The sequence below is a fragment of the Thermobia domestica genome, chromosome 1 (assembly GCF_964235325.1).
Source record: "Thermobia domestica chromosome 1, izTheDome1.hap1.1, whole genome shotgun sequence".
NCBI classification, from domain to species: Eukaryota; Metazoa; Arthropoda; class Insecta; order Zygentoma; family Lepismatidae; genus Thermobia; species Thermobia domestica.
This window is the reverse complement of record NC_137454.1, coordinates 384,163,163-384,451,520: the sequence shown is the minus strand read 5'-3', so window position 1 is coordinate 384,451,520 and position 288,358 is coordinate 384,163,163. Positions and strand designations below refer to the sequence as shown.

The following is a 288,358-nucleotide window of genomic DNA, read 5'->3' as shown; positions in this document are numbered from 1 at the left end:
GTTCAAACCACTCCACATCCAATTGACGCTCCTGTCTCATTGGACCAGCTACTCACGTTTCTGACACTCGCTCTGCAAAATATTCATCCTTTCATTCGGCCTCATATTCTACAACAAATCATTATAGCAGCAAAAACAACCTTCCATGTCAACTTTACTGCAACATATTCCGGCAATACTGTCCATTTCCATAAATCACATGCTACTACTATCGATTAATATCATGGCTTTAACCTTTCTCTTTCTCAACATCCGGTCACTACCAAAGAACAAAATTTTATTTGAACAGCTTCTTCTCGAAGAGCATGTAACAGTCTTCCTACTTAATGAAACATTCCTTACAAGCTCTCGCTCTTGTCGTTTACCACGATATACCATGCTTCATTCTGCAAACCCTCTACCTACACTTCGAGCTAATGGGGGAGTGGCCATAGGGATTTCTCCTCACATCCCTTTTCGCCAACATCACTATACTACAACAGCTGTTCCCGAATACCTGATTGCCACTGTTTATTTCAAAAATATCATAATCACACTGGCAACTATATATATAAGACCAAACCATCCATTACCTGAGCAGTTCGTACAATATATCTCCAACACCTTCAATAGATATATTATCATGGCTGACTTCAATATGCATAGCCGCAGCGATGGTGACCGGACCAATTTTGCTAACTTTATAACGACGCACACTACTGGAATCATTCTTGATCTTCCGCAAGCTACACGTCCCATCTCAAACACAACGCCTGACATAGTCATCGCCTCAGCAAATCTTGTCTCACACTGCAATGTCGAAATCCTTGATCTTCTGGGCAGCGATCATGCACCCATCAAGCTCGTCTATAAACCATATTTAACTACAACTAGTTCTTCGTTACCATTGCGAGTGAGCTTGCGTTATGATAGAGCTAAATGGGATCACTATCGTACACATATTTCAGACCTCACCAGAGATCTAACCGAACCCACCACAAGCGATGATTTATATCAGACTGTAGACACCATTACCTCTGCAATCCAAGAAGCCAGCAACTTATACATTCCAACCACCCAATCCGTTCCCTATCAACCTAAGCTTCCGCCTCAATACATCACTATGATCAAACGTTCACGCCAGTTCTATCGAGACTATCTTCGCACTCGCAATCCAGAAGCACTCCGACATCACAAACAACTCCAAAGGACAGTTCACAACTACGTCAAAGCATATAAACTTCGCTCCTGGGTGAAGACATGCAACAATCTTTCCGAAACATCGCATCCTACAAAATTCTGGATTCGCTTTAATGCACTGTGTGGGAAGTTTACTACTACACCCTACCCTATTTTATTAGGCGATACACCTATTACTACTGATCGAGATAAAGCGAATGCATTTGCAGAACACTTACAAGAAATTTTCACACCGTCAACTGACAACGCACCACACGCCGCAGAAAGACTTAACACCTCATCGCCACAACTTCAACCAAATATTACTCATATCTTACCTACTAATGCTACTGTCTCTGCTCCCATCACTGTTCAGGAAATCTCACAAGTTCTTCATAATAAGCGAAATACTGCACCGGGTCTCGATAACGTCACATATCGCCATATCAAAGAAAGTCCTATCTCACTTCTGCTTCTTCTTGCGAATGTTTACACATTCATACTGCGCACTGGCTACTTTCCTTTAGCTTGGAAAACATCTAAGACGCTTATGTTTCCTAAACCACACAAACCGCCGCAGAATATTGCATCCTATAGACCTATCCAACTTACTTCCACCTTCAGTAAGATCTTAGAGCGCATTCTGGTTAAACGATTACATCTTTTCATCGCCGATCATAACATACTCCCAGTCACTCAAGCAGGTTTTAGGCCAGCCTTCTCTATCAACGATCAGCTACTCCGACTCACAACGCTCATCACACAACATTATAATTCCGCTCAACCTTCTTGTTTAGTGTTATTTGACTTGGAGAAAGCATTCGACAAGGTCTGGCACCTTGGGCTCATATATAAACTTATCAAATTCCAGCTTCCTATCTCATATATCCGTCTCATATATAATTTCATTACCAACCGTATCACCTATATCTCCGTACGTGGCAGTTTATCACACCCTATCTTTCTATTCACAGGAGTACCACAAGGGTCGGCTTTATCTCCTTTACTATATCTTCTGTATGTAGCTGATATGCCTCGATTACCAGATAAAGTACACCTCTTTCAATATGCGGACGACACGGCCCTTCTAGCAGTTGGAACAACTATCCAGCAGATCAATACTATCTTACAGACTGCTATCGAAAGCTTCTACACCTGGTGTACTCTCTGGAGGCTTACTATTAACGCAGCGAAAACTCAGGCCATAGTTTTCTTACCACCCAGACAAACTTCCAAATTCCGTAGAAATCCACGAAAACTCTCTCTCCAGGTTGATGGGGTGCATATTCAACTCAGTAATACTGTTACATATCTGGGAATAACATACGACCGCCACCTTACCTGGTCGCAACACTTGAAAAATGTTACCACTAAAGCCTATAATAGACTCAATCTCTTGAAACGATTGACTGGTACCACTTGGGGCCTTAAAGCACACACAATACTAAATACGTACAAAGTATTCTTACGACCAGTCCTCACATACGGATTTACTGCTTGGTTAGCTGCCCCGACAAAATTCTACAATAAGCTTTTCATCCTAGAACGCCATGCTTTCCGTACAGCATTCCGTATTAAGCTACCTAGTCCCACACAAGATCTGTATAATCTAATTACCTTTCCAACCTTACAGTACTACATTGAAAAACTGCGGCTCACATATATCACCAAGCGCTTCGAAACTCGTCATCCTTTACTTCAGGATACAATGCGTTACTTAGCACTTCATCCAACACCTCATCGTTACTATCATCCTCCACTTTCGCTTCTCTTCACATTATATCATTATACTCTACCACCACTAGATCCCGCTTTACTTATCATTGCTGATTACGTCATTCATGAACATCTTCCTCTCATTCACCCATCATTTCCAGCACAGTGATTACCATTATTTACTAACATGGGCCTCATTCGTTTTCATCATTGCCTAGAGCAGCCCCTAGGCTGAAGATAAGCTCATTTGTATCACTAACATCACCCACGTGTTGTCCTGTGTATGCACCTCGCCACATCATTCACGCCCATTTCTATATCATTAGTATCGTGCATGCTATACTTAATCCTCCGTTATGATCATTAATGTTCTTTGTTTATAATATACTGTCTGATTATTTCCTTATTTATTTTCCTTTAATAACAATCATATATATGTAAAGTAACGTTTCATTCATCTATTTATATAAGCTATCACATCTTACTTTTGGCACTTCTATTGTTCTCATGTTTTGCTTTGTTTTCTCACTTATATATACATTTCTATAATTATCATATTCATATTTATGTTGTTCAATTATACTCGTTATTATGTTACTGCTCTTATGTTATTAAAACTACACCTACCACTCAAGTATGATTATGATCGAAAAGATCATAATGTAGTAGTTCTAGTAATAAATAAATAAATAAATTACTCTTAGCCCACCCATGCGTTACATCTTTACCATGTTACCTTCACTTCTCACACCTAAGAGAGGGTGTAGCCCTCTAAAAGGGAGCTAGCATATGGCTAGCACTAAAAAAAAAAAAAAAAAAAAAAAAAAAAAAAAAAAAAAAAAAAAAAAAAAAAAAAAAATCGCGTTTATACGAACTGGCCACCTGGAATCTCTAACCAGGTAAAAAAATAGGGTATCCGTAGCTGGCGGAGAAAAATAACCAAGTCCCTTAGGTATTCCATCCCTATTGATTTATTTTAGTCGCGATCTTCTCATATACGGTTGGATTACTTGCCTTTTTCAGGGTAAGGAAACAACCGTCGAATTGACTATAGGCCTCCACGGAGGTAAACTCACGAAATTGATCCTAAGTTGACGACCTTGGCTATTTCTTTGGCTATTCGATTTATTCTCTCCTCTTCGGAGGCGGAGCTACTGGATATCAACTGTGTGCTGTTTATCGCTTTACCTGCAACTTCTTATTCAAACCAGTACTTAAGTAGTTTCACTAATGCCGGGTTCTGATCCGCCAGAACGTCGAGTTGAAAGGCATAAACTACCGCCAACTGTTATGGGTCCACCAATAGACCGCCCACGGGCGCGTGCACGTTCAGCATCTCACTCCTCTACCTCTAGTCTGTCACCAACTCGCGAACCAAACAGAGACCGTTCACGCTCACCTAAAAAGCTTAGATACACTGATGCTTTGCGCAGTCCTCCTAGAACCAGTACAGCCAACATCCAACTTCAATCTACGCCATCTACTTCAGAAGCTACTATGGACATTGTTCCTACTCTAATTTTTACAATTCTATTTACTAATCTTCCTGCTGAGCTCATGGACATCAAAAAGTTTTACCAAAAACTAATACGCTATTGTTCTAGACTGGACCTCCATCAATTAAACAAGACCTCTAACGGAATCATCCTAAAAACAAAGAACCCCGATCTTTATAAGCATCTCATCTATAAAGTGGGACCAGCAATGTTTGGCGTTAACACGAAAATTCAACTCCTTAAAACTCCTCATATCAAAACACCACCTCCGCCTCGGCGTACTCCATTACTGTCTGTAGTTATCCGTGGAGTTGATCCTACCTATACCGAACAAGACATACTAGAGGAACTAAAGCAAGATGGGATTCAACCTACTAGAGCTCTCCGTATTAAAAATGCTAATGGCCCTACATATATGGTCAGACTATTAACAGATGATCCAGCACTGGTAGACGATCTTCTAAATAATGGTGTCTACATCTACCGTTGCCACCATCGGGTCGAGCCTTCACGCACACCCCCGCCTCTCTCACTACGGTGTGAAAATTGCCTAACTTATAATGCACATCCAACGAACAAGTGCACAAATCCTTCCGTCTGCTCCCACTGCAAAGGAGATCATAAAATAAAGGAGTGTCCTAAGCTCAATGAACCCTCCAGATGCAACACTTGTGACGGGGAACATCCAACTTACTCCTACAAGTGTAAGGGCAAACCTAAACCACTTCCAGATAAGCCCGAGACTGTTGTACCTTTACGCGTTCATGTCTCATCCCGTCCGACTAGTACCACAGCGACCACACAAACATCTTACTTACCACCACCTACTGTGGAAAGTATTTTGAAGTTCATCACTATCGTTCTTCAAAATGCCTTTCCCTTCCAGCGTGAGGCTATACTAAATCATGCCACCAAAGCCGCCTTCGATATATTCCAGCTCCACATGGCAGCTACATATTCCGGACTATCAACCTACTTCCATTTTCATACAGACACCCATCATGAATAGTACAGGTCAGAGAAGGACGACTATTACATTGCTATTCTGCAATATTCGTTCGCTACCTACCAACCGAGTTCTCCTAGAAACTTTAGCAACTCAGCACAATGCAGATAGTATCCTTCTTAATGAAACCTTTCTGAAACGATCTGACCGCTTCTATCTTCCACGTTATCATCTCATACGCTCTGATCTGCCACAAAACATCGCACGTGGTGGTGCAGCAATAGCCGTTAAGCATTCTATTCCACGGCGCCATATCATACCACCTTCTCCCGAGCAATATCCCGAACACGTCATACAAACGCTCTATTTTCCAGCTACTACTATTACCATCGCCACCATCTATGTTCGATCTACACAGCCACTTCCGTATCGTTTTCTGACATACTTAGATCTCAACTTTAAAACATACATCTTCTTAGCAGATATCAACTACCATTCTCGTACAGCAGCTCAGAAACAACGCTTTCATGATTTCCTCCAAACTACTCATAGTTCTTTATTGCAGCTGCCGCATCCTACTCGTCCGGAAAGCGACACTAGTCCCGACGTGGCAATCATTTTCAATAATCTGTTACCACTTACTACTATAGATGTCCTTGGTTCCATAGGTAGTGATCATCTCCCAATACTTCTCTCTATAACTCCACGTCTGACATCCACTCCATCTGCATCACCACGCACACCCAGATATAACTTTAGCAAAGCTCGGTGGGATCAGTACAGCACTTATATTACCGAAAATCTGCCGGCTACTGCACCTACTCTCACAACAGTTGCATCTATTGAAACACTCACACATACTCTGACAGACATAGTCTCTCACGCTACAGATTACGCAGTTCCTAAATGTACCAGCACATCATCTAGACCTCGTTTACCAGCACGCGCCCTCGATCTTCTCCGGCGCTCACACGAGTATTTAACAGAGTTTCGTCGCACACATGACCGCCGATTCCTTCTTCTCCATCGTCAATTCCAACGAACGGTACAGAGCTACATAGTAGCCCGCAAACGACTAGACTGGCGTGCCTCCTGTAATGCTTTGCGCCAAGAAACAAATCCTACTAAATTCTGGAATACCTTTAAACGTCTAACATTTCAGAAACAGGGCCCACAATACCCCATCATCTGTGCTGACCAAGTACCAACGACGGATGAAGAAAAGGCAACTGCTTTCGCTACATATCTTGAGGAAGTCTTCACTCCACACACTACACCTTTGTTCACTTGTCCTACAGATACCCATATCTCACACACTGGTTCTCTAGTGCAGCTATCATTTCAACCTGATTTCAACTACCACCTTGATCCCACAAATCAGCTCACTGCTCCAATAACATCGGATGATATTACAGCTGTTCTTAAATGCCGTCGCAACACAGCTCCGGGGGCAGACTCAATTACGTATCGTCAACTGCTTAAGGCACCTGTGGCGTTTCTAGTCTTACTTGCTTCTTTATATACAACTATTTTATCTACAGGCTATTTTCCAACTACATGGAAACTTGCTAAAATTGTGGTCTTTCTAAAACCTCGCAAAGATCCAACTGCTGTGTCATCTTACAGACCCATTAGCCTTACTAACGTGTTTAGCAAGACACTAGAACGCCTTCTGGTAAAACGGCTACATCACTATCTACAAATCACGAACAAACTACCAACTATTCAAGCTGGATTCCGTCCACTCTATAGCACTGCTGATCAATTACTCAAACTTTCTACACTACTTGTCAACCATTTTAATAAGCGTTTACCATCTGTTTTGATCTCATTTGATATTGAAAGAGCGTTTGATACTGTTTGGCATGAGGGGTTAATTTACAAACTCAAACGTCTGCTTCCTCACAGCTATGTCCGATTAATAGCCAATTTTCTACATCAGCGCCAGGCTTTTGTTCAGATCAACAGGGCAAAGTCACGCATCTTTCAACTCCGCGCCGGTGTGCCCCAAGGATCTGTTTTATCTCCTCTATTATATATTCTTTATGTAGCCGACATGCCTCAACCTCAGCCCCCACTATATGCCTTACAATTTGCTGATGATACCGCTTATGTCGCATTGGGATCTTCTGTGGATCGCATTAATCAACTTCTACAACCAGCTTTGGACAAACTAGTTACATGGTGCCTGAAATGGAAGCTCAAGCTGAATTCAACTAAGACTCAAATGACTCTCTTTGGGCTCAAACGCAATAAATACTGTAACAGTCGCAATCCGGAACGTCTACATTTAACCCTTTTTGACTCTCCAATCCCAATTCAAAACAGTCTCAAATATCTGGGAGTAATATTCGACAAACATCTTACTTGGAAGCCTCATCTAAAACAATTGGAAGCTAATATCCGGCGCCGTTTGAACCTTTTACGAAACCTTAAAGGCACCACGTGGGGTCTTAATACAAAACTTCTACTGCTAACATATAAAGTCTTCGTACGCCCAGCACTCACGTATGGACATCTAGCCTGGTTATCAGCAGCACCAACTTACTATGAACGTCTGAAAGTTCTCGAAAGACATGCCTTACGTCTGGCCTACTCTCTCGCTTTCGATACTCCCACTGCTGAAATATATCGTCGTGCGCAATTTCCAACTATTTTGCCACACCTCTACCATCTACGCCAACGCTACATAGCGACACGAATCCAATTGGCACATCCCATTGTCCATGAGCTGTTAGACCAAGTTCCTGCTGTACCACGCTATGCCTACCCACCACTGGATCATCTGTTAGCAATATACGAATGCACCGAAGCCCTAGATCAGTATAATCCTGACCGCCGTATCTACCACCGAAATCCACATATATATTGCTCATAACCTCCGCACATGTACCCACAAAACATTTTAACACAATAGCCACCTTTTACACATCCTCGTCAACTTGATTTGCTTTTAGTTCCACAATATTCTATAGCCTGAAATCCTTCTCCATATCATCTAATTCAAAAGTTGAAAATATCTCTGGCCACAGAGAAGGTGTTGCCTTCTACGGCCCGCCCATCCATTGGATGGGAATGAAACTCTTGTTAAAAAAAAAAAATCGCGTTTATACATACTTTTCCAGAGGTTTGCCTCTGAAGCGCCACCTACTTAGAACGGTGACGATTTTTGAAAAACCTTCCTACTCCTATTCCTGGGCTTTTCTCCGCGTTTTTTCAGGACACTGTTCACCAGACTTATCTCAGCCAAGGGTGTACAGTGTCACTGCATTAATAGGAGAACTGTCTTACCTGGACTACTATCCAAACGGGTAGTCCAACCTTGCTATCAGATCATTACATTACATTACATCTCATCATATTCACACTATCGTATTGTCTTTGTTTTCTGGGCATTAGCCCACTGGATAGATCTCACTATGGCGGACTCTTTCACGAAACCTGGCAAACGAACAAACGGTCGACATCAAAATTTACCTTCTGTTGTTGATGGACCATCCGTTTGTCCCACGAAGGTGGGGCCACGGAAGGGGCCGTCAAAATCACAACAAAGCACTTCAGGCTCTCGCCAACGGAGAGACTCTCAAACTTCCGGCACATCCGTTGCATCTTCTGCTTCAGTTCGATCCAGGTCACCTCAATCCAAGAGTAGTTATGCCGCCCGAGTACAAGACTCTCCTCCAAAGAAAAAGCATCACACGGAATACTCTGATAATGACACCATGGATACAGGAAACGCCCAAGCAGCTTCTCCTCTTCCAGCTGTTCCAACAACATTTTCCATCCTTCTTCGTAATTATGATCCCAAGTTCTCAAATGAGAAATTTGTTGCTCTTCAGCTCAGGAAATACCTTCCACGTGCTTCCATCAAGGAAATCGTGCACACCAGAAACGGCTACATCCTTAAAACATCTGATCCTGATCTATACAACACGATCCGGAACAAAGTTCCTATCGATTCCTTTGGGGCACAAGCCGAAATCACCCATCTTAACACTTCGACTCGAAAGCAGCCCCCTCCACCTCGGAGGCCGTCCCAACTTTCCGTTGTCATCCGCGGAGTCGACCCGTCTTACACGGACGAGGAAGTTCACGATGAACTCAAACTGGATGGTTTCACCATTTCCAAAGTTCTTAGAATCCGCAATGACCGTGGGCCAACTTTCATGGTTCGCATTCTTACCCCCCATCAGGAGACAATAGACGACCTGCTTGCTCATGGAGCTTACATATACAATCGGAAACATAGAGTCGAACCATCACGTTCAATGGCACCATTACCAGTACGTTGCGAACGTTGTCAGGCATATAACACCCACAGTACAGCTGAATGTAAGAATGATTTCAAATGTGGCTACTGTGCAGGACCACATTCTACACGCCTATGTACTAATTTGCATCAGCCGGCGAAATGCGCTACATGTCCAGACAACCACCCTACATATAGTTACAAATGTAAAGCGAAACCGGAACCAACGCCGCAACATCCTGAATTGGTTGTCCCATTACGTGTAACGTCCATTACTCCCCCCACCACGCCTACAGTAGATACTCCAGTTACCATAAATCAACTTCTCACCTTTCTCACTCTTGCACTACAGAATATCCACCCTTTCATCCGTCCACACATTTTACAGCAAATCACACTTGCAGCCAAGGCAACATTTCACATTCACTTCACCGCAACATATTCTGGGACTTCAGTACATTTTCATGCATCTCCAACAACTCCAACCAGTTAAATTTTCATCATGGCCCTTAACTTTCTATATTTGAACATCAGATCCTTTTCAAAGAACAAACTACTGTTTGAAACTCTGTTACTAGAGGAACATATCACAGTTTTTCTCCTCAATGAAACTTTTCTAACCAAATCAAGTTCATGTCGCCTACCTGGATATACAATTCTACGCGCTGACAATCTCCTGCCTGCACAGCGAGCTAATGGGGGTGTAGCGGTTGGATTCTCTCCTCATTTGCCTTATCGCCAGTTCTACTGTGCTCTTACTCCGTTACCCGAATACATCATTACCACTGTGTATTTCAAATCTATTATCATTACTGTTGCTACTATCTACATCCGGCCTGGGCATCCTCTTCCACTACAATTTGTACAGCACATTTCAAACTCCTATCGCCATTACATCATCATGGCAGATTTCAATATGCATAGTCGCTCCGATCTCGATCGTACCAATTTTGCAGCTTTTATCACCACACACACTACTGGAACTATTCATCAGTTGCCCAAACCTACTCGCCCAGAGTCAAATACCACACCTGACATCGTTATAACATCTAGCAATCTCCTAACCCATAGCAGCATTGCAGTACTTGATACACTAGGTAGTGATCACGCTCCTGTTAAACTCACCATAAACTTCCATTCTTCTGCAACATCTCGCTCGCAACTGCCTTCTCGTACCTGTTTTCGATTTGATAAAGCCAACTGGATCAGCTATCGCTCTTACCTCGCTCAACGCACCGAACACCTGTCATCCCCCACTACAGAAGACGAACTATACACCACAGTTGATACACTTACTCAAACCATACAGGAAGCTAGCACTCTCTTCATTCCCACTAGCAAAAATATCCCATATCAACCTCGACTGCCCCCACATTATCTGACTATGATCTCACGCTCTCGTCAACTCTATCGAGATTACATTCACACCAGAAATCCTGAAGCCCTACTCCATCATCACCAATTGCAAAGAACTGTGCGCAACTACATCCAGGCATATAAACTTCGTTGTTGGGTTAAAACCTGCAATACCCTGTCTACCACCAGTCATCCTACCAAATTCTGGAAAAAGTTTAACGCTTTGTGCGGCAAGTTCACAAAAACACCATACCCAATTCTGATCGGCAATTCTGCTGCTCAAACAGATACGGAGAAGGCAAATGCTTTCGCAGACCATCTGCAGAACATCTTCACTCCACCGCCCCCTGGAACTACACCCCATGCTGCAGACAGTGCTGACACCTCTGCATTCTTGCAACCCAACACCATGCATGAACTCAGTGTAAACCAAGCTATTACTTCATTTATCACTGTTGAAGAGGTCACAGATACTATCAAATATAAACGAAACACAGCGCCTGGCTTTGATAATATTACCTATCGCCAGATCAGAGAGTGTCCACCTACATTACTCATCCTCATTGCCAATCTCTTTACCTTCGTACTGCGTACAGGTTACTTTCCTCTACCCTGGAAAACATCTAAAACTCTTATGTTTCCAAAACCACATAAGCCTCCTCATGAGATCTCCTCTTACAGGCCAATCCAGCTCACAAGCACATTTAGCAAAATTCTCGAACGCATTCTTGTTAAACGGCTTCATACTTACCTCAACACCAGAAATATTATTCCTCTCACTCAAGCAGGCTTCCGTCCTTGTTTCTCCATAAACGATCAACTCTTACGTCTCACTAGCCTTATCACTACGCATTATAATAGAGTGAAACCATCATGTTTAGTCTTATTCGATCTCGAGAAAGCTTTCGATAAAGTGTGGCATCTCGGTCTTATTTATAAACTGATCCGGCTCCAACTCCCTCCAGCATACATACGACTTATCTTCAACTTCCTCTCAGGTCGTATCACCTATGTTGCCATTAACGAACATTTGTCTCATCCTATCTTCTTACTGTCAGGAGTTCCACAGGGTTCTGCCCTTTCACCTTTGTTATACATTCTGTTTGTTGCTGACATGCCACACCTTCCTGACAACATTCATTCTTTCCAGTATGCAGATGATACTGCTTTTCTCGCTCTAGGAACATCCATCCAGCATATAAATAAGATCTTACAAACAGCCATCTCTGACTTCTGCCTTTGGTGCCGTCACTGGAAACTCACCATCAATGCTACAAAAACGCAGGCTATCATCTTCATTCCACCAAAGAAAACAAGCAAAGTCCGCAGAAATCGACGTTGCCTCTCTCTCCACGTAGACCAGGTTCCTCTGCAAGCTACAAAAGCAGTCACATACTTAGGCATCACGTTTGACACACACCTCACCTGGATGCAACACCTTAAAACAATTACAACAAAAGCTTACAATCGTCTCAACCTGCTTAAACGTCTCGCAGGAACCACCTGGGGTCTCAAATCACACACAGTCCTGAACACCTACAAAGTTTTTCTTCGCCCTACTCTCACCTATGGCTTCACAGCTTGGATTGCCGCATCAGAAAAATTCTACCACAAACTTCTTATTCTCGAACGCCATGCCTTCCGAATTGCTTATCGTATCACATTACCTAGCCCCACACGAGAATTATATCAGCGCATTACTTTTCCCGCCCTGCAGTACCATCTCGAATCCCTTCGACTCTCATACATACGCCGCCGATTTCAAATCCACCATCCACTACTTTTCGACACAATGCACTATTTAGCACTACATCCTACACCTACCCGTTATCTTCACACTCCATTATCTCTTTTGTTTACGTTATACCATTACACTCTTCCTCCTGATGATCCCCCCCTCTTGCTTCTGAACGATTACGTCACTCATGCTCATTTACCTCTCATTTTTCCATCATTTCATGCACAGTAATATTCTCATACTAACTTGGGTTCATCATGTCTCTCATTATAGCCTAGAGTCCCCCTAGGCAAGAAGATAACTGCATTCGTCCGCTAACATTTTCCTATGTGTTGTCCTGTGATTGCACCTCATCTCATCCTTCATCCTCATCAATTATATAACTATAATATTACATTACTATCACTTATCTGCTAATCTCCTTATCGTGTTTATTGTATATTTAGTGTTCCTCATTTAATATTTTGTAAATCATTGTTCATCTAGTTTCATACCAGCTATGTATGTATGTTTTATGTTAAATATATGTATTTATGTTTATCTCTACACCTAATGTTAAGGAACGCAAAGTTCCTTATGACCATTACTGCTATGAAATAAATAATAAAGCACTTAGACCAACCACCGCCCTAAAAACCAACAATCCTTTCAAATCACTTCCCTAAAAGAGGGCGTAACCCTCTCAGAGGTAGCTAGCCTTAGCTAGCAATGTATAAAAAAAAAATCGCGTTTATACACATACTTCGAACCTAACTTCTCTTGTAGATAGTTACTGTACTAAGCTGTGATCAAGTATTGCAAACGTACTTGTGAGAAAAGTACAGATACACTACTTAGAAGACTGACAGAAGATCTTCATCTTCTGGAGGGTTTCATCTTAAATTTTTGAAGGTCATTGTTGTTTCTACACTTTGACCAACTGTTTCGTTACTTTGTTTTGGCTATACCACTTATCGGATCGGATCGGAGTTCTTTTCACCCGTATAAATATATCTTATGCGGTGCACATTCTTTGTTGCACCATGCATAAGCTACCAGCATTAATTCAAGGTCCTCCTTCTAAACCCGTGGCAGATGCCAAGCGAGATCCCCGAAGTAATCGGCGTATCCGCCAGTTATCGGAGGGTAGTCTAGAGTCTGTTGAGAAGAGATCCCGCTCTCGTTCTCCTACCTTTCTCAAAGGTCCGGAAGATCCAGAACCGATGCAGACCACCGCATCAAATTCTACCACGTCCACTGTTGCTCTGCAACAGTCATATGCAGCCACCCTAGCTAGACCAAAACTATATTCATTTCTTCTGACCAATTTCGATCCCAAGTATAGTAACACTCGCCATATCTTTAACCAAATCATCAAATACTTACCACGAGCGAGTATTCACCAGATTGTCTTCACCAGAGGTGGTGTTATCATAAAGTCCGAAGATGAAAATTTTGGTACAACGCTTCGTAATAAGGCGAGTTACGAAATTTTCGGTAAATCTGCACAATTATCGAAGCTTCCAGATAAAATCAAGCAAAATCCTCCACCTCCCAGAACACCCATGATGTCGGTTGTTATTAGAGGAGTGTTACCGGAAATAACCGATGACGAAGTGCTTGAGGAATTAAAGGCTGAGGGAATTGAGGTGTCAAAGTGTATTCGTATCAAAAATAATAACGGAGCAACATACATGATACGAGTTCTGACCACTTCCCAGGCTGCCATTGATACCTTGTTACAAGAGGGCGCGTTTATCTTTAAAAAGCGTCACAGGGTAGAGCCATCTCGTACTAACCTACCTCTTCCAGTCCGGTGCGAGCGGTGTCAAGTATACAATCAACATGTGACTGCTAAATGTCCAAATGTTGCAAAATGTGGATACTGTACTGGCAATCATGAGACCAAAGACTGTCCGAATACATTAAAACCTCCGCAATGTTCTACTTGTTCAAGTGACAAACATCCAACATAAAGCTATAAATGCAAAGCTAAACCGCCAGCCAATCCGGATCATCCTGAGATGACCGTCCCGCTCCGTACCACAGATTCAACCGTGCCTGTATCGCAATCCATCACATCTCCATTAATTGTTGAAAACTTTCTTCGATACATTACCCTTATACTGCAAAATATCTTTCCTTTTCAACGCCAACTTATTCTCGATCATGTCATTGCAGCAGCATCAGCCATCTTTCAAGTCAATCTGTATGCTACTTATTCTGGACCTTATGTTCATTTTCATATCGTACCCAAAGACACAGCAGTCTAACTCCATAACGTTGTATGTAAATATGGCTCTTACAATTCTTTTTATGAACATTCGCTCCTTAGCGTCACACCGTATACTATTTGAACAGTTACTGCTAGAGGAGAATATCGATATATTTCTACTGAATGAGACTGCGCTCAAACCAGCCACATATATCCGCTTTCCTCGCTATAACTTCCTTCGCTGTGACTATGCAGACAATAATGCACGAGCCCAAGGCGGTGCCGCAATCGGAATACGGCATAAAATCATTCATAGAGATCACTCCATTGCACTCCATTACCAGTTTCCAGAGCACTTAGTTACAACAGTTTACCTACCAAATCTTGCACTAACTGTGGCTACAATCTACGTCCGTCCCGGCCATGTCATTCCTCTTGAGTTTTTCACGTATTTGTTTCAGCAATTTCGCCACCTATTAATATTGGCTGACATTAATATCCATAGTCGTACCGCCCGAGATAAAGAACTTTTTCTAGACCATATATCACTTAATTTACATGGACATGTTCATCATTTACCAAAACATACGCGTCCAAGCAGCCAGACGACACCTGACGTTGTTATTAGCACGGCTTCAATTGTCGATAAATGCACCATACAAATTCTTGATTGTATCGGTAGCGACCACCTTCCGATAAAAGTGCTTGTCAACAATAAAAGACAACGAGCTGAACCAAATTTAAGAACCATCAAGATATACGACAAGGCTAACTGGGATCAGTATCGCTCTGATATAGATGTCACTCTTGCTAATTTAGCACCACCTACAACTGAATTAGACCTTGAGAACGCCGTCCATAGCCTCGTAGAGGCTATAACAAATAGTGCTGACAAACATATACCTCAGTACCACGGCAAGACATATCAGCCAATGTTACCTCCCCAATACTTGGCTCTCGTTCGTAAATCTCGATATTACTTTCGGGAATACGAAAGAACACGAAACCTAGAGTATTTGACACAAGCCCATAGATGGCAACGGACCGTGCATAATTATATTATTGCTCACAAACGGCTTAACTGGAGCAAAACCTGCAATCAGTTGAATACAGAATCACACCCGACGAAATATTGGAAGAAGTTTCATCTTCTTACTGGTCAGAAAGTAAGTTCTACTTATCCTCTTCTACATAACGACCAGCCTTTACATACAGACAAAGAGAAAGCAGACGTTTTCGCCACCCATCTGCAGACAGTCTTTACACCTCCTCCAAGCATTCACTGCCGCAGTCCCAAAGTTTCAGAAGAAGCAATTAACCAATTACTACAGCCTTCCGTCCATCACACTTTAGACATCAATAATCCTTTGACTAGGGACATTACTTCTGGAGATATTCATTCCGTTATTAAGCGCAAACGTAGCACTGCTCCTGGCTTCGATCAAATATCGTATAGACTTCTTAAAGAGTGTTCGGCAAACTTCTTCATTTTTCTGGCTACAGTATATACCTTTATACTCCGTACGGGATACTATCCTTCCGATTGGAAGGTTTCAAAAGTTTGCATGTTTCTTAAACCGAACAAACCGGCAGATTCTGTGCAATCGTATCGTCCCATCCAGCTTACTTCCACCCTGGGCAAAGTCTTTGAAAAAATACTAGTACTACGTTTACATCCCTATATCTCTGAACATCAACTCTTACCTCTTCATCAGACTGGATTTAGACCTCATTACAGTATAAATGACCAATTATTACGCTTAACCACGATTCTTACTAATCAATATAATAAATCTCTTCCATCCTGTCTTATACTGATGGATCTTGAAAAGGCATTCGACCGGATTTGGCACTATGGATTGCTTTATAAACTGATTAAGTTGGGTCTGCCTCTTTCATATATGCGAGTCATATATTCATTCATACTTAACCGTATTGCCTATGTCAGCGTAAACAAGTCCTTATCTCATCCAGTCTTCCCACACACCGGGGTGCCGCAAGGCTCTAGTTTATCGCCTCTTTTATACATCTTATATGCTTCAGATTTGCCATCTCCAGCGCCGAACACTTATCTCTTCCAATATGCTGACGATACAGCCTTCCTAACATTAGGAAAAACAATGCAACAAATTAACATAAATTTGCAGGCTACGATTACAGCTTTCCTCGACTGGTGTGGCAAGTGGCGATTGTCAGTTAACGAAGACAAAACTCAGACACTAGTTGTTCTCCCATCTAAGTGTCGTAGTAAAGTTCGACGTAACCCAAATTTATTGCAGATACGGGTAGGCGAACACATTCTTCAACCTTCCAAAACAGTCACGTATTTAGGTATCGTCTTTGACGAGAAACTACGATGGACACCCCAGCTTCAGAAACTTGCTACGAAGGCTAAAAACAGACTACAACTTCTGCGACGTCTTGTTGGCCAGCACTGGGGTTTAAACTCTAAGTTACTGCTTAACACTTACAAAGCCTTCATGAGAAGTGTACTCACTTTTGGTCACCTAGCATGGTGTTCAGCCCCACAGAAATTTTATAATAGACTCGAGATTCTAGAGAGACACGCCATCCGCTTAGCATATCGGATCAAACTCCCATACCATAATGCTGATCTATATGACAAAATTGACTTTCCTCCGCTCGTTCACCACATCGCCCACTTGCGTCAAAAGTTTATAACAAAGAATCTCCAGGATCGGAAGGATATCTTTCTAGATACAATATTTACGGACTTACAGCAAGAATCTCCATATAAATACTATTATACACCACTCCGCATCTTGCTTTCAATATACCTTCACAATATTCCAGCAGATCATCATCATACGGCATTCTTCCATCATCACCTCATTCACCAGCATATTCCACATCTTTTTCCATTATAGCACTGTCTCTCTACACCACTAATAAGGGCTCTCCATATGTCTCTCATCAGTCCTGAGCCGCCCCAGGACAGAAGATTAACATGCATTTGTCTATTGTAACATCACTATAATGTGTTGTGGCGTCAAGAGCACCTCATTCATCACCCTGCATTAGTTGTCAATTTCTAATATACATTTCAACCATATTACGTATATTCATTAATATTTGCTTTTGCACTATTTATAATCACTATTTTTGCACATAGGTTAATTGTTTTGTATGTGCACCTATTCACTAGTTTAATATTATTGTTGTAACATTTATTTAATATGTTATTATTATCATTATTATTGTTTATGTATATTTCTTTCACAGCTCATTGACCACCTATAAATTAAAGAAAGTAAAAATGATGATCACAAACCCCAGGCCAAGAGAGAGGGCGAAACCCTCTAGTGGCAGATTGTAATAACCTCCTTGATACTAGATTGGTATATTACAAAGAATGCTCTTCCATAAAATGATGCCCCTGAATTTCTGAATAAAGAAATAAAGTATTACTTGCACCTACCAACCTCAAAAAAAAAAAAAAAAAAATCGCGTTTATATATCACAGCTCATAAACGTTACACTGCTCCTAGTCTGGATTCACTTACATACCGCATATCAAAGAAGCACCTTTCATCTTATTACACCTTCTAGCAGCTATTTTCACCTTCATTCTCCGCACAGGTTATCTCCCCGCCCAGTGGAAGGGTTCCAAAACACTCATGTTTGCTAAACCTCTCAATAACATGTCATCCTACCGGCCTATTCTATTAACACCAACTTTCAGCAAAATTCTGCAACGCATCCTGGTCAATCGACTTCACACTCACTTAACGGCAAAAAAATCTACTTCCTTTGGATCAAGCCAGTTTCCGACCGGGCTATAGTATTAACAATCAGTTAGTTCGCCTCATCAACATGATCACTAATCATTATAATTCTTCAAAGCCTTCCTGTTTAGTTTTATTCGATCTTGAAAAGGCATTTGATAAAGCATGGCACATGAGACTTCTTTATAAACTTCTCTCTTTCCGTCTTCCTGTCACATACCTCCGCTTCATCTATAACTTTCTTACCAATCGTCTGGCTTATGTCTACATCAATTCCAGTGTATCTTATCCTATATTTCTTTATAGTGGCGTTCCCCAACGCTCCGCCTTATGACCGCTTTTATATTTGCTCTATGACGTTTGACATGCCGTCATTACCTGTAAATGTCCATACTTTCCAGCATGCCGATGACACGGCTTTCTTGGCATTAGTTACGACATTCTCCCAAACAAACGTGCGATGAATGAAGCCATTCGTCGGTTTAGCGACTGCTGTCGGACATGACGCTTAACAATAAACGCTACCAAAACTCAAACAATAGTCTTTATCCCACCAAAACGTCGATCAAGGGTTCATCGAAACCCATATCGTCTTGCCCTTACAGTAAACGATGCTGGCATACACCACTCGAAAACAGCGACCTAATTGGGTATTACATTTGATCACCATCTTACATGGCGTCCACACCTTGCTACGGTTGTAAACAAAGCCAAAAACAGACTAAATTTACTTAAAAGTCTCACTGGTACAACGTGGGGCCTCCGTTCCTCTACACTCATCAACACGTATAAGGTCTTCCTCCGTCCCGTTCTTACGTATGGCTTCACCGCATGGATGTCAGCAAGCGCAAAACATTACGAAAATTTCTTAATAATGGAAAGTCATGCCCTTCGCCTAGCATACAGTACCCCATTAAATTGCCGAGTCCAACCCGTGAACTATACTACCACATTACATTTCCGCACCTTCTCTATCACCTCGAAGCCCTCCGACTCAAATATATCAATCAACGCTATGACAGTGAACATGCTCTCTTCTTCGAAACAGTTTATAACGACGCTCCCTACATACAAAACAACCGCCATGCACCTACACCTCTCTCATTGCTTTTCGCACTGTATAAATATACTGTTCCTCCAGATCATCCCGACTACGACCTCATCCACATGCTCAGCACGTCAACCATCCCGACGCATATACAGTATTACCTTCATATCATGCACAGTAAATCCACTTGTTACTAACAGGGTCTCCTTACGCATCTCATCACAGAAGAAAAACCCAGCATTCACAGCACCTCATTCTCATTTCCTTTCGCAAATTACTCGTAAACAGCATATCCATTCCCAGAGCCCCGAACTGTCTATGCTGATTATAAAGAAATGCTTATCAATACTAAATAAAATTAATAAATGTCTGTTTGCCTGCCCAGCTAAAAATTCTTCCTATTGCATGATTATATGAAATCTCTCTCCCTAGTAGAGGGTACAGCCTTTGCAATGGGTGCTAGCTACACCGTAGTTAGCTAGCAAAAAGAAAAAAACGCTTTTATAGCATTGTAATAGATAGATAAATCCATTTTTTAAATGTATTATGTGATCTGTATTTGGGGCTGTATTTGGAAGTCAACGCCTCTGGAAGTATCACCATTCATCTCAGTGACCGCGAAAACTATGAATTTGACACTAATATCGGTCATTTTCTACTTCTTTTACATGTCCCGGTAAACGCCCGCCCCCAAGACCCTCTCGTTCGATTTTTTTAAACGCTATGTGTTAATATGGGGCCTGGACCACGGTACCTGTGACAAAAATTTGGTAACTCTCGGTACACTCGTCTGGTCCCCAGGCTAGAGATGCGCACGAGTCAAGTCGAGTCGAGATTTAAGCCTGTCTCGACTCGTCTCGAGAAAATGTTGACTCGACTCGTGTCTCGACTCGAAAATATGTTTCTGTCTCGACTCGTGTCTCTACTCGACAGTCTCTGTCTCGACTCGACTCGAATTTCGAGACGTCTCGACTCGAATTCGAGTCGAGACAAAATATACGAGTTACAATATACGCACACATCAGCCAGACCATTATGACTACCTACCGAATTGTCAGTATGTCGACCTTTGGCACGGATAACAACGGCGACACGTCTTGGCATGCATTCAATGATTCTTGGTAGGTCGCTGGAGAGAGTTGATACCACATATGCACACACTGGTTACCTAATTCCCGTAAATTCCGGGGAGGGGGCCGATGCACCCTGACGTCACGTTCAATCACATCCCAGATGTGTTCGATTGGGTTCAGATCCGGCGGGTTGAGGGGCGAGCACATCGCTTGGAACTCGCTCCTGCGTTCTTCGTACCATTCCATCACACTCCTGGCTTTGTGATATGGTGCATTATCTTGTCGAAAAATGCCACTACCGTTGGGAAACATGGTCGTTATGAAGGAGTGTGCGTAGTCTGCAAGCAGTGTGCGATTAGCCTCGACCGTCATGGTGCCTTGCTCGAGCTCCATTAGACATATGGATGCTCAAGTAATGTTCCCCAGATAATAATTAAGCCACAGCCAGCTTGTCTTCGTACCGCAGTACAGGTGTCAAGGAGCTGTTCCCTTGGAATACGATGGATTCGCACCCTCCCATCGTCATCATGAAGAAGGTATCGGGTATCATCAGACAATGCAATGCTCTGCCACTATGTCAAGGTCCAGAGGCGATGGTCACGTATTCATTTCAGTCGTAGTTGCCGATATCGTGGTGTTAACATTCGCACATGAATGGGTCGTCGGCTGCGGAGGCCCATTGTTAGGATTGTTCGGTGTACTATGTGTTCAGACTAGTGTTGTGAAGGCCTGGGAAAAAACGGAAATTTTAAGTAAAAAAACAGTGGTTTACGGTTTTACCGAACTTGAAAAAAACCGGAAATTTTGGGTAAAATTGAAATTTTCGAATATTTTATTATATTATGCTTGGTTTTGAAAATTAAAACTATTTCGTATTTACTAGTTTGGAGTTAAGATAATTGAGTACTTATATTACTTGTATTAGAATAGGGAAATTTTGTGCACAACTCATCCAAACACTTCAAAGTTAGCACCGTGATAGAATGGAGTTATGGCTACAAAAGAAACTAAAATATAATCCTAGTTAGCTTAATTACTATAGACGCATTAAAATTACCTTGAGCAATCTTATGAAGATCCCCCTTGATGACAGGGAAGTGTTAAAATAACGGGGACAGAATTATTTTAGTTAATATTTCAAACCAAACATACACTATGCCAGTAGCGTACCCAGGAATTTATTTCGGGGGGTCCAAACTAAATATGAAGGTATTTTATATTAAAATTCCTAAAATTGCCCCTAAAATTAGGCTAAATTTTAAAAAATTCGAAATTTCGGGGGGGGGGTCCTGACCCCCCGGTCCCCCCCCCTGCGTACGTCCCTGCACTATGCGATCAAAAGTATCCGGACACCTGGCTGAAAATGACTTACAAGTTCGTGGCGCCCTCCATCGGTACTGCTGGAATTCAATATGGTGTTGGCCCACCCTTAGCCTTGATGACAGCTTCCACTCTCGCAGACATACTTTCAATCAGGTTCTGGAAAATTTCTTGGGGAATGGCAGCCCATTCTCCACGGAGTGCTGAACTGAGGAGAGATGTCGATGTAGGTCGGTGAGGCCTGGCACGAAGTCGGTATTCCAAAACATCCCAAAGGTGTTCTATAGGATTCAAGTCACGACTCTGTGGAGGCCAGATCATTACAGGGATGTTATGGTCGTGTAACCACTCCGCGACAGGCCGTGCAGTATGAACAGGTGCTCGATCGTGTTAAAAGATGCAATCGCTCTTCAACAGTGGAAAGCAAGAAGATGCTTAAAACATCATTGTAGGCCTGCGTTGTGAGAATGCCACGCAAAACAAGGGGTACAAGCCCCCTACAAGAGAAACCCGACCACACCATAACACCACCACCTTTGAATTTTACTGTTGGCACTACACATGCTGACAGATGACGTTCACCGGGCATTCGCCATACCCACACCCTGCCATCGAATCGCCACATTCTGTAACGTGATTCGTCATTCCACACAACGTTCTTCCACTATTCAATCGTCCAATGTTTACGCTCCTTACACCAATCAAGGCGTCGTTTTGCATTTACCTGCGTGATGTGTGGCTTATGAGCAACCGCTCGACCATGAAATCCAAGTTTTCTCACCTCACGCCTAACTGTCATAGTACTTGGAGTGGATTCTGATGCAGTTTGGAATTCCTGTGTGATGATCTGGATAGTCTGCCTATTACACTTACGACCCTCTTCAGCTATCGGCGATCTCTGCCAGTCAACAGACGAGTTCGCCCTGTACGCTTTGTGCCCTTCACGTTTCCACTTCACTATCACATCAGACACAGTGGACCTAGGGATGTTTAGGAGTAGAGATGCAAGGGCTCGGAAAAAACCCGGCTTTTTTGAAAAAAACTCGGTTTTTTCTGCTTCGCTTTTTTGCTTGGGCAAGTTTGGGCTTTTTTCAAAATTCTGCTTTAAATTGATAAAGTAGATATTATTTTGCTTCTCTATAAGACAAAAAGTCATTTAATTAGTGGTTGATGCCGATAATATAAAACCTCGAAAATAAACCATGAATTTCGAAAAGATATTTCAAACAATTTTATTTCTCAAGTTATTTACATTATGAATTCCAAAGGTTTAACCAATGTATATAATAAGATTTTTTAACCTCCTATAAACAAAAGTAAGCAGGGTTGGCAATCAGTTCGCTAAAACTGAGGTATTAAATTACAAATTTATTACAAATATATCATTGAAAGTCCAATCCAAGCTAATGTTGGAAGCTACGTAGGCAATCGATAAATTTTGCCAATTTCTATCAATATATTTAAGCAACCTTGGGTTCTTTATAAAACAACAGGCATTCAGGCATGCAGAAATATACAATTTGGTTTTGTTTCGTATGTTCAGGCTTAACATCTTTACGTAATACCGAGGTTATCAAGGAGAAGACTTTCGCTTAAAGTTACATCCGAACCGCTACTTTGTTTACGCATGAAAGAATAGTTGTAGTTCGACCGAGAATTGAACATGGGACACCTTGATTAAAAGGTGAAAAGGAAATAAAACTAATGCAGGTGGTTTGATGTGTGGAAACGTCACCATGAAGTTCACACGATTCGCATTTTTCGTTCTTTTTATTATTATTATTATTTTTTTTGTTTAAACCAGTCGTTTATTAAAAAAAGAAAAAAAGCAGTTGATGTAAACCAGCTAACCCTAAAATTAAATACTTCTTTCAAAAAATACACAAATAACTAGCAAAATTCTATGTAGTATTTTGACTTCAAAATATTCCATACCCTCTTTTTGGAACAAACTAAAATTAAAATAAAACATAAGCGAAATACTTAGATTTACATGATACACTTAAAGGCTGCTTATCTAGAGCTTTTGGTTCTGTATATTTTTGAAATTCTACAGTTTTATATAACCACGGCTTACTCAGTACTCTAGTTTTCTGAATTTTTACCAAGAGGGATTCAACATATGAAGGGTATGAGGCAAGAACATGGTATAACCCACAATTTTACTATTTTAAGAAATTAGAGGTTTTCTGCTGCACAATCCATTTTGAAAGTCGGAAAGCTGATTTTTCACATAAGACTATTCTATACATGAAGGACTAAACGAAGCGGTATGCATTGCTGTCTATCTGCTGCATAGCTCAGCAATTGAAAATTTGTTGGTTACCATGTTCTTGGCTCACACCCTTCATATCATTACGGAACTCCCACCACCACCACCACACACACACACACACACACAAAAAGACTACGGAATATATTTAAGTTAAGATAAATACAACTGCACAACAAACATGACTGACTGGAGCTTTTGCGCTTCTATCGGGAAGTCCGGGATTCAACTCAGCATTCGACCATTCTGACAAAGCTTTTCATCATTCCATCTGTGAATGTAGAAATAGTGCGTGTACTGTGAGTTGGCCGACTTCCTTTCTTATTGTTTTTAAAATCGTTATTATTACTAATTACCATCAGTAACGGTTTTGCGAAGGTTAGGGCGGGCGGTCTTTCGGACTGAAGCCTGTTCCCCAAATTTCGGGATGTCTAAAACAAAGGAAATATCTATTAGCTATGTCTTTACTCATAAAGTTTAAGCTCCCGTCAAATAAAAATTACAAATGTTTAGAAAAACTAAACATTAATAAGAAAAACTCCTCCCAAAATACTTTTCTAAATCCGCCACTGATTCTCAGTATAAAATGATCTTCAAGGTTGTATCCGGAAGATTATCGCTAAATATATAAACGTAACGAATTATTAGTTATGCTTGTACTCATAAACTTCAAGCTTCTCCCAAATAAGTTAAGGACTTTTTAGAAAACGAAACAATCAGAGAAACCCGTCCCAAAATACTTTTCTAAATCCGCTACTGATTATTTGTATAAATTAGTATTCAAGGTTGTATCAGGAAAATTATTGCTAAATCGTTGCACAGCTACAGTATAACAGAAATGTGGAAGTACGGTTTGACGGACATATTGAAAAACGTACACTTTGACGGATATATAGAAAAACATAAGTTTAACTTTTGCGCTAGAAGCTTGAGTACTAAGCTCTTAGAAATGAAACACAGATGACAAACTGAAATGGTCCCGAGAAGAAAAAAATGTCGATAACTCAAAAGTTAAAATAAAGTTAAATAGCCTCTAAAATTGCCCTCAAATACTACATTTTTCATGTTAGCTTTAATTCGTAAAACATGTGCTCCATCCATCTTGATGGTGAATTTTAGAGCGAAATATGGCATTTATGTTATGGAATTCTTATCTAACTATAGAATATAATTTGAACAACGAGAAATATATTAAAGGGTTGAGTATGTGAAACTTCCGTTCATTATTACAGACTAGCAGAATACCCGTTCCTTGCACGGGGAGAATACGTTTCTTACACAAAGGGCACCAAAACTGTCACCAATGAACTTATGGATGCCCAAAACTATGAATTCGACATTAATATCCGTAATTTTCAATTATCTTTACATGTCACCATACCCCCTTAGAGTACTAATGGGAATGAATGTGGATTTAAACGGCCGGAAGTGTCACTGTTCGTCTCAGCGACCCCAAAAACTATCGATTCGACACTAATAATGGTCATTTTCAATAATGTTTATATATCTTCTCTCTCCTCCAACTTGTGGGGCCAAATTTGGATTTAAACGACATCGGAAGTGTCACTGTTCATTTCTGCGACCTCGAAAACTATGGATTCGACACTAATATTTGTCATTTTCCCCTCTCCCTTTCCCTCAAGTTGCACCTTCAAAGGTAAATAATAAAAAACATCCCGAACCTCATCTATGTTGAAAATTTTATCGAGATCGGTAAAATTTCCAAAAATTTTGAAGCCATTAATAAAAAAAATAATCTGTTCGGAAATATTAGCAAAAATCGGAAAATATAATTTAAAAACTATTTCTTCGTCTGATGCTAGTAACCTTACATGCTGTAACACGTTTCCAGCAGTATAAAATGTATTTTGCTAACAAGGAAAATACTTGAAGCAACAGGTTTCAATTTTACTTTTTTTAGTTTACGGATTTCTCGTAAAATCCTCCCTCTTTATTATTTGTATGTTTTTCGAACAACCCAAAAAGAGAGATGATCTTATTTACACATACACACATATACAGCACAAGTGAGTAAATTTGAGCAGCGAGAAATATATTAAAGGGTTGAATATGTGAAACTTCCGTTCGTTATTATTACAGACTAGACTAATAGCTTGCACGGGGAGAATACGTTTCATTTTGGACATAAAGGCCACCAAAACTGACACCAATGAACTTATCGAGCCCCAAAACTATGCATTCGACAACCATTTTCGATCATGTATCTATATCTATCTATCTATCTATCCTTTGATCGAAAATGGTCGAAAATCTATCTATCCTTTGATCGAAATACTAACACAAGAACCGATCTCTGTAGTTTCTTGATATCTCAGAATCGGTTCTGGTCTTTTCTTCATATTCCAGAACCAGTTTCACAACCACTTCGTAATAAACAAAACAGGTTCTTGAACCGGTTCCAGAACCATGGTCAAAACGCAGAACCGGTTTTGAGAGCAGTTCTGAAACGAAGGAAATATATTGAACCGGTTCTTAAGGTTCAGAAACCAATAGAACCGGTTGTGAGAGCGGTTTCTTAAGTTAACAAAAGACTAGAACCGGTTCTGAGAGCGGTTCTTAAATTCAACAGAACAGAGACCGGTTTTGGAATTGGTCCTAGCTTTATCATGGGTTCTCAGTTCCTGAATCGGTTCTGGAACAAACAGGGAGGTTGTTTTTCCACCCCTATAAAAAATGCATGCCTTGCGTGTAGTATAACTGTGTGACACTTCTATGATCACATCGTATATTGGTTTCACATAGGCCTAACACTTCACTCTAATACTCACATAGGCCTAATACTTCACCTACACACATGAAACGTAAGATCTCAAGATTTGTGGCCTCCATAAAATAGGATGGCATCGAAAATCGTTAAGGTCTGTCTTCATAGATGCTGAATCAACATTCAACAAGTGTCTTGAATGAAACTTATCTTTCATAAGATTTCTTTCTTGAGGCAATTCTTGTTCATATTTCATAAATATGTTTTGAGAATTTCTAAGCAAAAATGCACCTTGGTCAGAATCAGAACTACTATCTTCGTTTTGTAGAAAATATTGGACCCTTATACTGTCAAATTTCCTCTTCACTGGCTACAGGGCCGGCGCTAGCAGTTTTGCCGCCCTGGGCGGTACTTTCACATGCCGCCCCTTTAATCCGCAACCTTATTTTGACAGAAAACATTCAAGTGTCACGAAAAAGTAGGATGTTTAAAAACATTTATGAAATGGAAAAGGGGGGCAAGAGCACTTCCTTCATAAGATTTTCACGTTTTGTAGTAGTATATTTACACAATCGATTAACGTATATGTATTCTTCAAACACTTGGGGGGGGGGCAATTGCCCCCTCCTGCCCCCCTGAAGCAAAGGCCATAAACCTTCCCTCCCTCCTTTTTTCTCGCAGAAAATGGATATTGGCGCGATTAACAATCAGTTCCATTTAAGTCGGTTTGTAAACCTTACTTGCTGTCCTGGTTCTTTTGACCTTCAAAAACGCTTTTAAGTTTTAATCCTTGTATTATTCCATGTACAAAGAGATGAAGACAAAGAGTCAAAAAGACGGAAAGGAATAAGTACTAGGCTAGTCGAGCGAGCGTTACCCCCCAGAGCGAACGCGGCCTAGGTGGCTACACGGTAATTTTAGTTTCACCAGAGTTGTAAATCATACTATGAGCCAGTCAGGGTTTCCAGGTCTTTTCTTTTCACTTCCCGCGCCAGAAGTGTAGAATGAGAATGAACTGCTTCAGTTGGTTTCTTGTGACAAGATATGAAGGTTATCGAAGAAGTATTGGTATTAGCTGCAGTTTCTTCTTATGTAAAGAGAAAAAGACGCAGAGGAAACTAAGTGCAGACAAAGTAAACGACCAAAACAGCTTACTTTATCTTAATCAAACTTGGAAAACAATTCAGTTGGGGTTAGATTGTTGCTTTTTCAATTTATTCCTACATCCATATTAATCTGTGTATCTGTATAAAAAGGATGTGTATGTATGTTAGGAATGGTATAGAGACGATTTTGACTCTCCCTTCTCTATTTCTTTCTCTTTCTTTCTCTCTCTCTCTCTCTCTCTCTCTCTCTCTCTGTATCTCTCACAAAAAAGGCAAATTTACACTTTTTCGTTTTAAAACCTATTGAAAAGGTTGTGGAATTAATTAAATAACAAGTAACTATCAGCAACTAACAAAAAAACAAATTTTGAAAACATTATCTCTTCCAAGCGACAGAAAAGTTTTAAAATATCCATGTTGCCCACCAACCTATGGTTGAGGTGAACAAGAAGACTGAAAATATATGAAACGCTCATCAATATGTCAACAACAAAATCTGTCACTGGCAGAATTTATAACGAACTACTCTCAACTTCCAACTCCCTTTATGTTCTTTTTCTTACTTTTAAACATTATTTCACTTAGAACTAGTTTTCTTTTTACTTTCAGTTTTATTGTTCTATACTTTGTTCCCCTTTCGTAAATGACAGTATATTATATCTTTGTTAAATCACGGAAAAACTGTACTGTTCTGATGACAGCGCCTCAGTCTTCCACCCCCCAAAACAGAGAGTAAAAACAGTTTGTTTTTCATAAGACTTTCAGCCCGTTGCACTGTCATTTGCGCAGTGGGAGTCTTGAGGGGGAGGCCTAGGAGGGAAAACAGTGCAACCACCACATCCAATATCGCAAACGTCGTAATGACGTTGCTCAGTAATTAGACATATTCCAATATAATTACATAGCTTAGAAAATAATAATATAAATTAGGAAATTTTAGATTGGAAAGTTTTTTGTACCCAGTGTACGTAAATACGGGACATTTTGGCGTCCCGGGAAAATTTTTCGGGACACCGGGAATGGTAGTGAACGGATGGTTACCCTAGGTTAGGGTCCCACGTTGAGCTGTAGTTCACGTCCGATGTAGCCTCACTGATATAGTCGAAAGAGACGGAGCAAGAGGCATTTTTTTCTAAGATATCCTCTGTATCGAAAACAAATATTAGACCCCAATCAATAAATTCCAACATTTACACTACTTTATACTTTACTAGCTATGCACGTGCCTTTGGAGAATGGGGTTCCGGATTCGAATCCTGTGGGAGATCATTGAAAAGTTTCAGCGCATAAAGGTTGTTTAGATTCCACCTTGAACTGTAGGTTCACATCTTGTATAGCTTCGGTACTGAAAGGACCGCTAATTCCAAGCCACCAAGTATAAAATTTACATCATGATATTTTTAAACCAATTCTCTGGTTTAATCTTTTAATTTCTTCTTCTCATGATTTAGGCTAATTCTGAAATTCCTACTCTCTACCAATTTTAGCACCTTATTTTCAGTTTCAGAACAAAGTTGATAAAACACGAGCAGTTGCAGTTAAAATAAATAAATAAAATAAAATTACATATCTTTCCCAGGAATATTTCTAAGCTGCATGGAAAGAAATGTCTGGAAACAAACATTATGTGTTTGTTTTACAAAACTAAATTTCGAAATAATTTGGCAACGTAGTTTTTCGGTCATTTCAAAGACTGGAAAGAGAATAAGATGTATTGAATCCCAATTTAAAATTATGGTCTTTGCTGTTTAAAACATTTTCGATATACCTAAGTACCAAACTATTAGAGGTGGCATTTTTCGCCTTTCTCTTGTGAACACATCTATGGCTTAGACCATCTAAGGGCAATTGTTCCATCATCTAACATATCCACCCCATAAAATGCCGCATAGCCGGTCCTGACCCTTTCGGGCTGTTGCGCCTTAAGGTTTGGTATATATTAGGTATATTGGAAGTTGGCACAACTGTAACAAAGTATTTATTATTATTATTATTATTATTATTATTATTATTATTATTATTATTATTATTATTATTATTATTATTATTATTATTATTCATAGTGAACATACAATTTAGCTCGATGTAGCTCTACTTAACGTATTAAATGAAATCATAAAATAAGAATATTCTTCCTTCTTCATTCTGAGAATTCTGTTCCATTCCCTCCTAGTCTGGAACAAATATCGCAGCCACTTCTCTCCAAATTTTTATTTTTAAGTCACGATTCATGTAGTTCGGATCTCTTAAATTATATAGGCATGGCCTATTTTGTATTTCGATTATAAACGCCTCTGTGTTAAACACACTAATCATGATTGGAGATGTACACAGGACACGTTTTCAAACACAACTGAAAATTTCTCTTTGTGATTACACTTGTGGTTATCTGTTTGGGGGTGGAGTTCGAGCTTCGGAGATAGGGGCTCAAATTCAAGTTATTTCGTTGTTTCATGTTTTGCCTAAAGCCAAATATTTTGCTTATAGATTACCATGGCACCAGCTAACTGTCAATCAAGTGTATCACGAGAAATCACCGTGTTACATAGATTTTTCTGTGATTAGCTATTTTTCGGAATTTCCTTCTATTTTTGTGAATTTTCTTTTGTTATACACACACATACTTTATAATAGCAGAGTTCCATTCTCTGCACAAAGCGTCTTCCAAGCAGCTGTTTCTTGCTACAATCCCCCTTGCCTGGCAACACGTCTTTCCTTTCTGTCCTTCCTTTTGAAATCTTTTAAACAGCAGGCGGTCTATTGTTCCGACCTGCACCAAATACGCTCGAGCCGACGTTTTCTCTGCGATTTTATTGCTTTCGCGTTCATGTTTAGCCGCTCAGATTTAAATACATGGTAAGCGTATTTCAAGCTTACGCATGAGCAATAAATGCGCTTTGTGATCGCTTCAAATAGCCACCTCCTAAAAGTTGGCAGAATTTCCAGCCATCTAACAACACTGGAGCTGGTAACAATTTTATACTAGCACACAATCCCACTTCACCAAGGAGGAATTAGGAATCGCCGAAACGACTACAACTAATCCTTCTTTCTAAAAATAAAAAACAAGTAAGAAAAATTAATTTTAAATATAACAAAAGTAATTAGATGGGTGTTCCCTATGGTGACCCTAACGCAGAATATCAATGAATTTCATGTGCGAGTTTTCAAATAACACCTAATCAGGAAGGCAAAACAGTAGTAGCAATGATTTATTTTCAAGAAATCTCACTGTACGTATTAATGTCTTTAAAACTGTTTACATAGTTGCTGAGTTTACAATAAGGAAGTTAAAGTACTCTGAAATGTTTAAACATACACATATGCTGCCATCTACTGAGCACAATTTTACTATTTAACTTCGGATAGCTATTATGTTCCATCCGAAATCATTTTAAAATGTTCTGAGTTTGAGGAACACAGTGGATAATCTCAGCCCCTTACGGCAAAGTATGAAATGACGCTACTTTTCTAATGCAGTGAATTCTGTGTTTAGCGGAATTGGACGGGACTCGCAAGAATTTCCGTTAAAGATATATTTCCACTTAACGAAAATAGATCTATGCACCAAAAAAAGTGCATTCATATAATGGACATACTGCGATAAAATAAGATGCTGTGCGTATCTTAGTCAATTTACAGGATTTATTTCTACTACGCATTAATACACGAAAAACCAATGAACAGGAAAACAATATTGTACACAAGTATACATGTTAACTTAAATTTTCCAATAATCAATGAGGATTTTCTGTACACATGACTGCTTGTCTGCTAAACTTTCCACAGAGACTTTAACCTGATAAACCACACCAAGCATATCAGTGTTATTTGGAAGTAAGGCAAGTGTTGCAGTTCAGATAAACTTCTGACAGAATTTTGATACGTCTTTACACTGTAAAAAATGAGGTGTTGAAACAACACAAAATGTCTACCACTTTAGCGTGTTACTTGCGTGTTAATTCAGTACCAAGCACATCGCCTGATGCACTTCGAAACTTGAAATTTTCCGTTATGAGGCTTATTTTGATTTCTTTGTCCGCGCAATACAGTTTTAGTTTAATGAAGGGAATTTAACATGGTTTTCGTGAGTAAATTCGTGGAACTGTGAAATATTCCCATTAACACAAGTTTCCGCTTAATAAAGGGTCCGTTGAAGACAGGTTTTACTGTACTTAAATTACGTAGGGTTGCTAGATACATGGCTGCCCGCAGCAGAAAGTAAGGGAGGTTAGTTGCCCCTTTCTGGATTTTCGAAGGATGTTTTGTCCTTGGACATACATGTAAATAATAATAATAATAATAATAATAATAATAATAATAATAATAATAATAATAATAATAATAATAATAATAATAATAATAATAATAATAATAATAATAATAATTTTCTGTCACATACAATAGTACCGGTACTGAATAATTACGTTAAATACTAATGTATTAAAGATCAGTGCTATTCAACCTTTTTTTCTCGGGAGCCGCGGTGGCTCAGTGGTAGAGCGTTCACCTCTGGTGCTTGGGGTCCCGGGTTCGATCACTCCCGACAAGTGAACTTTGTGGTGGACAAACACCGTATACGTGGGGTTTCTCGGGTTTCTCCCACTGTCTTCATTCCACCATTTCATTCATTACTCATCATCACCGTCTCCTTTAGCCTAACCGGCATAACTGTGGGACGTAAAACTCAAAGATTTCATTTCATTTTTTTCTCGCGTATCCCCAGACACAGTTTGCCATCCAATTGCGTACCCTGAAGCTGTTTAATAAGTAAATTTCGATTTAATTTCTTTTAATTTAAAATACACATGTTCTGTTGATTAAAAAGGGTGGGGTGGGGGGGCAAATAGAGACTCAACAAAAGGACGATCAGTGTGTCAATCAAAAGACTGTTTACAAGGAGATAGTGCATATCCGAAAAAAATAACATGGGAAATTTTAAAACATGGGAGACATCCAGTTCTACTCAGGGGCATTTTCGCCTCATCCTCCCTGACTATCTATCTATCTATCTATCTATCTATCTATATATATATATATATATATATATATATATATATATATATATATATATATATATATATATATATATATATATACGTTCACACGTTCACAATGGTTAAAAAGTTGGAAAGTTGGTTAATAATAATAATAATAATAATAATAATAATAATAATAATAATAATAATGAGCATAATATATAGCACAATTAGCTCCCAATGTTCAGACTTCAAACCCTACACTTTTGAGTAGAACAGCATTTACGAATTACGAAAAGACAGCATAATATTTTAAAACATGGTTCATAGGATAAGAAATGTATTCACATCGTCCTTGGCAATTTTGAAAAAGCTACTATATTTTTTGTCATATCTGGAGATAACTATTCGACGTTCCACGTACGTTTAAGATTCAATTAAAATGTTCATAATTCGAAAATATTTACAGCTTTCTTGTCTGCCACACCACACAAGTCACACGACCAACTAAATGAAAGATACTTCATTGCTGAAAATCCATCCCAGGACGTTTTAGTGTCCCCGAAACCGAAGCCGCTTGCAAAATGTTAAGATTCACATGATTTCTTGAGCCGCTGTAGTCGGAACTTCAATCGTTTCCACCTGTAATTGAGCACAAACTCGAGAGCGCGACGAGTTAAGTTGCTTCTCAATGCGAAAATAAAAACCTAATATTTTAAGCAGAAAGCTTGGTTTAGCGTCCACAAGTAACAAAAGTGAGCGGCTTTCGATATCTAAAGAAGTTTCTGCCAAAGCATACAAAGAAGCAATAGTACAATAGTTTCGATAACATCTGTGTGGTCCTTCGGTAGACCACATATCCCGTAAGAAGCTAAATCCTAAATTGTAAAATTGGTGGGAGGAAAGGGTAGTTTGGATTACACCCGTGGCCAAAACAAGACTCGTAGCCGCTTGTATAGATAATTTTCTAGTATTTCTGTATCTTGGATGCACATTTCCATTTACTGAATGCCCATGTCGTGTATGCATTTACATATATGTGTGTATGTGTGTGAAAGAGATTCGGACTTGCTCACCGTCCACTTTTGCTTTATTGCTTTATTTATCTCAGGAATTCAACCCTTAACTTCCATCTCTAATGGCCATTGAATTAGCGACAGACAAATATGTTAGGATTATTTTGTTGATAGACGTCAGTCTTTTCAGGAAAAAAAATAATCTGGTCGGTTCAGAGCCTTTATGGTTTATATTACCATGCGAAAAAGGAATGAACAAAGGGAAGCGCGAGGACATACAAGCGAGGGAAAGATCGCTGAATATTATTTACTGGCTTCAAGAAGGAACAAAGATTTGCAGCTCTTTCTGCATAAAGATAAAACGAAAACGAAAACAAACAAACAAAAAACTCTGATATTCAATAAACCTATACATTTACTATTTGATATTTTTAAAGTTTCTTGTCAACACATTTTTAAGACAGAAAAGGAAATATTCCGCTACCAATAAGAGGTGCTGGTATGCTGTACCATTGTGTACCGCCATAAAAATCGATATATATCCTCCGCTCCCCTTGCCCCAAGTTGCACCTTCAAAAACCATCCCGAACCTCATCTATGAAAATGTTATCAAGATCGTTCTGATGATTCAAGAGTTATTAAGTTTGAAACATAGTCACATTCATTTTGATATGTAATAGATAATCTGTCTCACTAGAAAACATGTATTTGTTTACATACAGGATTTTGTACATAAAGTTTATATAAATCTCTATATTAAAATATTAAATAATAGTAATTATATGTTTTAGTGCATGAATATTAGTGAAATGTGAATACTGCTCTTTCTCTTAAGAAGTAATTTGGTTAAAATTAACAAAACTTCACCAGACCAAAGAGCATATTGAGAACTCCGTTTCATTCAAGAGACCTATTTCTTGCAACAGAACATTTCATGTTGGTAGGCTTGTATGTATCTGTAATTAATGCATCTAACTGTATGTAAGTGTAACTTCTGTAATTAATTCACATCCACGAATAAAGGACATGTGCAGACTATTAATTTTCAACTACGTGAACCTGCGCTCTCTATACAGCGCATCATTCACATATGAGTATGAATCGCCTTGTCATTCCTAATATCTGAACATGTCCCTTTACAGATAGAAGTGAAGGACGCCTTCATAAAAATCGGCAAGAAGTATCATAAAGGGGATTTTTTTCTTTATTTTTTTTTTAATATCTCACACCGTTTGCAACATTTGAGCTCGGTTGGACTTGTGGTTGGAATTTCTAATTCATATACGACCAGTGCTTTCTTTCTTTTTGCATGCATAATGTAATAAGCAAATAAATTACACACACAATTAATTATTTCAGTTATATACGGGATTCATTGGGAAAAAAACTCTCCAAACAATGAAGATCCATCTTAGACTGGAGAAATGGTTATCCTTCGTTTTCTGATCATTTGGCCATGAAACAAACACCTGACAGATATACAACCCCTATATACAACTATGTGATGTTGGAATATATAACTCGTAGGGTATGATGCTTTACTTTTTCAAAAATTTCAGTACTTCCAGTGTACCCCTAAAATTTTAATAAAGAACTAATGACCATGTTTTTTAAATATTCATTAGAAGTGAACAATTTACACAAAATTTGGAATCGACCAATGAAGACGGAACATTTCTATCACTTGTGGTTTGAAGATCTAATCGTCGAAAGAACTGGGGACAAACATATAATCTTTTCTGTGGGGACAAACAAACATATACGCGTAAATCTAGTATTTTAATACAGATAATAATTGGAATAATTTTATTTTCGATTGCTATTTTTTAATATTCGCCCTATTGAAATTTTTGAACTTATATTTTTCTGTAAACATTTTTTTAAAATTTTTTCTATGTTTCCAATTTTTCCGGAAAGAAATAAAAAAAAGAACTTTTTTTACCAACAGGTTCAAAATTTCCGGAAATTTTACAACACTAGTTCAGACACACTTGTACTTTGCCCAGCATTAAACTCTGATATTAGTTCCGACGCAGTTCGCTGCCTGTCCTGTTTTACCAGTCTGCTCAGCCTACAACGTCCGACATTGTGTAATGAGGTGGGGAGGCTCCCAACACCTCGACGTTTGGAGTCGTTTTCCCTTGGTTTCGCCACTTGTTGAAGACACTCACCACAGCACTCCTCGAACACTTGACAAGTCCTGCAGTTTCCGAAATTCTCATGTCGAGTGTTTCTGTGTGAGTGCTTTCTTCAAACTAATAGTAAAAATTATAGAAAGATTTTCGAGACATTCGATTCGAGTCGAGATTTTTACGAGCTGTCTTGCCTCGACTCGAAAATTCGAGTCGAAAAATACGTTTGTCTCGACTCGTCTCGAATTTTACAAAGTGTGTCTCGACTCGAATCTCGACTCGATCTCGACTCGAACTACCCCAGGTCGCACACAGACAGACAGACACACAAAGAAATTCTTTATTTTATTTATATTCGTTTAAATTAGCATACTATCTATTAAAATATATGTGTTCCTCAAACTCGGGAGGGTACTTTTCCTTCTAAATTATTACCCTGGGACGTCCGCAGGGTTTCTTCCAAGGGGGGAGCAAAAGACTGATTCCACGGGGGCAGGTAAAAGAACAATGAACAAGCAGAGTCGCGAATATATAAATGTTGGTGTTCACGTAATACATCATAAATAAAACAACAATTATTTACGCACACATCCTTATTATCTAATTACAGCAAATAATCTATAACAGTGCTATTCAACCTGGGGTACGCGAACATGTTTCTGGGGCTACGTAATCCCAAAATAAGCATATTTCCAATATTTATTGAATGATCATAGTTGGAGAAAATGCAGTAGTATATCTTAAAATAACTTCAATTTTTGAATTTTTAACATTGTCTTCAGTGTGTGAATTATCAGGGAGGATGAGGCGAAAATGCCCCTGAGTAGAACTGGATGTCTCCCATGTTTTAAAATTTCCCATGTTATTTTTTTCGGATATGCACTATCTCCTTGTAAACAGTCTTTTGATTGACACACTGATCGTCCTTTTGTTGAGTCTCTATTTGCCCCCCCACCCCACTCTTTTTAATCAACAGAACATGTGTATTTTAAATTAAAAGAAATTAAATCGAAATTTACTTATTAAACAGCTTCAGGGTACGCAATTGGATGGCAAACTGTGTCTGGGGATACGCGAGAAAAAAATGAAATGAAATGCTTGAGTTTTACGTCCCACGGTTATGCCGGTTAGGCTAAAGGAGACGCTGATGATGAGTAATGAATGAAATGGTGGAATGAAGAAAGTGGGAGAAACTCGAGAAACCCCACGCATACGGTGTTTGTCCACCACAAAGTTCACTTGTCGGGAGCTGGGATCGAACCCGGGACCCCAAGCACCAGAGGTGAACGCTCTACCACTCTCAACCGACCAGATTATTTTTTTCCTGAAAAGACTGACGTCTATCAACAAAATAATCCTAACATATTTGTCTGTCGCTAATTCAATGGCCATTAGAGATGGAAGTTAAGGGTTGAATTCCTGAGATAAATAAAGCAATAAAGCAAAAGTGGACGGTGAGCAAGTCCGAATCTCTTTCACACACATACACACATATATGTAAATGCATACACGACATGGGCATTCAGTAAATGGAAATGTGCATCCAAGATACAGAAATACTAGAAAATTATCTATACAAGCTGCTACGAGTCTTGTTTTGGCCACGGGTGTAATCCAAACTACCCTTTCCTCCCACCAATTTTACAATTTAGGATTTAGCTTCTTACGGGATATGTGGTCTACCGAAGGACCACACAGATGTTATCGAAACTATTGTACTATTGCTTCTTTGTATGCTTTGGCAGAAACTTCTTTAGATATCGAAAGCCGCTCACTTTTGTTACTTGTGGACGCTAAACCAAGCTTTCTGCTTAAAATATTAGGTTTTTATTTTCGCATTGAGAAGCAACTTAACTCGTCGCGCTCTCGAGTTTGTGCTCAATTACAGGTGGAAAAGATTGAAGTTCCGACTACAGCGGCTCAAGAAATCATGTGAATCTTAACATTTTGCAAGCGGCTTCGGTTTCGGGGACACTAAAACGTCCTGGGATGGATTTTCAGCAATGAAGTATCTTTCATTTAGTTGGTCGTGTGACTTGTGTGGTGTGGCAGACAAGAAAGCTGTAAATATTTTCGAATTATGAACATTTTAATTGAATCTTAAACGTACGTGGAACGTCGAATAGTTATCTCCAGATATGACAAAAAATATAGTAGCTTTTTCAAAATTGCCAAGGACGATGTGAATACATTTCTTATCCTATGAACCATGTTTTAAAATATTATGCTGTCTTTTCGTAATTCGTAAATGCTGTTCTACTCAAAAGTGTAGGGTTTGAAGTCTGAACATTGGGAGCTAATTGTGCTATATATTATGCTCATTATTATTATTATTATTATTATTATTATTAACCAACTTTCCAACTTTTTAACCATTGTGAACGTGTGAACGTATATATATATATATATATATATATATATATATATATATATATATATATATATATATATATATATATATATATATATATATATATATATTTATATATATATATATATAGATAGATAGATAGATAGATAGATAGATAGATAGTCAGGGAGGATGAGGCGAAAATGCCCCTGAGTAGAACTGGATGTCTCCCATGTTTTAAAATTTCCCATGTTATTTTTTTCGGATATGCACTATCTCCTTGTAAACAGTCTTTTGATTGACACACTGATCGTCCTTTTGTTGAGTCTCTATTTGCCCCCCCACCCCACCCTTTTTAATCAACAGAACATGTGTATTTTAAATTAAAAGAAATTAAATCGAAATTTACTTATTAAACAGCTTCAGGGTACGCAATTGGATGGCAAACTGTGTCTGGGGATACGCGAGAAAAAAATGAAATGAAATCTTTGAGTTTTACGTCCCACGGTTATGCCGGTTAGGCTAAAGGAGACGGTGATGATGAGTAATGAATGAAATGGTGGAATGAAGAAAGTGGGAGAAACCCGAGAAACCCCACGCATACGGTGTTTGTCCACCACAAAGTTCACTTGTCGGGAGTGATCGAACCCGGGACCCCAAGCACCAGAGGTGAACGCTCTACCACTGAGCCACCGCGGCTCCCGAGAAAAAAAGGTTGAATAGCACTGATCTTTAATACATTAGTATTTAACGTAATTATTCAGTACCGGTACTATTGTATGTGACAGAAAATTATTATTATTATTATTATTATTATTATTATTATTATTATTATTATTATTATTATTATTATTATTATTATTATTATTTACATGTATGTCCAAGGACAAAACATCCTTCGAAAATCCAGAAAGGGGCAACTAACCTCCCTTACTTTCTGCTGCGGGCAGCCATGTATCTAGCAACCCTACGTAATTTAAGTACAGTAAAACCTGTCTTCAACGGACCCTTTATTAAGCGGAAACTTGTGTTAATGGGAATATTTCACGGTTCCACGAATTTACTCACGAAAACCATGTTAAATTCCCTTCATTAAACTAAAACTGTATTGCGCGGACAAAGAAATCAAAATAAGCCTCATAACGGAAAATTTCAAGTTTCGAAGTGCATCAGGCGATGTGCTTGGTACTGAATTAACACGCAAGTAACACGCTAAAGTGGTAGACATTTTGTGTTGTTTCAACACCTCATTTTTTACAGTGTAAAGACGTATCAAAATTCTGTCAGAAGTTTATCTGAACTGCAACACTTGCCTTACTTCCAAATAACACTGATATGCTTGGTGTGGTTTATCAGGTTAAAGTCTCTGTGGAAAGTTTAGCAGACCAGCAGTCATGTGTACAGAAAATCCTCATTGATTATTGGAAAATTTAAGTTAACATGTATACTTGTGTACAATATTGTTTTCCTGTTCATTGGTTTTTCGTGTATTAATGCGTAGTAGAAATAAATCCTGTAAATTGACTAAGATACGCACAGCATCTTATTTTATCGCAGTATGTCCATTATATGAATGCACTTTTTTTGGTGCATAGATCTATTTTCGTTAAGTGGAAACATATCTTTAACGGAAATTCTTGCGAGTCCCGTCCAATTCCGCTAAACACAGAATTCACTGCATTAGAAAAGTAGCGTCATTTCATACTTTGCCGTAAGGGGCTGAGATTATCCACTGTGTTCCTCAAACTCAGAACATTTTAAAATGATTTCGGATGGAACATAATAGCTATCCGAAGTTAAATAGTAAAATTGTGCTCAGTAGATGGCAGCATATGTGTATGTTTAAACATTTCAGAGTACTTTAACTTCCTTATTGTAAACTCAGCAACTATGTAAACAGTTTTAAAGACATTAATACGTACAGTGAGATTTCTTGAAAATAAATCATTGCTACTACTGTTTTGCCTTCCTAATTAGGTGTTATTTGAAAACTCGCATAAGAAATTCATTGATATTCTGCGTTAGGGTCACCATAGGGAACACCCATCTAGAGGATACCCGTATGTTAGTGTAAACTAGTCAAGTCGTTCGCGTTTTCTTTCCTCTAAAATCGTGTTTTCCGCAGGGAAAAATATACTTTTCGTGGAAAATAAACTTTTACTTACCAACATAAACAATATGGGAACCATTTGTTAACTCTAGTTCAGTGCACAGTGCTATAATAGTGCAGTGGAGTGTAGTGATGGGAATTCTGATTCCTTTCTGGTATTCGATTCCTTTGGATTCGTTGAATTCAAGGAATCATAAAAAGTAACGACTACTTTTGTTACTTTGATTACAAGGACTCATATGTCCCTCTGAATCCATGTACTCAGTTGCCTTTTGGGTTTCTTTCCCTCAGTTCTGATTACCCGTACTCAAACACGTTTTCAAAACCTTGATTCCTCGTTTTCGTCAATGTATTCAGTTTGGCTTCGTAGTAGTTCGTATATCTTCGGCAGCATACTATTCATAAAGCAATCAAGTGAAATTCTGCTTCGGGTGAGTGAAAGGGAGAAAAGGAAAGAATATTTTTAGGCAACTGATTTTAAAAGAAAATAGCACCTCCCGCTTCATCCTCTTTAGAGGGAGTGACACCAGCGAGCGGTGGAAAATAGTTGTTTTCATTCTTCCTAACTTAATGAACACCCAACGTAGAACTGCCATAAGTTTGATAGTACTATTATGAATAACTGTGGGGCGGCTAAATAAGACAAAGAATGAAGGGCTATGTTTCACTGTATTTTAATATACTTTTTTTTTTTAAAAAAAATAGTGTTGGTTATTTACATGAATTTGAAGTGAATTAACATGATATCCTTCGAAAGTAAGAAAATATCGGGAAAATAGAATGAAATTTGAGATTTAAAAAATGTAGAACGCAAAACTTTCTGGCCTCCATTACAAATCAAGCCTTTACAAACAGCAGCTACAACCAGTGTGCGTACTGCTTGAAGAATACCTTGGAATTCCTCCCCCGGAAAAATTGAAATCTTCCGTGACTAAATAGAACTTGGGTTCTGTCCTCCGTAAATAAATTAATTAGCATACTGACTATAAGTGACAAATTCGACAAGGTTCAAAAATTTGAGGTACCGGTACTTTCTGCGCAAGAATTGTAAGAGTGGCCTCGCATAGCGTAGCCGCTAACACTCTCTCGCCTTTGGTGCGAGCGGTCCCGGGTTCTATTCCCGGTGGGGACACTATGACACGATTGGATCGTGTCTGGTTCGGTTGCTGTTCGGGCTAGCCATTCTTATGACCGGAAGGGTCTGTTCCTTACCTGGTCCCATTCGGGATAAGCGAATTCACCTACCCTTCTGAGTTCGAGTCTTGTTCGATACGCCTTACCTGCGGTGGATTTTAGCAGTTGATGGAAAGAGGACATTCGCCGGACAGTTGACAACACTAAAACAAAACATGCGCAAACCTCCAAGTAGGATCTCGAACCAATGCGACGCTCAATTGAGGTTGGGACTTCGGGCGCCCACCGTCCTCACCACGCCTGCTGACATCAACAAAATAATCACAAGTAGTTAGATGGAAAATCCACCATTTCAGTAGTGATTTGTGTAGAGCACACAGTAAAGGTGATTGCAAACTAAACATGTACCATATGTAACATTTATTCAATGAACACAAGTTATATGTAATACTTACGGATACAATATTATTACATATTATTGTAAAATTTACTCGACGTACATTAGTACATCATAAGCCCATAACGATTTTCATGCGCAAATATTACGAAGAAATTATAGCGGATTATTGATTCTTTCTTTCTAAAGAAAAAAATAATCGATTGTGAATGCCGGCTGATACTTAAATTATACAATGCACAAACACTTAACACACGCAACTTATTCACACTAAATTTCGTTGCACTAAAAATTGGTGGGTTTGGGGGGGGGTTACGTTGTTATTCCCATTCATGAAAAGTTTTTATAGATGCTGGTTGATTGATCAATGGTCATCATTTAGGCTCCGTCTTAATTTTCTTTCTCAACTGCGAATACATTCAACTATTTGTTTCTTAAGGTTCCATGCTCACAAATCATTGCTTTTCACTATTTCGAATGTCAAGCGCTGTTTTTATACATCCTTTAGTCTTGCACTAATTTTACATTTTTATACATGCTTTGACGTTACCTTAGTATGTCACGTAACTAGATTTAAAATTCTCATGAAGATGGTCGAAAAATCCTTTGATTTTTAGTGAACGTGATGTATACGGAACCACTTAGCTTGCCGCCATTAATAAGCACACCCGCGCTTCTTACTGGGCGTCAGTAAGCTTGCGCTATACTTAATAAAATAATATTTCAAAAATATCAATAGTAAATGTTTTTTTTATAAAAAAAATATACATATTGAGAGGTGCTAAATAAGTTTGCCATTAAAGCAAAATAATAGAAATGTTAAAAACAGTAAAAGCAAGTCTCGATGATGTTTGAATTCGACGAACTATGTTTTGCATCATTTTGACCATATTGCACCTCCTTTGTTCGGTGAACAGGAAGCACGAGTCACCACTCACAGGATTGCCAACTTATAAAAAGATAATACTAGAGCACAGTTTGCGTTGACGAACAGTACATGGAGCCTCATTCCAATTCAGCCAACAGTAACTGGGAAATTTAAAATGGAATGGGAGTGAGGGGGGCTACACGCTCACAAATGGCGTGCGACACGGACGATGATCTTCTTTGAAGATTATCAGAATCCTGGGGTTTTTGGGTTTCCTCTTCTTGAATTTATTTTTCCGGTTATTATTCCTCTTCTTTCTTCCATTATTAACATTTGATCCATCATGGTTTATTAACACTTTACACAGACGTAGATGGGCCTTTTATTTTATCGGCTATTCACTTTAAATGGGCTTTTTTTGTGTGTGTATGCGAAAATATAAAATTACATTTGTTTTTATAAAACAATATTTCAATATAAGTTGAGTAATATTGATTATCTATTATATTTTCATTTTATATTATATACTATTCATATTCTATTTATTAACATCAAACCAATATATTTCTTACATTATTACTTAAATTATAAAATTTCAATCTTTTTTTTTTGTAAGTATCTGACTCGTATTATTACTCCTTACACTAAGTATTCTTATCATACTAAACACAAAATTTTCAATATTTTGAGAAAAATGACACATGAAATGCAAATAATAACCTTTTCATCAATATATGCTTCAAAATAACTCCTAATAATATAATATTTCCATTCTTCAAACTTTTTAAAATACAACATTTAAACAACACTATATCAACTTACAAGTTAACTTTCAAATATAATGCAATATTACAGTGACATGAATATGCGTCACGAATTCTCTCATTAGTAAATAATTTTTTTTAAATATACTACATGTTAAAAACTTTATTTTTATACAATATTGAGTAATATACGTTTTTGTCGAGATTTAATAAAATTTATCGGCGCCTTTGAGAACCACAGCTAAATTTTTACTACGTAATAATTTAGTTATGACTCTCTCTGATCACTCGACAGGATCTGCCTGGCTAAATTTTGAAGAAACCTACCCACAATGAATTATTTGTTTTACCACCCCGAGATGAGGCCGAATTAAAGAATACAAGGTTAAAACTTAAAATAATAAAGTATGGGATTTACCAAAATAGCTTACTTTAAGCATTACATAAATATAATGTTACCCAAAATATATAAAAAGGGGGGAGACCTCATCTCCATGACTTGGCATATTTCTTTGCTGGTTTTTCCATTACTTTGGAAAAGAAATATCAATGGCCATCTGGAAGTCGCATAGCGGGTCACAGATGCCTACATAAATCATATAAAACTTTTTTTTTTACATTCCTTGTACTTGCTCATTTAGTGCCACATAAGGATTCTGTAGATTTACTAACGCAAATTCCAATACATCAGATGAACATAAATTTTTACAGTACAGAAAATTCAAATACTTATCAATATCTAGCAATTTCTCTAAAATTTTATGTATTCGTTGGTTATTACTTCTCGATTGAACACTTTGAGATAAACATACTGGTGTTGTAGTTAATGCATTGCAAAGAACAGTTTCAACACTGCTTTCTAGATCTGAATTCTTAAATTCGCTTGAAATTACATCATGGTATTTCTCAGAACTATGTTTTACTGCAAGCTCTAACCAGATTTTACGAGTTTGTTTCGTAGGTTTCCACACCTTAAGTCTATCCACTGAATGTGAACCAATTGATTTACCAGTTAAAGGATCTAACAATTCGAACACCTTTTCTGAATTTGATGGTTTGTTAACACAAAGATAGGGTCCCTTGAACACATTGAAAAATTTGGAAATTTTCTTGTCTGTTGCGGAACTTAAGTTTGTCTGTTTCAAAAAAACCAGATCATTCACCTGTATTTTGTGTTTACTCTCCTGTTGTGAGTTATACCTTTCATTTCGCTTTCGGATCACTTCCTTTCTTTTAAAATCAGCCATTACCAATTTATTGTCCCAACTTTCATTGTCATTTTCGTTTGTATCATTCGTAAAAATGCCAAAATGTTCGAAGATAGGTTTTTCAGCCTGAATGTTCAAATATAAACTGGCTGGACTCGCGCCAAGACTGCTAGATATAGAATAGTTCAGCAACACAACGACTTGTGGTATAAATTTCTCCCAAGAACCATGATCATCTTTACAAAACAGTCTGAACAACCTGTTCGTGTCCCGATGGATTCTCTCCACTGCGTTCGACGCCGGATGATAAGGCGTTGAATAAAATATCTTAACACCATATTCTTCCATTTTCTGTTTGAAGTTTTTAGAGATAAAACAACAACCATTGTCCGCCAATATAGCTGAAGGTATTCCCAAGTGCACAAAATATAAAAATTCCAAACATTTAACGACGCACTTCGTAGTAGCGTTCCGGATCGGATAAAGAACAAGGTAGCGAGTAAAAACATCCAAAACTGAGAGTATAAATTTACACTTTGAGGGAGATGGCACAAGAGGTCCGATAATGTCAATCGAAATTAATCTCCTAGGGCCTTTCACCTGTATGGTTTCTAAAGGTCTCGCCGGGGGTCGAGTATCGACTTTAGTTCGTTTACACTCGAGACAATCGTTAATATAGTTCATCACGTCTCGCCGCATAGATTTCCAATAACAGATCTCGCTGATGAAGCTTACTGTTCTTTCGCACCCGAAATGTCCACGGTTATTGTGCATTTCTTCAATTACCAAATTTACTAAAGATGGTGGGATGCAAATTCTCCAACTATTGGGAAAGTGAAAGTTCTTATACAACAATATACCATTTTCTAGTTTGTAGAATTTTTCTACATTTCTGTTTTGCATCTTACTGTAGGGATCATTTGGTTTCTCTAGAAATTTGATAATTTTATTATACTCAGGATGTTCCTTTTGTTTTTCGGTTAACTCTCCTGGTGTGAGATTTCTGAAAAATGATGGAAGTACTTCTAAATTGTTTATGTCCAAAATTTCACTAGGAGGAGCTAAAACTATCCTGGACAATGCATCACTAGCTACATTTTCACTCCCTGAAATGTGCGTTATTTCTAAATCAAATCCCTGTAGTTCAAGACTCCACCGAGCCAAACGAGAGTTCCAATGGCGAATTTTATTCAAAAACACTAATGAGTTATGGTCTGTGTAAACTTTCACATGATGGCCATATAATAAATGTCCCCATTTACGTACGGCTGTAACGATTGCATACGCCTCTAATTCTGTGATAGTGAAATTTCGCTGTGCACTATTCAAAGTTTTACTGTAAAAACCAAGTATGTGTTTTTCACCGTTAACTTCTTGAAATAATATACTCCCCACTGCTACCAAGGAACTGTCTGTCACTAAACAAAAATCGTGATCTAACAGCGGATGATTTAACAACACTTCTTCAGCTAACGATGCTTTTAGCTGAGTGAAACTTTGCTCACATTCGTCAGTCCAAACCCATTTTTTATTCTTTTTCAGAAGTTCGAACAATGGATTGGCTAAATGAGCGAAATGATGTACAAATTTAGAACACCACTCGAACAAACCTAACACTCGCTTAAGTTCCTTTACATTTTTCGGACGAGGCAATGTTCGAATTGTTTCAACATATGACGGATCCTTTTTCACGCCTTCAGGTGTGACTACGAAACCAAGAAATTGAAAACTCGTATTGCAAAATGAAGATTTCTTTAAATTTACAGTCATATTGGCTTCTTCTAATTTTGTAAACAACAAATTTAAAATTTCTAACTGTTCCTCGAAAGAAAATGTTGGTACAGAAATGTCATCGATGTACGTAACTAATTTATCAAACAATGCATGACCTAACACAACCAAAAGACAAGCCATTAATCCTACGCCTCCATTTGCATATCCAAAAGGGATAGATGTAAATCTATACATTTTACCATTCCATGAGAAAGCTGTATAATCTCTACAATTTTCAGAAATTGGAACTTGTGTATAACTTCCTACTAAATCAATATTTGAAACTTACTTCGCACCCTGAAACTTTAACAACAGATCATCAATTTTATTTACTTTTAATTGTTTTATTTTTACATGCTTGTTCAAAACAGTTAAATCGACTACCACTCGCATTTTACTAGTATTTTTCTTTGGCACGCAAAAGATTGGGTGAGAATGGATTGACACACAAGATTCTATTACGCCACATTGTAACCACTCATCGATTTGCGAATCAATATGTTCTTTGAATTTATATGGTAATGTATACTGCCTTTTAACCAAAGGTTGATCAGTGTCTACCTCAATTTCATATTCAAATTTGGTACAACGCCCGGGAATATTTTTAAAAATTTTCCTATGTTTCAACAACAATTTGAACAGTTTCTCTTTCTCAAAATCAGACAATTGTGCTTCCATAACCCTTTCCCGTATTTCTGAAATTGGAACAAATTCATTTTCAATTTTACTATCAAATGTATTACAAACTGCAACTCTATCTGACGATTTACAATGCGATTTTTCGATCTCACAATCTATTTCTGAAATTTGCTGTGAATAGTAATCAAACAAAAATTTATCTTCGTTAGCAACTTCTAAATTTAACACTTTCATTTCCTTTTCATTACTACAAGAATTACGAATTTTATTATAAGCTTGATCAGAAAGAACAACATGATTAACCCATTCCTTTTCTAATTTTTGTTTTTCACTTACCAAATTATTTACTATGGGACACTCTACATTTACCTTTCCAATTTCAAATAAAATTTCTGATTCATCCTCGCTGTCGCTAGTAACATTCATTTTAATATCAATACCAACTTGAGATACAAAATTTACCTTTTTCTGTACATCACCTTTAGTCAGAATTTTTGTAACTTTCATGTTGTCAGCTTGACCACCTAGCATAGGTACGTTAACGATTTCTCCTGCCTTTTCAACCGTAATAGAATTATCACCAAAATCTATCTTTGCCTTGGATTGTGTGAGAAAATTTCTACCCAATAAGCATTCAGTATTCAAATCAGAGACAACTAGCACACGTACGTCAAAACTAACTTTCCCTATTTCAATACACAATATTGTTTCACCTTGCACCTGTTTCTTTTTCTTACCTGAAAAATCCACCAACAAAATATGTGGAGCTGGTCGCAAGTGAGGATGGGAGATGATTGACGCTATACGTTTCCATGTCTCTAAAGACAAAATACTAACTGAAGCCCCAGAGTCACACAAGGCTACTACTGGTTGATTTAAAATCTGTACTTTAATTTCAGCTGACCTAGTTTGACTATTGAATTTCTGTTCTTCATCACTACTTTCAGATGAATCCGTGTCCCAACTTACAACATTCACTACGTTCTTTCCAATTACCACAAGCTCGCATTGCGAATCATTTTTGAGTGCATTTTGACTTTCAGTACCAAAATTACCATTTACGTTACCAACTCTACCAACCGCACTCGCGTTGGAGAGCATATTTAGTTTAAAGTTTGATCTTTGTTTTGAGGAAACATAACTCTTGGACTATAATACGGAAATTGTGGTGCAGATTGAGTATATGTGGGCATTGGCTGTGTTCGATTCATACCTTCATCATGATTACTGTTTACAAAGTTCACCCTTTCGCTTTGGTTTGAATTCTCATACTCATGATCATTTTCGTAATTACTACGATTACTACCCTGACCTTCATTGCGATTATTATTCCTTCTATAATTATTCTTACCTTTGTTCCAATGGAACTTTCTCTTGTTCGGAGTTCCCTTCCTTCTGGGTCCGTCAAACTTACCTTTACCTGAATTTTTGCGGTTTTCATTACCATAATTTCCCCTTTTATTATAATTCTCGTAATTCCCTTGCACTTCATCTACCTGATTGACACGTACAGTTCTACCATGAAAGTTGTTTCTATCGTTGGTATTTCTGCTGTCATAATACAGTGCTTCAAGATTTTGTATGGCTGTTAAAAATGAACTGAAATCTAAATTCGGGAACAACGCTAATTGTCGTCGGTAAGAAATAGGGATCAACTGTTTAATTGTATTCACAATGAAAGTATCTGGTATATTAGGTGATAGACCTCGTATCTTATTGAACCTTTTGTGAACAAAATCAGTAACAGTACCATCAGTTTTTGGGTTGAACGCTTGCGATTGCAACACTGAGAGTTTGCTTGCGATGACTTGTTCAGAACCAAATTGAGCTTTGAATTCTTTAGTGAAATCTTTAAATGAACGAAATGTATCTAATTTTGACTTGTACCACTCACGAGCGTTACCGGTAAAAATAAACCCTAATACATCTAAGTATTGCGATTCAGGTACATCTACAGCGTGCGCTGCAATCTTAAATTGCTCTAAAAACGAAGTTGGTGACTCGTCATCTTCTAAACCAGAAAACTTTGGGAACATTTCAATGTCACCGTGACGCAATATTCGTCGTTTAGCCCTTTTTACGTCACCCCTTTCTGATTTTCTCACTTTAATACGTTTCTTTAGTTTTGTTGTCTCATTAGCCGTCGAGGAACTACAATCTGTTTGGTTGTCACTACTAATTTCTTCCTTACTGCTGTATTTTGACTTATGGCTACTCCTATCATCACCGGATGTACTTAATCTGCGCCAGTTACGTTCACTCCCTTCTCTGCTAGCATGTTCAGTCAATGAGGTTAACTTCGTTTGGGTTTCATCTACTTTAATTTCTAAACCTAACAACCTGTCACCTATCAAAGCAATATTTTGGTTCATGTTAACAACGTCAATACCGGGAGGGATAGTGTTCTGTGATAGAGTATCAACCCTACTGTGCAAAACTGCGACCTTTCTTTCTAACTTGTGGGTCGTATCACTTAATCCCACTAACATTTTTTCTTTGTTTTCTAAATTATCTTCAATTTTATTTACTGACCCCTCGATTGCTTCAATTTTCTCAAAAGCTCGGTCCGCCTTTTCTTCACATTTACCCAAATCAACCGTAATGTTCTCGAGTTCCTGATAATTCTGAACTGTTTTTCCCCATATTTTCTCACATTTATCATTAACCTTTTCATATTTCTCATCTATTTCTTTGGATATTTGTTCATATCTACCTACGTATTCTTTTTTGAATATTTCTAATTGCATTTTAAGTTTATCGTCGATCTGCTGTTTTGTTGCCTCTGAGATTTCTAACATCTTGTTTTCTAAGGAATCATTGATCTCAACAATTTTGCTTTCTAAAGACTCACGTACACTATTAGTTTGTTCAATGAGTTCCTCTTTATTTGCTTTAAGTGCGTCCAGCACTAACTTAACATTACTTTCATCCATTTTTCACAATTGCAGAAAATTTCTAAGTACGAGTCAGATACTTTATACCTTTACGTTTCTACACATAAATCACTACTTTTTACATGTACGGTGAAGGAGTTCTGTTCCTGTTTCGGAGCGCCATTGTTATGACACGATTGGATCGTGTCTGGTTCGGTTGCTGTTCGGGCTAGCCATTCTTATGACCGGAAGGGTCTGTTCCTTACCTGGTCCCATTCGGGATAAGCGAATTCACCTACCCTTCTGAGTTCGAGTCTTGTTCGATACGCCTTACCTGTGGTGGATTTTAGCAGTTGATGGAAAGAGGACATTCGCCGGACAGTTGACAACACTAAAACAAAACATGCGCAAACCTCCAAGTAGGATCTCGAACCAATGCGACGCTCAATTGAGGTTGGGACTTCGGGCGCCCACCGTCCTCACCACGCCTGCTGACATCAACAAAATAATCACAAGTAGTTAGATGGAAAATCCACCATTTCAGTAGTGATTTGTGTAGAGCACACAGTAAAGGTGATTGCAAACTAAACATGTACCATATGTAACATTTATTCAATGAACACAAGTTATATGTAATACTTACGGATACAATATTATTACATATTATTGTAAAATTTACTCGACGTACATTAGTACATCATAAGCCCATAACGATTTTCATGCGCAAATATTACGAAGAAATTATAGCGGATTATTGATTCTTTCTTTCTAAAGAAAAAAATAATCGATTGTGAATGCCGGCTGATACTTAAATTATACAATGCACAAACACTTAACACACGCAACTTATTCACACTAAATTTCGTTGCACTAAAAATTGGTGGGTTTGGGGGGGGGGTTACGTTGTTATTCCCATTCATGAAAAGTTTTTATAGATGCTGGTTGATTGATCAATGGTCATCATTTAGGCTCCGTCTTAATTTTCTTTCTCAACTGCGAATACATTCAACTATTTGTTTCTTAAGGTTCCATGCTCACAAATCATTGCTTTTCACTATTTCGAATGTCAAGCGCTGTTTTTATACATCCTTTAGTCTTGCACTAATTTTACATTTTTATACATGCTTTGACGTTACCTTAGTATGTCACGTAACTAGATTTAAAATTCTCATGAAGATGGTCGAAAAATCCTTTGATTTTTAGTGAACGTGATGTATACGGAACCACTTAGCTTGCCGCCATTAATAAGCACACCCGCGCTTCTTACTGGGCGTCAGTAAGCTTGCGCTATACTTAATAAAATAATATTTCAAAAATATCAATAGTAAATGTTTTTTTTATAAAAAAAATATACATATTGAGAGGTGCTAAATAAGTTTGCCATTAAAGCAAAATAATAGAAATGTTAAAAACAGTAAAAGCAAGTCTCGATGATGTTTGAATTCGACGAACTATGTTTTGCATCATTTTGACCATATTGCACCTCCTTTGTTCGGTGAACAGGAAGCACAAGTCACCACTCACAGGATTGCCAACTTATAAAAAGATAATACTAGAACACAGTTTGCGTTGACGAACAGTACATGGAGCCTCATTCCAATTCAGCCAACAGTAACTGGGAAATTTAAAATGGAATGGGAGTGAGGGGGGCTACACGCTCACAACACTCGGTCGAAAAAGTATAAAATCTTTCTGAGGCCAGCCATCCTGATTGAATTTCCTGTTTTTCCTCATTCACAGCAGACAAATGCCGGGATGGTACCTAATATATAGATCCTAGGCCACTTAATTCCTTCCCCTTCCCCCGGATAGCCGAGGACGTCATCCCTTATACTTGACGGGGTAATGTAGCCACCCATGCTGAAAGTCCAGAAACCTAATTCCTAATCTTATAATCCTACGGATGAAATAGAATCTTTGAGAGCAGGTAATACGTTGACTCTGATGACATTTTAACGTTTTTCCTTTTGTCTGTTAGTTTGTCAAGAATGAAAGCAAATACTGGAATGTAAATAACCATAATCATAAATAATGGTGTTATGCACCAGGAAAGATACATAAAAGCAACCATAGCGTTGATATATGTAGACATTTGCAGTGTTACCACAAATTACGATTCAAAAAATCTATGTGAAGAAAGCGACTAGAAAATTGAATTTAACTACATTAAATGAGAAATTGTGTTATCGTTGCGGTATTTTAAAATATTACATCTACTTAATTCCAATAATTGTATTTCAAAACGATTTTGCTTATTACAAATGTAATAAAAGTACTAGACAATTAGAACACAGCCGTATATTTGACAATTAGAACACAGCCGTATAAGGATTCAAATTGAATTGGGGCTGCTCGAAATGGCAACAGATGGAGACATTTTGTTTCTGCTGCTGTGAACTATCTGATTCCTTAAGCCATAGCCGGAGAGGGGGCTAGCGTGTAGTTAGCCCCTACTAAATATACTAAATATACTAAATTTATGTTACTAAAGCTGATCAAACGTTAAAAATTGGTGATCAAATTATTGACATAAGAAAAAGTCGAATCGCGGTGTAGGAGGACTGGCCTCTTCATTTTCTAACCATTATTTCTATGTTAGTAAAGTTGATCAAACGTTGAAAATCGTTGATCAAACCTGATCGAACAATTGGCACAGGGGCGTCATTTAGGGGGGCGGCAGGGAGGGGCATTTGCCCCCCTGAGTTTGAGATTTATTTAGATTTTACCAATAGAATAGTAGTAAGTCAGTGAAAAACGCGAAATTTTACATATATCAGGAGGTCTTGCCCCCAAGCCAAATCTGAAATGACGCTACTGAATTGGCATCGAAAAATTCAGAATCAGGGGTCCAGGGGACTAGCATGTAGTTACTCCACCCCTACTAAATATAGCTCATATTTATGTTAGTAAATCTGATCAAACCTTAAAAATTGTTGAGCATATCTGATCACACGATTGACATAAAAATAATTTTAATTTTTTGTAAGGGGGGTGCTAACTGCACGCAGGTGATTGCAATCTTCCAAAGTCTCCCAAATTCTGTTTTTATATGCAAATATGTAAGAAAGACTGCCAGTGTAAATAGTTGTAAATACATTTAAAAACAATTTGTATATCAGTAGAGAATAGACGGCACCACACTTTTTTTATTACTTTGTTGTTTGTTCGCTTGTATGGCTAAAGCCGTGGATTCTGACCGCTGGATGTTAAAAGTTGTCATGCCGTGAGAAAGGGGAGGGAAACAGTTTAGCTTCGTCGTCCTGTTTACGAAGCGTGCATAAGGGCGAAGAGGAGAGAGCACTCAACAAGCAGAAGAATCAAGCAATGAAGATTTTTTTTCTTAACGCATGCGCACTATAATACCCATATGCTTCCAACGTGTCTTTTTGTCTGTTTCGTGTGAGTATTCGTTACTAAATCTTGTCAATCTGTCCAATGCAGGCGCGAATTGATTCCAGGAATCATATGTCTAACTTTAAATCCGAATCCAAATGAATACTTTGAGTCCTTGGACTCAAAAGATTCTGAAGTGAATCCGAGTCCTCTGAGTTCTTTTCGGTATTCGTTCCTTTGAGTACTCAAGAAGAGTCGTTACTTTGTAACGACTCCGCAAGTAACGACCCATCACTAGTGGAGTGCATAGTTAATATTCAGTAGGTCGTGTGTGCATTTCGTATGCTGCATGCAACCGAGGACAAAGCACTCCCCACACCCACGCCACGCACTGACGCTGAAAACGTAGTCATCAGAGAGCGCGGACGAAAACGAAAGCGCTTTCACCTGACTGGCTGAACCAGCCCTAGCTCTCTCATATACAAGCAGATTCCACCGTATATCTGTGTATAGTGCGCTACGGGCACCCGGCAGGGTGCGTTAGAACAAAATGGGTGCTTGAACATTAAAAGATAGTGATCCCCATATGCGTAAAAACTGACTATATTAACTCAGGAATACAAGGCGAAAAGGCACATTCTGCCAGTCCGAGCAGGTCTAATACGCTCGTGACCAGTGTTAGAACAATAGTACCCAAGAAATTACCTCTGACGATACCAATAGAGTACTGTTCACGTTCCTTTAATTATCACTTAGACCCGTCACTACACGGTCTTATTCTGAACCAATATACATTCTACCAGTGCATATAATGTCCACGCCATCCAACAAGTGCAGGAAAGCCTCTCCGGGCCAGACAAAGGAAATTAAAAAGAAGTTCAAGGGACTGCGCTACACAGCACTTGGCACCGGCCCCCGCCAGCGAGTACCCCTCCCCGCTAGCAAGCTAGACAAGTGCAGCCAAGAAGTGCTAGAAGACAGCCTCCATAACACGGAGCTGTATGCTCCAGTTGATCCCACCGCACAAAAAGTTACCATAGCGTCCCCTCCTGAAGAGTCCTCCTCTGCTAGCGACCCCAGTTCCAGCTCCCCAGTGGACCTCTCGACACTGAACATCGATGACGTGGTGGTGGTGGTGGATATGGACGACGCCACAGGCCAGGCCCCCGATCCCCCTCCTGGATTTCAATATCCCAGAAAGACGGCGCGACCTCCAACAGAGGGCCCCATCTCCTCCCTAATGCAGTTTAGAAACATGTTTTCTCCCCTCAGTGTCAATGCCCAGAGTGATGAAAATGCAGCCTCCACGTCGACAGTGCCCCCACCGGTAGCAGCAGCCAAGAAGATCCCCCCGATCTACATCTATAACATCACCAACAGGTTTGCCTTCGTGAAATCTATAGTCAAGACCCTATCTGCCCCTCCCAAACTGGAGCAGCGTCGCGACTATGTCAAGTTTCAATGCACTACACCGCGCGACTTCGAGAAGTTGGACGCCTTTTGCTCCAGCCAAGGCTACTCCTATTCCACGGAACTTCCAAAAGCATCCCGCCCAATGAAAGTGGTCATACGCAAACTTCCCATAGACGCTGAACCCAAGGACATTTACGAAGATCTAGTGGACCAAGAATTCCCGGTCATCTCGGTGACCCAGCTTCAAGGCAGACCTGACAGCACAGGGCAGCGTCCTCGCTTCCCGCTCTTTCTGGTGCACCTCACTAAGTCAAAGGAAGCGGAAAAAATCTATGACCCCGCTATATCCTGTGCTATAGGGTGGAAGTTGAGCCCTACAAAGGCGCTGAGATCTTACAGTGCTTCCGCTGCCAGCGCCTCGGTCACTCCCAACTGACGTGCCGAGCGGACGCCCGGTGCGTAAAATGCAGCGGCCAGCACCATACGTCGGAATGTCCCAAGAAGACCCGTGACTCGCCAGCGTCGTGTGTCAACTGCGGCGGCAATCACCCCGCCAACTACCAAGGATGTGAATATATCAAAACGGCTAAGAGCAGAAGAGCAGCCAACCAACAAGAGTCAAACACCTGCACAGAACAACCTGCTGCAGCACCCATTAAGAACGCTCAAACTGATTCCAGCCCTTCAACGGCCCCCAAAGCCAAGTCCACACCCGCCAACAAGACCACCTCCCAACCATCCAAAACAGCCCCGCAGGAACCACATAAGAACAGTGACGGTAAAACTAGTGATAGTGCAAGCAGTAACAGTGCTATGATTACGAAAAACACTCAGTCAGTGCGACCCACGGATGCCACCGCCAAGCACTCCCGTACTAACCAACAGACCACGCCTCCACCTGCAGAAACCAATCCAGCCAACGAACCCTCGCTAGCAGCCTCTATCAAAGAACTTCTAGATCTCTTCAAGGAACTGAATCTCACATCCATCATCCAGAAGCTAAAGAAAGGTTTAAGGAAGATAGTAGCAGCCACAGATCCCATCACCAAAATGACTACTGTCCTGGAAGTAGCTGCAGACCTTTTGGATGATGGGACGCAATAAATTTGCAATTACCCGCAATCTGATAGTGGCGTGCTGGAACGCTGCCGGCATAGCCGACCAACGTGAGGAACTACAGGATTTCCTCACCCGAGAAAGAATAGACGTGGCCCTCGTCAGCGAAACTCACCTGAAGCCCGACAAGCAATTTACTGTCAGGAACTACACAACATATCGCTCAGACCGACAAGGACCCATGGGTGGTATGGCCATTCTCATCAAGTCGCACATTGCCCACGACCCTCTCCCCACGCCGACACTAACCTCCCTTGAAACAATCGGAGTCACGGTCCACTCCCCGGACGGCCCACTGCAGCTGATCTCCGCCTACAAACCTCATAATGGGCCTCTTCACCCTCCAGACCTCACTCTTCTCAGGAGGCTGGGACACCGAGTGCTGGTTGGTGGAGACTTAAACAGCAAACACCCACACTGGAACTCAAGAACCTCCAACCGAAATGGCCGCATTCTTTATCAGGCTCTCCGTGGCGTCGACTTTCTGCCTTCCGCGCCCACGGAACCCACGCATTTTCCCCGGAATGGCGGACAGCCCGATATCTTGGACATGGTGCTTAGCGCAAACATCGCCTTGACGGATGGCCCCATTACCATTCCGGATCTCAGCTCAGATCATATCCCCATCAAGCTAACAGTGGCCCTCCGCACACATGTTCCTGCAAGGCAACTTCCAACACTGCGACAGACCAACTGGCAGCAATATACGGACCTTCTGGCAGCGTTGGTGGACCCTCGTCTCCCTTTACGCACCCCCGAAGACATCAACGCAGCAGTGGCATCCTTAACTTCCAACATCCTCACTGCGATGGATGTGACCACCACCACCAGCAACAATCCATCTCACCAGCAGCAACCAGACCCGGCAGAGGCTCGCACCTCGGCACTCATCCACCTCAAACGAACAGCACGAAAACTTTGGCAGCGAACACGACACCCAGAATACAAGCGTGTATGGAACTCCCTTTCCAAAAGAATAAAGAAGAGACTGCTACGCAGGCGTCTGCAGAAGTGGAATGACACCCTACAGGAGATGGACACACCTTCACGCGACTTTTGGGGACTAGTAAGAAAACTTGCCCGACCAACTGGCCCACCACGTGCGCAACCCCTCAGAGGTCCCCAAGGATTGGTGTACAACCCGGAAGTGCAAGCCACCCTCTTTGCGGACTACCTGGAAGGTGCTTTTCAACCGAATGATATACAGCCTGACGCCGAGACGCTGGCGGCAGTTCAGCACTCCATCCACACTGCCAATCACCTTCAACTGTTGAACCACCCCTCACTGGTACGCCCAAGAGAAGTGGAACAAATTGTAAAGCATCTCCCGACCCACCGTGCCGCTGGACCGGATCGTATCCCACCCCAAGCGCTCAAACACGCACCAAGGAAAGTCATAGTGCTCCTTTGCCGTTTGATCAACGCCATCTTCAACACAGGCCACTTCCCCCCAGCCTGGAAGGACGCACGAGTCATACTCATCCCTAAGACGCTGGGGAACAGATCAGAACTCAAAAACCACCGCCCTATCAGTTTGTTATCTCACCTCAGCAAACTTGTGGAAAGGGTCATCCAACGGCGGCTGCAGCAGCATATCACGACCCAGGACATTCTCCCGCCGCATCAATTTGGTTTTCGACCAGGACACGGCACGACAGTCCAACTAGTGCGAGTGGCAGATGACATCACTTTCAGATTTAACGAACGTGGGCACACTTTAGGCCTTTTCTTGGACATAGAAAAGGCCTTTGACAAAGTATGGCACGAAGGTCTCATTCATAAACTCATGCAAGCGAGTTTCCCAACCTACCTCGTGAAACTGTTACACAACTATCTACAAAACAGGAGTTTCCATGTACACCATGCAGGCCATACCACCACGTCAAGAAGTATTCGAGCGGGAGTTCCGCAGGGTTCCTGCCTCTCCCCCATTCTCTACAACGTATATACCGGCGACATCCCTCAGACCGCCAACACCACCACTGCCGCATATGCCGATGACACCGCACTGTTTGCCAGCCATTTGAATCACCGGTATGCAGAAGTCTATTTGCAGCGACACATCCACATGTTGGAAAACTGGACACGGAATTGGCGCATCAAGATAAATCCCAACAAGACTACCCTGGTGGACTTTACAAAAAACAGGAAGCAGAGACCCATCCACCTCTCACTACAAGGAACCAACCTCCCACTCAGTCCCCAAGCAAAGTACCTCGGTGTCATCCTCGACAAGAAACTTTCCTTCATCCCCCACCTCTCCACGACAGCGAAGAAGGCGACACAACGATTCCGAGCCCTCCTTCCGCTCTTCCTGAGCCCCCAAATCACCCATGAAACCAAGCTTCACGTCTACAAGATGTGCATCAGATCGGTACTGCTGTACGCCCACCAAGCTTGGGGCCACGTACCACACACATATCTCCGCCAGCTGCAAGTGGTTCAGAACAAAACTGCGAGAGCAATCACAGGACACTCGTGGGACACCAGGGTGGCTCAACTTCATGAAGATCTCAACTTGGCGACGCTGAATGAGGTCAGACAACAACAATCAGCTTCCTTCTGGCGCCAGGTCAGAAGTTCTGCATACCCACACATTGAGAACATCGCCACCAAAGAACCAAGAAGACATTTGTACAGGATGCCTCGCCCCTGAACACCCCAGATGATCAGCACGGTGCCAGCGACAGTTGCGGCCCCGAAGAACAGTTACGCCACTGAAAACAAGCCACGCTGCAACAAACATGGAAGGCAAGGGCTCAAGCCCGTAACTTCACCACTCAACAACAGCCACGACAATGACTGACTGACTGACTGACTGACTCATCTAGAGAATCCCCGCCTCTCTTTATTTCTTTATTAATTTCTATTTATAATTTCATTCTCAGCACTGGATATTATCCGTTACATTGGAAAGTCTCAAAAGTCTGCATGTTTCATAAACCGCACAAGCCCATTCATGATGTTAGTTCTTACAGGCCCATTCAGTTAACTTCTGTCTTCAGTAAGCTATTTGAAAAGATTCTTGTCAACAGACTACATATTCATCTTAAAGAACATGATCTGTTACCAACACATCAAGCAGGTTTTAGGCCTGCCTTTTCTATTAGCGATCAACTGCTACGTCTCACGACAGTTCTCACCAATCAATACAATAAAGCCTTTCCATCATGTTTAGTCCTTATGGACCTAGAAAAAGCTTTTGATAAAGTATGGCACTATGGCTTGCTGCGGAAACTACAATCACTCCGTTTACCAACTTGCTACATTCGTCTCATTTACTCTTTTTTAAGTAATCGAATAGCGTATGTTTCAATAGGAAATGTCCTATCTAGACCTATTTTTCCGCACACAGGCGTACCTCAGGGATCTGCACTTAGTCCATTATTATATATCTTATATGCCTCAGATATGCCTCGACCACCGCCTAATGTCTATGTTTTCCAATATGCTGACGACACAGCATTCTTATCGCTTGGGAAAACTATATATCAGATCAGTAGAAGCCTACAACTGACACTCGATAATTTTCTCATCTGGTACAGGAAGTGGAAATTAACTGTCAATTCAGAGAAAACGCAAGCTCTTGTATTTCTTCCACCTAAGCGTAGAACTAAAGTACGCCGAAATCCTGCTAATCTTACTATATCAGTTGACGGGCATTTTCTTCGACCAAGCGACTCTGCTACGTATCTGGGTGTGGTATTCGATACCAAACTCACCTGGAAACCTCACTTTCAAAAACTGGCGCAAAAAGCATCTACTAGATTAAATCTTCTACGCCGCCTTACGGGCACAACTTGGGGACTAAGTGCGGATGTCTTACTAAAGACATACAAAGTTTTTCTCCGACCTCTTCTGACTTTTGGTCACATTGCCTGGTGTCACGCTTCACCTAAACTCTACGAGAAGTTAGCAGTTATGGAACGCCATGTTATTCGCCTGGCATATCGGATTCGCTTGCCATATCCAAATTACATGACCTACGAACACATCGACTTTCCAGCCATTTTCGACCATCTTGCTACACTAAGGACAAGATACATTCAGTCACGCATTACAAATGCTCATCCACTCTATCTGGACACTTTAAGACTTGATGCTCTTACGGATGCTCCGTATCGATACCAGCACTCACCGCTCACCATACTCACCACGCTATATGTTAAGACAACAAATTTGGACGCCGCAGAGAGAGCAATATTTGATATTTACGTCATCAGAGATCATATACCTCATATTTTTCCATTTTAGCACATGTTTATCACTCATCACTAACATTGGGCTATCATCACGTCTTACATCAGTCTCGAGTCGCCCCGAGACAGAAGATCTAACGCTCATGTGTCTCAACTAATGTTCCCCAATGTGTTTGTGACGTCAATTGCACTTCATATCATTATCATACCTGCTTATATATATATATCATATACCTATTTACATTTATCCTTTAACTATATTTGTATATTTGCACCATTAGTATGATATCTTGCACCACATTATATTGTTTTGTTTTTCAAGACTAATTTTACGTCGTTTTTTTCTTTTCTCAATCTATTGTTATTTTGCATTGCACTTAGACCATCTATTGTACCTGTACTAGCACAATCAACATGTATGGAAACCTATGCCAAAGAGAGGGCGTAACCCTCTAATGGCTGGGGTTAGTTTGTTTGATATGAAACCAATTATACTGAAATAAACAAAATAGATGATTAAAGAAATCTCCCAAACCTAATCCCTTACCTAAAAAAAAAACATCTAGAACTCGACTCAGAATTCAGGATCGATTATCGATTCAACGTCTGGGAACGATTACTAACGCTCTGCGAGCATTTACCATCATTTTTGTTTTCGCTTAGGGAGGATTGTTCTGTTACAGACAATCGACATCCCCTTGCAGTCCGTATTGTTGACTCAAGTGGGAGCCCGTGGCCATCATCACATCGTCGTCTCCTCACCTTTTTGTGGAGGGCCAGTGCTTGCACTAACCGACATCTCCGCGAGGACGTATTGTTGCCTCAAGTGAGAGCCACAGTGGGCTTCCTCTCCGCATCTACATCGTACGATTGCCTTGAAACACTCAGTTTCCTCAACTTAATACACGGGCAACACTCCTTGAGTGACCCGTTTTTGCTATTGTAACTGTCTTCTGTTGTTTCAATCATGCATAAACTACCAGGAGTGTGTCGACCACCTTCTTCAAAACCTGAACCTAAAGAAAAACCTCATTTCACCGACCTCTCCCGCAAAACACGAACCTTATCAGGATCTTCTGAAAAATCAACAAGTTCCGAAAAACGAGCACGCTCAAGATCTCAAGTTTACACTTATCAGGTGCCAAATCAATCTTCTACGACAGACCAACTAACTGATATGGACTTGGAACATGTTCCTAATGAACCATCCGGATCTGCTTCTCTCAAACCTACCATTCATAATTTCCTGCTCACTAAATATGATACTAAATTTAGAACACCAAAACTTGTGTATTTTCAACTTCAAAAATATATGCCGAGAGCAGATATTGCTGACATAATCTTCACCTGGAATGGGATTATTCTCAAATCTCCAGACATCAACTTCCATACGAAACTTCGAAATAAGGCCTCTTTTGAAATTTTTGGCCCACAGGCTGCTATGCAACGCTTTTCACCTTCCTCCAAAAAACAACCGCCTATTCCTCGGCGACCTCCACAACTATCAGTCGTAATACGAGGTGTACCTCCAGACTACACTGACGCAGAAATCGAAGACGAACTACGCTATGCTGGACATGAAATCACAAAATGTATTCGAATCATCGGCCAAAATGGACCTACCTATATGGTACGAGTGCTCACCAATTCTAAAGATACCATCGATGACCTCCTTCTTTACGGTGCCTCCATCTATTGTAAAAGACATCGCGTAGAACCTTCTAAAACTCCAGCTCCTTTATCAGTACGCTGTGCACGTTGCCAAGAATACAATCAACATACCACTGCTCAATGCACCAAAACTCCTATCTGTGGATACTGCACTGGCAATCACAATACCAAATCCTGCCCCAACCTACAAGCCGCTCCTAAATGCAATACCTGCTCCGAAACTCATGCTACCTATTCCTACAAATGTAAGGCTAAACCGCAACCTCTACCAGATAAACCAAATCTAACTGTATCTGTCCGTACAAATGACGAATCAACTCCTACCAATAACTCCATCAGAGACCCAATCACCATAGAAGACATGATACGATTTACTACCATCGTTCTTCAAAATGTTCATCCATTTCTTAGAGACCATATCCTACTACAAATCACAAACACTGCCAAGTCTCTTTTTAAAGTCCAGCTTCAAGCCACCTACTCAGGACCTCACGTACACTTCACTTTCCACCCAATTGAACCTCAACATGATTTGGACTCTTAGATTTATGGTTTTCACTTTCTTGTTCTTAAATATTCGATCCGTCTTAAAACACAAACTCGTTTTCGAACAACTCATACGTGAAGAACAAGTATGTGCCTTTGCGCTCAATGAAACATTTCTTACACCCAGTTCACCATTCAAAATTCCTGGATATCAGTTATTTCGTTATGACTGTGCCAGAAATGTCCTCAGAGTGCAAGGCGGAACAGCAATAGGCTGCTACCGACATCTTCCTGTCCGCACTCATACTTTACCCCACAATCTTCTCCAGCCTCTACCAGAACATAATCTTAATACAATCTACTTTAAATCCCTAACCATAACAGTAGCTACTATCTATGTTCGTCCAGGACATCCAATTCCCTATGACTTCTTTCATTACATCAACAATCACTTTCGCCATTATATCATTATGTCAGATATCAACTTCCATAGCCGGTCGAATCGAGAACGTATACACTTCATAACCTATGTCCAAAATCACCTGACAGCTGAAATCAAAGATCTTCCTTCTGCCTCAAGACCAATCAGCGATACAACCCCTGATGTCATCATAACCTCTACCACGCTCAATATCGCAAACATTCCTTTTGGCAGTGATCATGCTCCAATTTTGATCGATATCACCTCACCTATACAACCCACACGACAGCCTGAGCCTATCAAATACTATGACTATCAGCATGCTGACTGGAACGCTTACCAATCAGATATTACCAGAGTACTGCATTCCGTACCTGCTCCTACTTCTGAACAGGATCTTTACCATCTCACCGACAAAATTCAAGAGACAATCTTACAAGCAGCTCAAGATCATATACCTGTTAAGATGCGTTTCCCCCATAAACCACCTGTACCACCTCAATATCGTCAAATCATTACTGCATCACGACAAGCCTTTAGGGACTATCAACGAACTCGAAATCCTGACGCACTTCGCCTCCATCGCCAATGGAACAGAATGGTCTCTAATTATCTCTCTGCCTATAAGCGCCGACAGTGGACGCGAGCCTGTAATTCTCTTTCCATTAAATCCAATCCTACTCAATATTGGCAAAAATTCAAATTACTTACTGGAAAATTCCAAAGACCTACTTACCCTATCATGCTCAATACCCATCCTCTTCACACCGATCTCGAGAAGGCAAATGCTTTCGCAACTTATTTTCAGCAAATATTCACTCCACCACCTCAACTGGTTAATAGACCAATTTATCGTCGCATAGCACGATTTTGTGACCCACATAACCGATTTCTCCAACCTGACTGTACACACATTTTGGAACCTGATAATAACCTAACTTCTGAAATTCTTCCGGCAGATATCCAAGCGATCATCCATCGAAAACGCTCCACAGCTCCGGGCTTTGACTCTATCACGTATAAGCTCATCAAGGCGGCTCCCCCAGTACTTCTACAGCTCCTAGCATCTATCTACACCTTCATATTACGCACAGGCTTTTATCCACCTGATTGGAAAGTCTCCAAGGTCCTTCTCTTCATTAAGCCCGATAAACCAATTCATGATGTTTCCTCATATAGGCCCATCCAACTGACCTCTTGCCTTAGTAAAATTTTTGAAAAAATTCTTGTTACACGTCTCCATGCTCATCTCACAGATCGTAATCTCATTCCTAATCACCAAGCAGGCTTTCGCCCTGGCATTAGTCTGAATGACCAATTACTTCGCCTCAGTAACACCATCACCACTCATTATAATTCTTCTCACCCATCTTGCCTTCTACTGTTCACCCATCTCACATCTCAACTCACAAGTCAGAATCGATTTCCGATTCATAGCTCTGAGAGCTACTAATATTACTTTTTGTTCACTCAGGGAGGATTGCTCTGCTACAGACAATCGACATCCCCTTGAAGTCCGTATTGTTGACTCAAGTGGGAGCCCGTGGCCTTCATCATCTATTTTGTGGAGGGCTAGAGATCGCACTGACCGACATCTCCGCGAGGACGTATTGCTGCCTCAAGTGAGAGCCACAGTGGGCTTCCCCTAGCACCTCATCTCATTGCATTTTCTCTCATCTTCATTGTCAGAGTCGTCTAACATCTCAAGGGATGGCATCAGGTGGCCATCCGGGACTACCGCCGTTACCTCCGGGTCCGTCTATCGAACCTACCTCGGTGGGTAAGGGGGCCGACCGCAGACAGCAAACTACATCTCAAGGCAAGAATACTGGTAGATCCCCCTCTCGTACACCGGATAAAGCCAACAGCACTTCTCATCAACCACCGACTAAACGCCATCATACTGTAAGTGATTCTGAACAATCTGTCAGTTCAATGAATTTAGACGACGACAAAGAATTTCCATCTCTCCAGGATACCACTAAACCGTGTCTGTACTCATTTCTTCTCACCAATTTTGACACAAAGTTTGAAAATACAAAACTAGCTTTCCAACAGCTTCTAAAATATCCGCCACGCGCTTCTGTAGCACAGATAGTTCGCACTCGCAACGGAATCATTTTCAAATCTTACGATTCTAACTTCTTAACTACTGTGCGCAATAAGTGCAGTTTTGAAATCTTTGGAAAGCACGCAAATATGAAGCGACTCGAACCTAAGGCATTTCGACAAGCACCGCCACCATGCAAAACACCGGCGCTCTCGGTTGTCATTAGAGGGGTTGACCCTTCTCTAACAGAAGACGAAGTCATGGAAGAGCTCACTCTTGAGGGACACTCCATTCTAAAGTGCCTTCGTATTAAAAATGACCAAGGAGCTACCTACATGGTACGAGTATTGACAAATTCACAAACCACTATTGATGATCTCCTCACTCATGGTGCCCTCATCTACAAAAAGAAACATCGAGTTGAGCCATCAAAGTCGCCGCCACCTTTACCATTGAGGTGTGAGCGCTGCCAAGCATACAACTCACATCCAACATCGCAATGCACCCAGCCGAGCAAGTGTGGGTACTGCAGCGGAAACCACGAAACGAAAGCTTGCACTAACCTAACGAAGCCACCTCAATGCTCTACGTGTCCGGAACAACACCCCACATATAGTTATCGTTGCAAAGCAAGGCCAACGGCCGAACCTTTGAATCCGGAGCTCACTGTTCCGTTGCGACCCGTCTTACCAGAAGTTCAACAACATGTAGCACCACAACCTCTTGGTGAATCAATTTCCGTACAGCAACTCCTTTCATTCTTTACCATCGCTCTGCAAAACATTCACCCGTTTCTACGTCAGCATATTCTCCAGGTGGTCAATCATGCAGCCCGCATTATCTTTAAATATTCTTTTCAAGCTACTTACTCTGGACCTCATGTTTATTTTCACGCCACCCCTCTTGAGGATTTACATGTCTCCTCCGCCACTTCCAACACTACTGCTGCACCTTAATCATGGGTATTTCTTTACTGTTTCTTAATATTCGATCACTTACTTCCCAGTACACTCTCTTCGAACAGCTACTTCTCGAAGAAACTATTCAGGCCTTCCTTCTGAACGAAACTCTTCTTACCCCGTCTATGACGTTCAGGATACCCCTATACACCCTACTCCGTTCTGATTCTACCATCGCAGCACGCCGAGCAAATGGGGGAGTAGCCATTGGCTTCCATCCTTCGATAAGTCACCGCCAATATCATCCTGCATTGACTAATGTTCCAGAGTATCTCATTACTAGGCTGTACTTCCACTCCCTTTACGTTACCGTAGCTACCATATATGTACGCCCTGGACACCCCATCCCACACTCATTCTTTCTCTACATCTCCAATCACTTTAAATACTATATCATCATGGCCGACATCAATATTCACAGCCGTCCGGATAATCAGAAACAAAGCTTCCTTGACTTCATTACTACTCATACCACCGGTCATATTTTTGATATACCTAAAGCAACCAGACCCATCACAAATACCACACCTGACGTAGTTATTTCTTCTAGCAATCTCTTCCAGCGCTGCACTCTCGAAGTTCTCGATTCTATAGGTAGTGATCACCTTCCCATAAAACTTCATATCGATCAACCACAGGCTCCTACTCTTCGTTTGCTACCTGAACCTCGTCGCGTTCCACGATTTGATCAAGCAAAGTGGGATGATTATCGCACTACTATTGCTGAAGATTTGGTAACCATCAAGCCTCCTACTACCGAAGATGATCTCTACGCACGGGTCTCTGAAATCACTCACTCCATTCATCACGCTTCTGACCTTCATATACCCACAACTGAAATCTCCAGGTACCAACCACGTTTACCGCCAAACTACCTACCTCTCGTACATCGTTCTCGCGAATTCTTTCGTGAATATCAGCGCACTGGTAACCTCGAAGCTCTTCGTCATCATCGCCAACTCCAGCGCACTGTGCGTAATTACGTCAAGGCACATAAGCTTCGCAACTGGGTAAAGACGTATAACAACTTAGCCGAAACTTCACACCCCACTAAGTATTGGAAGCGATTTAATATGTTAACTGGGAAGCTTACTCGCACACCATATCCGCTGTTAGCTAATAACCAACCATTACACACAGATGAGGAGAAAGCAAACGCCTTTGCAGACCACCTGCAGACTACCTTCACCCCGTTTTCACCTGATTTTGTTCAAAGACATCCTACTGATCGCCTGAATTTATCATCTCCATATCTACAACCCAGTGCAGCACACATTCTTCCAGACGACAATCCTCTCACAGTTCCGATTTCTACATCTGATATCGCCACCGTCGTAAATCGCAAGCGCAACACAGCTCCTGGCATCGACCGGATAACCTATCGTCATATCAAAGAGGCTCCTTATTGTCTTCTTCTGCTTCTTTCATATATCTACTCTTTTATTCTTCGGACCGGCTACATCCCTTGTGACTGGAAGACTTCTTCCACTCTCATGTTTCTTAAGTTCAACAAACCTCCAGATTCTGTTGCTTCTTACCGTCCAATACAGTTAACCTCCGTATTTAGCAAAATTCTTGAGCGCATCATTGTCATCAGACTACATCACCATCTTTCTCAACATAATCTCTTGCCTGTACACCAAGCTGGTTTCCGACCTAATTTCAGCATCAATGATCAATTGCTCAGACTTCTCAACCTAATCACGAATCATTATAACATTGCTCGGCCTTCATGCCTCATTCTTTTTGACCTAGAGAAGGCTTTTGATAAAGTGTGGCATTTAGCCCTCATGTTTAAACTTCATCGTTTTAGGCTTCCACTCTGCTACCTCCGTTTCATATTCCATTTTCTTTCTAACCGTCTATCTTATGTTACCATCAATAGTTCCTCATCACATCCGATCTTTATCCATTCTGGTATACCTCAAGGCTCCGCTCTCTCGCCTCTTCTATACCTTCTGTTTGTAGCTGATATGCCAACCCTTCCTCCCAATGTTCATATTTTTCAATATGCAGATGACACTGCCTTTCTTTGCACAGCCAGAACTATTCAACAAATCAATTCCGCACTCCGCCTAGCAATAGACTCTTTTCTCCGATGGTGTGCTAAGTGGCGCCTTCATATTAACTCGACTAAGACTCAAGCTATCGTCTTCATACCACCTCGAAAACGTTCTCGAGTTCAGAAAAACCCCAATCTACTTAATCTAGAGGTTCACGGCACACGAATATCACCTACTAAACAGGTTACCTATCTTGGTATCATAATCGATCATCACTTAACTTGGCGGCCGCATCTTCACGCAATCATTCGTAAAGCGTATGCTCGGCTCAATTTACTAAAACGTCTAGTTGGTACCACATGGGGATTGCAACCCACTACAATCCTTAATACGTATAAGGTATTCTTACATCCAGTTCTAACTTATGGTCATCCCGCTTGGGTTGCTGCACTACCTTTTTTCTATCAGAAATTACAAGTTCTTGAAAGGCACGCATTCCGTCTGGCTTATAGGATCAAGCTTCCCAGTCCGACACAGGAGCTTTACGACCGTATCTCTTTTCCTACCATTCTCCGTCATCTTGAACAGTTGCGACTAAAGTTCATCACAAACCGGTTTCAGCAACGTCATCCACTACTTCTAGATACTATGGATGCCGACCGCCACTATGATTTAGGATATCAATTTTCTACTTGCCCTCTATCCCTACTCTTCTCTTTATATCTCAAAACCATTCCACCAGACCATCCAGATCATTTTGTCGCTTCAGCTTATTCTTCTGATCACCTTCCATTTCATATATCGCCTACATATGCTGCACCGTAACCTATTGTGCTAACAGGGCTCCACTTGTCCACATTACTGTCCAGAGCAGCCCCTGGACAAGAAGATAATCTGCATTCGTCTCACTAACATATCCTTGTGTTGTCCTGTCATATGCACTTCATTGTCATTTTTTTTTTTCCTGTCCTCATGATTATGAACAAAGTTCATAATGTCCAATGAAATTGAATAAAATGCAATAAAAGCAATAAACTGAAATTATGATCTAAATAAAATAAATGATTCTTTCCGCTTACTCTTACTTCCCATAGACCACCTCCAATATCCTCCCTTCCCCAGTCTCTGCACTCCTCACTCCGGATAGAAGGCGTAACCCTCGCAAGGGGGCTAGCCTTCGGCTAGCAAAAAAAAAACATCTCATTACTTCTGTTATATTTAACGACATCTTACTTACTTATTTATTTTTTTTTATTTTTAGAAAGAAGGATTAGTTGTAGTCGTTTCGGCGATTCCTAATTCCTCCTTGGTGAAGTGGGATTGTGTGCTAGTATAAAATTGTTACCAGCTCCATTGTTGTTAGATGGCTGGAAATTCTGCCAACTTTTATTCCTTTCCGTCTTTTTGACTCTTTGTCTTCATCTCTTTGTACATGGAATAATACAAGGATTAAAACTTAAAAGCGTTTTTGAAGGTCAAAAGAACCAGAACAGCAAGTAAGGTTTACAAACCGACTTAAATGGAACTGATTGTTAATCGCGCCAATATCCATTTTCTGCGAGAAAAAAGGAGGGAGGGAAGGTTTATGGCCTTTGCTTCAGGGGGGCAGGAGGGGGCAATTGCCCCCCCCCAAGTGTTTGAAGAATACATATACGTTAATCGATTGTGTAAATATACTACTACAAAACGTGAAAATCTTATGAAGGAAGTGCTCTTGCCCCCCTTTTCCATTTCATAAATGTTTTTAAACATCCTACTTTTTCGTGACACTTGAATGTTTTCTGTCAAAATAAGGTTGCGGATTAAAGGGGCGGCATGTGAAAGTACCGCCCAGGGCGGCAAAACTGCTAGCGCCGGCCCTGTAGCCAGTGAAGAGGAAATTTGACAGTATAAGGGTCCAATATTTTCTACAAAACGAAGATAGTAGTTCTGATTCTGACCAAGGTGCATTTTTGCTTAGAAATTCTCAAAACATATTTATGAAATATGAACAAGAATTGCCTCAAGAAAGAAATCTTATGAAAGATAAGTTTCATTCAAGACACTTGTTGAATGTTGATTCAGCATCTATGAAGACAGACCTTAACGATTTTCGATGCCATCCTATTTTATGGAGGCCACAAATCTTGAGATCTTACCTTTCACGTGTGTAGGTGAAGTATTAGGCCTATGTGAGTATTAGAGTGAAGTGTTAGGCCTATGTGAAACCAATATACGATGTGATCATAGAAGTGTCACACAGTTATACTACACGCAAGGCATGCATTTTTTATAGGGATGGAAAAACAACCTCCCTGTTTGTTCCAGAACCGATTCAGGAACTGAGAACCCATGATAAAGCTAGGACCAATTCCAAAACCGGTCTCTGTTCTGTTGAATTTAAGAACCACTCTCAGAACCGGTTCTAGTCTTTTGTTAACTTAAGAAACCGCTCTCACAACCGGTTCTATTGGTTTCTGAACCTTAAGAACCGGTTCAACATATTTCCTTCGTTTCAGAACTGCTCTCAAAACCGGTTCTGCGTTTTGACTATGGTTCAGGAACCGGTTCAAGAACCTGTTTTGTTTATTACGAAGTGGTTGTGAAACCGGTTCTGGAATATGAAGGAAAGACCAGAACCGATTCTGAGATATCAAGAAATTACAGAGATCGGTTCTTGTGTTAGTATTTTATGTAAAGTAAAATTGGACCCAATTTCTAAAAGTAAGACAAATCTAGAATTGGTTCTGATGCTCTTTCTGAGAAGTCAGAAGAAGAAAGGACCGATGTTTGTACCGGATCTGAAAAATGAAACACAAGATTGGTTCTGCGACAGTCGGTATCGGTCTGTAAATACCGTACGAGAACAAGAAAGATATACCTGGAACGTCTCATGGACATCCTTTTACGCCGTAGCGTACATGGGATATCCTCGGGACATCATCAGGATATTCTCTGCTATTAGATCGACATATTTGAGAAATGTTAATGAAAATGCAATGAAAAACATTTCAATATGTGTATTTGTTTCATACGACTGCAGTGGTTTTGACTGTGCGATATGTCGATATATCGATATCGTCGATATCGATATCATCTTATATCGATAATCGATATCGCAAAAATATCGACGTCGATATATCGATATCGTCGATATTCGATATCGATATCCGATATTGTCGATATTCGATATCGATATCCGATATCGTCGATATTCGATATCGATATCCGATATCGTCGATATTCGATATCGTCAATATCGATATTCGATATTGGTGTTACACACTTCCTCGAAAAAACTGCGGCGGTTTTTGCTTTATATATAACGCTTTTTGGCTCGCGATTGTAGCTGCATTTGCATTTCTTAACCGAATGAAACCAAACTGCACGATACTTGTATGAGGCAGAAAAACGCCCCGTTTCATGAGTCAAATTAATGTAGGGCTTGGGGACTATGCTTCCCAACATTCCATGTTAATATTTAATTTTCTCTTTTGACTTCATTTAACAGAATGAAGCCAAATTTAAAGAGGATTAGTATGGGTTAAAAATTTGGTTTCTTTTGAAGATAGTCCAAATCGGCGGCGGCGGGATAGGGATGTTTCTACGTCTACTTAATCCACCTAAATATTGTGTATTTAACTTATATTATCGACTACACTTCTTCACCGAATCAAACCAAACTTTGTGCAAAAATTTTATTGGGCAGAAATGATGTTCCTTTCGAAGATAAAGCCAAAACCAGTGCAGAGCCGGGGAGCTATGCCCTCCAAAATATTTCTCATCATTAACATGGCTGCATTCCTTAGCCAAGTCAACTTGATATCCTCACTACAATTAATGTTTGTGCTGTATTGCCATTACGAGTGAAAAATCAAATGCCTGTGCTAAAATTTGCTTAAATCTAAACAGACAGGGAAACAAGAATTTACTAGTTTTTTGTGCAAAGTAGTAATTTTCCGTTTATTTGTATGTGGTTACTAGATGCAAGTTGAGCCACATAACTCAGCCCACTAAAACAAACAAAAGCCTCCATTCTGTTATTTCACTACACAGACCTACATATTCTGTTTAGGTAGTATTAACACTTCCCTATTTCTTTGGATTTGCTTAAGTATTAGAATATGCATTATTAGGTGCACTGTTATTAGGAATGACTTAGAACCTTTCTAAATTGATTTCATAAGCAGAACTGAATAATGGTATAAGACGTAAGGTTTAGTCTAAATTTAATAAAAACATGAACACTTTTAGATATGAGTTTACACAAAACCAATAACAAGAAACCGCTTAAGTTCAGAGACGTGGGAGATGTCACGTCTTTGCTTAAAGCTCTTTAATACAAAAAGATGATCAATTTAATAATAACATGAAAGAAATCTCGATTGACCGCGTGCTTTTTCTTAATTGGATATTAAAATAGAGTCCAAGTGTTAAATCTGTAAAGCCAATGGATTAACTTAGAAGAACACGAACACACACATCACACATACAGAGAAAAATGAACAATAAATGCCTTGTTTAGAAATATGCCTATTAGCACTGAGTATTCAACTAGAAATGTATGATGCATTGAAGTTCATGACACTGCTATTTAGGAACGAGCTCTTTTGTCCATGGAAAGAAAATCAGTTGTTTCGCATGTTCTGCACTAACTGTAAGTGAAGTATGAGCATCAGTTACGATATTGCATCCACAACTAAATACTCTTTCCGATAGAACGCTGGTACCTACACACAGGGCCGGCGCTAGAAGTTTTGCCGCCCTGGGCGGTACTTTCACATGCCGCCCCTTTATTATATTCTTTCTCAAATTTTGCCGCCCATGTATACTTTTCTTTTTTCAAATTTTGCCGCCCATCAGACTTGCCGCCCTGGGCGATGGCACGGCTCGAATCCCCCCCCCTTCGCGCCGGCCCTGCCTACACAAAAATTTACGAGCCAGAAGATCTAATTTTGGAAATTCACTGTCATGAGATTTCCTCCAGTGAAGGAGGTTTGCTCCCATATCTGTAGGTAGTGGTGCTATTCTAATTTTTGGTGACTGGTTATATACATACATATATATATATATATATATATATATATATATATATATATATATATATATATATATATATATATATACAGTGGCGGATCCAGGATATGATCAAGGGAGGGGCTAAACCATAATTTGCCGTTTTATCCAGTGTAAAGCTGAATTGAAGCCCATTTTATCCAGTGTAAACCTGAGCGTCAAGGGGGGGGGCTATAGCCCCTTAGCCCCCCCCCTTAGATCCGCCCTTGTATATATATATATGAGAGAGAGAGATAGTAGATGGATACATAGAAAGATACCTCTCTCCGGTGGCATAACTAAGGGCTTGGGGGCCACCCCGTAGACAATGTGGAATGGGGCTCCATTTCTACGTTCTACATCACAATTTGGGGGCCCCGTGATGGTCTGGGCCCCCCGTAATGCGGGGTCTGCGGGGCCCTTATTTACGTCTCTCTGTCTCTCTCCCTCTCTCTTAGGAAGCAAATCATACAAGATAGACAAAGACAAATTTTTCACTGGATGCCACAAGTGACAAGTAGAGACCTACACAGCAACCCAATATAAGGTGTTGTGACGAAATTAGGTAGCACTGCGAATATCTTGGAAACGAATTATCCAAAATAGATGTTTGTCAAGAAGTATTGGAAACACCTTAACCCAGCAATGGATCAACAATTATTGATAATGGTATGTATGCGTTTCAGATGTAAATAACCCTCACCACTGCACTCATGTGATCCCAGTTTTCATTCTTGATATCTAACCAGCCCATTTGAAATTAAGAAAAAATCGCTTATACCTTATTCTGAGAGATCATATATCTAACCCTGTAGCTGTAAGAATTTCTAAGAACAAAGCTAAACAAACTGAAACTTGCTCGTTCTTGGGTATAACTGAATAAAATTTACTGTTATGCCTGGGTATAACAAACGATTAAGCAAACTCGAAATATATTAACAACCGGTTCTAGCGAACCGGTTGAATAGCACCACTGTCTCTAGATGGCACTGAAAGATATGCATCGATTTCCTGTTGCAATGAGGCATCAAATGATTAGCACAAAAGAGAAACGGGGATTCCCCGATTTTGCTTTTGTTGATCGGGTACGTCATTCGTCCATATCTGAAATGAAATGAAATCTTTGAGTTTTATGTCCCACGGTTATGTCGGCTAGGCTAAAAGAGACAGTGATAATGAGAAATGAATGAAAATGGTGAAATGAAGAAAGTGGAAGGAAACGGGAGAACCCCGAGGAAACCCACGCAACGGTGTTTGTCCACCACAAAGTTCACTTGGCAAGAGCAGGGTTTGAACCCGGGACCTCATGCACCAGAGATGAACGCTCTACCACTGAGCCACCACGGCCTCTATCGTCCATATCTGGATCAAGTATTGTTTGTGCGTGAGCTTAAAATACAACACACGCACGTGTTATGCTATAGAAAGAACTTCTCTCTCTCTCTCAAACGCATACCGCCACAAGTGCACATTCACAAATGCATATACATGAAATAAACACGTACACACAAATCATCATCATCATAGGTATTCGGCCTTTATTGGCAGGTCACTTGCGGCAGCTGAGAATCTTCCAAGCTCCACGGTCCTCCGCTAACCTTTTCGTCTTCGCGTATGATCTTTCTGTTTTAATATCATCCATTAATTGTAGTCTCCTTCGCCCCCTCCCTCTCTTTCCCGACGCCATACCCTCTAGGACGTCCCTCATGATACAATCTCTTCTTAGGCAATGTCCCAACCAGTTTCTCTTCCTCTTCCTAATAATATCTAAAAGTATCTAAATTATCTATATAAAATCTAAATCTAAACTAAAATCTAAAAATATCTAAAATAAATCAATAAATACACACAAATAAAACACGCATATTCTATGTCACCGTGTTTCACTCTCATTATTTCCGCAATGATGACCAATATGATAACTGAGAAAGACAATTGAATGAATATTTTTATGAACTTTTTCGGAGAAAAGAGTGGTGGGTTAGAAGGAACACAAGTCTGTTTTCTGTGACTAACAAGTATTCTGAGATATCCCCCATTGAAACGTTCTGAGACCAGATTGTTTATATCAACATGAATGAAATGAAATAAAATCTTTGAGTTTTACGTCCCACGATTAAGTCGGTTAGGCTAAAGGAGACAGTGATTATGAGAAATGAATGAAATGGTGGAATGAAGAAAGTGGGAGGAAACGAGAGAACCCCGAGAAAATCCACGCACACGGTGTTTGTCCACCACAAAGTTCACTTGGCGGGGGCTGGGATCGAACCCGGAACCCCAAGCACCAGAGGTAAATGCTCTACCACCGAGCCACCGCGGCCCTCATCAACATGAATATTCAAGACCAATCAATATGGTGAATATCCATATTTGATGTTGTCGATATCAATATTCGATATTGTCGATATCGATATTCGATATTATCGATATCGATATTCGATATTGTCGATATCGATATTCGATATTGTCGATATCGATATCCGATATTGTCGATATCGATATCGATATTGTCGATATCGATATATCTATTCGATATCGATATCAGAAAAATATCGAATGTCGATATCGAAATTTCGATATCGCACAGCCCTAGTTTTGATTTCATTGTGTGTGTGTGTGTGTGTGTGTGTAGTCGAGAAGTTGAAGCCCATCAAAAGGCGAAAATATTGAAGGTAAGGGAAGAATACAACGCGTCGACCAAGTAAGCTTCAATCATGTAGGGTTACCAAGTCCTACCAAATCTTTCCGTTATTTTATTGATGGTGAATGATATTTGTTTCTTGTGCAACCAAACAGGTTGATCAATTGACTGCACACATTTTTCAAACATGCTTGTCATCAGCGGTAATCAGAGTCAATGCTACCTTGCGTTGTTTTTTCAACCAAAAGTTGTTTCCTCTGTAGGCAATGATGGAATTATTTATTTATTTATTCCATTGTTTAGTTTCTTAATTATTCCCTCAGTCGACTATATAACTCCAGTTATAGAGTTATAGAGTAGTAAGGCGTAAAGTTTACGTTTACATACAAATACATATATGAGACATTTGTGTGCAGTAGGATAATATAGTGGTTGTAATTAAAATACATGCATTAGCTTACTATATATTATTATGTGATACTATAAAATTAATGCTATAGAATAGAACAAACTAAGATTAGTGGAAAATATATGAAATACCGTAATAAACAAATATTAGATTCACAATACTATCGAAAAAGCAAAGTACAGTAATTTGAGAAAGGTGAATTTCAGGGGTATAGAAGCAAAACCTGCCAAATCCAAATTTCGACAAATTGAGTTTTTCATTGCGGTTTATAGGTCTGTGAAGTTGACCTACCCAAATTAGCTTACCCACTTTTATCTACATGAGCCGTTAGTTCCTCGTTAGTTCTTACTAAAGTTACGTTAGTGCCGCGATTTTAAAGAAATTATACACAAAAACCAAGGGGTAGGCCCAACAAGCTTTCCTACAATTTTCGGCATAAATCGTTAATTCCTCGTTAGTTCCTGTCGGTTCTTACAAAAGTTCCGTTAGTTCCGCGATTTTATACAAATTAGAGCATAAATATAATTTATGGATAGGCTAGCTTCACATGTGAAGTTTGGGTCAATAAATTTTCCCAGATTTCTCGACATGAATCGTTAGTTTACGTTAGTTCCTACAAAAAGTTCCGCTAACGTGAGTTTTGTAAGAAATAACGGCAACTAAAAAGAACTAACGATTCATATAAACTGATTCGGTATGCCAAGTTCACATGTAAACTTAGCGTACCCATCAACCCTTTGAGTTCCAGTGACATCCATGTGCATGTCATAAAATGCTACAGCACGCACATAGGAAAATGACATCTGGAACGCAAAGGGTTAATTTTTTTTGTTTTACATAGAATTTGTATAAAATCGCGGAACTAATGTAACTTTAATAAGATCTAACGAAGAACTAGCGACTCATATCTAGAAACCTGCGTAAGTTTCTGTGGTACGCCAACATGTGAAGTTAGTGTACCCACCAATGTTTATTTATACTCTAATATGTATACAATCTTGGAACTAACGGAACTTTGTTAAGAACTAAAGGGAATTATAGAAGAACTAACGAATCACGTAGTAAAATGTATTTAAGCTGCTTGGGCACGCAAGCTTAACATATCAAGTCAGCCTACCCACCAACTTTACTTATACTCTAATTTGTATAAAATAGCGAAATTGACAGAACGTTTTGTAAGAACTAACGTGAACTAACGAGGAACTAACGATTCATGTCGAGAAATTTGGGAAAACTTGTTGACCCAAACTTCACATGTGAAGCTAGCCTATCCATAAATTATATTTATGATCTAATTTGTACAAAATAGCGGAACTAACAGAACTTTAGTGAAAACTAATGGGAACTAACGAGAAACTAACGATTCATGTCGAAAAATGTGGGAAGGCTTGTTGGGTACACCAACTTCACATGTGAAGTTAACCTACCCACACATTTTTATTTATGTTTTAATTTGTATAAAATCGAGAAACTAACGAAACGTTAGTAAGATCTAATGTGAACTAACGAGGAACTAACGATTGATGTCGAACAATCTGAGAAAGCTTGTTGGCTACGCCAACTTCACATGTGAAGTTAGCCTACGCACACATTTTTATTCATTGTTTAATTTGTATAAAATCGTGGAACTAACGAAACGTTTGTAAGAACCAACGGGAAGTAACGAGGAATTAACGTTCCGTGTCGAAAAATGTGGCAAAGCTTGTTGGATACGCCAACTTCACATGTGAAGTTAGCCTAACCACATATTTTCGATTATGCTCTAATTTGTATAAAATCGCGGAAATAATGGAACTTTTGTAACAACTAACGGGAACTAACGATTCATGTCGAAAAATGTGGGAAAGCTTGTTGGATACGTCAACTTCACATGTGAAGTTAGCCTAGCCACAAATTTTTGTTTATGATTTAATTTGTACAAAATTGCGGAACTAACGTACCTTTAGTAAGAACTAACGAGAAACTAACGATTTATGCCGAAAAATGTGGGAAACTTGTTGGGTACGCCAACTTCACATGTGAAGTTGGCCTACCCGGTTCATGTAGATAAAAGTGGGTAAGCTAATTTGGGTAGGCCAACTTCACAGACCTGCAGTTTATCGCTCGTTGGGAAGTGAACCAAATCCCAAAACGCTGATTACTAAATCTTAAAATTTCCTATAGAAATTCAGTAGTAAAGTCGATCTTTAGAAGCAAAATTTGCTATATCCATGCGTAAATGTCTTTTATTTTAAAGCAAAGAATCCTACATCCACCAATCAATCACAATGAATGGATTGAGCATCTTTTGCTTCTGAATGCACGTATGTCTATTTTTAGTGTTCACTGTGCTTGACTTAGTGCAGTTTGGAACAGGCACTATAATATTAAAGTAGTACCGGTATCTGTATGAATATGGTAAGGGGTGTAATAAGATTGCTTCAACAGTCATCTACGCTTTGAATCACCTAATTAATAGTCCAGAGGGCACAAAGACGGTGCAGGCATTTACAGACAGATGCGGAAGACAAAATAAGAACACAACAATGATAGGAATGCTCACGAAGTGGCTTGTTACCGATGCTCGAAAACGTGTGTCAACTGTGGGAATGTACTTTCCAGTTGCTGGCCATTAATACATTCCTCCAGACAGAGTGTTTAGAAATTTTGACTGATGTCCGTAAAACGCAAGAAATTATTCGTACTGATGATTGTATACGTATGATTAAGAAGTACTCCACTGTAAAGAGACTTGGGAAAGATGCCCCTGTCGAAGATGGGAAACCACTGTACAGTGTAATAATTTTTTTTTAAAAAAAATTAAAACACACACACACACACACACACACACACACACACACACATATATATATATATATATATATATATATATAATAAAAACAAAAAATACTATAATGTTAAAAAACTAAAATTGCAAATATTTTTATATTGTTATTTTGTAGCAATTTAAAAATGTAATTATTAAATAATAAAAAAATAAATATAACAAAAAAATTAGTTTTGGGCGATTACGTATTTTTTTGTATCATTTAAAATCATTTAAAAAAAACAAAGTAATTATAGTGGACCTCAGAGTCCAAAATAATGTAATTTTTCTAATATAAAAAGTACACACACACACACACAAAAAAAAAAAAAAACAGTGGAGGTTCACATTAAAACAAAACAAAACCTTCCAATAATCATAACTTAACAAAATGGGTGGACGACGGAGAACTAAACTCAAATCCTATTTAATATAAATTATATTTTTCATTCACAAAACACCATTATTTTAATAACCCAAATTTTAAATTTTATTTTCCTACAATAAAATTAAGCCTCAAAATTAATAACACTCTCTTTTTATATATAATCATTAAATTAATTTTTATAATTACATATAAATAAAACATTGCATTTCAGCAAAAAAATAATAAAAAATAAAATAAAAAAACATGTTTTATTTTAAATACCATTTAATAACTTATTAAGTTAATAACAAATGGTAACACTCATCCTCTCAATAAAATCTAACCACTATATTACCACATTATTTATATATGGCTCCCAACCACTATATTACCACATTATTTAAACAACAGAAAACAATGAAGGGCGCAGGAAATAATTGTTTGAAGATTTCAAGTTCCAAACGAATCATAATAAAGAAAAAGGCGAACGAGCAACTTCAGAGCAGTGATTTATCTACACCCCCTAGTACCCCTTAAAATTTTCGGACATCCGCGTACTAGGGGGGTGCAATATTTGAGAGATTCATTCTAACTCTGCCTAAAGCTTTCCAGGATTTTGTAGAAAATATTTTAAATGATCTTATCTTTAGGGAGAACAGGAATTTCCGTTCTGCCTAATCTTTAGAGATAGGGAATTATATGCGAGGAGGAAACTTTTAGGGAAATGCAGCACCGAAAAGCTTGACTCCTAGCGTGCATGTATGCAGATCGGAACTCATGGATAAAATGGCTGTAGTAACGAGCGCGGGAACTAAATCCAAGCGATCAAAATGCAAGGAAAATTCTGACGAGGACAAAATCCAAAAGACAAAATCACAGGAGTATATATTGGATGTACCAATGCATACCTTATTTGATATTTTTTCCCTTCAATTGTCATCTATATATACAAAACTGAAAATCACTATATTTGTACTAAATCTCCTGAACCGCCCGACCGATCTCGACCAAATTTGTAACATGGATGAGGTTCGAGGCTAGGCTGGTTTTAAGCTCTTCACTTTGATGGTAGAACTGAGATGGGGGAGGAGGAAGGGGTGTAAAAATAAAAATAAAAAACTTAATAACTCCTGAATCACTCGACCGATCTTGATCAAATTTTCAACATAGATGAGGTTCAGGTGTGGGATCGTTTTTATGATTTAAATTTGCCGGAGCAACGTAGGGGAGGAGAAGGAGGGAGGAATATATAAAAATCAATTTATGTAAGACTAAAAGAAACTATTTTTATAAGTAAATAACTCTTGAACTATCCGACCGAACTCAAATTTTCAAGATACATGAGGTTCGGATCTGGAATCATTCTTGTAATTTCACTTTAACGGTAGATCCTAGGGGAGGGGAAGAGGAGGCGGACGTATAAAAATTAATAAAACCTAATAACTTTTGAACCACCCAACCAATCTCGATCAAATTTTCATCATATATAAGGGTCGGGCCTTGGATTTTTTTTATCGTTTCACTTTGACGAGCCAACGTAGGGGAGGGGAGATATATGTAAAAAAATGACTGCCTTTGTGACTTCATCACTCTTGAATCACCCGACCGATCTCAATCTTTTCAACATACATGAATGAGTTTAGGGGCAGGGATTACTTTAGGCTATTCACTTTGACGATGCAACGTAGGGAAGGAGGAGAGAAATTTAAAAATGATCGATATTAGTGTTAAATCCATAGTTTCCGGGGTCGATGAGAGAAACAGTGACACTTATGATGCTATTTCAATCCAAGTTCAGCCCTGATAGTTTTGGAACCGGAGGGTACAACGTAGGGCAAGGGGATAAACATTTAAAAATGATCAAAAATGGCTAATATTAGTGTCGAATCCATAGTTTTAGAAGTAGCTGAGATGAACAGTGACAATTCTGATGTCGTGTGCCGCTGCAAGGAGGAGGAGTGGGGAGCTATATATAATAATGATCGAAAGTGATCAATATTAGTGTCTAATCCATAGTTTTCGGGATCATTTAGAAAAACAGTGATATTTCCAATTCGGTTTAAATCCAAAATCAGCCCCGCCACTTGGCAAAGGGGAAGAAGGAGCTATGTAAAATGATCGAAAATGGCCACTATCAGTGTCGGATTTATAGTTTTCTTAGATGAACAGTGATACTTTCGATCCCGTTTAAATCCAAATTGAAACCTGCAACTTGGGGGAGGGGGAGGAAGAGATATTTAAAAACTATCGAAAATGACCGATATTACTGCTGAATCCACATTTTTTGGGGTCGCTGAGATGAACGGTGACATTTCCGATGCCATGGCCCGCAACATGGAGAGGGGGAAATATATACACGGGTGGACAAAAAATCTAAAAACACTTCATACAGGACACGTAAGTTTTGTCCTCCACTGTACAACATGTGTTGCCGATCGTATTTTGTTTTCAATGTTTCATGTGAACCTTCCTCTTCCGTGAGCAGTAACCAGTTCACCTGTGAGTGTCGTGGTGTGAAAGCGATGCGGTAAAATGGGCGACCTGACAGACTTCCAAAGAGGCATGATCATTGGTGCCTGTGTGGTTGGAGCTTCAGTGGCAACAGTGGCGAACATTGTGGTTGTATCGAAAGGCGCTGTGTCCAATGTCACGAGGGCATACAAAATTCATGGGCAAACGACGTTCCCGGATGGTGATGGCATCTACCAAGATGATTTGGCACCCTGTCACGCGGCAAAAACGGTGAAATCATGGTTTGAGGAGCATGACCAGGAGCAATCACACCTCTCTTGGGTCTCACAGTCACGAGATCTGAACATCATTGAGCCATTGCGGTCTGAGTTAGAAAGGCGTGTTCGGTCTCATTACCCTCCACCAGCATCCCTTAAGGAACTGGAGCATATTTTAGAGAAACAATGGTACAAAATTCCACACACCACGATTCAGGAGCTGTATCCGTCCATTCCACGTCGGATCCAAGCTGTTTTGGACGCAAAAGAAGACCCCACACCATACTAGGTATGGTTTTCACACTTTTGCAAACGTTTTAGATTTTTTGTTCAACCCCTGTACATGAATATATATATAAATGGTCAGAAATGACCGATATTAGTGTTGAATCTGTAGTTTTTGCGGTTGCCTAGATGGACAGTGATACTTCTGATGCTGTTTAAATCCATTTTCAGCTCCAACACTTGGGGGACGAGGAGGGGTGACATACATTAAAGATTAAAATGATCGAAAATGAGCAATATGAGTATTGGATCCATAATTTTCGGGGTCAGTAAGATGAACATTGATACTTACGATGCGGCATAGATCCGAATTCAGCTATACAACATACAAAGATGTGCATTTAAATTATTTATTTCAACTCAGCGAAGCGGGTAATATACACTAGTATATTGTAAAATGTTATCTGTTATTTTTCAACCGAAATAACTTTTTCTTTCTTTTAAAATGTTGAAAACTCGTAAAATGCGTAAAAATATTATATTAAAAGAGCAGTTTAGCTTTAATTACTTTCACATATACCCATATGAAAAGTACTGGGTATTTCTACTTATTATACCAGTACCTTTAATAGCCCTACATTAGAAATACGTACAGCATATTACAGTAAGACAATTCATTTTAATTGCGAAAAGTAACTGTGATGCTATTTGATTTTTAAAAAGTCATGTTTGTGTAGTAGCATATAGTAGTCTTTTATTTTGAGTAATGTATAAATATTTATTTTAATTCTGAAATACTGATCAAGATTTTTCTTAACCAAAGATCAAAATGTGAAATATCTACTTACTGTAATAGTCTTACGTCTTTTATTGGGTTTCCAGCGTTTTAAAAAAATGTTATTTCCGTAAAGTGAAGAATTTCAGATAACATTTTAGATTCATAACAGTTGAAGTAAAAAATAAGCATTATTTTATCAATCTGCGCCTATGATTCTGTCGCTTGAATTTAGTCCGTTTTGTCTGAATTTTCCTTGGAATTTGCCCTCTTGAATTTTGTTCTGCATTCGTAATAATCTGTTTGGTAATTCAAACAGAAGCTGTAAGAAGAATACCTATTTCTTCAAGTTTCATCATAAATTTTAGACATTATCCTTGTTGCTCTTGTCGGATAAATGACCAGGATATACTATAGTTCTTATCAGAAGTGTTATTCATATCTACTTTGGTAAAGATGAATATGATTTAAAAAATACCTGGGGGCAAATGGAAAATTGATTGACTCAGTTGCAAGAAAGCCGTTTGACATTGTAACTGAAACGAACATGAAATAAAGTTAATTCGGTATAATATCAAATTACTTCACATCAAGATTTTATTCACTTTCTCAGTAGTTCATCTCTAAAATGCTAAGAGTCGCAGTACGTAAAAGGTGCCGCAGTTTACACCCTCAAGAGATGTTTGGCCATATATTAAGTAAACAATGCAAGAGGATGCATAACGCGATTCTTAAGAAAGAATGTTAGTGTTCTACATCAGAACTCCTTTTTCGGCATCACCTTATCAACTGATTCGTCTTATATAGATAATTTTATACTATATGAAATAGTATCACATATACTTCTATTTTCAAATTTATAGTGTTAATGTAAATAGCAACAATACAAAATATCAATATCAATATTGAAATACTTGTATGATTTTTGTACTATAGTTTCAATCAAATCAAAAGGTCAGATATTCGGGGATAAGGGCCATGTTACGTTTTTTTTTCTTTTTTGCATTGTTTGCTTAATATATGGACAAACATGTCATGAGGATATGAAGTCTGGCACATTTTACGTACTGTGAGCAGTGGCGGTTTTAGCGGGTAGGCCGGGCCTATCCAAAAATTTTGAAAAATACATAAACACTAAAAGATACAATAAAGAGTAAATATATTTTCCACTTCTTATATTAATGGTAAATAATTATTTAAGAGGCCCCATCACAGCCAAATTAAAATACCGCTAATTTTACAGTAATTTTGTGATATCTTCAAATAGATAAAAGATAATCAAAAAGTGGTACAAGACCTCCGTAGACAATATTATTTTACATGAGATACCGTTATCACCACTCAACATTTTGTTTGTTTCAAATCGGTAACACTAGGCCTGTATCAACCGCAACACCGGACCCTTGGTATTGAAATAACATGCTAAAGTGGTAGTCATGCAGAACGAATAGCCTATGTTAAAATTGAGTTATACTGGACATGTGGCAACCGCACTGCCGTGTCGTGACAAAACGCTGTAACTTTGGCGGAGCAGTTTTGCGAAAATGAGCCGTAAAGTTTTCATCAGAAAATGTGATCTGTATCGTGTGTAGAACCAGTGTATCTTGACTTTGGAAACACGTGGTTACATCAGTGTTTGGTAAGTTACTTGTAAAAATGTAACGCGTTACAAGTTACTTTACTTTCTCTTAAAATGTAACGCGCTAGTAACGCGTTACTTGCCTCCAAAAAGTAACTGTTACTTTACTTCGAAAGTAACGCGTTACTAACGCGTTACTTTTAGGCCCGAAACTTTAAAAATGTGAAAAAAATATGACTTTAATTTTCCTTACTACTATTACTACCGCTATTATTATTATTATTATTATTATTATTATTATTATTATTATTATTATTATTATTATTATTATTATTATTATTGCACGTTCTGAATCGCTTTATGTAAATGCAAGGACAAAGTTTTACTTGATATATGAACATTTTCATATAATGTAACATTGATAAAATGCCATACTTCGTTACTCGTAGGGATGGACACGAGCGAGTTTTCTTTGAGACGCGATTCGACTAGAAACAGACATCTTTGAGCTGGACCCGAGAACTCGACTCAAAAAATTTCCTCCAACTCGACTTGAATAGGGGTCGAGTTTCGAGTCGGCTAGAGCCAAATCCAGTGTGTAGTTTCGAGTACATTCTTCAAGTATATTACATAGAGAGTATAATTATTATCAATGACACTACTACTACTACAACTTATTATTATTATTATTATTATTATTATTATTATTATTATTATTATTATTATTATTATTATTATTATTATTATTATTATTAATTATAACAACACTGTATATAAAAGGAAAGATAGGCGGTTTGTATTTGAATACTAAAAAACTAGTTGATTGCCAACCTTGGTAGTCGTGAAGTCTAGGAGTCAAGGACATTGCTCACGAACTTCTGAATTTGGGTTGAGGGTCTAGATTGAGTATTCGGGGTCGAGCCAAACATTGTGAAAACTTATAGGGCACTGGCCAAATATCTTCAAAACTGCTCGGCCCGGGTTTAGAATTGTCAACGACTCGAGCAGATCGGCTCACAGCTCATTCACTATCGACTCAAACCGAGAAGTGAGCTGAGCCAACAACTCACCCAACCGAGTCGGCTAGAGCCCTTCGCTCAGTTGAGTCGAACCGAGCAGATGGCTTATCCCAACCAAGCCAGTTCGAGCCGATGGTTCACCCCAAGCGAGCCGGCTCGAGCCATCGGCTTAGTTAAGCTTGTTATTAAAAAAAATCTCTTGTAGTCTCGCTATCGAGACGAGACGAGATGCGAGCAGTGTCCCCTCTCGTGAGCAACACTAAAAGTATTCCATATTGCTGTTTAGCTTACATTTCTCATGGCTTTCGTTTTCCAGTGTAATCAGGCCTTGATTTCAAGACGACTTAAAACTAACGAGCCATTTGTCAAACTCGACTGGACTCGAAACTCGACGCGAAAAACTAAATCGGCTCGGAACTCGACTCGAGGATATTACGCTTGACTTGACTTGAAACTCGACTTGAATTCGAGTTGAGTCGAATTTTAGCTCCCTATGCGTTAGAAAAAAATGGTTGCTTATTATTATTCTGCTAAACTAATTATATAATAATAACAATGTTGTTATGTAAAATTAAAAATAAAGAATATAGAGAAACATTACACTACTCTATAATCAACGGGACTCTAGGATAAGCAAACTCATCTGAAAGAACTCCAATATTACATACCATCAGCAGCATCAGCAAATATTACTTTACATACAACACCAATATTACATTCTAAGCCCGATGAGTAATAAAATAGGAATGCTCATCAGAACAAAGTTTATTCATATTAACCCATTACTGTAAATCGTTATTTATGTCACCCTAGTTGTTGATAAATATTTTCCGCCGGGGCACTTCAGACACTTTACTTTTAAATTCTGTCCACCATCATCCTCAGCTCTTAAGAAAAAAGTATTCTTTCAAATGTTCGAACGGTAAAATATTTTCGTTCTCCATCTTTATAAAAAGAACACCAATCAAAGTAAAATAGACTACCGGTATCATTGCTCTCCTAGTTCACTCACTGAATGTATTGATTTGAAGCTGTCAAAATCTATGACAAAATCTTCCAGGTGCTTGCAATCAGTACACGTGATTTCCCTAAGGCTGTCCTCATCTTCAAAAAACAGCAAGTGGCACTACGAACTTACCTCTTTCTCTATGTGTCTGTGACTGTCGGTCACTGACATACGTACTTCATGTTCGATTGTTTCATTCTGAGAAATTCACTTACAGGAAAGAAACATTTGTTTCCGAAAAAAAAAATACATATATTGTAGTTACTCATCCGAAATGTAACGCAAAAAAGTAACGCAAACTAGGTACGTTACTTAAAAATTTGTAACGCGTTACCGTTACAGTTACTTTGGAAAAAATGTAACGCGTTACTAGGAAACGTTACTTAAAAAGTAACGCGTTACAAGTAACGCGTTACTTGCGTTACGTTACTTCCCAACACAGGGTTACATGTAATGTTACGTAAATGCATGTTGTGTGATTAAATTTGGTGAAAATTGATTGGTTGACCGTTATTGCCTAGTTACACTGGTTCTACACGATACAGATCACATTTTCGAATGAAAACTTTAGGGCTCATTTTCGCAAAACTGCTCCACCAAAGTTACAGCGTTTTGTCACGACACGGCAGCGCAAAAGCAGACCCTTGGTGTTGAAATAACAAGTTAAAGTGCTAGTCAAGAAGGGACCAATACCCTATGTAAATATATTGGACGTGTATTAACCGCAACACCGGACCCTTGGTATTGAAATAACATGTTAAAGCGGTAGTCATGCAGAACGAATAGCCTATGTTAAAATTGAGTTATACTGGACCTGTGACAACCGCAAAAGCGGACCCTTGGTGTTGAAATAACAAGTTAAAGTGCTAGTCAAGAGACCAATACCCTATGTAAATATATTGGACGTGTATTAACCGCAACACCGGACCCTTGGTATTGAAATAACATGTTAAAGCGGTAGTCATGCAGAACGATTAGCCTATGTTAAAATTGAGTTATACTGGACCTGTGACAACCGCAAAAGCGGACCCTTGGTGTTGAAATAACAAGTTAAAGTGCTAGTCAAGAAGGGACCACTAGCCGGTGAGAAAACTAACTTGTTTTAACGCTATTGGTTGTTTGCTGTATAAGGACGTGATGCCGTTAAAAGTAGGATCTGAACTATTGTGGTGTACGCAATGCTACCAGGAATCCAACCCAGGATCTTGTGCACCACATACAGGTATGTTAGTCAGTAGACAAGTAAGGTGAGTAAGTGTCTGAGGACCTTGGTCGAAGTGAGACGGTATGCGGTGGTATGCCATACCGTCTCTGGTTTTGTAGTGATGAAGGCATACCGTCTCTGGTTTTTCAATGATTAAAACATACCGTCACTGGAAAGTAGATGGTAAATACCTTTAGGAAATCCATTTTTATGCACAGTAATTAACGAATAACTTTGCACGTAAAAAGATTGTATTTCTTATGTAGAAATAATTACTGACCTCTGCTCGACTACCACTTTAACATGTTATTTCAACACCAAAAGTCCGGTAGTGCGGTTAACACAGGTCTAGTATAACTCAATTTTAACATAGGCTATTCGTTCTGCTTCTGCATGACTACCGCTTTGAACATATTACTCCAACACCAAGGGTCCGGTGTTACGATTAATACATGTCCAGTATTTTAACATAGAGTATTGGTCCCTGCTTGACTACCACATTAACATGTTATTTCAACACTAAGAATCCGGTGCTGCGGTTAACACAGGTCTAGTATAACTTAATTTTAACATAGGCTATTCGTTCTGCGTGACTATCGTTGTAATATGTTATTTCAACACCAATGGTCCGGTGTTGCGGTTAATGCATGTCTAATATTTTAACATAGGGTATTGGTCCTTGCTTGACTACCAAGGGTCCGGTGTTGCGGTTGATACAGGCCTAGTGTTACCGATTTGAAACAAACAAAATGTTGAGTGGTGTGAAAATAACACCGTGGCATTGTTACAGTGCAGAAGAACAGAAATGAAGGAAAGAACTCGGAAGTAAGAACAGTGTCACGATAGCTTTTTTTTTTTTTTTTTTTTTTATACATACACGCACACCATATGTTGTTTAGTAACACCCCAGCTAGAATGGTGAATACAGGCTATCAAGATACTAATATAATTAACTGTATTACTCCTCAGTGGTCAGCGGGACCTTTCATTTGCTAACAACAATGATTTAGCAAAAGTATTAAAGCCACTTAAAAATCCTGTGTATCAGATACACCTATATCGTTTAAGCATTAAGGATGCGCACGAGACAAGATTTGTGGCTGTCTTGTGTCGAAAATGTGTTGTAAAAGTGATGTCTCGACTCGAAAAGAATATATTTTTTTATTGAAAGAGCTGTGTCTCGACTCGAATTTTGTCAGGAAAATTCTGCCTCGACTCGACTCGAGCACATCCCTATTAAGCATGCATTATTTTGTCCGTCGTCGTGGCCCCAATTGAAGGAATTTGCTCTTTTTTTTCGAGTGTTTCATAGCTGAAACAGATATCATGTATATGTATCTACCACTTTACCATATTATTTCAAGATCAAGGGTCCGGTGTTGGGGTTAACACAGGCGGTCTCAGAGGTGTTCCTTCATTTATTTATCATGCGTTGAAGTGATGGAGGAAAGAATAATACTGTATAATTAGTTGTAAGCATGTTATGATAGTTCATCAGGAATCTGTTTTGTACTGATTGACTCAAACCTGTGTGATCATATACACTATAAATCGTTTGCTCATAGTTGTGCATTTTTAATCTGGGACAAATCACACTTGTCAAATCTTATTGATAAAAGACTTACATTTATGTATCATCTGCATGCTTGACCACTGTAGTACAAGCTCTTGATACTCAACAAGCCAATAATGTTACTAACTGTTGTGCAGTGAATAAGTGCATGCCAAACATTCCGTACGAAACTATATGAGACGTGAATATACACAAGGGCGCCTATGTTGTGGTTTCCAAGGGGGGGGGGCAAGTATAAGCGACGTTTCAAAAATAGTTTCAAATAGTTCTGTAACTAATGTAAAAATTCTATTGGATTTTTGATATTCTGAAGTACAATTTCCTCTAGGGGGGGCGAGCGCCCCACCTTGCCCCCTGATGGGCGCCCTTGAATATACATGTGGGATCACTAACGTGGAATCAAAATCTTATGACGAAAGACAAAGAATTTTTATCAATTAACCACAATGTAGGGATAGTCAGTATTACTTCCCCTACTTAAACTTGCTTTCGTTTATGCTGGAAAATGAGCTTTTAATGAATGTTTTTTTAAAATGACTGTTTTTGCTAGCAAAAAGTTTATCTGGAAAGTAAACATTTTGAGGAGGTAATTAGTAATGAACGAGAACCATTTTGAAAAGAGCTGTTCTTGAAGCGGTGATCTTCTGAAACTGCTAAGTGGCACGTGATTGGCTAGTCACAGCCAATCACGTCAGAGCTGTTGAGAAATTAATCTTTTTAACAAATCTTTGTAAGAAAGTTCCTCAGAAAGTGAATATCCCTCGTCGAGTGAGCGTAGGCGAAACAGGAATACACAAAAGGGAAATACCCGTTCCGCCTATAGATAAGACTAGCCTTCGGCTAGCTGGAGTCTCCGCATCCCAGACCCACCTTTTTGATCGGCCTACGACTTCGTATCTCTTATCCCACAATTCTACGGAATTTCACATATATTTTCCTATTTCAACTATCTAAAAGATAAAATTTGCAGTGTATCCCAAGAAAACGCCCATTTAAATAACAAGGCAATTTCTTCATCCTCCCTTTAGACCTCTGAAAAACTATAAATATTCACTTTTGGCAATTTTCCTGCGGGTTAGTCCTGGAAGGCTACAATCATGCCAAATTTCATCATTCTAATCCTGCCGGAAGTGCGTAAACATTTTGGGGTGTACAAAATATTTCATATAAATAACATATGAAAGATTTTTCAGTTCGTAAAAAACCACTCTACAGTTGGGATTTTTTATTTTTGAAGATACTAAGGTAACGCTAACGAAACGTACAATCATACCGAATTTCAAGTTTTTATTCTAATTCCAAGTGAGATTATAAGTACAAAAAAAGAAAAAGAAAGAAAAAAGAAAGAAAAGGTCCATTTAAACAACATGGGGAATATCTTCATCACTACTTTAGACCCCCTAAAAATTAAAAATATTCACTTTTGGTAATTTTTCTATCGCTTAGTCCCGAAAAACTACAATCATGTCAAATTTAATCATTGTAGCCCCACAGAAAGTGACCAGTAATTTTGGAGTGTAAAAGGTGTCCCATATAAAATAACATGGGGAAGATTTTTCATAATTGCCCATAAATCCGCTCTAAAGTTGGAAATTTTTATTTTTGGTGATTTACTTACTTAACGCTAACGAAAACGTACAAGCAAAGCGAATTTCAAATTTTTATTCCAAGTTACTAAAACGTAAAAAAAAAAAAAAAAAAAAAAAGTTCCATCTAAATGACATGGTGAATTTCTTCATCCTCCATTTAGACCTCCTAAAACTTGAAAATATTAAATTTTGGTAATTTTTCTGCATTGGACTTAAGAAGAAGTTAATCAAGTGCTATATATGGAGCATTGGACTGTATGGTTCAGAGACTTGGACATTAACGGAAGTTAGAGAAGAAATATTTGGAGAGTTTCGAAATGTGGTGTTGGAGGAAGATAGAGAAGATAAAATGGACAGAGAGAGCAATAAACTAAGATGTTTTAAACCGGATAGGAGAGAAGAGGATACTTCTAGCCACCATCCTTCGTAGAAAGGCCAATTAGATTGGACACACCTTGCGAAGAAATTGTCTTCTTCACACCGCCATAGAAGGAAAGATGGAAAGAAAGCGAGGAATAGGAAGAAGAAGAACATAGCTGATCGATGATTTGAAAGATAGGAGAAAATATTGGAAGTTAAAAGAAGCTGAAGATTGAGAAAACTGGAAGAAACATTTCCAGGCCCAAATCTAAAATTGAAAAAAAAAAAATCCTTATTAGTCCCAGGGTCTGCCCAAAAGGCAGAATACTTAATAATAATAGTCCCGAAAAGCTACAATCATGCCAAATTTCAACTTTCCACGTCAACCGGAAGTACCCCTTTATTTTATGTCAGTCAGATCATGTAGTTTTATATGTAGTAGGGTGGAGATAGTGAGGTAAATTTGTAGTTACGTCAGTAGGCGAAACGGGAATAGGGCAAACGGGCATGAACCGAACAGGAGAATTCAAGGTGACCAGAACTTTTATTCTTAAAAACGGGACGCATACGAATCGGCGACGGGGAGTGACTTCCACATTGCATTTTGGGACTCAGAAGTGTTCTCAATTTACAAAGTACAAAGTACACAAATAAGAATGATAACACAGCGTTTCTAACTTTAGTACTACCCAAAAATATTTTTATCTACTTCAACACTCAGAATTACCACTCAATTCCCACTTGAACCACGGAAGACTCAATTCTCATTTGAATATTCAGAAGTTCTAGGCACGGCTGAACCTCCCCAATGAGTGTTGATACGGTAGAGTGTAGAATTAGCATTGACCATTTATATTTTGAATAATAATTACGGTACACCTGGGTCAGGTTTCCTTAAAAACGGGACATTTAAGCGTCCCGTTTGAGAATCAGAAAAAAAAACGGGACAACGGTTGAAAATAAGGGACTGTCCCGGCTAAAACGAGACGTCTGGTCACCTTGGGAGAATTGCCCACGTCAGTAGGCGAAACGGGAATAGGCCAAACGGGCATGAACCGAACAGGAGAATCGCCCTGAGTCCTCACTCATTGTTTCAAATCGCAACTGAAACTGTTCCTTTCAGTGTCGAGGCTGGTAAAACGCAGACCTACAGCTTAAGGTGGAATCCAAACCACATAAGCTCCCATCAAGAAATAAATCTGGATCTTCTAATACAAAGGCACGCACACGTACCATTTAGCCATAAGCGCATTCTTCTTATTTAGTTGACAAACCTCTTTAAGGGAAAACGACCGAGATCTGATAAAGAGAAAAACATTCTTTCTTTCACGTGTGAATCTAAAACAATAATACTAGTTCTTTCATTCTACACAGTTTCAGTAAGTGTGTGATCAATATCATTTGACCTTCAACAACAGAACAACTGCGTACTAATAGTTCACTCAATATGCACGCAAAGTGAAATGAATCTTATCGACTGGTATCGAAATAAAGAAGAAAAAAAATATAGTACTTTCTGTTTTTGTCCATCACAGACTTGTCTTTACTTCACCTTCAGGAAGTTCTTGATTGACTGTTACAAACTTTAAGGCATGCGAAAGATAACAAAGTTTTAGGTACTTGAGACATCAAAGTACATTAAGTTCACTTTTCCTCCCCATCCACTCACAAATGCAATAAAATTAAGCCTTCGTATTATATTATCGTCCATCAAATGGTCACGACAGTTTTCATACAAGGAAAAAAAAATAGTGCTAAATATCAGATGAGCACTTCACAGCAGAATGTGTGCTAGGTTGTGGTTAGTAAGTTAAAAAGAAAAGAAGCAAGAAGAGAAACAGAGAATGAAACGTATCCTTTTAACTAAACATCAAGACGGTAATCTTAAAATCAATATGACATAAAGAAGACCTGAGCACCATTACTGCAGGTCTTTCAGTTCGCCGTCAGACTGCTACGAAGACCGACGTTGCAATATTAATACAGTTTATGATTCTTTCTTTTTTGTCTCGAAATACACGTTTTTAATCCTGTAAAGTTCGATCCCAACCCCCGCCCAGTGAACTTTGTGGTGGACAAACACAGCGCTCGTGGGTTTTCTCGGGGTTCTCCCGTTTCCTCCCACTTTATTTATTCCATCATTTCACTCCTCTCTCATCATCACCGTCTCCTTTAGCCTAACCGGCATAACCGTGGGACGTAAAACTCAAAAGATTTCATTTCATTTCATTTTAATCCTGTAAATATATATATATATATATATATATATATATATATATATATATATATATATATATATATATATATATATATATATATATTAAATTTACGGTGCCATGCTGCAAGAATCTTGTAGCTCCCATTAAATGACATCTTGAACCCTCATTTCATATTTATCAAGGCACGGTGGTTCGGTGGTAGAGCGGTTATCTCTAGTGCTTGAGGTCTCTGGTTTGATCCTCAACCAAGTGAGTTTATGGTGGACAACATCATGCCCCTAGTTTTTTCTCTTTTGGTACTCCGTTTCCTCTCACATTATCATTTTACTAACTTGTCCGTCATCATTCACTTGTCTTAATCACCCGTCTTCCTTAGCCTAAAGGGCGTAATCGTGAAAATGAAACATCTCATTTTCAAAACACGAAAAATGTAATTATTGAAAATCAACATTTCTTTGTCAGAAAAATATACAAGGTGTTCCATACATAAGATATGAATAGCATAAAATTCCATTTACCTTTAAGAAAATACACTGTCCTTGCCCCCGCTCCCACCCCGCAAAAAGTGTTCATGGACTCTGGAAACAGTTACAAAAAACAAGGTGTTCCATACATAAGATATGAATAGCATAAAATTGCATTTACCTTTAAGAAAATACACTGTCCTTGCCCCCACTCCCACCCCCCAAAAAGTGTTCATGGACTCTGGAAACAGTTACAAAAAACAAGGTGTTCCATACATAAGATATGAATAGCATAAAATTGCATTTACCTTTAAGAAAATACACTGTCCTTGCCCCCACTCCCACCCCCCAAAAAGTGTTCATGGACTCTGGAAACAGTTACAAAAAACAAGGTGTTCCATACATAAGATATGAATAGCATAAAATTGCATTTACCTTTAAGAAAATACACTGTCCTTGCCCCCGCTCCTACCCCCCAAAAAGTGTTCATGGACTCTGGAAACAGTTACAAAAAACAATAATTTTTTTTTAAAAAAAAGCTGTTATTGATAAAGAACACTTTAAAAACAGAAAATAATTTTTATACATCCATGCATCTAATGGGAACATATTTAAAGCACAAAATACCATATGAATCAAATTAACTTTCTATATTTTCATCTTCATTTCTACACTTCTCAAATTGTATTTAAAATGCTCAAGTCCTTATCAGGTGCAGTAACCCTGAAATTCTCGCGGGGACATTTTTTTTCTCCATATGTTGGACTGGATCAGCCTCGGACATAAGTTAGTTTCTTTTCTTTCTTTCTTCTTCTTTTTTGGAACAAGGAGGAACTTTTATTGAAATAACAGACCTATATTAGGTATCCCAAGGAAGTCCTGATTTTGAAGAAAATGTAAAGAACAGGCCATAATTGGCATTTAAATAATAATACAAGCAGTAAGTTTGAAGTGAAAAAGACAAAATATTTTTTTTTTCTGAAGCTGAAGCGAACAAAGAGTTCACTGTTCTGAATTATTTTCCTTTATGCATTGTCTGACAAAATACCTATGTATCTACAGGCCCGTATTTATATATTGTGCGCCCCTGTGCTCTATATAATTTGCTGCCCCCTGCACAAAATTTGCCACCTCTCCCGTCGAAAACGACCAATATTAGAGTTGAATTCATAGTTTTTTGGGGTCGTTGAGATGAATAGTGACAGTTTTAATCCATCCCCAGGGAGGGGACGAGATTTTAAAAGTAATCGAAAACGACCGATAAGAGTGTGTTGAATTCATAGTTTCGAGGTCTCTGAGTTTAATACTATCAGTTTTCATTATGTTCAGGTTCATCCTCATACCTTCGGGTAGGGGTGGGAGAGGATGACTTTAAAAAAAAAATCAGATAAGCTAGCTCATTAGTAACTACTGTAATTAGAGCGAATTAAACACATTAACATATTTTCTCGCGTTTGCGCGGGACTGTGCGGGTTGTTAGTTTTAAATATTACCTTATTGTGAATCTTTAAAAAAATCCAAAATTTTGCCGCCCCCTAAATTCTGCCGCCCTGTGCTCGAGCACAGAATAGCACTTACCTAATATCCGGTTTCTATGTTTATATATTTTTCCACGTTCTAGCGTAGAAAGTAGTTTTCTTGTCCAGAAATGATATCATAATAGAGACCTGCACGGGACGAATTTTTCAACCCGAGCCCAATCCAGCCCGAATGTACCTAGGCCCGGCCCAGCCCGGGCCTGGAAAGTTTTGGATATTTTCGGCCCGAGCCCGACCCGGCCCCGTAAGTTATTTAAAATTCTTGGCCCAAGCCCGGCCCGGGCCCGATAAATTTTAAAAGTTTTTGGCCCGACCCTGGCCCGATAATTTTTTTAAAAAAAATTAGCTCGACCTCCAATCTTTCTCAAAATTTAGTATTAAACTTGACCTAACCCTTAGGAACATTCTAAGCTCTGGTTCACAACCTGACGCTTGCCTCCCGAGTGATACCATTGCCTCCTAGAACTTGCCTGTCATCGAAAGAACAAAAACTCCATTTCCTGTAACAAAAATCTAACTTAATTGATTTTTAGCATAAAGTGGGGGGCGCGGTGGCTCAGTGGTAGAGCGTTCACCTCTGGTGCTTGGGGTCCCGGGTTCGATCCCAGCCCCCGCCAAGTGAACTTTGTGGTGGACAAACACCGTGCTCGTGGGTTTTCTCGGGGTTCTCCCGTTTCCTCCCACTTTCTTCATTCCACCATTTCACTCATCTCTCATTATCACCGTCTCCTTTAGCCTAACCGGCATAACCGTGGGACGTAAAACTTACAGATTTCATTTTAGCATAAAGTGAAGATGGCAATATTGTTTAGCGCCAGGCAAAACTTTCCCACCGCTTCTTGTCATATTTTGGGTTTTTGCGAAGGTCAAGGTCAGAGGTCAATTTACCGTGCAATGCCTGCAATCCTCTATAGTGAAAGTGGAGCCGCTAAGCAACACAAACTGTAAATAGCTATTGCATTCTTTGTAACATTTTTCACGGGCACGCTTCTTCAACGTTTGGCTTTATTCCAATTATCGTTTAACGAAAGTCAATAATTATTAATGAATTGCAATTAATCGGCCCCAGCCTGGCCTGACCTGAAGAGAAATCAGTGTCGGCCCGCGCAAGCCTCTATCATAGCAGTGCAAGTCTCTATATCATAGGTATCCGACTGATCGCGTGCCGTATTCTGTTTTCATTTATTTATTTTTATTGTTATTGATCAGCGAGTTAAGGCGACACGAAGAACACATGAAATATACAAAATAAACACACGCTGTTCATTTTAGTTCGTGCTTACTAAATGATTTGGAAATCCTTACACAATTCACGTATTGAATTCTTTCGTTTACTGTGTATAGAAACGTAAACAAGGTCAAGTTGCCATAAAAAAGTACATTAGCATTGTACTATGCCTGTTGCTACGTTTCTATTATTATTCGTATTATTAGATTCGCTGTATTAGAAAAGGTTGCCAACTTGTGATAGAGAAAAGAATCGGACATACTTGATACACAACGACAAAATAAAGAGAGAAAAAAGGAAAGTAGACACTAAATATGTACGTCTTGTACGTACGCATATCATAGACTAGCTGATGCCGTAATGATAAGTATGCTGTCCGCCTGCAAATAATAATAATAATAATAATAATAATAATAATAATAATAATAATAATAATAATAATAATAATAATAATAATAATAGATATTCTGCCATTATTGGCAGGCCACTTGCTGCATCTGAGAAGTTTCCTTTCTCCGCAGTCTTCCGCTGACCTCTTCGTCTTCACGTACGGTTTTTGTTTTGATGTCGTTCATTAATTATGTTGTTTCTATCTTATTTACATAATAGAAATCAATATGTAGAATTTCAACAAGAAATTTCTTATCAGTTTGTAAGTTCATCTGGTGTTCCTCAAGGTTCCAATCTTGGTACTTTGTTGTTTTTAATTCTAATTAATGATTTGCCTGAGATTGTAGAAAATTCTAATTGTTTGTTATTTGCCGACGATGTAAAGATTTATAAACCAGTTACAGTTGAAGAAGATAGCAAAATTTTACAACAAAACTTGAATAAAATCATAGATTGGTGTGGTTTAAATAAACTACAACTGAACGTAAATAAGTGTAAAAGTGTAACCTTTAATAGAAAAAACAAATTAGTTAAATATGTATACAAAATTAATAATATCCAAATAGAGAATGTTACATCGATTAGAGATCTTGGAGTAATTTTTGATTGTAAATTAACATTTGGTAATCATTTAGTTAGTGTTATAGACTCAGCAAATAGAGCCTTAGGTTTTGTTATCAGAAACACAAATATATTTTCACAACTATCAGTAATTATCAAGTTATATGCAACCCTAGTTAGAAGCAAATTAGAGTATGCGTCGGTAATCTGAAGTCCCCACTTTAAGAGAGACATTCAAGCAATTGAGGTGATTCAAAACAAATTTTTGAGATATTTATATTATAAAACATTTAAACCAGATTCAACAACTTACTTGTCAGTGTCACTTTTACGCTCGCTATTCAACCTAAGTAGCTTAAAAGATAGAAGAATTGCACATTCTTTTATTATTTTAAGAAATATATTGACAAATAGAATTAATAGTTCAACACTGTTGCTACATATCCCTTTCTATGTACCAAGATATCGCTCCAGAAATCAAAATATCTTTTATATACCTATGTCGGAAAGTTCAACTCATGCACACTCACCTATTATACGAATGCTGAGAGTCTATAATAAATTAAATGATAAGATAGACCTATTTTCAGATGGAAAAGTTAAATTTGTTAAATTTCTCTATGAAATACTGAATAATGACCATGTATGATCTATCATTATTTGTTAACGTACTGATATATATATATATATATATATATATATATATATATATTATGGTTCTCGTGGCTGGATTGTACATTCTTTCCTTTTTATTTTTTAGTATTTTTCTTTTCTTTCCATGTTTTAGTTTTCTTTTTTGTAAGGTCATGTTACCATCAATTATGTAAGTCAAGAAGGTATGTTATGGGTACTTTCATATAAATAAATAAATTAATTAATTAATTGTAGGCTCCTTCGCTCCCTTCCTCTCTTTCCTCCGACCATACCCTTTTGCACGTTTCTTACGATACAGTTCTTTCTTAGCCAATGTCCCAACCAGTTTATCTTCCTCTTCTTAATAATGTCTACATTTCTAAGACCCTCTCATTCGCTTTCCGCTGCATTCAGCTAATTCTGGCCATGCTTCTCCACACCCACATTTTGAAAACTTTCAGTCTTTTTCATCATTTTTGCGTAATGTCCATATTTCTGACCCATACAATACTCCACGCAAAGATTTTTTTATGGGTCTTTTTCTTAACTCTTTATTCAAGACCCCGCAAAATAACCTTTTCTTCTTCCTAAAGGCTTCTTTTACCCTTCCTATCCTTGCTTTTATTTCACGTTCACACTTCATATCATTACTAATAATATTACCCAGATATCGAAAATTAGTCACCTGTTCTATTTTCTCCCCTCCTATTTCTGTATTTGACACTGACTGCTCTTTTGTCTTTCCAACATTTATTTTCGCCCCATATTCTTCACAACTCTTGTTCAAGTTTTCAAACATTTTATTGATTTTCTCTTCAGATTCTGCAACAAGTGCCACTTCATCTGCAAACCGCATACACCCAATCATTCTACCTTCTACTGAAATGCCGTTTTCATTTAGTTGGCTCTTTTTCGCTGTCTCTTCTAGAAAGATATATATTAAGATTGGTTTAAAGGGACAAGTTTTGCTGATAGATGTCACTACAGTCCTCGTATCTCATGTATTTTTTAACCTTTCAGAAAATTCATGTTTTCTCTTACAAATTTCAAACTACAGACTTCAAATTTTTAGAGAAGGAACATCATAACCTATCGAAGGCAACAATCCATGCCGATTTTTTATTTAGAATTTTCTTCATTGTTGAAATGGCTTAATTGTTGAAATTGGATATCCAAATCTTTAACAATATTCTATTTCAACAATGAAGAAAATTCTAAATAAAAAATCAGCACGGATTGTTGCCTTCGATAGGTTATGAAGTTCCTTCTCTAAAAAATTTGAAGTCTGTAGTTTGCAATTTGTAAGAGAAATCGTGAATTTTCGTGAAAGGTAAAAAATACATGAGATACGAAGACTATAGCGATATCTATCGGCAAAACTTCTCCCTTTAAACCAACCTTAAATAATGTAGGCGAGAGACAGCATCCATGTCCAACTCCCCTTCCAATTGCATTCTTCTCTGTCATTTCATCCCTTATTCTAACACTTGCAAAAAAAGAATAAATAAAAATCAGGCCATCTAATACTATAAGAACTTTCATGTCATAAGCGATTTACAAAAGTTAAGCCATATTAAAGTAGACAAAAACACAAGTTAATGCACTATATTTATCACTACTAAGTCATATTATTTGTGTGACATCAATAATTATTGCGTATAGAGGACAAAAATTCAATTTTCAGTGACCGTGTATTTTTTTAAAAAATCACTTCTGTATGCAGTAAAACTGTATTTGAAATTGCAGTGAAAGTTTTCTGCTCTTCAATTGATTATTCCCTGAAAAATCAAGGACACGATTTATTGTACGAGTTCAGCCGAACTCATCCGATCGGCACCGAACTTGAAATAGCGGTAGTACTTCGGCTCTTATAAAAGCGTATAAAGTATAATATTGTGCAAACTTATGTTTCCAAGTTATTGGCGGTCAAATTTTACGTCATATTTCCAAAAATAAACAAACAACAACAAAACATTTAGTAAGTCCAGTAGAGATGGACCACTTCTCTGTCTCCAATAACTCGAATAATTGTGCATGTAGAGCATGTTTTTCTACATGAAATCCGAGAAAGAACTTTCTGTAACCGTGATTAAGGGCTGGTAACCATGAACTTTCTGTAACCATGAAAGTCTATTTCGTATTTTCCGTAGTTAGTATCTTTTCAAGCTTAAAGAATTTTCTGAAACCATGATCAAAAGAGACATATTTCTTCCCGAAATTTAAGCTTGGAAAAATGACTGACTGGTCCATTTATCCCATAGTGCTATGTGTTAGATGGACCGTACACTGTGCCAGTGATGAACCATATGCAGAACCTAAACAATAAATAAATAAATAAATAAATAATTTGGAACAGTTTTGTCTTTAAATACGTTATATTAATAAAGTAGATATTATACAGCTATAAACGTACCGCATTGACTTAACACCTAGTCCTCCTTTCCAGGCGCTCCTATCGGCTGAAGGAATTCCACTCCCTTTCGCTGAGGCTTTTTTTCGCTAAGCAACAGCTGAACCAGTATTGGCTCAGCGCGTAGGTGTGTCGAGGGTGTGAGCTTTGGTTCGCAATTTTGCCATGGCTCAAGTCATTTTGGCAGTAATATACCAAGTTTTTACTGAAATCTAATATTGATATCATATAATAAAGTAAAATAGAAGTATAGAAAATCTAAAATGAAATTTCATCTTAACATGTAATCTAGAAAACAAACATTTGGAAATGACAAGAATACATACATATGTTTCGTTTTTTTACGAAGAAAAATTAGTGTCAGTTGTTACATTATTCCATACATTGGAATAAATCACAAACATTTTCATATTTCGAACAGGCATCATGTAACCAACGTTCACACACAATACACTATATCCAGTAGTCTTCTCTTCTTGATTCATTATAATTTTCACCGCATCCAATGCACTCGTTTTCATCATAATCCTCCATATCATCGCTGTCAGCATATATTATCGATTGATCATTATCGCTGGATAAAGATGAAGACATGATCGTAATTCACTTCTTGTTTCTTGTCTTTGGTTTTTGTGGTCGATTTGGTGCACTTAACCCTCTTTTTCCTGTTTTTCTTTAAGATAATGTGGTCCATCTCTCCCACCATGGCAGTGGTTCATCTATCCCAAGAAGGAGAGGTAAGAAGAGTGGTTCAGTTGTACTTTTTGAACGCGGGAAACTTAATTGTTTTCATTAACACATTCTTTTGTGATGAAATGTGCTAGTAAAAAAAAAAACTGAAGAACGTTGAATATTGCTTTCAATGAAATGTGGCAAAAAACAGTTTTGACCTCCCTGAAATCAAAATTCTCGTCTATTGAAGAAATGTGTGGACTTCTGTTTCGCGAAAGCATACAGTGCCAAGCATATATCCACCATGACACTACACCAATATTTACACTGCACTCTGGTGGATAGTTTACGAATTATGACTCTAGTTCATCTCACTCAGGAGGTCCATCTCTACTGGACTTACTCTTTATATATGTAAACTATCCGATCGAAGTCAAATTTGGCATGATGGTAGATCTTTACCAGCTATGTAAGAGTATGAAATGTTATGCAGGCTTGGGATTTCCGAATTATAGGAAACCCATTCGTTCGAAACGACAAAACCCATTACATTAATCTAATCTGATCAGAGACAAACTGTGCATCATCTATTGAAAAAGAAAGAAAGAAAGAAAGAAACATACAACGAACTCACCGCTCGGAATCAAACTTTGCAGCGTGGTAGACCTCGAACTGTTTATTAGAGTGTGAAATGTTACGCTGAGCAGGCTTTGGGTTCCCAGAGTTATGCAGAATCGAATTTCTAAAACATTAGACAGTAGTACTTGGTCCTGGATCTATCCAACGTGTGAGGTAATAGAACAAAGGATTGCCGACAAATACTATTGTATTCGTAATAATGAAGTACCACCGGGGTGCCCGGAGACAATGGGTAGAGAGTATAGTTGTATAGAAATACACTATTGTTTAAATGACATATGATGACAGGTAATGGCTGTAGTACTATTGTATGTATAGTACTGACACAAAAGAGAATAATAAAAGAGAAACCTTGGAAACTTGTTGAACAATGCTAACTTGTTATAAAGAATAATAAAAGAAAAATCTTGGGAAAATCATTGAACAAGGGTATAAAGAAATAATAGAACTATACAATTCTTTGCAGATGTATGTAAAGAGAAACCTCGCAGCTGTATGCGTTAAAGAATATTAATTTAGGTGTTGAACAATAGCGGATTGTTATAAAAAGAGTTTTTAACCCGGCGGCGGCGGAAACGCGGACGCGGCGCGGGAAGGCGCGGGGGCGCGAACGGAAAATACCCGCGTGCGCGGGCGCGAGCGCGTGACGTCATTTGAAATTTTTATTTAAATATTGGTTTTAAAAAATAGGCATGTATAGTTTTGTTAGCGATGGAGAACCGTCAGTTTGTAGAAGACGTTGATGTGAAGCATAAGTTAGACGCTGAGAGTGAATATCCAGATTCTCCAGATTGTACATTTGATGAAAATGAATTAGAAAGATATGAAAACGATAATATAAAAGTTTATGCAAGTGATAGTGATGCGGGAATAGATAATGAAGTGTATGAATTTTCGCAAGATAATTCAGATTTTGAGGCAAAATCAAATGACGAAGTGGTATCAAATGTGGATACGCCGCCATGTTCACCTGATTTATCAGAATTAAGTTGGAATTGTGAATGTGGTGTTAACTATGTGGATGTGAACTGTGTAAGAGACTGCATTGCGAAATGGAAACCAAATGATTATTTAATATGCTATGCATGTTATTGGCATGATACATGTGAATGGTCTCATGAATGTTTTTATTGTAATGATGACGTTTTAGACATTCGTGTTTGGTCTGTGTTAGTGAATCCTCGTGTACAGGAGGAATTATTTGACATTTATGCAGAAACACATACAGTTATTACAACATTGACAAGAGATTATTTTAATATTACATTTGGTGAACTATCAGTGGATGTGAATGTGCGAAAAGAACTTTTAAGTATTTTCCTTGAAAAAGACAGATCGAACGAGTATAGTGAAGTGTGTTAAGAAAACGTACTGTACATAATGTATTTCGAAAATAATTTTTGTGTATCATGTAGTGAAGAACATATTAGTGAAGTTTGTGTTTTAAAAACTATAAGTGCATACTTACGCTTTAATAATAATATTTCTTGTGAACAATGTTTGATGCATCTTGAACATCAATGTTTATTTCACGATGATATTGGAACTTTTGCTGTACGATATTTATCCAACGATATAACTCTTATTGATTTATTTGAAGTGTTTGAAGAACACCATAGTGAAATTTCAAGTATAAACTTTATACGCAAAGTGCGTGATTGTTTAAAGAACACCGAATTTGTTGGACAAATTATACCATTTTTCTTAGATCGTAAACATAAAATTTCACCATGTGTTAATGAATACATTATTGACATACAAGGTTTTAAGATTTCAAATAATGAATTTATTATACGTGAATTTTGTTTAACTGCGTGTGATGATACAGTAAATTTGCATTGTTTAATAAAATCACCAGTAGAATACAATGTACTTCCATTAGGTTGTCAAAAACAAATTGAATGGTTAACATTAAACTTACATGGATTAACTTGGAATGATAAATGCGGTTATACTGTATCACACATACGTAACCTTATATATCAACTTTGTAAACAAGATGCAACCTTTTATTGTAAAGGTGCAGAAAAAACACTTTGGATTAAAAATATTTTTGCACTAGCTAATGTTATTGATTTGGAAAGTAAACAGTGTCCACCATTAAACACAATGCATGCAAATGTATTTAATGATTATTGTGCTTTTCATGAACAAAATATTAAACTTGAGAAAAAATCAGGATGTGCATTTCGTAATGCACAACAGTTATGTTATTGGTGGAAGTTTCAACGTACTATAACATTAACTAATGCATTTGCAAAGTTGTAAAAAGGATATGATATGTTCTTGTGAATAAAAATACAAGATTTTCAATTGTAAATAAAAAATTTTTATTAAACTAATCTACTTGTTTTTCTTTTTCATTATATTGGTTACATGATTGAATACAATTTTATCATTTTGTTTAAGATTATTTTTTTTGAACAAATTTAAACATTCGTTAAAGCTTTTCTTTCGTACAATATGATGCAAAAAGTACAACACAAATTGTCCACACAAGATTGAATTATCATCTTGATATGCGGAACTATTTGTAAAATATATTTTACAATTTTTATTTAAAAAAGTTTTTATTTCTTTTGGAAATGGTAATGCTAGGCTATCGAAGTAGTATCCTCTTTGATTTTCATCAATGAATACACACACCCAATGTGTGCCACCTGAAGATGAATTGCTTAAATTTATAATAAGTCCAGCCGGTGGTTGCACAGTTTTTGGTATTCTATCAATAGGATAAATGCCATGCACATTTGCACCAGTAACTTTATCACGAAGTAACACTTTTATTAAATCATCCGTGTACATAACTTTTGTTTTTTAAATTCACATCACTTCACTTCACTTTATACGCGTATATGTTGGAAGACCTAGTGGAGTATATGGAATATTCTCATAAAACGAAATAACATGTTTAAAATATTCATGACAGAGTTTTTTATAACTTTTCCAATAACGATGAATGGTGCTAACGCATAAAAAATACTTTTGACAAACTTCATAGTATGATACCTTGCAACTCTTTGAATAATCAAGCAAAAATATTACAATATACAATGTTTAACACACTTTGTACCAGTAGGACACATGTAATTCATATGCTTAGAAGTGAACAGTTATACTTCTTTTATTAAAATGATACTTTTAAAAAGTATTATCAGTATATATATTTCTATCTTTATCAATTTGAATTAAAGAATCAAACTGAGCGTACACAATACATGTTATAGGCTCAGTTAAATTTTGAGAAAAGGAAACTTTAATATTTACAGGTGCATCACGCACAAGGTCCCACGTACAATCATCTAATGTTGCTGTAGGTGATAGAATAAATGCATAAAGAGTATAACCGTGTGGATATTCTTCAGGAGTAATAGTATGTGCATCATCTTTATAATATAAACCAGTACCGGAAAACAGAGAATGGTAACTTAGAAGGTACAAATTGTTTTGAAAATCGGGGGTGAGGGGGCTGGGAGGAAAAGATTTTGATCCAACTTGTAGCTGCAGTTTGTTAACGTTAAAGTGTTGAAAATGAAATGGATTTAGTTCAGATTTTCCATTAAATGCCGAATTGGAAACAAACCCGATAACAACACCTTTAGGTACGTTACCCAGAAAAATATTATCAAGATTGTATGAATTAACGTTTGCAGGAATAGTATATGATCTTGTTTGTACTCTTGTAAGGGGATATTTTGCTGTTTCATGATTCATATTAGTATTGATTTCCATTGCCAAATGAGGTGCAACATCAATGCGACGTATATGTAAAGTAACATCTTCAAGTTTTACTTTATAAGAAGTATTTGCAGGAGATAATAAACAAAAAGCATCTTTACTACGATGTAATTTTATACGAAGACCTACTTTATTTACAAGTGCTCTTGGTAATCCAGCAATATCTGTATACAGACGACCATACATTTCAAACGATTTACTATTTTTAATATAATTAGCACGTTGTTGAAAACCTACATTAGCATTACCTATGGTATCAAATTGTTTAGCGGTATCTTTATACCACATACCTAATTTCAAATGTGTATCAGAAGCATCACGGGAATAATTTAATAATGTTTCAAGGTACGCACGATAAGGATAAAATCCTGATGAAGAAGTAATTAATTTATCATTTAATGAAATGTCAATTTGACTAAATAATGAATGTAGGAAATTATTTGTTGGTGCTACAACATCAGTGTCAGCTAATGCTGTATCATCAGGTTTTGTAATTTTACAACGTACGTAAAGATAAAGATATGCAGTATGAATAAATTCTCCTGTTTCACCGGGAATAAAAAATTCAATAGGTCCATCAGAACTTAATGTTGAAATTGGACGGTATTCAGCATTAAAGCAAGATTCAATTGCAGTTTGTGTCATTGGAGTACTAAATAAATCGAAATCGTTAGTACAGCATTCCACACTGTTTGAATTAAGTAGTGCCATTATGAAAATATATCTGTAACACGACTTATTTTTCTTTTTACTTTTCTTTTGCTTTTGCTTTTGTTTGTACGCTTACGTTTAGTTGGAGGTTCAAACCGAACAATTGCAGGAGCTTTACGCTTGCGTGGCCGTCTCTTACCACTTCCAGTTAATAACTGACCAACTTTGTTAACAGCTTTTGTCTTTAATGTTTCACCAGCTTCTTTTACACGCGCACGAACAGATTCTTTAAATGGTTTATCTTCTAATACATCACCCGCTACTTGTATTCCCGTTTGTAATGCTTGTCGACCTAAAGTTTTTGCACCCTGTTTAAGAAATGGTAATGCAAAACGAAATAATCCTTGGAAGAAACTACCTATACCATGTCCACGTTGATATACAGGTCCTGAAAAGTATGGGATACCATGTCCGTAATGCCGTCTAAATTTCATGTTTAAAATATAATTAATTAATTACTTTTTATTAGGAGAGCGCTTAAAATGAAGTGTAACACTTAGTGTCCCAGAACGAAATGGCAAATTTCGTCCTGCATGGTCTTTTAATAGTATTTCAATACTGTTAAATGAAAACTTTGCAAGTGGTAGATAATGAATATCTTGAAATGTTAATGTTTTTACTTTACCGTATTTTACATTTGATGTTGTTGCAATACGTAATAAAGGTGCTTTTGTATCACCTAGAAACTGATATTGTATGATATCAGTATAAATAAAAATTTGATGAGGATATCCAATATCAACATACGGTTGTTTAAATCCACGTTTATACAAAACAAGATCTTTATGTTGACGAAGTCCTAATTGCATTGCTAATGTTGCTGATAATAAGGCATATTCAACACGATCACTACAATCTACTTGTACAATATTTGATAAAGAAAATTTTATATCTTTTGATATTTTATTTAATTCATCAATAATATGATGTGCAGAGTGATAATATCCACTTACAATTTTACCTTTTTGTGCTTCTTCATTTTTTATTTTATACCACATAACATTTTCTCCATCGTTAACATTATAACATGTTAAAGGAACATGTAATTCACTTAATCCTACATGCCAATCGGTTTCTGATAATTGAATATTATTTTTTAGTTGATTAATAAAATGTGTTGGACTATTTGTAGGATATACATCAGTACTTGCGTTTGATACAAGTGTAATGTAAAAACTATCATCAATACTTTCAGAAATCATTTTCGTTTAAAGTGAAGTGTTAAGTTTGAAGTTCCAAATTGAAATGGCAATTTTAAACCGTGCTCATCTTTTAAGTTTACTTCAATCGTGTTAAAATAAGATTTTACAACTTTAACATATTGTGGTGTGTGAAATAGAAAACATTTTACATCTCCGTGCTCAATATTATAAGCACTAACTTTACGAAGTACTGGTCCAATATTTTCTTGTTGTTTTACAATATCAACACAAACATTAAAAACGTTTGGTATATTATATTCTAAATTGCATGGAAATTTTGCACGTGTTACGCTTGGAATATCTTCATTAACTGGTTTTACAAAAACAGCATCTGTAAACTCTGTTGTATTTTCATTTATAAATCCCAGTAAATGTTGCAATCCGCGTGTCATTCCAATAACACAAAAATCTTTTAATTTTAAAGAATGTCTAATTCCAACTTGATTTTTATTTTTATAATATTTTAACATGCGTAATTCTTCAGGAATCATTTCTAAAATGGATGTAATAGAAGTATAGTATCCTGGTGTAATATCGACATCTACAATTTCAAGTTCATCATTAACGATGGTTTCAATTACAATTTTTTCATTTTTACCTACATTATAAAAACTAAAAGGAACATTAAGTTGTGTTAATGCAACATACCATTCTCCTTCACTTAAGTGAATAGGTTGTGCTAACTTTACTATAAATGAAGAAGTTGTATTATTAGTAAAAATTTCAGTACTAGCATTTGAAGGAAGAGTAACATAGAAATCATGTTCTATCATTGAACTCATTTTGAAGACTGAACAGAATTTGTTTTAATCCATGAATTCATACTTGATGGATATCCCAACCACTTTACATACATCATATCTTTTTTTCGTTTTAGTACTTTTTCAATTAAAAATGTTTTGTTTGAATTTACATTTACTTTTTGTAATTCTTCTGTGTAAAATATTCCTTTAATTTCCTCATCATTCCAATCTTTTAATTTATATGTAATAGGATTTGTCGGAATACATTTATCAACAATAAAAATTTCTTGTGACCATTTTGGTAAATATCCCTTTTCTAATTTATGTTTATATTTACTAACACGCACATAATCACCAGGGTGAAATTTACATGTTAATTTGTTTTTATTCGTTTTATCACCGTACAACGTATTCAAAACTTGATCAACATTAGAGTAATTTACATTTGCTGGTGCCATTTTAATACTACTATGATACGAATGATTATAATTTTTTACAAATTGATCTAAGACATCTATATAACGGTATGTATTTTTAGCCGTAAAATAACGATACAATTTTTCTTTTAATGTCCTTATAAAACGTTCAGCTAATGCACATTTAATTTCTGAATGTACACTATAATGATTAATTTCGTATTCTTTAAATAAACGTTTTACATGTTGATTATAAAATTCTGTACCTAAATCCGTTTGTACATTAAACACGGGTAGTTTAAAATTTTTTAAAATGTTTTTGATTGCTTTTGCCATTTCAGGACCTGTTTTTGTTTTTAAGGGAACACAATACGCATACCGTGAAAAAATATCGATACAACATAATATATACTTATAATTTTTGTTATACTTTGCAATATTTTGCATATCTGCTAAATCCATTTGTAATGTTTCATTTGGTGCACTAACATAATATTGTTTACGTTCAAATACTTTACGTGCTGGTGCATGTAATGTATATGCATCTTGAGATGCTAACCAATTTTTAATTTTCTTTTTTGATAATTTTGTTTTTCCTTGTAATGTTTTAATACTTGATAAAGAAGCAGGATTCGTATAATCATAATATAATTTTGACAATTTTACCATTTTTATTTACATTTTATATTCTTTCCAGTTTTTAAAAATATTTGTTACTAGTGTTGGACTTTGTGATTTTTTAACTTTGCTATGTGATTTCACTATAGGAGTAGAAATAAATTCACGTGGTACATTAAGATCATCCAATAAATTTTTAAATTCGTGAATGCCTATAGGATTTCTTGAATATTTTCGTGTACGAACAACATCATTTATTAAATCAATAATATTAGAACCTGGTATTATTTTTCCTTGAATACGTACTGTTCCTGATTGATCCCAATGAATTTTATCAGAACTTGTTAACTGTTTTAATAATAGATCTGTTTTCCTTCGCTGTGTTTTTGGTACTGATTGTAAAATGTCTGATACAAAGGGTAAAATAGAATTATTTTTTTCTTCTTCTTGAGATAATAATGATGATGATGTTTGAGGAACATCTTTTTCAATAATAGGTAATGTAATTGGATTTTGTGAAACTGATGAAGTATAATTTAAATATTGTTGTAATGCTTGCTGATACAATTTCCATTTTTCTTCAATACTAAGATTACGACGTTGTAAAATACTATTCATTTCTTCATCTAAACGCGATTGATGTGAATCTATTGATTTTATATTCGCATGCATTTGTTGCATTGCATTTTCAGGCACTAATATCATTTTACGAAATTCCGACATAGTTATCTTCCAAACAAACTACTTGCTACTGCACCAAGTAATGGTCCTAAAATTAATGGTAAAAATGCCCCACCTTTTTGTAATAAAATTTTCTTTTTCTTATTAAGTGCTGTACGTTGTGCAGATAAAGCACGCAAGATCTTTTTATGTCTACGTAAACGTTGCTTCTGACGCGAATTCAATGGAATGTTTCCTTTTATTGTGTTTTTAGCAACTTGTGAAATAGTACGTATTAAATCACCAGATGCATGTCGTATAATTTGTTTTCGCTTTGCGCTTTTGCATTTGCACAAAGCACGGAGAGTATCAAAGTGTTGTTTCACCTTCAACATCTTGAACTAAACTAAACGTAAACGACTGAATTACTGTCTTTTACATTTGCATATACATGCAGTGTTTCATTAGGAAAAATATTTGTACGTAATCGTAATGCATCATTTGTTTTTTGAGTTAAGTCAAATAACAAATAAGTGTGAGGTTCACGTGTTACATCTTCGAACACATTCACAACTTGTTTACTATATCGTGGCATAATTTGTCTTGCTAAATATTGTATTTGTAATTTATCACGAGGATTTTTAAATACTATAATATAATGTGCATTTAAACTTATATCACGAGCATGTTTTCCTTTTGGAAATAAATTTTGAACAATAAATATTACTGTTAATTTTTTATGATGTGCATATTTTGTAAATAAGTTTGCAACATCACCATTGGTTTCAGACATTAAGTCATCTAATATTAATAATGAATTTTCTTGTATTTCAAAATTATTCATATCTGGAATACCTTCTATAAATCGAATTTCTGAACTTGCATCTAAATTTGGTATGACTGCACCATAACACCAAACAATTTCATTAAATTTCATAGTAAACATTTCATCACGTTCATTTAATAATCGATTTACAAAACATGTTTTACCTGCACGTGAAGGACCAGCAATTAAAATGGTTGATGGATGTTGAAACTTTAACATCTTGTATTAAACTGAATGCACACAATAGATACTTTACTTTATATACACTCATTCACACACACACACTCACTCACACAATTAACAACATAAATTAAAAATAAATTAAGAATAAGTTAAAAAATAAATATTAAAGCTTGAAATGACTAAAATATGAATGAATGACTAGAATAAATGAATGACTAGAATGAAATGTATACTTTGGTTTACAATGTATAAGTTTGCTCAGCAAACGATGAAATAAATAAATAAATAAATAAATAGTCATACTCTACTAATGATCTTTTAAAAAATAAATAAATAAATAAATAAATAAAAACAATCACTTATAAGCCAAGCTAAAATTATCATGATACATATCCATGAGGTAAACTTTTTGTCTTTGGTATTGGTTCGTCAGTTTGTATATCGTCAATACGTTTACGTTTTTTGTTTACCTCTTGGTGTGTTTTTGTCTCTTTACGCGAAAAGATAGTGAAGCCCTGTTTTCGCACAATGCTATTTGGATTTTCTATAATTGTACAATGAATATTTTCTGTCACTAATCCATAGAAACTCTCAAAGTTTATTCTTTGAGAGGTCCTATCATTTAGTGTAATTCCCCGAATTTTGAAAATATTCCGAAATTCCCCTGCGGCATTTTTAAGCCGCATACTATAATTTTTTGGCCCTAAGCCTATAAACGTTACAAACTCCCACCCTTCTTCAATTTCATCAGTGAGATCACCCAAATAGCTTCCAAGCTTTAACGGAGGTTCCCTATCTTTTTTACACGTAAACATAATACTGTCTGTGTCACAATAAATTACGTCTTCAGGTCCTACAGTCACAAGTAAATCATATAATTGTAGCCTGGCCCATGAAGTAATAAAACCAGCAAGGACGACATTGGAAAATTCTAAAGGTACATTTTCAGTTTCCAAGTCTTTATATGTTAGAATAAGATGTTCATCACCAACTGGAATAACACTATGAACCTCATATCTCGGTGTAGCAAGGTACCTATGGAACTCTGTCCCACTATCAATAATTACACACCGTGTCATATCTGTACGCTGTCCCCATTTTCCGTATAAGGAATTGAGGTACAACTTCGCGCATTGTCTAAGTCCAGGGTTCGAGCTAATATTATCTTTATTTAATTTTATGCCTTCGTGAGCATAGTAATCGTCAATATACTTATCTTTGTCTTCTTCAGTTTTACACCAAGCAGGATAGCCTGAAGCTTCCTGCTTCATCTGAAGAAACGTATTCACATAGTCCCGGAATAAACTAGGTGAATTCCGATCTTCAGAACCCATGAGTTCGAATTCCCATATTTCATAAATTTTGACGATTTTATATCCGTTTTCAAGAGCACGGTGAAGCTCTGGTGTACAAAAAGTTCCAGTTAATGCACGTTCAATATCACTATGTGTGCAATTATCAATAGTTTCTCCTTCCATACATAGCCTACAAAGTCCAAATATTAATCGGCTTTGCGCTACATATGGTAAGATGGGAAAAAAGAGTTGTTTAGGAGCCAATACAGTACATTTTACAATCCCATGAATTTTTCCCACATCTGGGAAAACCGGCCCCTTATGCACCTTAGGTGCCCCCACCGGAAGAGGTTTCCTTGCCATTACGTAGGGGTATAACGATGTAATATCATAATAACAAATGGATTCATCGTCCGCACAATTCACATATGAACGAAATACTTCAGTACGGCCTCCGTTGTAGCAACTCTTAGGAATAAGAAAGTCTGCAGTAGTATCACAATGTTCTTTAAGGAACTTTTGTAAATCTACATCTGTGCGTACTTTATTATCCCAAGAGCACTCCCATATTTCATACAAATTCATTTTTAGAATTTCTGTGAAATATTTTCGCCGGATTTCCGTATGTTCGTACCTTTTTTCAAATGTGTTGTACGGACCATGTGCATTATCTATTATGGCATTACGGTTATTTGGAAAACACGTTTTACAGGCATGCCAGTAACATCCCATAAATTCGAACACGGCATTAAGCTCTGCATTGTATCCGTCAACATTATACCTTCCAAAAGATTGTTCTCCGTTTCGTCCAGCATGCTGGATTTCTATACCCAATTGGTGTTCCATATACTTTAGCCATTTCATTGCTTTTTCACTGGTTTTTGTTTTATAATGGTACCCCAAAGGTGGTATAACAGAAATACTTTCTTCTGGAAGATATGATGTACGATATGTTTGCATGGCTAAACTTGCAATCGTAGACGATACTAGAAAACATTGTAATCCACCCGTTTTCTCTTCTATGATATTACTAAATTTAATAACAGCTTCTGTGAGAATTCTCACATCATTTTCACAGTACTCCAACATTTCCTTTTGCAAATTAAATTGCTCTCCCAATTGCACCCGTTCTTGGTGCCATCCCTCCAACCGCTTTCTTTCTTCACCAGATCGCGATTCAGGATCATAGTATTCTATTCCCGGATATGGTCCTACATAATTTTGGTTCTCTACTGTATTAAACAAATATGGGAAATCTCCCTTCTTTAAATTTTCTGAAAGGCCTAACGTCTTAGGTAATTTTGATAATTTTACACCAACAAACAAATAACTATCTCTAAAAATGATTTTGTTATGAATAGAAATACTAAAAATCTTTTGACCCTGAATTAAAGTTTTTGGAATGATATGCTGGGACTCAATGAGAGATCTCAAACAGAAAATGCTATCAAAACGACTACCATTATGACTTATGACGCATACTTTACTAAATAGGGGTCTATCTAATAAAATATGTGTAATAAATTCATCAATGGTTTTAAAAGAAAACGAGCGGTTACCGTTTTCATCACCACATGTACTGCAGGCTTCATCAATACCTATGTTCATACATTTATGGCATACATGTCTAGCGCATACCAAGCAAACAACGTGTTCCCGTTCCCCACGCTCATTTTCCGGTTTGAGCATGGTTTCTACGTCAAAGACAATATAAAGAAACCTCTTGATATGAGTAGGTTTTACTTTCTTCACATAACATGAGTGACCTTCCTGTACATGTTCGCGACACGTACTGCAAAAGTATTCACCACATGTATGATCAGATTTACGTGATCTTAAATCATAGAGTGCATTACAGTTGATGCAAACTTTCACATATTCACACACATTCTTGCCAATTTTATTACCTTTTAAATGATTGTCGAAACATTCACCCCTAGTAAAATATCTATTGCATGCATTGCATTTCATTTTATACATCGTAACATCAAGTTTATGCATATGTTCGCAAGCTGAACACATTAACTCACACTTATGATAACGATTCAAACCTTTAAATCCCTTTAAACAGTGCAAGCAATACTTTTTTTTTCTTAGAAATGACGTTATTGTACGAATAGGACGGAAATGTCCAATACGTCCCCTTTGATCGTAATAAATATAGATGGGTTTTGCATCTTGTAACTCTGGTCTTTGTACTTGTGTTTCCGGGTAACGTACTCTAAATTCACGTTTGCTTTCGGGTACTTTTTCATAAATAATAATTTGATAATTTGGAGCTAAATGTTTCTGAAACAATTCAACGTCATTAAAATCGCAACCACCTTTAACGCTAACACCTGCCTCAGTACAAAGCTTAATTGCTCTACCTTTTAATGTATCTCTAGTTGGATCTGTTAAATGACTCAAATTTTGATGTGTTTCGGTATGCTTTGCTATACCCCAAGCAATACTTTTAGGTAAGCAAAGTTTATCATTATCGGTTCCCGGGAGCTCAACCAAATGTTGTACTAAAAATTCATTTAAAGGTAAATATTTGTTTAGTGTGGAATTATTATCTCGTGTTCTTCCAGCACCAAACATCGAATTTACTATATGAAATCGAAAGAGGACATGATTACCTAAAAGGAAGTCTTCATTACTATTTAACACTCTAGTAATGGAAGCTAAAACGGACTTAGCAGAAATGTCTTTGCGGCGTCTCCATGGAACATACACTGCTTTCTTATCCTTACTATTGGAGGAATCAATGTACATTCCAACAAAATCATTAGGTCTCGCATTGTTCAATACATTATCCAATGCGAAGTTCATTAGGTTTTCAATATAGGCCGCAGGATTTCTAATTTCATCATTTCCCATTGGCCTTACCGCAATTTCATGTCCCACCAAGTTAAACTTAGTGAAACTTTTTCTGCTTTCACGTACTACTTCGAAATTACCTTCCCCTGTATTTTGAACATCTGTATGTCCGCTACGTTTACTTGGAGAAACGTAACCAGAAGTACTAGGTTGTGGAGACCCCATTCCGTAACCACGAGTATCCCGTGAACATTGTACACTTGATACCTCTACTTCATTATTTACAACATCCACAGGATTTTGTCCGTTTTCACATAACTCGTTTAATAAAGCCTCCACATAATCAGATGTTCCAAACTCATCGGGATTTACTAAAACTGCGGAATTTTGATTTGTTTGTGTACCATCTGCTGCTTCATTTTCTATTTGTTCATTAATAATTTCATCAATTAAATTAAAATCTTCTTCTTGAAGTATGTTTTCCAAGGGTTGACTTTCTTGGTGGACCGAGGTTACGGAATTTTCAACAGATGGCATCACATTATTATGAATCGAAATAAAACGCGATCCATAATTACAAAATTCGGCTACCTCTGCTGCATTTATCCTATCACCTTGTGCACAATTAAAATAATTAAAATGAATGAATTTATCATATGACCACTGGTACATGATTTGCTCACGGAAAAATCCGTGTGCAAATAACTCAACAATGTCTGCACTAGACATTGCATATTGCAATATAAGTGCTTGATTATTATGATAAAAATTAAAAAGAGCTGATAACAAGGTATCATACCTTTCACTGCCACGAAATCCTTGACGTTGCTTATCCATAATACGCCACCAGGTCTCCAACACGCGCTCCTTTGTATTCAGACCTTCTATGACACCAGCCAGGTAAATTTCATCAATTTCGTTAAACTCGTTTACGTATGATGCACCAAGAAATTCCATCTGTAAAATATAAAAACAAAAATTAGTTTACATTAAAATAAATACAACAATATAATGTTATTCAGTTAACAATATTATTTAGTTTCTTTCTAAGAAGCTCTACTTATTTTTTTCTGTTAATAGAACACTCATAGAGTGTGATCATCATTAAAATTCTGCAAGAACTTCGTTGTTAAAATAGAGTGTAATCATTAATAAAATTCTGCAAGAACTTCATTGTTAAAATGGAGTGTGAACATTTTAAAATTATGCAAAAAGTTCGTTCTTAAAATGCAGTGTAAACATTTTTAAAATTCTGCAAGAACTTTGTTCTTAAAATACAATGTAATCGTATTAAAAACATGTTTTGCACAATGGTAAAACAAATTTCGTTTGTTTTAAATAAAATATTATTGTAAATATTTATCACATTACAATTTTTAAAAATAATACTTTATATACAAATATTTAATCAAAGTATAAAAACATAATCATTCAAATATGTATAGTATGCAAATATACTTACGATGATCTTCTATGTAAATCTGTTGTGTATTCTAAAGTTGAGATAAAATCAGGATTTCTTCCTTACTTCCTTTCTTCTTCTTTTGTTTTTTCTTCTTATCTTGTTTTGAATTTCAACAACTGCAACAATACAGTTAATATTACTACTCTTTTGTAAATATAATATTTTAATATTTCTTTTATTATATGTTTCTATGAATTTATTCACTAAGTAAATGTTGTGTTAAAGGTACGGTTACCAGCATACATATGATAATATTTCCTTTGCAACGGGGGTATATATACACAATGCTTAACAAAAAAAACAATAAAACCAGTTTAAACCTGTTTAAACACCTGCAGCAAAGCAAACAAAAGAAATTCCTAGCACTACTAACAAAGGAATTTTTTAAACCCAGTAACATAAGGTACAAATTACGTCATATTGTGTAATATTACTGTTACTAATTTAAAATATGTTAAAGCACCTGTGTACGAGATTACAAAACCAAATGCGTATGGGTACGAGATTACAAACCAAATGCTTTTGGGTACAAGACTACAAAACGATTTGCGTTTGCGTACGAGATTACAAACTGTGTTGTAGCTTATACAGGTAATAGTGTTATATTCTGTGTTAATATTATAATTATTATTTTTAACGGTAATTAAATTATATTTCATGCATAGTATACGTATACTACACGTGTACGGTAAATCATAATACATTTTTATGTTTATGTTTGGAACCATTCGTGTAATACATGTATAAACATGTACAGAAATTGTAAATAAACTGTTATGTTTATGTTCGGCAATGTTCGGGAAACTTCGGTTAAGTTCGGAACCAATCGTGTTGTACATTAACCAATATGTACAGAAATTGTAAATAAACTCTTAGGTTTATGTTCGTCAATGTTCGGAAAAGTTCGGTTAAGTTCGTGTTAACTTGTTTAAATTTTTAATTATTACTGTTTTAAAGTTATTACATATCATTAAAATCCATCCGCCATGTTTGTTTCTTCAAAGAACGCCACCTGTATCATAACATTCACATTAGTGTGTATAAGACTGTGCGTGTGTGTACATGTGCCATAGCAAGTTACCGAGTGTTGTTTGTCGGCAATACCCCGCGCAGTTTCCGGGCGGCAATATTTTACGCGTCCCGCATCGCAAAAACTTTTTTCCGGGCGCAAATACAGCGCGGCGCGCACCGGTCGCGGTAAAAAACGCGCGGCGCGTACCGGTCGCGGTAAAAAACACGCAAAAAAAGGTATTTATTTTAGTAATATTATTCATTTTACCTATTCATATAAAAATATATCTTTTAATAAACATATTTCCAAAGTTTGAAAAAAATCGACGCCATATTGTTTATGCAAATTCATTAAATTTTTATTTTCAAGTTACATTGTTCTAATCTGTATAGTCGTGTTCCTTAGGTCCTAACGATTAAGAAAATATCTTTCTTTTCTTTCTACGACCAATAGTTTGCCCAAAAAAGCGAAAAAATAAAAAACTGTACTTTTGGAACACACTGTATATAAATTTCAAAAAAATAAAAATTGTTCAAATGTATCATGTAGGGTGTCTTTCTATATAGATTTTGACCTGATAAATCGATTTCTGTTGTCCATTTTCACCTACGATGAACCGTTTAGGATTTATGACCATTTAAAATTATTTTCAAGTTACAATGTTCTAATCTGTATATTCGTGTTCCTTAGGTCCTAACGATTAAGAAAATATCTTTCTTTTCTTTCTACGACCAATAATTTGGCCAAAAAGCGAAAAAATAAAAAACTATACTTTTGGAACACACTGTATATAAATTTCAAAAAAATAAAAATTGTTCAAATGTATCATGTAGGGTGTCTTTCTATATAGATTTTGACCTGATAAATCGATTTCTGTTGTCCATTTTCACCTACGATGAACCGTTTAGGAGCCACACACATTTAAAATTATTTTCAAGTTACAATGTTCTAAGCTATATAGTCATGTTCCTTAGGTCCTAACGATTAAGAAAATATCTTTCTTTTCTTTCTACGACCAATAATTTGGCCAAAAAGCGAAAAAATAAAAAACTATACTTTTGGAACACACTGTATATAAATTTCAAAAAAATAAAAATTGTTCAAATGTATCATGTAGGGTGTCTTTCTATATAGATTTTGACCTGATAAATCGATTTCTGGTGTCCATTTTCACCTACGATGAACCGTTTAGGAGCCACGCACATTTAAAATTATTTTCAAGTTACAATGTTCTAAGCTATATAGTCATGTTCCTTAGGTCCTAACGATTAAGAAAATATCTTTCTTTTCTTTCTACGACCAATAGTTGACCGTCAAAAGCAAAAAAATGTAATGTTAGAGCCCTACATACCCAGCCACCACTGTTGGCCCCCCACAAAAAATTGTTCAATTTTATCATGTAAGGTGTCTTTCTATATAGATTTTGACCTAATAAATCGATTTCTGTAGTCCATTTTATCGTACAATCAATCGTTTACGATTTATCACCATTTAAAGTTATTATACGGAAAAAAATCTTAGTCTTTATACATCAACGCCACCTATATACCAGCACGTGTCAGTACCATTCATGCTTTTGTGCGGTTAGCATCACATCGTATGGGTCTCGTCTTATTTAAACAACCGGGAATGCCTTATACGTTTACCGATAAAATCTTTTTCTCGTTTCCCGTCTTTTTTTTTCCCGGCATATATTAGTGCTTCGTATGTGCTTCAAACATCAAACAAAACAGTTTATCCTAGGTAAGTATTAACATTTTAACATTTCTATACTTTACATGTGCTTTTTAGTACACATCATAACATTATAATCTAACTTTACATAGACATATCTATTATTTCAATTGACACACATATTTTTAAAGAAAAAAATAGTGACTTAGAATCTTAATAAACAGCGCGCATACGCCACTGATATCAACAGATAAATTATTCATTTTCGTTCATGTATTTGTTTTCTCTTGGCTTACGACAACTTTTGCAGTTTCTGTGTTCAAAATCACGCTTTTTCCCCTCCTTTTAAAAGACCGTAAATTCCATTGCATTCAACTAGGAATAAAAAAAAGGCCTGAAGCAGGTTAACCCCGCGCCTTCCCCCTGTCTTCCGCTCAGCAGCGCACGTATGCATGCTTCGCTCTACCTCTCTCTCTCTCCCTATCTTTTTGCTCGTGTCTATATTGCTCTTACTCTTCAAGTCAAACAACAAACAAAATTTCCCCCGCACCTCTCCTCTCCTCTCACGCACCCAACGCATTTATCCAAGCTTGCTCTCTCTCTTTGTCGCACGCACTCTTTTCGTCAAACTACAAGCACCAAAATCCTCCCACCCTCTCCTCTCCTCTTACGCACCAAACTCAATTATCCAACCTTGCAAACATTCTCTTTCTCTCTCTCTTTATCGCATACACTCTTTCCGTAAAACACCCTTCGCGTCTCTATTCCTGTTTCCTTCAAACTAGAAACACCCCCTCCCGCCCTCGCTTCATAGCATGCATTCAGCGTATATGCTTGCTTCCCATATTATTTCTCTCTCTCTCGCTGTCTTATGGTAGGTAACCTATCCGTTCACTATTGGGCTTCTTGGTGTTTTAAATCGCCTCATAAAAACCATTCAGGAAATGCGCCGCATTTCTGGTTTGCGTATTTCAATCTTAAATTTCCCGTAACAACGGTTCTATCTCACATTTGTTCAATAAATAAAAGCCAACACAAGTCATTTTAATGCATGTAAATACATTTAAAATCAAAGTTCAATATTTATTTATATAAATGGTAAATTTTAACTTACTTTTTTCCTTCCGGTAATTCCAAAATTATTCTCCAATCAACACAGTCACAGAAAAAATACACAAGGCAAGTTTTCACAACGCCAAAAGCACACTATATAATTTGATCTCATTTCAAACTTCCTTATATATACCGGTTAACCTGGGTGGTTCCAGCGTTCACACACACACACACTTCCGTTTTTCACAAAAACAAGTACAAAGCTATTCTTTAAAGTTAACAAAAATCTTTTCCAGAAAAAGGACTTTTTTTCTTTTCTTTCTTTTTTCATTCTAACAGGGCATGCTAAATGGAACATTTTTTCTGTCTAAGTCAGAAAAATCTTTTTTTTTCTTTTCTAAAAAGAGCTATGTTCAAGTCGAAATTACAGGGAGTCTCATCCCTCAACAATAAATGTCACATACATTTTCTCAAATAACTTTCTACATCCTAACAACTTAAAAGATCTTTTTTTTCTTTCTTTTCTAAAAACACTTACACATACACGTGTGTCGCAACCAACATGACGTTTTCTCATCCACACACAAAAAAAAAGTTTCGCTTTCTATTGTAGTAATTTTAACTATTCCCACGTTAATTTAAACTGGTCCTTTGGTCAAAAGGACACTACACTTTCCCTATGCAATCTTGTGCCATGTATCTCAGTATGAGGCAATCTAACATTTTTCAAGGTATTTCTTACATTCTCTCTCCTTCAGTATACTCCTTGCTCTTTCTCCATAGGGTGCAAGTTACACTGTCAATTAAGCAATGTCTTTTCATTCCATGGGCAGTACAGTTCGTTCCCCACCTCCAAAAACCCTGGAACACACACATACAAGCAGGTGTCTCCTATTTCTTTCTTTTCCATGCAGTGAAATCACAGTCCCTCAATTAACCAATGTCCAGAGCACAGTACATCCCCCTCCAACTCCAAAAACTGGACCACCCAAAATTACAGTACACCTGTGTATATGTTTCTTTCTTTCTTTCTTTAGTACACATCAAAGAATTCTCTCCCTACTCATGCCATTCTTAGGTTACATGACTTTCTCACGTCCTGCTGTTACACTATTTTCTGGCTTCCAACAGTTAAACTTTCTCACACAATATATTCTTTCTTTTAATGACACAATGTTCAAATTGTAACAGTGTTACAAAAAGCTTGTCAATTTCAAATTGTATCCTTTTCTTTCATGTTTCTCATGTTTCTCCGCCTTCCAACATTTAAAGTATTGTGCAACATCCATATGTCACATTAAATTGACACTTTGTTACTTCCTTAATTGACATAATGATGAAAATACGTGACAGCTTCAAAAGAAGCATCTGGTACGATTACAATGGTGTTTGTCGGCTATCTATTGTCTATAAGACCTCACACGTTGGATAGATTCAGGTCCAAGTACTACTTTAGACATTGCAAAAACATAATTAACACCATTGAAATAGCTATCAAAGGTTAGTCTTCGACAGGAAAAGAAAAGTTAATAAAGTACGGTTCTTAGGACTATGCATGATTCACTGGTTAAAGCACATTACAAATATCTTGGATCAGTAGCGTAGCCAGGATGTGTGTTGGGGGGGGGGGCAAATGGTGTTATAAATACATATAGAAAATTACTAACAAAAAAATATATGAACATAAAAATATATAAAAAATTACAAACATCAAAGTACGAAAGTACATTGTTGGACCTCTTGGGGGGCGGACCCTCTGGGACCCCCTTCCCTACGCCACTGTCTTGGATTGTACTGAAAAACATTAACGACAGATTAATACTGAATTTCTTAATTGTGAGGTTGAGAAGGAGTCTCATAAACAGGGTTGCCAAATCTTAAATTTTCTTCCTTTTTTCTGACACGTTTTACGTTATACCGCCTTACGTTTATTTCGCCCGTAAAACAGTTTCTCCAGTTTTCTAATAAATAAAAGAAATTATAGTCCTGGACACTTTTAAATTGTTTTTATAAGTACGGAACTGGTTTCTTACACACTATCAAGAACGTAACACAATGATGTACGCGCAACTAAATATCCAGAGAGAACATAGAAAACGTTGCGTTTTAATCTCCTATGTTCCAACCACACGTTTAAAAATAATTTGGTTTTACCTTCTTAGCTTATTAACACAGCCTCGATCAAATTATGGATTCGATGGATCAGGATGTGCTGATATCAGAAACAGAAGCTACTGTGAACTTATAAATCAGGATGTGCTGATATCAGAAACAGAAGCTACTGTGAACTTATAAATCAGGATGTGCTGATATCAGAAACAGAAGCTACTGTGAACTTATAAATCAGGATGTGCTGATATCAGAAACAGAAGCTACTGTGAACTTATAAATCAGGATGTGCTGATATCAGAAACAGAAGCTACTGTGAACTTATAAATCAGGATGTGCTGATATCAGAAACAGAAGCTACCGTGAACTTATAAATCAGGATGTGCTGATATCAGAAACAGAAGCTACTGTGAACTTATAAATCAGGATGTGCTGATATCAGAAACAGAAGCTACTGTGAACTTATAAAAGCAGGTCCTGCAAGGAGTTTTTGATTGTTTAAAATAACGATTTGGCACTGTTAATAGATGCAAAGTCGTCATTAAAATACAGTTAAAAGCCAACAAAGATTTGTGTAATATCCAGGGGTAAAAATGAATCTGAAAAGGTAGGGAGACGGTAGGTAGCGGAATGTCATCAGGCCATCCCACTGCCTATCTAGGAACTGGGGAGGATGCCGTACATTTTTCTAGAGGTGAGGGCATGACGTTTCCCGGCGTTCCCCTTTACTTTTACCCCTGGTAATATCGACGGCCAGGCCCGTATCCAGGGGGTCTTGGGGGCCGGCCTCCCTAAATTTTTACTGGCCCCTCCTATAATGTTCACGGTAGGCTTACAAGTGAACTATAATATTATGATGAACTATAATGTGGTTGGATCGGACCCCCCAAACTTCGACCGAGCCCCCCCTAAAGTTTTGAGCTGGCTACAGGCCTTGCCGACAGCCATAGTAACTGTCGTTATTTGGATTTGAGTTTAGCGTTTGTATCAGCACCAAAACTATATAAGGGTCTACATCTTAACGTGGAATCCGAGACATGGGCTCTCACCGGAAATTATAATATACTTTTTATGCGTTGTGTACGTGTGTTGCAATTATTTTTAATGAAACTGGCCCTGTAAATCTTTATTTTATTTATTTATTTATTTATTTATTTTTTGTCTGAGAATCGTAAAATTTTCCTTTTTCTCCCCTGTAAATCGTAAAATCTTCCTTTTATGTCTGAAAAATCTTACAACCCTAGTCATAAGTATTAAATCTATTATAGTTCTGTGCATCGTTAGCTGCGTTTACACTTTAATTTTTCATAATAGAAGTTTTTACATGTTCAAATCTCCGTTGTTGCTGTTTTCTTTCTTTCTTTTTTTCTTCGGCTAGTTCGTACGGCAACATTGAAGGAAAGAAAAGCATTATGCGCACACGAGAATTGACTATTCGGGATATAGGAAGGTAGGGTGGTTGTGCCAGTCTTCGACCACCCCCTAGTTGCCGACCACTTTTCACTTTAAAATCATTTATTAGGCTTATTTTCCAATAAAAAAGCATACTTTTCCGTTATAATTGAATTGCAGCTTATTCTGAACCAATCACAAAGATAGTGTCAAAATATGTTGCACATGCATTCGGTAATAGCCAATCAAATGTATGCCTACGGAAGACGCACTGACTTTTCGACAACTTAAATCTGATGCAAATGGGAACGACAGCGCCCTGTTTTTCGTGCTTTTCCATAGTTTTATCTCACCAGGTAAGAAATGCACATATTATTCTGTTATATGGAACTGTAGAGCATATTTTAGTAATTAAATTTTAGTGATAACTGTCAGGTATGAAGAATAAATCAATAAAATGTAGTGGTCGGACAATGACTTATGAAATATTGTTTGTTAACTAGTGTTCGACCACAGGGTGGTCGAGCACTGAAAAATTGTAGAAATATCAATAACGACTAACTTTCGATTCATCTGCATGAAATGAGTACCTAGTTACCAATTCTGAAGTTATAATGGAATACGAAAACATTTACTAGTATTCGACCACTACTTTTCGTAATACATTTGTACTGGTCGAAGATTAGCTGTTTCTTTCGCAGTGTCCGACCATGCTTTGCGTTTGTATTTTCTCGCAGAATTTCTTGATTCAAACACTAATTCAGTGATCAATTTACATTTGTTTAATTATCTGCTGAGTCTTACCGTTAATACATGAATATTCACCGAATGGCCGTGGCTCAGTGGTAATGGTGAAGAGGCAATCCACTGAGGGTTCGAATCCCTCTCAAGAGCAAGGGTATTTTTAATTGTCCTCGATATTTCTGTGTTCATGTCCCTGTCCATGTGACAGCCAGGGCCTATTTAGAAGATACCATCCCAGCGGTCGACCATCTTGACTGAGTTCTTTCGAGTTTTTCCTCGGTCACACCAGGCAAATGCTGGGATGGTATCTTCTAAATAGGCCCTGGCTGTCTAACTTCCAACATCCTCTCCCCCACCTTATCCCGGTCGGAACCGTAGATGCCTAAAGGCCATAAATTCATCTAGTTTCCCACATTTTCGTGGAAAATTAACGGCACTGTTAGGCTATGACATTTAATTTGAATAATAAATTTATTATATTTGGTCTAATTCGTTTAATACTGAACTTACACTATTCTCGCTTAGTCGTGGAACGCATTTAAATATTGTTTGCGGAATAGCTACTATAAGCTTACGTCTGAAATACATCTGTTTTCCTTGCATAACTTAAGAATTTTTGTTTCTTTCAGAGATAATGAGTGAGTAGGCCTAAGCTTAAACTGCCAGCTTATTCAAACGAGGATCTACAAAAAGCTCTGGAGGCTTGTCGCAAAAGAAAGAAAAAGAAAAAGCTCTCCATACGAAAGGCATCAGTAATCTATGGAATTCCTCGGGTAACGCTGATGGATAAATTTCATGGTCACAGTCCCAACAAGCGAGAAAATAGATCCAGAAACATACCTAACACAGAAAGAAGAAGAGGGATTAGCAAACTGGCTCCTTAATGTGAGCAAAAGGGCTTTCTACAGAAGAAATACGATCTTCGTTCGACGCTTCCCTAGCGGGAAAATACGTACTATGGAACTTCCCCAGCACAGCACTATTCCGTTTTCTTATGGGTACCCCTCGTATATGATCATAAGTATATGCAGTAGTTATTTGCCTTCAAAGTTTTGGATCAGCTGTTGCACATCTGAACTGTCTCCACTTGCCAGGTAGTTATTTTTGCCCACATTTGTTACCATCGTATATCGATAACAAAATGTCTAAGGAAAGTTGAAGCTTTGAAGTAGTAATGGCGTTACATTGCCGAACTTTTGTGCCCCTGGGTTCCTGGCTCAGAGGCCAAGGTCTGTACCCAGAAGCCGTAGCCAGGGCTGCATAGGACCACGTCTCTAAATTTTTGCAGGTGTATTTCCGCCCACTCCCTAAATTTCGGAAGCGATATCTAAGATCGCCCTATTAAATTTTGGAAATTTCCCACATTGAAAATTCGGCATAGTAAATAGGACCAGGGTATGCACCTCCGTAAATTTTGGGGATCGATCTCTTTCCCTTTCATGGGTAAAAAAATTGCTAAAAATGTACATTTCGGATGTTTTTACATTTACATTTACATTTCGGAGGAATTTACATTTTCTGCAATTTTTACCCATGAGAGGAAACGAGATCGACCCCTAAAACTTACGGAGGTGCATGCCCTGGTCTTATACTACCATACCAAATTTCGAATTTTGGAAACTTTCAAAATTGAATAGGATGGTCGTAGTTATTCCTTGAGAAATTTACGGATAGACCAAGGTACCCCTTGCCAAAATTCAGAGGAGTGGTCCTATGCAACCCTGGCCATGGTCTCTGACTCACAATAGTTTGGTCAAGTGATGCTCATACTACTTTTGGTCAAGCGACAATCTGTAAGTGAAATTAAATTGCCACCCTCTAAGTGAAATTAAATTGCCACCCAATTTAGTACATTTCTGACCTACTTCATTGTGAAAAAATACTATGTTGTTATTCTAGCTCTCTGAACCTACATATTTTTTTTTTAATTGTATTTGGATATCTTTTAGTTTAAATTTAGCGTTTATTAGGATATCGCAAGTAATACTCGAACATTCCACTCTCGTAATTATTTGAACACACACACAGTATTTGTTATTTTCTTAATTATTTGAACAAATGTTCGTTGAAGTTATTCGTACAAAAATTCGATATAGTCATTCGAAAATATGTTCGTTATAATTATTCGTTCAAAATTCGTTATAATTATTTGACCAAACCTCTGTCATTAGACGAATGATTAGAACTTTTTTTTTTTTTGTGATTGGGATACCGTGGTTGATGGATCATTCGCTATTCGAACAAGTAGGCCTATATGTTACTTGAATAGTTGGTCGAAGAATTACTCGTTACTCGAAGAGTTATTCGAAGATTTTTTTAGTTATTTAATTATTTTTATTCGAACAAATGTTTTATTATTGGAAAAATTGATATTGGGTTCATTTTTCAGTGAAATATTTGTCTCGGATACAAACCCAAGAATGGTCTACATCCCATTCTAATGAGTAGATTGCATCACGTATAGTCTTGGTTTCGGAAAGGGATGTTAAACCATAATACAATTAATCAATAAATCAATCATACGTAAAATTGTACATTGTTCGATTTGGTATTTGTTTATTCAAGAAAATTCTTCGAAGAATTATTCGAATAATAATTTTGAACAATCTATTTATCTATCCATGTATCTTCTATCTATATATTAAAATGCTAGGTCGGTATGTTTGTGGTCAAGAAAAATTTATATGTTTGTCTCCAAAGAAAAGTTTATGTGTTGGTCTCCAATCCTGTTGACAATGAGATCTCGAAAACCACAAATGCTAGAAACGTGCCGTTTTCACTGGTTGATTCCAAATTTTGTGTAGATTGTCCAGTTTTAATTAAATATTTAAAAAAAAAAACGTGGCCGTTATTTCTTTATACATTTTTAAGGGTTCACTTATAACATCCTGTGAGTTATATGTTCCAACACAACATAGTTGTATACAGGGGTTGTATATCTCTCAGATGTCTGTTTCATGGCCAAATGATAATGAAAAACGAAGGATAACCATTTTTCCAGGCTAACTTGAATCTTTATTGTTTGGAGTGTTTTGCCCAATGAACACTGTATATCATTGATTATAATTAATTGTGTATGTAATGTATTTGCTTATTACATATTCAAGAAAAAAGAAAATACAGATTATACATAAATTAGAAACTCCACCCGGAAGTAGGCTTAATCTTACAAACGGTGCGAGATGTTGAAAAATAATCGGAAAAATCTCCCCTTTATGGTACACGTTGCCGATTTTTATCAAGACGTCTTTCACTTGTGTCAGTAAAGGGACATGTATAGATGTTGTGAAGTATGACAAGGAGATTCATGCTCATATGTGAATGATGCGCTGTGTAGAGAGCGCAGGTTCATCTAGTATAAATAAAAATGGAAGTGACTATGGGCGGTATTCAGAGAGAATTCATTAATCGAAGGTTAGACACAGACTAGTTAGTAAGCATACTAACTCTGTACTAAGGAAGTGCACTTTTTGGTATTCAGAGTCTACTTTGAGTACTACTAATATGATGATTTGGGTATGATTAACTTATAGAACCCCAATGCATCGGTGAGTAAAATAAATGTGGCAACTACGGAAAAGTAGATGAGCGCATGCGTACTCTGTAAAAATGAAAATACACGAATTACGAAATACGAAATGTTGTGTCGCACGCTAAACCGTGGGTAAAAGATTAGGCTCTACTCTAGATTAATTAGTCACATTTGATTAACTTCGTCCAATACTAAGCCCTAATCAGAGACTCGGAATACAATTTTGATAGCCATCCGTTAGTCAACAAAGTAGTACGTGTTAATCAGACGTCAAAACGACTCTGCATAAGGCCCTATATGTTTATGATTTAATAACTCTTGAACCACCCTACCGATCTCGGTCAAATTTTCAATATAGATGAGGTTTGGGCCTGGGATGTTTTTGTCATTTTACTTTGACGGTGCAACTAAAGGAAGGAGAGGGAGGGGAAATATATATAAAATGATCGAAAATGACCGATATTAGTGTCGAATCTATAGTTTTCGGGGTCACTGAGATGAAGAGTGACGCTTTCGATACCGTTTAAATCCAAATTCAGCCCTCCAACTTGGAGGAAGGGGGGAGATACATAAAAATGATCGAAAATGAGCCATATTAGCGTCGAATCTATAGTTTTCGGGGTCGCTGAAATGAACAGCGGAGATCGGAAGTGTCACTTCCGATACCGTTTAAATCCAAATTCAGCTTTATAACTTGGGGGAAGGGGAGATAGATATATAAAAATGATGGAAATGACCTATATCAGAGAACGCTTTAGTAATATAGTAAAAAGTGACTGACTAACGGAACATTTTAGACTTTATGCAGAGTCGTTTTGATGATTAGAGCCATACTAAAGAGTTCGACTAACATAAGTCTCCTGCAGTAGTCAGTGGTTTAGTATGAAGTTAATCATACTTCGAAACGACTCTGCATAAGGCGGATTACTACTTTCTCTTATTTTAACCCAGCGAAACGGGTAATTGACGTTAGTATAAGAATAATAAAGAGTAATCGTACAACATGGGTCCTTATGCAGAGTCGTTTTGAAGTATAATTAGCATCATATTAAATGCCTGACTACTGCAGGCAACATATGTTAGTCGAACGCTTTAGTATTGTACTAATCACGTGTCAAAATGATTCTGCATAAGGCCCATGGTGTTTAAATATGAAATTACGTACGTTTTATGAAGAATATTAATGCTTTTGATATAATTAAAGCATCTGTTTAAATATTCGTTAACTGAAATAATTCTCTTTTATTCGAATATTCTATGAATTCTATGAATTTTAATGGCACTGGTAAAAACATGTTGCTTTTGAGAGATGTAGGTGCTCTGGTATTTCTGAACATGAGTATACAAAATAGGTCTAGGTATCACAGATTCAATATGAATTTATAACACTTCTTGACTTGTTAAAGAAGCGCATTCCGTATGCAGTAAGCATTTCTAATGGGGGCAGCATTTGATGATGCATTTCCCTGCATTGTGCATTATATGCGTCATTGTGTAAAGCACAAACGCAAAGAGAGTGTGTCTTATGTAAGGAGAACGCTGCTCAAGGATTGGAGAGAAAGGCTGCTTTTGAGGTGTTTTTCCGCTCCATAAGTGTTGATAGCTCATTCAGACAGGTTTATTTGTAGCTATCTAACCAGCTTCTTTTGTGTTGCAGGTGCTGGGACATCTGGTGAAGCCAAATGCGACATGTTGCGAGCGTTTTTAGTTCTACTTCTGTTGCACAGCTCCACGATTTTAGCGCAGGTAAGGGAACTAGCAAAGCTTACAGTTTTAACCAAATAATTATAAAATTATATTTTAACGTCCCTTAGGTAGGCTAAAAAAAAAAAAAAAAAAAAAAAAACGGCATGGGAGATAAATACAGGTGAGCGAAGAAGGAAGATTTGGTGAAATACGAGTGAGAGAATGCCATGTTGTCATCACAAACTCGTTAGTGTTGCCAAAACATTTATACAAAAAAGTTCCTAAAACGAGAGATGAAATGACTCCAATTTAGGGTGAAAAGTCGCTAAGAATTAAAACCATAAATTTTCTTCATAATTAAAACAATAAAGTACTTACATTATACGATTTTTAAAAATGCATAAAAATTAAAAGTTTACAAAAGAATAAAACACCAGTGATGATTTTAGAAGATTCAGAGAGAACTTAGAATAAATGGGGATATGAAAATATTGGTCAACTAGTTTGAGCATGATCCGAGAAATACTTTCGGGATATTTTGTAGCTCCGGGGAAGTTGGATTTTCAGCTCAGAACACCCCCTGAAACCATCATTATCTGACACCCATTCCACTTTAAGTCTCGCTTCTACAGCTAATTTGCTTGCTGTTAATGCTGATTTGTTTGTGACTTGTGAATTATGCAAATTAAAGAACACTGAAGTTTAGAGTAACAGAAGACAACGCGAGATTTTGGTCATGTTTGTTATATTTACCCAACTTGTCCTGTCTTGTGCAGATTAAAATAAACAAAAAGAAAGAAAAGAAAAATCTAAATTATTTGGAACTAATAGCGTTTGATCACAAAACAAGTGTTTGAGCACAAAAGTCGCTAGGGTTGTAAGAGTCGCCAAATCGATATTTAAAAATCACTTTTAAAAGTCGCTAATTAGGAAAAATGAAAAATCTTTGAAATCTTTAAGTTTAACGTCCCACGGTTATGTCGGTTAGGCTAAAGGAAACGGTGATAATGAGAAATGAGTGAAATGAAGAAAGTGGGAGGAAACGGGAGAACCTCGGGAAAATCCACAAGCGCGGTGTTTGTCCACCACAAAGTCCACACGGCGCAAGCTGGGATCGAACCAGGGACCCCACGCACCGGAGGTGAACGCTCTACCACTGAGCCACCGCGCCCCCTAGGAAAAATGATTTTTTGTCGCTGTCTTCGAAGTCGGATCCCCTAGATTTAACGACTTTTCCCCTAATTGGCAACACTGAAACCCATCTAAGGTTGCCAGACCGAGCTGAAGGCAAGCCCGAAAACCAGTGGTATTTCAGTTTCTGGGTAAACAAATTAAAAAAAAAAAAACTATTACCATAAGCACTACGGACATTTACGACTAGTAGTACTAGGATTCCACTATTACAAACTACTAACCAAATGTATGCTGTACCACACTAAATGAAACTTAACACAAAATATTAGTGATCATAGGCGTCTACCTTATTACTATATTCATATTTATTGGAGCAGTTAGCAGCTGAAGAAGAAAGTTCTTGGGTATTTTCCAGAACCATTTCGTGGTTAAAAAAAAAAGAAAAGAAAAGAAAAGAAAAAAGAAAAAGAAAAAGACGGCTTTGAAGTTCTTGTGAACACAAATTTCGATCATCCTACATCATCTTTCGATCATCTTTCGATCATCTTACAATGAAAATATAATCGTTGTATAGTAAATAACTAACAAGCAACTAATAAAGCATATCTATACAACAATACAACACAATACAATGTAATACTTGAAAAAATCTAGACGAGAATAGCAAAAAGTCACATTTTTTTCTGATTTTCGATCCGGTAGTTGGTTCGTATAAACACCTATGTGCTGGAAACACGTAATAATGGCTTGATTTAAAAGTCCCTATTTACCAATGTGCATGTATATGCTGGTAAATACGGATTTTTTTTAAGTAAGCCGTTATAAACTTTTCCCCAGTATATAGATCTCAGTGTGACGAACTACCGGAGCAAAAAACCAGAAAATGGCCTCAAAAATGACATACTTTGCCACTCTCATATAGATATATTGTAAGGCATAAATGACATAGATAGTTAATTATAGATAATAATGTTTCGTTTGTTGCTCCGTAGATCCGTAGATATGCTTTTAACTCGGGCACTTCATGCTGTGACCGGAGATCTGGCAACTCAAGATTCATAGGACCCTGAATCCAACCACTTAAGAGTGACATTCTACCATTAAGCCCAGATGAACGAATTGTTAAATGGATATACAAAGGATTTCTAACAATTTTATATTTCTGCTTTGTTTTTCGTGTTATGCCAGTAGCATTACCAGGTTGTTTTAGATCAGCGGTTCCCAACCTGGGATGCGCCCCTTTGCAAAATGTGTGATGAATGAGCAAGGGAGCACAAGTTACTGACACAAATAAACTGTGAAATTATGAATGAAGCACAACTCTCAGACTATTTCCAACAATGGCATGCAGAAATTTTGCTGGAAATGATATAAATTGGGAGATTATTATTATTATTATTATTATTGAAAATTTAAAAATTATTGCATCTTAAATCGCAGAAGAGACAGATAAAGAGCACATATGAACAACGACTGAGAAAGGTGGGAGCATGAAATATACAGGGTTAACAAATGAGAACCCAGGTGAATAAAGTTCGGAATTCCTCGCTTTAGATTGTGTGGTCCTCTTAGTATGATATAGTAGCATGTTGATTGTCATGTTCTTCATTGAGCCCGACACTTATTTTATATATTTGCTTATTTATTTATTATTACTTTTTCCCTATACACGCCATGTCTGTCCGATGCATGAGTCAAGTAATTTTATAACTTTTGGTGACAACGAAAGAACAAGGTACTACCAACATTTTCGGTTTCAAGCGATATGGTTGTTAGGTGAGGAAAGAAAAAAGCAGATATCCTTTAGCCTCGATGTATAATAATAATAATCATTATAGGTGTTCTGTCACTATTGGCAAGTCACTTGCCGCTAGTGTTGCCACGAGACGAGACGAGACGAGACTTCAGGCTCGTCTCGTGCAAAGCATGTCTCGTCTCGAAAAAATGTGCTCGTCCCGTCTCGTGTCTCGTCTCGAGAGGTTCTGTCCTATCTCGTCTCGTCTCGTTTGTCTCGTCTTGTCTCGTAAAAAATATAGCAGCATACCATGGGAACGAAAGTAAAATGTAGGAGGCTGCACCATGCTAATCAAGATACAACTAAGTTATTACCCAGAACACACAAGACAAGAAATGTCACTGTGGCTACACCGTGAAGCATTCACCTCCGGTGTGTGTGGTAGTCGGTTCGATCTCGGTTAGTGCCATGTGAGCTTTGTGGTGAACAAACATCGCGTGTGTGTGTTTTCTTGAAGTTGTCTTGTATCCTATCACTTTCTTCATTCCACTAATTTTTCCATCATCATCAATTCGGACTGGGCCAAAGTTGCCTAAAGGTCTTCAAATAAGCTCACAAGGTAAGGACAAATAGTTTACAAGATAATATATCTCTGCTGTTAGTTGTCTGAGGCTTCTCGACCCTGGCTTTTTTTTTTTAACATTTTGAAACAAATTTGTTTCACCAGTTTCAATACACGAATATATATTAAATTGCTCATAGGTACGTAGAAGATGAAAACACTAATGTCAAATAATGTTTACACGACAAACAAAGTTCGATGTAAAGGTCTCACCATACGAGGGCGCCCATGTTCTGGTTTGCAAGGGGGGGGGAAGTATAAGCGACGTTTCAAATATAGTTTCAAATTTTGCTGTAACTAATATAAAAATTCGATTGTGTTTCTGATATTCCCAAGTACAATTTCCTCTAAGGGGGGCGAGCGCCCCACCTTGCCCTCCCTGATGGGCGCCCTTGCCCGACACTACCGTATACTATCAGCCCACTTGCTTTATAGTGTCGGCATATATATATATAGATAGAGAGATACATAGATAGATAGATATAGATAGATAGATAGATAGATGTGTGTGTACACTTTGATTTCGTATATTCCAGCTTTTAGGTTTCGTAGTGTTAACCCATACCAATCCAAAAACTATTTTCTATTTTAGCATGTTTAGATTTGTTGCAATTATTATTTTTTTTAAAGCTTGGAACCAAATAATTTTATTGAGTAATGGAAATTATTTGATTGAAATTTTATAGGTTACTGCAGAGTAAGCTCTACTTAAAGTGCCATTGCTATGGGAGCTGAACGACACATCGGAGGAAAGAATGCTTGGGGCCAGTCTACACCTCCATGGCACAAATCTGTTCCCATACCCGCGGGGTGTGTGCCCCTATATGGTGGTTGCCCCGTTTGTGTAACAAACTCATGACAGTACAGCTAGTGGTCTAAAAAAATGATTTTTGGGTGGCCATTTTGGATTAAAGTTTCTTATATTGTCGTGATCTATTCGTAATCATACAAGGTACACCTTCATACCAAGCCGAGCGGTGTGCGGCGATAGACTATCGGCTTGAATTCCCCGGGCTGAGTCCCGGAAGGGTCATGTGTATGGATTTTAACAGCATTTGTTTTTCCGTATTGTGTCAGGGGGCGAAATCGTACGGAATAAAAGGATTTCAGTCTGAATAATTTGGAGAGAATATCCTCGCCAGGTTATTTTCATGGGAGTAAGGAATTAGTAAAAATATAGGATACACATTTTATAGCAGGTTTAAAAATATGGTTTGGGTATCCTATTTCTTTTCTGTTAATTATGTTCTTCAATGTTCGAATTTTGATCATTCTCATGATATTTTGTGCTTTCAACGGAGTTCCATGAATATTATACCAAATGTTCTTTACATTTATTAAGTTCAGAAGGTTTTATCCGCCTGTCAGAAACCATTTTTGAAGATAATTCAGGTCCTAATGAATATTTTTCACTAGGAAAGGGAAGTATTACCTTCTTCTAAACATGGAAGCAGAGGGCAATTTCGCACTCTGGTCAGATCAAACATTTCCGCGTAACAAAAGGAAGGCCCCCTGTAAAACCTCTTCATTTCCAGTGTTATTGCTACTACCATAAATCTGCTGAAAGCAAACAATTTGAAGGATTTGTTGATTTCTTTGTCCTCCCGGCTTCCAAACGAAGAGGTGAATTTTACAACATGACTGCTGTAAGCGGGCGATTGGTAAAATGGTAAAAGCGTTCATTTATGTGTATGTGTGTGTGTGTGTGTGTGTGTGAGCGAGAGAGAGAGAGAGGGAGGGGGAAAAAGAGAGAAAACAAAATTTTAGTTGCAAGATGACGTACTTCAACTGCCGTTTCTGTACATTTAGCAAAAAGAATACCGCCGCGCCACCAGAGAATAAAGGCAAGTGTAGCCTGTTCTCCTTTGCCAACTCAGCCAGAACTTTCAACTACAGGCTGTGATGAGTGTAGACCTTACCCAGTTTTCAAATTGAATAGCTGGTTGTGGTAGTTCGGTTTCTTGATCTTGCAAAAATCTTCCCTGTCTTTGTTTTGTTCGTCATCATTCCAGCCAGAAATGAGAAAAAAATGAGAATTCCTCAGTTTACAGCAAGGGGAGTTTGGGACAAGAGATTAAGGATGATATTCCTGGAAGCTCATGTATCACGATTGTTTCATTCAATAGACAGAGGACACTTTTCTATAAAGGCTTTTCAACATGTTTTCTCACAAAGGGAATTTTCCTTTTGCAATCTATAGGATCACTGGCAATTTCAATCTTGGCCATTCCCGCCAGCGTTTTAACTTTCGAGACACGAGACGAGACGAGACATTTCACGAGACGTCCCGTCTCGTCTCGTTTTCGAGACGGGACAAGTAGTCTGTCTCGTCTCGTGTCTCGTCTAAAAGGGTCCCGTCTCGTGTCTCGTTTCGTTTACGAGACGAGACGAGACACGAGAAATATCTCGTCTCGTGGCAACACTACTTGCCGCAACTGAGGAGCTTCCGTGTTCCACAGTATTCCGCTACTTTCCTTGTCTTCGCGTCAATTTTCCTGTTTTCATGTAATCCATTCACTGTAGTCTTCTTCGCCCCATTCTTTTCTATTTCCTGCCACCATTAGGGATGCGCACGAGTCGAGTCGAGTCGAAATTCAAGTCTGTCTCGACTCGACTCGAATTCGAGACGAGACGTCTCGAAATTCAAGTCGAGACAAAATAAACGCACACATTAGCAAGAGCAGTATGACTACTTACCTACTTGTCAGTATGTCCACCTTTGGCACGGATAACAACAGCGACGCGTCTTGGCATGAACGCAATGATCCTTTGTAGATCGCTGGAGAGAGTTGGCACCACATGTCCACACACAGGTCACCTAATCCCCGTAAATTCCGGGGAGGGGGCGATGCGCTCTGACGTCACGTTCAATCACATCCCAGATGTGTTCGATTGGGTTCAGATCCGGCGAGTTGGGGGGCCAGCACTTTACTTGGAACTCGCTCCTGTGTTCCTCGAACCACTCTATCATACTCCTGGCCTTGTGAAATGATGCATTATTATTATTATTACTATTATTATTATTATTATTATTATTATTATTATTATTATTATTATTATTATTATTATATTTGATTTACAATCAAATATCACGACATTAATTATGAGTGTTAATTAACTGAATTGAGATGAAAATTAAATCTTGATCTAAATATTATAAATATTAACTATTAAGATTATGCGTTTCTGTACCTTTCTAAAGTGATAAATGCTGGAATTGGTTTCAAGGCTGTTTCTGACTGAATAGTTTCTTGAAAATAATATTAGAAATTATAGAAAGATTTTCGAGACATTCGAGTCGAGTCGAGATTTTTACGAGCAGTGTCGACTCGACTCCTGTCTCGACTCGAAAATTCGAGCCGGGAAATATGTTCGTATCGACTCGTCTCAAAGTTTACAAAGTGTGTCTCGACTCGAATTCGAGTCGAGTCGAGTCGAGATTCGAGGCATGTCTCGACGGTGCGCATCCCTAGGCAGCATACCCTCTAAAACGTCCCTCATGATACAATTCCTTCTTAACAGATGTCCCAAACAGTTTCTCTTCCTCTTTTTAAAAATATCTAAAATTGTTTCTTTTCTTCCCCACCATTTCTAATACACACTCATTCGTTTTCTCTCGACCCAGCTAATTCTTCATTCCTCTTCACATCCACATTAGTCTTTTTTTAAGTCATTTTTGCATAATGTCCATATATCTGCCCCATAAATAGAACACTCCACTCCAAGCATTTTATGAGTGTTTTATCAACCGTTTGTTCAAGGTCCCACAAAATAGTCTTTTTCTTCCTTCTAAAGGCTTCTTTAACCATTTCTGTCCTTACTTTCATTTCACATTGAGACTTACCCAGGTAATGTAAACTAGACTCACATTTATTTTCTTGCAAAAACATGTTTGTTTACTTTCCTTACCTTTTATCTATTTATGCTTTAAAATTTATTGGGTTGAAAATTTAGACATAATAATAATAATAATAATAATAATAATAATAATAATAATAATAATAATAATAATTATTATTATTATTATTATTATTATTATTATTATTATTATTATTATTATTATTATTATTATTATTTTCTTCACAAATGTTTGTGGATCACCAGTGGCGAATCCAGGGAAAGAGGGTGGGAGCGATCACCTCCTCAAAAAGCTACTACGTTTTTCTTCTAAGGTCAGTTATTTGGCAACACATTACAATTATTGTAGCATATAAACTTCAGTCTATGGAACCTACATTCATCATCCAGAATTCGATCCGCCTCCTCCAAACCACCTGTATGAATCTGTCGCTGGAACTCATCCAAAACATAGCCTTTGCAAGTTTCATGTGTTGTACATTTCTTTGAAATCTACAGGAGAAGGGTAAGGGGAAAAAAGAAGGAATGTCACAAAACTGCATTTTCGAGAAAACGGCGCTTTAGTATTGAAAACCGCGTACAAAGAATGAGTGTAGGACAAAATCCAAGCGGACAAAATCCAAGAGGACAAAATCCAAGCGGACAAAATCCAAGAGGACAAAATCCAAGCTAAATTCTGGTAAGGCGGACAAAATCCAAGAGGATAAAATCCAAGGAGCAGTATCATGTGCGTAGCTGTGGTATGTGCCTGTGAACACCCTAATTAAATTGTATGTTTGTTTCTTTCTTCAATTGTAATTCATTCTAAAGTTTTATCTGTCATTCTTCAATTTATTGAAATAATACTTCATTTACATTTAAAGAACTGAAAATCCAGTAAAATATGTAAGATTGACACAGTAAGAGTGCAGATGAACTTTAATTACTCATACAATAGTCTGGTCACTGCTAGGACATGCCCAGGTGAATCCAATTTAGGGTGATCAGAAATATTTTGACTAAAAAGAGTATACTCACATAAATTAACCAGAAAATGAAAGCACTGGCTAATATCAGAGATAACAAATAACAGCAAAGCAGCCCAGTCTTAAAAAGAGTACACTACTTACTTAATTCTATTATATTTATGAGAATTAAAGTAAAAATAAAATTAAAAAGATATAATTTAGATATAAAAAATACTTCTCTACCCTCAAAGTATCTACTTCAGTTACAATTGTTAAAATAACCAATAATATATACATTTTCATTTAGTTTGTCTAGACACATTTTCACATTTCGATTTTCTAGATAACACTTTTACATTATTTAATTCACACACATTATTACATTATTAAAAATACACACTTCATATTTCATAATTATTTGTTTCGAAATATACATAAAACACTACCAACAAACAAATCAAGACTTCTGTATGCCACCTTATAAGAATTGAATTAAAATACTCCAATGATTGGTCTCACAATAATATGCTGAGGTCTTAAATGTATTATACTGTGTATATATATTGAGAAGAAAATATATACTTTTATAATGTATTTGTACACACATAATATTTTTACATACTTTCATGTGGATGTGATAAGTAATTAAAGCTCATCTGCACTCTTACTGTGACAATCTTACATGTTTTATGGATTTTCAGTTCTTTAAAAGTAAATGAAATGTTATTTCAATAAATTGAAGAATGACAGATAAAACTTTAGAATGAATTCAATTGAAGAAAGAAACAAACATACAATTTAATTAGGGTGTTCACAGGAACATAACACAACTGTGAACATGATACTGTTCCTTGGATTTTATCCGCTTGGATTTTGTCCGCCTTGTCAGAATTTAGCTTGGATTTTGTCCTCTTGGATTTTGTCCGCTTGGATTTTGTCCTCTTGGATTTTATCCGCTTGGATTTTGTCCGCGCCCCACAAAGAATAGGGTTATTAAATCTTTCGCTCCTTTTTACATGGACATTTCTACATCTACGCATGCATGGCATATACAGTCAAATAGTACCAAGAGTCACCAACAGATAGGACAAAGCACCCGATAAAACACATACATGGACATTCCTTGTTTTTTCCCCCTTATCCTTCAAATTATACCGCACAGTAACGGGGCGATTTTTGAGGTATGTCACTCTTGAAATAAATAGGCGATATGTGGATAAGTTATCAAAATGACGTTGCTCTACTGGTTATATTTGTATTTTATAAATGTTGATAACACAGCCATGAAGTAGCTATATACTTAGTTATGCGTTCCTACATTCCTGTATGCAAATGTTATGAACTTGCAGTATTCTCGAAGTATCATTTATAAATATGAGACGTTTATAGCACTGCTCCCTCTAAACTTCGCTGTGCGATTATGAGGAGCAAATGAATGGATGTCACACTTGATGATTCATTTCTAACAGTCTATTGCAAGTGTATTTGCACCTGGTACATTGAGAAATTAGGTTAAGTAAACACATGTGTTGGCGTGGAATTTCACAAAGAAATTGCATCGTAAATACCAATAGATCTATAAACAATTTTTATTCTTATAAAAGTATAAATTACACACAAGTAATTTGTATTTTATTGGCTTACAATAGTATATATGCCTTTAGTATGTGTGGTCCTGGATTCGATTCTCGGTATGCATACAATATTCGTTGTTAACTCATTATCCTGGGAAGAAAGTTAGAATTACTTAAGAGGCAAGAAAATAAAGTTTCTTATGCCAAAACCCAAAAGAGTTTCTTCGTGGCTAAGCAGTTAGCATATGCGCCTTTGGTATGGGAGACCTGGGTTCGATTCCCTGCGGGAGCTCATGTTGTTCGGATCCCGAGTTGAACTGTAAGTCCTCGCTGCTGATCGACACGCTAAAATCAAATCAGCAACAAAGATGCAATAGTAGACCCTGGCTCAATGGCCCATCCCTCAGGATTCATGATTCCTGGCCCGGGGCCAATGACCTAGGAGTACCTAGGATCACCCCCTAAATTTTGGCAGGGGCGCCTAGAACCACTCTCTAAAATTTTGGAAATTACCAAATCTTAAAATTTGGCAATTTCCAAAATTTAAGAAGTGGGCCAATGTATCCCTCCCAAATTTCAAGAGGGGAGCTACGTACCCCAGACAAAATTTAGGGGGTATGTCAATGTACCCCTTACAAAATATAGAGGGGGTGATCTTAGGTCATTGACCCTGGGCCAAGGGCTTTGACCTCTCAAAAATTTTTGCTGACTCGACTAGATATATGGGGGAGCTTATTACTGATGGCAAAATCCAAAACTACTATCTCTGTAGCTCAACAACCTAAACGGCTAGTTTTATTTGCTGCGGATGCGTTAACGTCAAGCGAGGGAACTTTTTTCTTCTATTTAAGTGACTTAGTACTAAATTTTCAAAAAGAAAAGTGGTTTATTTTATTATTACTATTATTATTATTATTGCTAGGTGCATCTATAACGGTTTTCGTATAAAATTTGCTCTCCACAATTTTGCCTATCCAAAATCTCGCCATCACGATTTCTTCAGCATAGAATGTTTAACATTTCTCATTATTCTTAAAATATCATTATTACATTGCTTCGAACACATCATGGAATGTACATGCAAAATAATAATTATCATTATCAGACTACAGTGGAAAGTAATAAGTGTTATTAATCTCAGAATGAGGAAAAAGAAAACTTAGCAGTTACTTCCCTTCATAGATTAAATAACATTTCCTTCGAAAAAGATATCTTTGCATTACTCATTCATCAAATAATTCAACTAAAATAGATTTGATGGATAATATTCCATTATTAAGCATTTGTTTTATGGTTGTAATTGGCTGGTTTTAGTGAATAATCGGCTAAGTTGGGAAAAGTAAAGCCATTTGTGCCGTATCGCCGGACCACTTTGAAACAAAAAAGCACCAAAGTATATTGCATTCAGTTATATTTTGTTGGATTACATTAAGTTACGTTAGATTACGTTACATTAGGCGTGCAGTATTACTTTAATACGGATCCATAGTATAAGTATTAGTAGTTGTAGGAGCAGGAGTAAGAGTAGTAATAGTCTTAGTAGGAACGGGTTAGAAGCCCGGCAGGGGTTGGTTGGGTTCCGTTCTCGGCATGTAATGGGCAAATTAAAGACTTGCCAATTTTTTTCTGTACATTTTACAATTTATGGAACCCTATAGTAAAACAAGTGTACCTCTCTGCGAAATAGTCCATCCGCCTCCACATACAGTGCCGCTAACATCAAAAACAATCAACAAATACAACCACTTTCTTAACTTTTACTGTTCCTCTTACCTCCCTTGTACTCATTCTTTCTCACAAACTTAAATAAATTCTCCAATTGACCCGGTAAAATTCCTAAAATTGGTCCGGCAATACGGCACTTAAGCCAAAGTAAATTTTACAGGGGAGCAGTTTATGAGGCTTCGTCCCGGCGAAATTAAAATACCGCTAATTGTACAGTAATTACAGTATCTTCAAATAGATAAAAGATAATCGAAATGTGGAAGAAGACGCCCTAGACAATATCATTTTACATGAGATACCGTTATCACGACTTACTTAATCTGCTTTCGATTTCGGGCCATTTTGAAAATCGGCATTTATTTTCGCGTTTCTAACCGGCTGAAAACGGAAAGGCACTAGGTGACTTGTGAAAACGGTACCTCAGGCAAAATAATATTGTCTAGGGCGCTCTTGTTTCGCATTTCAATTATCTTTTATCTGTTTGAAGATATCACATAATTACTGTAGAATTAGCGGTATTTTGATTTTGCCGGGATGAGGCCTCTTAAAGGTAAATTTTACAATAGTTACCTGGCTAATTTTGACATAACCAAATGCTGTAACTTCCTCAATTTTATGAATTCGTCTTAGCTGCTTCTACACAATGTAGAACTCACCGAAAGAAGCTTATACCTGTAAAATCTCAATTTTTTAAAAATGTCGACTTAACCGGTTATTCACTGGAACCAGCCAATTATATCCATGCATTTTGAAGTCATCTTTTTACACTTATAGTGGCTAATTATTTCTGATTCCATGTTGGTTAAAATCTTCCTTCTTTTCTTTTATCTTTTTCTTTGATGATTTTGATCCAGAAATTCATTCTTAAATTTTTACAGAACATTGAGGACTGAATAAATTGCTATATTCTGACGAGATTTCGTCCCGTGAGGTTTTGGGTGACAATGTTTTGGCCGCGATATTTTGTCCGTACACCATCTGTAACACTAAAAGATCGGAAACGGATACAGACAGACTAAACCTGACTTCCGAACGATATGAAGTGGAGTTATGGGAGATCGAAACCCTCCCCGAAATATTTTAGAACATATTTTTTTTAAAGAATTGATATTTTAGTATAATAAACAATGTGATTAATTTCTTTTTGTCATTAATGGCAAGTTAATGATTGGCCATTACAATTACCAACAAAACATATTCTTGTTTTCATGTGTCTCTCTGTATTCAGTTCAAAAATTGCATACAGCTTACAAGGAAGGACATGAACCTGTCAACGAGACTTCCTAATCAAACGTAGTCCATTTGTTAAGCATAACAAAGATATGTTCATGCACAAAAAAAAAAAAAAAGTGCCATGGACAACGGAGTAAGTCCCTGGGGCCCATTGACCCTGTTGCATCAACACTCTTCATTGGAAAGTCATGGTTTATAATTCATTCTCTTCAGCATGAAACAAGCTTTCCAGAGCTGCTATGTATTGGGGTCCATAACGTACTTGAACGGGAAAAATTGTGAGAATGTCAGGAAAATTCCGTCCAAAAATCCCTCCTATCAACTTTGGACCACTCTGGAGTGGCAGATAATCCAAATGTATTTCAAAAAACAGTATAGGTGGTAAGAAATGACTGTACCACGTTTGGTATTAATAGACGGCTACACTATTTCCCCTCATACCTATTCCGTCTATCAATACAATACTTGGTATACACATTTGTTATCCTCTTTACTGTTTTTTGAGATACATTTGGATTATCTGCTTTTACCCGGGGCCACTCCAGAGGGGTCTAAAGTTGATAAGAAGGATTTCTGGACGGAATTTTCCTTACATTCTCCTAGTTTTTCCAGTTCAAGTACGTTAAGAGCCCCAATACATAGCACCTCTGGAAAGCTTGTTTCATGCTGAAGAGAATGAATTATAAAACATGACTTTCCAATGAACAGTGTTGATGCAATACATATTTCACTGCGAGTCTACGACTTTCTTTATACTAACAGGGTTAATGGGTCCCAGGGACTTACTCCGTTGTCCATGGCACTTTTTTTTTTTTTTTTGTGCTTGAACATATCTTTGTTATGTTTATCAAATGGGCTAGGTTTGATTCGGATGTCCGGATGACAGGTTCATATCTTCTCCTTGTTAGTATCGTGTCGGATAAATGTGTGTGTGTGGGGGGGGAGGTCATCGCCAAAAAACTCGCGCAAGAAATGAATGATATGGTTAGACGTGTGGCATGTGGCACCGTCTTGGTGGAACCAGCAATCACGTATTTCCTCGCTAAGAAGCCAAAGAAGTGTATAATGATATATTGCTACACAACACTCTTCACTGTAGTTTCAAAGAAAATGGTGCCCACTATATGATTGGTGCCCAAACTGCAATTTTCTTAGAGTGCACGGTGGTTTCGTGTAATACATGTAGATTGACATTCAGTTGACAAATTGGATTGTTTTGACTGTTCACGTATCTACTAAGGTGAAACCATGTTTCATCAGTGAAGAAACCACGCTTAAGCTGTGCAATTCCGTGGCGAAATCATATACAGTACGCTACACGCTTATCTTTATAGAGATCCTTCAATTCCTGAACACTGCGCCGTATTCTCTAAAATGGGCGATTAATCTCGTAATGATTGAATTGTTAGGCACTGCCACATCAGGATATTTCCTACGAACTACGAGCATGTGAATATCCACTGGCAGTGACGTAACTAAAGAGGGGCAAACGGGGTTTGTGCCCCAGGCGCCAAATTGGGGGACGCAAAACTTCGGAAATATTTATTTTCATTATAATGCAAGGAAAGGGGTTTTAGCAAACTAAAGATCATAGAAAGAAAATCTCAGAAACTTAACAGGACAACAACGACTCACTAACCTTTGGATCATATCCATAGAGCATAAGTCAGCTTCAAAGCTGTCTTTTGAGGACATTGTAAAAACTTTTGCAGCCAAAATAACTCGCAAAGTTAAATTTTAGTTCCAGCTTTTTGTGTTTTCATTTAACTTACATCGATTTAAGTGATTTGCAAAATGTCCGAATATAATATTCGAGACAACAGCTTGACTGTTTATTATTATTAAATATTATATCCTAAAAGAACAGACTGTTGATTCATTCTACACATATGCACTTCCCGATATAATTCCAAAAAACATTGTGATTTGCAGTTATTATGATAAGACTATCAGAATATGTCAAGCATGCTACTCTCAGATTATTTGGCAATCAAATACCAATAAGTTTGGTGTTTTATCTTTTACTTAAAATGAAATATGTACTGCAATTTTGAAATCAAGCTTTACCACTGAAGAAAAAAATTGAATAGCAGAATTACTATGTGATGCCAATATCACGTGTAGTCCGGGAGCATTTTGGTTTGGTTGGTCAGGAGGGAGTTTTTGCCCGGGCGACAACTAGCCTTGTTGTGCCACTGTCCACTAGCAAAATAATGTTCAACCAGTGGCGGCTCCTGCTTTGAATTTTAGGTGGTGCGCAATGGATGTCCTCTCTTTTTTCATTATTATTATTATTATTATTATTATTATTATTATTATTATTATTATTATTATTATTATTATTATTATTATTATTATTATAACAGTTAATATAAATAATAATAGCGATTTCTTCATGGCAGAGACGTAGCTAGGGGGCACGGGAGGCACCGGCCCCTTAAATCTTGACTTGGGCCCCCAAATATTTATTTAAAATTATATATTACAGTTTGTTTTTATCCGACAATAAATGAAAAAAAATCATAGGAAATTATTCATACTTGAAGTAAAAGGTTATTTTTTTGCGAATACACTTCTTGCAATCGACTAACGTAAGACAAAACTGAAAGGTCAATTCGACTCAGAGGCTAGAAGGATGCCTCCCCTCCCTCGATTGCTGGTTTTTGTAGTAGCCTATATTATCTTATATTTTAATTGTTTTACGAGAAGGTATTAAGTATAGATTTACTTCCTTATTTTTATTGTATTTAACAACGATTCTGTCAAAACAGAGGAGGATAGAATATGTAAACTATTTAGACCCTTGTCTGTGCTGGCTGTGGAAACACTGCGGCTGAGCGGGAAAGAGTCTATTTTCTTCGTGAAATTGAAGTGCGCTGTGTTAAGTTTGCTGTGTGTCTGTTCGTGAAATTAAGTTAAATATGGACAGATTTCAGTGGCGGCCGGTGGATTGTGGTTTCGGGTGCTGCAGTAGAACCATAAGAGACAGAAGATATAAAGTTGACTCATTGACTAATCAGCATAACTTTAAATGCAAATGCTATGTGACATGTTAAATTAAATAAAATTCTGTTTTTAAAAAATAAAAAATGCAGAATATTTTATCCGATTAATCACCTTAATTAATTAGTAAGTTCATTATCCTCTCTTTGATTGGAGCAAATCTGTCTAATACATGCTGGTTGAACTCTGGTGTTCTTATTATCAGGTCTTTTTCGATGGAAAGCATAACCAATGGTGATAACCTTTCTTGGGACATTCAATTCCTTGAAAGTGTCAATTCTTTTTCATGTAGAAAAATACTTTTCGTCTTTTGCTGACGCCATAGGTACAGTTAATATTAATTTCAAAGCTTTGTAGATTCACTAAATATTTTTTTCTAGATTATTGCGAACGATTCATTCTAGCAAACTCAGTCCCTGACAGTGATCCGAATTCCTCTTCAGTGTAGACTGAAGAGAGTTCGTAGCAGAGATTAGTGATATAAAAAATGTACATTGAACACACTTTATTCACAGTTTATCCAGGAAAATTTAAAATAAATTGAGGAAATGTATCTGGTGCAAACAACACTACTGCCCTAAGATATTCTGTAAATTTAAACTGGATTTTTTAAAACACTCTCCTGAATTGCCCTTTGCTTGTTTTGTCTAAGCTTTAATTGCAAATTTTTCCTCAGTTGAAAGCTGGTCATGTTTTTTGTAAGTTATTTACAGAAGTCATGGTATAGAATTCATTCAGAATTTATAGGTTATTTATGGAATTAAAGCACACACAATACAATTAAACCTAATAATTAAAACCAAAACAGCTGATACAAAATAGTACTGGTATATGAATTCCAAATGTAACATATTCATACATCAACACACACACACATGTGCGTAAAAGAAAAAAAAAAACTACATTCCAAATCATCCGTCTTGCTTGTTACGCAATACACAATGAACACAATATACTTCCACATGAGGCGAAACAATGCTTACCAATGTGATGTGTTCTGGAAAGGAAACCTCGAAACCCGCCAGATGAAGGATCAGCATGTAACAGAAGCGAAAAAATCAAAGAACATCAAAACAAACAGCACTGCCAGTTCTACACCCAGAAATGTTAACTGGGAGGGGTCCAAAGTATTTGAGGGAGGTCCAATACGTCTACATAATATGGAACTTGTGTTATACTGCACCAGAAAAGACGATAAGTAATTCTTACTTACTGTCACCTATATTTTTAGAAAAAATGATAGAACGATTATTTTTATAAGAAAAGAAGAGTACATGATGAGGCGTAAAATAAAATATTTAGCCTACATCAATCGTTTCTCTGTTAAACAAGTATAGTTCGTTAAGAAAGTCTACAAATGTTAGTCAAGTTTCGAAATTTTTGGGAGGTCCGAATCCGGTGGACCCCCCTCGTGGTTACGCTCCTGAGCATTGCTAACTAGTCCCAAATTCAATGTGGCGTTCCCCATCATACAGTTTTATGTGGAAATTATCCAGAGTATAAAATATACTTATTTTATAAAGGAAATATGTTTATACTAAAATACTATCCACAGAGGGAGGGGGGAGCGATTCTACATACTGACTTATTAATATTTGATTCACAAATTACTGTAGAAGAAGCCTTCATTATCAATATAAGCTAAGAATTAACTTGTAAATGCGGGTCTACTTTCATTTGTTTTCTCCTCTACTAGATATTTTCTTTCTTATTTTGTAATTCTGCAATCACTTTTTTTAATTGTCATTATATTGATTTGCTTCAGTATGGTCCCGCAATTTAAAAATATGAATGCATAAAAACAAATTCCGTTTGTTAATTGCTAGTGAAAGAAAATTCAGAAATCTTATTTAGCGTGAAAAACCTTCTCGTTCACTGGAAACCGTGCTGTGTTGCAGAAGCACTGCAACGACCAGTCCCTTTAACTTCTGAGATAGGGGAAAGGAGACTTAACATTTACTACAATTCCCGCGCTTAAGGAATCTGGTCGTTGTATGCTCGCTGCAACACAATATAAATTAGAGACTCTGTGACGGATTATTTTTCGCTTTTTAAAACGGATTAACGGAACGAACAGTTACAGAAGTAAAAAAAAAATATGTTATTTAAAGTGTATATATGCAAGTATTAAAAAGTATTTTTTCTGTTCTTTACTACTATTGATAATATTTTTTTTTCTTGAAATACTTTGGTCGTTGCGCAACGCTGCAACACTAACATTAGCCGCCACTGTGTTCAACAATGAAAACTCTTTACTCTTGGCAAAACAACATGCTCACCAAAGAATATTCAAAGTCAGGGGTAAAAGTGGGGGAACACTGGGACGGCGTCCCCCATTTCCAGAAAATATTTGGGGCATCCAAGGGCTCCGATCCTGCCCCCCCCAAAGCTCATGTGGGTCCGCTGCTGTATTTGTGAATATCCAATATTTGACATGATTTGAGTGCAATTTGTCTTAAAATCTTCATATATATGCCTTCTGCATCTGAATGCCCCCCAATTTACAGAGAAATCGGCGCCCTTGGTGGCGTCCCCCCATTTTCTAAAAAATACAATAGGCAAACATAGACACGGGAGACGGCGTGACGTCATGCGTCCCTCTACCTTTTCAAATCCACTTTTACCCCCTGCACAAAGTACTAATGCAAGCGCCATGTGTTCATTACATATCTCAATAACGTCTAGATGTGCTGTTGTTAATACCACTGTTTCCCTCTTGCGGTAGCCGATGAGACTATTCAACTATAATATAATTTAGGTAGACAATCGAATTTGGTTGTGCGCGATTTAGATCGCATGGTAGTAGGTCTAACCTAATAGGATATTCTGACAACCACTCATAGGCATTTATACGCATCCATATTTTGCTCTGGTCTGTTTGTATATACGTCCTCTTTGGATACTCTTTTAGTTGTGTGCTATAGAGAAACCATCAGGAGATTGTCCCTGAAGTTTCTTACTACATGCGGAATCTGCTTGCTACACTACCTACCTCATGGGCCAGTTTGACCTTGTATTTACGGTCGATTACAGCATATACACGAGTCTACTGTTTAGGTTGGGTAAATATTGCAAGACTTATGACACAACCTTGTATTATTATAATGCGGAGCCTTCAAAATAAGGGGAAACTTTACAACAGCGGCACCAGGCAGAAAAATATGTAAGGTAGTAGCCTACGCTGTTAAAATTCGACGTTTTATTATTATATCAGCAGGGCTGGATTTAGGGGGTGCAAAGGTGCACGTACACACCCCTCTCCCCTTCGTTGTTAATATATACTATCTAAAATGAAAAAGCTAGCAGTGAAAATACCAATACTTTCCGAAACTTTCTGCCATTAGGTTTCCGTTTGGGGCTTTAAAGAATGCAGAGCTTTGCAAAAGCAATGCTCTAAGTTATTTTCAAAAAGTTGAAAGAAAGGATTTACCAAGCAAAACAATACAGCATTTGTAAAGTAGGGAAAAAAACAGAAGCCAGGAGGAGAGAACATTTTTCCTGGCATAAAACTTACTACCCTTTTTAAAATGCTTTCCTCCGTTCTATGGATCAGCATTGTCAGGGGTAAAGAATATTGTCACATATCACTTTGAAGAGTTTCAGTGTGATTGGTTATTTTGATAATTATTGTTGCACCCCCTTCCTCAGACAATCCTGGGTTCGGCCCTGTATACCAGGTATACATAATAAAAATATGTCTAGTTTAAATTTAAATATTGCATAAGTCTCACTTTACTTTTATCAATCAGATAAATATGATCAGAACCGTAGCTAGGAGGGGGGGGGGCAGCGGGGCGGTTGACCTGGGCGCTGATAGCAAAAGGGCGCCAAACGAGTAAGAAGGAAGTAAAAAATGTTGGAAATGAGTAACGGAAGCCCAAAATAAGCCTCTTGAAAACAGCACTTATTTGTAAAAGACTACATAATGATCACTTTTGACTGTTGCAATGGTGTGTCCAAGAAGCTTGATAAAAATTCAGCGTAGCATAAGAACAAAAGCTGCTTCTCTTATATGTGGAAAAAAGAAAGAAAAGAAAAAAAAGAAAAAAGAAAGGAAGAAAGAAAAAAAGCTTGGAAAGGTGAATGTAGAGGCGTCGAATTCTACTTCACCCCGGGCTCTGTACTCTCTAGCTACGGCTCTGAATATGATTCGTTCTTCATACGAAAGACGTACATTACATTATTATGGAAAAAAGGGCCATTGCCATATTTCTCCCCCCATTGGCGTAGGTAGGATATTTTGCTAGGGGAGGAAGCATGGCTCCTTACTTAGAATTATAAAAAAACTTTTCACTTTCAGCTTCCAGGATACCTTGCCGCCCGTGCTCCCCTCTAATTACGCCAATGTTCTTTCCCAAATAGTTGCCTCCTTATATTTTACTTTGGAAAGACGACAGCCCTAGCTTCATTAGGTTAGGCTTTTTGTGATTGGTCTCAAATTTATATTTCACAATCGAAGTTTGACGACAGTGTTTCTTGTGTTTGAGAATATCAAGAACAAAATACGAATCCACGTGAATAATGTTTGATGTGTTTTGCTTAGAAAATGTTTCATGTGTTTGACGTTGTACAATTTGTTTATTGGTTAGTGCTGTCACACAGCGAGGGTTTGTGAAAGTACTACTTAGTAACAAGCGCGTGTAGTGTGAAGAAGTTGCACTGTTCATTTATTTTCGTTGTTTGTAGTTCGTGAAATAATGAAGTCGTTATTTGGTAGAAGTTCCCAACAGGAACTAAAACCCGCATCAAAACCACGATGGTGGCAAGTGGGGAGTAAAGTAAGTTATTTTGGTTTTAATATAATAATACATTTAAGGAGCAATTAATTCTACTTTAGGCATTCGACAATGTATGCCAGATGACTACAGGTAATCTAGTCTGAACAACTGTAAGGTTCTCTTCGTCGATATAAAAATTCCCGTGGTAATAGCCACAGGATTAAAATTGTTTGTCTCCAAAATGGAGGATAAATGCCTTGAGTGTGAAAAAAACTATACAAAATGTAAATTCTAAATGAATTGAAAGTGAAAGCGGAATTTTGACATTTTATGTCCCTCGTTTATACCCTGTTTGCAAGGGTGTCCACAGGCGGGTTTCAAAGTTTAGGTTGCGCCCATGAGATTATTTGAGAGGGGACATAATTTTTGTTTCAAAATACTACAATCGAGAATTGGAGAAAGGTAAATTTGACGGGTAAGATGGTAAGTTTGGGGTAAGAAAGGTAAATTTGATGGGTAGGATGGTAAGTTTGGGGTAAGAAAGGTAAATTTGAGGGGCAGGATAGTAAGTTTCGGTGGAAGAATTATAAATTTGGTGCGTTGCGCTCAAGCCGTTGGCGGGATGCGCTGCTCCCTACCTTCCGTTTAGTTTGATGATTAATGAAAGTATGTAATTATGAGAAAATTTGTGAAGAGAACGTGGAAGGAAACGGCAGAACTCATAGAAAATCCACGGACACAATGTTGTTTTCCAGAAATTCACATGACCTGGGATGGAATCAGTAAGCCCTCATACGAGAGGTGAACGCACTACCACTTGATCCTCAGTATCACGTTCGATGATAGTGTTTTAACGTATAATAATAATAATAAAAAAAATATAAAGTGAAACATAGATGAAACTGAACAGAATGACATGCTCGACGGTAAATCCTCATGCGTAATTTCTGAGAAAATCAACAAAATTTATTTTTTATAGCTATAAAAAGTTCGGTAATTGTTCAGAAATGGGGGGGTCAAAAATAGTGAAAAACAGGATGATTTACAGGAGAAACGAGTTGATAGTGTTGAGAAAATATCGTACACATTTTTTTGAAGGCAGTAGGTAAAGGTAAGTGGAAGTGATTTCCCATTGTATGTCGGGAACAAGACTCAACGAACCCCTGCGGTGCTTCTAACCCGCTCCTACTACTACTACCCCTACTCCTCCTCCTACTACTACTACTTATATCAGGGATGCAAATAAGCAACAAAATTTTACTCGCCCAAGAAGAAAGTTACTAGCCTACATCCTACAATAGAAATCATTTACTTATCTTCAGTATGATATTAAATACTCGCCCGCACCGATGAACCACTCGCCCCGAGCGAATGGGCGAGTGGTTATTTGCATCCTTGACGTATGCTATGGATCCTAATTTAACGTATGGAACCATAAAACGACCGAATCGGAATAGAATATCGCAAATAAGTAGGTGAAAAAGCTCGTCCTCCAAAGCTAAACAATAGCCAAAAGTTCCTTCGTGGTCAACGTAAAGAGGTTTAAAAACACGTTATCTTTTTAGGTGATATTAATACTAAAATTTACCCCTATCAAACTTTTTATTATAATGTTAGAAAGATGGGGCCACGGTGGCTCAGTGGTAGAGCGTTCACCCCCAGCTTGCGCCAAGTGAACTTTGTGGTGGACAAATACCGTGTGCGTGGGTTTTCTCGGGGTTCTCCCGTTTCCTCCCACTTTATTCATTTCTAATCATCACATCTCCTTTAGCCTATCCAGCATAATCGTGGGACGTAAAACTGAAAGACATTAGGAAGATGACTGTGTATATTATTGTTAATGAGATATAATAACCTAAAACTCTGACTCTTTTTGATAGTTTTATAAATAAATATCGGTATCTTTCAAAGAATAGTATTTTCAGAGTTTAAGATATTTCTTGTATCTCCGTTGCACAACGCCATAAATATTTTAAGCTTTCTTGTAATTAAATTGAGTTTTCGCCTTTGGAAACTACAGTATATCACCGTTTCACAGGTATCGTTAGAGGAGGGGACTTGGGGACATGTATTACCTAATAATTTTGTAGGCAAACCTTGGATTTTGTTTCGGGGAGGGTGAAATTACATTTTTTTCCTCCAGAACCTATCATATCCTTAAACTATGCATTTTTCCCTTCATATTTTAATCCAATATTTTCAATGTCTTTTTCGTATTCCAGAGCAAGGGATATACAATATCTGCCTCCCATGGGCTCACCCATGTGTATTTGAATGCTTATGAATGGCAGTTTTTTTTTTTTTTTTTTTTTTTGCGCTGTATGAGCTACGATAACTGATTAATTTTTCTCTATCAAATTAAACCAAATCAAACCATAGAATGGACCTAAAAAAATAATTTGCACATTTGAAGCTAACGACTCCAGTACACCTTATCCCGCAATTGAGTCCCGGGTTCGATTTTCACTGAGATTAGAGATCTCGTTCATATGTGTTATAGGTACTAAGTAGTGTTGTCCACGAGACGAGAAGTACACTCATGTCCAAAATTATTGTCGCATGTCTATAAATATGTTGTTGTAGGAATACAGTTTGATAACGAATTCCCCCGGTATTTATTATAATGTTAGTATGTGTATAATCGGCAAAGACATGTATGTGGCAAATTTCATGTTAAAAGAGAAGTAAATAAGAACAATAAAACGAAAATAAAACTTTCTTGACCATTTAGCAACAGTTTATTGTACTCATTCTAATTTTCGTATTTATAATTATTTTCCTATGAAATTTAATACAATGATACCTTTCCCAATTATACATATAGTATCAGTATTAAAAGTAACCTGGAAAATCATTATCAAATTATATTCTTAGAAAAAAACAGTTATAGATATGCGACAATCATTTTGGACATGAGTGTACGTTTTCAAATTTGAGACGAATGATAAATATGCGAATTCTCGTCCGGTTTTCAAGACTACAAATTTTTCGAATCTCGTTAACATCATTAGTTAGCCAGGTCCTAGATGTCAAACACTGCTTTGGTGTCTACAAGTGTAAAAAACATACATAGTATAAAAAAAAACACACAACTTGATAAGGTGATTGTACAAAGACAATGAAAAACATTTATGAACGTTTAAAGATAGCAGGGGTGTCCACAAAGGGAGGGCTATGACGCAAACTGCGTCAATGAAATATTTGGGGAGGGGGTTGAAAATCTATATAAATATGTTTGAGGGGGGTGTAAAAATGAATCGAAAAGATTTTTTTTTCACGGAAGAACACCTACGGATAGACAATTGGGGGAGTGCTTCATGGACATAAGGGGGGTGGGCACCACTGAAGATAGGCAAGTCATTACACAATATAATCCAATAAAATAAAAATAAAATAAAATCTTTTAGTTGAACGACCTACGATTAAGGGTCTATGCCCTTAGGGCTAAGGGAGACTGATGATTAAGGCAAATGAATGATGGAAGAATTGGTGGAATGATAATACCGGAGGAAACGGAAGTACCCTTGAAAATCCACGAACACAATGGTGTTCACCAGAAAGTTACTTCCGCGGGGATCGAACCAAGGCCCTCTCACATTAGAGGTAAGCGCTCTACCATCGAGCTACCGTGCCCTCAACTCCAATAATAAGTATGGTTTAAACCAGCCGTGTGCAACAGCCGGCCCGCGGGCCATATGCGGCCCGCCTAACCCTGTCTTTCGGCCCGCTGGTCAGTTATTGATAACAATAATTATTATAATTTTTCTTTTTTACAAAGCCTGTTAAGAGTGAACTGGAAATTTTCCATTGATCACACAGTGCGAAACGTGATAACGCCCTGAAGACAAGCACAGGTACTTTACGGAAATTTCCCTCGGTATAAGGATTGCTAGATGTACCGACAAAGTTCTAAATACATTATTCTGCTCCTCTTTAGTAAGTAAATATGTTGGTTACCAGTATAACAGTTGTCTTGTGTTATTGTGATGTAAATTACGATGAACATGTTCCATCATTTAACAGTATACTATTGAATTCTCGTAAAAATGATATATCTACAGTGCGGCCCGCGACGCCATTTAGTGCTTTGTGATTAGCCCGCCCACTCTTCCAAGTTGTACACCCCTGGTTTAAATGTTGTTATATCACACCCTTCGTAGACTCTCGTGACATGGAAGGATTCTGATTACTTCCAGATGAAATTAACGAACAAAATCAAGGCATAAGGTTTGCACGTACACTTACATTTACAAAACGAGAAGTAAGGGCGCCGATCTTGGGGGGCCGGGAGCCCGCTCCCCCTAAAGCTAGTGTGGATCCCCTATTGTATTTATGAATATACAATATTTCGCATAATTTGAGTGCAATTTGTCTTAAAATCCTTATATATATATATACCTTCTGCATCTGAATGCCCCCCCCCCAATCGGCGCCCTTGACGAGAAGAAACAATTTTTGAGACGAGGCCAGATGAGACGAAACTTATTGTATCTTAGGCAACACTAGTGCTGCGGACGAAACACAAACTATAAGGCTAAACCAAGCTTAACTTGTTTAAAAATTATGTGATAAATTACAAAATTATTTATTTGTTTCTATGTTATCGAATCCGTTAGATCTTTGTTGGTATACATTTGTCAGATTTAAAAATTTAGCTTCACCGCCTATGATGATACTCTAATTCGATTCCCGTTGGGGAACTTCTGGTCGGCATTCAAGTGTAACATCCAAGGCCGGATTTCCCAATAGGCCCGGTAGGCCCGGGCCTATGGGCGCAAGCTCCCAGCGGGCGCACAACCGAGAGAAGACACTTCATGTAAGTCACTCGATGTTTAGTATTGATAGGGGTTATACATTTTCCTTAATTTCAATTTATGTCGTAAGTACGATTTTTATTTCTATTATTTATTTTCATAGCTTTTACATACTTGTTTGTGTTATTTTTAATTTTAGACAGATAATCTCGTAATCGAACGGAAAAATGTCATTTTTTATACTAGTACAATTTACTATTTGTACATACAAAATATCTAGTTTTACCTTAAAACACAGTTTTTGTGTCACGTTATCAAAATACTTCATGTAAGCTGTGTTTCTGAGATTAAAATTATTTTATAATGTATTGCAGAGTTTTTTTTTATTATTTATTTGCCCAAATGGATAAATTGAACAAAACTAAAGTTATTCACCAATCTTTTGTTAATACATTAACGGTATTTTGTTAAGCCCAGAACCAAGTAAATTCCTCAAAAAACTTCCAATGATGAAATTGCATCGTGGAGTGGTGTTTAAGCAATTAACATATAGGCCTCATATAATTTTTTAATAAAGGTTTTTAGGAAAGTAACTTTAACCAGACTAGGGGGGCGGAAAAAATTATTGGGCCTAGGGGCGCCAACATGCTAAATCCGGCCCTGGTAACATCATGTTACATGTAGTCTTAATAGTGAAAAGTTATGCTGTTTCGTTCCACATTGAGAATGCCACGGTTATCTTACGGATCCAGACAGTTTCGAAAGAAATAGCCACAACTTATAACACACTGCCGGCCAGGGTAAAATGTGTAGCGGAATTAGGTCATAACGAGATGTTGCGTGCAGCTAGAATCCAAAATAGGCAGAATCTTGGTCTTGAATCATCATTCTGTGTTGGTAACTGAAATAAAAACATGAGACTTCCTATTCTTTCACTTATCCCAAACTGGTAAGTTTTTATTCTTCCTCTTCCTAGTTTGTCTGCTTCCTGAAAAAATCTCCGCCGTGATTATCTCGATAAAATTTTTCACTTTCTATTTTTGAATTCTTTCAATTTTATGTTGAGGTCTACAACACACAAGAAACAGGAAAGAAACATGAAACTAAACAAAACTATTGGACAGGGACTACGAGAGACATTTTTCACGTTCGAGAATCAAAAAGGCAACACGACATTAATTAATTCTAGAGGAAGCACCTTCATCAAAGACATCAGGACAACCATAGCCTCATACTATTTGTATGATAGAGGTGCCCTACTGGCTAGGAGCTATCAGCGTGCTGAAAGAACATAACTCTTTCATGATCTCGTGAAGGAGGGAGAAATCGACGTCCATACTAGAGGTCCGGATTCGAATACCTGTCAACTGGATACTTGAAACACTTGAAGCGATAAGCAACACCGTTGCAGGATCGTGTTCCACTCCTTTTTAAGGATTCTATAACTGGATCATGGCTAAGGAACAGTAAATCCTTTCCTTTAGTTGCTTGCGTCTCTTCATTCTTTTTCATTGATATATTTAGCGTGTCTCATTATTGTTGTTCCCAGTTTCATCTATAATTGCAGTACTAATTCAATCCTATATTAAATTCTGTTGAAGTGCTCAGCACCCCTACATTCTCTTATAAGTTTCCCCTTTAAATTCAGTACTGCTAAGAAATAACTATCCTTGGAGCTCATTGTTCCTTGTCCCTCCTCCTGAGATGACAGTTCACTGAATTTGCATTAAATTATGCATTTAAGGAACCCAAAGACGTATGTACGGAATACGTCCTGGGGTGTGGACTCTTCCGAAATCTCGACTTTCCTGTAATATAAGTCTAATTTTAAAAAATTTTTGAACAAATTTTAATATCCTCATATTTTATTTGGACCCTCCTAAAACCTTTGGACTTCTCCCGAAACAAATTCCTGTTTACGTGCCTGGCTGAACCTATGTTCTATTGTGGGTCGAGAGTTACGAACATTTGAAGTAGCTATGATAGTTGAATTTTTCCTCTAAAAAAATCTCCTTACCTTGCAGAATGGGCTTAGTAACCAAAAGATTGAGGACTTCACAGTGAAAATTCAAGTCTCAATTCGGATATATTATGATTGCTAACTACATTCTTCCTGTTATGCATGGAGTAAAAAAGGCAATGGAATAATTAATTTAACTTTCCACGTTTACACCCTTCAGGCTGAGGGAGGCGATGATTAAAGCAAATAAATGATAATGAAAGAATTGGTGGAATGATAAAGTGAGAAAAAACGGGAGTACCCGAGAAAACCCAATGACACGATGTTGTCCACCACAAACTTACTTGGCCAGGTATCGAACAAGAGACTCCAGAAGTAAGCTTTAGCACTTATGTAGTAAAACAAGTACCAAGTAAGATTTCTACCACTTCTTGTTTTAGTAGAGAAATTAGAATGGAGATTGAATAATTTTTTGGAAGGGACTTTATTGATTGCAGAAAACACCTTGCTATTACCATTTTACTTTATAGCGTTCAACAGAGATGGCGTGGTTAATGAAAATTTGGCCCCATGACCCACTACTTACCGTGACCTATTCTGACCTACGACCCATCATGATCCCACTCTGACCAATCACCTACCAAAACCCATTGTCTTCAACTATGACCCATGATTCAATCCGCTCTCTGAACTGAATAAAAAGTTTACACTTGTAATAAAAGAAGGCTCTAAAGTTATTACTAATCCGAGTTTGAATTTTTACTGTCAATCGCTCAAACACCGCTCTGTTACAATATCGGTGGATCAGACCTTTACAATATGAAATGGTAAAGTGTTTGTCATGGACCATATTACGATGAATTTCAATTTAATTATCATACATAATTATTCGCTTGTTTAATTACATATATTTTTCAGTAGAAAATAGGTTTGAAATTTGGAAGTTAAACTCAAAAACAACTCAACTCTTATTTTGATGCATATTTTAGACTTCCAAACTATGTTGTGCATAAGTGTCGGAATTCTTATAGAACAGATGTCCGTCCGTCTGTAGACAGGTGTCAAAAACAAAAACGGTAAGATGGCTCGACAAGCTTTTTTTAAAACTCGTTCAGCATCTAAAGGATAGATTTAATCTCCTCCCATACCTTCTATTAAAACCGGAAGTGGTTGAAATTAGTCATTTCCGGTTTCTATATTATCACCGGAGAACGAAAACGGTAATAGGTGGCGGGAAGTGGTTTATTGCAAACGATTCAGCATCTCAAGACAACATATGATCACTAACAATACTGTACCAAAACTGGAACTGGTTTAAATTTAGTTTTACTTCCTGTATCGATAATGATTTTCATAGAGCAAAAACTGCAAAAGATATCGGAAGGCAGTTTCTTCCAATTGATTCAGATTTGATTACTCATCTCCTCGGTTAATCCTGATTCAAACCGAAAATGGAATAAACCAACAATTCTGTGTTTCAATTCTTCTAGCCCTAGAAAAAAAATGAAGATATTGAGAAGCGGTTTTGGCGATCGATTCAGCATGTTAAGGTTAGGCAAGGTTTAGGCACGTCAGCATGTCGCACGTTAACTCTATATTCAAACCGGAAGTGGTAGAAATAAACCATTTCCGGTTCCATAGTTTATCGCCATAGAACGAAAATGGAAACAGATAGCGACAAGCTGTTTTTTACGGATGCGCACGAGTAGAGTGGAGTCGAGATTTAAGCCTGTCTTGACTCGTCTCGAGAAAATGGTGTCTGGACTCGAAAATATGTTTCTGACTCGACTCGACTGGAATTCGAGACGAGACGTCTCGAAATTAGTCATTCAAAATATACGAGTTAAAATATACGCATACATCAGCCAGAAGAGAAAGTTGAAGTTCAGTATCTCATGAACAATAAATATTTCTTTGTTGGGAACCAAATCCGTAACTACTATATGTTGTTTGTTTTATAATTTAATATTTACAAAATTTCTTTTAAGAAGTTATGTAGCCTTATTACGTTCATGGGAACGAAAACACAATAATTATAACTATGCTAAATTACTATAGACTGCTATGCTACTACAGACTATGCTAAAGTAGAATCAAATATCACCACATTAACTATTAGTTTTAATTAACTGAATTGAGCTGAAAATTAAATCTTGATCTCGAAAGATTAACTATTAAGTTTATGCGTTCTGTACCTTTCTAAAGTAATAAATGCTGGAATTGTTTTCAAGCCTGTTTGAGTGAATACTTTCTTCAAAATAATATTAAAAATTATAGAAAGATTTTCGAGACATTCGAGTTGAGTTGAGATTTTTATGAGCAGTCTCGACTCGACTCGTGTCTGGACTCGAAAATTCGAGTCGAGAAATAAGTTTGTCTCGACTCGTCTCGAATTTTACAAAGTGTGTGTCAACTCGAATCTCGAATCGATTCGAGATTCGAGACATGTCTCGACTCGTGCGCATCCCTACTGTTTCTTGCAATCTATTCAGCGTCTTGTCATGACCACCCACAATATATCAAAGGCGTCGGTGATTGATTCTGTTTCAAGACTGATTTGCATTGAGCAAAAACGAAAAATGATATCTTTTCAGTTAAGCCTGTAGTCAAACCGGAAATGGTAGAGATAAGGTGTTTCCGGTTTCAATGTTGGTCGCCATTAAAACAAAAAGGGTTAAATATTGCGAGTAAGCGGGTCCTTGGAATCGATTCAGCATTCCAGAAGTAAGATTACATTTCCTCCGTTAACCTTGTATTCAAACCGGAAGTGGTAGAAATCAAACTTCTCGGTTGCAGCGTTTGTTGCCATATAACAAAAATCGTAATCTGTTTTGCAACCGATTCAATGTCTCTAAAGAACATACTACTATCACATGCAACACTACCAAAACCAGAAGGTTTTGAAATTTAGCAATACTTCTGGTTTCAATACTCATTTTCATAGTGCAAAAATCTACAAGAGATACCGAAAATCGGTTTCTTGGGACACATCTTCCTTCCGAAAATGAGCTTCGTCTCGAATATTTTCTTTTTCTTTTCAAACTGGAAGTGGTGAAAATGTTCGACTTCCACTTACAACACTGAACACACAATTGATAACACAGAAATAGATAGCGCCAAGCAGTTTTTGATCTGGATCCGGCCCCACAAGAATATGTTTCACCTCTGATTTTATTCCTGTATTGCAATCGAAAGTGGTTAACAGTTTCAATATTGTTTTCAATGAAGCAAAAACAGTAATAGATAGCGAATAATGTCTTTTTGATATGGACTCAGCACCCAAGAAAATGGTTATATATTTGATTATATTCTTCTGTTGCAATCAGAAGTTGTGGTGTATATACTATGACAGTAGTTCTCAAAGTGGGGTCCGCGACGCCTAAAAATTGAAAAGTATTGCAATAAAATGGAACTCACAGCTGTTATGCAAGAAGTAGCTCAAGTGGTAGAGCGTTGGCTTCGCATTCGGGAGGTCGCGGGTTCGAATCCCGCTACCGACCATCCTGACTGAGGTTTTTCAGGGTTTCCCTCAGTCCTACCAGGCAAATGTCGAGATGGTACCTACTAAAACAGGCCCTGGCCGATACCTTCCCAAATCCTTTCCATTGTTATTGTTATTGTTGGATATCCAGTGTAAAATGGCCTCTGAGCTGTATCTGGTGATTGTTCAATAAATAAATAAATAAAGTATTTTTAAGATTAAGAAACTGCAGCTGTAGGTAGTATGAGAACCAAAAATAAATAAATAAATAAATAAATAATAAATATATAAATAACTATACATCATTTCCAGTGCTGAAGGTGTTCATTGATTTTTCAGTTGAAAAACTCTCTACTTAAATGCACAGAACACTTGTAGGATACTTAAAAGCATTAGCTGCAAGTTTTCGAGAATATTTCTCTGTTCCACAACCTAGTAATAGTTGAATTGAAAATCTTTTCACTAATGTAGAAATTCATGACATACAAGGTATAAACCTCTCTAACACAGCTATTGGAACTATCTTGCGATACTTCATGGAAAAAACGTTTTCAAAGGAAATGAACTTTTCAGCTTTTGTTTGCGTGTGCGCTGTGAGTATGAAGAGTTATCTGAAAAGGCATTGCAACATTTTAATGTCTTTCCCTACCAGTTACTTATGTGAGCAGATCTTTTCTGCTCTGTGCAGTATTAAAACCTTAAAGCAAAATCGTCCTAATATGGAATCGGGCCTAAGATTGATGGTGAGAAAACTCAGACCTATTCCAGATTTCAATACAATTATGAAAAAAAAAAAAAATCATTCCTCACATTAGTGACCGCACATTTGAAAACATTGTTTATAAGCGGATTTCCTTAAAAAAAAAAAAAAAAAAAAAATCTGTCTTGAGAGTTACTGCATTTTCAATTGAAATTTCGTTCGCTAGGAAACAATCATGTATCTTCAGAATAAATTGCTTATTGCATTATTTTTCTTGATCTTTTTCTTATCAGTGGTAATTCTAATTAGTATATTTCTAATAGCACGTGAAATTTCATATAGGATTGTAAGGGGATCCGCAGATCACTTTCCAACTGAACAGGGAGTCCGCGTTATCGGGAAGTTTGAAAACCACTGCACTATGTCTTGTGATTGTTGAATTAATATTGAATCACTCTTAAAACTGTCATATATGCCTTGGGATCCGAAGTATGACATTACTTCGTGTACGTTTATGATGATGATGATGATGATTATTATTATTATTATTATTATTATTATTATTATTATTATTATTATTATTATTATTATTATTATTATTATTATTATTATTATTATTATTTGTTAACCAGTATTTTGAACAAAATTTTCAGCCTTATCTACAGTAGTCTGCGAGATCCTTATAAATGTTAACTGTTTTACTTACAAATATTACATAATGCTTGTTTTCTAGATGTTTCCTGGATGCGTGTTTTATCTTCATTGCCTCAGAAACACTAACTCAAGTTACATATTCAGTACGAATTTCAGTGTAATTTTAAAGATAGATTAGAAAATGAAAACTAACTTGTTTGGAAGGAATTCTGTACTTATTGTCCTGAATTTAAGAGTAATTATAGAATATTATTGATCGTGCTAGAGCGTATGAGGGTGCGACATGCACATACGCTGATGAAATTGTTTTCAGAGATACCGATGGTGGTGTTACGAAGCGATGTATGTGTTCTAAACTATTTTCCACTCTTTTAGGTGCAAGGTAAATTCAAATTGGTATTAAAATTGTAAGCAAAATAATGTTCTTAACAGTGAAGTAGCTTTCAATTTCAGTCCGTCCCCTAAAAAGGAAAACAATCTCAGGGCTCTGATTTTTTTTTTTTATTTTTCTTTGCCTCCTCGTCTGAGAAGTCAACTATTATTTTTAACATTAAAAACGTTAAAATGCTACTCACAAGCTGGCCATATAATTCTAACAAAGTGAATACAGGTAAATAATTTTCTTACTAGGCAAAAGGTTAAGACAAATAAGATTGTACGAATAATATCAATGTATACTGTTAAAATTATTTATCATGACAAGCCCTTGTAACATTTAAACTAATAGATAAACACTCAATTTTTCGTACCTTTTAAAATTGTTCAACATACTCTGTAACACCACCGGATTTATGCATCTTGCAGCCCTTCCACTCACCCACCACAACACTTACCCCACGATAAACTGTCCACTAATGAAATCGTCCTAGCATATCTTTTAACAGTTTTTGCTTTACCAACAAATTGATTTACAGTAGAGCTACATTTATTTTACAGTAGTACATAAAGGTATCTGTAGAATCAGCAGTTTAGTATATAATGTCACGCAACGCTTTCGAACGAGTGTTAGGTGTCACATTGAAGTCATATACACAAAAGTTTAGGTTTGTTATTTTCGAGTAATATTGAAATATACCAGACCAAACAATTCGTAAAACGTTGCAGTAACTATAGTGCCCGCGACGATTCGTGAAACGTTGCATCTACACGAATCATAGAACTCCTTTCCCTCCGTGTGATACATCGGAAGAATTCGGTACGATTCGTGGAGCTGCTTTCCGAACGCACACTTGAGGAAAAATTAAATAGCAGAAGTACACCAAAAACGTTGCCAAATTTAGAACGAGCGACAAAAAAAAAAAAAAAAAAAAAAAAAAAACACACTTAAAGAAGTATAACACAAATACTAACAATTATTCAAATTAAACGATAACAATAATAGCAAAAATATAAAATAATAACAAAAGAAAACTTAACGGTAATCCGACAACATTGCACTCTCAAGTGATGTTCTCCGTATAGCGCGAGGGACTACACTGGCAAAATTTCATGGACGGGAGTTGATGATTGAGACACATCCTCACATTTTATTGGACGCTGAAATTGGTAGCTCCACGTCAAGCTTCACGACTCCATGCGATCACTATAGAAAAAAATAATTACTTCGAATATTGATTAATTTCTTTTGCGGGCCTAGTCAATTTTCCTTGATTGTCTAGTCGAAAATCCGACGCAGTTGTCAACTCAACATAATTACATTTTTTTAAAAAAATTACACGATGTAATATTACATATTTCTAAATTACATGCTAAAAGAAAACTTACAAACCGAGAACACTACAGAAATATCACAAACCTCGAAAAACAATCAAACCTTGGACGCTTCTCCAGGAGTAATACCGCAGGTGAAGTGTAAAGTTCGCGGCATAGAAAATGTTACAAGAAGTTTTAACTCCAAATTACTAACACACTCTTGCGCCGTGTGCTTATGCAATCAGAAGCACAAGTCTCGATTGACTAAGTGCATCTGGTATTCAATCCAATACGCTCTCCTCCTCCTCTCCTTGTCTAAAGCAATCTGTGTGACGTAATATACTCTTTCCATTTAGACGAGAAAACAGAAACCATGTTTACAAGCTTCTTAGCTCTGAAACTTTCATTCGTTTGCTCTGAAATGCTTTTGTAAAGCCTGAATAAAAGATTGTCACAAAATGTTCCCATAGCTTCATAAACGCCTTTATTTGCATTCTTTCCCTTCTTCAAAGATTGCATATCACATTAAGCTAGGAAGATGTTCCTTGTGCAATGTGTGAAAATTGTCAATGTCGGCAGTAGATTTTGTGCTTCCCAAAGTATATAATGCTGGCACAGATTTCTAAAAACTACTGACAGAAATGAGTGCTATTCAGTAATTAATTTTACTTTGTTTCCCAGTAATTGCAAGCACATGTTCTAGGGGCAAATGTCATTTGCACTTAACTTTTGGTGTTTTCGATACCGCGAACAGTACTAGGGAACATACGTCTAAAATGCCTTAGTTGCCAAATACTCTGATCATGATATGGAGTACTTCGAATAATTAGAAACACAGTTTGACTCTTTTTCGAAGGATTGTATTTCGAATAACTGCTCACACAAGCACCTCATCCAGTAGCATAGATACTTTACAATAGATGTCAAGATCACAATACTATTTACAGCAATTTATCATCTCAAACTCTTCTGAGGAAATGGTAAAAACTATTGCAACACTACGTAAAATTATGTACGAGACTCCGAGAACTTGTAATTACATCTTCCGAATAATATTGTTGTAATGTTTTAGTTCTCGCCACGCAATTAAAACCATATTTCAATTTTAACTATTTTTCGTATTTCCAAAGCAGTTTGAGATATCAAATTATTGTAAACTTAATTATCATCTTTATGTCTATTGAAAACCATTGAAACAACCTTGTACCTTCTAAACCAGTGGTTCTCAACCTTTTTTGTCTGGCGACACACTTTACGGAACGTCCAGGGATCGCGACACACGTTTCATATTTTTATAATAATAATAATAATAATAATAATAATAATAATAATAATAATAATAGTGCAACCCTATAAGTTTTTATAATGTAATGACTGATTGTAGTATTGAGCATTCTTGCTGCCGCTGAAGGCGTTAACTGGTACAATCTGTCTCGAAGCTGATTTTAACTATCTATTATTAAATTTTTCATGGTTTTCAAATTCTAAAATTTCGCGACACATCCTAGGAGACTGCGTGACACACCAATGTGTCGCGTAGTGTGGGAGACTCGGGTTCGATTCCCGGCAGGAGCTCATATGGTTTCGACTCCACGTTAATCAGTTGGTCCACGTCTCATATAGCTTCGCTGCTGAACGGGACGTTGAACTCAAAATCAACTCAACCAATGCAACACAACGGTTAAGACCGCTGTTCTAAACTACTATAATATAAGGATTATACATATTGTATTAGTTCTGTTGCAAACGTTACCAATCTTTACAGTTAACTCTGGAAGGGTTTGAAATATGAAAATGCTGTAAACTGCAACATGATTTGTTTGGACATTGAAAATCTATATCATTACCTAGATATGATACTTACTTAAGCATTCTTTTGAAATAGTTTTTCGAAAAAAAATCAAATTCTGAATCATTTGCTCGTTCCCATTTATTTACAACTTGTCATATCGTCACCATGGTACCCAGCACTAAGGTACTTTGCATATCCTTTGCCTCCTTCCATCTTAGTTGTGCTGTTAGCGTGGGTAAAGGCCTCCAAACTTTAGATGTTTGTAATACTGTAGTAGATAGATAAGATTTCTCCTAATTTGTTACTATTTTACGGTTATATACCCATTCACTTTGAACCGTCAATTTTTTCGTTTCTAGTGTCTAAATTAAGCAGATTTGGATTATTATTATTATTATTATTATTATTATTATTATTAGTAGTAGTAGTAGTAGTAGTATTTTGACCTTATATTCTCTTATATAGCTGTGTTATGGCGATGTTTCGGGTAGGAGAGATTTTGGCCCGTAGAATTTTGGGCGGCTATGTTTTTTGGCCGTATACCATGAATGATAAGTCATAGATCCCCAGTACTATTTTTTTCTGCCTTTTTAGACAATAGTTTACCTTTGCAATTTCCTTACTATGCAGAGTCAGCCTGAAAGTTTCATGTTTCTACAGCAGTCGAACTTGAAAGCAAGTATGTGTGTTGACTAGTCAGGCAGAAACTTGTGCAACTAAAAACTACTTTTTATGTTAGTGATGTGGGACCTACTCTTAGAAGCAAATGCATACCTTATATTAAAGACTATTATGAGACTCACGCTTGGAAGCAATTGTATGGCAAACTTATTTTACTAAGTCAGTCAAAGTTTACGTGTTATTTGGCACTATTTAGCACATTAAAAGGAGTGCCCTTTTAATTCTTAAAGATTGGAGTTTTTTTCTGCTCAAGTTCATAGAATATTAATGAATTATTGCTTAAGCAATTGTTAGGCATATTTACTGAATGTTTATAAAACAAATGTTCAGATCCGTTTCTGAATTTTATTTGATATCTTGTTGTTGGTAGGTATGGAATGAGGCCACGGGTTGATAACGTTTTGAGATAATGGCACATACTCATATTAGTAGGTTGCTAGGGAATAGGGTCTATACTGTGTAAACAGTTTATGTAATGAAAATATATTAAAAATGGATTGATGTGAATCCTAGTATGTTCCCTTAGTATGTGGATATGTAGGTAATGGATACCTTTGTTTATTATTTGAAAATGCTACGGTATAGTGAAATGCAAGTATGATGTGGATGTAATACGGTAATAAATGGAATCAATAGTAAATTGGAATCAATAGTCTTTATAGTTGAGTATAAATATCAGGCAAATATATCTATGTAAAATATAAAGGTGTAGATTAAGTTTAAGAGAACCTAACCTAACCTTGGTTTTCAACATTTGTTCTTTGTGCTTTCAGGAGGCTGAGGGAGGTAAGGATGCAACCACCACTACTGTACCCAGGGAGAAGACTACGGAAGCTGTCCAATCATCGAGTGAAAGTCAAACGAAAACGTCAACAACCACAGCAACAGTATTGTCAGATACCGTATCCAGTAATAAAAGTTCAGAAAATGTTTCTTCAACTGCTTCAACCGAATCTTCCACAAAGTCGCAGCTAGCAACAGAAGCAACTACAAACACCACTGAATCTTCAACTAAATCTCAACCAACAGAAGCGACCACAAACGCCACTGAATCTTCAACAAAATCTCAGCCATCAACAGAAGCAACCACAAATGCCACTGAATCTTCAACAAAATCTCAATCAACAGAAGCAACCACAAACGCCACTGAATCTTCAACAAAATCTCAATCAACAGAAGCGACCACAAATGCCACTGAATCTTCAACAAAATCTCAACCAACAGAAGCGTCAACAAAGGCCACTGAATCTTCAACAAAATCTCAGCCATCAACAGAAGCAACTACAAATGCCACTGAATCCACAACCAATACAGATGCTTCTTTAAAAAGTGGGAGTTCTGCAGGCGATACTACCAATACTTCTGCTAATACTACCGTTGCTTCTACTCCTGTGTCCTCCACTTCTAAGGAGTCAGGAAACACAGGATCTGTAGCTGGAACAACCACAGAAGCCGCTCATAGTTCAGGTGGAACAACAGAGAAAGCGCCAAACTCCACATCTAGCGAAAATACCACTTCATCTACTCCAACAGGTACAAGAGTTGCTGATGCTGCAGGAAACAGTAGTACACAAAGTACTACAGGTACTTCGGCCCAGACTACAGTTACAACTGAAAGGACACCCATTGCAGAAAACAGCTCCAGCACTCCAACATCTACCATTCCATCAAGTTCTACAGAAAACGGTGCAGGAAAGACTGGCCCATCCAATGAAACTGCGGTTGCACAGAGCACTAGTACCAAGTTAAATGAAATTGTGACAGGTACATTATCGAGTGCAGGAACCGAATCTAGCGTATCCACAACTACAGCAGGAGTACTAAATGATGCTGTTGATGATGTAAACACTGCATTTTCTCCTGAAAGAACAGGGAAAACTTTGTCCCCAGACTTCCCGAGTAATGCTGCTGGTACTACTACTCTTGATACTGTATCGCCTGTATTAACATCATTCGACAAAGGAGATCAGGACACCATTCCTCTTATGCCTCAAACACCAACAATACCAGACACTCAGAACGTTCCAGATGCTGTTCAAAGTAATAGTATTAGCAGCACTACAGTATCGACTCCACAATCGAGTACCAATGTCCAAGTCTCGTCAACAGAAAGTCCAACTCCCGCAGTGGTCGTTCCAAATATATCGGCGTCTGACAACACGAATACAACCCAAAGCACAGAATCGTCCAGGAACGTAACTAGTCCAACAACTGTTGCGCCGAAACAACCAGAAGGTGCTAATACTTCATCTGTGCCAACGAGTAGCACTGAAGCTCCAAAAGACCAAGATAATGAGATAATTGTCTCAGAGAATACAAAAGAGGTGAGTGTTGACTTTAAAATTTTATTATGGATAATGTAGCATATATTTTATAAAATACCACTACTGTAGTGAGCATCAGTCTAATAGCAGCGCATTTGCTCGCACAACTCTCTTCTGATATGTCCCTGAAAGGACAATTTTATTGGCACACCTCTTTCCATTCTGTTCATTTAGCGTTCAGTTTGTAAAAATGCATTAAACCTTCTGACTTTGGTAAAGAATAAACTCAACGTTTGTAGTTGGTTTCACACAGATTTTAAACACATTTTTCTAGAACAACTTTATTTTACGTGGTATGGCATGTTTTCTTCATGTGAACATGAATTGCTCCCTTAAGATCTATTATCTAAGTCAGTGATGGGCAAACTTTTTTTATTTAAAAAGCGGCCGAAGAAAAAAAAAGGGAAAACTGTTAGATGGGCCAATATAATTTTTATTAAAAACATAAATGGTACACATTTTAATATTCTTTTGGAATCTAAGTACTATTAATGACTAAAGTTCTTAATAACTGAAATGCACTGACTCGGAAGTAAATTGCTCATTTGTCAGTCTGTTTCTGATAGAACTCTTTCGAAATAATTCTACTCTTCAATATTTTTCGTGTCTATTCATAACGGAGTTTGCCTATGGCCCTGGACTTTTGATACACCCGGTATAGCAAGTGCATTTACTTTCGTAGTAGCTTTCAACACATAAATTCTATTAATCAAAAGTCCAGTTGTGCCAGTATGTGAGGCAGTTTGGAAGAAAGAAAAATTTAAAAAATGAGATTAATGGCCATTGTTCCGAGATAGTTGAACCTTTTTTTTAAACTAATCTAACTTAGTGTATTACACCACCACACCGGGACGGTTGAACTGATTTTGATTAAATTTTATACAGAGGTTATCCTCGACCAGGGAATGTTTTGTATTGATTCAATTTTATGAAACAATTATACGTAATGAGGTGAGCTAATTGATTACCAACGTGTCCACTGCATATATTTTTTTCAGGCGCTACACTAGCCAACTGCTTTTAAGTTGGTCACAAGGAAGCGAGTGACGTTAGATTTACATCGAAGTTGCACCACCGAGTGACGTAATGTCACGTGGTATTATAATGAGGACAAAAGTGGAATAAAACGAGCTCTGCGGGGCTTTTAACCTCCTTCACTCGCTGACGCTCGCTCAGCTAGGTTTCGTGACGTAAGTTAATCATTTCTTTTATTGCCCCCTCTTGGTGCTTCCGGCACCTCACCCTCTCTCTCTCCAAACTACCCCCTACGCCCCTCGCTTCGCGAAGTCCTCACCTCTTACTCCCTTGTTTATTTATAACGCCATTGTTTATAAGGGCTTTCAGAAATCTCTAGGTAAATGGTGGAAAAGCACAATTTATGCATTATATTATGTACAAGGGTAAATGAATATCATTTTTATCTTATTTTAATGTGTTATGACAAATTTTTGAAAATAAATCTGTCCTAGGACCCATCAAAAGCGATTTTCATTACTAGTCCACACAAGGGCCCCATGTTGTGGTTTCTAAGGAAGGGGGGCAAGTATAAGCGACGTTTCAAAAATAGTTTCAAATTTTGCTGTAACTAATGTAAAAATTCTATTGGCTTTTCGATATTCTGAAGTACAATTTCCTCTAGGAGGCAAGCGCCCCACCTTGCCCCCCCTGATGGGCGCCTTGAGCCCACACGCTAGCATGATCGGCTATGGAAAACAACTGCAATTGGGATCTGATTTGTACTATATGTATACTACGTGACGAGAAACTGAATTCCAACCAATCTGAACCGTGTATTTAGCTCCTATGGTTAGGGTCGAGTATGATTAAATTATATGCGTGTCCACCGAGATTTTACGTGTTTAAAGGTTTAATAACTGATAACTAGGCAACCAGCGGTACAAAAGCGAATTATTGGTTGCATAACGAGCTACATAAGCACAAACATTAAGTCAGGCACTACATGTATGCTAGTTTAAAAAAAGAAAAAAATACTATCATTGTTGATTTTGTACGATATATATATATATATATATATATATATATATATATATATATATATATATATATATATATATATATATATATAGATAGATAGATAGATAGAGATAGATATATAGAGATAGATATATAGATATAGATAGATAGATAGATATACACTTACAAGGGAGAATCGATTAGAAACCGGAAAAAATATTGGGATAAATTTGGTATTGTGGGATAAATATTACCTGGATATTAACAAAATTTATTTGAAAAAATATAAATACAATAGATAAATGATGGTATCATTATTTGATATATTGAATATATATGTTTTGGGGTATTGTAAAATTTGTAAAAAAAAAAAAAAAATCGATTCTGTAATTCAGGCAGTCAAGGTAGTAATGGGCAAACTTAACAGAAGCTACTGAAATTTGAATTCTCGGAAATTATATTTCGGGTGTTCGAGTGGTAATAGAAAACTGCTCTCTGTGGCAGGTAGTTTTCGTACTTATAGGAGGCCTACAGGGTGTTTCAAAAACAAACCGACAACGCTTGGGAGGTGATTTCTGACACCAAGGTAAGACAAAAAGTATAGACCAATCTGGGTGCACAAATGCTTCCTTTCGGAGTTATAGGCTTCCGAAATCATGAAAAAAATGAACTTTTAAAGGACCATAGCTCTCAAACTGTGGGATGTATCGTAGTCGGGTCAAGACTTCACTTAGGAAGTAATACGTGCATTATCCAAAAATACATGTTTCAGAGTCCTAAGGTACTCACGCAACAATTTTTACAGAGGGAATTTGGCTACGGGCATGTAAACTGAAGTACTCACCCACTACCTGTCTAAAAATTGTTGCATAAGTGTCTGAGGATTCTGAAACTTGGATATTTGGATAGGGCACATACTAGTTCCTAAGTGAAGTCTTGACCCGACTACGGTAGATCCCATAGTTTTAAAGCTATGGACCTTTCAAGTTCATTTTTTCGTGTTTTTGGCAGCCTATAACTCTGAAAGGAAGCATTTGTGCACCCAGGTTGGTCTATACTTTTTGTCTTATCTTGATGTCAGGAATCACCTCCCAAACGTTGTCGATGTTGTTTTGAAACACCCTGTATAATTAGAGATCTGTGGATATATTTTCAAGTTCTGTGCGCATGGTGGATAAAAATGCGGATGTTTGTGAAAAGATAGTGATCGATCTTCTAAATACTATTAATTTTGTAATAAATCATGATTTTGCTTTCGGGCACACAGTCGCCAGAACAAAATTGATTTTGGTTATTTCCCCCTTTTTCTCTGCTTTAAAATCTTATAATAAATATGAAGTGCTAATCTGATTTGATTTATGCCCGTTTGGCCTTTTCCCGTTTCGCCTTATGCCCTCAAACATATTTTGAGAGACAACCGATAAGGATGTTATCTTAAGGCGAAACGGAAATTCCCGTTTCGCCTTATAACATACAAGAGAATTTTCACTCCGTATCTGTAACAAAGAGGGATTTATTTTATTCTGAGCTATAACCTCTCTTCTATTTCATACAAATTAAACTCAAATATCTTACAAGAAGATAAAGTTTATTATCACACCCAAAATAGCATATCAAGTTTCTATTTGGATATAATATTAAACAGGATCAATATATGAAATTACATCAATTTCACTGTTGTTAAGTCTATCTTTTAGGCGGTGAATCCTGTCCTCAAGCCGTCTCCACTTTAGCTTTCTAAGTGCTCCCTAATAACTCACTTGAAGAATTACTCGCAGTCTTTCATGTTCACGTTGCTTGTTTTTCATTAATTCAATGAAAGAATACATGTCTAAGTGATCTCTTGATGCCTTTTTTTCGTAATTTGACGTGCCACTCTCCTGCATTGTTAGTTGTTCGTTCTTGATCGTTTTCAAAGTGATTACACAAGTCACTGCAAATAGGTAAAAAAAAAAAAAAAAAAAAAAAAAAAAATCATTAACACATTGAAGATTCAAAGGATTGCACGAGAATCTACGTTGGAAAGTCGATAGCATAATTTTGGGTAAACCTAACTTATTTCTTTTGTAAATCAAAAGAATTTATTCTTTTGATAATTTACAAATTAATGAATGCAGAATCTTTAATACATGCACGCCGCAAGAAAATCTATATTACACTACATTAGATGCTAATGGAATAAAATATTTTACTGTGTAATGCTCGGAATAGAATAATCAACGATTTAATAACTTAAAAAAAAAAGAACTTGCATTAAACGCCAGTTATTTATGTAGGAAAGAAAACATACTTACGGAGGAAATAGCGAGTCATCATCATCCAGCCAAGTGTCTACAAGATAATCATGAAACCTCTCCTTACATGAAACGTCAGGCGCATCATCTTGCAAACGTACAGTCACGAAAGAAAGTATTCTTCAGGTGTCTAAATTTCTTTTCCTAATAACTCAACAAAAAATTAATCTATTAGAGTAACGACTTTGGTAAGTTGTCAAGTTGTAACTATTCTAAGGATAACAACAAAAAGATCCAAATTAATTCATTTGTTCCCGAGTTATTGGCAAAAGAAAATTAGTCAACTGTCAAATAATTTCTTTTCCGTTTGTACAAGCATTACATCTAAATGGGAAGTTGGTACCAGAGGTAGTGCTGCTGAACGTCGAATCCATTTTTTCACTTTAGAGTTCTCTTTGTACAGTCTGCAGCAAAAAAACCTGCAACATGAGCATGTAAGTTTATTGGGAAACTACGCCTAACAGCGCAGGAAATCGACATAACATAAGTGGCACGAATTATGCCAGGAGAAACCTCGGCGTCCTCCCCTGCACACTTATTTTGAAGCAAAAGATTTCGTCGTTTCACAATAAACTTACATGCTCATGTTGCAGGTTTTTTGCTGCGGATTGTACAATACGAAGCAAAAAACCTGCAACATGAAAGTTTAAGTTCATTGTGAAACTACGCCAACAACATAGGCAACCAACCTAACGTCTTTGTGGCACTGATCACGCCAGGATAACCTTCGGCTTCGTCCCCCTGCACACTTCGTTTGGAGCAAGAAATGCATAGACCACGTGACTACAAACCACAAATTTCTCACAAGATGGAGTAATAGATTGAGGTTCTTCTCATTTCTCTTCTCATTTTACATCCTCAGTTTTAAAGAGAGAGAAAGAGAAAAAGGTCAACGTGATAAAAACTAAATAAAGAGGAATATGCGAAATATAAAGGGAAAGAAAACGTGCGCATCTATTGACAAATGACATATGCACTTCAAACGAGACCACCTCAAATTTTGTTATGAACCATATATAATAACTGTGAGAATCAGCAAACCACAAAGACATAATTAAACACAGTAAGTGTTATATAACACATATTTATTTAAACAAATAAAAATGCTCGCAGAAAGCTGAAAATGTCTTTAAAATCTCAACCATAACTGAAACAAGAGATTACTTCTCTATTGTTTTTCTTCGTAGCATCCATCTACATGGAGAAATGAGAAAGAGAGAACATCTTAAGAGATTCGCACGTATAAAATATCGGAAACTGCTAAATGGAAAAAATTACAGTCTTTGGATGGGATTCGAACGCAGAACCATAGTATTAGAAATCCCACACTCTACCGATGTAGCTAGTCTGATAGTAATACCCTGTTCCTCCATCATTACCTATGAAAGATGGAATGGAGTCTGCAGAAAACTACGTCTAACATGTCCACGACAGACCGCCTATAACCTGTCTAATTGGTACTTTAAAAAGCTAGTTCTACACGTGCATAGAAAAGTAAAATCAAATGAGTAGTTAGTACACATCACTTTGTCTGTCTCACTCTATCTCTGACTATAGAAATCGAGGAAGAAGAAAAAAGTATAGAGGTGAGAACACAGGAAGAACAAGCAAAAATATAAGTTGCAGGAAACTGAATATCAAGGAGAGAGAGAGAGAGAGACATAGAGACAGAGAGGAAAATAGAGGGAACGGAGCAAATGATTTAATATACATCGGAAAAGAAGGTTCACAACTGTGCTATACCTTTAATGTATTGATACTCTGCAGGCCCGTATCCACGGGGTGCTAGGGGGCCGGGCCCCCCTTAAACTTTGGCTGGCCCCAATAAAGGTTTCACGATAGGCTTGGAAATGAACTATAATATGGTGATGAAGTATAATATGATTGGGTCGGGCTCCCCCTAACTTCGGCCGCTCCCCCCCTAAATTTTTGGGCTGGCTACGGGCCTGATACTCTGTTTCTTCTAAATTGCTTGCTAGATGACAAATATTAATTTGTAAAAACGTAGCAAATGCCCGCGTTGTCTTGTTTTCTTACTGTTTGAGTAATAGTGGAAAACGTGGTTTATGCAACATAATAAATTACTAATTTTCCCACAACAACCATGTAGATGTTGTTGATGATTTTGAGTTTAACGTCCGTTCACCAGCGAGACTATATGAGACGTGGACCTACTTATTAACGTGGAATCCGAACCATATGAGCTGCTGCCGGGAATCGAAGCAACCATGTACTGTTGGTAAGAAATTTCTAAGCAAAAGAAAAAACTGATCAGCAAAATACATAAAACGATAGTCCTGCAAACTATTACTTAGAGAGAATTTATTGTAAAATCAATACATCCATGTGGCTGTATATAGTCCTAAAGTGATTAGAAAACTTAATATTAAACTGTCGATCACATTGCTTTACTTATTTGAATTCAATGTCGTATAGATTCGGTTTTAGCTCTAGTTTTCAGCGTTCTCACTTCGATTCTTAACTTGTTGGAAATATGCATTAATCGAAATTATAAAAGTATACGAAATTTAACTAGCTAAAAGAAGAGAATAACATAAAAATCCGGATTAGAGTACGTCGTCGCCAACATGTGCTTTTATTTCAGGGAGCATAAAGTCGAGAAGATCAACATTTTTTTTACCATTAAGTCGGTATTCGATGGATACCACCTCAACCTGCAGTCTCGCATATCCATCCCCAACAGTGAATCGTCACATGACCCATTCGCGCTGAACGGGCCATATATTGTGGATCAAACCGTCTTCCAGATGGACGATACACACGTGTTGGCCCAAAGTAAGAAATTTCTAAGCAAAAGAAAAAACTGATCAGCAAAATACATAAAACGATAGTCCTGCAAACTATTACTTAGAGAGAATTTATTGTAAAATCAATACATCGTAAAGTGATTAGAAAACTTAATATTAAACTGTCGATCACATTGTTTTAATTATTTGAATTCAATGTCGTATAGATTCGGTTTTAGCTCTAGATTTCAGCGTTCTCACTTCGATTCTTAACTTGTTGGAAATATGCATTAATCGAAATTATAAAAGTATACAAAATTTAACTAGCTAAAAGAAGAGAATTACATAAAAATCCGGATTAGAGTATTACAATAAACATGTGTATTTTGTTTAGGGTTTGCAAGTCATAGCTTATAGGAATTATAGAAAAAACGTTCGTTGTGAAGCAAAAGATAAAACAAAAAACAAACAGAGAATAGATTCGAACCTCACGTGGATTTGAACACGAGAATGCGGAGGTAGTAGACTACTCTACTAAACCGCGCGGCTATACCTTAATTCCCTAGTACGTTTTGATAAATATTGTCTAGAGTATTTGCAATTTACTTTTTTCTGTTTTGTTGTTTGTCATATAATGTATACGTGTGGCGAATAATAGAATAGAACTGTTTTAGACGAGTATGAACAAATTTCCCAGACAAATCGTAATCTTATATGTATCTAAATTGCACAAATAAATCAGATTAAATCTGTAAAGTGCTTAGGGGGATTTGATGGAAGTAAACTGTTGCATAGTTACGAGTTTGTGTTTATGCTCACCACTCGATGGAAGTTATGTTCTTGAAATATAGTAACTGCTACTATATTCTAATGTATTGGATTTAAAAAAAAAATGGAAAATATTTTGTTACTAACAGTGAGTGAGTATTTTTGCTTGCAACAACAGTTGATTACAAGCACATCTACTTCTACGCATGCCTTTCATAATACGACGTCATGTATAGCAATATTGTGCATTATCCTATATTCAAAGACGTGTTTAGCACTTTTACTTTTGTGTAAGAATGGCGCAATATGATCATTCTGTACGTGAGAGTGTTATCGCTCTTATTGAACATGCGGAATTGAGTGTTCCTGAAGCAGGAGCTCGATTAGGTGTGCATCGTGCAACAGCGTTCAGATGGTGGAAACAATATGAGGAAACTGGAAGTCTAACTCGAAAATCTGGAAGTGGTCGGCCACGAGTGTCCTCACCGACACAAGACCAACGATTAGTTGATTAATGCTGTCGACAGCCTTTCATGTGTGCCCGACAACTGCAGCAGTCTACCGCCTTTCCAGGTGATGTAACTACAGTCCGACGGCGACTTCGGGCCGCAGGCTTAAGGTCCTTCCGGGCTGCTGTTAAGGAGAGATTGACAGAAGATCACAAAGTCGATAGACTGGCGTTTGCAGAGCTAAATATTACTTGCCACTGGGACACTGTTGTCTTTACAGATGAGAAAATATTTTCCACTGGAAACTTTGGGCCAACACGTGTGTATCGTCCATCTGGAAGACGGTTTGATCCACAATATATGGCCCGTTCAGCGCGAATGGGTCATGTGACGATTCACTGTTGGGGATGGATATGCGAGACTGCAGGTTGAGGTGGTATCCATCGAATACCGACTTAATGGTAAAAAAAATGTTGATCTTCTCGACTTTATGCTCCCTGAAATAAAAGCACATGTTGGCGACGACGTACTCTAATCCGGATTTTTATGTTATTCTCTTCTTTTAGCTAGTTAAATTTCGTATACTTTTATAATTTCGATTAATGCATATTTCCAACAAGTTAAGAATCGAAGTGAGAACGCTGAAAACTAGAGCTAAAACCGAATCTATACGACATTGAATTCAAATAAGTAAAGCAATGTGATCGACAGTTTAATATTAAGTTTTCTAATCACTTTAGGACTATATACAGCCACATGGATGTATTGATTTTACAATAAATTCTCTCTAAGTAATAGTTTGCAGGACTATCGTTTTATGTATTTTGCTGATCAGTTTTTTCTTTTGCTTAGAAATTTCTTACCAACAGTACATGGTTGCTTCGATTCCCGGCAGCAGCTCATATGGTTCGGATTCCACGTTAATAAGTAGGTCCACGTCTCATATAGTCTCGCTGGTGAACGGACGTTAAACTCAAAATCATCAACAACATCTACATGGTTGTTGTGGGAAAATTAGTAATTTATTATGTTGCATAAACCACGTTTTCCACTATTACTCAAACAGTAAGAAAACAAGACAACGCGGGCATTTGCTACGTTTTTACAAATTAATATTTGTCATCTAGCAAGCAATTTAGAAGAAACAGAGTATCAGGCCCGTAGCCAGCCCAAAAATTTAGGGGGGGAGCGGCCGAAGTTAGGGGGAGCCCGACCCAATCATATTATACTTCATCACCATATTATAGTTCATTTCCAAGCCTATCGTGAAACCTTTATTGGGGCCAGCCAAAGTTTAAGGGGGGCCCGGCCCCCTAGCACCCCGTGGATACGGGCCTGCAGAGTATTCAATACATTAAAGGTATAGCACAGTTGTGAACCTTCTTTTCCGATGTATATTAAATCATTTGCTCCGTTCCCTCTATTTTTCTCTCTGTCTCTATGTCTCTCTCTCTCTCTCTCCTTGATATTCAGTTTCCTGCAACTTATATTTTTGCTTGTTCTTCCTGTGTTCTCACCTCTATACTTTTTTCTTCTTCCTCGATTTCTATAGTCAGAGATAGAGTGAGACAGACAAAGTGATGTGTACTAACTACTCATTTGATTTTACTTTTCTATGCACGTGTAGAACTAGCTTTTTAAAGTACCAATTAGACATAGGTTATAGGCGGTCTGTCGTGGACATGTTAGACGTAGTTTTCTGCAGACTCCATTCCATCTTTCATAGGTAATGATGGAGGAACAGGGTATTACTATCAGACTAGCTACATCGGTAGAGTGTGGGATTTCTAATACTATGGTTCTGCGTTCGAATCCCATCCAAAGACTGTAATTTTTTCCATTTAGCAGTTTCCGATATTTTATACGTGCGAATCTCTTAAGATGTTCTCTCTTTCTCATTTCTCCATGTAGATGGATGCTACGAAGAAAAACAATAGAGACGTAATCTCTTGTTTCAGTTATGGTTGAGATTTTAAAGACATTTTCAGCTTTCTGCGAGCATTTTTATTTGTTTAAATAAATATGTGTTATATAACACTTACTGTGTGTAATTATGTCTTTGTGGTTTGCTGATTCTCACAGTTATTATATATGGTTCATAACAAAATTTGAGGTGGTCTCCTTTGAAGTGCATATGTCATTTGTCAATAGATGCGCACGTTTTCTTTCCCTTTATATTTCGCATATTCCTCTTTATTTAGTTTTTATCACGTTGACCTTTTCCCTTTCTCTCTCTTTAAAACTGAGGATGTAAAATGAGAAGAGAAGTGAGAAGAACCTCAATCTATTACTCCATCTTGTGAGAAATTTGTGGTTTGTAGTCACGTGGTCTATGCATTTCTTGCTCCAAACGAAGTGTGCAGGGGGACGAAGCCGAAGGTTATCCTGGCGTGATCAGTGCCACAAAGACGTTAGGTTGGTTGCCTACGTTGTTGGCGTAGTTTCACAATGAACTTAAACTTTCATGTTGCAGGTTTTTTGCTTCGTATTGTACAATTAAGAAAGTCCTAACTGCTGAACAGTTCTCCATACAGACTGAGAGAACTGGAAGAAACACCCTCAAAATCTCTATAGAAACGCACTCAGATTGCTGCTTTCTCAAAATATCTATAGAAACTTCTTTATTTGGAACGGAGTCCAAATTTCTCTGCTTCTTCCCTGATTACCTCCAGTAATCTTACATATGTGTCTTGCTTTTCACTGGGAAGTAAGCAAAAGAAGAGAGAAACATCTAGCCCAAATATTTTCCGTGCAGAGTACACAATTGGGAGAAAATGTGAGGTGCAGTCTGAAACATCCCATCCATTACAATCCTGTCGCGCTGACACAGAATCTCCAAATTTTCAACAATGCCGAAAATCTGTTGAAGATAGAAAGACTAGAATAAATAACACAGAAATTCTAACGAAAATGCTTTAATATTTTTACTTCTACTACTACTGTCATACTAGATTTTTACGATTTCGGAAAAAATATATACTAAAACAACGCAAGAAGAAAGTAAGAAATGATAAACAAAGTATTCTACAACCGTAAATGCCTTCATCTACCAACCATGTCGTCATGAGTTTTACTCCACGATCCTCCCACCTTCAATTTATTCAATTTTTGCAATAGTTGTGGTCGGGTTCATGCTCGTATGTTATATAGAGCGTGTTTGATGCCACCACAAGTAGGGACAACAGATGCAGTTTCACTACAATAATTTCCGTTAGCAATCTCCTCCCTGGAGAGAACAAAATAAGTTAACTTTAAACACCAACAGAAAAAACGTTATACTTTCCCTGGAGAAAGTAAAGACAAACGGAATATTACTTAATTACGACCGGTTAATTGTGTTACACTGTAAATAAAAAACGGACTATATATACGTGTGCTGGCTAGAATGCCATTCAAAAAAAGTTCCACATCTACAGTTCTAAAATAACTTGGAGAAGCTGCAAGTATAAATACTAGAAGCATGCAGAGAAGCTTCAGTGTTAAAATTACTTACATCTTATTACAACTATTACTATATACTTACCTATATCTTAATAATTGTTCATGTTAGTTCTTCCGCTGCGGTCTTCTTCATATTTGATGTACAAATATAAGACTGCATGAACATTTTTTTTTTTTTAAACAGTGACTTAAATAATACATTACTCTGAATACTTACTTTGATTATACGGTGTTCTATTCGTTCAAACGTAAATAGGCCTACTACTAGCTTTGCAAATATTTTGCAAAATGACACTAAATTTCCCTATCATAGTTTGGAAATTCCTTTCTTTGGTGTAAGGCAAAACGGGAATTCCCATTTCGCCTCACAATCAAATATTCAAATTAGCATACACTATCTTAACATCATAGCCTGAAGTAATGAAAACAGGCATAAGGCGAAACGGGGAAAAGGCTAAACGGGAAAACACCTCTGATCTTCTGGCAGTTTGTACGAGGTGACTTATTCTTCTTTCTTCTTTCGTTTTCTGTGCAGAGATACTTACTAGTTAGGAGAGACTTAAAAAAAAAAAAAAAAAAAAAAAAAAGTTGGCTCTCAAATTGGTCGACGGATATGGCATTGCTAGTGCTTTTTTGTTAGATATCTGCATTTAAGGGAATATATTATATCTGCATTTCCATTTTTCATGTTTCTGTTTGCATGAATTTTGTTACATTTAATTTAGCGTAGTTGGCCACCAATAGGAAGTGATAGTGTTGAATGTTTAGCCCTAAATTTATTACTAGTAATCTATCTCGCATTAACTCTGTATTAAACTTCTTACTTGTCATTGTTAGAATTTCCGAGTTACGTAATTACTCGAAACAAGCACTAATGTTTTTAATGACTTACGTTCGCCATGGAGCTGATTTACTTTACTTGGGTAAGATCATCAATGACAAAATTGATTCTTAATTCTTATGATCGCAGATCAACTTTTGTGTTCCTCAGCGACCAACTCGTTCTCTCAACTTGCTAACTTCCAGCCCCCACCAAGTGGACTTTGTGGTGGACAAACACCGTGTGCGTGGGTTTTCTCGGGGTTCTTCCGTTTCCTCCCACTTTCTTCATTCCACCATTTCATTCATTACTCATCATCACCGTCTCCTTTAGCCTAACCGGCATAACCGTGGGACGTAAAACTCAAAGATTTCATTTCAAGTTGCTAACTTATGACACACACAGATTATCGATTGTAAAGCTTTCCTTGTTATACAGGCTAGCGCACTACCTATAAAACGTTGTCAACAGGATGTAACATTTTTACCTGAGAGAAACTTTAGAACTCAATTAATAAGAACTTTGCATATTGAGAGTTGACCTTTTTTTCTGTATTTACATCTTTTTTCTCTTTTTTTATCTTTGTTGTACAGTTTCAGCTAATTGGCCTAGTGCTGTATGGAACTTTGTAAATAAATAAATAAATAAATATATACTAATAAGATTCACGAAACTATAAAGGAGGTATTTATAGTATAAGGAAGTATTATTACAATAGGAACTAGTTTGAAACTATAGTTATTATAGAACAAGCAAGTTTTAAATAATAATGATTCTCATCTTCGGATGTGGATAGAGATGATGTGGGTAAATGCGGATGCGGATAGATATATTACGGATGCGTTACGGATAGTTATATACAGGTGAAAGTCCGAGCGGATATTATATATATTATCCGCTCGGACTTTCACCTGTAGTTTGTGGAATTCGTTCATCTGTCTCTTAGAAAATAAACTTTCAAAATAAATGGACGATTATTTTTACTGTTCAAAGTTCATTTTAGGAAGCAAGACTTTATTGAGTTGACCGTTACTACCTTGAAATGCCTCAAAATGACTGTTATGACTACGTTACAAATTTCTGGAGATGATAAACGTGGCAAAAGAAATAGTTTTGTAAATGGGACCTGTGCTTGGAAACGCATTCATGTCCATTATCCACGTCAACTTACAGTATCATACAGAGATTGATAAGCAGCATCTATGTTGTACGTTCCTGGACACAGTTTTATTTTTCTAACTGTTCTTTCGTGAACCTCGTCTATCACCACCAGAAATTTGTAATATTCTGAAAGCAGAACCCCTTTCTTTTCAGGAAAATTATAGTAATTGAAGGGATATGTGCAAAAAGGAGGCAGCTCCACTCTGTGCCGCTATTGAGTTGCACACCCTATCACATACAAAAGAAAAAGGCGCTTCGTTTGGTACAAGAATGAGGCAGCTCCACTCGCTAGTTCCAAAGAAATGCGGCAGATGGAGCTGAATATTGTTTGGTTTCGGTGAAAACTGAATTTTTTTAAAAAGTTTTGTTTTTAATTTGCTACATACTGGAAAAAGTGGAGCTGCCTCCTCCTTGCACCAAACCCTTCAATTACTAATAATACCCAGGGATTTTCATACCTGGATCACTAATACGATACATCAAAACCAATGACTTTGAAGATTAGTAATGATTTTTCGTAACTTGATATGAACAAATCATTCATTTTCTAACATGTATCTTCCAATATCTTTGTTCGCAGTCTTCCGATTTCCCTCTGAAGTTGACGTTACAGGACCAGGTGTATCTGGTGGCTGGAGTCTTGGGCTCAGTTTGTGTAATATTGTTTCTCCTCGTATTCTATCTCTTGGGAACAGTGTGCAGGTAAGGTATAATCAATTCTTATTATTAGACACAATGTAGTTAGGTTTCAAGGGCGCCCATCAGAAGGGGACAAGGAGGGGTGCTCGCCCCCCTAAGAGGAAATTGTACCTGGGAATATCGAAAACTCAATAGAATTTTTACATTAGTTACAGCAAAATTTGAAACTATATTTGAAACGTCGCTTATACTTGTCCTCCCTTGAAAACCACAACATGGGCGCCCTTGTTAGGTTTGTGTTTTCATTTTTCAAAATACTGTAATTCTAAACGTAAAGAAACAGTAAATACGCCCTCTGTTTAACATTTAGTTTAGTTTATAATCGATAATGACCGGCGATGTGTTTATCGAGAAATACGAGGGCTTTCCGGAAAGTAATAGATGTTCTGAAATAAAAAGTCAACTGAATGAACAAATCAAATTGCATTATATACGTTTGAAAGGTAAACTCTTAAGCTATTTTAAAACACAATCGCATCGCGCAACGCAATTAAGACATCATACCGTGGCACAAGTTTTTTCGATATTGTCGTGGTAGAAATTTGCCGCCTACGATCTCAACCACTGGTTTATACCGGCATGCAGTTCGACGTCAGTATGGAAGCACTGTGTATCGAGTCCTGTCTTCACAGCTGGGAAGAGGTGGTAGTCGCTCGGCGCCAAATCTAGGTTGTACTGTGGGTGTTCGAACACCTCTCATCCAAAATCATACAAAAGCTCTCGGATATGCATGGCCGTATGTGAATGTACGTTGTCGTGAAAAAGAAAAAACACCACTTTCACTCATTATTCCATGTCCGTACATTTCACAGAGTTGGCGATGGATTGGCTTGTGGTTTTTTGCCAACGAAAACCTAATCACAGAATGCATCTTACAAGAGCCGGGATTTTCTGTTGCAGCGCACATTGTAGCACGTCACAGAAAGGGCAGTAAAAAGGTCAGTCCTCACCCTACCACAGCTGGATGCGTACTGAATGTGGCAACGTTCTGACACCAAGATGGCGACTCTAGCCCTGCCGGAAACGTCTCGTACTTTCTGAACAGCCCTCGCATTTCTTCTTCCAACTTGTTGCAAAGTCTCGTCTCTTGATTCTCAGAAGGCTTTTGTTGTCTGCTTAGTAAGTTTATGTACGAACTTGATGCATGATTTTTTTTTTTTTTTTTTACTTACATTGGGATCTCTGGGTCGATCCCAGGCTAAGTAAGTTTGTGATGGACAACATTGTGTCCGTGAGTTTTTTCTCGGGATATTCCTGTTTCCACCCACATTTTCATTCTACCAAATTCTTCCATCTTCATTCACTTGCCTTATTCATCCGTCTTCTTAGCTGAAAGGCATTCCGTGAGATGTTGAACAAAAAGATTTCATTTCATTTCATTTTCACTAGAGGTCAGCGAAGGGTATTACAACATTTAAACCATCTTTATTATTGGAATATATTACGTAATGACATGCGGATCTTTAAACGTTGATAAATACCTTCATTATGTTCGTACAATCTCCTTTATTAGTTTATAATTTTTATACTGTGGATCATGCAACACTGAAACAGTGTTTGAGATCTAAAACTTGAGTGACGTAGTGTTGCTCGTGAAACTAGAGATTTTTTTCTCGTCTCAAATTTGAAAACTCATCTTGAAACGGGGAACACTAGTCGTACCATAGGCAGGGACGTAGTGTCCATTAAGGCTATAAGGCTTAGCCTATCCATTTATTTATACATCAGCCTCAAATGTTGCTTTTGGATATTGATACAATTAATTTTATTAAAATGGATTTATTTTATAATACGCTGTTTAAACATCAAGCGAGTTGAAGCGAAGCTTCTGCAAGAACGCATTGAAGGCTATCGGCGGCTAGCCTTCCGTTTCTCTCGTGGAATTAGGAGAATGGGACGGTGACAATCACTTTCCCGGCACCCTCAGCAGACGAAAACTTCTTGAGCCATACACAAATTCAACATGATGCAACGAAAGTGGACGAATGTTGACGAAAGGCTAGCCTTTCGGGTGTTTGGCGAAACAAAAGCGACAGGATGCGGTCTTAGAAGAAAGTATAGAACAGAGACTATAAAAAATTTAGAAGCTCACATTCAGTAACGAGTTTTGACCAAGAAAGAAAAAAAAAAAAAAAAAAGAGACAGAGAGAATATAAATGCTATGTTATTATGAATAGTATTAATTCATCAGGGACCTTTTTGTGTACTGGTTTGCGTTATCACAGCGTAGAATTTACATTTTAGTTTTCGATAATTGACATAGCAGTTATCTTGTATTTTTTGCGTTGCGTTGCTATCCGCAAGTTTTTCGAAGATCGATACTGAAGAAGACCTCAGATGATTTATAGTTTTTTTTTATACTTTCAATCTAAAAATAGCTTTTTCTGTAAAAATCATCAATTGACTGTGAGCTACTGCTCCACTGTTTTCCATTAGTATGCTGATATGTGTTGTTGTGGGTGAAGTGCTTAAGTTTGTCTATGATTTGGAGAAGTTACACTTAAGATCGTCCTATAGCTATCCGTTTTCATTTGTTTCTTTGAAACAGTAATACAGTGTATGTGTGATATGCGAGTATTGCATATATAAGGAAACCGTATGTGTAAGGGAAATATGAAGCAGAACCACTCTTATACTTTTCCTTGCATTGTATGAAAAATAAATTGCATGAATTAGCATTTTTCTATCAAGTATTACAGCGTAGTCAGAACACTAAGACGTGATCGCTTAAATAAGGGCGGGATAGTTTTTTTTGGGGGGGGATTAACTTAAATTCACTTTACACTCAAAGTCTATACATACAACAAAAATTGCAAGTTTCAGGGGATTGGGCCCCTCCTAGCCACCCTCTAGCTACGAATCTAATTTCAGCCTACCCATTTCAAAACTCCACGCTACGTTACTGACCATAGGTCTGAGACAGTTTGGCTAGAGACAAGCTGGTGTAGAATGTTACAAATCGTAGTTGAGTCCAAGCAGTAACGAGAGGTGGTGAGCTGTAAAACAAGATGAGTAGTACCCGCATGATGCGATAAAGGTGGAAAGATAGTATCAGAAAATTAGCGTGGCTACATTAACGTTTAACTAGCAAATTATTATTCTCCAAAATTTTCCAGATTCTGAGAAAGCTATTAATTAGCAGGATTATTTACCGGACCATTCATTGATTGAAACTGGGGTGGTCGATATCGGGTCTAGTACAGATCGTCTACGAAGTGTAAAGCTTGTAAGAGCACTTGTGGCGATAAGTCATCGTCAATCGATTATGGAACATGTTTCAAAAATGACTCAGTCCAGTGTGCTCCGTACTGGCTTGGGATTAGAGATTCAAAAGGACCTGCTTTTGAGATGGAGTTCATATATACAGGGTGTCCCATAATTATGTATATGATGTTTGACTGGCTGTAGTATTTGTAATTCTGGACAAAAAGTTTCAATATGGTAACACTGTGTAGCCTGAGAATGGAGATAGCGGTCAATTTACTTAGGTCCGTTAGTGTATGCCGGACAGGAGGATGGGGCTGAACGAAACATTGTCGAACCGTTAATCGCTCGATATGGCTCTGTGGAGTAGCCAGCTTTATCTCCCGATTTGAAACCACAGAATTGTTTCTTATGGGATGTTTTCAAGGACGAAGTGTATCAACACTATACGCATTTGGGCAGCTGATCTACTTGAAGCTAACACAGAAGAGTTCCACAGGATACCAGCACGGGTTTGTCAGGCTGCTTGTGACAAAGTTGTTCTTCGTCTCCAAGCATGTATCGATTTGGGTGGTGCATTAGTGGACCAATGCACGGAGAACAAAGATTAAATTTCTTGTAAGGAAAGGTATGAGAGAAATGTGTTTGTTTAAGCTATGGTACTAGTTTCTTTACCGTAATCTCTGAAACATCATATACAATTATGGGCCACCCTGTATATAAAATCGATTTGAGGGAGAGAGGGTAATAATACAAATTTTCGCTTTCTTCCTTTTTTTTTAATAAGATTTTCTTATTCAATTACCACTTGTATTTACTAGCTTTGGATTCTACAACTAAAAATATCTTTAAATACTAGTTAGTCCTATGTCGCACCAAGGGCGTGTTATGTTAATTGTTTATCTAACTGGCATTGCATTATTTGTGTTCAAGGGTAAGTTATGCAACCCACCATATCACTGGAATCGTTTTGGGTGCCTAACGACTTGATCAGTGCCTGAGAGGTACACTAATTATAAGTGTTTTCGGGTTGCCTAAATTCAAAGTAACAGGCAAAAAATACTACTATGAATGAAGGAACAGTTATATAAAACAAAAAACAAAACAAAATTTGTATAAAATCACCTTTACATCTTGTTCTTCGTTCAGAAAACGTACTTACATGAGGTTCAAATACTTTGTTAGAAAACGGAGCATAGCTAAATCGCTGGCTTCCATGCTGCTGGTGAAAAGCTCACCGAACATGTTATTTGGTGCCCACGTGACTCATTTTGCAATGATGTCATTGGAACAAAATTTCACCAACCAGCTGCAAATACAGAATTTGTTCGCCATTCTAGGCCCAAAAGTACTGTTATTTTGCTATTTTCATTTATTTATGTATTGTTTTCGGCCTGCTGTGTAAAATGTCTCAATTTTAATTCGCCAAGAATAATACTCGCAATTGCGTGTTCTTTATGGTTCACTTTCAAACGACTCTGTTCAACAACGCACTATCTCTTGACGGCACCGTAATCTATTTGCTAAGCGTGTGTTGAGTTTATGATGTTAGATGCGTGACTTTAGTTCATCTCTGTGTTGTATTGCTGAGGTGAGTTTTCCACGAGACCTAAAAGCGAACATTTAATTCATACCATCGCGAAGTATTAAATGTTAAATATCTAAGAGCTTTGTCATAAATTGTAAAGCTAGTTAGTTAAGTTTCAGTTTAGCGTCCCGTTCAGCAACGAGGCTATATGAAACGCGGATCTACAGCTTGACGTGGAATGCAAACCACATGACGTATACGCTATCCTCATACCCACGAGGGAGCTCATGTAGATTGTCAATAGTAAACTCCAAATCTAAGGAGAAAGGGAAAATTTCCACATTTAAGGTTACCCGATGTCCTCTCTTTATAAGGATATGTCCTTAGATTCTAGTCTAGGCAGTGTTGTGAAACTGGGGAAGTGGTTTATTTATTAATAACTGTTAATGCAGTGTTCAATTTTCAAAGAAATACAAGGAGGCTGCGGTGGCTCAGTGATAGAACATTTACTTCTGGTGCATGGTATCCCTGGTTCGATCCCAGCTCGCGCCAAATGAACTTTGTGGTGGACAAACACCGTGTGCGTGGGTTTCCTTGAGGTTCTTCCGTTACCTCCCACTTTCTTCATTCCACCATTTCATTCATTTCTCATCATCACCATCTCTTTTAGCCAAGCCGGCATATCTGTGGGTCGTAAAACTCAGATTCAAAAGAAGTAAAACACATCCAGCTGTACACGTGATAGAAAAAGTATTTCTGTAATCGGTATTATAAGAGTTTGTATAATACGCAGTTATTTGCTACTCGCGGTGCCATTGAGAAATTTATCGATTAATAGGCTGTAAGTTTCTAAAATCTAAAAATATCATTTCTTGAAGCTTGTCACATGGTAACCGCATGCTTTTTTTTTTTTTTTTTTTTTTTTTAACTAACGAATAACCAGCTTTAACAGTTGTCTTTCATATTATTTATTAATATTCGGATACGTCTTTCTAGGCTGCAGTCTCGAATGAGGCTACCTGTTGCTCCCTACCGAGGCAGTAGGCCAACCATTCAACCAGGGGAGGAACTGGCGCTGCGAGGATTTCATCAATACAATGGTTCCACGCAAAATGGAAGGTAAGGTTACTCATATTTTACGTGCATAGTACTCGTATTGAAGCCAAATTAAATCATAATTTAGTTGCTTTGTATATTGTTGAGTATAAGTCTATTTTTAAGCCATACGTATGGTCTTGCCAGGGACTTGGCGTTTAACCTTCATACGCCCGCCAGGCAGACTCGCATGTTGGTTGCCCTGGTGGCCACCATCACAGTCATGATTAATACATCATTGGAAAGCTTGTGGAACACAAATTCCAAAGAGGTACCATTTGTGCAATTCCCGCTCTATGCGTAGAAGAAGAAAAACAAGAAACAAAAAGTCATACCGTAAATATAATTTGTCAAAAAAACTGACTCAAAGAATTGGCCAACTTTGACCCCTCTTTCAACCATATAACAAACAACTACACATACAGGATATTACCATGTAGTGGACTACTTCGTTGATTCACATACTAATTTTTATGGATAAACCCCAAAGGCACCCAAAAAACCCTAATGAAAAAAAGACACGAATTTAGCCTCCCTCTCCACTGTGGTACTCCCCCACATACATAAAATGCACATCAGTGGAAAGCTTTATCCTTCAGGAACACATTAATGCCAAAATTGTCTTCCTAGCTTAATCAGGTGCTGAGCTATTGACGTATAAAGCGTTGACACAGTAGTTGCGTCAATGGGTGTTTAAAAGTTAACCAAAATCAAGCATGTACAGGTACTCTTCTCTTCTGTAACTTTGCTAATCATTGTAGTGTATTGTACTGTACCTGGATACTCAATCATTTGAGGAGTGGGTAGTTTCCTTATTTTCGGACTTCAGTCAGTTTTGGTTCATTATACAAAACTAATACTAGAAATATAGATGAAATAACTGAGAAAATAGCTGTTGTGACAGGATCGTATTTACACATGGGTCATTTTTCGGAGTGGCAATTTTTCTCGGACCAGTTTTTGTTTTTCGTACTTCAGTTCTGAAAATTACAGAAATTTGACTGTAAACATTGATATTGAGGAAATGTCTGCTAAGTTCGAACGAATGTTGCTTACAAGCAACGTACAGAACAAGGTAGGATCAGATCCGACTCAAATTTCGCCCAGAGGACACATAATAGAAAAGAAGAAAAAATACCAAATTTTAGCTGCCCCCATCCAGAAACACCGGAGATATGCTTCGTAACATAACGCACCACGCGACAATATGACATAAGGTAAACGTCGCAAGATACCCATTTATGTCGAAAATGAAAAGGATGGGCAGCATCAAAATGATATCAAGATATTTGATATGCTATAACATTGACTTGGCAGCCATCTTGAAAACCGCGATCTTGGATATAGCGTAAGGTACTGAAATGAGAAGCGGGATGTGTGATATATCAATGTAAGGTAAAATGCAAAAGGAAAACCAATGATGTAACTGCGAAAAACATATGTATAATGGTGTGGAGGGACGAAGTGGGGAAGACTCGGGGGAAACAAACGTGTTATCGAAGTACAGAATAATAGGGCAAGACCTCACGACAATGGTACGCGACAAGTAACTGCAACAGTGTCTGTTCATGGAAGTGCATCCGCCTTGACAGATTATGCATTTCGAGGATATTGGGGTTCTGTTTGGAACAATGGAAACCACAGTTGCAACCCGCGATACGAGCGCTCGTTTGGCGACTACATAAACTAAAAGGATTACGAGTATCTCTTATGGAACAGCAATTCGGCAGCTCGCTCTGGAGTGTAGGAGATATCATCTTGGATTGGTGATCAAAAGCACGACCTACCTGGGATTGAGGCCCACTTCTGGACAATGTTTCGTATGTTTTTTGTTCAATTTTCTTGCTGTTTCGTGTAAACAAAGGACATTTCGGCCTATGTTGGTTTAAACAACACTATCTGAAGCAAAGTGTGTACGAATGAGAAAGCCCAGTCATGTTCTAGCTTACATTTATTTACGAATGTTTCTTTTCCGTTATGCGGTTTGCTACACTATTTCGCGACGGTCCCAAACGGTCACAATATCAGGGAAAGGCAGCGTTCTGCATTGACTCGATGAGTTCCATGAGTTGTTGCAGTCTCCCACTAGAAGGCTAGTTTACCACAAAATGAAACTACTCGAATTGTGTCTACTGGTTTCACTTGCACATATGGAACGAAGTGAACGTGACAGCAGGGGTGGCCAGTGAGAAGTGATAGTGTGTTTGTGGCATACGCAGGGGCCGGGTATCTTGCGACGTTTACCTTATATCATATTGTCGCGTGGTGCGTTATGTTACGGAGCATATCTCCGGTGTTTCTGGATGGGGGCAGCTAAAATTTGGTATTTTTTCTTCTTTTCAATTATGTGCCCTCTGGGCGAAGTTTGAGTGGGATCTGATTCTACCTTGTTCTGTACGTTGCTTGTTAGAAGACAAGAATGTTGGCTATCTCGCCTCAAAAAGGTGTTATGAAAGTGATATTTCGTACCTCGAAAAGTGTATTTTCTATTGGAAGAGCTCTTGTCTCATCTCGCATTTAGTCCACGTATTTAGTATTTGTGGGCAACCCAGCTGGGACTCAATCATGATTTCCCACTTGCCACACTGTTATTGTACTACGGATTCTTTCTTGTTTTGGCACTTTATTTCTAAAATCCGTACTGATCAACTATCTTCTCCCAATTCGCAGAGACAACCAGCAACAATGGATTTTCCAGTTCAGGGAGTTTTGGTGTTTCACATGTACAGGGTGTCCAATATACAATGCAACCCGGAGTTTGGCATAGTAGAACTTTTGAACCTGAAGTGAAACACAAATAATTGTTATACCAAAATAAAGCTTTGTTCATGCATATATTTTTAAACTAGGAAGCAACGATTGAAGTACATTAGGAACCACCCAGTGTTGCCAGATGTAACCGAAGGTGTAAATCGATTTCATTTGCAAAACCTATAAATTGACTCATAACTCATACGTATGGATGTTCTGTCGTTAATTTTCAATTTGTTCAGTTGGAGTAGCTTGGAAACTATGGATCACAAACAGAATTTTTCATTTTTACCGATAACTAATCGGATGAGGCCTCTGTAAGGAGGAATTAGGAAAAACGTAGTTTTCATAAATTAACACTGAACTAGCAACATTGCTGATGTTTCAGTGCATCAAAAGGTGTGTTAGGGATCTACCTACATTACGCAATTTCTGAAAACAATGAAAAAGAAACTTTGAAATTATCATGATAAAATTTTTACTTACATGCACCCGGCAACACTGCTCGTCATTTCTATGGGGCTACTTAAAGCAACAGGTATACAAGAACAATTCTCGAACTATTCAGACCTGGTAGCCAACATTCACTGTGCCGTTGAGAACATTAATACTTCTAATTTTCTTAAAGTTGCTGCCAACCTGGTGAAACGTGTGACCAGTGTTTGAATCAAAACAGGGGACACTTCCAGCATCTGCTGTAGAGCTGATAACTCATTTTTGATAGTAGTACTGTTGACGGGTGCATGTAAGTAAAAGTTTTATCATGATAATTACAAAGTTTCTTTTTCATTGTTTTCAGGAATTGCATAATGTAGACAGATCCTTAACACACCTTTTGATGTACTGAAACATCAGCAATGTTGCCAGTTCAGAGTGCTAATTTATGAAAACTACGTTTTTTCTAGTTCCTCCTTACAGAGGCCTCATCCGATTAGTTATCGGTAAAAATGAAAAATTCTTTTTTGTGATCCATAGTTTCGAAGCTACTCCAACTAAACAAACTGAAAATTAACGACAGAACATCCATACGTATGAGTTATGAGTCAATTTACATGTTTTACAAAAAAATTGATTTACATCTTCGGTTACACCTGGCAACACTGTGTGGTTCCTAGTGTACTTCAATCGTTGCTTCCTAGTTTAAAAATATATGCATGAACAAAGCTTTATTTTGTTATAACAATTATTTGTGTTTCACTTCAGGTTCAAAAGTTCTACTATGCCAAACTCCGGGTTGCATTGTATATTGGACACCCTGCAGAGTTGCCTAAACTATTTAGTATGCACTAAATACGGTAAAATCCAACTTGATCAATTCTGTAAGTTGACCTTCTGCCTAACTTGGTCTCTGTTAAGTTGACCATTTGTCACATAAGATATGCATTACTTAACAACTCTTGATTATTAATGTGAGTTGGGCACTGCCTAACGTGGTTTCTATTAGTTGGCCATCTGTTCCATAATATATGTATTACTTACAACTCTTAGTCATCTCTGTAAGTCAGTCACATGCCTGACTTGGGCTCTTGTCCCATAATATATGAATTACTTACTATTCGTGATTACTTGTGTATCGTGGAACCTTGAGCATTAAAGCAACGCTAGTCCTACCCAGTTAATTGTTAATTCTGTATTTTGAACACCTGCGAGTATCCATGATCATTGTCATTTGTTAGAAACCTTGCAGGACATCTTTACTGATATTAGTTAAACCAAGGTAGAAAAGGGGAATAACTCCATTGAAACTACCTCTTCAAAAATACAGGAGGCGGTGATAGTTTATTAATTGTAACGTAATGTATGTTAGAGAGTATAAAGGCAACATTTCCATTTATATTCTTTCCACATTAGAAGAAATTTGGCAGTATAGTTTAAGAGGGGACTTTTAGTTTCGTTACGTGTTGGAAACTTTAATCTTTCGGGGAACTTGCAAGAAATTTATAACAAATATCGTAACGATTCATGCTGCGAAGTTAAAGAATGAACTATGTAACAGCATATGTCCTTCCTGGTCAACATTCACTAGTATGGCGATTGTAAAGTCCACAACTAAGGACGTCTTTTGATCTTTCACTGTGTAGGTGGATCATAGCACGTATGTTTCAAGTATTTCCTTAAGATTACTATCTAATCTGCATCTACCGTCAGAGACGGAAGAAATAAAAAAATAAATAAAGTGCCTTAGTGTTTTTTTTAGGTAAGTACATTTAAATTGTGGTGTGCGAATTCCAAACTTAAATATTCGTAACATGCAACGATTTGATATTGCAGAATTAATGTTGCTTAATCCTAATAATAAATGGCTAATGCCTAAGTCTTTGTGTCACACTAATTTAATAATAAATTGTTACGCTAATAGATGTCGCCAATTGCGCTATCGTATGTTAAACTTTGTTAGCAATGTGCCGATCTAAAACTACTAGTTATTTATAAATTGCAAACGATAAATGTAATATACGTAATTAGTCACCTTTACATATATTACCATCTATAATAGGTTTGTCAGAAGAGTATCCGACCATGGCCCCCAAAAAACAATACAATGACCTGGCATTTTTCTCGTTCTAATCGTCTTCAAATTAATTCCCTCCTGCTTTCATACATCGAGTTTGATCTTTCCGCTGTTCGAAACAGGACTGGAACCCCCTCATCGGGAACTGCTAAGAGAGCAACTGTTGCGTTGCGTTAGATCTCTTCTCGGTGCGAAAGAGTTTTTTTTTTTTCTGATACTTTTTGATTTTTGAGAACAGCCAAAAGTGTCTCAAGGCTGTACTAGGAGAGTACGGAGCTTTATGAACCATCGAAATGTTTGCTTTCCCGAAAAACAATCCTTATCCTGCTACAGCTTTCCGAGCTTTAAGTCCCAGAGACCTGTTCAAGCGTCACGTAGACGACGAAAAATGTCCAAAAAGAAGTCCTTTGTACCTGTACGTAGCATATGGAATCGGCAAGGTGAAGTTTGACCCACGGGTGCTGCAGGAGTTGACATTGCGCTAACAGGAATTTCCATCTGGAGGTGCGTGCAGTTCTCTGAGTGTAACTAATAAACAAACGGGTGCTTGTTCTTTTAAGCTTTTTCTGGAGAAAAGGGAGCGGTAAATGATTCGATTGCACGGGACGGGAAATTCGTGCATTTATTGCTTTGTTCCAATATTATCTGAGTAATAATATTGTACAAGAAAGTAAAACATAAAAGCAAATCTTGCACCAAACCCTTCAAGTATCAAGGAAATTTTGAAAGTTACTATCGCAGACATGACATGACGTTGCTGATGTAATATATCATCATAATTTTAATATATGTATACTGATTTTCGTTTTTTTTAAATATGTAATATATGTATATCTTTCTTTAGTAATACAACTTGTGCTATTTGCTTTCTATTTCAGAGAAACTTCGTACAGAACAGACCATTTGGACGATGACGAGTCAACAGCCTTGGATCCTGACTGCGAACCTAGGTGCGTACTCTCACCTCTCATTAACACTTACAACACTAATAAATAATTTTTCTAAATTTTAATGCTCTTATAGATTGGCATAGAATGGATCGAATAGCTAAAAGCGTTTGTCTAACATCTTCATCGAAATTAAATTCTATTTCTTTCCCCCTTAACTTATGCAAAGCACCGTGTCCTCACAGAAACAGTAATGTAATGTATAAAATTTTGCCAAAATATACGCTTTCATTCAGTAGATCGTTCTTTTTTAATATTTTTTCCCCTTTGCTTCAATATTTCTCTTTATATTACAACGATGATTTGTATCTAATTTATTTAACTATTTCATAAAATAGCAGTTACTTTTAACCGCAGCTTCAATCTCAAATTCAAACCGCATTTCATTCTTTGTAAAGCTCATGTACATACGTATTTCTACAGACTTATTAGTTCCCTTAACATTTAGTTGACCTCTGTGGAAAAAACATGCAAGTTGTTTCTGTATGAAAGTGACCATTACTTTGGACCAGTGGCAGCAGACCGTGTTTCAGCACGGATGAAGGTACAAAACTAGTCCAGTAGAGTATCGATATTTTAAGCTTCGAAAATCTAAAAGCTTCATAAAACCTAAGTCATCTTTAAAAAGAATCTTCGCTAACGGATGGCAGTTCAGAAACAAAAAAATCATTGGTAATTTCCTTTAAAACAGTAGAAATTTTTCAGATTAACGTCTCATGATTTTGTCCATTAGGCAAAGGGAGACGGATGATTAAGACAAGTGAATGATGGAAAAAGTGGTGAAATGACTATGTGGGAGGAAGCGGGAGCACCGAGAAAACCCACGGAAACGATGTTGTCCACACAAAATGACTTAGCCGGGGATCGAACCAGACATCCTATGCATCAGAGATAAGCAGTCTACCGTTGAGTTACCGTGCCCTAATTTGAAACAGTTGAATAAATACACCATAAGTAGACCTCGGTTACATTGGTACACATAATGAACAAACTAACATACAGATGTTGATTTATACTCTCTCCATCAGTCTAGAGGATAGCGTGTATTTGGTGAACATAATCCTTGGTTCCATTCTCGCTGTGAGAGTTTTGAAATCTCAACATCTTACGGTCGTTCGGATTCCACCTCAAATTCTAGGTCCACGCCTCATACGGCCTCAGTACTGAAAAGGAATGTTAAACTTCAACAGACAAACGGGTGCTGATATAAATCATCGGGGTGGATAATTGTGCATAAGTGCCTGAAGTACTACATCAACAAGCACTATACAGACCGAGAAATTTCCAAATTTGTACAAGTAGACGAATTTGTGGCTTCAGAAAAATTGCTCCAAAATAGCATCGCAGCAGTTAAGTGTGTGGTAAATGTAGACAGTTAAACTGACAGTAGAATTTCCCACGAGAATATATGGTTTCCAAAATTAGACAGTTAATCTGACAGTAGAATTTCCCACGAGAATATATGATTTCCAAAATTAGACAATTAATCTGACAGTAGAATTTCCCACGAGAATATATGATTTCCAAAATTAGACAGTTAATGTGACAGTAGAATTTCCCACGAGAATATATGGTTTCCAAAATTAGACAGTTAATCTGACAGTAGAATTTTCCACGAGAATATATATGGTTTCCAAAATTAAATCATTATTGGATATGTACTTAATATTTATTAATTTTCACCGAGTAAGACATTAGAATATTTGAGCAGGGGCGTCATTTAAGACTTTGTTTGGGGTAGGGACAAGATTCTCCAGTGATAGTTTTTCATTAGTATGTTATTAATGTACACTCATGTCCAAAATTATTGTCGCATGTCTATAAATATGTTGTTGTAGCAATATAATTTGATAAGGAATTCGCTCGGTATTTCTTACAATGTTAGTATGTGTATAATCGGCAAAGACATGTATGCGGCAAATTTCATGTCAAAAGAGCAGTAAATAAGAACAATAAAACGAAAATAAAACTTTCTAGTTAATTTAGCAACATTTTGTTTTACTCATTATAATTTTCATATTTATAATTCTTTTCCTATGAAATTTACCACAAATACACATTTCCCGATTATACACATAGTATCAGTATTAAAAGTACCCTACAAAATCATTATCAAATTATATTCTTACAAGAAGAGAGTTATAGATATGCGACAATCATTTTGGACATGAGTGTACATAAGTTGGACCATTTATTTTGATACAAACTTGTAACTTTTAAACTAAATAGATACAAAAGTCTTAATTTTTTTTATCGTGCAAATATCAATAGAGGAACAATGTTTCATATACTGTGCATTAGCATTTTGGTTTCGGAAGCTTGTCAAAGAAACATTCAATTAGGAAGATATTAAAGAAACTGGAGATTTTAGGTCCACTCAATCGCCTCTTGAAGTTTTTTCTACCTATTTCTGCTACCTGGTTGACTGCTTTCCTATAATTAATGGACGTTTTGTCGCGAATTTGCTCTTCTGTTTTGCTAGATCTTTTCTTGCCCCTACAAAACCTAACAGAGGTAATTCGTGACCATTTCCAGATTCCATTTTGAAACTTATCAGGACTCTGCAAGAAAAAATGAAAACTTTCGACATATATGCCACCTAAACCCTAAAGAAGTGACGGTTTCGGATACATACTATACTGTAAGCACTAGTGTACGCAGGAATTTATTTCGGGCGGGGTCTAAACTCAATATGAAGGTATTTTATATTATAATTCCTAAAATTGCCCCTAAAATTAGGCTAAATTTACACAAAAGTCGAAATTTCGGGGGGTTCCGGACCCCCAGGACCCACCCCTTGCGTACGTCCTTAACTATAAGTACTTCATACTTGTCTCTACTTATTTAAACGTACATACATGTTTGCCAGCTGCTTTTATAAGATTTTTTTTTTAAATCTTAGTATACTTAACACACACAACCAACTTTTTTAAAAATGTTCCAAAACTTTGCAGTACAATCCCTGTGATGTTACACAACCATAATCACGCTAAATAATATATGGTTGAATACAAAATGTTACTTTGTCGTAACTAACCCAGCATCCATAGAGATATTTCACACTCCAGAGATGACCATCAAATCTCAAAGTATGTGGAACCACCGGAATGGTATACACTTTCAAACAAGATACTGATAAAAATCGGCACACCAATGTCCGTTACGAGTGAAGATAACCAATACATGTATAAAAAACATGTTGAATTGAAAACCACAATCTTTATTATTATTATTTGTTAGAAACTCCCTAATGACACACTAATCAAACGTTTCTATTAGCTACGGACTTTTGAACGTACCATTTCCTCTGCCAAACAAGAAGAAAAACACAAAGCTACAAACTAGTTCTCTGCGCATTCACCTTATGACCTTGACATAGACTCCTCTGCTTAGTTGCCATATTTCATAATGACGAGGCATGGAAAATCCGCTTTATAGCTCACTTACTCTAGTTGTGTAACGCTATTTTGTGAATACAATGTTGGTTTAATTTACAATAACAGTTACAAACGAATATAGTAATAGAGGTGGCTCGTGAGGGAAGTTACACTGGGAAAAATTGAAGTTTTATAATTTGAAACTAGGGAAATACATGTTTGCTAATGTATTAATTATTGTATAAAACAATTAGTACATTGAGAAAGTTCTCCCCTTTTTTTTACTTTTGAGCAAAAATCTTTGTGTGATTCCCTCACGAGCCGCCTCAGAATGTAGTGCTTTGTTACGTATACATATTGTATTCATAAAAAATACATAATTTAAACACACACACACACACACACACACACATATATATATATATATATATATATATATATATATATATATATATATATATATATATATATATATATATATATATATATATATATAATACGAGGGGTAGTCCGAAAATAAGTTTCCCCTCTAGTTTTCCCAGGAAAGCGAACAACGATCCTGCAGATGGCACTGTCGCAACGCCTACACAAACCGGATACGAGTCTCTGATGAGCCTGGCAGCTACGGAGAGAAGGCGCGTTTTGACGTCGTGGTCAAAGGAAGAAGTGCGAGCGCTTGTCTTGGCTTGTCCGCTATGATTGGGCACGTGATGTATTGGGAGGAGAAATCCATAACCGCCTCGTGGAAGTCTATGGGCCTGATGGGATGTCAAAACAGATGATGTCGCCAATTCAGTGAGGGGCGGCAGCAAGTGCTGGATACACCGAGACCTGGTAGTACACGGCCACTACAGACAAAATTTCCGGATTGTGGATGACATGATTAAAGCGAACCGGCGATGAAGTAGCGGAGGAACTTGGAATCGTATATGCGTGACCTCACAAGATCATCCAGGTCATGCTTGGCTACTAGAAAGTGTTAGCACGATGGGTACCTCGTCTTCTGACCTCGAACCACATGAAACAACGCATGGACGTCAGCCTAGAGCATCTCGTGCGTTGCCATCGTGATTCCAATGACTTTCTGTTCCGGATTGTGACGGGGAATGAAACGTGGGTCCACCACTTCACACCCGAATCGAAGGTCGCATCGATGGAGTGGAAATATCCGGTCGTCACCTGTCCGCAAGAAGTTCAAAACAACGCCCTCTGCAAAGAAAGTGCTATACACAGTGTTTTGGGACACCCAAAGTTTGGACTTTTTGGAGATAGGAACCATCACTGCTGCGCGGTACTGTGTAGTGGTGGACACAAAACAGGTTTTTCGGTTTTTCCAAAAACCGGTTCGGTTTTCACTGAAACGGGTTATCGGTTTTCTCCAAAACCGGTTCCGGTTTTTCCAAAAGTTGTTCTATTTCTGACCAGAATAGTGTTTTCCTTGTTTTCCGAAAACCAAATTAGTTTCCGCAGAAATAGTTTTGTTTTCGAAAAGTTTTCACCGAAACTGGTTTCGGTGAAAACCGAAACCGGTTTTTGGAGGAAACGGAAATTTCCGATTTCGGTTTCTCTAGACACTGGTTTCCGATTTTTATAAAAACCTGTTTTGCCCATCCCGAACTGTCACACACTGTCGAAATTGAAGGCGGCGATTCGGAACAAGCGGCCTGGCTTTCTCACATCTGGTATTCTGTTGTTGGATGACAATGCGAGACTACACTCAGTGACGGCCACTCAAAAACCACATTGCAGCTCTTGGGTGGGAGCACCTTGCCCAGCCGCCATACAGTCCTGATCTCGCATCCAGTGACTTCCATCTGTTCCCGGCTTTGAAGAAGATTCTCGGCGGCAGGCGTTTTGGAAGCAATGCTGAAGTGACAGAAACTGTTCGAGGCTTCTTCCGTATGCAGAACACTGAATTTTTGCTGGAAGGGTTTTTGAAGCTTATAGACCGGTATACAACAAATGTCTCAATGTATGTGGAAAAATAAAGGTATGTCTGATCTTTAAAGTCACACGCTATTTTTGGTCTTGCATCCCCACCTCTGTTGACAGTCGCCTGAGGGACACTTATTTTCGGACTCCTTCTCGTATATTATATCGGGTATTCAAGAAATGTCCCCCTCGGCCAATACAGCGCTATTCTACAGTCAAAATAAAGCGAAAATATTGTATACCGTCTGATGCCTCCTTCAGCCACTATGGAGCATCAAACATTTAACTATCTGGCAACGTCATAGATTAATTTGAAACAATTGGCATTCCTGTATGAATCCAACAAGGACTTACAGTGATTACTACGCTAATAATTGGTTCTAGTGTTAACGTTTATCGGCTTTAATTCCCATCTGGAAAGAATTAATGTACTATTTGATAGATTGGTAGATCTAATCTATGGTTCGTTATCTGCGACGTTGCCACATAGTGCAATTCACGTCTTCAGACGAGGATCCGAAAAGTATACAATTATACGAGGCATATTCCAAAAGTAAGAGCCGCTTGATGATTTTTGTTTTTAAAGAAATGACTCGTGCGGAACGGGATTTATTGCCAAAAATAGGTGCCTACAGAGCTACTCCACTTTTCCACATAATCTCCATGCCGTTCCAAACACTTTTCGTAACGCTGCACCATCTTCCGTAAACCATGTGTATAGAAGTTTGCCGCCCGGGATTCGAACCAGTTGACAACGGCAGTCTTGAAGATTTTCGTCGTTTTCAAACCGTTATCCACCAAGCAACCGTTTAAAATTCAATAAGAGAAAGTGATCGCTGGAGGCAAGGTCCGGACTGTATGGAGGGTGGTCAGAAGGGTCCCAACGAAAATCTTGAATCATCTTGACGACGGCAGCGGTATGAGAACACGCGTTGTTGTCGCGAACGAGGATGATACCAGACGATAGTTTCTCGCGGCGTCGGTTTTGAATAGCACATCACAGCTTGGTGAACGTGTCGCAGTACGATACTAGTTCCTCAGTGATCTCTTGATCCGACTACGATAGGTCCCGTAGTAGTAGAGGTATGAACTTTTAAAATTCACTTAACATTATTTCACATTTTCGGCACTCTGTAACTCCGAAACTATCCACTTTTGAGTACAGGTCTACATGAACGTTCTTTCTTATTTTGTTGTAGGGAATCCCTTCCCAAAATATTGTGACACCTTTTTGTAACCTAAAGTAGAAAAAAAAATCATTCTATTCTCTGTTATAGGCAATACGATAAAACTAAAAAAAAATATTTTTAATCATTTTAAATCCTTTACTGTTATTTAAAGATAAGTGCAAATAGAAGACACCTTAGAACGCGACAAGTGTCTAACAGCAAAAGATTTTCTTAAGTTTCAAACTCAACTTCCTACAAAGGACTAAACTTATGTATACATGTAAATATTTTTAGAGGAGTTACGTAATACTTTTTTTTTTCAAGTTGGTTCGAATTATAGCTGGCAAATGTTTGAAAATAATGTTCTTAGGAGAGATGGTACGATGGTTTAGTAGTAAACTTCCATTTCTGATGTGAGAGGGGATTTTAGGCCAAGGGGGCTTTGTGGTGTACAGAATCGTGCTGGAGAGTTTCTCTCGTTTCCTGACCCATTCTCCTTCCATAAATTATTTCATTCCATTTGAATAATTATACTAGTTCTCTTTGGCTTATAGTGCATAACCATAGGACGTTAAGAGCCGGACATACTAAAAATAATACAAAATTTACCATTTTTTTCTTTTGCTCGTTTTTCATAAGTGAAAGGACATAATGAAATGCGACTTACCACAATCGTACATAATGATATTCTACAACAGAAAATATTAATCTGAAGGATTTTCAGTGTTGCCATCTATAGAAATTACAAGTGTTGCCAGGTTATTTTCTCCAAAATCTAAATTAAGGCAGGGACTACAGAAACGAACCCAACTGCATTTGGTTACTATCACGTTGTTTTGGTATTCTGTTAACTACTTTTTAAATAACAGTGAATTTTAATAACTATGTGAAAACTGTTTTGTTTATTATACAACTATTATTTTAGATACAACTATTATTTAAAAAGTAGTTCACAGGATTCCAAAACAACATGATACGTAATCAAATGCAGTTGAATTCGTTCCTCTAGTCGCTGCATTAACTTAGATTTTGGAGAAGTTGTTATTCTGGCAACACTGTAATTTCTATGGATGGCAACACTGAAAATTCTTGAGGTTCATTTTTTCTGTTGTAGAATAACTTATCTATGATCGTGGTAAGTTGCATTTCATTACCTCCTTTCACTTATGAAAAACAAGCAAATGAAAAACAGTAAATTTTGTATTATTTTTAGTAAGTCAGGGTCTTAAACTTAAGATATCATTTCAGTTTCTTTCGAGAGACGCTGATAAAAACGCCAAACCATTAGAAGAACAAAGGAGGAAGATAGTGGCAATCGTCCAAACAATACACAATCTCTTTGAAGCTACTTGAATTTAAAAGCATGAGAAAATAAGTCAGTAAATGCTTGAATTTGGAACATACCTAGGTTTTCACTTAAAAAGTGGAGTGTGATAAATTATATCGCAGAAAGCCAGCCACGTCCTTGGCTTTCTGGAGCGAAATTGAAATAGGTGAGAAGGATTTAAAGTATTGGTAAAATATCCTGTCATATCCCATATATCACATGTAACTGTTTTCCTGAAAACAATAACATCCAGATTGTAACGTGCTGCAGAGGCATAGGATTCAAATTTAGTTGTTCAATAAAGATGTATGATTACAAAACGTGAGCTCAAGTTGTAGATCAAAATCAAAGTGGTTCGAAGTTAAAAGATCGAACATAGTTAACCAGAATTGTGAAAACTTGAGAGAGGTAAAAACTAAAGCTTTTAAGGATAGATGCTGAAATCATACCTCATTATACTGCACCATTATGTTAAATGCTGTGTCGTCCCATCTGCTACCAAACTTGAACTGGGAGTAGAAGATAGTGGAACATTCCTCAGGAGAACTTGTTTGAGAATTGAAGAATATTTTCAAGTAGTGTTTCGAAACCAAGGTGGTGATTCGTGCTGTAGAACTGTTGATCCAGGCGATCAACAAAAAACGACCATTCAGATGGTCCTCAATGTATTCCTAAAATGTGGAAACCTTGATAAATGTATATAAGAATTGCATTAAAGGAAATAGAAGAGTGAGTTGACTATCGAAACTTTACCAAACGGTCAGTTATTGACACTGCTTCAAATCCAATCCACTGAGTACATGTAGCCGTGACTGGTCAATGACACCTATATGAACCAAGAACTATCGAGATTACAATTGTTACCGTTTGTATTAAATGTATCTTATTGCCATTTCTGATGTATATATCAAGTTAACAATAAAGCTTTTAAGTATATATTTAGTGTTATTTTATGAGCATGATCGTGGAACATTTCAATATAGTTTTGTGAATTTATAATATTTGTTGTAAATACACACGCAAGAAACACATTAGAAGCAATGTACATAAGTACTGTTCTCACTTGTCAGGATAAGCAACGTAGCAATTTTCTGAAGAAACACAAAGAAATAAGCAATGTGGGTTATATGAAAAGTGCTTTTAAAGGACAAAACCCTACTTCATATTGTAATTAAATGATTATAATAGAAATATGTTATCCCAGTAGTGTAGTGCAAACATTTATTCTAGAAAGACATATCTGTCTCAGTTACATAATTTGTTGGCGTAGTTCACAGACATACAGTTGTAACATTAATAAAACACATTCTGATCAACTTTGACCCGATAACTGTCATTGTGAAGAGGTATACTGGTATATTCAGAACGTAACTTTTTCGATGACTGTATAATGTGTGGACAATAAGAGAATGAACTTTAATTTTTGTTCTTTCTTGCATTTGCAGGGACCGCACAGGTAAAATCTCGCTTTAAATGTTATTTAAATTCAGATTGAATTTGATTCCTTACTAAGTCCGTTGTGATATGGTGGCAGGTTCTCCTTAATATTAAATTACAAATTACTACAGTACTCAATTCATATAATATTAATACTAAATTTCCAGCTATTTAAATTCTAAAATATCGTCACCAGATACAGAAATGTGTTATTTAAAAAATATTTGTAAAATAGAATTGTTTTCGCAATGTGATTCGTTATGTGAAAAGTTGCTTCCAATTTTTAGATTCCTACATAGATTTTAGTACGCTTCAGCTGGATTTTGGTTCCAGTTGGTTGAGTATCTTTATTGTTAATTATTCCAGTCTTCCAGCTTAGAGTAAGTTTTGTGTTCTAGAATTTGTGTGTAGAGAATACAGTCAACTCATATCTGCAACATTCATTTATGTAATATATAATTAATTTGTACAGTTGGTTTTTATGCTAATGTTTATGTATTAAAGTTTCAATATATATATATATATATATATATATATATATATATATATATATATATATATATTAATAATACGTAATATAGTTATTACTATTATGAATGTAGAATGTTGGATATGAATGATAGTTGTGAAAGTCGTTGAAGGTAATACCGTAACCAGGAGGAATGAAAAGCCAAAGCTCCATTTCAACCGTAATACTCATATGTTTGTTCTTATAATTTATATATTCTGAAACATTGTTTTACAGTTTCTGTTTAGATGATTTACCTTTAAAGGTTCCACTTGAGGAGAAAATCCTGGGTATGGTTTTGCCTGTATATAGATGTAAAAGACAGGGGCGGATCTAGAAGTCAGAAGCTGGGGGCAGCCAGAACCCAGACTAAGATAGATATATCAAGAATTTATAGTAAACTTTCAAAATATTATAATAGCTTAAATTGTTTTTGACACTCAAAACTGGGGGGGCCTAAGTCCCCGCCCCCAGGTTAGATCCGCCACTGGTAAAAGAACGAAATATTGTATTGTGCAAGTTTGGAATGTCATCTATGAAACTTCCTTGAACTTGCTTGAACTGAGTTTCTTACAATCCCTATTACACATTTGTTAGTATATTTGTGTAGAGGTAACAAGTTTACTTCCCATTGTTTTGTAGAGAGAGCTTTGACTAAGATTTTTGTTAGTATTTTTTTTTAAATTTTGGTAATATATGTATGTATGTATATGTATGAAAGTGTATTTAAAGTATCTTACGTTCGTCTTGTTGATTTTGAAATACAAAGGAAGTACATAAATCTAGTTGAAACATGTTCAGTGCACTTTTTGTATCATCCCCACCATATGATCCTATATCACCTATCCTATATTCTGCAAGTACCGATGTGTGAGGCTGGTCGGTACAGAAAACTTCCATTTTCCTCGAAGTTGGGAGCCACTGTGATGTTCACTCTTGTGATTGCTATTTGTTGAAACTGATTTTGGCTTCACATCTTCTTTGTATTGAAACGTTTCCCTTTCTCGTATGAATTACTTATGTATCTAATTTTTACAACTAATACATACTTTAGCTAATGTAACTTTAGCATTCTCTTATTTACGTCCTTCAAAAAAGATTTTAATACATGGTAACTTTCGGGCTCATTAATGCATTTTTTTTATCCTTATGCGCTGACAATTAGATAGTTATTGTAATTTCTTTTGATAGTGAATTAAGGTTGAAAAAGATATCTATTAATGAGTTTGAAACGTACCCCCACATTGAAAGTTTTTGAAGATCTAAATTTGTTTTTCAACTCTATATAATGTCTGTCCTGCCATGTCCTTCCCTTATCAATGCACACTTTACTCAATATTAAATTCTGGCTGCAAAGTAAATTTTATGCAAAACAAGTGACATTAAAGTAACCTAAATAAAAACGGAAAAGTTAGCTTGTGCTTCCATTTCAGCAGAAAACATTGCCTTATATAAATCAGCGGGTGTTTTGGTGAAACTGGTCCAAATCTCGAATTGTCTCAAAAAAATGAAATCTTCCTTAATCTTTGTTTGGAGACATCTGCTCTCATACATTTGAGAATAAATTCATGAAGTTGGTGTGGTTCATCCGCAGCATCTCCCTTTCTCTATAGCCCTTGAAATAGGCAATTATAAATAACTAATCATAAAATTGTATACTAGTTTATTTACACGCGTATGGAATAGGCGTGTATATGTATAATATGTATTGACAAAACGCTATTTCGAGCCAAGTCGTCCCTGATTTCAAAATATTCGAAACTTCGATACTAATGATCAAATTCATATTTTTTTCAATTTCTAAATCTATCAAACAAGCTTTAACGTATATTAATAACGAAGTAGAACTCAGTGCTTTCAGCACGAAAATTAAAAGGATCCTGTCAGGGTCGCCAATTGTATCGTTATCTAATTGTTAGATTTCTGTTCTGCTTAGATCAACAAAACAAAATATATTTTGAATCGTAAACATAATAATGTTGTCACAGGCTAGGGTTTTTGATTCTACATTTGAATCTGAAAACATAGCTTGCAAAAAAGGATAACTTATAACTTACATAACAGGAAAATGATCATGATCAGTAACATGTGAAAACAGTTGTACATTCGATTGAAATCATACGTTCAACTCTTCTAATCCGATTCCCTAACGTTTTGCAACCTACCATAGCACAATGTAAATGTTGGTACTTCTCATGCTTTTATAATAGGCTTGCGTATTCGTTCACACTTTCAAAATAGAAGGTGAATTCACTTAATTATGTAGGCTTTTCAGATAAGAAATATTAAAAATATATTTTTAAAAAAATAGACATTGATAGTGTACAAAAGTGCAAACTACAGCACATTCGAAATGAGTGAAATTTTACAAAATTTAATCAGTATAAATTCATGGCAAACAAGAAATAGCTAATATAACAATCTAAGTAATATATTGCAGGAGAATATGTAATTCTGTGTACTTTAAACTTTTAAATACAGATATTTTCTCTTAAATTTACAACTGGCTAACTGCTATTTTAAGGACTACTAGCTGAGGTGCCCGTTCTTCGTACAGGGAGAATAGGTTTATGGGAAATATTTGAACCCCCTTTCCCTTAGGATATTTATTTCAATAAAAGTTTGAGAAAAATACAGCAGATACTGTAATTGTAACATAAATACTGAAATACGTCCCCCTTAAAATATGCCTTGAATCAAATTGATATGATTAAAAAGCCTAGCTTGAAGTGGATACTAATTATTTTCCAAAAGTCATTTCAAACGGGTCAGACGTTTTCCCGACCCAAAAAACTATTAATTCTACACAAATTTCAGTCATTTTTGACATTTTCCACCTTCCCCCATCCTTTAGAGATAGGGATGAACTTAGACGTAAGCGCCATTAGGGACTAGGGATGCGCACGAGACAAGATTTGTGGCTGGCTCGACTCGAAAATGTGCTGTAAAAGTGATTATTCGAAAAATGCATATTTTTCTATTGGAAGAGCCGTGTCTGGACTCGAATTTTGTCAGGAAAATCCTGTCTCGACTCGTCTCGTGCGCATCCCTACTAGGAACGTCACTATTCATTTCAGCAATCACGAAAAATATGGATTGCACACTGATACCATGCGTTTTGCATTATTTGCATGTCACTCCTTCCATTCCCCTTCCCCCCTTGGAGTATCTTCCACAGTATTTTTTTTTTTTTTTTTTAAAGATTGAAATCACATATCTTCCATGTTTGGTTAAAATTGCTTCAGACGTTCCGGAGCATTCATACACATACATCCAAATATATATAAATGTTCGAGCAATGTCTTTGGCGCTGGTGCCCTTATAAATTCCCAATCCAGCTGATATGCTCGTTCATGCCTAAACTTGGGATTGTCACCGTGATTGTAATCTAATAGCTTGACGAACCTAAACTATGGATTCGACACTAATTTGTTATTTGAGACATTTTTCACCCCTTCTCATCCCTGATGCCGATGGGACTCAATTTAGACTTAAATTTCATCGAAAGTGTTGGTATTCGTATCGGCGACTCCGAAAACTAGGGACTCTAATATCGGTCGTCTCATGTGGTTCTGATTCCACGTTAATCAGTAGACCCCATCTCAAATAGCCTCGCTGCTGAAAAGGAATTTAAACTCAAAATCAACTCAACTAATATCTGTCGTTTTCGATCATTTTATACCGTACTCCTCATACTCCCCTAGTGTATTAGATCGTACCCCTGAAGGTTGAAGTTGGTGGTCATCGGAACTGCTACCAATCAACTTAGGGATCCCGAAAGCTGTGGATTCGACACTGATGTTGGTCACTTTTAATTATTTTTACGTGTCACAATCTCCCAACCCTTCAGGGTGCAAATAAGTTCTGAACCTGAACTTAAATGGCATTTGGAATGTCGCTCTTTAAGGGACCACAAAAACTATAGATTCGACAATTTTTTAAAATCGTTTTTATGTCTGCCCCTCCCACTCCCCTAGGAGGGCTAAGAGAGTCTTGCTACCACTGGGGCTGAACTTGGACTTAAACGACACCAGAGTTGCCACCAATTAACTTAGTGACGCTGAAAACTAATGATTCGACACTAATATAGGTCGATTTCCATATTTTTACATGTCACTATTTTACTCCTCGGATGCTAATGGGGCTTAAATCGGGCTTAAACGGCATCGGAAGTATCTCTATTTATCTAAACAATTCCGAAAATTATGTATTCGACACTAAAATCGGCCGTTTTCGATTATTTTTGTCTCCCTCTCCTACTCACCCCTAGGTGAGCTAGGGGGTCTTACCCCGATAGTACTTTTTTCCAGACTGCAAGTAATATGCACAAAGTTTGGTTAAGGTTGTTCAGTAGAGGTTTAAATATTACAATTTCTGGTTAGTGAAAGTAATCTCCGACTAGTGCCACATACTTTTGCCATCACTCCATGACGTATGCGGAGCGAGGTCGTCATCAGAGAAGCATTTCCTTGCAAAGAAGTGATCAAGATGTCTGCAAGGGCTGTAGTCAGAGAACCATGAGAAGAATACGGTAGGTGATAAAGAATTTCATATTGCAACTAATGGAGAGTCAGCATTATCCTTTGTGCGGTATGTGGCGTGCATTGTCGTGCAACATGAGGGATTCATATTTATTGTCCATTGCTGAATGCTTACGGAGAAGTTTGCGGTGCATTTCATGGAATTCAGCACTGCAACGAACCGGAGAAAGGTGGGGAAAGAAAATATGGATTACTTTCCCATATAATCACGACTACCTTCTACAGATGTAGGGATAGTTCTGGAAACCGTCGTGAAAGTATTCAACCATTGTTAAAAATGAAATGAAATCTTTAAGTTTTACGTCCCACGATTATGCCGGTTAGGCTAAAGGAGACGGTACTGGTTATTTGTGACTGTCGTGACATTGTTTTCATCAGAAATGCCAGTCCCGTTATTTCATACTCAGAGAAGTGGACACATCCAGACGGCAACCCTTATTGACCGGAGTCAGCTTATAAATGACGGTTATGAGTCCGACTTTTTCACCACACCGATTGCGCGGAGCCTCAAAATCACAGTGGTGCTGATGTATGCATATAAGTAAGACGTCTGCAACTAGACAAATACTTCCGAAAGTATACTTTCACAGAGCTAGCAAACAGTGGTGTTCATGTACAGCATAAATAACACGCTTTTGCAACTACACGAACTCTTTTTTCCGAAGATGTACTTCCATGGAGTTCCTGTAAGGCTCAGCAGAACATAATGTTGGTCGGTAGCCGCAGATTCATTTTTTAATATTGTCACCTGCACGAAATTTCATAAACCAGTAGCGTATGGTGTATTCGTTGACCTCTCCTGGGCCAAATGTACTGTTGATGTTTTTCCAAAAGTGGATTTGCAGTGTGTGTCAGTTTGAACTCAAAGAAAATTATTCGCAATTGTGTTCTTTATGGCATGTGTTTGCACGACCCTGATAGATTGTATACTCCTGCTTGTTTTCCGAACATTAATAGACCAAGAGATAGCACACTTTTATTTATCCCAAGTTTACCATAAGCTTTATGTGCTTAAGATTACCCATAGCCTACAGTCTTCAGAAAAGCTTTTCTTAACGTTGTTGAGTGGTGGGTGTCAGAGTAGTGACGTCATCAATATGGCTGCCGCCGAAATTCATAATACAAGTTTTAACAGGATAACTTTTCACTCAATGAAGGTACAAACTTCATTCGTGTATCAAATTGAAGCTAATAAACGTGTCTAAAATCTGATGTCATTTTTGTTTATTTACATCGCCTCCATCTTTAAATATGGCGCATGATTTGCTCAAAATTTAGTTTCATTCGAGTTATTATAAATATTTACTGCCAAATAACTATGAAACCATTATAGGTATGAGAAAACGATCCGAAACAAGCGCGATAGAGCAGAATTTGAGCTTTCCAACGATATCCATTTCAACACTATATCTTAAAAATTGCATGAGTAATTCGGTTTTATGTATCACATGGTGTTATATACTTGATCTCTAATATTATGCAAAGCAAAACGCGTAGACTACTTTTATTTATCCCGAATTTACCATAAACTTCGTTAAGTGCTTAAGATTTCACATAGTCTTTAGTCTTCGGAAAAATTTTTCTCAAGGTAGGTGAGTACTGGGGATCCGAGTAATGACGTCATCACTATGGCTGCTGCGCCAACGTGCAATACTTTACTTAAACAAATATAATTCTACAACGAAGCGTCGTAGAGAATTGTTCCGTTTCCCTAAATGCTCGTAATAAAGTACCCTTTGTTTTGTGTAATACCAATATATTTCGTAGCTCCAATAGTTTTCCTGATATTTAACCTGAAAGTTAGCCTATATTTTATGATTTTTTTATAACATAGTGATGTTTTAAACCCAACAACTTTTAAAACGTTAGGGAAATAAAATTTATGAAAACACAGAAAGTTTCCTAATATTGTGAAGAATTAAATATGGCTTTTGGATGGACGAAGCGATAGTAATTGCAGTTATCAATCCACTGTTGTAAGGATGAGTTAAGATGTAGGTTATGGATAATTTTAACACACAACAAAGTTTATGGGAAACTTGGAGTAAATAAAATGTGTTTTCTCCCTTGGTCTATGAGAGAAGATTGACCTCTTTAATTTACAAATATGGATTTCTAATGTAATATAATCATAAACAAAGATTAAGTAACAAAGAAATGAAATATTTTTATGTGAAGTTTGTTTATTATGTAATAGGCACATTTGTACCTAGGCTTTTGAATATGTTTTTGCAAGTACTATAACGTAATATTCTTGTACTGAGTAAGTAAACTTAAAACTATTGCTACATATTACAGTTGGTATCAGAAACAGTATAAAATTTAATCTTGGGTTCCGTTTAAAGCATTGTTTTTATACCGATCTTACTAGATCTTACTGGATAGAAACATATCCAATGGGCAAAATTTGGGAAGTAAAGTAAGTCAAAATCTTCAAAGTGTGTACTTCAAAGGCACAGAGGGCTTCAAAAAATTTAAAACGTTGTATGTTAGTGATCCAAGGTGTGTTGAACTTCCAATACCAAAAAACTTGTTATGAACTGTGCTTCTAATACTATCCAAAAAGTCAGATACAAAACTGCATGTCGGAAAATGCACCCATGCTCTTTTTGCACGACTTCTCAATATTGCCTCTGACCAGAGGTGTGATATGAGAGATGTTTTGACTTATCCTAGTACGCCAGTACCCTTAGATCTTGGACAAATAGTGGCTTTATGAATAAAACATATAAATCAAAACTGATGCATAAGTTGGAAGAGTTTCAGAAGGAAGATATAGTATCTGTTCCAGCTGCTGCGAACACAATAATATTTGATGCATGTTCATCCTGTATACAATTCAATTCCCAAGTAACTATGGAGTTGTTGCTTACAACATTCTGTAATTAAACCTATAGAGGAGAAGCTAGAGAAATTCACTTAGTGTTTGACGTCTATGGCCCTCCAACTATCAAGGATACTGAACATAACGTACGCAATGTTGAAACGGCAGTGAGCGAAATAAACTTGTCTGGACCTGAACAAAATACCACAAAAAAAGCCGTTAATGGCTCTACGAAGCGTGTTATTCAAAACATCTTTAACAAAGTTTGTATGCAAATAGAGATGATCTAAATATTGTCACTTGCTACACAATAAAATGTTACCTGGTATATGTTGCTGTAGAACAGACTTGTTAGAAGTAATATGTATAGGAGTGAACATGGATCTGATTGAGGTGAAAGAACTTGCATGCCAACACCAGGGCATGCCATCGTACCAGGGCAAGAATAACAAATGGATAAGGTCTCCATCGTACCATGGTATGAATAACAAACGGATAAAATAGCCATCGTACCAGGGCAAGAATAACAAACGGATAAAATAGCCATCGTACCAGGGTAAGAATAACAAACGGATAAAATAGCCATCGTACGAAGACAAAAGTAATAAACTGATGAGATCTACATCATACGAGTATAAAAATAAAGGGATAAGTTCTCCGTTGTACGAGAACAAATATAACAAACGGATAAGGACTCTATCATATGACGACAAAAATAGCAAACAGGTAAGTTTACCATGATAGAGAACAAAAATAACAAACTGATAAGATTTCCATTGTACGAGGGGGAAAATAATAATAATAAAAATAAAAGATGCGATCTGCATAGTGCGAGGATGAAAATAACTGGATAAGTTGCCCGTACTACGCAAGAGGAAAACAAACGTATAAGGTGTCCGTGGTATGAGAACGCTAATATCAAATGGAAGGGTCTTCATGATACAAAAATAGACAAAAAATAGAAAAGGGACAAAAATAGAAAAGGGTAAGATCTGTATGATATGAGGACAAAAACAATAAACTGATATGGCCTCCATTGTACGATAACAAAAATAATGATAGAATACAAAAAAATACTTTTAATAGTTTGTTACGTTGTAATTCCAGGCAGGCCCCCCTAGGGGGAGTACCCAGGGGGTCTAGAGGGGCCGCCCCCTAAATTTTTGCTGGCCCCCCTAAAATTTTCACGGTAGGGTTGCTAATGAACTATAATATGGTTGGATCGCCCCCCCCCTACATTTCTGGGCTGGCTACCGGCCTGATTCCAGGTAAAACACGTATGAAACGAACGATTCTTTGTATTAATTTGTCTCTTGCTGTATCCTGATGGGAATATGTATGCTCATCCAATTTCCTACATGTAACGTTTACATATGTACTAACTTGCATATCTCAGAATTTCTTGTTTCGTTTCCACTTTCATAAAATGACGTTTCAGTTGTCATGACTTTTGCGAGAATCCTCGAAGCAAAATCGCTTTACTTTCTAGTCTAGTGGCTATATGCGTGCCTTCGGTACACGAGGTCCAAGTTTTGATTGCCAATAGCAGAGAATCGAACGCACTACAGTGACTCAGAATCCAATTTAAAGTGTAGCAGAGAATCGAAAGCACTACAGTAACTCAGAATCATATTTAAGTGTAGCATAGAATCGAAAGCACTACAGTGACTCAGAATCTAACGAGTAGTAGAGAATCGAACGCACTACAATGACTCAGAATCCAATTTAAAGTATAGCAGAGAATCGAATGCACTACAGTGATTCAGAATCCAATTTAAAGGAGCAGTTCGACTTAGGAATGCATTTTTTTTTTTTACAAATTAGAGTTTTACATTTATAGAGTTGAAAATTATGAAAGGAATAGTGTTTATCGCGATATGTTCAGTCGTTAGCGTGTAACAGAGGAAAAAGATTTTGTGATGACGTCATACGTGGTCAAGCAGGAGAGCAGGCTTCCATACACAGTGCCAAGCATTTCGTTTGTGAGAGGTGCGGTGGCACGATCTAAAGCACGATTTCCTTTCCCAGAACTGATTGCAAAGACTTAGAAATGTCATCTGCAGGTAGAAAATGATAATATGTGATGGTGGGCTGCACAGAAGTTTTTTATAATATAAAACGTAGTTTTTCCTACAAAGCATAAGTTCATGGTTTCACAAAATAAACTAAAATTTCGAAACCAATTGTGAGGTGCTAGGTGGCCAGAGCCGAAGCTACTGTTTACCTAACAACACCAACACAATAATAAAAAAAAATTGTTGAAAGGAGAGTGGCTGGGAATATTTAATTAACTACAATATTTGCATAGAATGCAAATAACAAAAATATGTGAAAGTTATTTCTTCCCTCTTGGAGATCAGGTTCTCTCCTGTAAGGGCCGCCACTCCCTTATGAAGTCGGTAGAGCAAAATATTATATTATTTCTGTAGAACAACAGATCTCAGGGCAATCTGCATAACAACCATGCTCAAGGATGCTATAATAGTGAGTCAGTTATGAGTTTCAAATAGGTTAAAAGAAAAAAAAAGAAAAAAAAGAAAAAAAATATACTTTAAATTTTTACAGGTAGCAGCCTGTATTGATCTCACTATTCATGGTTGTTAGTTTGTTCTTTGGGCAGAATTCTCTCTGAGCCCCATACAGAGAGATGGTCGACATACAAAATCAAGGGGAAATGTCTCCTTGAATCACACTCCTGAAACAAAGATATCATTAGTGCAGGTACTCACCCTACAGCAATTGAATAAACAGATGTTCCGGAAAGAGCTGACAGATTTATTTCCGACAGAGGGATCAGGAACATTCAACATGGTAGATGTGCAGATAATATCACACTTTATACACTAAATACTTATCACCTTTGTAGTGCACTATCACATAAACTCGTTACTTGTATATTGATACACTTGATAATTTATCACACTAAAAAAAAAATTTAAAATAAAATGAATGAGAACGTAGATTGAATTGAAACTTGAAAGGTCTGCCTGACCTTTAAATAAAAAAAACTTTTTAGAAATATTTACATTATAAATTATCTCCTCATGATTTTATTAATGTTTCTCGTCTCTAACTGTTTTAGAGGAGGGATGTATTTAACTGTTGAAGAAACATATTTCACTCAAATTGTGGGTTAACAAACACAGATTAATGATACACAATGATAATAATTTTATATGCTGAAGCACAGTTCCAAACTTCACTTGACGTTCACAAGTAATGAAATTGATTGAGCACAGTGTCCTCCTAGATAGGCATTCCACTATATCAAAATGTTGTGGTAGAAGATATATTACGCTGAATATCAGACGCTCAAAGAGAGAATGTTTATTATCTTCAAATTAAAAGCAAGCAAATTGAGTACTTGCAGCCTTGTGCTTAAATGTCCAAGGACAGGCACGGTGTAAATGGCTTTACCGGCCTTGGTTATCTATCTCTACTTGAGATAGGTTAGGATATAATTTTCTCCCATATTTGTGAAATGGGTTGTCCCATATTAACTATGGGTTTGCGAATGAGCTTCAAAATATGTGAGCTCTACTGAGTGACTGTAGCACTCAGAGCAATGAATGAATATTAAATTAATAACTCCAAAATTTAAACTTCCATTGTCACTGAAATTGGTAAGCACAACTGACGTATCACTTAAAATATGTGTAAGTAACACACTGTTTGTCACTGGACTATTTCATGTTGTGAAGAAATTTTGAACAACTCACTCGCGATACAGTTGTTCACAGGACAAATCCCGGGGAACCGAACAAATGTTCACACCGTGTCCTGGGTCTCAAACTATGTACGGGAAGTCCGGTGACTTCCTGCTTCACCGCAAAACTATATCTTGTTGCTTCACGAGTCTAGTTTCAACTCCCCCCGTTCTCCAAGGAAAACGGGTATATGTTTCTGGCAAAACACAGGAAGCGAAGAAACTCGCTTCTTCCAGCACCCTTTGACAAAAGGTTCATGCCTGGCGGCGAATATTGCGGGTGGTCTCCTGTGTCAATGCCCTTCTTCAGCTACCATCCGTAGCCAACTTCACCTTTCTCGGCTGATACGTGCTGCCCCTCTTCCATCTAGCGGACAACACGGAAGCTTTTGGTTACAGCAGAAACTATGACAGATTTCCGCCTACTTTTGTTTTCTTTTGCTATTTACAAACAAATAAACTACAGAAACATATGATGTTATACATTAAAATAAAGTTAAACATACAAAGATTACATATCGATATATTTCATTAGCTGTCATCTCTCTCAGAAGCAGCATTATACCCAATTTCCGTGGCCGTCTTTCAAACCGTCTGCTAACTAATGCAGCCATGCTTGCTTGGAGAGAGATTGAAGGAAACATCTATGTTAATTATTTATTTTACACAAATACAAGATCTAAGTGTCTTGTTCGATAAGGGAAACACGTTGTTAAAAAATTAACAGAATTTTATGCGGTCTTTCCAAGAACGAGTATAGCTTAGTACGTAAATATTAATATTAAACACAGAAAATAAGTCAAATTAAAGTATACAATTTCAAATTGGTGTTGCATGGTGGGAACCAAGCAAGAGGCTCGCTAGCCAGGTTACTGGTTTTTGGTGAACAAGGGGGGAGGAAGAGACGCTGACACTCGGGACATAGGAACTCACACCTATTGAATCCAAAATTTTCACATGTAGAAGTGAAAAATTTTATGGCATTTTAAACAATACGAACTTCGTGTCTCAACACACTGTATCTAACCCAGTGTAGATCCACCAAAGGAAGTCTATAGGCTCTTCCTGTGTATACGATGCTTATTTAGTTGCTATTCTGGGTATTTCTTTCCGTGGTGAGTTGAGATAGACCTCCCATCCTGTAGTACAGGCGACAGTAAGTCGGGAAAGAAAAAAAAAACTTTTTTCAGCTCTAGCTCTCTTCCAGGCGTTCAGAAACATCAAGTATGATTCTTATAGAATCTGATCATTTTATTTAATTAATCTTGCATCTCTGCTTTTAATTCATTATCTTCCATCATCCCCTGTAAGTTATGCATTATGCAACAACGAAGTAATTATATGCAACACATTAATACAATATATAAGGCCTATAAATGGAATAAAACACAATGAAATAAATACAATATAATACAATATTGTATTAATATTTACGTACTATGCTATGGTGTTTCACACTTCATTTACTAGTAATCTCAAATAAATAAGCACTGCATATGCTAATATTGAGCAAAGAATTAAACCACAAAATTATCATATTTACATATCAATATGCTAATGTGCCCTTCATCTGCATTTCGATATGCAGATGATGTAGAAGGGCATCGGCCCTCTACATAGATTTCCCCCCTATGATTCTAGGTGCTGTACTTTCTAGTACAGGACGTAGATCATACGGAGGGCACATTCTCGTTTCTGAAATATTAGAGTTACACAATACATCCAAGGTTAAAAAAAAAATCAATGTTAAAACACACAATAAACATAATAAATGCAAATCAATAATCAAAGCTAAATAAGAGAATTCAGTGTTCCCTGACTTACATGAACATAAATGACATAAGATCCCAATACATACACTTACACTAATACACTGAAATATACCCTAACACTAACTCTTTATACACTAGTTGTCACTTCCGGTATTTGATGCTCATATGTGTGATTGTTTCATCTCTATCTTCGTCTTCTTCTGTGGTAGTTGGGATCACCGGATGGAGAACATCTGAGTTTTTCATGCTGGAACAGCTATTAGATTGTTGTAGACAGTTCCGGAACGCAGTTCCTTTATGTTCTGTGGTGTTCTATAATCCAACACCTGCTTCACTTTCTCCAGATCTCCATGGATACTGGATTGAGAAAGATGTAGTCCAAGTATGTGCAGTGATTTTCTCGCAAAATTTCACTTTTTCAGCCTGAGAGTTAGGCCGCCCGCAGTGAGTAAAACCCAACACTCTGTCGAGGTGTACCAAGTGATCTTCTAAGCTCCTGTCGGCTAAAATTAAATCATCAACATAAGCGCCGCAGTACTGTCTAGCTTCTGATCCAATTAGCATATATAATGCTCTTACGCAAGAAGCAAGGACCTGTTTTTTCCCAAACGGAAGTTTTTGAAAAACATATGAAATGCCTTCATGTAGGAACCCAAGATATTTCTGGTCACTTTCTTTCACCTTGATTTGTAAAAACATCTCGGTTGCATCTACGCAGCTGAACCAAGAGTTGTCGCAAATATCTTGGAGAACAGATAGGGGTGGCATGGGTCTGTCAGAGAGATCCCCTGAAATTTTAGCCAAAGCTCTTCCATCTATACAAACTCGAATGCGTCCATCGCTCTTCGGCGTCACTACCAGAGGGTTTATAAAAGTTTAGGTATCTTCTTGATCACACCCCAGGCCTCCCAACGCGAAATTTCATTCGATACTAAATTCCTGAATTTCTTTGGGTAAGGATACAATTTAGTTTTTATAGGACGTTCGTCCGTTACTCCAACCTCGTGCTCGTAGTTAGTTATGCAACCTGGCTTGATATCAAAAAGCGCCTGGTGCTTTAAAAGAACAGCTTTCAAACTCTCTCTTTGTGAGGCTGAGAGATCTGAGTAGTTCGCGACGAAATCTTCTATATCTGAATGGGAGGCACGTGTGTTCACTTTCAACCACTCTTCTGGTGGGATGAACTGCCATTTCTTGGGCACTTGGGAATCTACCATCATCCAAGTTCGGGGCACGAGCAGCCTTTTCTCTGCAGGTCTTATGCTCATTCTGTGCGCTAACCCGTATGGCCTTCCGTCCTTCATCTGACGGGGAAAAATTACACTCAAAATTATCTAACTCCTCAATGAAACTATATGGTTTCTCGCACTCACCATTCAATTCTAAACATCGAACTACTAAATCCTCAGTCTCGCAATCTACAGATCTAAATTTGACTTCTACATCATGAGGATGTTTGAGATGTAGAAGGCCAGTATCATAATCTAACACGGCACGAGATTCTGTAAAGAAGTTGGAACCTAAAATCAAAGATCTGTTAAGACCTGATATAATGATGCCTAATGTATGAAATTCCTTCCCATGTATCTGAATGACTAACAGCGTCTGGCCTATGATCGTCGCTGATTTACTTCCGAAAGCAGACGTGACCCGTATATTCTTAGCACTAAGAAATGCGGGTGTAGGGTGGCTATTTGAGACGGAGTCCCAAATTTCTTTCGATATAGCTGAGCAAGTCGCTCCTGTATCTAATAAAGAATTTACTTCCTTTCCAAATAAAAGTACATTTATCTCTGGTAGTGAGATGACGTTATTACTGGGTAGTTCTTCGTTACTTGAATCAAATAAATTCCTGAAAATGCCATTGGCCTCTTCATATACAGCCCTATCTAAATTGATGTGTTCTCCTGTCCTACTTAACAAGGTTAATTTATTTTTGAACATGCCTTCATTGAAATGCTTCTTAGCTATTATTTCTGAACAAAAATTACAGTTTTCTTCTTCTTTTTCTACTACATTTTCAAAATTCTCTTTCACTGCGGTTTCACATGATTCTTCGTGTAAATGAATATTTTCTACATTTTCTTCTAAATTACGCACATACTTGGAAATTTTATTTGTCAACTCGGATGTACTCGTGTTCTCCATTGTCATCCTAACGTTGTCCCAAGTACATGCGGACAATCCTCATTCTCTGGGAGCAGAAGAAGAGGATTGGTTACTCCTGTTCATGTTTTGATTCTGGCTGGTAGGAGGAGGCGCCCGGTCATAATGTTCCAGCAGTTGGATTTCCTCGTCCGCATGACGGAAGGAATTTCCCTGAGGTCTATCCGTGTGGCGCGTTCGTCCCCTCCTACCGCGGGCTCCACGAACGTTGTTGTGAGAGGAGTGGGAGTTCCCCCCACGTGACCAGCCAGACGACCCACTTCCGCTGTTCTGCTGGCGAGGCGGAGATCGCTGGTGGTTGTTATTATTCGTGTTTTGATGTCTCTTTCTCTGGTAAGGACGCTGGTTTTCTCTCGCTCTATTTTGTTTACGAGCAGCGTGCTTCCCACTGTGGCCAGAGGGGTTATTGTCCTCGTTTTCCATGCTCACTTGGAGCATGTTGACCCCTTTCCTCTGGTTACCCTGGAAGAACTGGTCGCGATTCGTCATCGACGACTGCAGTTCCTGTACAAGATTTAACAACTCTGCAATTGTTTTCGGGCGAGAAGAGACTATCGCCCTAAATAGCCAGTTCGGGAAATGACGCGGAAGTACCTTCAATAACGTAGCGTCAGACATCCTTGGCTCTAGTATACTGTTCTTATGTAACAGATCTAAGAGATATTCTGCGGGGGATTTGTGTATACGGTTGTCAAAGTGGGAGGTGAGAATCGTTGCCCTGAGGTTTGCCAGTCTCTCTTCGCTCAGGTAGCACTGTTTAAAGTTATGCACAAAATCATCGTATGTGTGGATCTTGTTCCGGTTAACTTGAAACCATTGGTAGCAAGTATTACGGATCGCTCGCGGAATGAAGCTGAGCCTCATCTCGTCCGGTACTCCAGTGACCTCAAAGTACCGGTCGAGATCTTGAAGGAAGTTGTATGTTTCGGTCTCAGATTCGTTCCCTGCATACACAGGTAGAGTCACGTCCCTGTGTATTAGTCCAAAGGCAGTTGCGAGGTGTTGTCTCGTCTCATGATTACATGAGCGAGACGTCGACGGGACAGGTTCTGTCTCGTGGGAAGTAGCGCGGTTCCCAGGTTGAGAACCAGGCAGATCGCGACTCGAGACATTGTTTGGAGATGGTGGTCTTTCTTGTGCACTGGAGACAGAGATGTTAGCGAGTCTCCCCTCTATCACCTCACTGGTCTCTTTCTGAATGGAGCTCTTCCACTCCTCCATTTTCTTCTCGAGCTGTGCACACACGTCATGAACGGTCTCTTGCATCTGTTGGATGCTGCCGTTACATTCTGACCTAATCTCATCGAGTGGCTTTTCCTGTTCTAGTTCTCCCCGGATCCTTGCTAATTGGGAAGTGAAATTCACTTCCACTCGCCTGACCTGATTATTCAGAGTTAGAGTGGTCTGTTCGACACGAGACGAGACCTGTCTAACACTCTCAGCCAGTTCAGTGTAATTCTCTTCTAATCTTTGAGTTGTTTCCGTGACACGTGTATTTAGATCCTCCCTAGCACCTTCAATCTCCCCCCTGAGCTCTACGGTGGTGCTCTCTATCCGTTCTGTTAGTTCACGTTCGCTGTGCTCTAGTCTCGAACTCACAGTCTCCAACTGGAGTTCCAGACGAGCATTACTTGACTCTATGGCCTGTTCGAGACGTTTATACATGTCCTTCGTCTCTCTGTGTACCTGCTCCAGGCCAGTCTCTACTCTTCTGTCTAATTTCTCTAACCCTTTTGCACTTTCTTCTATCTTGCTTTCTAATTTAGATGCATTTTCTTTTAACCTAACGTCTAAATCTTCTCTTAGGCTTCTATTATCTTCTTTTAATTCCTCCTTTAGTTTCCTTACATTCTCTTCTTGTTTTCTCGTACTTTCATCTAGTTTTTTGACAAGTTCACCTAAAATAGCAGCTACATTAATGGTACTCATGTTCTCCAAAGAGCTACCTACAATAACGGCTGGGCTAACACATCGTACAGTATTTTCTATGGTTACCTCCGTGTCCTCCCGCACTGGTACTTCCGGTTCCCGACTGTGGACTGGCGGAACGGTATCCACCGCATCAGCATCTCCCACAACGCTGACGGGACGCTCTCTAACGCTCTGCGTGTCAATAACATTACTCTCTTCAGAGAGCTCCCCAGCTCTCTGAGCGAACTCTTCAAAAGCAAACTCGTTATCCATGTTTCTAACTCTTCGAGCCTGAGCTCGCGTTACCACCATTTACGAGTAAAACGGAATTACAAAACTTTCTTCCCCCCAAAGTTCTAAATAAACTGAATTCTCTAGTAATGTTTACACAAAAATATTCAAACATAAATAAATTTCAGAACACAAGACACCTACGTTCTTGGAAATTTCGGGGAGAGAAAAAAACAAAACATATACCGAAATTTTACACAAGCCGTATGTTGACCACTTGAGTATATAGAATTATACTCTCATGCAAAAGCGTGAAGTATCGTGCCCTGCAGCTGGGAAGCCACTTCTTATTGTGGCTAACACAGCACGTGAAGTTCCAGCCCCACGCTGGGCGCCACTTCTTATTGTGAGGTGCTAGGTGGCCAGAGCCGAAGCTACTGTTTACCTAACAACACCAACACAATAATAAAAAAAAATTGTTGAAAGGAGAGTGGCTGGGAATATTTAATTAACTACAATATTTGCATAGAATGCAAATAACAAAAATATGTGAAAGTTATTTCTTCCCTCTTGGAGATCAGGTTCTCTCCTGTAAGGGCCGCCACTCCCTTATGAAGTCGGTAGAGCAAAATATTATATTATTTCTGTAGAACAACAGATCTCAGGGCAATCTGCATAACAACCATGCTCAAGGATGCTATAATAGTGAGTCAGTTATGAGTTTCAAATAGGTTAAAAGAAAAAAAAAGAAAAAAAAGAAAAAAAAATATACTTTAAATTTTTACAGGTAGCAGCCTGTATTGATCTCACTATTCATGGTTGTTAGTTTGTTCTTTGGGCAGAATTCTCTCTGAGCCCCATACAGAGAGATGGTCGACATACAAAATCAAGGGGAAATGTCTCCTTGAATCACACTCCTGAAACAAAGATATCATTAGTGCAGGTACTCACCCTACAGCAATTGAATAAACAGATGTTCCGGAAAGAGCTGACAGATTTATTTCTGACAGAGGGATCAGGAACATTCAACATGGTAGATGTGCAGATAATATCACACTTTATACACTAAATACTTATCACCTTTGTAGTGCACTATCACATAAACTCGTTACTTTTATATTGATACACTTGATAATTTATCACACTAAAAAAAAATTTAAAATAAAATGAATGAGAACGTAGATTGAATTGAAACTTGAAAGGTCTGCCTGACCTTTAAATAAAAAAAACTTTTTAGAAATATTTACATTATAAATTATCTCCTCATGATTTTATTAATGTTTCTCGTCTCTAACTGTTTTAGAGGAGGGATGTATTTAACTGTTGAAGAAACATATTTCACTCAAATTGTGGGTTAACAAACACAGATTAATGATACACAATGATAATAATTTTATATGCTGAAGCACAGTTCCAAACTTCACTTGACGTTCACAAGTAATGAAATTGATTGAGCACAGTGTCCTCCTAGATAGGCATTCCACTATATCAAAATGTTGTGGTAGAAGATATATTACGCTGAATATCAGACGCTCAAAGAGAGAATGTTTATTATCTTCAAATTAAAAGCAAGCAAATTGAGTACTTGCAGCCTTGTGCTTAAATGTCCAAGGACAGGCACGGTGTAAATGGCTTTACCGGCCTTGGTTATCTATCTCTACTTGAGATAGGTTAGGATATAATTTTCTCCCATATTTGTGAAATGGGTTGTCCCATATTAACTATGGGTTTGCGAATGAGCTTCAAAATATGTGAGCTCTACTGAGTGACTGTAGCACTCAGAGCAATGAATGAATATTAAATTAATAACTCCAAAATTTAAACTTCCATTGTCACTGAAATTGGTAAGCACAACTGACGTATCACTTAAAATATGTGTAAGTAACACACTGTTTGTCACTGGACTATTTCATGTTGTGAAGAAATTTTGAACAACTCACTCGCGATACAGTTGTTCACAGGACAAATCCCGGGGAACCGAACAAATGTTCACACCGTGTCCTGGGTCTCAAACTATGTACGGGAAGTCCGGTGACTTCCTGCTTCACCGCAAAACTATATCTTGTTGCTTCACGAGTCTAGTTTCAACTCCCCCCGTTCTCCAAGGAAAACGGGTATATGTTTCTGGCAAAACACAGGAAGCGAAGAAACTCGCTTCTTCCAGCACCCTTTGACAAAAGGTTCATGCCTGGCGGCGAATATTGCGGGTGGTCTCCTGTGTCAATGCCCTTCTTCAGCTACCATCCGTAGCCAACTTCACCTTTCTCGGCTGATACGTGCTGCCCCTCTTCCATCTAGCGGACAACACGGAAGCTTTTGGTTACAGCAGAAACTATGACAGATTTCCGCCTACTTTTGTTTTCTTTTGCTATTTACAAACAAATAAACTACAGAAACATATGATGTTATACATTAAAATAAAGTTAAACATACAAAGATTACATATCGATATATTTCATTAGCTGTCATCTCTCTCAGAAGCAGCATTATACCCAATTTCCGTGGCCGTCTTTCAAACCGTCTGCTAACTAATGCAGCCATGCTTGCTTGGAGAGAGATTGAAGGAAACATCTATGTTAATTATTTATTTTACACAAATACAAGATCTAAGTGTCTTGTTCGATAAGGGAAACACGTTGTTAAAAAATTAACAGAATTTTATGCGGTCTTTCCAAGAACGAGTATAGCTTAGTACGTAAATATTAATATTAAACACAGAAAATAAGTCAAATTAAAGTATACAATTTCAAATTGGTGTTGCATGGTGGGAACCAAGCAAGAGGCTCGCTAGCCAGGTTACTGGTTTTTGGTGAACAAGGGGGGAGGAAGAGACGCTGACACTCGGGACATAGGAACTCACACCTATTGAATCCAAAATTTTCACATGTAGAAGTGAAAAATTTTATGGCATTTTAAACAATACGAACTTCGTGTCTCAACACACTGTATCTAACCCAGTGTAGATCCACCAAAGGAAGTCTATAGGCTCTTCCTGTGTATACGATGCTTATTTAGTTGCTATTCTGGGTATTTCTTTCCGTGGTGAGTTGAGATAGACCTCCCATCCTGTAGTACAGGCGACAGTAAGTCGGGAAAGAAAAAAAAAACTTTTTTCAGCTCTAGCTCTCTTCCAGGCGTTCAGAAACATCAAGTATGATTCTTATAGAATCTGATCATTTTATTTAATTAATCTTGCATCTCTGCTTTTAATTCATTATCTTCCATCATCCCCTGTAAGTTATGCATTATGCAACAACGAAGTAATTATATGCAACACATTAATACAATATATAAGGCCTATAAATGGAATAAAACACAATGAAATAAATACAATATAATACAATATTGTATTAATATTTACGTACTATGCTATGGTGTTTCACACTTCATTTACTAGTAATCTCAAATAAATAAGCACTGCATATGCTAATATTGAGCAAAGAATTAAACCACAAAATTATCATATTTACATATCAATATGCTAATGTGCCCTTCATCTGCATTTCGATATGCAGATGATGTAGAAGGGCATCGGCCCTCTACACAATACCATGTAAATAGATAGTGGACGAGATTGCTACAACACCTAAGTACCTTTTCTTTTATCATGCTTCCGAATCCCAAACATAAGTATGTTCATTTTCACGTTTTGTTGCAATTGTTAACGCTGACCCTATAGTTTTGTGTTTCAAAGTAGGTACAGGAGCGCGACGCATGTGGAAAAAATGAAATAACATCTGTAAAGTTTGTCAGAATACGAAAAAATACTTCACCGGTTAAATTTTACCGGATTTAAATTTTATACGCATCGCTCTCCACGGAACAATTCTCACCCGTTTCATCATTGTCACTTGATGCAGAAAAATGACACAAATCAATGTCCTTAGGAACACTGTCATCGTCACTGATTCCTTCTACGAGCCGGTATATTTCACTCCTCAATTCACATTGTATAGCAGTTGTATTTACATTTATTTCTAAAGTAGTACCGTCACAATCACGAGTGACACCGTTGCTATTATCCTCTAATCCCTCGTCTCGACTACAACCGTCAATTTTATCTTGTACAATATTTTTGCGGTGGTAACTGGACATAGATCGGCGCTTATTCAATGGCTCGGATTCTAAACCTTTCAATAATATACCTGGAATAGCATTCTTTCTCAGTTTGCGTAAATAATTCTCCTTGCATTAGCTTTTCTTTCAGTAAACGTGACTGCTCGAAGTCGGACTCTTCAAGATGTTTGAAACAAACACGAGTGTTTTCATCTGGCACCAAATTTTTCCTATCGATTTTCTTGAGCCATAATTTATATCGATCTGGTGATTTCTCACGACTTGGAAACGTAAAAAAAAAAAAAAAAAAAAAAAAAAAAAGATAATTTATGTTCTCAGCTTTAATCGCACAAGAATTACAATTGAAAACAGAACGTGTTAGGCATTTCTACCTCAATTCACAGATATAGCACGCGCTGTTTTAACACGTGTTTTCTACTTCACATCAGTGTTCCTTTCAGAAAAAATCCAGGAGGGGGGAGATACAGTATTCGGAGGGGCACATTATTATCACAAAACACTATTATATTTATTATATTATAGACGTATTATTTTGGTGTCTTCCGGGGGGCACTCTCAGAGCTCCGGGAGACAGTGCCACCGCCAAAAACATGTCTGGAAGAAACACTGCTTCGCACAACAATACGTATTTACTGCTCTCTTTCTACTTTTTTTATACTAATGCTGTAGGAAAAATAATTAACAAAAACGTCCCTCATGAATTCGACATAAAGGAAGACTGCTGACGAACCCAAAACACAATCTATTAAATCCACTGCACTATTAAGTACTAGGCTAGTCGAGCAAGCGTTACCCCCCACAGCGAATGCGGCCTAAGTGGCTATACGGTAATTTTAGTTTCACCAGAGTTGTAAATCATACTATGAGCCAGTCAGGGTTTCCAGGCCTCTTTATATACAAGTGTGCAGGCGGGACATAGAGCCCGGTTCCTCTATTTACACCTAGCATTCTTTTCCTTTGCTTCAAGAGAGCTTGGTTTCTCCTGTATACCAGCGTTTGTGTGCAAAGATTTATATATACATATATTTGTGTGAGATGTATATAAAATCAGGGGAGGCTTTAGTTTTCCCCAGTATATCGTCTTTTTTTCTTTCCCTTTTTTTTCCTTCTGTTTCTCGTTATTATTGGTATTATTACTGTTATTATTATTATTATTATTATTATTATTATTATTATTATTATTATCATTATTATTATTATTATTATTCGTTAAATAGTTTGGTTTATGCCGATGTGGCCACACGCGTGGTTGTTTCACTATAAGTGTGGTTATTGTTTCTGTTGTTTCGTTATTTTGTTGTTGTTCTTTCTGTTTTCTTCATTATGTTTCGTCTTCCGTGTCTTGGTATTGTTTTCTGTTATAATTGTTGTTTCACTTGCTTTTAATTCTTGTTTGTTTCATCTTTTGGTTCAATCTTTCGGTCCTTCTTTATATACAAGTGTGCAGGCGGGACATAGAGCCCGGTTCCTCTATTTACACCTAGCATTCTTTTCCTTTGCTTCAAGAGAGCTTGGTTTCTCCTTTATACCAGCGTTTGTGTGCAAAGATTTATATATACATATATTTGTGTGAGATGTATATAAAATCAGGGGAGGCTTTAGTTTTCCCCAGTATATCGTCTTTTTTTCTTTCCCTTTTTTTTCCTTCTGTTTCTCGTTATTATTGGTATTATTACTGTTATTATTATTATTATTATTATTATTATTATTATTATTATTATTATTATCATTATTATTATTATTATTATTCGTTAAATAGTTTGGTTTATGCCGATGTGGCCACACGCGTGGTTGTTTCACTATAAGTGTGGTTATTGTTTCTGTTGTTTCGTTATTTTGTTGTTGTTCTTTCTGTTTTCTTCATTATGTTTCGTCTTCCGTGTCTTGGTATTGTTTTCTGTTATAATTGTTGTTTCACTTGCTTTTAATTCTTGTTTGTTTCATCTTTTGGTTCAATCTTTCGGTCCTTCTTTATATACAAGTGTGCAGGCGGGACATAGAGCCCGGTTCCTCTATTTACACCTAGCATTCTTTTCCTTTGCTTCAAGAGAGCTTGGTTTCTCCTTTATACCAGCGTTTGTGTGCAAAGATTTATATATACATATATTTGTGTGAGATGTATATAAAATCAGGGGAGGCTTTAGTTTTCCCCAGTATATCGTCTTTTTTTCTTTCCCTTTTTTTTCCTTCTGTTTCTCGTTATTATTGGTATTATTACTGTTATTATTATTATTATTATTATTATTATTATTATTATTATTATTATCATTATTATTATTATTATTATTCGTTAAATAGTTTGGTTTATGCCGATGTGGCCACACGCGTGGTTGTTTCAAACTGTCAATTAAGTGTATCACGAGAATTCACCCTATTGTGTTACATAGATTTTTCTGTGATTAGCTAATTTTTCGGAATTTCCTTCTATTTTTGTGAATTTTCTTTTGTTATACACACACATACATTATAATAGCAGAGTTCCAATCTCTGCACAAAGCGTCTTCCAAGCAGCTGTTTCTTGCTACAATCCCCTTGCCTGGCAACACGTCTTTCCTTTCTGTCCTTCCTTTTGAAATCTTTTAAACAGCAGGCGGTCTATTGTTCCGACCCGCACCAATACGCTGGAGCCGGCGTTTTCTCAGCGATTTTATTGCTTTCGCGTTCATGTTTAGCCGCTCAGATTTAAATACATGGTCAGCGTATTTCAAGCTTACGCATGAGTAATAAATGCGCTTTGCGATCGCTACAAATAGCCGGGGTCTAAAGGTTTTATCAGCTGCGTACAAGGGAGTGGTTGCTGACTCACATTAAGTTCCTCGCGTAGCCCACGAGTGACGTCAGAATTTGCGATTCATAAAAAATGCCCAAAGAAGCCGAACGAGGTGGCCTATCAAGATTTTAAAAAATACGGTTCTCTTATTTTTTGTTACTCTTTCTATTGCACCAAACTTAACTCAAACTGCTCCTTTAAAATCGTTCAGTCTTGCTGTTGATAGAATCAATCGTTAGAAAGATCAACTCACATTAAGCAGCTCTTTATCAATACACTGACTCACCTCCAATAAAAGTGGACTATAAGACTAAGATACAGGTCTCAGGGAAACTCTTAAGAAAATCTATGAGAAAGGCTTACTTAAGCAATACTCAAACCCAGCCATTTTCATCTTTCCGGATAGACAAAAGATATTAGCCATCGCAACAGGCACGCTGGATAAGGAACTATTTTACTTTTCTCTTTTTGTTATCTATAGTGCTATATTTGCGAACCCAATAATATTCATTACCTACATCATCTTGTAATATGAGAACCACAAACATGTACACAGGCGTTCCAATGACTCATATTCCTGTCAGGAAGTTTTCAGAGCTAGAGTTCTGCGCCAATGGTTAGATAAAAAAAGACTTCTGCATACAAACATTCTTTCCGTTGGATATATTTACTTTCTTCTCGGCTTGCCAAGGGCCATCGATTTGTTCCATTTTTGCAAAAGAGAGAGAGAGAGAGAGAGACTGTATTGATTAGCGGCTGACCTTTTAATGTTGGTGAAGTCAGTGGTTCATGCATAATGTTCATTGGGTTGGGTCTAAGTCCGTCACACACACACACACACGCATGCAAAGTATTGCCAATTGAAAACAACTCGACCAATGCACACCATACAACGAAAAAAGAAATATTTTGAAGCAGTTGCAACGGTATGTCATTGTTTCAAGGGCCTTCTTTCTTGTGGGCGAGACGTTCAAATTTAAAGAAATTATTAAACATTAGCTTTCTTGTCTGAGTGATAGATATATATTTCTGTCAAAGTTTCTGATCTTTGGCCACTCGATCGGATATCCTTGAAACGTACGAATTGCGAAACTGGATCATTGCTACTGAAACCTTTTACTTTTTTTTTCTTCGTTTATATAGAAGAGAGATGCACACGCAAATTAATAATTCAAAACATAAAATATTGCAACGTCATGCAAACCTATAATTACGAATTTATGTTTTGAATTTCATTATTAATATTCGCTTTTCTGTATTTTTTTCAGTAAATATGGGAGGAGATAACGTTGTAATTCTTCGATCATTGAATTCAGAAACGCAGTGGCGTATTTAGAATTTAGTTTCAGGGGGAAGGGAGCTATGGACAATACGTGAATAAACACACATATTTTCCTTTTTAGGTGCCGGCACATTTTAATGAAGTTCATTTGCCATCCTTTAATATTTGTATAATGACACTTCCAAATATGAGGAATGAAAACATTGAGTGAGAGTGGGGAGGGGACAGAAATAACTGTAAGGGAAAATCAAGAAGGAAAATCAAGAAATAAATGCGCGGAGGGTGGTATGAAATTCGGTGGCGACACATTTTAGAAAAATAAGTAACCTATCGTTTGCAATTAAATAAAGAGCCGCGATAAGGAACAGAGATACGTCATTTAAAGGAAAAGGAAAGAAAAATTGAATGAAATAATCAAAGAATAAAAGAGTTATGAACAATAGAAAGATATTAATAGTATTACACTATATTTTATTAAACCACGAGCAAGATTTTGTTTTTTCATAATTTTTCACAACTAATTTAATGACTTTACATTTTCTAAACCAGTTCCTTGTGAAAAGTATGGTGATTAGAGCCTATATTATGATACATACAGTAAAACCTGTCAACTTGGCCACTTGTTTATCTTGGCTTGGCTCGTCTTGAATCTGCATTTTCCCATAAGACATTCGTTACTTACTATTCTGTAAGTTGGCCACCTCTCTATCTTGAAAGTTGGCCGCATTGAAACAATGTTTATCCTATGATGATAATGATAAATTTACCTGCGTATCTTGGCACGCGAATACGTTTTGTTATTTTTCTTCATTCTTTCGTATTCCCGTATGAGAGCCAAATGTTCTGTATTTGTTACTGGAGACAGAGAAACATAGATTCCCACGATTTGTTCTTGGAGGTCAATGGCCAGAACACTACCCTGAAAAAGGAGTGGTGAAGGGAGATTCGAATAAGAAAAAGCACGTACAGGATTTCAGGAAATGGTTGTACGTATTTGTTTACCCTTCTGTTTTGGTAAAATCATTAGCTATATCGACTCCTTTCATCAGTGGGGAGCTTTAATAATCCCGAAAAGTTATCAAGGTTAAAGCTGACCATCTCAATTGTCATTTATTGGCACGTGACTTTTGTCGAAAGGTAGCGGAGGTTTTGAGTTTCTCAAAACATCTTTTGCTCCAAGGGAAACACTTGTAGCTCATTAAGAAGAGGTAGTTACTACAAAATTAGAATGTTCATATGTGCAAAAAAGAATAAAAGACGTACGTCCAGAATGAACCACCATGAATAAATTTGTTATTAATAACTAGAGACCAGATGTTCAGGCACTAAAAACCTGGAAAATAGGCAGGCAAATAGGCACTTAAAATTTAAAAATAGGCAGTTAAATAGGCACTGAAATGTAACTCAAAATAATGAAGATAAATATTCAATAAATTAAAAAATGAAATCAAGTCACAGATAATGTTTAAAGAATATAGAAACATGACCCTTACGTGTTTGTTAATATTTTCTTTTACTATATATATGGGTAGCGTTTATATATAAACGAAACTTGACATGTATTCCATATATATTTGGTAAATAATTCTATACAGCACTTTATCACTTCACACAACAGTCCAAATTTTATACACTTTTTAAGTACACACAGCAGTCCAAAGTTTTATAGCACTTTGCCAGTACACTTTGTAGTCCAAAATTTTACGATATCTTATCACTACAAACAGCAGTTATATTTTTCGGAAGAGGCAGAATCCTTTATTGAAGTACTAAATTATATATTTTTCCACAATAAAGCCCTATTTTGAAGAAAATACTTACAATAGGCAATATTAGGCACTAAAACAATTATTTAGGCAGAATGGGCGAAATAGGCAAAATAGGCAAAATAAAATTGGCTTAATTTGAAACTAGAACCCGCCATATAAACTTTAAAATATTATTTTTGATCATATCTTTAATATTAAAGAATAGGCATTTTTCCTAACATCCGGTCTCTATTAATAACTAATTTGCTACTTTTCGAAAGGTATCTACAGAAAATATTTGTCGCTGCCGAAGAAAATCATATAAACTGCATATAAATTATTGAATTTATAATTTTGCTTTTCTTGTTCTCAATCTGAATAACTCAGTGTGCTACAATACCAATTTCAATAAACTATGTACATATGTTCCGATTTTATGGTTGTTTGTTTGTGTGATTGTGTTTTCCATCCAAATAATTCAGTATACGAGACTAGTTTTCAGGAAGAAAAAGGTACATATATTAAATATACTGTAGTATTTTTTCTAGTACTGTATATTGTTATGATTACTCAATATACATTATTTAAAAGTTGCTGTCATGGTATGGCTTATTAAAATTTTACAATCAAATAATATTAGAAATCCTATTATAAAAATACACCAATCACACTTATTTTTCTGTAAGTTGGCCAATTTTCAATGGTACGGATGGTGGTCAACATAGACAGGTTTCACTGTACTTCCTTTGGTGTTACTGACGACGGTCGACTTGAATCTCAACTAACAACAGTTGAAAATATGATAGGAGAAACGAAAGAAAGTAACAACCAAGAAAAAGAAACAGTAGAAGGGTAGAATGGACGAAAGAAAGAGAAAAAGAAAGAACGCATTCTTACATGGAATGAAATTTGACAAATACAGTATTATTTCTGAGCAAAGGGCATAAGAAAATGGAAAGTCAATGAAATTCTTAGAAATGGTAAGAAGGATTATTGTTGTACGTGGAATGCGATAAACTAACAAACAAATTTATTTCGGGGGAGTTTGAGCTCGATAGCCCCCTAAATACGCCACTGCATAAACGTATTAGTTTTTAATGTCCTGCATAGCCTCGGGTTCAATTCTCTATGGACACAGTATTTTAGGTGGTACTCCGAAGTTAAGGGACGATGGAGTAACTACTAGTGATCTTAAAATTCGAATAATAATTCGGATAGTAAGCCCTCTTTGCTGGTCTAGTAACTAGCGTGTGCATATCAGAGTTGGCGTGGGTCAATGAAAACTTGACCCACTGACCCACCACCCATCGTAACCCACGACTCACCACCTACCATGACCCACCACCCACCGTGACTCACTCTGACCCACCACCCATCGTGACACAACCCATCATGAACCACTCTCATCCACTGTGACCTACTCTGACTCACCAAAATCCACCATCATCAAGTCTGCCACATGATCCATCAAGTCTCTTCTCTACTGACTAAAGAGTTTACACTTGTAATAAAACAAGACTGTGAAATTGTCACTAATCGGAGTTTGAATTTCTCCGGTCAATCGCTCAAGCACCTCTCTGTTACAATAACGGTGGATCTGACCTTTACGATATAAAATGATAAAGTATTTGTGAGTGTAGAAATTGAAGCACTTCGAGGCGGGGGGGAAATTAGTGTCTGCCTAAAATATACTTGTACTAAGAGAGTATCCTTGCGATTATCCTTGCAAGTGTTAATTTCTAAACGCATTCCAAAAGAAACTTCTATTCGCAGGAAAATACCCCTGTACAATATAGAAAAGGTTATAATTTCTCAGTTCACAGTATTTTTCTCACAAAAGACTTGAAAAATCAGTTTTTCATAGCGTATAAAGGTGCTCGGGTACCATCTGTGAGAGCATCTCCATAAAGTATGCTCATAATTATAATTTGTGTAATCACTAAAACACCACGTTAAATTTAAGTTACAAACATGCATAATTGCAATTATTATGGATATTTATTCAAAGTAGTTCACCTTTTAGTTTATAAAAAGGAAAGAAGAGACTTAATAAAAATTAGGCACAAAGTTGAATAACATAAATAAGCCATTAGTAATATAAGTATACATTTTCCATAACTCTAATTTGCTAACTTAAAACAAATCTGAAATCGGATTTATTTCCTGTTGGCCTCCAGAACTTTTTCGTAGTAAATCCTTCGCAGCGGAATGATGTCCATCCTTCAGCCAAGAAATAACTTGCTCGTCTACTTTGAGCTTGTCTACCGGTGGGATATTAAAATTGATGATCAAGTTAGACAATCTTTGAGCACTTAGTCTATTTCTAATATCAGTCATCAGTAAATTCATAAGGGGACATCTCCGTTCGCACTCTGACGTGGAAATTTATAATACTTCTACCGGACGCAGAAATTTCTGCAACTCCTCATCGACAATCTGCTTGTTAGACTTAAGTCTGATAACGATTTTTCTCGGTCAGTTTTGAAATACTCAGCAAGAAGTATCACCTCTCTATCAAGATTTTTTCCATATCGACCATGTCAGTAAGCAATGTCGAATCATGGAGAACAGAAACTTCATCTACTACACCTTCGATAGGGAATCTTGTGCATAAATTATCAATTAAAGCCTGATAAACTGATGATTTCTTATTTGTTTATAAATTTAATTTTTGTAATTACACATGAAAGTTTGATGTCATTACCAAATTTTCTCCCCCACCTAGAAAACAAAAGGAAACGAGGTTCCGGGGAAGTGTTCAGAGGTGAATGTGAATTTCCCTCCTTCTTCCCCTTCAATTACCATATCCCTGTTAGTCATGAGTCAAATTACGATGAATTTCAATTAAATTATTATAGTATAATTATTTCCTTGTTGAATTATCGATACTTTTCAGTATAAAAAAGGATGAAATTTGAAAGTCCCAAATTAAGGTAAGTAGACCAACGTAAAGGGAAAAAAAGTGTAAAAATTTCCATATAATTATGCGCACAATCCAAACTTAAAATTTTCGAGTAATTAAGCTTACAGTTTTATGTCTATTTTTCTCACGACTTTATGGGTTGATTGCCCTGTGCTGTAAGCACTCCATATAATAAACATAAGCTTCAGCAACTGTATTTTTTGTTTCTGAATGTTTTCTTAACTAATATCGATCGTTTCCGATCATTTTTACAAACCAACTCACTACCAATTTTCCATATATAGAAAGTGCTCCCCTCCGTAAAGGAGAATGTTAAAAATGCTAGGAGACGTTCTGTTTATTTTGAATAAAGAGTTAATACACTGAATTTCAGCTCCGTAAGTTTAACGGCTTGCGAGATACTAATTTTTTTCGCAAAAATTCGGATCCTCACTACCTCCGTAGGATATTATGTATTATAATGAAAGCAATATAACATCCCAGTTTGGATTAAGGCCTAACTATATACCAAAAGTAATTTCATTTGACTTTGCAATTTGGCCGTGATGATTAGGCACACATAGTTACATTCAATTTTTTTATATAATAATTTATATATTACAGTGATTCAAAAATATTTTTTTTCAGTAGTTAGCTCCTCTAAAAACTCACAGGCCTTGAAAGCCAAGTAGTAGTATAAGTCCTATTGCTATTATAACAATTACAAATATCAATATCCAAAAGTGCGTGTAGTCCCGTTTGGCCGAATCCCGTTTCGCCGAACGACCTTACAGCTATTTAGATCAAAACTCTTATCAAATCTTATCTTCGGCGAAACGGGATATCCCGTTTGGCCGAATCCCCTTTCGCCGAAAATAGAGTTAGGGAAATCTTGACCTGTTTGAGGGATTTTTCCTTGAGAGTCAGGGAAGGAATTTCCTTGACGGGTTGAAACAATTTCGTGCACAACGACGATAAGTGAAACTCGAACTAGCCTCCCTTTTATTATCAGTAATGTGTACTTTCTAATACATAATGTGGTTTATTTTTTATATTTTCGGCGGATATGGTAATGTAAATAAGTTGAGGTTGTAATGCAATTCAAACATACCACATTATTTAAATAAATTTTATATGGGATTTATTGAAAATCATACATACAAGTACATATTATTGATCATGGTATCCATCAAAATCTTTCGCAGTCCATTACTTTTCTTGAATTCTTCTCACTTCACGGTTGCAGTTCCTTCACTATGCAGTTCCTAAAATTAATAATAATAATAATAATAATAATAATAATAATAAGAAGAAGAAGAAGAAGAAACTTTAGTACATATGAAAGGGAACTTAACGAACTGATAAAGAGAATCTACAATTTCATAAGAGAAAACAAAAATTAAAGGTTATATTTTCCCTTGTGATGAATATTCTTATAAAAAGTTTATTATATTTACAGAAAATGTATTCAATTCTACCTAGTGGTTTGCTAGGGTTTTCCTTTTATTTTAAGCAGGCTTATCAAGAAATACCTTATTAACTGTGTTAAATTGCTACAGTGTACCACCAATATACTAATGATAAGAGGAACAAAGGCAAGAAAAAAAAACTATACAGCACGATTTATAAATGGAATAGAATTAAATATGAGGTACACAATCATTCGCATGCTGAATCATACATCCCTATCAGTATTAATTTTGCTAGTTACGATACAAGCAGAAACTTTCAGTCAGAAAATTCAAATGTTACGTACCTAGATGAAAACAATATGATATTGCGTCTACGTATTGGAAAAGATCTATCTCTCCAGACACTAGTCTCTGCTTAAGAGTTTGAATCCTCTCATTCAGCCGCCTATAATTCGGATTTTGTTTCCTTGCCGTATTTCCCACTTCCAACATTTTCATTGCAGTTTCATTTTCAGCTTGCTCTTGTTTCGTCAGTTCTAAAAAGACTAAGATATTTGGATGTTCCTTTGTGAGTCTTTTGTTGAATTTCGAATGCCATCCTTCCACATGATTCGTTGTCCTAGGACCATCATTATTGAAGTGGTTCCATATATCGCTGAAATAAACACACCCAAACGATGAATATCATCAAATAAAATTGAGAAAAGATCAATGTACAAGCATAATATTATAACTTGAGCTGCCTAACTTGAATTTTACCACGGGATAAAAACATCTATTCAGTTAAAAAAAAATGAAACCGCAAAAATAGATAATTTAAAAATACATATAAAATAGAGCAATTTAGAAACATTATTTATCTTTTCTTCTATTGTATTTTCCGAATTTTCACTAATCGCAAATGTTGTATTGCAAATACCGAAACTGTATTGCAAATAATTTTTCAATGTATTATTAATCAACACATTCTTAACTAATCTGAATAGATAACATCTAAAAACTATGTCTACATATAGAAATATGTTAGTATATGCGCAGCTTCAAATTATCCATTACTCTCTTATCACAAAAAGCATACTGGAGAGAAGTCCCAGAAGCGTATTTCAGAAAACTACATACGTTTAGATTTTAGTGTTTATCCAATGAAGGGAATAATTATGATCTCAAATTATAATAGCATGTAATTACACTGAGAAAATGGGTTAAAACTGCTATTCCAAATAGGGTCAAAACGTTTAGTAACATTGGGTAACCTGGGCTCGATCTCACTTGTCAGTGGCTGACCATCCTGACTGAGATTTTACAGTATTTTTCCTAAGTTTCAATAGGGAAAAGTCTAAAGGATAACAAACCCACAAACTATTGACGGCTGTAACAAACTATTTACCCATGCGTCAAAAGTATTATTTTCATAAAACTCTAACTTTCAGTCTTAAATATACCTGAATGGAAGGTTCAGGTTCCATGCTTCACCTCATACCGTGAAATATACAGAAACGCGTTGCAAACCATAGAAATTTAAGTGGATTTAAAAAAAGAAATCCCGTACTAAGGAAATTAATGGAACTAAGATGAACAACTGAAACCTTTCTGAACAAACAACTAACAAAACGCGAGGATTCCGAGATTCAACAAAATAACAGATGTTTTGTATTTTTACTGCCTTTTCCTAAGTCTTTTTTAAAAAAAAAACAACTACAAATAGCTTTTGCATAAACATAATATGATTCAAGTACTTTTAGAAAATAGATTCAAGTCTGTATCTGTTAAAGTTCCGAAATAGGAATCCGAAAAGCGCTGTATATGACAATAGGCAAACGTCACAGGCTTCTAAACTTCGTGTTCTAGTGACTGGAGGATACTAGTTGTTAAAACACTAAACCACATAACAAAAAGTACGTACCTGTAAATCTTTGGGATGGGTTCCATTACATTGTCGTTCACTCTTTCCTTCATTTTTTTCTATTACACACTTAGAATTATACACTGACTTATCGGTTTCGTGTGAATTCCCATGAAAAACATAAGTCCCTAACCAGTCAAGGAAATTCTTTCCCTGACTCTCAAAGAATAATCCCTCAAACAGGTCAAGATTTCCCTAACTCCATTTTCGGCGAAAGGGGATTCGGCCAAACGGGATATCCCCTTTCGCCGAAATCAAGATCTGATAAGAGTTTTGATCTAAATAGCTGTAAGGTCGTTCGGCGAAACGGGATTCGGCCAAACGGGTCCAAATCCCAAAAGTGCCTGAAGTTCTTTTTTACACTTAGATATACTCACCTCAGGTAAGTAGACAGAAACAAATGAAAAAGGAAGGAAAATGAAGGTCTTGGAAGTAAAACGCAGACAAATTTACCAGAAGATACTGTCTAGCAATGAGCAGAGTGAGTCGGTAGATCAGACTGAGTCGGTAGGTCGCAGTGGGTCATGGTGGGTGGTGGGTTGCAGTGGGTCACCGTGGGTCATGGTAGGTGGTGGGTCGCAGTGGGTCACTGTGGCTAGTGGGTTGCAGTGAGTCACGGTTGGTGGGTCACAGTGGGTCACATGCTGTTGACCCGCGACCCACTGACCCACTCAGAAAACTTGACCCACAGACTCACTCCATCTCTGGTGCATATGTTGGTGGATAGGGCCCTAGGTTCAATTGCCTATGGGAGACAACAGTGGCGAATCTAGACCGGGAGATCTAGGCGCTCCCAGTTTTTGAGTGTCAAAAATAATTTAAGCTATTATTTATATATTTTTGAAAGTTTATAATAAACTCATGATATACCCATCATGCTGTGGATTCTGACTCCCCCCCCCCCCCAGCTGTTATATTCTACATTCGTCACTGATGAAATAACCTTGAAATTGGAACGCAGTACGGTGGTTCAGATTCCATTTTAAACGGTAGATACACGTTTTATATAGCCTCACTGTCAAATCATCATTATTGTAGGCATTCTGCCATTATTGGCACGTTATTTGAAACAACTGGGAAGGTTCCATGTATCAAGGGACACTTTCTGTAACCGTTTGCGTTAACGCAACGCAAAATTTGCGCTTTCATTTGCGATATTTGGCAAGCAGTTATGACTGATTCTTGCATGTTTTTGCGTTGCATTATGCTTCGCAATTTTTGCGAAGCTTGATAGGAAGTAAAGTGGGGCCGCAAAGTCTTCTGCTAACCTCTTCATCTTCAAGTAGGGCTTTTCTATTTCAATTCTAGCACGTCCCTCATGATAATTTATTGTCAGCCAACTCCCAACCAGTTTCTCCTCTTGTTAATTACATCTTAAAACTTTCCTTTTTCGTCCATTGTCTCTGACACTTCTCATTCGTTTTCCGTCCAACCCAGCTAATTCTCTCAATTTTTCTCCGCACCCACATTTTGAAAGCCCTCATTCTTTTCTTTCTTTCTTCTTCTTTTTTTTTTACATATTTTTATCTTTTTTACGGAATTTTTATCATTTTTGCGTAATGTCCGTGTTTCTGCTCTATATAGTAATATTTCATAACGCTTTATTCAAGGATCTACAAAATATACTTTTCATCTCCTAAATACTTCTGTTGCCATTTCTATCCTTGGCTTGGCTATGTTCGCATTTCATGTCCTCGGTAATACTACCAGGGTTGAATTCAGGGGGTAGCCCGGGGGGAATCTCCCCCCCCCCCGAAGAAAATTCATTCCCCCCCGGAGAAACTCAAAAAATTTCAGTTACAAAATGTAGAAATTACTTCACATAATTATTTGCTTTCTTTCCGTCCACGTGCAGACGAAATCCAATCTCTCAATATACATATAAATGACGGAGACCCATTCTATATAAATATTAAATATGTAACATCTAATCCTGTCACCACGGCATGACGCGTCCTCAGGTTGCGGATCGAGGAGGTCTCTAGATATAGAGGTCAAGTTCTATATATGCAGTTAGCTAAGGATAGAAGTCAGTGGAGAGCTTTTGTGAACGCGGCATTGAACCTCCGGGTTCCATAGGCCATAGAGTTAGTTAGTTAGTTACGTAACATCTAAGATAGAATACCAAATAGTCAATAAAACTTGAATTTCTTAACGCTATGACCGAGTTTGGCAGAACATGAAATTGTTAACTGTTGAAGAAAGATTTGTATTTTAGTAGGTACTATACTCCCTCCCTATATTATATTTTAGTAGGTAGCACTAGCACAGATTGAAATAGGAAAGGAAAGATAGGGGAGATCTTTCGATCATTCTATATGATCTCTGATGTCAACAGACTTCAGTTCTTGAAAATGTACAGTTCTTGCATTATTTGAAATAGGGCACCTAAATCCCATTTCTCGCATCGAAAGTAACAGACGTAAATGTGTTTTACGATTGTTAAAGTAAACACACCTTTCTTTAATTAAAAATAATTCAGTTAAAGGGAGAGATTCAGAGGGCGTCATTTAGAGGGATCAGGGAGGAACAGTTATCCTTCCTGGATTAGAGACATATAGAATTTATCAATATGATAGTCAGTGGCGTATTTACGATTTTGTTTCGGGAGGGGCTTTGCTAACTTTCGGGGGGGGGGGGGGCTTTGCCTGAAAATGTGAAAATTCTGCAAGATATTTCATATACCTTACTATAGTAAGTAAGATTTCGGGGGGGCTTAAGCTCGGAAGCCCCCCTAAATACGCCACTGATGATAGTAGAATATAAGTGAAAGATTGTTATTGAAGGTGATGAAGATTCTGCTCAGAGCCGTGCCTTGGGGGAGGGGCAAGCGGGGCGACGGCCCCGGGCGCCGAAGTAAGGGATGAAAAATTCGGGAGGGAAAAAGAAAAGAAAAGAAGGAAAGAAAAACAAAGGAATAAAACACATGTGCACATATTATATAAAATGAAAGGAAAAAAGTAATGAAAAGTGCTCAAAATCAAGGAAAAGCTTGGTTTACTTTTTAAAATTTTCTCACCTTTCGCGGCTGGTCTGTCGACCTCACTCATATATACGGGGATGCCGTCGTGTATACTCTCGCGCCAAGCGCTGATTTTCCACAACACGGCACTAATCCTACTGAAGATTTCGTAAACTAAACTATTGATGTGTATGCAGTGAAGAAACCAAGGCTAATATGCTTGATTTAGAATCAGAAGTGTGAGAAAGAATGATAACTTTTTGTTAAGATATTTCTGTGTGTGTTTGTTTTAGGACAAAATATATTTGAGTTAATTTAAATCTTTTTAAAAACTTCTACATTAGTAACAAACAGTAACTACTAAATATAGGAAATAATAACAAAAATAGCTACTGTAAATAGCAGTTAAAGTTTAGTGTAAAATATTTTTGCCAGTCTTTATTTAATGCTTTAGATGAAATCAAACGATTGTTTTTTTTAAATTATAATTTCACATTGAATATTTATCAGCAATTAGTCTCAATATTAGGTAAGATGTGTATGTGAATGGAATTGTTAAATATGCTGCTTTCTTGCAAAAATACAGAAAACAACTCTCCCCCCGAGGAGTTGACATTCCCCCGGGTGAAAATGTCTGAATTCAACACTGAATATTACCCCGGAGGTATCGCAACTAATCATTACCATTTTCTCTCCTCCTACTGAAAACTATTCACCTGTTCTGTTGTCTTCCCTCCTACATTTGACACCGACCACTTCGTTCCAATCACTATGGCATTTTTCGTTCTAACATTTCTTTTCATTCTATTTTATTCGATGCTGAAAATGGGGTGCTAAATTCCAACAAAGCAACCAAACAATATTCCGATAAATAAATAATTATCGAATAATTTATCAGAAAATTAAACGAATATCCGGACATTTGAACACTAGAAATAATATTCAAAGAGCTACACGAATATAGAATATTTGTAACTGCAGTAGTAGCCACAGTAAATTAAGAGGTAAAGAATTCTAGTCTTGAAGACCTGAAATAACGATGGTACCAGCTAATGTATTGAACATTAAGCATTTAACTATAAAACTGTCTGGGCAGCCATAGGCTTCAATGGGATGTAAAATCTATGAAATTTAGTTTTATTAAAGATGGTAGCATTCTTTTGCCATACTCCTAAGTCCAGGGACAGCGCAAAAGATATTAACTAAGACAACAATCTTTTATTTTTTTTGTTAATGAAATGAAATATGAGTTTAATGTCCCACGATTATGCCCTGTAGGCTAAGGGAGACGATGATTAAAGCAAGTGGATGATGGAAGTATTGGTGGAATAAGAAAGTGGGAGGAAATGGAAATTCACTAGCACTGAGCCACTATGCTTTCCACGACCTATTTTTTTTTTTTGGTTACAATTGTATAACACTACTGCCAAATTCGGAGCTGCAATGACGTAGTCGGTTAACGCATCTACCTATCAGCCCAAATATTATGATTGTATTTCAGGAAATGTTGCCTTCGAGACGAAAACATTTCTTATCTCGTCTCGAAAACGAAACAAGAGACGAGAAATTTCACGAATCTTTTGAGCAACACTGGTTCATAATGTAGGGTCAGTGACAAAAGTTTTTTTTTTTTTCCGTTTGGTAAAATTAATTTTTGGAATAACGGTAGAATATATTAACATACACTATGTCACTGAGTTTCAACTAGGGATGGCCACATTTTTTTCGAAAAATGAATTTTTCGAAAACGAAAAATGAAATTTTTTTCGAAAAACGAAAAACAAAAAAAATCGAAAAACGAAAATTTTTTCGAAAAAACGAAAAATTTTTCAAAAATCGAATTTTTTTGAAAAACGAAAAACAAAAATTTTCCGAAAAAACAAAAAAAATCGAAAAAGTGAAAAACGAAAAATGAAATTTTCGAAAATCGAAAAACAGATTTTTCGAAAAAGGCCATCCCTAGTTTCAACGATGGAACGTACAGACAATTACATTCTTTTTAATTTCCTGAAAACTGTATTCAAATTGTCCTTCCATTCTGAAGTTATTTACGAAACTAATTTAATCGAACAGAAAGAACTTTGTCATTGACTGTACATAGTATACTCCAATAATAAATATGATTTAATTGTTTATATTACACACTTCGTGGAAGGTTTCTGATTACTTCAAGATGAAATTAAGAAAAACTAGTCAAGTTGAACCGAATTCAGAAGCTATTGGCGTGCAAAGCTTTGGAACACAACTTCTGTTGTCAAGCCGAGCCTATCCCTGCTAAACCTGGTCACTAAATACAGCGATCTTTAGTTTCTAGGCGATGGGCTCCTTGCCCATCGAATTTTGTTCAGATCCGGCCAACACTTACTGTCAAATAAAGTATCACATATAGGACATGCCGAGCCAAACTAAACCTGTCCATGGTGCGAGCGGTCCCGGGTTCGATTCCCGATCGGGCACTCGGTCGGAAAAGTGTAAAAAGTTTTTTAGACCAGCCATCCTAAATGAAGTTTTCCTCATTCATACCAGGCAAATGCCGGGGTGGTACCTAACTTATAGATCCCAGGTCACTTCCTTCCTTCATCAATCCTTTCTTTCTTCTCTTTCCCCGGATAGTGTGATCACCGATTGACGTCATTCCTTATACGTGACGGGCTAAATTGCCATAGATGCCGAAAGCCCAGAAATCTAAATCCTAAACCTGTCCATGACCAACCCGCCCACAAAATACAATAATTTTTATTCTCTAGACCATGCTCATCCAATTTGGTTCAGATCTGACCAATAGTTACCGAGAATTAAAGAACCACACACAAGGCAAGCTGAGCCAACCTTGTCCCAGACCGAACTCAGTCATTAAATATAGCATTTTTATTAATTTGGCTATGAGCTATTTGACCACCAAATTTGGCTTAGATCTGACTAGTAGTTACCGAGAAATAAAGTGCCATATACAAGGCGAAGCAATCCTCTCCCTGGCCGAGACAGGCTATCAAATATATCGATCTTCATTTCTTATGCAATAGGGTACTTCCTCACCGAATTTCGTTTAGATCCATTCAGTAGTTATCGAGAAATAAAGTACCACTTAAGGGAGTCGAGCGAGCCAAGCCTATCCGAGTTTGTCCCTGGCGGATTCCGGCCACCAAATATGGCCCTTTTTTTTCATTTGCCCATGGATATTTGCCTACCAAATTTGGTTCAGATCCGACCAGTAGTTACTGAAATATAAAGTACCACAGAGACAGACACAATACAAAAACTTGGAGTGAAATTATAATTTCTTATATGCTTACGCCGAAAGCTAAAAATCAGGGCGTAAATTTTGAAATAATTTTACAAAACGAGGAGAAAAACGAACAAAACGAGACGATAGTCTCGTGCAACACTACCCAAACACCAGAGGTGAGCGGTCTACCACTGAGCCATTGGTGTCCTAAAAAGAAGAAGAACGTTCAAAGTATGTGATCTTGCTCTGTGTCAGTCATTTTCCACTCGCTGATGTATGACGTAGCAGCGAGGATTTTTGAATTTGAGAGAGACAGAGCGAAACGCAATGAAGGAAGAAGGAGCAAGTGCTGTCAGTGTATAAGTAGTTATACACAGTATGTCGGAAAAATAACGGAGCTTTTTAAATTAAAAAAAATAGATATTTTACAAACTGTGGTTCCTTTTATTCAAAATCATCCCTTCCGGATCCCTGAGCACGTTCAACCAATGCTAGCACAGAGTTTTTAATGTTCCTTTTTGGAATCGCCTCAACGACTCTCGTCACAGCAGATTGGACGTGTGTAACATTGTCATAAAATGTTCCATTGATGGGCAATTTGAATTTTGGGAATAGGAAATAGTTACATGGCGATAAATCAGGCGAATACAGATATGTTTTCTAGCCAAAAAGTCACGAACTGAGACGATTCTGTGACATGGTGCATTGTTGTGAAATAAAGTCCAACTTGCCTGGTGCTCGATACTCGAGCCTTACGCGAACGATTCGCTTCCACAAACCTCCATAACACCCAGATAATATTCACCATTAACAGTTTGACTCTGTGGAATGAATTCTCGAAGCATAATAACTTTGGAATCGTAAAAACAAATTAATCTCAAAAGTCTTGTCAAGTGACTTTTGAAAATGCAATTTTTTCGCTTTCGGAGAACCTAACGACTTCCACGTAGCGTTTTGTTTGCGGGTCGTACTTGAAGCACCAAGTTTCATCACCAGTTACAATCGATTCCAAAAATGTTCTGTTCCGTCTGGCTGTTTTAATCAGATCTTGCAATGTTCAACGCAAGGAATTTTTTGGTCATAAGTTAAGGTGTGCGGAACAAATCGAGAACAGACTTCCCATTTCTTTAAATCCTTTGTCAAAATTTCGTGAATCATGTCTTTCGTCGTATTTAATTTCTCTGCCATCCATCTCACAGTCGAATTAGCATCGTGGACTATCATTTCACGCATTTGTTCCACAAACTCATCGCGATTTTTGCTTTTCGGTCTGCCTCGCTTTAGATCGTCTTTCAAGGACTCACGACCGTCCCGAATCGCGTATACCACTTGAATACACGTGTACGAGATAAGCACTTATCACCATAAGCTTGTTTCATAATTTCCAATGTTTGTGTAAATGTTTTACTCAGCTTCAAACCAAATTTAATATTGACTCTATGCTCCATCGTGACACCAGATACATACACTTTTCTTGCTATAACTTGACACCACGTTAATCGCTTCTCATGATTGTGGTCTCGTTTTGTTGAGCAGATATCCAGCTTTCCGATGATCTGTTGCTTCATTAGAGCTATTGGTTATCTCCGACATACTGTGTCAGTTACTTTTCCGACATGCTGTGTATATCCACGAATAGTACGATTGCAAAACCATCGACTATACTGTCAATCAGGTGCGGATTAGCCATTAAGCAAAATAAGCACCTGCTTTGGGCATCAAGGGAATGGGATACGACAGAAATTTTAAATAGCGGAATTTACTATGGCCCATGGCCCATATGCTACAATGCTGGAAATAGTGCAGGGCAACCAGGATCTTCAAAAGGGGCCCTACATTAAATGATTGCGCATAATATATATATTGTAATGATTTTGGTAGAGTCAATAATGGACCAAGATTTATCCCCTCACCAATTTATTATAAAAATTTGTTAAATACAAAACGTCTTTGATTACAAAGAGTAAAATAGTGTCTATCTCGTTATATCCAGATGAGAGGAAATAGGTGTTTGCACGGTGCTCCTTCTCTCAAAGCAGTCTCCAAGGCACCTGCCGGTTCTGGTGAGTCTTGAAGGATAGCCCCCTCAGCTCAAGGCAGCTTTGCGAGGCTTGGTTGTAGTAAGGACACCTAGTCCAGTGCGACCTCGGGAAGGATAGGTGTACCCCTAGTCCAGTGCGACCTCAGGACGGTGTAGGTGATTTGATCAGTTGGACGACTGTTGCTGGGTCCCTTGGTGGTCTACCTTTTATCTGTCCTCTTCGGGTTCTTCCGTGAGGTCCGTCTTCTTTCGGCGATTCTCGGTGCCTTTAGTGTCGGCTTTTCTTCTGTTTATAATCAATAGCACTTGTTGTGTTGACATGTGCTCTTGTCCTGATGTGGGGATCCTTACAATATATATATGAGTACTTTTGGGGTAAGACCTCTAGCACCTGTGAGCTCGGGGGTCCATTTCGAATAACTACCTCACTTCTCTAGCCAACAACACTCCACAGGCAAAAGGCAATTTCTCGCTTTCTGAATATTTTTTCTGAGTTGCTACTGTGTTTGTGCTATGATTCGTTCCTTCACTCTAGGTGTGGTCAGGCAAGTGGTAAACTATCAGCGACAGATCTAATTTCGTACAGTAATAAATGTTAGTAAACAGTGTGTGATAATGTGCAAAAATAAAGATGTACAAAATAATAATTATAAGTTTTAAAAATTGTAACTGTTAATAATAAGGAATTTGTGCATCTGAATTTTTATTTTAAGGCGTTTTAGTCTGTTAATAATAGGAATAACTAAATTTCTTGTAATGGGGAGAATTCAAACTTTCAATTTTGCCCATTTGCAAAACACTGTAGTAGGTAGTCTTGGCCCTCCCGAAATAAAATTCTGGTCGTGCCACTGCCTAGCACACCGATATATTAAAATAATCGAAAATGACCGATATTAGTATGCAATCCATAGTTTTAGGGGTTCATGAGCTGATTGGTGACAGTTTTGATAGCCTTTTAGTCCAAGTTCAGATCTCCAATGAGGGTAAGCACCTCGTCACACCTACGGATAGTGGGAGGAAGGGAGACACATAAAAAGATCGAAAACGACCGATATTAATGTCAAATCCATAGTTTTCGAGGTGGTTTAGATAAATAAGGACACTCCCAATGCTGTTTAAGCCCGATTTAAGCCTCCATTAGCATCCGGGGGTAAAATGGTAACGTAAAAATATCGAAATCGATGGATATTAGTGTTGAGTCATTAGTTTTCAGCATCGCTAAGTTAATTGGTGGCAGTTCTGATGCCGTGTAAGTCCCAATTTTAGATCCCAGTGATAGCAAGACCCCCTTAGCCCTCCTAGGGTGAGTGGGAGGTGCAGACATAAAAGTGATTTTAAAAAACGACTGATATTATTGTCGTATCCTTAGTTTTCGGGGTAACTTAGATAAAGAGTGACACTCCAGAAGCCATTTAAGTTCAAGTTCAGCCCGCATTAGCACTCCGGAGGCAGGGATGAAATTATGAGATGTAAGACCGTATTTTTCTGGGTCGTTTAGATGAACAGCAACACTTCCGATGTCATTTAAATTCAAGTTCAGCCCCATTAATACCCCTGAGAGGAGGAGAATGGTGATATGAAAACAATAATCAAAAAACGACCTCTATTAGTTTGGAATCCGTAGTTTTGGGGATCCCTAAGATGATTGCCAACACTCTCTATACCATTTACGTCTACATTTAACTCCATTTAGCACCCCTTGGGTGGTAAGAAGGTGTTGACTTGTAAAAATAATGGAAAACGACCGATATTAGTGTCGAATTCATACTTCAGGATGTCAATGAGATTAATAATTACAATCCCGATAGCGTTAAAGTCCAAGTTCAGTCGCATGGGGGTTAGAAGGCTTGAAAAATGAAACGTCTCAAATGAATGTGATTTAGTGTCGAATTCATAGTTGGGGTTCATCAAGCAATTATATTACAATCACTATGAATTTAATCCTAAGCTTAGGCTTGAACAAACGTGTGACCTGGATTGGGATTTTACAGGAGCAGCGTTAAAGGCGTTGCTCCCATAACTATAAATATTTGGACGCATGTATGTGAATGTATATTTCAGAGTAACTTGGAACGTCTGGAGCAACTTTAACTAAACTTGGTTGTCCATCATTGTTAGGAGCTTGTGTCACTGAGGAGTATGTATGTCACTGTTAGGACTGTATGTATCATTGCTAGGAGTATGTGCATCAGTATTAGGAATTCATGTGTCATTGTTAGGAGAGTATGCATCACTGTTAGGAGTGTATCAATGATAAAAGTATGTGATTCACTGTTAAGAGTTTGGGCATGATTCTTAGGAGTGTGTCACTGTTAGCAGTTTGTGTGTCACTTTTAGGAGTGTGTACATTATTGATAGGAGCTTGTGTCATGGAGGAGAACGTGTGCTACTCTTAGGACATTGTGTGTCATTGTTTGAATTATATGCCACTGTTAGGAGTGTGTGTGTATCATTGTTAGAAGTATGTGCAACATTGTTAGAAGTTCTGTCACATTTAGAAATATATGCATCATTGTTAGGAAAGTGTATCAATGGTAGAAGTATGTGATTCACTGTTAGGAGTTTGGGCATGATTGTTTGGAGTATGTATATCATTGTTAGAAGCTTGTATCACTGTTAGGAATGTGTGTAGCCTATATGATAGAAGTATGTGATTCATTATTAGGAGTTTGTGCATGACCGTTAGGAGTGTGTCTCACTGTTAGGAATGTGTGAATTGTAGAAGTATGAGATCCACTGCTAGGAGTTTAGAGCATGATTGTAAGAAGTGTGTGCGCCACCTAGGAGTATATGTGCTAATCTTAGAAGTTTTTGTATGCCTTAGGAGTATCACAGTTAGTAGTGTGTGTCATTGTTAAGTTTATATCACTGTTAGGAGTGTGTGTTACTGTTAGGAGTTTATGTGTGAATGTTAAGAGTGTATGTGAGTATTAGAAGTGTGTGTTAGAAGTTTGTGTCACTGTTAGAAGTTTGTCACTATTAGGATTGTGTGCGTCACTTAGAATTCTGTTATTGTTGAAAGTTTATATCACTATTAGAACTGTATGAATGTGTGAATTTACCTTGTGTGATTTAAGAGAGTGTGTCACTGTTAAAAGTTGTGTCATTGTTAAGATTATGTATGTATCAGTTCAAAAGTTTGTGTCCCTGTTAAGAGTATGCGTGTCACTGTTAGAAGAAATAAAACAATAATAGGTATAATTTTCTACTCCGGCCTCGTTGTTTCGATCCCTATCTTTGTTATGTGGAAATTCACACAGCCTAGTCGATGTTAGTGCAGACTAAACAAGTATTCTATAGGAAAAGAGGATTCCTAACATCAAGAAATGTGTCGTTGGACGTTCGTAAACGATTTATTAAGACCCTGGTATGGAGCGTGTCGCTTTATGGATCAGAGACGTGGACATTGAGAAAAGCTGAAATATCCAACCTGGAAGTATTTGAAATGTGGTGTTGGCACAGAATGCTGCACATATCATGGACCGAAAGGAAAAGGAATGAAGACGTACTAAAGGAAACTAATGAAGGACGACAGATCATGAAGATAATAGTAAAAAGAAAAAAAAACATACTTGGCCATTTTATTCGACACTCCGATTGGATCACCGTATTGATAAGAGGGAAAGGCAGAAGGAAAACCAGGTAGAGGAAGACCAAGGATAGAATATGTAGATGCAGTTACGAAGAATAAGCCTTATCAAAGTATAAAGCAACTCTACCAAGGGAGAGAAAAGTTTTAAAATTTCCATGTTGCCCACCAACCTATGGTTGAGGTGAACAAGACGAAGTAGTTGGTCTTAGAAATTTACTCGTAATTTCGTCAATAAATTATTATTATTAGCTTTAACACTTCTTACACAGTTCAAAAAACATTAAAAAAACAACACACATTACAAATAGTGATCGAACTTACAACCCTAGTCACAAGAATTATTCTATTCACAATGTAACCTCATCTTTCTACCTAGAAGAATGGCGAAACAAAATTCATTATTAGCTAACAAATATTTATACTTCATTTTTTTCAGTCATAAAATGATAATTCTATTTGTAAATCCATAAACGTAATAATATTATTACAGTCATGTGTGAACCTAAGAAGCATCTGACATATCTCTCTTCTATTCCTATCAGTAGCTTTCGACTATGTGACTTTTTCTTTCCTTTTTGGGTCTTTCTAAAAATTAAAAAAAAAAAACCTACTCTTGTCGAAAACTGAACTTGTTACTTTAAGATCTATAGTATAGTGTCTGCCGACAACACACTGGACATTGTTTATAAAAAAAAGATCGATACACGTGATTCACTACCTCCTTGTCCACGGTGTGGACTACAAAAAATGAAAAAAAAAATATGTATTCAAACTAATGTGCCTCCCGAAATGAAATGTTGTGTTCCTACAAAATTTGCTTTTCTCTTATGACTGATATTTTAAAAAACTTATATGATGATAGAAAAAAGTAACTTAAGCGGGAATCGATCTGCGGACCCCACAATTTCCAGTCTACGATTATATTTATTACATCATGGAAGCACTGCTTATAAAGCAAACGATACATTGAGTAATTTGTCGGGAGGGACAAAGTACTTTACGTCGAATATTTTTCTTTGTTTCGTTTTTATTGTGTACACTTTTTATGTTTTTCGTACAATGCATGAAAAAACAAAAACATTTTTTGCTACGGTGCTCAGGAATACTATTTTAACTGATCAGGAAATAAGGATCTACTTGCGAAATGATTAGGGTAATACGTAGTATTTTATTTTCATACCATCAATAGAGCAAGGGGCACACGATAATATCTCGCGGAAAACATGCATTTATTTGTTTGACAGATAGTATATAGACGAATATATTGTTTTAAAGAAATACAAAATTTAAGGCAAACCTTGAGACATATTTTCCTTGAATTATCATAAAATAATCCTGATATGATTATTAGAAATTAGTTAAACTGTAGATCAGCGTTTCCCAACCGGTGTGCCGCGAATGGACCGCTAGTGTGCCGCGAGGAAATCGAAACAAAACTATTAATTCTATAGCAACCAAATTGAAAGACATAGGAAAAAATGTATATTTTTGTATTTCACATTACTATGAATTTCTACCATGGAAAAAATTTACTGTTAATTGTAATATATTATTCTACATCTATTACTGTGTAGCAGACAGTATTTCGGCTCATACACATTTCCACGGTTAGCTGCTATATTACTTTTCAATTGAGTCATACTAACACCGAGAAATGGAAGCACTTGTATGGTACGCGTCAAGTGAACGTTCGTAGAACACTCATTCGCACGTGAATGACAGAACAACACTTTGTTCAATAGCTGTGTTTTGACTTCGACGTATCGCAAGCTGTGTGATTGGAATAATATGCACTGGTTTTGGTTAAAACAGCAAAGTTAAAAGTACAAGACATTTGTTTGTTTGTTCGTTATTTAGTGATCTTCGTTCTTAGTGAAAAGTTGGATACAGTTTTCGAAAAAGAATGCGTATTTTTAGAAATCTGAGTCCTATATTTCATTGCAATTGTTTTCCATTTTAAAATTAGAATAAAAAATAAGCATAATGAATTAGCATAGGAGAAAACTAGTGATCGAGCTTTCATCTCTGTGAGAAGGAAATCAGTAATCACAGAAAAAATTACCATGGTATTTTATATTTGCAAATAATAATAATAATAATAATAATAATAATAATAATAATAATAATAATCTGAGTGTGCCGCGAGAATTCAAGTTACACCCGTAGTGTGCCGCAAGTTGAAAAAGGTTGGGAAACGCTGCTGTAGATAAACAGATATTTGCAATATGTAATTATGTTATTTTGTTTCGTTTTACAGATTCACTAGGCCTCAATATCGCGGATTCGACAACATGGCTTACGATCAAGATGGAAGACCCATAGTCACAAGAAAGACCTTCTCGGGTGCGGAGCCTTTGTACTAATTGTTTAATGTTCTATACTTTAATTTTAATCTATCAACTGCCAATTCTCTATTTTCTATAATTTTTCAACTAGGCTATTACTGTTATCTGTTTTCCACAATTGGTACAAATTTGTATCTTTAGCAAATTCCTAAACCATTTAAAGGAAACAATAATTTTTATGCTACTCTTTGTATATAGTTTCATGTTTGTGTAATGCTGTATATAATGTGGTGATAATGAATTTCAATTTCATTTAATAATATTGCTTTTAAAAACCCTTTGTTTAATTAGTTGTTACCTTTTAATTGACTTCTACTTTTTTTTTACTCAAATGGTATTTTTTTCAGGAGATACAACATCATTTTGATTCCAGTTAGAAAGAAGAGCAACCTGGTAACACTGCCCAAACGCTTTCAGTTACTCAGTTGTTCCAAGACTGATGTACAACTTGTTTGTACTTGATCTTTTACATTCCAAATATAATAGTCATCTTTCAGGTTGAAGGTTATATATCACAACGTGTTAGAGTACCGACCATTAAAGTTATTCATACAATTTTAAGTGAAGATATTATACATTTCGACAACACTGCTTATGCGTATTGTCAATATAATAATTTATCTGAAAGCATGATTCAAACATTTTTGTGTTAACGTTGCACGATCGAATTAGGGAAGTGATACCACAATATATTTATATAATGAAAAAGTGAACTGTTCCCATTTACTAATCAGCATGATACAAAGTGAAGAAATAGTGCGAAAACTAAGAAGCAATGCGACAGTTGTGAAAGTGAAAATAATGAGATTTATGTGTTAAACATATAAGAAAGGAGTGTGATAAAGAATCGAACAGTTTTCACCTCAAGAACCACATAAATAAGTGACGACAAGAATAGTGAACAATGGTGTAGAATGTGGATCCCTTTATCAATAATATCGAACATTAAATCCTTTCAATTTTGAAATATTAGCCTTTTTTATGGAGGAAATGCTATGCTAGTGCTAAGTATGTACTTGTAATAGTAACATCCCATTGCTTAAATGTTTTTACAACATGCTTTTTATTATTTTAAAAGTAATAGAACATATTTTTTTTCTTTACAATAATGTAAATATGTTTTCAAATATAACCATATTTAATTTTGGGGATTCAAATAATATAATCAGTTCAGGTTTATTATATATTTGAGGGATGCTAAAATCAAGGGCTCCCATCTTTTGATATAAGAAGAAAAAGGAACAATTCGGATTACAATCGAGTCTTGGAGATTTCATGAGTGTAAAGTATAAAGAACACATCCAGAATAAAAGGATAAAGAGCGTTGTATCAGCCTGTCCTTTGAGGTTCTGAATTGTAATGCTCTCAATGTATGCTGATGATTGTAGTATAATTTTTGTCTAGAATTTGTAAGAAAGAGGTATTTACATCCAATAATGCCTAATGTTGTTTTTAAATAACAAGAAATAAACATATCTTTTGGTGTGCCGAGAATTACTGTGATAAAAAAAATATATATCTTATTACCTTATTAAAATACGGTCGTCAATTTTTACCAAATTACTATACGTAGAAAATGTAGAGTAGTTGTAATTTTGAAGGAAGTTTAGATGTCTGTGAAAGGAATTACATCTATAGCATTATTATGTAAAAAATATATATATTTATTTTAAGATATTAAAATGAATATATTTGAAGCAATGTTAACATCAAATAAATTAGCTACTCTCCAGGGTTTTTGTTGACGTAGCAGTACTGAATATGTTCTTATATGTTTATTTTTATTAAATTCAATGACTATTCGTTCACTTAATGTATTTTTGTATTTTTTAAGTAATAAGGAAAAATAGTAGATCCATTATTTTTGTATCGTAACAAATGCTATCATTTTTATTTCACAGTAACAATACGATTTTCAACTATTTCTCCATACTTACAATGATACATATCCATCCAATTGAATTAATTTAGTTCTTTACATGAAAACTCTCTCTATATATGTAATGCTATTTGAAATATGCGCTTTGTGTGGACGCGTATTAACATTCCCTAAGTATTTGTGTTCGAGTCTTTATATTTGAATGCATTTAATTAATTGAAAGAACTTTTATTACCAGATCTACGCTGTGACCATGAATTCTGCCATCAAGGACAGAATATTTTATATAGCATCACGTGACTACTGATATAGTGTATAAAAGTATGTTAGAAGAATTAGTAATATTTTTGTTGTTGAATATATACCTATATATATATAGTACTAAGATACCTATATTTTTATTGTAGCTATATAAATACTGTTATGTGTTTCGCATGTTGCAAAAACATACTTCATTTTCAATACATGTTAACGGTTAAAATATCTAATAATAAAATGTTACATTGTACAACCACTGTCAAGGTTCTTGAAACCATTTTAAAAGTTATCAACTACCAAAACAACATATAGTTTTCTACACCTATTTGCCAAATGCAATGAGGTTTCTGATTAGGTTATTAATGTAAGGCTGCTAGAAAAGGTAACTGATATTATAAATGTTCATAATTCAAGATGAAGTTAACCACATAAAGTTATATTCTACCATTTATCGCATGTTATATATAATAAAATATATATAGATATATATATGTTAAGTATTGAAGTTCACGAGATATCAGTCGCAGAGTAATATACAAACCTGTTATAAACACAAAAATGTAGATATCAATGTCTTGTTATGATATTTAAATACAAATATCTCAATTTAATTTGAATATTTTAAAATCGTAAGTTGATTATAGCTATATACAGGGTATTACAAAAATATGTCAGAATATTTTGGAAGCAGGTTCCTCATCGAAATAAGAAAAAAGGTTCATAAAGACCTGTGCTCAAAAGTGAATAGTGTCCGAGTTATAGAGTGCCGTAAACGTGAAATAAGTGAACTTTAAAATTTCATAGCTCCATCACCATAGGACCTATCGTAGTCGGGTCAAGACATCACTGAGGAACTAGTATGTGAACTATCCAAATATCCATGTTTAAATATGCTCCAGTTCTTGCACACCAATTTTTAGAGAGATGGGTGGAGAGTGTCAAGTACTCCGAAACAGTCCTCTCTAAAAATGGTTGTGCAAGTACCGGAGGTTCTGAAAGATGGATATTTGATTGCTCACATATTAATTACTCAGTGATGTCTTCACCCGACTACGACCGGTCGTATAGTAGTGGCACTATGGAGCTTTAAAGTTCATTTTTTTCACGGTTTCGGCACCCTGTAATTACGAAACTATGCACTCCGACCACAAGTACATATGAACTTTTTCTTATTTTGATTTTGAGGAATTTATTCCCAAAATATTGTGATCAAACTTTTGTAACACCCTGTATATATACATATCAAACAAGGAACCATATATTAAGCATATATATGAGTAACTTATGCATGCCTATAAAATCATATATACAAATACATACAAGCAAGGGCGTTGTTGTATATATATGCAACATATAAGTTGGGACCTAATGTTTGATTATGAGCCCTCTTTACAAACGTCAGTCAAAAAAATGTGTCATGTACAGTACTGAAAATAAGCATGAATCTCTCTCAAATTAATTTTAGATGTAATTTTACTAATAATCTGATTCCTAGTCAGTGTTCATGAAATAATAACATATTTCGTAAGAGAAACAAACATTAGAAATCAATTTCATTCTTTTTTTAAAAAAGTAATCACTCTTGGATATATTACATTATCTTAGCAATTTAAAGTTTTCAAACTTATTCAATATTGCCGTCACCACATGATTCCTATAATTTCTCTGTTATACAATTCCTCATTGTTGCCTGTGTTAACCTAAAAGTGGATTATGAACATTTTAGTAATTAATGCCTTAAAACTCAGAACAGCACTTAAATCCCGACCGAACATTTTAGAACTTGTTTCTTAGTTGAATCTTAAATTTAAGTTATAAAAGATTCGAGTTCTGATATAAATTTATTTCTTGAATCTACATTAACAGTCATATTTAAACACTGATCATTTTCCTTCCTTTCTTTCTTTTCTTTTCTGTTTTTATATCAAATTTTCTGTTTCAAACTTGTTGAGAGACGCTTATGTGTAGAGTTAGTTAATTTTCCATGTATGGATGCATTGCTAAGACTTAAAAACTTGTTTCAGCTATGCTTTGAAAATAAATGCCAAGCTTATAAATTCTTGAATGTTCAGTTCTTGATAAGTATTTTTCGGAATTCTCTATTTAACGATTTCATTTTTCGTCCACACGCAATGGAGGCTCTTGAGGGAAGACACACCGGTAAAAAAAACGCTATGAACTGAGGGAAGAGTAGTATAGCTTCAGATATTAGTAAAGTAGTTAAATTTTCTTCCTTTAGCTTGTACAAATAAAATTTAAGTACTTAACAATGCGACATTACTAAGAGTTACCATTGTTCACATTTCAGATTTCCGTTAATACTCTTAACCTAGGTAACGAAAAACCAACGGGTTGATCTGCTCCTCCGCTGCAATTTCAACACTTCTCAGGATCTTCCAATGTCTGGCACTATTTTTAATTTGTTTTTTATCAATTTAATTTTAGATCATTTTGTAATACATCTCTAACTACTTTAAACTGTATTTGTAACATATGTACTCCATTAACGAAGCATTTCAACATATAAATATTAATAAAGCGTTCATTTATTTCTTAACTTACACAACTGGAAAACATCTAATCGCAATTTAGGTTTTCTTAAGGTTAAATTAATTTGTCAGCAAATCAGAAGAAACAAACCCTTGGCGCAGTGTCTTTGTACCCATTATTCCGCTAATTGTGCCTGGTAAATTGATAGAAGAAAAATTTGAAAGGATAGAGAGAGAGAGAGAGAAAATAAAATATGAAATGAAGATTAGAAATTACGCAAGTAAAATAAATTAACAGTTGTAAAATTATATAAAGTTCCACATAAATTTGTGGCACTGATTCTCCTGACTGTTTATTGATAGCAGGATATAAAATATTGATACCAAAATCGAATATCTTTCAACCGCTTGAGTTTGTAAGTGGGGGGGTGCAAACTGGAGAACATCATCACATGGAAGTCGATGAAAGAAGATGAGTGTTGTGGTTAACTTATTCTATAGATAGTACAGCTCTCTCTGTTCCAATCATCATTCGCATTGATGTTTTTAGTATTTATAATTTAATAATGCAATACAATAGATTTTCTGTTATTAATGTTGGTTATGCGTGTATATATATATATATATATATATATATATATATATATATATATATATATATATATATATATATATATATATATATATATAATGAAATTAAAATAACTAACAATAGTTATGAATAACAGTACAAAACGAGTTTGTAAACAAATGGTTTCAAGAATTTGCATTTAATATAAGACTGTTTTGCATCCTTTTTTGAAGTGATATCTTTTACACAAGAACTGCGAATTTGACAGTTACAGAATATTACTGATTTAAAATATAAGAGGTTCTATACATACCACTCGATTGTTTGAGTAGATACTGCTACAATTATAACTCATAATGCATTTTTCATATTTTATGTAACAATTTACTTAGTGTGACCAGAAGCCAAAGAATTTGACTAAACACCCTAATCTCATTGATCATTATTATAAATATGTCTGCTACATTATTATAGTTACTAAACGTAATTACCGTGAGAAAATATTTTTCATTCTTTTGTACTAATTTTCATCTACATTCTTGTAATCAGCGTAAAGAAGAAACTCTGTATTAAGGGGTAGAGGACTAAGGGCCGTATGCATAGTTATTCTGCGGGTTACTTAGGGGCTACGTACGGGACACGTGATAATTTGCGTTGCAGAGTTCTCTCGCAGGGTCAAACAAGCCCGCAACCTTCCCGTAAGTCAAGGGGATGGCTAGGGGTGCTTCAACGTACCCTTTGCTAGCCCGTAGCAATTTCTGTTGTTGTATAAAATGCATATGCTCCGTGCTGACAAAATATTTGAGTATGTTAATGAGTTTACCGAATTCGTTGAGCTGATTAAGCGATAATAAATGACATATTAATGGCAACCAATTTCCGCTCGTACAAATATTGAATTCAAGGTCAAAGAATGGACTAACAACTTCTACCTGAAATAAAATAAGCGAGAAATACTTGTTGTTACAGTATTGGTACTGAAGTAGATTTTAGATTAGATTGTAGAATAGCTTCAGAATTGATTCTAGGGGTCCAGTGGTGATTTCAAGGATCGGCCGGGGGGGGGGGGAGAAATTTCTCCCCGAGAACCATGACATTCCCTCAGGACCACATAGCCTATCGTGCTCAATGTGAATTCTCAGTATTTTCGTTACTAATACATTTCATCCGCAGTATATTGAAATCGCCACACAAAAAAAAAAAAAAAAAAAAAAAAAAACATCACTGATGGCAAAAATTGACTCAATAGTTACACATATTTCATCGTGAAAATGTTATTCTAATGTGTTTTACATCCTTCTCCCTGTTGGTGTTTTCCTACATTTCTCAGTTAGCATAGGTAAAGTTGAGGAGCGCTAACATCCTTTTTTTTTCCACTAATGATCTAACGTCTGCATTCTTGGTTTCTTACCTGACCACCAGCTGCGTACACATTTATAATATGCTTGCAAACTTATATATTATAAATAAATAAGTGCCATGCCCAACACAGGATAAGTTTGCATTTATTCCGATTCCAGGCTGGGCACAATTTGAGGGATCACGCATGATTTTGTCCGCGGAAGCAGGCACATTAGTGTTGGTGATATGCGTATAAGGAAAGACAAGTGGAAATCATCGAACTCCTGTTTATCGACGCGCTGTAATTGCTCAAAGTATGCATCGGTTCACGTGATTATGGAAACAGTGTTAAGAAGTATGGCTCATAATTATGCAATTATAATGGGAAACTAGGTTCTAGTGACCACCTACTACAGATAGATGCGTATTTTTTATACTAATTTGATCATTATTCGAGTAAACAGTTCTATCAAATTTTGACACATTTCTTACATTTTCAGGTTAGGTTAGAGCTTTGTATTTCTTTTAGCAAAGTATGTCTATATGCAGAGCTCCATTACTACTTGCAGATTAACTTCAGGAGGGCCCAGTATAAATACAGTGTGGGCGTATAACATAAAAACTACAGTACATAAGATACGAATCAATTTGTGCTATGTGGCTAAAAGCACGAATGCTACCTAACTGAGTTATGGTAGGAGCGCATCAGGTGGCTCCGAGTGATAGTGAGCGGGTGCGTCCATAGGGAGCAGGCGCGTCAGCGATGGGGGTATACGTATATACGAGGATAGTGGAAGAGAACACTTACACATACAATACTTTCATTATCACTTAAATTATTTCAATATGCTGCCATTGATGGTAATTACTTATATTTACTCTTTCATTCCTTCACGAAAAATGTAGGGCTTCACATCGTGTTTTACCTATAAATTTTCTATTTCGTAAAAGTGTCTGCTCGAGTGAACCCCTAATTCGTTTACACACCATCGCAAACTCGCCCGTTCCCTACGGACGGACCTCGACTGTAGCCCTCCAGCTTCACCTTGGCATTAAACCGTAGTAGATGCAAAAATTGCTTGTAATAAGCAGCTTGCAAAGTTTGATGCGTGGTTTTGAGACGTCTGGCTTTCACTATATGTATGTATGTCTTATACAATTGTACGCAATTAGATGATAACACTCTAGGAATAAGTAGATAAGAAGTTTTACGCTATTTGCATGGAATATCCCCCCTAAAATACTGTATTTATATATATAACTTGTATGCCCTCCTAAGGTTAACTTTTACTGGCAAATTATTTAGAAAATACATTCACAAAAATACTATGGGCTGATTTTGTCCAAAAAAATTACAGTGTATATGTAATTTATTTCTAGTGGGATCTCTATTGTAAAGCTACAGCCTCACACGTTTTCTAGCTACATATCCATATTTCTTTTTGCGAGTTAACAGACTTTACCTGAAAATTAAAAAAGAAATGTATTGCTAATCTACACCGATATTTTTCCGCTTTTCCATATCACTTTATAACTATTTTCAATTTAACAGACTTTATCTGAAAATTAGAAAAAAAAAACTGTATTCCTAATCTACACCATTATTTTTCCGCCTTGGCAAGAACAAAGTTCAGAACATTTATTTCATTTTTTCATATAGCATACGTTGTATCCATGCAGTTGCTACTTCGATGTTAATTCTTTATCATAGTAGAATTGAGTTTCGGAGTTCTACCTTCAACTTTTTCTTGACAAAATTTTAGCCTCGCTCGAGGTGTACTAGACCAATCAGCTCTCAGTGTTAACCGTACCTGAGGGATCACTTTGGAAGCTTTATGCATTGCACAGTCAAGGGGAAGGTTGAGGAAGCCCACAGGTACGGTTCGTCTAGGGGCCCCCTACGTGGTCGACTATGCATATGGCCCTAAATGTTGTCTGTTGGTCATTCAGGTTTCTTTCCTAGTTGTTAGGTGACGTTTTAGAGCCAGCAATATCATGGAAAGAATTATGAAAAAAAAAAGTTCTTTACGGGGCCTACAATTAATGCCCTTTTTGAAATAATAAAATGATGACCATTTTGTACAAAATATTGAATGAGGGACTTAAGTATTCAACACAAACCAGATGTAACATGATTTATTCGTTACATTATGTTGCTTCTTACAAGTTTTGGAAGGAAGATTTGATTTAAATCCCATAATAATTTACTTAAAAAAATCCTAGCTGGTACAGATCTATCAAGAATTTGTTAATCAGATTTCTAAAATATTTGTTTTAAGAAATTTAGTTAAAACAGGCACGTAGCCAAGAGGTGGGTCCGGGGGGTCCGGACCCCCCCCCCTTCGGAACCAGAAATGTAAAAGATTAAGGAAGGATGAAACAAAAAGAAACGAGAAAAAGAGGAATCAGCGTTTAAAATATGAAGCTACAGCAAGCGTTTAGTTACTCTTTCTTATGAGGTGCTTTGTGTAGAGGAAACGGGGAGTCAAGTTGAAAATGGATATTATTGTAGCGGAGCATTCCGAATTCTATCTAGCTCCATGTTGATCCTATGGACTACAAATGACGATCGATATTCCAGTTCGATCAGATACTCTCAGAAGCACTTAAGAAACTCGGAAGATTTTATCTTTTTCAATATTTTTTGTTATATTCTTTTACTCGGTATTCTTCATAGTTCGTTATTAAAATACTATTAGAATACCTATATTGGTTTGTTAGGATAATAAAATGAGGATATTGTCCTAACAAACCAATATAGGTATGTTGCCAGTAAAATAGTTTAAATTGATCGAGCCGCTGGTGTGTAATCAGAGTATTTCATGCCATGCCCCCCCCCCCCCATTACAAAGTCCTGGCTAAACGAACCAATATATGTTTTCAGTAAAATAGTTTAGAATGATAGAGTCCCTGGTGTGATAAGAGCAGTATTTCGTCACAGACCCCCCTATTACGAAATCCTGTCTACGTGCCTGGTTAAAATTACATAAGAATTTACGCAAAAATATTTCCAAAATGATAGCTATATGAGGAGGAATATTGGAGATCAATCCTTTAAAGTTTTCCGGTTTCGATCATCGAGTCTTTTCTCAAATAAGTCTTTAGATAACGCCCTTCTGAAAGTTCCGGTACTTCTCTCTTGATGGTTGACATAGCCCGATTTTTCAGTTTATTCAATATCAAATAAATATTCATCGATTAGTTTATTTTTACCAACACTATAACTAAACATTAAAATGAAGTTGGAAAATATTGTACGATTCAAATATTACAGGTACAACTACTGTAAGTCTAACATTGAATAATATTTTCGAAATTAATCGTGTTAATACCGAAAAAAGCCAATGAGATTATCCAACGTTTATTTCTTTTTAAATTAATCTTCCCATTGTAAGTTCCCCAATCGTATCTGTTGGTATAGACGAGCGCAAATCCACAAATTTTAGCAGTATAGCTGAACCCATAGAAGTATATAGAACCCATATAGATTAATCATCCCAGAAAAAAATGAATCTGTTTAAAATAGTGTTGCTCAATAGAATTTAGTAGATGCATAAACGTTCCTCCCTCCTTGTCCACCAATCTGCCTGTAGTTAGCATGTTTTGTTTCATAGGAGAAATTGACCAAATTTTCGTTTTTCTGAATCCATTCGTTTACTCAGATTCACGAAAATGATTCGATCATTTGATTCATTCGTATCAATTGTTAGACTCTTGCACTCTCGTTGTGTGTAGAAAATCGTACTAATTGTTTGAATCTAATCATATGAATCTTTTGAGTCACTATATTTGCTTTTCAGGACCAATTTTAATGAATTGCTTGTCATGAAGTGCGATCGAAACCGTTCCAAAAACATCAACGATCTTCTTAATTAAAATCTTTCAGACTTCTTCCTATGCTCAACGTTTTTAATGTTAACTTCACAACTGACTCCACTCCAGCTCATTCGTTCATACTAAGCTTCGGTTTTTAATGACTCCGAATTTATATATCTTAATCATGATGAACAATTCACCAGGAGAATTGATTCATTTTTGGAACGAATCATAACATTGACACTTACGTTTCGACACCTTCACTAGTTGAAATCTTATATACCGACATAGAACTGCTGAAAGAAACATGGATACTTAAAAAATGTTTTGAATGTAACGGTGCAAATGGAAGGCAGAAGAGTACTGGTAAAACATTTGTTATGTTATAGAAAGGTAAAAAGTAGTAATAAAATATTTCTTATTCTATAGAAAGGCATTAAAGTACTGGTAAAACTTTTTTTATTCTAGAGAAAACAGAAAACTATTGATAAAACATTTCTTATTTTAGATAAAGACAGAAAAGTACTGGTGAAATATTTCTTATCGCAGAGAAAGGCAGAAAAGTATTGGTAAAACATTTCTTATTTTAGATAAAGGCAGAAAAGTACTGGTGAAATATTTCTTATCGCAGAGAAAGGGAGAAAAGTATTGGTAAAACATTTCTTATTTTAGATAAAGGCAGAAAAGTACTGGTAAAACATTTTTTCTCGTAGAGAAAGACAAAAAAGTATTGGTAAAACATTTCTTATTTTAGATAAAGACAAAAAAAAGTACTGGTGAAATATTTGTTATTTTAGATAAAGGCAGAAAAATACTGGTAAAACATTTTTTTATCTTAGAGAAAAACAGAAAATAATGGTAAAATTTCTTATTGTAGAAAAAGGCAGAAATTATTTTTTAAAAATACTTATCATAGAGAAAGCCAGAAAAGTACTGGTGAAACGTTTCTTATCATAGTGAAAGGCGGAAGAGTGCTGGTGAAACATTTCTTAACTTAGAGAAAGGCAGAAAAATATTGGTAAAACATTTCTTATCGTAGAGAAAGGCAGAAAAATATTGGTAAAACATTTCTTATCGTAGAGAAAGGCAGAAAAGTACTGGTAAGATATTTCTTAACATAAAGAAAGGTATCATTTCAAAATGGACATAACTAATAAACTACATTACATATTTCATTGTTTATACTGAGTGTAATAATATAGTCCATTGTATCTATAGCTTTTATCAACGCGCATTATCTTTGCAGAGAGTATATAATTACATTGTATTTTATGTACATTTTGTTGATGTAATATTAATACATAAAATTTTTCAATAAAAATTATATTATTTATGTATTTTACAGTAATTTATTTTGAAGACTTAACCCAAGAAGAAACATCCGAGTGTGTCATAATATGTGTAAACCGTCCAAAAATTATTCAACACTAGAAATTCAATAGCACTGTTATTGGTAGTAGTGCTGTTTCTGAAGAAGTATAGTTATCTTGAAAACAGCTTCAGCACGTATCTGTCTTCTAGAGACTACATGCTTTTGTCTTAATGTTAATACCAATGAACGATCTTGTACAGTAAAACCTGTATATGTTGGCCACCGTCGCGTCGGTTCCATTGAATAATGTCACGTAGGATAGATGACTACCTTACCAAAAAAAAAAGGTGGCTTGAAGAAAAGCTATTACAGATTGTAATATACACATTTCTATTTTTTCTTAATGTCCGACGATTTTTTACGGGGGCTAAGCGAAACGATTGGAATGAAGAAAATGGAAGGAAACGGGAGACTCATCAGAAAACCCATACACATGGTGTTTATCAACTACAAAACTCACTTGGCTCGAGTTGGAATCAAACCTGGAATCCAACACATCAAAGGTGAGCAGTGTACCACTGAGCCACCACAACTCACTCATTTCAAATGTAATGAGTTTACCTACGAGTTACTTTGGGTTTTATAAATATTATATAGAGGGGAAAATGGGGCATAATAGAACAAAAAAGCTTTACAATGGCTACTTTATTTCTTACAATAGATAATTCGAAAACGTGTTTTGAAAGAATCATATTTACTCAACATATGTCATGCACATTCATTGATATAGCTTAACATACAGGGATAGGATAAACAATTTTCAAGAACTGTGATTGTTTCATAGTACCCAATAACAGGGCACAATGAAACAATAGATGGAGTGCAGTGGTAATGCTCTAGCCAAAGCTGTCAATTTCGCATTGTATTGAGACAAATATCATTGCATACATAGTTTAACATAAAAAAAATGTTTTGCCAAACGAAATGCTTCAAAAGGATGTGCGAATGTTAGTATGTGAGAAATCTACAGCTGTTTTTACCTTCTTGTGCTATCTCATAATCATGTTGCTTATTTTTCTTGATGTAGCAAAGATGATTTTAATAGAAAGGGTACAGATCGAAGCAGTGAAATTGTTACAAAAAGTTTAAGTCCAAATTACTAACAAACTCTTGCGCCGTGTGCTTATGCATTCAGAAACACACATCTCGATCGACAGTCTGCACCTGGTATCAAACCAACTCGCCCTCCTCTCTGTCTAAAGCAGTCGGCGTGAGTAATATGCTCTTTCCATTCAGAGGGAAACACAGGAAGCGGGTTAACAAGCTTGATAGCTCTAAAACCGACTCTTTCATTCATTTGTTCTGAAATGCCTTTGTAGAGCCTCAATAAAATGATTGTCACAAAATGTTCATAAATGCCTTTATTTGCATTATTTCCCTTCTTCAAAGATTGCATGTCACATCAAGCTAGGGAGATGCTTCTTGTAAAAGCTATGGAAATTGTGTGCTTCCCAAAGTTTGTATTGTGGGTGCAGAGCTCTAAAATCTACTGACAGAAATGCTATTACAGATTTCAAACCTGAACTTATTGTTCTATCCATTTCCCTATAAACTATTTCTAAATTTTTTCCTCACTTCTGTCATACCATTAAAAATAAAAAGGAGTTAAGCCCAGCGTTGGCTACAACAAAAATATAATCCATGTAAAAAACGCAGCTTTTTTATTTTTTAGGCAAAAAATGAACTGGTGCTCACTATGAAAATGTTATTCTACTTGTTCTGATTGGCTGCAAATGCAAGCGTCAACAATTAAACAAGTGAAGGAAATTAACAAGTATTGTTAATTGATTGTATTATCAGTACATAATTTGAGGGGAATTTCCCTAGAGGTAAATTTAGCAAAAAGGGAATTTTTCGATAAAATTTGAAAATCCAGGGAAATTCTCGTTCTGATTGATTGATCAATAAAAATTATTGAAATTTTCTTGATTCTTCAGAAATGAACCAATGCAATAGCAATAATGAGTGTGTGTGTCTGTTCAAATAATGGTAGGATAATTTGCACCATTGTTGGGTGGGTATACTTGTATGTATTTTTTTCGTAAAAAGTGAAGAAAAAATAAAAATAGAAGTAAAAAGCAATTGAACAAAACAAATGTGGTTGACACTTCCTTTAATATAGCTAAATTAATCTTATCACATAAATTATGTCATAGGAATTGTATACTCGACAAACTAGGGAATGTTTGATAAGAAAATTTCCATCGACTGACAAAATTTTTCATTTTCTTAGGAAAGCGAACAAATACGGTGTATTATTAAGGAGTCCGTTATTACCTTTTCTGTCCGTGTGGCCATCCGTTCTGCTGACGAAAAGTCTCAGGAACTACTTGATGGATTACTATCAATTTTTGCCAAGGTGTGAAGGGTCAGATGTTAGGAATCGAGATTGTTGATTGACATGATTTTCAAACCGGAAGTTGTAGAAATCAACTATTTCCTGTTTTAATGTAAAATCATTATAGAGCAAAAACAGTAATAGACAGCGAGAAGCTGTTTCTTGCAATCAGTTAAGGGAGCAGACTACTAAATATTTTTCAAAACCTAACAATTTTCCTTTTGCCCGTTTTTCGTAAGTGAAAAGAGATAATGAAATGTAACTTATCTCAATAATAGATAATGTTATTCTACACCCGAAAATACGAATCGGAAGAATTTTCAGTGTTGCCATCCATAGAAATTACAGTATGACCAGAATTTGAATTACCCAAAAATCTAGGTTATGGCAGCGACTAGAAAAATGAACTCAACGGCAATTAATGACTTATCATGCTGCCTGTGTTCCTTGTTAACTACTTTTTTAAATAATAGTCTATTTGTATTTTAATTCTACTCTTTATTAAAAATTATTTATTTTGTAATTTTTATTACAAAATAAATACAAATATAAAAAAAGTAATTAACAAGGAACACAGACAGAATGATAAGCCATCAATTGCCGCTGAGTTCATTTTTCTAGTCGCTGCCATAACCTAGATTTTTGGGTAATTCAAATTCTGGTCATACTGTAATTTCTATGAATAGCAACACTGAAAATTCTTCCGATTCGTATTTTCGGGTGTAGAACAACATTATCTATTATTGAGATAAGTTACATTTCATTATCTCTTTTCACTTACGAAAAACTGGCAAAAGAAAAATTGTTAAGTTTTGAAAAATATTTAGTAGTCTGCATCCTAAAGTGTCCCAAGAATACATTCCAACTCTCTCTAAAATCGGCAGTGGTAAAAATCTACTACCACTTGTGGTTTCAATATATATGACAATATGCTACTTGTCTTGTAAATTTATATAGAGCTAATGTAATCTTGTCCCAGCCTTTAAATCCATTCAAATTAAAAAAAAAAAAAAAACAGTATGTCACAAATGCAAAAATAAATAAATGGGTACAGAAATCCCAATTTGATAAAACATACCGTTGCGTACCGACAAAAAAAAAGAAAAAAAAGAAAGAAAGAAAGAAAGAAAGAAAGAAAATAAGCACTACTTGTAAAATCTAACGACAACTCGTTACTGTACACACCCAGTGGTCGAATTGAGACGGTATGCGGTGGTATGCCATACCGCCTCTGGTTTTTTAGTCATCAAGACATACCGTCACGGGAGAGTAGATGCTAAACATCTTTAATAACTCCATTTTTATACACAGTGATTGACAAATAGCTTTGCATGTAACAAGATTTTATTTCTTATGTAGTATTTCTTAAACTACACCGACATTTTTGTTATCTTTTTCCTACCTTTTGTTTTCCAAATGAGCTGTCTTCAAAGAAGTTCATCTAGTTTATATTTTGATGTGCCATATTGAATTGTTTATTTCGTATGTAGGCATGTCTCTTCTTGTCTTAATTCATGTAAGCGTCGTGTTTTAAGCATGAGCGGATTTAGGGGTTGTCTGCTGTGGAGGGGATTCTTCCAGGAATATCTCTCAGTCGAGTGGGGGATTCGGGAACTTTCCCGCAGAAAATTGTTAATATAAAAACTTAGTTTTTGAGCATTTTCGTGTATAATTCTCTGTAATACAACATAACGGAACATTTTTTTCAGGAAGTTGTTAGCGAGGAATCAAAGTCTGTCCATGCTTCCCTCCCGTAACTAAAGAGAAGCTCCCTAGTGATTCTCGGTGATTATGTAAATAGAAATGCAATTTTTTAGGCAACATACCCTCACTATACTTCAAGATTTAGATAGCTGGTATATCGAGTCAAAATCAGGCCCGTAGCCAGCCCGAAAATGTAGGGTGGGCCCGATCAAAAAATATAGTTCATCGCCATATTATAGTTCATTTGCAAGCCTACTGTGAAAATTTTAGAGGGGGCCAATAAAAATTTAGGGGGACCCGGACCCCCTAGACCCTCCCTGGATACGGGCCTGGTCAAAATCGTAACAAAACACACCTCCTCTGCTTTTTTTCCACTTCGACCACTGTACACACGTATACTATATGTAAGGAACTAATGGTTTAAATAATGATAGGTAATTTATATTTAAGCCCATAGATTTAATTTTGACCTGTAGACCTGTACAATGTACGTGTTTCGAACCCTGTCATTCTGTGCGGCGCAAAGAAATCTGACAACCCTTTTCTGTCACCGAGGCTCTATGGGTCTCCCAGTGTGAGAAGCAAACTCTAGATGTGGGTGACATGGACAAAACACGTACGTCAGGGGACTTAAGACCTATACCATCAGTGACACAGAAATTGATTTTTGAAAAGAAGTCCATTTGACCTATGGCTACAGGGAGAACCGGAGGATTTTTCCAAGGTGGTCTAAAGATTGATTTCAAAGGAGAAAAAGAACGCAGTCGAGAATACACACACACACTTTGATGCATCTATATAAAACACGTACTTTACGGACCATAAGTAGGGTTGCCATATGTCCGTATTTTGTACGGACTGTTTGCATTTTTGGGTTCGTGTATTTTTCGGACTATAAGTAGGGTTGCCATATGTCCGTATTTTGTACGGACTGTTTGTATCTTTGGGTCCGTGTCCGTGTCCGTATCGTACAAAGCATGAAATAGGAAAATGTCCGTATTTGACAGTTTTTGGAGCTTCTCGAAAATTTTCGAGTCGAGAATCGCTAAAATCTCCGGCGAAAAGAATTGTGTTTTCATCATATATGGTTAACTTATATTTTAGTAACTATTAATAAAGTAGGTTATGTTTTTAAAAGGTTTCTCATTTATCCATTCCAAGGGTCGTTTGGTTAGATTTGATATACGTAATCTAATGGCGTGATTTATTATATTCGTGTTAATAAAAAATGATATGAAACATTAGTTTGCAATAGTGTTTTAAGTATTATAGTAAACAATTGTGCGATAACCCCAAAAAAAGGTGATTTTTAGGTAAGAAATTTCAAAATATTTATTCTGTGTTTGGGCACCGTATCTTTGATGGGTCATTTTAAGGCTTGTCCGTATTTTGGATCAAAAAATTATGGCAACCCTAACTATAAGGCGCATTTTTTTCTTCGTAAAATTGCCTCCAAAATGCAGGTGTCTTATACTCGAAATTAATAATCTTTCAAAAAGTGCGGCGTAAGTAACACTCTCGATCACAGTGCAGACCATCATGGTAAAAATGTTATTTAAAAAAAAAAAAAAAAAAAGAATGCTCAAAATTAAGGTGTGTCTTATAGTGCTTAAAATACGGTACATATGCTATATAAAACAACCATTATTTATGGACATAAGATTATTGATTGAGTAAATTAAATTTAGTACTATAGTATTTAATATAAGTATATTAAGTACTATAGTATATAAGTACTATACAATACATGTACTTCCAAGAACTGAATATCTTTCGAAAATGCAGTGGGACAACTGTCCTACTTTGATCGCCGCTGCAGGCGGCTATGTATAGCTATACAATATTCAGAAGATTGGATTTTATTTGAGTTTAGCGACCTCTTGAGCGGCAAGACTATAAGAGACATGAGACGACAGCTTAACGTGTAATCCGAACCACATGAGCTCCCAATGGAAATCGAACCCTGGTCTGCCACGCCTGAGGCGTGAACGCTCTAGATAGCCACAAGGGAGCTCTTATTCAGAAGAATCAGCATTCCCCTGGTAGAAATTAAGAAAAGTCCCAGTAAAGATTATCAAGCACGATACCTTCCGGTTAACGATAGAGAATTCTAATTATTATTCTACGTAAATACACAAGCCATTATTTAGTCAAAACTAGTGGTGCAGAGTTCTGTATTATTTTTTCTTGAAGGGGGAGAGGTAATCTAACAAGACACCAATTAAGATTTTAATACAAATAAGTCGGCCCAAGCAAACTATAGCGGGGACCGGCTTCCCCAGCATTGGAGTCTATGGTCCAACAGTTAAGAAATCTATATTATAAAATTATAAAATTGAAAGTGACTATGTTTGTGACTCTTCATCTTTTGTACCACTCGACCGATCTCGATCAAATTTCCAATATAGATGAGGTTCAGAGCTGGAATGTTTTTTATCATTTCACTTTGACGCTGCAACTTAGAGGAGGGGGAGGAGAGGGAGATATTTAAAAGTGATCGAAAATGACTGATATTAGTGTCGAATCTATAGTTTTCGGAGTCACTTAGAAGAACAGTAACACTTTGGACACTGTTTAAATCCAAATTCAGCTCGTAACTTGGGTAAGGAGAGGATATATATCAAATGATCGAAAATCACCAATATCAGTGTCAAATCCATAGTTTTCGGGGTCGCTGAAATGAACAGTGACACTTCTGATCCCTTTTTAAATCCAAATTCAGCTCGCAACTTGGGGAAGGGGGTACATAAAAATGATCGAAAATGACCAATATTAGTGTCGAATCCATAGTTTTCGGGGTCGCTGAGATGAACAGTGACACTTCCGATGCCGTGTTCTGCAACATGGGGGAGGAGGATATATAAAATCATCGAAAATTGCCGATATTAGTACCGAATCCATAGCTTTCGAACTCGCTGAGATGTGCCGAGAGTAACACTTTCGATGCCGTTTAAATCCAAATTCAGCCACGCAACATGTGGACGAGGAGGGGCGAGAATATAAAAATGATCGAAAATGAAAGATATTAGAGCGCTTTTAGTAACAGTAAAAAGTGACTGGCTAACGAAACATATTACTATTTAAAAAAAATAACCCAGCAAAGAGGTAATTGATGCTAGTAGTTTATAATTACATCTAGAAACTGCTTTTATTGTTTTATTTTCTTGAAAGATATAATTTGAGCAAGAAATATACGGTATCTTTATATATATGCATGACATAATATTATGCCGCAAAAAGACAGCATTTGATATTTTTTTAAGAATCAATCAATATAATGTCTAAAAACAATGGATAGAACTGATAAAATTTCTTAAAAAAAACATTTCATTGTAATCTATGACTAAAAATTAATATATGACGTACGTTACAAAATGTTATATTTGCCAGATATAAATACAATGTAAGCGGAAGATACGTCAAGAACTTCCTGATATAAACTTTATCTCACTTCATCATATATTATCAGTTGATAAAATAAAGCCATCGGCCTCCCTCAGAACCTAATTCAGCTGTGTTATATTCCTGATAACGATAAGCATGATTTCCCCCCTTTTTGAGAATGCAGATAACGTAATAGTTGCAGAGGTGCTCTCACAACAGCAGGTTCAGTTGTGAAAACAGTCATGGCTACAGACATATCTACGGAGGACCTCCAGGTAAGATTTTTCTAAATAATAGTAACAATAAATATTAAGGTCTTTGTAGGAAGGGAGACTCATAATAACGGAATGTATATAGGCTATTAAGCATTTCTCCTACTTTACTATAGTCACAATCTATTGAAACAGCACTTGCTACCATCGAAAAAACACTAAATACATTTGTAAATTAGTTTTTACTGAGGCAACTGATATATGAAATATTTGTAATTGGCAGCGACGAGCTACTAATGTTGCTTACAGGCAAAACCTCATTAAATACGACATGTATAAAGAAATTAAATGTTGATTAAAAGTACGGAATTCCTGTTATTATCCAGTTCAAAACCTTTTGTCGTTGGGAATTCTGTCGAGGAATTTGAAGCTTAAAATAGACCTATATAAAAAGATATTTATGCCTGTTGTTCTGTATGGTTGCGAAATATGGTCGCTTACTCTGAGGGAAGAATTTAAGAATAAGATCCTGAGACGAAATTTATATCGTTTACCAAATTGTTAGGGTCATCAAATCTAGGAGGCTCAGGTGGGCAGATTATGTAACCAAAATGGAAGAAATTAGCGTAAATGTTTAGCAGAAGGGGTCCAGAAGTACGTAAAAAATGCAAAATTTACAGGAGAAATGGAAGATGCACGTACTTAGACCTAACATAACCTAACCAAATCTAACCTAAAGTAACTTGAATTAACCTAATAAAAATAGAAATAAGCGAAATTCTGTCACTTTTTCGAAAATTATGATGGATCCCTACGCTAACATAAACTAACCAAACCGTGTGCAGTTTTACTATACGGATCCATAGTATAAGTAGTAATAGGAGTAGGGGTAGCAGTAGGAGTAGGAACGGGTTAGAAGCAACGCAGGGGTTCGTTGGGTTCTTTTCTCGACATAAAATGGGTAAATTAAAGACTTCCCCAATTTTACAATCTGTGGATCCGTATAGTGATCCATATAGTAAAACTGCACCCCAAACCTAACATAAACTGACCTAATTAACCTGAATTACCCTCATGTGAACAGAAACCACCGAAATTTGTTAACATTTTTTAGAAAAAAATAGCTGAACCCCTTCTGCTAAACATTGTCCTATATAGTAGGAACGCTTTCAAAGTTTCAACTGGAAGTCCAATCGGAAAACGACCATTAGGAAGACTAGGCGCAAATGGGAAGATAATATTAAGATGGATCTCGCAGAAATAGGGATACAAAGTAGAAACTGTATACAGTCGGCCAGGGACAGAAGTCAATGGAGAGCTTTTGTGAACGCAGCATTGAACCTCCGGGTACCATAGACCATATACTTAGTTAGTTAGTTAGTTATGTATAAATTAAACATTAACTTAATCAATCCTTAGAACCGGCTAAGTTACCGTATTAACAAAATAGATTCATGGAAAAGTAAAAAATAAAATAAATTTGGAAAAGGCTGTGTGGGAACAGATGTCAATCTGTGTATTTAGTAACAACAAATATAAATTTATTTTCAATAAGTAAAAGCATCTCTTACATAGCAGTTTCCTTATTGACTCACAATGGCGGACGTATTAACAATAATTGGTGTTTCTACCGAGAACTGAACTTAGATCAGGGCTTTAAAAAATGAGAAGGAACGCAGGGGACGTTCTCGCACTTCTAAAAAATATCTATGGCGTTCCCCACTTCCTAAAAAAAAATTACAATGGGCAAAGATAGGCACGGGGAACAGAAAGACGTCATGCGTCCCCTTACCTTTTCAGATCCACTTTTACCCCTGCCTTGGATGATTTACACGAAAGACACTCGAGATACTGAAACTCTTACAGAAAATAAAAATGAACTGGTATTTGATACAGAGTTCGTGTTAAAGGAGATATAGACCTATGTTTTTTTAAACACAAATACTGCTGTGAAACATATCAAACATCAAACTTATATTGTATCAACCAAAGGCGAAAATTATTATTATTATTATTATTTTATTTTATTTATTTATTTATTATTATTATTTTGTTGCCTTCTAATTACCATTGGGAGATAACATTTAGAAACAGAAAATCTGCCTAAGAAAACTTTAAAGCACTTTTATGCACAGTGTGATACACTTGGCTATGTACACTCATGTCCAAAATGATTGTCGCATGTCTATAAATATGTTGTTGTAGGAATATAATTTTATAACGATTTCGCTCGGTATTTCTTATAATGTTAGTATGTGTATAATGGGCAAAGAGATGTATGTGGTAAATTTCATGTCAAAAGAGCAGTAAATAAGAACAACATAACGAAAAAATATTTTATTGTCCACTCAGCAACATTTTGTTTTACTAATTCTAATTTTCGTATTTATAATTCTTTTGATATGAAATTTACCATAAATATACATTTTCCTATTATACACATAGTAACAGTATTAAAATTTATTATCAAATTATATTCCCACAACAAGACAGATATAGATATGCGACAATCATTTTGGACGTGACTTACAATGGAACAATCTTATTCTTTTAGAAACAAACGTGCGGATGGGACAAAAAAAAACTTATTTTTTCTTCCTTCACTGCAGTCAGCATGTCAAAATAAGTGTTCATACAATTTTTTACAACTCGACCACCATTCGTTTGGTAGAAAAATGTATTATAAATTTCCGCCCATTATAAGATTTTCCTCGTCTGAAAAAAAATTGTATTTTTTACTTACACACACACACACACACATATATATATATATATATATATATATATATATATATATATATATATTTAAACACTAAACCTCCCTGTTTGTCTAGTGGCTAGCGCGTGCGCCTTTGGTTCTTGTGCTTTCGGGTTTGATTTAGGGTGGGAAGGCAAAAAAATTTTACTTTCACAATAATTCAGTTTCAATCCATCTGTTTTAGCTTAAATAGCGTAACCGTAGGGTATTATACTAAAAATTTTATTCGTTCTCGTTTTTAAGGTCTGACAAATGGTAGACCTATATAAATCTCAAACAATTGGAGAGTCAAATATCAAAATGTCATAAGACGTATAGAATAGAATATTCTCCTTGTCCCACAAGGCTTTCTAGAGTCTATCAAAAATTTTAAATGGGAAGATTTCGCACAAGAACAATATTTTCCTACAAAAGTTGTTTGTACTGCATGATCTTTTCAATGATGTCTTTCCATTTATAAAATTTTCGACTGATCCTCCAGAGTTCTGTGGGTCAACCTGAACGCTCCAGTCGATTTGCCCTCTGGCATTTTCCTGTCTCACTTTTATCCTTTTGTCTCCAGCTTTTTGTTATACATAAACACTGAACGTTTTATCTGAAACATCCGGTAAATAGCAATATTGCTTTCCAAAAATTGAAATTAATTGAAAACACGCAGATCCTTCACTTGGGACAGGCCAGTGTGCCTCATTCCGAAGATAAAGCTTCACAATTCCATAATCCCAGCATACTAGCCCTATAGAAGAGGTAATGGGCTCAGCAGTAGGGGAGATCGGGACAATTGTTACAAATTTTACACTTTATTTTTTCTCTCACATGTTTATGCTCCAAGAAGTCTGAAAATTATACAATATCTTAAGTCAAACTTTGTTGCTCTATTCATTTTTTTCATACATGACAAGTTCTAATATAGAGAGTTACGAAGCATTTTATGACAGCATCTTCTTGTTACAGACGTCCCCGTGCCTGGATCAATTGTAACAGAACTTTGGGACAATTGTAACATTATGCTTTTAATAAAAAGCACAATATCTATGGCTTGGCAAGTCAATATATATATATATATATATATGGTTAAATAATAATGATACTAATAATAATGACTGATAGGTTTAACAACGGAGGGGACAATAAACTAAGAGTATAGACTACATCCTCAAATTTAAAAGTAGACCTAATTAGAAATATACAATATCCAAGCGTCAACAAGATGCATGAATGATGAGTTATTTGCTACCGGTACCGTACCACATTAGCTCGAAATAACTTATTTTCGGTCTAACTTAAATATGGACAAGAAAGCCAAGATTAAAATATGACGTAACATAAAAATTCAAGTCAGTGACCTAACAATGGCGTTTGGCGTCCCTAGGCAAAATCCGTAGTGGCGCCCCCTCATCCCCCTAATTATACCCAAGCGCACTGCGCCCCTAGGTAATGCCCACCCTGCCTACCCTATGCCATTGATTCAAGTCCTAATGATATTGTACTAATAGCACTCACACTGCATTTGTAACCCCTACATACATTCTTCACAGAACGACGAGAACAGAATATGCGCTACTGTGCGAGAGAGAGATTAAGCAAAACAAGTGAAAAGTTACATTGTTCATTATTTCTGATGAATCAGAAAGAGAGCCTATTTGACAAATGAGTCTTTATAAACTTATAGACTACTTACAGACATCACAAGAAAGGGGCATATTGAAACATTAGTCTGTTCTGACACAACATCGAAAAGCAGTGATCCGCAGCCAGTCACAAACATTTGTAAGGGTGCATAAAGAAGTTAGGGGAGGCCCCATAATGAAATATGGGGTGAAAGTCTTTTCTTTACCTACAGTAACCATATTGATATATTATACACTAAGGCCACCAAGGTTTTTTGGGGGTAGGGTCCCCCTACGTATCTGTGGCCAAGGAAAAGCATACTTAAAACGTACATTGTTTTATTAATTACATCAATTGTATTATCTTGGGTCATATCTAGTTTATTTTCATAATAGTTCAGTACATTCAGGTGCCGAAACTGAAAGGCGCGATCTGAGCAAAAAAAAAAAAAAAAAAGTTCAGTACAACCTTGTCTGGGACGATTGTAACGTGTTACAATCGTCCCCGATCACCATGTTACATTTGTACCCGTTCAACGGTTAGTGATAAATATAATGATTTCTCATAATTACATTGAGTCAAAGCATTAAACACAGTATGTACGGGGTCAAGGAAAGAACATTACACACACACAGGGTATTGGTTTACAGTAAACGCATATCTATCAAGAGAAAATAAAAACAAGTCTGTTAAAAATTTACTTACATCTGTCAAAATCACGTTTCTCCTTGTCCAGTCTTCCACACTTTACTAACGACGCTCTTTTTTTTTTTTCTTCCCATATACACTTTGCATGAATGACTCCAATGACATGTACAAACGATATTTCGAAACACTTCTACAAGTAATGGCTAATGTTACAATTGACCCGCGTTACATTTGTCCCCGGTCTCCCCTACACTCCGGCTTTCTTACCTGTACCCATTTTACAGAGGATAGCGAACCCTTCTCTTACATTTGAATAACAACAGAACAAAGTAATAAATCTCGTCTGACCAGAGACTGAACTCAGGTCATCTGGTCGGTAAATATGAAGGTACGTCAAAAATTATAGACAATGTAGCTATAACATTTTTTACATTGATCATGCTTACCTCTGTACTCGTTTATTTTATTGTTATACTGTTGTGGTCATGCTATGAAACGGTGATCCTAATTCCTCCATATGTCTTTCTTTTGTTGCAGATAGATTATGGCCGCCCCATTAGAAGTTTGCAACCAAAGAGGAACAACGAGCAGTGAACGTGACATGATTCTGTTAGACAGACGAGTGACTATGGATGAAGTGGCACATTGTCTGGAAATTAAGTCATTGTTCTACGTACGAAATCATCAGCAACAGACTTGGGTTTCATAAAGTCATTCGTCCGGCTCCTTCCTCATGCGTAACACTTGTGCGACCATTTTTGAACTTTTCAATTCATTCGTAGACACTCCGTTGCGGCAAGACGCTGTTCCCGTATTGTGTCGATAGTCTTTAGTGGATTGCGGCAACAGATATACCTTCCAACCACAAAAACAGCATCACTGCTTGTTGTTTCTCTTTGGTGCAAACTTCTAATGAAGCGGCCATTGTCTATCTGCAACAAAAGGAAGACAAATGGAGGAATTAGGATCAAACTTTCATAGCATGACCACAACAGCATAACAATAAAAGGAAGACAAATGAAGGAATTAGGATCAACCTTTCATAGCATTACCACAACAGCATAACAACAAAAGGAAGACAAATGGAGGAATTAGGATCAAACTTTCATAGCATGACCACAACAGCATAACAATAAAAGGAAGACAAATGAAGGAATTCGGATCAACCTTTCATAGCATGACCACAACAGCATAACAACAAAAGGAAGACAAATGGAGGAATTAGGATCAAACTTTCATAGCATGACCACAACAGCATAACAATAAAAGGAAGACAAATGAAGGAATTCGGATCAACCTTTCATAGCATGACCACAACAGCATAACAACAAAAGGAAGACAAATGGAGGAATTAGGATCAAACTTTTATAGCATGACCACAACAACATAACAATAAAATAAATGAGGACAGAGATCAGCATGAGCAATGTAAGAAATGTTACAGCTACATTGCAGATAATTTTTGACTTATCCTCGTATATGCCTTACCGACTACAAGACCACGGGTTTAGTTTAAATAAAATGAAATAAAATAACTTTTAAAACACTTCTAACATAGGCTTCCTTTTTAAAAATAAGAAACAAATCACACTTAGGAATTTAAAAAAAAATGTTTTTAAGAAAATTACTTTAAAAACCTATTAATGCCTGACTAGAAACAAAGCCATGGAGAGCGCTCTAATATACTATTAATTTATAAATTCTTCAATTCTGATGTAAATCAAGCGATTGTATATGAATGCTTCCAGCTCTCCTCTCTGATCTAGTGGCTAGCGCGTGTCCCTTAAGTGTACGTGGTCCTGGGTTCGATTCCCGGTGGAGAGCAAGAAATATGTCAATTTCATAAGTATTCACTTTCATTAACCATTTGTTTCCTTTATCCTAAAAGGCATAAACATGAAACGTTAAACTTTAAAAAAAATTAGGGCGTTTTCCATGCTCTTTTTTTAAGCCATGCAAGATATTTCTTAACAAGTAATTTTCTTGCTCAAGAGTAAAGCTGGTTGCATACGAAAAGTCTCATGTTGATCTTAAAAATCACGCTATATACAGTAGGATGTCGATAATCCGAACGCCAAAAATCCGAACGTGGTTCCTAGAAGCTTTTTACATTTTGTCTTAGCGCTAGCGATAAACAAACAATAGGATTGTCCGTAGGCGTTGTGTGAAGTCAGTGTTTTTACAAAATCTCATCCATATGTAATTGTTTGTTATACATATTTTTATTTTTATTTTCTCTTAGGTCTATACAAGTTAAGTTTTAAGTGTGAGTTACAAGAATAGTGTAATTTAGTGTACGAGCTGTTCTTCAGAAACATTAAATTTAAGTAGTTTTACGTACGGTATTGTAATTACTGTATGTACTGTATAACAACTGTATCGATAACAGAACATACCGTACAGTATATTTAAGTCTAAATGGCATTTTCTTCGTCATTTTCGAAAATTCGAACAATTTGAAAAAGCGAACTACTTTTGGCCCCAATTAGTTCGGATTTTTGACTTCCTACTGTATATACAGGGTGTTTCAAAACAACACCGACAACGTTTGGGAGGTGATTCCTGAAACCAAAATAAGACAAAAAGTATAGACCAATCTGGGTGTACAAATGCTTCCTTTCGGAGTTAGTTTCCCGAAAACATCAAAAAATGAAATTTAAAGGGTCATAATTCTAAAACTATGAGACCTACCATAATCGGTTCAAGACTTCTCTTAAGAACTACTACGTGCCCTATCCAAATATCCAAGTTTCAGAATTCTCCGATACTTCCGCAATAATTTTTATAGAGGTAGTTGGTAAGTACTTTAAATTATATGCCCTTAGCCAAACCCCCTCTATAAAAATTGTTTCGTGAGTACCTTAGGATTCTCAAACATGTATTTTCGGGTAGTGCACATACTAGTTCCTAAGTGAAGTATTGACCCGACTACGGTACGTCCCATAGTTTTGTAGCTATGGACCTTTAAAATTCTTTTTTTTTTTTTTTTTTCATGTTTTCAGCAGCCTACAATTCGGGAAGAAAGCATTTGTGCACCCAGGTTGGTCTATACTTTTTGTATTATCTTGGTGTCAGGAATCACCTCCCAAACGTTGTCAGCGTTGTTTTGAAACACGTGTATATGTATATTTGTCTATTGGAAGAGCCGTGTCTCGACTCGAATTTTGTCAGGAAAATCCTGTCTCGACTCGTCTCGTGCGCAACCCTAATATCGTAATGAATGAATTTCATAATGTTTCATCCACTAGAAACTCACTGAGTTATTGGTTGGGTTGTATTATTCTTACAATGGTAATTTCCATACATATATTGCTATCCACAATATGTCATTACTGCAGAAATAGTGAACCAATGCTACATTCAATAACTATACAACTTATGATGTCATTACTAAGCGCAAATAAATCAGCGTGCTTACCGTGCCTTAAACTACAACTTCCTTTTTCTCTCTCTCTCCTTTCGCGCTCGCATCTAAGAAGAGGGTACATGTGGTTAGGATTCCCACGTTAAGCTGTAGGTCCATCTCTCATATAACCTCTATGTTGAAAGGGACACTAAACTCTAATAATGCAATAATGCAATGCATTCTGTGCTCGCCGAGTAACTGTAGTAAACACAACACTGGCAGTCCCAGCCAAAATCGGAACTTCTATCTTGGTCGAGTAATATGAATTGAATTTTAAAAATATGTTAAAGACCTATCATAATACCAAGGACAAATTGACCAGAAAAATAATTTTCAACATATTGTGAAGTATTCCTCAGTGGCAAACTTTGTCAACAACAAAAGTACTGCCGTGTATACAACATACAGAGTACCTATTCTCGTTCAAAAATATTTTTATTAATGAAACGTAAACGTTCCGTAATCATTGGCGGCCGCGCAGGAGTGCAGTGAATGCAGGTACTCCAGTCTTCATTTGTCTCATAACAATTCATTCGGTTTGGAATCTCTATTTCTTTCCTCTGTGTTTGGCTTCTATTGCTTTCTCTTAAAAAGTCGATTTCTATGAACATAAATTTTGAAGATGTTGTTTAAGATTTTAAGGTCATGGTTTCATTCAATACAAAAATGTCGTTATGAAATCTCTTGTACATGTACTTAGGCCACGTTAAATGAATCTTGTAACTGTCATAAAAAAACTAAAAAAAAAACTTGCAACCCGATTTTTCTATTCACTGTGTACAGATTACAACTTCTTGAAAGCAAGAAAGGTATTTCCATCTGTGCAGCACTGCACCCTAGTGGACAAATAGTGAATCTCATTAAAAACGTGTATTTTGGCACACTCCCCCTCCCTGTCCAAAAGAATCCGTTGTTTCGGAAGCGGCGAAACTGGTTTTTCCTTTATGTCAGCGGGAGGGCGATAGCAGGTAGCAAACAAGACGTCCCAGAAATCTGCCCACTATTCGACTTCTTGCAAGATGGAAAAAATGTTTTATGACCCTTTCAAGACTATGTGTACATAGTGAAATATGGTAGGGTTTGAAGATTTTTTTTATGGCAGCTACAAGTTCTAACGTGGCAACTCCCTTTTACGATAGTTTACATTGTACATTTACTCTTAAACCCTTAGATTTGTCCCATAATTCCTTGAGTACATCTATAGTTTACAGGTATCCATGTATGGAGTTTCTTCGCATAAACGCATTTATTACGTAAATGTTAGTAATTTCTGTTTTACTCTGTTTAATCCGTCTAAATCTGTACCCACAGTTTCAAAATTCTGCATTGGTTACTCTGCGAAAAAGACTTTATTTTTTTTCACCGAGAACTATTAGTTTTTAATAGATTCATCTAAACTTTATAACATTTTATTAAGGTTGCAAAAGATTATATTTGATATTGAAAACAAAATATCTACTTCATTGTCTATGAAGTGCGTATCAACTCTGACCTATGGAGTGCATTGCCCCACAACTTATTGAAAAATATGCCACCTATAAGATAGCCACCTACCAAGACCCGTCGAAATTTGCGAGACTATACGGTCCGACCGACCAAAAGGTCTGCCCCCAGCAAACAATTCCTAACTCCGCCCATGATAATACATCAAATGTATTTCTTAAAGATCGTTGGATAGAAAGCGTTAGAGGTGGAAATCCAAGGGCGCAAGATCAGATGAGTAAATGGGATGTAGAATAAAGCCCCAACTAAGCTCGTAGATAGCAGCTTTTTAGCACGTTAGCAAAGTGTAGGTGTGCATTATCGTGTTGCAGCAGTATTTGGTGAACAGTGACTTTCATAAGAGAAGTGACTCTTTTTGTTATGACTCAGCCACTATATTTTAATATTACCATAAAGGTACCATTTGCCATCACACGTAACAATCCTGGACAAATATGATTCTCTGTCTGCCAACACTAACTCAAATAATATTTGCCAGGTTCTTTCTTTTTTCAGTTGGTATCCATGTTCTTTAGGCCACAAATGGCACCACTTCTTTTAAAACTTCTAAAAATCCTAGGCGTATTCGAGAAAACAACGATCACACTTCCCATGAAGAACATTAAACAATAAAGGCAGAGGCGGATTTAGAAAGTAAAAACTGGGGGAGTTAGCCAGAACCTAGATTATGATATATCATGAGTTTACTATAAACTTTCAAAAATATAAATAATAGCTTAAATTATTTTTGTCACTCAAAAAACTGGGGGGGTCTAGGCCACCCGGCCCCGGGCTAGATCCGTCACTGAATAATGGAACTCCCTCCCTAACCTAAAAGAAAATATTATTAATTAATGCACCCACACAGGGATGTTCTCTCTCTCCCAATGGGCTTGGGATCAGTCTCCCAAATTTATCATTATGCCCTCCCAAATTAATCGTTCTCCAGTTTGATTGTATCTTTTTGAATTAAAAATTATGTACCTCAAGCAATCTCATGGTTGTAGTTTGCGCCCTGAAACCTGTCTGTAGGCACTTCTGCATCAACACATATTTAATATTCGATACTAGCAGCGTTCACCCCGCTTCGCTGCGGTCACCCCGGAACGCAATAAACTTTGTTACTTAGATAATTTTTACTTTTTCGCTTTCAAGTGATATGATAAAAACCATAGAAGATTGCACTAATGTTAACATTATATCGCCTGTCATTTATGTTAACCCGCCCCGCTTCGCTGCGGTCACCCCAACCCGCCCCGCTTCGCTGCGGTCATCCCGGAACGCAATAAACTTTGTTACTTAGATAATTTTTACTTTTTCGCTTTCAAGTGATTTATACCGCCTGTCAGTTATGTTAACCCGCCGAGTCACAGGGTCATGCGGGTTGCATATAAATACGTTTATTTTTATACCTATGATGAACTAATAACAAAGGATTTGTACGTATGGACACCTGAATGGTCAATTATCTCAAGACACTGGTAATTGAAAATTAAAGTGATATGATAAAAACCATCTAGGGTCCACATCCTAACAACCCCCCAAAAATGAAAGAAATCGGTTCAGCCGTATTACCGTGATGAGCGGACAAAGGATTTTTTGTACGTATTGACACCTGATTGGTCAATTATCTCAAGACACTGGTAATTGAAAATTAAAGTGATATGATAAAAACCATCTAGGGTCCAAATCCTAACAACCCCCCAAAAATGAAAGAAATCGGTTCAGCCGTATTAGCGTGATGAGCGGACAAAGGATTTTGTGCGTTCTCTTTTATATATATAGATAGAATTTGCTATACATTTGCCAATGAATGGATATTAACATATGGAATGGTTTCAAGGAGTGTTTTATTTCAGCCCTCCGGAATTAAGATTAATAAAATTGCGATTACATAACACTCTTGTGCAGGTAACGTCCTTTAGCTTATAGTGTCCAAGTGCAGTTTTCTTTTAATTTGATCGCCCCAAAAATAGTTTTCTGGAAGAAAGCCTGGTTTCAACATGTGCTTATGTAAAAATCATTTTCTTTTCAAAAATAATTGATTTTCTTTTCCGAAGACATTGATTGTCTGTTCAAAAGTCATTGATTTTCTTTTCATAAATCATTGATTTTCTTTTCAAGTTATTGATTTTCTTTTTTAAAATCTTTGATTTTCTTTTCATAAATCATTGATTTTCTTTTCAAAATTCATTTATTTCGTTTTCAAAAATCATTGATTTTCTTTTCATAAATCATTGATTTTCTTTTCGAAATTAATGGATTTTTCAAAAGTCATTGAGTTTCTTTTGAAAAGTCATTGATTTTCTTTTCAAAAATCATCGATTTTCTTTTCAAAAGCCATCTACTAAATCTAAAGAAAGCCATAAAGTATTCATGTTGATTTAGTCTTTTTATTGTACTATTACGTTGTGCGCCATTTTATATACCCCGTTCATATTCAGGTAATCAAGTTTCTCGACTGCCTGATAAATCAGAATAGTTTTATAGGTTATTTAATAGAAGTACTTTTTTTAAAATATAGAAATTAATAAAGGAAATGAATATGCAGGAATTCTTAAAAGTGATAAACATTATTTATTTAAACGCGCTTACGTATATATATATTTTTAGAACAACGAAATAATATTCTCAGAACACTAAAACCCAGCCAGTACTTTATATAACAGAAAGAATGTGAACACGAGTTATCATTCAATCAACGAAGAAAAGATAACAACTTGATATCGTCTGAATCATACAAAACTTTTATCTTTTATTGTCTTATAATCTTGTGTAAAGTAGATCTTCACTTTCAATCATTTGTTTTGTTTGCATCTACGTAAATTCCAATATTTCACAAGTTTCCTCATAAAATATTTCAGTCTTACGTACGTTGGCCACTACCAGTATTATTGGAAATCGGCCTATATAGGCAGGTAACAAACTTCCAAAAAAATAAGTGCATTTTGAGTGGAAAACTATTATAGATTGTAATTTTATCCATTTTTACCATAACGAATAATGTAACAATTTACCTATGTGTTAGTTTGTATGTTGTAAATGGGGTCGCCAGATTTTTCAGAAAGAAAAAGGAAGATTTTACGATTTTCAGGGGGGGGGAAGAAAGATTTTACGATTTTCAGAGGAAAAAGAAGGAAAATTTTACGATTTTCAGGGGAGAAAAAAGTTACGATTTTCATGGAGAGAAAGGAAATTAGACGGTTTTCAGGGGAGATAAAAGGAAGATTTTACGATTTTCACGGGAGAAAAAGGAAGATTTTAAGATTTTCAGGGAGAAAAGGACGATTTTGCGATTTTCGGGGAAGAAAAGGAAGATTTTACGATTTTCAGGGGAGATAAAACGAAGAGTTTACGATTTTCAGGGAAGATAAAAGGAAGATTTTACGATTTTCAGGGGAGAAAAAGGAAGATTTTACGATTTTCAGGGGAGATAAAAGGAAGACGATTTCAGGGGAGAAAAAGGAAGATTTTACGATTTCCAGGCGAGAAAAAAGGGAGATAAGTGATATTCAGAATTTACATATAACAAACACACACATATGGCTTCACATAGTAACGTACAATAATTGTAATTGGAAGCTGGGACGGTTTCATTAAAAATAATTGCAACATCAGTGAGAGGTCATGTGGCTCGGATCCCATAGAAAATATTTAGCTGTAGGTTCTCGTCTCATACAGACTGGAAGGGACACTACACTGAAATGCAATGATCCAAGTATAATTAATAAATCTTTGTTGGCTTTTAAATATATGAGTCCCATATCCTTTTCTATAGTTCAAAAATCCTTGCAGTACATCAAAATTCACATCCACTTATCTTTCTGCTTATATTAGAACATAGTAGCTTATATCCCTGATATCAGTAGGTCATAATCGCCTGAAACTGCGATATGATCGAGACAATGTTGACAGACGAAAGCTAAATACTGAAACGTGATTATTCTTAAACATAAGGTTGCGAGATGCCGGCTGGATAGGAAATGAAAACGCAACGTGTTGCATTTATCCTCTGAATTAGTGCTATCGAATTTTTGAGACATTTGTGGTTTTTGAGAAAACTGGTTTTCTGAAAACCGAAACCGCAAATGCAATTTTCAAAACCGAAATTGTAACAGCGGTTTTCAAAACCGAAACCACAAAACCGGTTTTCGAATCCGAAACCACAAAAGCGGTTTTCAAAACCGCCATTTCGGTTTTACGAAATTTCACTTTTTCAAAAACCGGTTTTCGGTTTTTTCAAAAACCGATTTCGACAACACTACTCTGAATACTAATAGTAAGTTACATCGTTAGGTTGTGTTGTTAACACTATGTGAGAAGTCAGTACCTCTTTTTTTCTCTTTTTTTTAAAAAAAACTTACAAAAGTATTTTTAAAATATCCAGAACTGTATACAGCTTTTTTCAATAAAAAGCAATAAATCATTTTACCTGGAAAATAAAAAGAACTATAACGTAAAAGATGCCAAAAACAAAACAAAAAAAAAAATTACGGGAAAATGTAAGATCTGGCAACTCTAGTTATAAATAATATACAATAAACATTGCTTCTGGAAAAGAAAAGCATTGCATGTATTAATAATCTAAAATCGCTATTCGCTAACTATGATTTAAATTAATTTCAGTATGTTATTTGCTACAAAACACTAATGCACTTTTTCAATGATTCTTTAATTTCTTCTGGCTATGACAATAGATGCAGATAAGATTACCAGTTTAACGAGATGTAAAAAAAAAAAAAAAAAAAAACATCAAAAGTGCTTCACAATTAAGGGGGCAGACTACTAAATATTTTCCAAAAGCTAACAAATTTTCTTTTGCCCATTTTTCCTAAGTAAAAAGAGATATTGAAATGTAACTTACCACTATAATAGGTAATGTTATTCTACAGCAAATACGAATCGGAAGAATTTTCAATGTTGCTATCCATACAAATTACAGTGTAACCAGAATTTGAATTACCCAAAAATCTATGTTAACGCAGCGACTAGAAAAATGAACTCAACGGTAGTTGATGACTTATCATGTTGTCTTGGTTCCTTGTTAGCTACTTTTTAAATAATATTTGTATTTATTTTGTAATAACTTATGTAAGTTATTACAAAATAAATGAGTTATTACAAAATAAATACAAATATTAGTTAATAAGGAACAAAGACAGCATGATAAGTCATCAATTACCGTTGAGTTCATTTTTCTAGTTGCAGCCTTAATCTAGATTTTTGGGTAATTCAAATTCTGGACACACTGTAATTTCTATGGATGGCAACACTGAAAATTCTTCCGATTCGTATTTTCGAGTATAGAATAACATTATTTATTATTATGGTAAGTAACATTTCAATATATCTTTTTACTGACGGAAAACGGGCAAAAGAAAAATTGTTAGCTTTTGAAAAATATTTAGTAGTCTGCCCCCTGAAGTGGCTTGTTCAATGTGGCCAAGTTCCAAGATAGACAGGTGGCCAACTTGCAGAGAAATCATATGGAAACATATAGATTGATAAATAAATAAATAAATAGTCAAGTTAGAAGGGTTGTCAGGCCAACATGCTTCGATGTACACATTCCCTTAATTCTGACTAAAAATAATACTGAATGTTAATTTCATACAGGTCTATTTATAGTTTATTAAGATATTTCTTTCTTAACGAAAATGCTTTCTCTGAAACAAGTAAGAACTTTAAATTACTAACTAGATTACTCCAAGCTATGCATCGTCCAAACTTACTTCCAACTGGAATTGAGGAATACAAGAAGCCAGAACAAGAACAGCGCAATATATCTATTTTATTTGTCATGGGAATGTGCGGCACCCTAAAGTTAACGCACTCGCGAGTAACCCAAGTTACTAGAAGAAATTATTCATTAAAACTTATCATACACCATTTGGCGTAAACCTAATTTCGCCTACAGTTATGCCCAGTGTTCGAAGTGAAAAAAAGCAGATTCGGTTTGTTTTATTATGATTTTGACTCAACATACATGTTATTTAAATATTGTCTTCATCACTGAAAAACCAGAGACAGTATGTCCGCATTACTGAAAAACCAGAGGCGGTATGGCATACCAGCGCATACCGTCTCATTTTGACCACTGGTTATGCCATAAATAAGATTTGTATTCGTCATTTTAGGAAATTTGTACCTTTGTTTTGTTCAAATGGCTCACGTGCAATTAAAGAGCCACAGAATCGCGTGAAATACAATTTTCGGAAATGGACTCGTCGCTTGGTACTTCTTGCCCTTGTTTCTCTTTGTAGTGTCAGCGATTTTTTTTTTGTTTGTTTATTTTAACAATTGTTTTGTTTCAATGATTAGTTTGAAATGTTGTTACTGTAAGTTCGCTCAGTGATAAGTAGTGTTAATAATCTTGTTTTTTTAAACATTTCAGACGAATCTCTACATCGTAGCAGGAGTGCTAGGTGGCGCTGACTTCATTCTCTTCATTCTTATTCTCATGCTATTGATAAGAGTTGGCAGGTAAGCTTTTAGATTATTATTTAACAGTAAATAGTCTTTCTTATTCTAAATTTTACTAATAGTTTTAAATTGGCAAATTATCTGCAAAATTTAACACCCAATAACGCAGGTAGCGCATCTTTCTACATGGCTTTATTGTTAGGATTAGGTGCCACACACACGGATACGTTTGTCCTTTATTAATAGGACTAGTTTTGAGCCCAAGCCTTCAGCTCGCTATACACTATAATTTAAAGCTATAATTGTTTACATGAGGAATTTCTTATTTCTTCTTCTTCTTCTTCTTCTTCTTCTTCTTATTATTATTATTATTATTATTATTATTATTATTATTATTATTATTATTATTATTATTATTAGACCTATTATTATTATTATTATTATAGTTTTCTCACCAACCAACATATGGTTATACATATATTAACGCTTAAATTTAAACATGATTCTTTGTCATACAGCGTGCCCAATATACAATGCAACTCGGAGTTTGGGATAGTAGA

At 36.9% G+C, this 288,358-nt stretch overlaps 2 protein-coding genes and 1 non-coding gene across 3 annotated transcripts in view; 2 read left to right on the top strand and 1 right to left on the bottom strand.

Moving 5' to 3' along the window:
- Window positions 1-66,432: 66,432 nt before the first annotated feature.
- On the top strand, window positions 66,433-257,346 carry LOC145682782 (uncharacterized). The gene is made up of 9 exons (XM_081754160.1): window positions 66,433-67,396; window positions 101,477-101,533; window positions 129,940-130,028; window positions 167,005-168,555; window positions 182,790-182,911; window positions 188,637-188,759; window positions 194,877-194,948; window positions 252,019-252,104; window positions 252,454-257,346. Exons 1-9 carry the CDS (start codon window positions 66,433-66,435, stop codon window positions 252,471-252,473), a joined length of 3,084 nt encoding a protein of 1,027 aa, XP_081610286.1. The 3' UTR covers window positions 252,474-257,346.
- On the bottom strand, window positions 131,068-131,139 carry TRNAR-CCG (transfer RNA arginine (anticodon CCG)). Its single transcript has one exon. It is a non-coding gene; the product is annotated as a tRNA-Arg (tRNA).
- A 14,046-nt stretch (window positions 257,347-271,392) lies between the features above and the next one.
- Window positions 271,393-288,358, top strand: part of LOC145664826 (uncharacterized) — a 39,692-nt gene continuing 22,726 nt past the window's right edge. The window contains exons 1-2 of the mRNA XM_081731825.1: window positions 271,393-271,533; window positions 287,770-287,858. Of these exons, the coding sequence (XP_081587951.1) occupies window positions 271,501-271,533; window positions 287,770-287,858 (122 nt within the window). The 5' untranslated portion in view covers window positions 271,393-271,500. The remainder of the gene's footprint in view (window positions 271,534-287,769; window positions 287,859-288,358) is intronic.

Bases quoted from the DNA above. Each gene is read 5' to 3' on its own strand.
- LOC145682782 (XM_081754160.1), top strand. From the start codon at position 66,433: ATGGCCGACATCAATATTCACAGCCGTCCGGATAATCAGAAACAAAGC. The intron at 67,397-101,476 runs GCATCGACCGGA...TTTTTCTTTAAG, and splicing joins CAAGCGCAACACAGCTCCTG to ATAATGTGGTCCATCTCTCC. The intron at 168,556-182,789 runs GTGAGTGTTGAC...CTTTGTTCGCAG, and splicing joins TCTCAGAGAATACAAAAGAG to TCTTCCGATTTCCCTCTGAA.